The following is a 262,971-nucleotide window of genomic DNA, read 5'->3' on the forward strand; positions in this document are numbered from 1 at the left end:
TTTCTTGATTTCTCCTTCTGCATGTTCACTATTGGAGAAAAGAAATGCTACTGATTTTTGTGTGTTGATTTTGTATCCTGCTACTGTGCTGAAATCATTTATCAATTCCAACAGTTTTTTTGTAGAGGTTTTAGGCTGTCCGATATATAGGATCATGTCATCTGCAAACAGGGACAGTTTGACTTCATCTTTTCCAATCTGGATGCCCTTTATTTCCTTCTCTTCTCTGATTGCTCTGGCTAGTACTTCCAACACTATGTTGAATAGAAGTGGTGAGAGTGGGCATCCTTGTCTAGTGCCTGTTCTTAAAGGAAAAGCTTTCAGCTTTTCCCCATTCAGGATGATATTGGCAGTGGGTTTGTCATATATGGCTTTAATTATGTTGAGATACTTTCCCTCTATACCTAACTTATAGAGGGTCTTTGTCATGAATGAGTGCTGAACTTTATCAAATGCTTTTTCAGCATCTATAGAGATGATCATATGGTCCTTGTGTTTGAGTTTATTAATATGGTGTATCACATTTATTGATTTGCGAATGTTGAACCAACCTTGCATCCCTGGGATGAATCCCACTTGATCGTGATGAATAATTTTTCGTATGTGTTGCTGTATTCTGTTTGCTAGTATTTTAGTGAGGATTTTTGCATCTATATTCATCAAGGATATCGGCCTGTAGTTTTCTTTTTTGGTTATATCTTTACCTGGTTTTGGTATCAGGATGATGTTTGCTTCATAGAATGAGTTTGGGAGATTTGCGTCCGTTTCAATCTTTTGGAATAGTTTGTAAAGAATCGGTGTCAATTCCTCTTTGAATGTTTGGTAAAATTCTGCTGTGAATCCATCTGGTCCTGGGCTTTTCTTTGTTGGGAGCCTTCTGATAACAGCTTCAATCTCCTTTATTGTTATTGGTCTGTTCAAATTTTCTACGTCTTCACGGTTCAGTTTTGGGAGCTTGTGTGTGTCCAGAAATTTATCCATTTCCTCCAGATTTTCAAATTTGTTGGCGTATAGTTGTTTATAGTAGTCTCGAATGATTCCTTGTATTTCAGATGAATCAGTTGTAATATCGCCTTTTTCATTTCTAATTTTTGTTATTTGAGTCTTCTCTCTTCTTTTTTTTGTTAGCCATGCTAATGGTTTGTCAATTTTATTTATCTTTTCAAAAAACCAACTTTTTGATTCGTTGATCTTTTGAATTGTTTTTTGGTTTTCAATTTCATTCAGTTCTGCTCTGATCTTAATGATTTCTTTCCGTCTGCTAACTTTAGGATTGGATTGTTCTTGTTTTTCTAGTTCTTTAAGGTGAAGTGTTAGGTTGTTCACTTGCCATCTTTCCATTCTTCTGAAGTGAGCATTTAATGCAATAAATTTTCCCCTCAATACTGCTTTTGCAGTATCCCACAGGTTTTGGTATGATGTATCATTGTTTTCATTAGTTTCAATAAACTTTTTGATTTCCTGCTTGATTTCTTCTTGGACCCATATGTCATTAAGTAGAATGCTGTTTAATTTCCATGTGTTTGTATAGTTTCCAAAGTTTTGTTTGTTATTAATTTCTAGTTTTAATCCATTGTGGTCTGAGAAGATACATGGGATAATTCCAATTTTTTTGAATTTATTGAGACTTGATTTGTGACCTAATATGTGATCTATCCTGGAGAATGATCCATGTGCTGATGAGAAGAATGAATATTCTGAGGTTGTTGGGTGGAATGTTCTGTAGATATCTGCCAATTCCAATTGGTCTAGAGTCTTGTTTAGATCTTGTGTTTCTCTACTGATTCTTTGCCTAGATGATCTGTCTAATATTGACAGTGGAGTGTTCAGGTCCCCTGCTATTATGGTATTAGTGTCTATTTCCTTCTTTAGGTCTAATAGAGTTTGTTTTATAAATCTGACTGCTCCAACATTGGGTGCGTACATATTTATGATTGTTATGTCTTCTTGATGGATCAGTCCTTTTATCATTAAGTAGTGTCCCTCATTGTCTCTTTTTATGGTTTTTAGTTTAAAGTCTATTTTGTCAGATATAAGAATAGCCACTCCAGCTCGTTTTTCTTTTCTGTTTGCATGGTAAATCTTTTTCCATCCTTTCACTCTTAGTCTGTGTGAATCTTTATGGGTGAGGTGGGTCTCTTGTAGGCAGCATATAGTTGGGTCCTGCTTTTTGATCCAGTCAGCCAGTCTGTGTCTTTTAATTGGGGAATTTAAGCCTTTAACATTAAGAGTTGTTATTGAAAGGTGTTGATTTATTCCTAGCATTTTATTGGTTGTTTGGTTGTCTTAGATGTCTTTTGTTCCTTGCTTTCTGATTTACTGTTTGGTTTCTTTGTTTGTTGGTTCCTTAGGTTGTAGATAGTGTTTTTGTTAGCTTGTTTTCTCTTCATGAATGCCATTTTTATTGTACTAGCGGGTTTAGATTTTTCTTAGGTTTTTATGGCAGTGGTAGTTATTTTTCAGGAACCAAACCCAGTACTCCCTTGAGGATTTCTTGTAAGGGTGGTCGTGTGGTAGTGAACTCCCGCAGTTTTTGTTTGTCTGAGAAATATACTATTTGCCCCTCATTTCGGAAGGATAGCCTTGCAGGGTAGAGTATTCTTGGCTGGCAATCTTTGTCTTTTAGTATTTTGAAAATATCATCCCATTCCTTTCTAGCTTTTAGGGTTTGTGATGAAAAGTCTGATGTTAACCTGATTGGGGCTCCCTTATAGGTGATTTGACGCTTCTCTCTTGCAGCTTTTAAGATTCTCTCTTTGTCTCTGAGTTTTGCCAATTTGACTATGACATGTCTTGGAGAAGGCCTTTTTGGGTTGAATACATTTGGAGATCGTTGAGCTTCCTGGATCTGAAGATCTGTGATTTTTCCTATACCAGGGAAGTTTTCTGCCACTATTTTGTTGAATATGTTTTCAATGGAATCTCCATTTTCCTCCCCTTCTGGAATACCCATGACTCGGATATTTGAGCGCTTGAGGTTGTCTGATATCTCTCTCAGATTTTCTTCCATGTCCTTGATTCTTTTTTCTTTCTTTTTGTCTGCTTGTGTTATTTCAAACAGCCCATCTTCAAGTTCAGAGGTTCTCTCTTCAACTTCGACAAGCCTGCTGGTTAAACTCTCCGTTGTGTTTTTTATTTCGCTGAATAACTTCTTCAGTTCAGCAAGTTCTGCTACATTTTTTTTCAGGACATTGATTTCCTTGTATATTTCCTCTTTCAGATCCTGTATACTTTTCCTCATTTCATCATGATGTCTAGCTGAGTTTTCTTGTATCTCATTCAGTTTCCTTAGAATTATCACTCGAAATTCCTTGTCAGTTATTTCAAGGGCTTCTTGTTCTATAGGATCTAGAGTATGAGATTTATTAACTTTTGGTGGTATACTTTCTTGATTTTTTGTATTTCTGGTGTCTTTTTTTTGGTGTTTATTCATTGTGGCAGGGGGTTTCACAGTCCACCGGTTTGAGACTAATGACTAACTAGGATGTTGCTGTGGTTGCCAATTTGGTATGGCTCCCGCCGTGACTGCTCAGTTGGCCTCTAGTGTCTTGTGTGTGTGGTTGCCTCGGGTCTTGGGCTTCTCCGGGGATCCACCTTTCTGGTCAGCTTGTACTCTGCTGGGCTGGTGGATCACGCACCACAGGGTGTGTGATCTCTGTTGAGCTTTCACTTTCTGTACAGGACTTCTCCCCGTTCCGTGTGCTCTGGCCCAGGCTGTTAGATCGTGCAGTGGCGACCCCACCGGGTGTGTGGTTTCTGTCGAGTCTCCGCCTCCCTGGCCGCACGTCTCCCCCCTCTGTGCACACTGTGCTGGGCTGGGGTGTGTCTTCTGCACCCCTCGTCTATCAGCTGGGCCTTCAAGACCCTGCTCAGCACCGCCTCGCCCAGGAAGTCTACCAGGTTTCTGCTAGGCACAGATGACCGGTCTCTCTGGGTGCCTTTGTAGCACTATGTAGATCTTTCTTGGGCCTTGTTCACCTTTGTATCCCCCCGGTATAAACCGAGTCTAGTGCCCGCCTGCAGCCTGCTCTCCGGCAGGTTCTAGCGGACCTGGGAACTCTCCTACCACACTATTCCCAACCAGAAATTCGTTAGGCTTTTTTCCAAACTGGTGGTCGCAGAGATGGTATCTGCCTCCCAGTAACAGGAAGTTTACCGGGCCGGAGTCCAGGGTGTGGTGGAGTGACAGTCGGCCCGCCCGTATTTCCTAGCCCTCCCAACACTGGTCGGGACGCCCCACACCCCCAGCCCCGCCAGAGAACCGCGGAGGGAGTGGGAGAGGAGGCTGGCCCGCAGGGTCCGGGAAGCCCCGCGCCAGGCCAAGCAAATGGGCTCAGTGATGGCCGATCAGGGCGGAGCTGCCCGCACCTGGGAAAATGGAGGCAGCACTGGGGCAGTGAGTGGCCTGGTGGTGCAGGCGGGAGCCGGGTGAGCAACCACCCCCCGAACAGAGCTGTGCCAGGGATCACTCACAGTGCTGTGCCAGGTCGGGCGCTCGCTCTGTCTCTGGTTTGTTGCCTTCCGTGTTCTCGGCGCTGCCGCCTCGGGCTGTTCAGTCGCGGCGCCGCTCGGGTGCTCCCAGGAATCTTCTTAAATGCCGGCCTGAAACCTCGAATCCTGAATAGGGCAGCTGGCCGCCTTCAGTGCGGCCCCAGCCTCCGGGATCCTGGCTGCATCCACAGCAGCCCTGGCGCGGTGTTCCCTGTTTCAAGACTCGCTTTTGCAGCTAAGAATCAGTTCTTTTCCTGCTCCACACTTCAAAGCTGTTGCCGGTAAATGAGGCAGCCTCTCCTGCCGGGGGCAAAGTGGCGTTGAGCCCCCACGACCGGCCAGCAGCAGCAGTCCTCCCTTAAGAGATGGCCAGAGGAAGGTCCACAAGTTTCCCGGCTGCCTGAGGCCCAGTGGCCACCTTTTCCACCTCAGCTACTCCGCGCCAGCCGCCGCAGCCGCCGCCATCTTGAAACTCGCCTTATTGATTTTTAAAGCTCATTAATAAACCTTTTTGTCCATGATATATATGCCTTGTATATTGCAAATATGTTACCTGGTCTGTGGCCGGCCCTTTGCCTATTTTGTCTTTGTCTTACAGAAGGTTTAAACGTGAATAGAGGTCAATATGTCAGTCTTTTTTCTTTTTGAATTCTGTATTTTGTGTCTTGCTTAAGAAGGTTTTTCCTCTGTTTTCTTCTAATACTTTTAAAGGTTGTTTTCACCTGGCTCTTTAATCTCTCTGGAATTCATTTGTATATATTATGAGGAAGAAATCTAATTTTTTTGAATAGCTGATTATTCTTTTGGGATTTATTAAAGAGTTTCTCTCAACTGACCTGAGATAACTTTTCTTATACATATGGTGAATCTCTTTTCAAATGTAGGTTGGTCTAACACGGCTTTGAGAGTGTTGCAAAATGCCTAATATACTCTAATAAATGTAATATTCAGTTTCTAAAAACCATCTTGCACTCCAAAAACTTCCAATATTGTACTAGTTTCTAATATCAGAACATGTCAGTGTTGACATGGTAATGTGCATTGCCTGGTTATGGTTCTAATTTGGTGGTTGATTCAATAGTGTTCTAGGATGAAATTGTTGTTTATCAACTCAGAAGCTAGAGAGTGGTTTCTGGCAGCCTTGGTTATCAGAGTGCAATGTGACTGCACATAGCTTTTCAAACACATCACATAACAAAGAAGTGATAACCGACCATGGGCAGTATAGGGTTATTTGTCAACATGATGAGTCCCTGCACCCATGGTTTGAAAGTGTAAAATGCAATTCTCTCTTTGCTTAGCTTTTCATGGAATGAGAATTACCTTTTTTTCCACAAAGCAGCTAGTCAAGATAGAACTTTTGATAATGACTATACTTAAGTGAAATTCACTCTGGACAAAAATGCAAATATTTTGTTACCATAATTAAAAAAAACATTAGCTATGTAGAAATGTAGACACTGCAAATAATAATCAATCAACAGAAGAGAGATCCAAGTGAGTTAATGTCTTGTCCTACTTCATAGGGCTTGAGACAGGACCCGAAGTAACCCTGGATCTCTAACACCCCATCTGTCCCCTTGATATCAAAGTATCTTCAGTAATCTCTGACAATTACTGCTCTACTACATTACACACATGAAAAAACACCATCCATTGGGGTCCTAAGGGGAACCTGTGGAACATTTTATCCTTAAAATGTGCATTTAAATAACAGAATTACTTTCAGATGAGTCACAGGATGGAAGGAAACTGGGGCCTCGAATGGACCGCATGGTGAGAGGTATCAGGCCAACTTAGACCTGGGTTCAGAAAATTTTCTATAAAGGGCCAGTTAGTAAATGTTTTCAACTTCGTGGGCCATACGGTGTCGTTATTCAACTCTGCCACTGTAGTACAAAAGCAGCCATAGGCAATACTTGACTCTGAATGAGTCAATGAATGAGTGTCGATGTGTTCCAATACAACTTTATTTAATGGACACTGAAGATTGAATTTTATGTAATTTTCATATGCCACAAAATATTATTCTTCCTTTGATTTTTTTTCCAGCCATTTAAAGATGCAAAAACTATTCTGACCTCAGAAACAGAAACAGGCAGCAAGCTGGATTTTGCCCGAGGGAGGATTGTGTTGGCTGGCCCCTGACCTAGACTACTCAGCTCTGGACTATTATAGGAGACATACACCTCTTATTTAAGTCACTGTAGATGGGGATTTCCTGGCTAAAGGAACTTTGCTTAGACCCTAAGCAATACACCCCTGTATAAAGACAATCTTAGTGGCCACAGGTGAGCTTAAGAAAAGTGCTTTTTAGGTGACTAGAGGCTACCACAACCAGGAAGAACCGGAAAGGAGAAGGAATGAAACATTTTTTTCTTTCCTCCCCCCCGAGACTGTGTTGCATATGTTTAGGGAATCAATCTAATTATTTTTACATTTTTCTTATGCTATGTTCTTTTTAAATCTTAACCAACCAACCTTCCTTCCCTCCTTACCTCCCTCTCTCTTTCTTCTTAGTTTTTAATATACCTTTAGGCACAGTATTAGTGTTTGGGCTTTGATACTTATGTTATTTGTAATCATGGAAAATGGTGATTAATTTGAAGAATTATTGTTTTCTTGCTGACCCTCCTCACCCCCCAAAACTCTCACAAAATTTGAACTGTTTCTTCATTGTTTTCTTTTTAATAGTCAACAATAAATATTTATGGGGCACCTGCATGAAAAACCCTGTGCCAAGAACTGCATTGACTTTGATTTAAAAGACACGATCCTTGTCTATCTTACAAACCTGTCAAGAAAGAAAGGGAAAACAATATACCCTATCTAAGAAGTTTTAGGGTATCTGATGAAAAGATTGCTTGAATCCAGTAAATCTATAAATCATCTGTAGAAATGCATGAGGGAGCTTGAAGATGATAGAATGACCATTTTATGTGTCTGCTAAAAATTTTGTAACCATATTACCAACATCCTTCCCGAAAACATGCAAAAAGAGAGCATTATTTCAGAAACTTGAGCCTGATTGAAAAACAATATTTTCACCTCTTACCTCAGACTTTTTCAAGTTTATGTCCCAAACCTCTGGGTTTCAAGAGAGATTTTTAGGGCTTCCGTTGAGGAAAAAAAATACGGTAACAATAAACACTGATGTTAGCTCATGATCTTTCTTTTCTCCTTCCTTGTTCATGCTTTCTTCAAATTTGCCTCCCCACTGTCCACTTTTCTGCTCCTCTTTTGGAAAAGTGCTGAGGGGAGAGGGAGTTTGGGGGAGAGGTGTCGTGCATAAACTTGGCATGTGTGGCAGGGAGAAGCCTCCACTCGTCCCCAGTATGAGGAGACTAATTCTTGCCCAAATCTGTGTAAGAGAACCGTAGGCCGGGCAGCAGGTGCAGAGGGAGCAGTCAGGGCTACACACAAAGACAGTGAACCCGAGTACCAAGCATCTTTTTGTTTTGATTTTCGATGATTTTCATTAAATATGCTTTGATGTTGTAGGCTACTACAAATCCTTGTTAGAGGGGAATTTGGGCTAGGAGAAAGGGAAAGGAAAAAAGGTGTAATGCCAATTAATTGTATAATTTATTTTTGTTTTGCTTTTATTGGGCAGCTGGCTGGTACAGGGATCAAACCCTGGACCTTGGTGTTATCAGCATCATGCTTAAACAACTGAACTAACTGGCCAGCTAGTTAAATTGCGTAATTTAAATTTAAATTGTGTAATTTAAATAGCCTGAAGTCTAGAATAAGGGAAACCTTGCAAAATCCAAATGTCACAAATATTTTTTGGACCTGCAGTAGCAATCAGCTCAAGATTATGTCCTGATACTGCTTTTCTAGAATCTTATAAATTGGGCACAATTAAGGATATTTTAAAAATTTACATAATACATACATAGCACTTACTATATGCCCATGCACTATTCTAAGCATTTAACTCTTATGATTCTAACAGCCACCCTTTGGGATAAGTACCCATTAGTACCAATTTTGTAGAAGAGGACACCTAGGCATAGAATTGCCCTAAATCACAAAGGTGGTAACTGGTGAAGCTGGGATTTGAACTGAGTCAGGCAGGCACCAGAGCTTGTGTGCTGAATCACCTAACTATGCCACTTTTTGATGGTACATAGGAAGGGTAATGAGAAAGAACTTTAAACCCTCAACTCCATAGCTGTAAACACAGCTAAATAAGTAGTCGCACATCTTTTAGCTCCTTACTTAACAGCAGGGAATTCAATACCAATGTGTTCACTTTTTTCTGTACATGACATTTTTCCTAGGTGGGGAACAAATGGAATCTTAGTGTCACCTGGCACAGGATGACTTTGCACAGCTTCAGCTCCAACATGATGGTAAAAAGCTGTACTTTGGGCTGGTCGGTTAGCTCAGCTGGTTAGAGCATGGTGCTGATAACACCAAGGTCAAGGGTTGAATCCCTGTATCGGCCAGTTGCAAACAAAACAAAACAAAAAAGCTGTACTTCATATTAATCTTCATATGTGAGTTCATACTCAAAAGCCAATAACTGCTGAATATTCTGAGAGTTCTCTAAATCTGGAGAACATCCTTTCCACTGGACAATGAAAAACAACATGCTTTGGAATAGCCCCAGCAATCTTGAAATGTTTTCTTGTAGGAGCAGAAACAGCATGATAGTAAATGGCTTATCTCCAGTGGGGTGAAAACCAGTAGTTTTGATGAAGAAGCCTAAGGAGATGATAGTGGCCTCTACAACTTCATGCTCGTCTTCTTGTTTTGTCTCTGTTTTGTTTTGTTTTGTCTTGTTTTTGTTTGTTATAGTTGTCAGGCTGGCCCCAAACATTTGTGGAGACCAAGACAAGAGTACAAGTGAACGCCCACATACCATATGTCTAAATATTTGAAAATTTTAAATCAAGCTAAAACACTGTTAAATAAATATGTCCTATCCTTCTACCTTGACAAATATTCCATCATATTGAAAAATTGAAAACTGTGTGTAAAGTGAAGATTTTTGTTGGGAAAATATCATAGACAAGTAAATTTTTTTGTTGTTGCACGTGTCTGGATATTTTGTTGTTGGGCTCGCAATGCTTAGATGAGTAATAAAATAAAAAAGAGACATAATAATTTATTATGTATTTATTCCATTAAATGTATTTTTCTTGTCTTTATTTTAGCAAAGATCACTAATTATATTATTATAATCAATATCCTCTCATAATTTGTGTTTTGAAGGATTACAAATAAAATGTAATTCTACTGCAAGTGACCAAAATTTGCATACATTTTCATCATGAACATACATTAAAATAAAGAGAAATTTGAAATTAAATTGTTTTCATATATATTATTTATGAAATGCTATTTTATTCTAAAATACTTAAATTATACATTCAATTAAAAGAGAAAAGAAAAATTATAATTAATGAATATTAAATTTTAAATAAAGCTGAAATTTTATTTAGTTTTTTGGAAAGTTAGTTTAAAGTATTTTTATACAGGTAAAATTATTTGTATTGCTAGTATTTAATGTAAAGTATTGGCATCAGGTTTCATGAATGATTTAACTAGATTTATACATTTACTGAATTAGGTGTGATATAAATTGTTTAATATTGCAAAATGTTTTTTTGCTGCCAGTTGAAACTATTGCAAAGATTTGCTAAATATTGAATATCAGTAAAACCATGTATTGGAAAAACGAGAAAATGATGCCTGGCATTACTGGGAAACAATATTGCAAGAGGCTAAGATATTTTACACTTGTGCTCTCTGAGAAGGAGGGTCTACCGAGCTGATTAATTTGTCTTTTCTCTCTGCTCTTGGAAATGGTGTTCACCTCCAATGTTCTTAGCAGCACAACCCAGACCTTTACAACATTTGAATGTGATCATCTTTTTCACTTTGAGGACACAAGGCAAACAACATGCAGAAGCATTTCTGTGGGGCTTGAATGGAGTTAGTCACAAGAGCAAATGTTTAGGTTTAAATTTGCACTGTGCCCTGCTGCATGCTAAATCCCAAATGACAGAGGCACCCATGTGTTCTTTAATACACTTCCCTGTGTGTGTGCATGTGTGTGTGTTATGTAGGCCTTTTACAGAGAAGGACTCAGGGCAGTGGCCCTTTGCCTAGGTCTAAGGGTGGTAACATTTGTTAGAAGTGTTTATGTATTTATTTTTTAAAGATTTACTAAACTTGGCTCTCTGATGAATGAAAAGGAAGTTGCACTTACCAAAGGCTTTCCGTGAGTTTATCCCCTGATGGTCCCCTAATGATTAATACATACCACAACTCCTGGAATTGCAATGGAAGGGACACTGTCTTAGTTTGTTTGAGCTGCTATAACAAATTACCTGAGACTGAGTAGTTTATAAAAAACAGAAATTTATTTCTTTTAGCTCTGGAGGCTTGGAAGTCCAAGATCAAGGCAGTGGCATTTGGTGTCTGGTGAGGGTCCTCTTGCTGTGTCCTCACATGGCAGAAGAGATGGAAAGGAACTCACTCACTCCCTTGAGCCCATTTTTAGGAGTCCAATCCTATCCAGGAGGGCTCTGCCCTTATGACTTCATCATCTCCTAAAGACCCCACCTCTTAATATTATCACCTTCCAATGTATGAGTTTGCAAGGGGTGGGGGACATATTCAGACTGCTGCAGTCACTATAAAGCCCTGTTTGGGCAACATACATTTTTAACAGGGCCAATTATTATAGAATCATTCTTTAGGAAATACTGTCTCCACTGAGAGTCAAAGGTTTATACACTTGAACAGGGTTGGTTTTGCCAATTCTTTCCCCCAGCCAGACTAACAAGGAGATAGCTGACTGTGGGTACTGCATATTAGCATATGGCTGCCACTTAAATGCCTTATTCATAGGCACCTGTGGTCTCCACAGAATGCTTTTTATTTCCTTCAGTACGTTGCTTTTCAACATGTAGCCAATGAACCATCTTAAGCAGGGTGTACTTGTTAGAAATGCAGATTCCAGGTCCCAGCTATTGAAAGTCAGGTTTTCTGGACTTCAGACCCTGTGGTTATGCTCATATGATTCTCAAACCATACTTGGAGAAAAATTGGTCTAGAGCAATGGCCCTTAAATATTTTTGATTGTACATTCAGTATTTAGAGTAGCTTGCTCTAATACATACACGAGTATAGTCATTTATTCATAAATGCTATAGAAGTACCATTTAATATATTACGTTAATATATTATCTAAGTTGTAAAACATGCAAAATAAAAGGGTTTCTAAAGGGTAATGATGAAATAAACACTATTTTAAAATCATTTTGTTTTATTTATTAATGATACAAAACTTTGTTCCCATCAAAATGTTATTGTCACTGAATAATTATTAATATCAGCAAAGCTATTTTTAATGAAAGCAGTGTAATTTGAATCGCATCATATTTAAAAAAAAATCTTGGTTTAACAATCTTGATTTAAATGTTGACACTCAAGTTCAGTTTATAGACTTATTTTTAATGCTATCATCTTTTTCATGTATAGGTTTTGCTTTGCAGTTACCATGAGGCCTACATAAAACATCCCACCGTTATAACAGGCTAACAGGTAAGCTGATAACAACTTACCTTTGCATAGAAATCTCTACATTTCTATTCCCCTTCCCACAACATTTTATGTTTTTGATGTCACAATTTATATCTTTTTATATTACTTTCCATTACATCTTTTAATATTATGTCTTAACAAATTATTGTAGCTATTATTATTTTAAATAGTTTTATCTTTTAAGCTTCATACTAAAGATATAAGTGATTTACGCACCACCGTTATAGTATTAGGGTATTCTGGGAATTTGACTATGTACTTGCTTTTTCCAGTGAGTTTTATACTTTCATGTTTTCATGGTAGTAATTAGTGTCTTTTTCTTTCATAATGCTGCCATCTCTAAAAGAGATACCCCAGGACAGAACATAAATCTATACAGCAGAGGTGGAATTCTGACTACATGTTTCAGCCCCATTCACAAATTATGCAAAGGGTTTAGTTGAAATTATGCTTTTAAGTCTTCCTTGATATCAATTAGTTCTTCTTACAAATTAGTGAGAAAATGTTGCATTTTTATTTTCAAAAAAGGACTGTAATAATTTGCTGAAACTTTTAAAGAGATTTTAAAATAGATTTGAAAATTTTATTCCCGAGTTTTTAAAGTATGGCATGAGTTTCAGTAGGCGATGTGAGTTATTTTCAGGAACAAAACACATAATGATGATTGCATTTCTAAGTCATAAGTGTCTTTTGAAAAGCAGTTATTTTCTCAATTATTGCTAAATGTCATTTTACCTGAAGGGGGCAGATGAAGAGTGTTTTATATGTCTTTTGTTTTAAACAACTGTAAGGTAGATTTCCATTGAAAGTCACATCCTCAGGCAGATGAACAAATTATTGTGGCTTAAGCCTGAAGTTTAGGAGATATACAGGAAATGTGAAATTATAAGACTGCCAAGAAATGGCCAAAGGCTAGATAATGGGAGGCTTGTTTCTTATGTCCACTACTTAGTTTTTTATCCTGTAAGGATGGAGCCACCAGAGATGACAGACACAAACATCACCAATTCATTGTGGGAGGGGCGAGGGGGCCTCTGAGGATGTTCAGCTCTCAGTGACTGGGTGGGTAATGGAATGCTTCACTTTGACAGATAATAATAGCAGTAAGGACAGCTGATATTTACAAAGCTCTTCCTGCCAGGCATTGAACCTCATTGAATACTGACAATAATGCCCTAAGCACACAGTTTGCTAATCAGTCTTTTCTAGATGAAGAATCTGGGGGTCATGAAGCTATTGTGTCAAGGAGCCAGGAGTTCAGCAAGTTTGGGTAATAATGATGACTTCAGTGGTAAACATGAGGAATTGTAGTGGATTGAGTTATGTCCCCCCAAAACTCACTGAAACTTGAATTGTGTCCCCTAAGTTTTATGTATTAGAAACTTGCCCCCCACGGTGACTGTTAAGAGGGTGTGAAATCCTATTATGGTAATTGAAAGGTGGAGCCTTGAAGAGATGAATGGATTGTAGGTCCCTGTGGTAGTGAATGGATTAATAATGGTGGTCAGGGCGTGGTTCTGAGGGCTTTAAAAAGAGAGTGAATGAGGAGGTTACTCTCTTGCTGTCTCTGCTCCACCATTTTCGCTGTGTGATCCCCTGCCATCACTGAAGTCACCACCAAAGTAAGCCTTCACCAGATGTGCTCCCTGGACTTTGGACTTCCCAGCCTCTGAAACTGTAAGCAATAAATTTCATTTTCTTTATATATCACCCAGTTTCAGGTATTTTGTTAAAAGCAAGAGGGACTAATACAGGAATTAAAGGACTGATCTGGCCCTGAAACTACTGATTATGACTCAAGTCTGGCTTCCTAGTGAGATAGAGGAGGTGTTCCAGGGTGCCTGGGTGTTGAACACCACACACTTAGGAAACAGGCCTCCTGCTGAGGCTGCCCTCTGTGGTCTTGAATCTGCAAGGAGACCAGAGGTTAGACTAGCTGAAGTCATCTGCTGATCTCATGGAGGACTGATTTCCTGAAGTCTATAGACATCTATAGAATTCTCTGTCTGGATGTTTCAAATATCATTTATTTCAGAATTCGTTTATTTAATTTCTATGAATATAGAGATGTAATGTTAGTGGCTGGGGCATTTTTTTTTTTTTTTTGGACCGTTCTAAATATTAGTCATGGAGGGCTTCATCTGAATAAGTCAATATAAAAGCATCCCTTCTATTCCAGGTATTGTGCTGGATGCTTGAGATACAGTGGTTTCAAAGATCTGTCCTTTACTCACAAGAGGATTCCAATGTAGAGAGAAACAGGTAAGTGGATAGAAAATGAATATAGAATATTGAGGTCAGTTATAAGAATAAAAGCAGCTGTGCACAGACTTGGGAAGACAGAGAAGGCTGCCAAAAGGAATGATTTGGAGTTAGCCAGGTGAAGTGGTGTGGGGTGGAGAGGAGTTTTTGGGAGGCTTCACTCACTGGTTTATCATAGAACTTGAACTTGGCAATCACGTTATTTCCTTTCTTACTCCTCACCTCCATCCTTCCCCACCTCCCTCTTCCTGAATTTCCTTCCATCTGCCCTTCTGTTTTTCTTCTTTCCTTCCTTCCTTTAAAACAGAATCACTTTCTTATCATCAGAAGATGCATTATTAACAATCGACATGAAGGGGATGAACAAATTCTCACCAATAGTCCTCACCTAGGATTAAAAATTCTCTGCTTGAAGTCATCAAAATTTATCACAGTAATCAGCTAGGTACCAGAAAGGTCTAAAACTCTAACATCATAGAACCCCACCCTCAGCACACAATTCTTTTAGTGTCTTAATAAAGAAATACATTATATTGTTGCAAAAGCCCTATATATGTACAATAGAAAGTTAGAAAATAAGCAAAGAAAATAAGATAAGCAAAAATAAGAAAATAAAAGCACCATGTTCCTACCACCAGAGATTATATTTATTAGTACCATTTTGACTATTCTTTCAGATAATGTACATGTAAATGTATATTTATCAAGATGAAATAATACTTTGTGAGTTGTTTTGTAACCTGATTTTCGAAGTTAATGATCTTTACCTTTATAAGTCAATAAATTTTTATCTTATCTTATAGTTTGTTCATATTCTAAATCCTCAGTTATCCTCAAAGCATTCTTTAGAGCTAATCTGTCCAAACTAGAGTCAAATCCAGGCTCACATATTGTATATAGTTGTTAGGTCTCTCATTTCTCTTCTAATTTAGCATTGTCTCTAATTTTTTTCCCATTGCACATATTGTTGGATAAACTGGACCAATGACCCCACAGAATGATTCACACTAATTTGTCTGGGTGCTTTCAAGTACTGTCATCTGACTGTTCCCCATACCCTCTATTTTCTATATACTGAAAGTTAGATCTGATAGTTTGCTGGATTCACATTAAATATTTTGGCAGAATGTGTCACAGGTGATGGTTTGCTTTTTGTTGTGAGTCACAGCCGGAGATGCAATATATGTTAGTTCCACCATTAGTAAGGCTAAATTTGTCCACTAGATTAAGGTGACAAAAATCTGATTCCTCCATTGTACACTTACATTTTTCTCTTGTGACTAGAAAGAAATCTTTGGTATTACTTCAGTACCCTCTGAACGTCTGATTCCCATTATTTATACACTTAATGCTTTTAATGCTAGTTGATAATCTTTGTCTGGGTCAATAATTTCATTAGAGATTGACAATGATTATAATCTAATTCGGTTCTTCTTTCTTCATAGGTGGCAGTCTTCTATAAAATAAAGCTTTCTCATCAAGTGGGTTTTTTTGTTTTGTTTTGGTTTGGTCTTTTTCAGTTACCCTGAAATATAGTCTTACCAGAAAGGCAGGGTGAATGTTCAATTTTTCCCATTAGATATGCTTTCAAAATAAGGAGCTTACTTAATAACTGCCTCAAATGATGACATACAAGTGTGGGGGTGGGGGTGCTTTCTCATTATCTAGTTACGGATTTCATGTTGCAATCTAAAAAACCAGAGTTGAGTGGCCCCATAACAACTGCCCCTACCCTCCTGTGACATTTTTAGAATAAGAAGTTGTAAGTTTAACAACTCAGCTTTAGCTATTTTTACCCTGAAGTGTTATTAAATAAAACAGATACAGACAATTCTACTGTTTTATGAACATTTAAAAAAACGAATTGAGAAGAAAGTGAAAATCCCTTTCATTACATAATGAGCCACGTGGCCCAGAGAACGCCCTCCAATGGTTCGGGTATGTAAGGCTCAGTCTATCAGCCTCCCATGATTAAAAGCTAATTCACTCCTGAAAAGTTGGTTTACTAAGGTGAGAAGGGCAGCTCCATTTCAAGAACTGTTCACCTGTACTAACATCAAGACAAGATGTCTCTATTTTTTTTTTTATTTAACAATATGGATACTCAACTCACGATATTTTTCATTTTTTAAAAAATGAGTTTATAAATGAGTAATTACTGGCTTACTTGCACAGTTCTTTATATAGCACATAAATTGGAAAAAGATTTATATTTGTTTGGTCATTATTCTGTCCTATAAAATGAAGTAAAACCCAGAAGAAAGTGATAATGATAAATATGTCTAAATACACACACACACACACACACACACACACTCTGAAAGATATATTACTAAATTGTAGAGTGATTGATTATCTCAATTTTAGCACTCAAAGTCCCAGTAAACCCTCCAGTCCTGAGCAAGATAGGATGGCTAGTCACCTTAAAATTATCAGATGAGAAACTGCATGGAATTCAAGCAACAGATCCCTAAAGAATCTTCCTATTCTTGGTCCAGACATTTAATTCAGACACAAGTTGATATTTTGAACTGGCAGGAAAATAATTTTTAAAGTACATAAGGATATGAATTCTAAGAAGTTAACAAGAATGCACTAAAATTCTGTAATACTGCCAGTATGAAGGGCCCAAGAGTCTCACTACCTATTTTGCACACCAAAGTGGTAATATAGTTGCCAATATTTCTGCATAATTTTAGGAAATGGAATGGTATGAGGCGCAATGTTCTTGGGTTGATTTTCACTATGAAATTTTATTTATAGTAAGTACTATTTATACAAAGACTATTCATTGAATGTTAGGTTGAAAGGGACTTTGAGAAGTTATAAAATCTATCTTTTCACATCTATTCAAGGCCACAGTTAAACTATAATGAGATTCTGCCCAATATATTTTTAAATACCCTCAAAGAATGGAATATTTCATTATCAATTTTATGTCATACCTAAAATTCTCATGCTTTATGCGAGACTCTTTTATTTTTCTTTTCTGGTTTATGTGAGACATTGTGAACAGCTGGGAATTATTCTTTGACGAAGGTTAGAGATTATTTTTACATTTCCTTTTAGTATTTTAATTCTAGAAGCTTTTAACTTTTCTTCAAAGTGTGTATTTTCATACTTTGTAGTTACATTTGTGGCTCTCCTCCAAATTCCTGAAGTACAGATTTGGGTACATTAACCAAGCAGGACTGCAAACAAAGGCTTTCCTTAGGGAGAAAACAATACCTACTTTGTAATACAAATTTTTGTATTCTTTAAATTATAGCAGTCATGAAACTGACATATATGTAGCAAAAATAGCATTAATAAAAATAACCTGTTGTTGCAGACCCTTAATAAAATTGATGTCTCAAAGGATAAAACTATTAGTTTTATTTATCAGAGTTTAACACACTCTGTAGTATCCCCAAGAGGTTCTACAGGTATAGCATGTCATTGTTAGGATATATCACTAAAATCTCATTCTTCATCCTCAGGACCAGAAATGAGCCTAAAAGCCCACATACTTTCTGGTAAAAAGATGTGCTTTGAACCCATAAAAAGGAAAGAAAATGATGCTGTGAGACATATATTTTAATTTTAGTCTTTCTCCAGGTTTGGTGTTTGGTGCGTAGTTTAGGAACCCAGAAATAGTTTATATAAGTGATTAGTATTTTTGAGATTGAAAGAACTAAAGGAAGTTAACAGGTATTTGCTACTTAAAGCCAGTGCCAAAGAATTGAAAAGCAGTATTCTTAGATGTTAATGTGCAGTCAGTTTACCTGGGGGATCGTATTAAAATCAGATTCTGATACTTTGTGGCAAGAGACTCTGCATTCCTAAGGAGCTCCTAGGTGGTACTGATGGCCCAAGTATCACACTTTGAATAGCAAGGTTGCAAAGAACTCAGCTACAGTTTAGTTTAGCCTTTCTCTTCTTAAGCTAGAAAAGCAAAAGCACCCAGTGAGATACTCTCATTATAAAGATGGGTGCAGATACGGGTAGAGATGAGAAAAACTATCTTTATGGTATTCTTTGTTATAGAGAAATCTTTATTTGTAAAACTAATTAAGAAAGCTATTTCTGTAGCACAGTGACTGGAATATGGATATAAATATGAACACTACTTATAATAGTAGTTTAGTGTATAATTGCTGAATCATTTAATTATGAATATTTAATCCACTCTTTATAACTAGATTTTAGACTTGTTTTACTCCCCTTAAGTAAAGTTTATTTTTCTTTATTTCATATTATAAGAATACCAAATAACTTTTTACAAAGAAACTTCATGTGCAGAAATGTGGTATTACAAATATACAAATTTATAAAACTAATACATTTTAATATTTTGTACCTAAAGTTGACACTTAGCTATTTTGAGCCAAGTCCCAATAGCCTTATTTTATGTAGTGCATACTTCAATTCATGCTCATTTATTAACTCAGCAAAAATTATTTATCAAGCAGTCCTCATTAATTTACTATGCTTTTTAAATTTTTGCCTGATCTGTTAGGATTGTTTGGTTGTAACAGAAAAACCCAAAATGAAAATGGCTTGAACAAGATAGTAGTTTACTTCCTTCTCATATTCAAGGAGTCTGCCTGACATTCCTAGACCTCAAGGATCTAGTCATATTCTGTTTTGTTGCTTCCCAATGCGTGCCTTTCTATCTAGAGATCATTATCTGATCTAAAATTGCTGCTAGGGTTTCAGCCATTGTGACCACACTCCAACCAGCAGAAAGGGTTAACAGGAGGTAGAAATGCATGCTCCCCTCCCATCCTTACCATTTCTTTAATGACTCTTCCTGGGAGTTGTCCATACTGCTCCTTGCAGCTGCTAGATCCCATTTAATCACATGGCTAAACCTAGCTGCAAAGAAGGCTGGGAAATGTAGTCTTTATTCCAGGTGGCCAGGTGCCCATCTACAAAGTTGAGGCTACTATTACTATGGAAGAGGGATTGGCAAACTATAATCTATAAGCCAAATGTGGCCCACTGACTATTTTTGTAAATAAAGTTTTATTAGGACATAGCCATACCCATTCATTTATTTAATGTCTATGGCTACTTTTGCACTACAGTTGCAGAGCTGAGTAGTTGCCAAAGAGATCATGTGAGCCACAAAGTCCAAAATATTTTGTCTGGTGCTTTACAGAAAATGTTTGCTGATGCCTGCTATGAAAGAAAAGGAGGGACAGCCTGTAGCCTCTGTCACATTTCTTGGGCTACTGTCCCCTCCTCTCTCATATTTAGCCAAGTTCAGCTCATTTATAAAATCCAGCAGCTTCTACAAAATGCTGAGAAGTAGGGTCTGCACAAGAGTTGCACTTGTCCTGGTACAGGATGTTAGTTAGATAGTTTAAGTTAAGTTACCAAGATGTTCTCATAGATTACTATCTTTTTCTTTACTTTATTAAGATAAGATTTATAATTGTTCCATATTTGGGTCTTACATTAGTCAGGGCTTAATTGATGCAAACAGAATACACTCTAGCTAGTTTAATCAGGAAGGGATTTATCACAGGACATTAAATGATGTACAAAATCATTAAAAGCTTAAGAGTTGGGGGAAGGAGGGAGCTAAATAAGTGAACTCTCTACAGATTTCCAGAAATGACTCTCTAAGTACACTGCAGAGAATAACCAACCAAAGAGGTTCTATCTCCTTTCTGATACTAGCTCCAGAACACCACCCTGCTGTGCCTCTGTCAGGAGGTATCATGATTAAGAAGCCACCACTGCTACGGGCTGTAAACCTATGATTCACACAAGCAACATCAGTGGCCCCCACCATGCCTCTGACACCCACAGAGCTTATGTGTGGACACTGGACCATCTACCAATGCTGCAACGAAAGACTTCAAATGTCTTCACGAGGAGGCATGCCAAAAGAAACAGCAAAAACATGCAGGGGAGGCCTCTACCTTACTTTCAAAAGCCATATCTCACATGGAGTGCATCTGATTTGTCAAGTCAGACTAGGAAAAAGGTAGAATGGATGATGGGCACTGATACCTCATGGGCACCATTTGGTCATTGGAATGATCGATGCTTCATTCCAGAAAAGGTGGAATGGGTGATGGGCACCAATACTTCATATATAAACTCAAGTCTATATATGTGATGATGTCTTTTTTCTTGATTCTGACAAGTCACTGTGTTACTCTGTTATCAGCAGTCTCCCAAAACTTGGTCAAACCACGAAAGCATGAAAGTTTTATATGCTCAGAAGTATACCCAAATCAGGCAATCTTAGAGTTGAAATAGTCATTTTTATCATTGGATTAGTACCTTCACACACATTTTTGTTTTTTTTAGCCAGAAACCTTTTCCTTTAAATAAAATATCCCTTGGAAATATAATACACAAATAAATACATAAATAGCTCTGTCATTGAAGCAAGGGTTGGACCCTGCGGCAGAGCTCATTTGTACTCCTTGTATATTCTAGCTGCTTCCTTATGTCTCTTTTGAACTTAGGTTGGGACCATGTGACTGCATGTGGCCAATGAAACCTGTCACTTTCAGTATGGCTGTAAAATCCTTTGTAGACCTTCCGTTTCTCCCTTCACCGCGGCAGTAACAGCAAAGTCCTTACATTGATTGATATAGTGGCATCACACAATGATGGCAGCTGAACCCTGGGTTCAGCTATAGTGGAAGCAAGACTGCACTGGTGTTTGTGGAGTGAGAAATAATGTTTGTGGTACGAAGCCATTGAGACTCTCTGTTATCACCACGTAGCCCATCTCTTTTGACAAGTATGGCCTGGAGGTCCTGCCCAGTCACCACCTCCTGTCACTCCAGCCCCAGCCTCTCCCGTTCTCTTTTCCTCCCTGCTTTCTGCCCACCTCCTAAGACAACTTCAGACCAGTAATTCTAGGGAGCACAGTTTGTAAACCATTGCATTAGACGTTTAAAATATCCTCTTCCCTGGTTTTGGAATGTAGAAAACTGTATAAAAATAAATATTGCAATTACTGTAAATCCAGGAGTGACAGGAGTGGGGGTGGGGAAGGCAGGTGCTGATGTCCCATCAGACTTCATTGAGAACAGTCCTGAATTTATGTTTCACATTATAGAGCTTCCACGGCTCAGAAAGAGGATAAAAGCAAATCTTAAATTGTTATATATACAACCCAGTTTATTTTTCTGGAAAATGTACTATTCCTCGACGTGATGTAATTTGATATAAATTGATATAATTTGAATCCGACTTTTCTATAAAAACAATGTTATAATAGGGACTAAGGGTGTTGTCTAAAAGCCCAACTTCTGAAATAAAAATTACAACAGATGCTACATTTAATCAGCTAGAAATAGAATATTAGCCATAAAAATAAAGTCGTATTATTCAAATAAACAGGAAGACATATGAACCAGTCAGAACATTTTATTTAATAACGAACATTATCATTATACGTGGTGGTGAACCGACCAGCCCATGAAAAGCAGTCTCAACAAAGAGGTCACAAAATTCAGAAAGATTTCTTTGAGTAAAGGCTGACAGGTTTTTGGGGGGGAAACGTTGGCCACAGACCTTCGGCACGGCTCACCCAGCATGTGGTGGCCTTTCCCCCTCTTCCAGTATTACCTTGTAGTAATCATAGTCATCAGAGATCAAGGGGTTGATCTTCATACACTGAGTGTTGGGCTAGATTTCTGTCAAATTCTGTGGTCTTGAGGATCAGGAGCAAAGAGGTGTGGACTGAATGCAGATTCTGTTTCTGCAAAGTGAGACCTTCTAATTCATTCGGGCCACGGCGCAGATGCCGTCTCCTCAGGGAGATCTTGCCTGACCACTTTATCTAAGCTAGTGGCGTCCTCCTCCCCCATTGCTTTCCAGGCCTTTTTTTTTAGTTTACCTCATTTTCTTCAAGCCATTTATCACTAATTGAAATTATGTGGTTCATGGTCCTTTTTCTCCACGGGCACGTAAGCTCCATGAGGGGAGAGCTTTGCTTTAACACCACTGTATCTCCAGTAAATTGAGTATTGCCTGCTACCCAACAGGCCCTCAGTATTTTTAGCTTTCCCGAGAGACCTATTCTTAAATATCATCTGAGATGCACACTTCTTTCAGTTGTATCTCCCTGTTATTATTATACAGGAGCCCTACTGCTGAGATGGCAAGGAGTGGGGGAGGGGAAGCATTCTCTAGTCCTGTGAGTAGGTCTGAGTCTTTTGCTGGGCCTGTGCCCTTGGGCTGTGACCTTCACGAGTGCTTCTCAGGTTTTTTCCCACCTCTGGGGAGACAGGAAGGCTAGATGGAGCTGGAGTTTGGGTATTTCCCTTCCCCCAGGTCAGTTAGGCTCTGGTAAAACCTCAGTAGGTTAGGCTCTTGCAAAATAGTTTCTCCTGAGGGCAGGTCTTGTTAAGAACAGAATTTTCTGGGTGTATTTCAGAATGGCTACTTTCCTTACCCCAGCAGAGGGAAACAGGAGGAGATTTTTACTGTGAGAACCTGGTAGGGCTCCTGGAGGTAAAACTCACGAAAGTGCTCCCCGTACCCCTAAGACCAGCCTTTCCTGGAGTTTTTAATTCTCAAACTTGTCCGCACTGAGCCTCCAGCAATTCATCATTATGATTCAGATGTTTCTACCCTGGTACTGGTTCCCCCAGAGGTTTTGCTCATGTGTTGTGATTTTCTATATCCACCTGTCTGTCTCTCCAATTTTGGGGGCAGTGATTTGCCACGTGATCTCAGTTCTCTGAAGGATCCAAAAACAGTTGTTGATTTTTTAGTTTGCTCATTTGTGTGTGTGTGTGTGGACAGGAGAGATGACCTCCAAGTTCTATATATACTGAACTGGAAATCGGAAATCTTTTAATATTTTTAATAAATAAGTGAATAAATTCTATAAATATGTGCAGCTATCAGCTGGTTCACTACAATTATTTGCTCTAATTTTGAAAATCTGAAATTTATTTTAATCAATCACAACATAATTGTAAGAAGAGATGGATTTTCATACCAGTGAGTAGCACTTCTCAAACATGATGGTCCTCAATGATTGAGTTGGATTTTTCATTACAACAAATTGTTTGTATAAAACAGAGGACAGATGGGCCGAGCCCGTGGCGCACTTGGTAGAGTGCTGCGCTGGCAGCGCGGCGACGCTCCCGCCGCGGGTTCGGATCCTATATAGGACTGACCGGTGCACTCACTGGCTGAGTGCCGGTCACGAAAAAACGCCAAAAAAAAATAAAAATAAAAAAAATAAAACAGAGGACAGTATATATAAGTTACATTACTCATTATTCAATAACTTCCTAAATTAAAAATAACATTTTTTAAGTGTGTTGATTATGGCATAAGCTAAACTACAATAACAGATACCTCCATACATCACCGATTCAAACATAATAGAAACATACTTTTCTGTTTCTTGCAAACAGTCTGGAGAGAAGTCATTGCTCAGGTCATGTGAGCAAAAGATCATGTAGGGCCCTGGGTTCCTTCTGTGTTGTTGTTCCTATAGTATTTTCATCCAAATGGTTGCAATGGGCTCATGTCCTTGTCCACAGCTCAGCCTGTAAGAAAGGCATAACGAGTGAATCTAGAGAGCAAGCAATTTTCTTTCAAGTATCTGATGCAGCACTTGCACCATCATCTCTGCTCAATTTTCACTGGCATACCCTTAGTCCAGTGACCCACTAGCTGCAAGGGAGGTGAGAAATTTAGTCCCTAGCTTGTGTGGCTTGATAAGGAAAGGATGGGCTGAGGACCAATTAGTCATCTTTCACAGTAGGTGACTCTATGTGTGTATATCAAGTAACCTTGCCTTGATACTTTAAAAAGTTTTAAAATGCATTTTGAACTCTGACAAAAAGAAAAACACAGGTGATATCAATATTAGTAACTTTCTATACTGGAAAAGTATGTTCTAATGAAAAATCTTAACTAAATACACAGAAGACACTCCAGAAAATGAACTTTAGTGATTTTGTTGAGCTTTAAAGAATAATCAATATGTAATTCTGGTGTTGACTGTTTAACTAGGAAGGAATGTATACAATGCAAATACAAAGTGTGTGTGTGTGCATGTGTGCACGTGTGTGTGTGTGCGTAGGAGGTTGTTCATATAAATCAGTTTTAGCATAGTGTCCCATTTGAAGAAATATATACTGCAGCAGCCAAAAGTAACTGTCTTAGTTTGTTTTGTGCTGCTGTAACAGAATACCATAGACTGGGTAATTTATAATGAACAGAAATTTATTGGCTTATGGTTCTGGAGGCTGGGAAGTCCAAGGTCAAGGAGTGAGAATCTGGTGAGGGCCCTCTTTGTGTGTAATAACATTATAGAAGGCATCACATGAGAGAGAGAGAGAGAGAGCAAGAGGAGGTAGACTAGTCCTTTTTGTAGATAACACACTCCTTCAATAAAGGTATTAATCTGTTCTTGAGGACAGAGTCCTCATGGCCTAATCTCTTCTTAAAGGTCCCACCTGTTAATACTGTTATTATGGGAATTAAATTTCAACATAAGTTTGGAAGGGGGCATACATTTAAATTATAGCAGTAACTTAAAAGGAATTTTAATATTTTATGTGCATATCTCAAGAAATGTTAAAAGGGATATATGTTATACCTTACAACAATGCTTTAAATATCATCTCCTTTCCACACTTCTTTCAAACTCCATATTTGTTCCAGAATCTCCCCAAACTCCCCAAATTCTCCTGAATCAATCTAGCACAGCTTTTCTGCTGCTTCTTTCTGCCCCCACCTCAAGCCCTTTCTTATTTATATCAGTTTAGAATTGGGCTTCTTTTCATAGTTTCCTTTCTGCTTTGCTCATTACCTGGATTCGCCAGAAGAGAGAACCCCGGGCTGACCCAGAAAGCAAAAATCCTTTGCCTTTTCTTCATGCATCTCTGGCCTGGTTGCTCTCCTTGTCTCCTAATTTTGTCTTACAAAAATACCAAGAACTAGACTGGCAAAGAAAGAATTCCTAAGATGGTGGGGGAGGGGTAGAATCTGCACAGACAAGAATGAGGGAGGCTAGGAATACTTACATATTAAAATGTCTTGTTTCCATCACATATATCATTAAGAGCTCAAGTGAGGATAATGTGGGCTGCTATAACTCCAAAACAGATGGAAAATCTCTCAGTTTAAAAATACTCACAAAGCTGGATTTACACAGATGTTTCACCTGAAGGCAGAGCTGAACAAATTAATGCTCACAGTGGACTATGAAACTCTAATCTATAAAGTGAAAAGGGAAGGGGAGGAAACTTAAAATTATTGAGCACTTACTCAAGTATTGTGTTAAGCTCTTTAAACAATGTCATGTCATTTAAAACCTCCAATAACCCTTCAGATCAATGTTCTCAGCTTGGGGATCTGCAGGCCATATTCTCAGTAGTACATGAGAAGTAAGACTTGAAAATTCTTGTGTTTCATGTCAAAAATAATATTAAAGCGGTTCACATGAGCATATTCTGGAACATCAGGAAGATTATTTTATAACCAAAGACTTATATCCAAAGACTCACACAAAGTAGCCCATTGTGCTATTTTAATTGAGGTAGGCTAATGAGAAAGCAACACAAGCGGACTTAATATGTCAATGACCCACGTATGCCAATTAGAGGCCAAAAGACCTCGTAGTGTATGGAATGAATGATGGCTTTGCAGGATTTGACTTTTCACGTTTAAAAGAGGGCTAAGAAATTTGAGTCATCGCCTGGCATATAGTAGTAAAGTCATATTCCAAAGAATATGCATCTTAGTATTTCAGTCATATTTTGAGCTACAATTTGGTATAAATAAGACAACATCATCACATTAAGTTAATCCTGTTCCTTTTTGGGTTTTTTTGCATTTTTTAAATTTAAATTTTTTAATTGACATGTAATAATTGTACGTATTAATGGGGTACAGAGTGGGATTTTGATACATGTGTATAATGTGTAATGATCAAATCAGGGTAAGTAGCATATTCATCGCTGCAAACATTTATCATTGCTTTGTCTTGAGAACATTCAAACTTCTCTCTTCTAACCATTCGAAAATATACAATCAATTATTGTTAATTATAGTCACCTAACAGTACTATATAGAACACTAGAACATATTCTTCCTGTCTAGATGTAAGTTTGTATCTGTTAACCAATCTCTCCCTATGACCCCTTCCCCCTTACCCTACCAATCCTCTAGTAGCCATAATTCTACTCTCTACTTCTACGAGTTCAACTATTTAAGTTCCCACATATGAGTTAATACAGTTTCCTTGAATTTCATTGTTTTTATGAGTATTTTTACAAATTTGCTTTGATTTATGTCAGTGTGGTAAATGAGATTATTCTTCCCAATTTTTCACTCCCTCTGAATAATAGAATGATACAGGCAAGCCCTTCGTCTTGTGACTTTGCAGTATCTGTCATTAGAGAAGGCAGCATGCTACAGGAGACTGGAAAAAAAGACAACCTGTGTTATGCGGCTGTGAAACATTTGCCAAGATGTCACATCATATTACATAGAGGGCAAAAAGTGTATCTAATGAGCTTGTGGCACTGGGCAAGGAGGTTCTGAATCAGCATGTTGGATGTGAACAGGCTACAATTCTCTGCATTGGAGAAGGTATGACAAGAGATAAGCTCAGAAAAGAAATTGGTCAGCTTGCAAGCAAAATTGACATGGAATGTAGAGAGTCTAGAAATTCCAGAAACTGTAAAGTTGATAAATAAAACTGTTCCTCATTTCCAATCAGTAAAAGATAAAATTGTAAAATACCTTGCATTTGAAAGATCTACTATAATAACCTCAGGAAAATGACAAAATCCAGGCACAATCTTATTTAAGACAGAACCAACAGGAGAAACTTTCACCTAGACAAAATGACTTTTAGGAAAGTGGCTAAGTTGTCTCACTGATGCATGATGTACTCAAAGTACTTGTAATTAAGTTTAGAGAGAAAGAGATGTGCCTCACAAAGAATTATAAGTGTGGCTTTTGGCACATGAAATTGTCTGTAATTAACTGGATCACAACCGAACAGGTTTTCGAGAGAACTGTTTTGCGAAACTGCTGCCATGCTAGATTAAAAGAGACTGATTTTTGAGATGGAAAAAAGAGTTCTAGGCTCCCCACTTTCTACAGGGAGGAAGTAGGTGAGACAGCTGCTCTCCATACTCTTCTGTACTCTCTTCAGAGGTGGCCAGGATGATAGAAAAGGAAGGTTATGCCAGAGAGAGAGCTGGGCCATGGAGAATGGTAGACTGGGTCTTTACTACCAGCGAGCACAGCCAGGGCCTAATCAAGGAACATTCCTTACCTCAGCAGGGAAACCGGCCAATAGTAGGATTGATTTCATAATAAGATTTCAGAATTCCTATGGTCCAGTCACCACTGTGTTCATCTCAGTCTTCCCCTTTCTGAATAACAGTGTTTACTGCTGTTCCTCAGTCCTGTTTCAACATTGCATGTTGGATATGACAGATTCCTTATCTTTTTAGTTTATGCACATCCAGATCAAGAAGAGCCCATATCTGGCCCAAGGTAGAACACAAGAGCTTAAACTTTGAACCTCATGCCACAACTGGATGAGACTTTTGGTGTGTCTTAAGGGGCAGGAGGGAGTATGTTATGAATGGGAGCAAGTGAATAATTTCCATCTAAGGGAGACTGGTAGATTGAACTATTGTTGCCAATTCTTTCCTTTCTCCCTGTTATAGATTTCTGCCTTCATGCTCCTTCACACGGGATTTTGCAGTACCTCTACCGAAGTAAGCCGAGTATGTTTCCCCGCCCCACGGAGGCTGGACTTGGCTGGAATATTAGCAAATGTGACACAAAAAGAGGCATTAAATATGTATTCATGATTTGACTTGGCCTCTGCAGTCTTGTGATACATTATTAAAAACAAGACAAAACAAAAACAGCCATGCCTCATGTAGTCTCTGATCCTAGAATGAAGACATAGGAAGCAGAACTGGAACTATGTGATCCTCACATACGTACAATGAAATACTGTAATAATACCATAGTAATACCCAGCTGAGATCAGACAAACCCTACTGTGAATATGAAACGCAAATATTTGTATTTGTATTTCACCAAGATTTCTGGGGTTGTCAGTTATGCCACATTATTTTTGTAGTGGTCGACTAATACAATTAGTGTAAGAAGTATAAGCACGAAGAATTTATACCTAGTTTTACGTTTATACACAGCTTAACAACATTAAATTAGAAAACATTTTGAGTTGACACTGCAGAGTTCTATTTTTCAAAAGTTTCCATATATTAATTAAATTTTAGAAATCCTGCTTTAGGTAGTTCACATTAACTCCGTTTTATGAATGCATAAACGAAGGCAACTCAGAGAGGTTTATGGCTTCTTTGAGCTGACTTGGAACTGCCTGACTTCAACATGAGGATTTTACTGTATGCCTTGCTATATCTTTTTATTAGTTTTAAGTAGCTTCCCTTTTGTCTAGGTGATTTTAAATTAAAATTTGATATAAGGGCATATAAAGATCAAAGAAAAGAAAAAAAAATTTTTTTTGAGAAGAAAAGGAAGATAGAAAAAAGATACACTTCCAAATTCAGACGATGAAACCTGGCAGAATAACTGTAAGCAAAACTGTAAGTGTCCAAATCCTGTCATCATCAAAGGATCAAATACAAAGCTCATGTGTCTCTACTATTAGCAGGCAACAGCTCTCACAGTACTTCAAAAACTTACGAACATCCACTAATAAGATCGAGACTAACATCAAAGTCTGCAACCTAAAGAAAGGGCGCAGTCGGAGATTCTGCAGAATTAGACGTGGAGCGAAAGGACTTCTGGAAATAAAAGTACAGATTACAAAACAAGTAGATTCTTTTAATGTTCAAGAGAGCTTTTTCTTGTTTAAGTTTTCCTCATTGGAGCATAATTTGAGTAGTTTCAGATGTTAATCACATCATGGAGGGGAGGGAAAAACCCTCCAGAGTCTTATTTTTTCATGTGGCTCAGTGTTAACAGGCCCTTTAAAACTGGAGGAAACTCATATGCTCCCTGGGATAGCTTTCACAAGCCGTCCATAAGACGTGTCATTCGGAACCCTGTCGTCAGTCTGGGCAGGATGAGTGCTCTCCCTTCCTTAAATCATTGCCTTCTCTTGATGAGCAGAGAACCCTAAACATTGCAAACGCATCAGGGGCCCCTGCTTCTCCCTGTCTGTCTAGATGGAGCTGTGGTGACTGCACCGTTTGCTTTCACAGAGGCTAGTGGATAATGAGAATGTGTTTTTTATGAGCGTGACTTCCTCGCAGAATGTTCTAGAAGAACTAAAGTGGTAAAAAGAAGAAAAGGGAAAACTGATAAGAAAACGAAGCTGAATTCTCTCCCTCAGCCACCTATACCAAATCTCCTTGCTTTAGAAAACTCCCTCTTCATTTCTGAAATACCTCAAAAGATGCCCACTTCTTAGTTTGCTGACCGTCTCCTGGGTAAGAGTGCTCATCTCTCTCATATGACACACTGGGACACAGCTGCTCTGGAAGAAGTTTTGAGTCAGAGGAGGGCAGTTACCCCATGGATAGGGGTCTCTTTCAGGAATAAAAGCAAGGTGGCCCTTGTGGACTCAGACTCAGTCTCCTAGGAAGGCATTCCTTAGTTTGAAGGTCTGTCAACAAGTGCCTGTGTCCAGGCTTCTTGGTCATTTATGGCCTTGGTAGCAAAGACAACAGCTGTTAGCAGTGACAAGTTTTGTTCTGGAACAGTGTGAGGAAAGAAGCACTTCAGACAAATCAAATTAGCATCAGTAAAAATCACAGACTTTTGGTTACAATTGAGACTCACACGGATATTTTTATTATCGATGAATTGATTGATTACTCTTTCTGTGACCGTAGGTAAGGCCACTTCACTGTCATCTTTTCCTGTTCGACATTCCTCCTACTCCTTTTCTTGGAGTGCTAATTCGATTTTCTGTGCCATGGGCATAGAGACAGAGAAAATGAGGATAGCACAATTGTTTTAAAAAGCGGGGGTGTCAATCTCATTCTCGGTATGGTTTTTGCAGTAGACTTTGTTTAAGAACCACGTGAGGCTTCCGAGATGCTTTAAACAAACTGATAGGAGCAAAATGGATATTAAACACTTATTTTGCCAATGTTGTGAAATTCTTGAGTTTATTCATTAAATGAAATGTCACCTACTCTCTTAAGTTTCATATGACATGCCTAATATATTTTTTATTGAACTTGACTTTTTGTTTTCTCTAAATTTAGATGTGGAGTGATTAGAACAACTGATATAGACCTGACAAAATGTGTCATTGCACATACGTAAATCTGAAATTAACACTGAAATTAGATATAGTTATGTCTTATATATTACGTATCCTTTAGTAGTTAATTTTGGGTAGATAGATTAGATTATTTTAAAATCAGGAAAATTATTCTTTAACAAGTATTTCAATAAATTTATTTTAAAAATTCTCACTGAAAAAATTTAAATTATACAGAGGGTAAATACAAAATATCTAAATCTCTTTGGTGACAGTTTGACACTTTGGTGTGTATTCTTCCAGATTTTACACACATGCACCTTCACAAATGGATTTTTAACAAGCTGTTTTCTCCTACTTTCCACTGACACTTTTGCCTTGTCACTATATAAAATTTACTTTATTCTTCTAAACAATTATATAGTATTTCATTGTATGTATGGTACCAGAATTTAACCATTCCTCTATCAGTGGGGCATTTCCAGTTAAATTCCCATTACAAATAATGTTAAAATAAGCAACTGTGTATATATACATTCTCACTTCGAAAATTTTCTGCAGGAAAGATTCCTGGAAGTGGACTTTGCACATTTAAAATTTTAGTAAATGCTCTCCATCCTTCAAAAAACATTACCAGTTTACAATTACTTCAAAAATAATTAAGAATTTTTCCGAAATTACTTTGGATTTTTGAATCATCATAATATTTACCAAAAAAAAAAAAAAAAAGAAAGATTTTGACACTTCCCCTCCAGTTTTTACCCAATTTTTTTCTTTTCCCATTCCATTTACTAGGATCTCCAATTGAGTGTTGAATGGAAGGGTGATACCAAGAACTAAGCATCCTTGTCTTGATCTTACCTTTGGTGGGACTGTTCCTAGAGTCACGCCAGTAAATATGATACTGTGGGCTTTTGATAGATATCCTTTAGATCCTTTAAAAGATTAAAAGAATTGTTATAGACTGAATGCTTTTGTCCCCCCAAAATTAATATGTCGAAGTCCTAAACCTGTATGTGATGGCCTTTGGGAGGTAATTAGGTTTAGACGAGGTCTTGAGAGTGAAGTGCCCATCATGGTATTAGTGTCTTTATAGGAAGAGAGTTCTTGCTCTTTCTCTCTTTGCACTGTGAGGGCACAGGGAGAAGGTAGCAATCTGCAAGTCAGGAAGAAACCCCTCACCAGAACCTGGTCATGCTGACACCCTGATCTAGAACTTTCAGCCCCAGAACTGTGAGAAACAAATTTCTGTTGTTTAAGCCACCCAGTCTATGGCATTTTATTGTGACAGCCAGAACAGACTAATACAAGAGTTTTCTTTTGAATCAGTGAGGATGTTCTCACCTCCAAGTTATGGAAAGCCCAATTAAAAGGAGCTTAAACATTAATGGCATTTTTAAAAACCTTTCTTAAGAACTTCAGAGTTTCAGGGAATTCCAGGGTGAGGTAACTCAGGGCCTTACAGATTCATCAAGGGCCTGGGTTCCTTATCTTTTCACTCTCCAATGCCATTTAGGTTTTCCTGCCTTTTCTTGTGATGTCAAAATTGCTGCCACAGTTCCAAATGTCTTATTTAGACACCAACTTTTTCAGGCAGAAATGGGAATATCTGTGATTTTTTCAGAGTGAGGAAATCTTTCCAGCCCTCTGAAGCGTACTCACACTGATGTCTCATGTTCAAAATTGTCATAAACAACGGGATTGCCATCATTAGTTTGCTTCAGTGAAAATTTACTGGGGTGGTGTGGATAAGAGGAATATGCTCTATTGTACAACATAGTGGACTATAGTTAATAACAATGGATTGTATTCTTGCAAATAGCTAAGAGATTTTATGTTCTCACCACACAAAAAAAGATAAGCATGTGAAGCAATGCATATGTTAATTTGCTCAATTTAGCCGCTCCACGATGTATATATATTTCAAAACAATATGTTGTACATGATCATATATACAATTTTTATTTATCAATATCAATCAGTCAATCAATAGATCTAACCTTCGGGTTGAGAAGTCCAGCCTTCCCTGGAAGACTGGCTATGTTAGTTATGTACTGCTGCATAATAAATTACACCCTCCTCCCCCAAATTTTGCAGCTTAAAACAACAAACATTTAGTATCCCACACAGTTTGTGAGAGTTGGAATCTGGGAATGGCTTAGTTGGGTAGTTGTTGTTCAAGATCTTTGATGAGATGGTAGTAAAGATGTCAGATGGGGGGGTGGCAGTCACCTGAAGGCTTGACTGGGACTGGAGTATCTGCTTCCAAAATGGCTCACCATCATGGCTATTGGATAGGGGCCTCAGTTCCTTGCTGGCTATTGGCTGGGGGCCGCAGTTCCTTGCCATGTGAGCCTCTCCATAGGTTTGCTCATGACACGGTGGCTAACTTACCTTGGGACAAGCTCTGCAAGAGAGAGCAAGGAGGAAGTTGCACTGCTGGAATTTCATGGCTTATATTCTCAAGTCACATCTGGTCACTCCTACTTTACTGGTCAGAAGTGAGTCACTAATTAGGCTCTACCTCACGAAGAGAGGAGTATCAAAGAATTGTGGACATCTTTCAAAACTGTCACAATTGCCATCAGAGAAAAGTGAATAAAGGTGGAATTCTTTTAGGAAAGAAGTGAGGGTGGCTGATGAGGAGACACTCATTGTTTTTTCTACTTTCCAGTCCTGTTTGCTAGGTTTTCTATTTTTTAATTATGCACACTTGAACTTTATCCAAAATATTCAACTGTAAGCATAAGCTTTTTTTACTTCAATCTTTTAGTGTGTTTGAACTAATAATTTACATTATTAGATATTTTCTATGTTGAAACACCTTGTTGCCAATGGGATGCACTCTCTGTGCTGGTGAGGATGTGGAGAAAGGGGAACTCTCCTACACTGTTGGTGGGACTGTAAATTAGTGCAGCTGTTATGGAAAACAGTGTGGAGGTTTCTCAAACAACTACATATATATATCTACAATATGACCAGCAATTCCACTGCTGGGTATACCCAAAGGAATGGAAATCCTCATGTTTAAGGGATACCTGCACTCCCATGTTTATCGCAGCTCTGTTTACAACAGCCAAAAGTTGGAACCAACCTAAATGTTCATCATCAGATCACTGGATAAGGAAAATGTGGTATATTTATACAATGGATGATGGAGTTTGAATGTGCTGTCCCCTCCAAACCTCATGTGAAAATTTGATCTCCAATGTGACAGTGTTGGTAACTGATTGAGTCATGGTGGTGGGTCCCTCATGAATGGATTAATGTTCTCCCTGGGGTAGGGGGGATTAGTGAGTGAGTTCTCGCTCTGTTAGTTCCTGTGAGAACTCGTTGTTTATAGGATTCTGGTACCTCCTCTCTCTCTCTCTTGCTTCCTCTCTCTTGCTTCCTTTCACCATGTGATCTGCTTGTACCCACCAGCTGCCTGACACTTTCCACCATGAGTGAAGCAGCTTGAGGCCTATGCTGGATGCAGCTGTCCCAGAATCATAAGCTAAATAAACCTCTTTCCTTTATAAATTACCCAGTCTCAGGTATTTTTGTTAAAGCAACACAAAATGGACTAAAACAATGGAATACTACTCTGCCATAAAAAAGAATGAAATACTACCATTTGCAGCAACATGGATGAACTTAGAGAAAATTATAAGTGAAATAAGCCACAGAAAGAGAAATATCACATGTCCTCACTCATAAGTGGGAGCTAAAAATTAAACAAATAAATATAAAAAAGAAAGAAAGAAAGATACAACAATCACAACAATATGTGGAACTCTCAAAAGACAGAACAAAATTGAGACCACCAGAGGTGGGAAAGAGGAGAGGAGGCAAAGGGAGGAATTGGTAAAGGGCCGTGAAGAATAATTACATTGTATGATGTTGAATATACTAGTTATCCTGGTTTGAGCATAACATATTGCACACAGCTATTGATATTCAACTCTGTACCCCAAGGATATGTACAATCAACTATGTTTCAATTAAAAAAATAAAGTTATTCTGTATTATTAGTTTTTGGTACATTGCTGATTTGATTTTGCATTGATTTTCAAAAGTGGGACTGGTTTCTTCTTTATTCTTCTAGTGCTCTTGTCCATTTTGATATCAAGGTTATATCAGCCTCATAAAGTAATCTGAGTATCTTTTCCTCTTTTTCTATTCTCTGAAAAACAGACTGTATCTAGATATCTCTCTTTTTCTCTGTTTTTGCTATTCTTGTTCAGCTTTTTTGGCTAGGAGGTATCTTTTAATCTGAAAATTTGTCTTTCTTAATTGTGTAAAATTTTCTTCCACTACTATTTTTCTATATTATTTCATATTTAGCCTCTGGCTCCACAAGGATCCCCCAGTTTTAGTCCCTGTCCTTTAAAGAAACAACAAAAAAAGAGTTGATTCTGGTGAAAAACACCACAGTTTCTGTGGGATACTGGCCTAGTATTTCTGCAAAATTTTAATTAAGTATTCCTTCAGTAGCGCATGGCTCACATTGGATCCGTGGCCTGTTAACTCTCACCTGAAGTTCTTGATGGGAAGATGGTAACTTGCTTCTCTGGTGGTCCTCTCCTTATGTGCTTGGAGTTATGAGCACTGAGCTCTGGTTTATCCATAAATTCGATCTCATTTGCTTTGTGTCCTACAGAAATTCCTCACAATATCTGGCTTGCTGATTATATTCTTCCTTGGTTTCTAGCACTGTTATGGATTAATTCTTTTTACTATTTATCTCTTTTGAAATTTCAATGAGATTTTGGGAGGAAGGATAATAAACCACATGTAGTTTTGTTCAGTCTGCCATTTAGACTGAAAGTCTGTTGCTGCCACACACTGACCATGTAGAACTTGACCCTTGCACAAGCATGTTTTACAACTGCAGCGCTTAGAAACCAGTATCTTTTAAAATACGCATTTTATTGTGGTTTTCATCATAAAAGTAATATATGCATATTATAGAAAACTTGGAAAATGCAGAAGCATAAAAAGAAAAATAAGAGATCCTTGTCCAATCACCTCAAAAGGATTACTTTTAACAGCCTTGGGAATTTTCTTGTAATCTTATTAAATATATATTTGTAATCACATAATATACATAATTGCATATCTTTTTATTTAGCACTAGACAAGAAGTCTCTTTTAGTGTTTGAAATGTAGTATCATTTTTCAAATCACAATTTCCATGGTCCTAAATCTTGATTTTTATCTGATTTTGTCTTTTCATGTTCTCTGATTGCACATAGTTCTATTTTATACAGGATTTTTTCCTAGTCCTTTGAGCAATCCAGAGATTGCTCACCTTTTGTCTTTCTGTGATTCTTTCTATTACTGTCTTTGCTGCAGTGTATTTGCACAGTTGCCATGTTATTTCTTCACCACAGGCAGCTCTACCAAGGCTTTCTCTTTCATCTCAGTGTTGGTGAGTTATCTTCTACCCTTCTCATCTGAGACTCACAATGTTGGGGGCTGAGTATTACTGTTCTGGCTGCTTTTTGGAAGATGAGATTCTGGAATGCAAAGGAAAGCTCAGTGAGTACCAGGTCACTCAGATTTGGTGAATGAGTTCTGAACTTTCTTCTAAAATTTAATATAAATCCCTATAATGGGGTTAATTCTACTGCACAGTGGCATTTATTACCCCCTTAGGTACTTCCTTCAGCCTCAAGTCCTTCCCCAACTCCGGATGCAGCAATTCATCTAAGAGTCACTGCCTTCACTTCCGCCAGCTCTTCACATTGCTTCTCGCTCTTCCTTTTTTTAAATAATAATTTAATTGCGATATATTTCACACACCATAAAATTTAGCCTTTTAAAAAAGTGTCCAATTCATTGTTTTTTTAGTATATTCACAGAGTTGTGCAAACATCACCACTACCTAATTTTAGAACATTTTCATCACCCTCCAAAGGAACTACCCATTAGCAAGCAGTCCCTCTCGCTGCCTCCTTCTTCCATTCCCTGAGAACCCTCTTTATGGATTTGCCTATTCAGGACATTTTATATAAATGGAATCATTCAATCAATCAACCTTTAGTGATTGGCTTCTTTAACTTAGCATCATGTTTTCAAGGTTCATGCATGTTGTAGCACGTATCAGTATTTCATCTCTTTTTATTTCCAGATAATGTTCCATTGTATGGATATGGCACATTTTGTTTATTCGTTCATGAGTTAATAAAAATTTGGGTTGTTGGAACATTTTTTAGCCATTGTAAATAATGCTGCAATGTCTCAGGGGTTTTAAGAGGATAAAATCCCATGGGTTTTGGTGCAGGCGTTCTTAGATGGGGTGGGGGTGGGAGGACAGGGAGTGGCAGAGATTCCCCCTGACCTTGCACCCCATCCTCCTACTCCTGCAGAGGGGCTTGCCTTATTTTTCTTTCCTTTGCTTCCTGTTCTGGTAAAGCCTTGTTTACCACTGAGCTATTTTTCTGTGCCTCACTCTTTATTGACCGCTCCACAGAAAAACAAGGATGGCCAACCATGGCAGTTTTCCCTGTCACTGGTAAGACACCAGCCACCAATGTGGGTGGAAGGGCCTTCCCTTCTGCAGGAATTTACTGCTTTTCTTTATCCATGCTCTCCTCCTCTCTGTCCCAATTTGCCATCCCTAAACTGAGTGGGATTATGAAGAACGTTTAGGATTTTATCTGCTCTTCCCCAGTGCCTGGGGATGGAGAGTGAGGAACTCACCAAACGACGTACTGGTCTCTCTCATGCCCTGATGGCCACTTGGCAACTACTGTTATAAGAAGTTGCCCTTCTCTCTGAGTGCTAGGGTTTTTTCTTTCTGTTTTTACCTGTTTTTGCTCATTTTACTAGTTTTAAGGGGAGGGATATTTTAAGATTTGGATTTATAATTTCCGAGAAAGTCTTTAGGTGATTCTTCAAAAACTATTGTAAATTATTTATTTAATTGCTATGTAATAGTCCATTGAGTGAATGAAGCATGATTTATTTAAGAATTCTTCCCTATTTTTGGATATTAAGTTTGATTCCATTTTTGGTTATTATAAATAATGCTGGGAAGGAGCAATTTTTGCAGAAACCTTTTTTGTCTTGAGATCAGTTTCTAGGTTAAACTGCCAGATGTGTAATTATCTAACCAGAGTAAGATAGTTTCAAGATCCTTGAAAGATCTATACCAAATTTCGTCCCAAGAAGATTGTTCTAATTTGCACGCCCACCAGCATGGGGTAAGTGTGTCTTTCTAGTTGAATTCTCGCTTTTGCTAAAACAAAAATCAACAAAACTCATAAGTAACTTCTTATGGTTAAAATTTGTAGCATTGTGAGTTAGAACATAGAAATTATTCCAATTGCCTTAAAAAGCATAAAGGTGTGACAATGCTATTGACATTTTTTAAAAAGTGTACTTTTTGATCACAAAAGTTTATTTCAATCAAAAAAGTAGAAAGATACTGTTGAATCAGTATGATCTAGCAAGTTTGGGTAAAATTAAGTAGATTTTTCAGAATCTTAACTTTAGCTGGGCCACTTTTTGTTTTCATCAGTTTTATCAAGGTATATACATATTGAAATATGTATTGAAACATAATGTACTACATATTTTAAAGTGTATGATTTGATAAATTTTGACATTTGAAATCATTATCACAATCAAAATAATGAACATTTCCATCACCCCCATAAGTTTCCTCTGGCCCTTTGTAGTCCTTCCAGACCCTTCTTGCCTTTCCACTATCCCATCTTCTCTTTATCACTAAAGATTAGCTTGCATTTTGTAGAGTTTTAAATAATGGAATTGTAAATTATTCTTTTTTGTCTGGATTCTTTCAATCAGCATAACAATTTTGAGAGTCACCTATGTTGTTATATTTCCAGTTTGGGGCCACTACAAAAAAGTTGCGATGAACATTTGAGTACAAGTCTTCGTATGCACGTAGACTTTCTGTTCTTTTTGGTAAATACCTACAAGTGGAAGGACTGGGTCATATGGTAGGCATATACTTAACTGTTAAAGAAACTGCCAAACTGTTTTTCAAAGTGGCTATACCATGTCCCATCCCACCAGCAGGGTATGAAAGTTCTGCTTCCTCTACATCCTTACCAACACTTGCTATGGGCAGTCTTTTTTAGTTTAGACATTTTGATTCTAATGGGTGCGTAGGGGCATCTCGTGGTTTTAACTTGCATTTCCAGCTAGACAGATTTGATGCTCTAAAGGCAGAATGGTATAGTGGAACTGTTATGTGCTTTTACAGTTGTTTGCCTTTGGATAAATCATGTAATATCTCTATGCCTTGGTTTACTCATCTAAACAATGAAGATGATGAAAATTGTACTACATACTTGGACACGTTTGTTAAAATTAATGGACCTAATGAATGTAAAATGCTTTGTAAACTACATAAGTATTAGATATTATCATGATGGTGGTTAAATTGCTGCATGATTTGGGGCAAATCACTTCAACTTATTTGAGTATTTCTTTCCAGTTCTATAAATTGAGGGGCTAAATAAGGGGACCTCTAAGTTTCCTCGAAGTATAAAAATGTTCTTGTCTAAAAAATATATTGATGTTCCAATCCTACATGTATATAACACATTTATGGAAAAGTACTCTTTAATGTGGAAAAAATGATAGCTAAACATTGAAAAACCATGCATACTTTGTAATTTCTTATTGTCTTAGCTATACCAGATTTTTAAATTCTATCACAGATTTCTATTTTTCTGTGGCTTATGTGGAGGTGGTTAGTAATAAGTCCTTCTTTTGTTTCTGTAATCAATCTGATCCAAAGAAAAAACTATTTTAACATTTACACAGAAACTCATCTTCTGAATTCCAAAACTTCAAAATAATGTGATAATTTCACTAAATGTCATGCAGTCAGTTCAAAATAGCTTTGCAAAGCTAAAAAGCTATACCTGATTATTTAGATCAAGAGCCATACCAAATTTGGGGATGATAAAAGGTCTAAGAATTACTTTTATTTGCATATAAATGAAATTTACTTCAAGGAGCACCTACTGAAATTGAGAAGACCAAGGGAACTGTGGAATAGGTTTATTAGGAAGATGCCAAGCTCCTTATTTTAATAACATTGGCCCAGATATCCTATTTTATTATGTAAAATTATGTAAACAATAATATGAAATTTGGTAGAATAGTATCTCAAAGTGGATTTTGAATCATTGAGATTTAAGAACATACGATCTATTCTGATACAAAACTCCTTGGTTTGAAATGTATTCATACTTACATATGTTTTTCTTTTTTCAAGTTTCCTTGAATACATTAAAATTTATTCATATTCTACAAAGTTTAACAGTCATATTTTAGACAGAAGAGGGATAGTAGAAAGTAGGAGCCAATTCCTTCCTTCATATTCTTTGGCATTTAGCACATTGAAAATTGACAAGATCACACCATTTGGTCTCCCATTTCTGTTTAAAAATTCTCTCTTTCCAACATTTTCTTTCTTCATATTGTCATCCTTTACTTCATTTCAGGGCTTGATGCTATGCTGTTTTCCCAACAGTTATAGAATTACATTGATGGCTCCAGTTGTACCTTCCCCCACCGCCCCATATTCACACCTTTTGCTCTGCCACTGCAAGTGGGTGAGTGACTGCCCGTCTCTTAACACTGGGCTCAGCTGGGTAACTCACTTTGGCCAATGGGAATCTTGCTCATCTGGCAACAAACAAAGTCTTGAAAAGAGCTTACATACGTGACTTGCTCTCTGGCACCTGTGCCATCACAATGAGGATGTCTTTGGGCTAGCCTACTGGTGGATATGAGAAATGTAGGCAGAGCCCAGCAGCTACCTCATTCATGCCTAGTTACCTGGATCAGACAATGGCTAGCTGACCCCGCTTGTGGGAACTTGTCCAGCCAGATCAGCAGAGCCAGTTCTTCAACTCACTCCAGATGTATGAACAGTAAACACTATTTTCTCTGCCAGTGGGGGTTGGTGGCTGTTATGCAGCATTATTGTGGCAACAGATAAGGGCACATGAACTCAAGTCCCATTTCTAAGCAACTTCACTTCGTGTACATAATTTTTTTTAGTTAAACAGAATCTGAAAGTATAATAGTATAGAACAAAAAGGTATAGACATCATTTCATCAAATTTTGCAACTATATCAGAAATCTCCTGCACTGCTGATAACGAATGAGAAAAAGTTTCATACCCACATTATTTAACAAGATGAATTTATTAATACTATCAGATCTGGGAGGATATAAACCAGAGACATAGTTTGAGGCTTTTATGGCTTAAAAAATTCCAGTAGGTTTTTTGTAGAAAGATGGAGTTTCATTATTAGTTTGAAGTGCAGTTAGACTGTACAGTTCTTAGACGGTACTTCTCAACCTTGGTTACATATTAGAAGCTCTGGGGCGCATTCTAAAAATATCTATGCCTAGACCCCATCATAGACCAACTGAATTACCATCTCTGGGAGTGAGGCCCAGACATATATTGTTTAACAGCTTTCCCAGGTGTTCTAATGCACAGCGTGGACTGACAGACACTATCCTAAGAGGAATGACTACATTATATAGACCATATTTCTAAATATTTCAATCTGATCTCATAAAGCAGGTTTCTTACAAAAAATTTCTCACTGACTCACTTCTATGTTACAAAACAGAATGGTTATAAGGTATGAAACATGTAACACCTGATTTGAGGGCCTTTTCTTCCAACACGTGTAGGAATATACTCAAGTTAAAAACCTTGTGAAACTTCCCAGCATTTGTCTTTATCTAAGAATTTCTAACTGGCTTACATGGTGCAGCACATAGTCCAACAATCTCCTAACCTCCCAGAGCTTTTCATTACCAACTACTATTTAGGCATCACAGTCTCTGCTTTCCCCAAGAATGTACTAGCCAGGGTTAAAATAAAGAAAAGTACAATGCTTGTAGAAAAGACTGCTGCTAGGATAAGATGATAGCTCCCAATTCAGATAGGCCTGGGTTCAAAATCTGGTTTTATCATTTGCTAATTAATAGTTTCATCAATTTAAAAATGCGGATAATGATGGTCACTTGTTCATGAGGTTGCTGAGTGTATTAAATAATATGATGTAGGAGAGCACCCCGCACAGTTCTTGATGCATGGTAGCATTCAATAAATGTTAGCTATAAGAATGGCAATAGCTGTTTTAATTACAATTATAAGGCAATCAATTCTATTCTCGTTATTGGGCAGGTTTTTATTATATTTAGGCTCTTAGGTATTTTCTCAGAATTTCTGATGACACTAATTTTCTTTTTTAGGGGAACACAGATAAATTTAATCTCTCTTCCAAATGAAGAGCCTCAAATATTCGGAGATATGTACCATGTTTTCTACTTCGGACTTTTTTTTTTTTACACCTTTCTTTTGGCAGACTATCTCTGCTTCATTACATTCAGTCTTAGGAAAAAGATAAGCCAAGTATATTCAGTTGCTAGGGCTGCCATAGCAAAGTACCAAAGACTGGGAGATTTAAACAACATAAATATATATTTTCACAGTTTTGTAGTCTATAAGTCTGAGATGAAGGTGTTGTCAAGGCTTGCTTCTTCTGAGGGCTCCTTCTGTTGCTTGTAAAAGGCATTCTCCTTCTATATGTGTCTGTGTCCAAATTTCCTCTTCTTATGAGGATACTAGTTATATTGATTAAAGACCACCCTAATGACTTTATTTTAGCTTAATTACCTCTTTGAAGACCATCTCTCCAAATACAGTCACATTCTGAGGTACCGGGAATTAGGATTTCAACATATGAATTTGGCAAGGACAAAATTCAGCCCACAGCACTAATCTTCTGAGTCTGCTCCTAGGAGTTTGAATCCAGAGCATAGTGACAAGGACAGATCATGGCAAGGACTGATTCACTATGTCAGGGTGGTTCTGAAGCATCTTTCTATTAGATCCCCAGGGATTCCCTGCCCTGATTTCTGTCTTTCCTGAGACCTGGTCCTTTTGCTTTCTCTTCTTTTCTATGGTCAACCCTCATATCATTGTGATAAATGTCCTTCTTTTTCCTTATTAGCTAGCCAGAGTCAATTTCTGTTGTTTTCAATAAAAAATTCTGATACCTACCCCTGTGTGTGTTTCCCAAATGTGGACTCTAGAAAACTGGTGTTGGAAGCCAGCAGCACCCCTTGGGTTGTCCCTGCTATGTGAACTGACAAGCTTCCTATTTGGTTGGACCTAAAGAAAGCTTTCTAATAGTATATGTATCCTAGCATATACTTTGCTTTACAATCACATTAAATTATTTATATAGTTAATATCGATCTGTTCAAGGAATATGTACTGTGAAAGTATTAGGAGAAAGTACTTCATGATTTTTATTTTATTTTTTGTCTATCACTGAAAACTCTTATTAGAGATAAATATATATATATAAATATATTTGTTTGTTTGTTTAGTTAACTGTTGTGATCCATGATAAAAACTAGAAAAAAAGTTGAGTTAAAAGCAATTCTGATGGAACACAAGTTCTATGTACAAAACAGGTGTTGCTCGGCAATCAAAGGTTACAAACGAAAGTCAAACCCATAATGCTTGATTCACAGGAAATAGTTGGTGGCTCTGACTATACTCAATAGCAATTCTCCCTTCCTTTTATAGAATTACACTATTTCATTTTATTTTTATTTTTGGTGGCCTGGCTGATCCAGTTATCGAACCCTGGACCTCAGTGTTATTAGCACCATGCTCTAACCAACTGCGCTACCTGGTCAGCCTATGCCAGACTGTTTTAGCTGGGCACATGACCACAGAATAATGGTGACATTTTCCAGCCTCTCTTTCAGATAGTTTTGACCATATGACTGTGCCTTATTGGGTGGAATATTTGCAAAAGTGATATGTGGTTTAGACTCTCTCCTACCCACTGGCTGATCATGGATCTTGTGGGTTGTCTTAGATTACACAGATGAGGGCAATACTCTAGAAGAGCACTACACCAAGAGAGAAGAAGTATGGACACCTGGTGTTTTTATGGGACAGAGCCTCAGTACCAGCTTGGAAGTTTGCATGACAGAGAAAAATAAACACTCTTGTTCCAGACTCTGTATTCTGGTTTGCCCTGCAATGATATCTATGTTCTAACTGATAGAGTGGCCATTGATATATTTCCTAGTTTGATTAAATATTGTGATCATACTGAAAAATGGGAATATAATCAAATCCTAGCCAGTGGTGCTAAGTTATATTGTGTGTGCTCAGTGAACAAATGAACAACAGGTATAAAATCCAGCTCTATCACGTGTCGAAAGTGAGAGGAAAGGCTTCAACTTCAACGAGAAATGTTATAGCCTATATTTCAATTTCACTAAAAAGTGCCAACAAAAAACATTTCCATAATTTCAAATGGCTTGCTAAAGTAGCATGTATTGGCAGTACATTTGGTTTTGTTAACAGCCTGATTCTATTGCTTCAGAGCTAAAAAATAACTTAATTTTCAATGTTGAAGAGAAGCGAGGATTTCTTAAGAAAATCAACACTGGGTGCAAACAGCTCTATCACTGTGTGTACGAGTCTTTTCAAATAGCAAATGCTCAATTTTCTGCATTCTTTAGAAAAAATAATAATAACATCATATTGGGCATATTCTAAAACCACATACATATGCTGTAACAGAAGGTATGGAATGCTCTCCGGAATCAAATGCAACCAAAGAATGGAAACCATTTTCCTCTAAGTCCCAACTCCAAACATAAAACAGTCCAGCTTTTGAGTGTAGTATGTTCCTTGATTTTGTCTTTGACAGAATGCTAAAAGTAGTCTTCAGTTGGAAATTCCTCTATAATTTTAATCCAAATGTCTGGAACCATTTGTCAGAGCCATAAAACATTTTCTTCCACACCTCTGATGGTTTATAACTGTGAGTTAGAATTTTCTTATCTAGTCAAATAAAGAAGAAAAAATAAAATATTTGGATATGGAAACTGATCTAATACTTTAGCTATCCATTTTTAAGATGGATGTAGATTTTTGGTAAAAAAGATTGCAAATGTTAAACACTCCAACAATTACATACTTTTTTTTTCTTTAAAAATTCTCATGAATCTTTTAAAAATTTCAACCAAAATAGATGGTTTCTATATACATCAAAGGTTTAAAAAGAGGATTTTATATTCCAAAAGTTAAAGGAAAACTAAGTTATTTTTTCTTTAGGGTTTGCATTCTCAGACTCCTTAGGGTCAGAGTTCTCAACTGGGGGGTCCATGAGTGAATTTATGAATCCATGAGTGAATATAAGAGTCCATGAGTTCACTGAAATTATAGTCAAAATTTTGAGGGTTATATGTTTTTTGTTCTTCTGTTTCTGTTTTTTGGATACAGATCTGTAATTTTCATCAGGTGCACATAAGGGTCTAAGACCCCAGTACAGATTAAGAATCTGTAAGGTACTGAATAATAGATCCTAAATTAGAGCTTCATATAACCTCACTCTATAGCACCAGAAGATTAAAGCAGCTTAATCCAATTGGAATGACAAAAGCTGAACATCTGTTGCAATGGTCCGTGGTTTTCAAAACTTTGTTATTTTCCCTCAATTCTACAAAGTCTCTGTGATACTGAAGCCAGAGCCTTGCAAAGGCTGCTTAATGGAGACTATCGCTCAAGACTGGAATAAGAGTTTGATGTTTACAGCATCAGTTTCAAAATCCAGCTGTAAATATACTATATTTGGGACATGAAGCAATATAACCTTTTAAGCTTGAAAAAATAGTGATGCATAGCCAAATGCTTTGAACTGTTTGCTTGTTTAAGAAGAAATCTATTTCAAGATTTGATTACCACTAACCCAGACAACTTTTTCATCACTAAGTCCTTTCAATTCCATATCATGTGTTTCAAATTTTGTCTGCATAACTTATTTTTGTTCTACTTTTCTGTCAAAAACAATGTGGAAATCCCAGGTTATATAATTGAGGTCCTGGAGAGGCAATATACATCTAGCCAACCAAAATAAAATGAAAGCTATTATCATGAAACATGCTTAAGTAAGTCTATCCTTTGTTCAGCTAAGAGTGCCAACATTTGTGATCTTAGAATGAAGTCAAAGGAAACTAAAATGGGTTTTCCTTAATGCAACCATGTGCAAAATCACTCTTTATCATAACGAATGATCTGTAAAAATATTTGTGCACTTTTAAATACCCATAAGAAGAAATCAGTTTTAGATAAAATAATCATGTATTATTTTTATATATACCTGGGAGCTGAGATAATTCTCTTTATTATTTGGGCTTATTATCATCCCTGTTAGACAAATGAAGTGAAAGACTTTTTTGCAAACCCTTTCTCTATGGGACAGACACTGAAATGTTTATTTCTTCCTTCCTCCTTCTTCGAATTGGGTTGAGCATGCAATTAATTCAGGTTACTGCTAGAAGGAAAAATTTTCATGGCTTGGAACTAAATTCACATATGAGGATGTTCTATCAAGATGAAGGTTGCCGATGTGCAGTTGTTAAGCTAGATAGAGTCCACAAGAAAATGATCATGTTGGCTATACTTGGAGAAATTTAGATTTCTTCACGAAATGGTCAGAAAGAGGAGTAAGAGACTATTCTGATAGCCACCTGACTAGAATAAGGAAAACATCTTTCTGTGGGGTGGAGTGCAGAAAGGCTGACCATTACTGGAGTGGCTGTTTATATAAAATCTCCACAAAAAAGCTTAATAAAGAGAAAATGAATGGCATATGGATGTTAGTTGAGACTTCATGAAAACACCCAGGGAAAGAAAGAACAAAGGACAGTCTTCCTAATATATGGGGAAGAAGTAAACTGTTTTCCTAAACTTTTCTATCAGTGTCAACACTTTGGATAGAAATATGCTGTTAGAAAAAGACTAGCCCCAGTTTGTTCAGAAAGAATTTTTCCTGCTAATAATCCTACATAAGTTTTTAATATGTAGTATCAATCAGTTCTCTTTTGTAATTTTCAATCTGATTTCTTTTTTGACCTATGAATTATTTACAAGTGGGTTTTAAAATGTATTGATTTCTTGGCTATCTTTAGCTATTGATTGCATTTGCAATTTTATTGCTTTGTTTTTTGTTGAGTTGTGCTTTGTGGTCAAGTATGTAATCGACTTTTGTTGATATTCAATACATATTTGAAAACATATATTTACTATTTTTTGTTTGTAGTACTGTATACGTACACAGTGTATATATACGCACATAGATCAATTATGTCAAGCTTAATAATTCTGTTGTTCATATTTTCCCAGTTATTACTACATTTTGTTCTGCACAGTCTGTCTTTGAGAAAGGTATATTAAAAATCTTCTATGACCTGTAATTGTAGATTGTTAATATCCCCTCATTTCTGCTTATTTTTTGCTTCATGTATGTGGAAGCTATGTTGTTAGGTGGATATAGAATCAGAATAATTATGTCTTCCTGGTGAATTTATCATTAAGTAAAGCAACTATTGGTCTTTAATAATACTTTTTTGCCCTTAAATCTGTTTAGTATATATTAGCTTTGCTTTGCTCAACATTTATCTGGTGTAATGATCATCACTGGTGGCCCAACCAGAATCCATTTATCCCTCTTCCTTCCAACACAGCCTCACTTTTGTTTAGGTAGCCAGGGGTAATGATATTATTATATGTTATAATAATATTCTATATTACATATAGAATAATGATATATTAGATATGCCACGCCGTCGTACTTACTTTTCATATGTTAGCTCCTTTAATCCTCATGGCACCTATGAAGTAGGTGTAATTATTCTTATTTTGCAGATGAGGTTTGGAGGCTCACTCTCGATTTTCCTCTTTCTCACATAGCTGAGTGTCTCCGGTGAAGGTTTGATTGGTCTAAGGGGAGTCCATTACATTTTTCAGTTGATTGTTTACTGGGTGTGAGGCCCAGTGCTGGCCAAAAGGAAGCATGATGTTAGGTAGGGAGCCTCTTGGAAAGTTTCCTTCTTCTGAGCAAGAGCCATGCTGTCATGTTTTTACTTGAATATTGCTATTCTGGTATGATACTTGAAATTGCTGCAACCACCTTCCTACACGCGTAAAAATGAAACCAACACAGAGGATGTCAGAGCAGAGAGAAGGAAAGAGCTCAGATCCTTCAAGCAAAGATTGCCTAATTTACTTTTGCATATCTTTTTATTTTTATGCGTAACTCTCCTTTTAGTGCCTTACATAAACTGAATAAAATTGAGTTGCTTTGAATCCATAAACAGAAGTTTGTGTTTTTGTTAACCTCTTTAGAGGTGCATTTATTCATTTACATTCTTTTGATAATATATTTGCTCTTCTGTCACCTTATTTTGCTATTTTCAACTTCTTTGAAGTTTCTTTTGCTTTCAATCTTTTCTTATACATACGTGGTTTTATTTGCTTTTTTCCTTATAACTTTTGAAAATTATAGTCTTCATTCTGCAAGCAGTTGCCTTTAGAAATAAAAAAAAATTTTTGATGTTCAATGCCATTTTTGTAAAAGTGAAAATTAATGCTATCTGAATGTTAGAGCAAGAATTAAAAAAAATCATTATACATACAAATAATGAAATACTTGGAAGCAATTGAAGTGGTGATATTAACATTGACCTGGAAAATATTTCAAGACATACTGCTAGATGATGAAAACAGTTTGTGAAACTATATTTACAATTCACCTTCACGACTTCCTATTAGTCTGTTCCCATTCTCATAATATTTAGCAGAACTTTTGCTATATTTATGTCATGTAGACGCTACCTTTTCCTGGTTTCCACAGCTAGCTCAGGCTTTCTCCAATTTTTATATTCCTTTGATCATATCATTGGCCTGGGTGGTGATGTAGGAATTAGAATTTTTATCTTTTCTGTAAGATAAATTTATCTGTAAGATAAATCAATATTATGCTTCATTCATTCCTTCAACAAATATGACCAACTACCTAATAAGTGCCAGATATTTGTTTCATTGTAAACTAGGTATTTAAGACTAACTGTAAGATTATGTAATCCATAACCTAACAAAAATAACAAAAAGAAGAGACTGGAAGATAGAAACATTCAGAAAATAAAAGCCCAATAGGGTAGCCTTGACCATGAATGAGTAGCAGCGGTGGTCTCCCATTCATGCATTTGCTGTGTTTCAACTGAGTCAGTAGGGTAATAACCAGGAGAAAGTTCAAGGACAGTAAAAGAGATGAGCAAGTCTGAAGTTACTTTTAAGGTGTGAATCTTACTCAGTAACTTACCAAGCAAAAGGTTATGGCACTTCAGTACTTTATATCAAAGCTTTAATTATCATCTCTATGTGTCTCCTCTGTAAAACGCAGTAATAAATGCCAATCTTCTAAGTCTATCCTGAGGACTGACTGAATACAGGTAAAATGGGGTAATGATATTATTATATGTTATAATAATATTCTATATTACATATAGAACAATGATATATTGGATATGCCAGGCATTATTGTACTTACTTTTCATATGTTAGCTCCTTTAATCCTCATGACACCTTATGAAGTAGGTGTAATTATTCTTATTTTGCAGATGAGATTTGGAGGCTCACTCTAGATGTTTCCTCTAAGAGATAAAAATGTTTTCCTAGGAATTTCAAAGACATCAAGCATAGTAATTATAGAGAAAAACCTGAAATTATCCTTTACAGAGCAAAAACCACTTTGTTAATTTAAGAGCATAAAAATGTATCCTGCTCATTTATTCTTACTGATTACATTTCATTGAAATTAAAATAGAATTTACTCAATCATTACAGATGGAAAAATTGAGTCTGAGCCAAAATGTTTTCAGCTTTATTATGAAGTGAGCTGCAAGCACAAGAATGTTTGACCCTTTCAAAGATCCAGTGTAAGAGAGATGGGTATTCACATCCCTGCGCTTTTGGTGATTACAGCAAGTTAGAAGGTAGATGGCCGCATAGCAGCTATTCTCACTTTTAATATATAGAACTGTTGCTTTTCTTTAAGGCAGAAGTGGGAAAGATCCAGGCTGTTTCACTCCCTAAGAAGGTTATCTGACCTGCTGCCGTGGTTTGATTCATGATAACTTTGTTTCGTGTGGTTTTTTTTTTTTTTTTTTTTTTTTTTTTTTGGTGGCTGGCTGGTATGGAGATCTGAACCCATTACCTTTGTGTTATAAGGCTGTGTGCTCTAACCAACTGAGCTAACTGGCTAGCCCCCTTGATAACCTTGTTTCCGATTACTTGCCTATTTATTCATCCAAACCAGAAGAGGATAAGGAGAGGTAAGGGGAGTCTATTTCTGCTACTCCTGCATAGCCCAGACTGCCTGGGGCAGGCATTTTGCTGGCTCCCTCCTCTGCCAACCTACCCCATTGAGTATCAGCCATGTGGGTTGGGAGAGATGGAGCCCCCCATGTTCCAGTCTCTACATGACCCAAGTAAATCGGCCTAAATCTATCCTCTTATCAGTGCCTGGTTCTTCAGGGATGTACACACCTAGGCCTAAGCCAATCTATTTGATAATGACCTGAGTCACTTCAATCAGTATAAAGCCCAGACAGTTCGCTCTGTGCTTAGAGGAAGAGAAACTTCTCTGAACAGTGTGGTGTAGAATGTGAGATCTGGAATTGCTGCAGCCATTTTGCAACCATGAGGGAAGTTAGCTGGGAATGAAGCCTACGCAGAGGCGAGCACAGCCAAGATTCTTTCAGAAAAATAGAACTCAAACCCTGATCAAACACTCTATCTTTAGACTTTTCATGTACATGAACCAATACGTTTCCATTGTTTTAAAGGCCATTTTGATTTTGAGTTTTAGCTCTTTGCACCAGAAAGCATCTCAGCTGATGCTGATTGCAGAGCCAGGCAACAGGCTTGCAGAGAAATAGATGAAATCCAGGATTGGTTACTCAGCCAAATGGTAGCACTGTCAGTAATAACTTGGTTTTTATTAATGCAGCCAATTAATGACTTACTGATGTCTTTTATGTCTACCTTACTTTTTTTTTTTTTTTCCATTAGTTTTCTCACTTTTGATGTGGTCCTTACACCTTTGGGCCCTCTCTTTTGTTCACCCTTGGTGATCTGGCTGGACATTTGTTTGTGGTTCTTTAATTTGCCTTCCAGAACTTTGCACAGTTCTGCTTCACCAATTTGGCACCCTGTTCCCTGTCCTGTACTTCCCATATAGTTTGTTCACCTGCCAAAATCGCTTGTTTAAAGAGCATCCAGCTCTTCTATACTCTTTTCTTTAGTTTTTTTTTTTTTTTTTGCCAGTGCCCTAAATTTGTTGAAATTTGCTTTCCCAGACTGATTACTTTTTCTTCATCAGCTCCTTTCCTTTTCCTTAAGAAAGGAATCCTATGCTTTTTTTTTATATCATTATTATTATTACTTTCACAGAAGGTTCAATGCTCTTTTAGTTCTTAATTAACTCTGCCATTATTGAAAATTGAATTAGAAAGGAGCTATGACTTATGATGCATTTTGTAACAAGCAATGATCTCCAGTGTACCTTAAAATCAATTTCACAGTTTGGGGTTGCCTCATTTTCTCCAGCAAGTATCAGGGTAGTTAGAAACCTGTCAGATCACCACCACATTAGGGTGTCAGGATGTATGTGCTCATGTTATTCTGTGTGGAGTAAATTAAAGTGAAGCAGAAGTAAATACATATTTGTATTTTTGCTTATCTGAAAGACACATTAAAAGTTGTGAGAATTAAAAATTTAAATCATCACCATAACCGAAAAAATAATTTAAAAAATAAAATAAAATAAAGCCCTCAGAACTATGAAAAAAAATAAAATAAAATAAAATTTATCTTCAGAAAAAAAATAAAATCATCACAATAATCCCAGGAGCCAAAACAATTACTGTTATTTTTTATAACCCCTTCCCCCCAGCCCCCTGCATATATTCACACCCTGGCATTATTTCCATGTGTTCTTGGGAAGAAAAGACTCAAAAGTTTAAAAGGTGGCTGTGAAATTTTTCTGAAGGGAGAGAAAAGTATTTTATTTATTTATTATTACTTTTATTTATTTTTTATTGGAACATAGTTGATTGTACATATCTGTAGGGTATAGCATTGAATATTGATACCTGTGTGCAATATGTTCAAATCAGGATAATAAGCATATTTTTCATTACACAATGTAATCGATTCTTGTGGCTCTTTACCAATTTCTCCCTTTCCACCCTCTCGCCCCCTGCCTCACCCTCTTTCTGACCTCTGATAACCTCAGTTCTGTTTTCTTCTCTTAAAATTTCAATGTATTTTTTGTGATTGTTGGTTCTTTCTTTCTTGTCTTTTTTATTAGCTTCCACATACAAACGAGGATAATTTCTCTTTCTGTGCCTGCCTTATTTCACTTAACATAATTTTCTCTAAGATCATCCATGTATTTCATTCTTTTTTATGGCAGAGTAGTATTTTACTGTATAAATATGCCACATTTTCCTTATCCAGTGATCTGATGATGGACATTTAGGTTGGTTAACTCTTGTCTACTGTAAACAGAGCTGCGATAAACACAGGAGTACAGGTGTCCCTTCGACATGATGATTTTCATTCCTTTGGGTATATACCTGGCAGTGGGATTACTGGGTCATATGGCACAACTTAAGGACTATTTTGGTTGTGGAAAGAGAGCCCCTAAGATTTATCCTTTATGCCTCCCCTGCAACCCTACCATATGCACACTTCTTTGCAATGTGACTTTGTAGCTCCCCACGTTAAGTGGAGACCTTGTGACTTGCTTTAACCAATAGAATACAGCAGAAGAGATGGTATACCAGTTGTTCCTAGGATTCAAGAATACTTGGATGTTTGTGGTTGTTCTCTTGGAACTCAGCTCAACCTCCATGAGTCCAGGCTAGCCTACTGTAGAATCACAGGCTGTGTGGAGCAGATTCAAGTCAGCCCATTTGTCCCAGCTGCAGCTCCAGACATGTGAAAGCCCAGCCAAAAAAGCAAAGCCAACCTACTGGTGACAGCAGATCCATGAAGACATCTGGCTGGGTCTAGCCCAAATTGTTGACCAGCCGAATCATGAGCTAAACAGATGGCTGTTAGCAATGGTTTGTTGAGCAGCAAAAGCTAATTGGTATAGAAATATTTAAGTATCTGAGGATAGCATCCTGGGGTAGGGGTGCTGGGAATGGGAAGAAGTTGTGAGAGAGGAAAATAGGTGGTAAGGGAGCGAGACCAACAAGGCAGGTGATGTCAGTGAGAAGCTCTTGGTTGTGGGAATGGCCAGGAGGCAGCCGGAGGGGTGGGATTACAGGGCAACACTTTCTTCAGTCATGCCCTAGCCTCTGGATCATCAGTAAATGTCTCCTACTCATACTTGCCTTAGGCAGGTGGTATTTTTCCAAACTCAAAGAAAAAGGACTCTTACACGTCTGAGATCACAACAGGATGAAGGGAGGGAGAAAGGGGGATATTTACAGGAGGTGAGACTAGAGACAACTGAAAATCTAGAAGATCAGGCAATGATCAGGGTCATGACTGAACATGGAAAATATATGTTCTATGCAATAATTCCTGGAAACACTGGAAGAGTGCTGAGTTTTTCAGTCTATATAAGTTCAAGCCAATTTTATCAAAATCTTAGTGGATAAGATCACCCCACAAACCAGAGAGCTCTCAGTGACAAGGAGCTGACATCAGCTTATGTGGAGTTTCTCTCCACCCTACATAATGTTTTGCGTTTTCTTGTGTTTCTCAGTGTAAGGTGGATGCCAGGGAAAATGTGTGGCCTACCAGTTCAACTCTGGCATCGGTAAAGAGTCATTTTTGTTGCTAATTTTCCTTTGAGTACATCTGGAATAAAAGGAAAAATCGTCTACAACAACCAAGGAAAAAGCCGGGCGATAGTAAAGTATGTATGAAGTAAAAACGAAATCCTGGGACTCCTTTGAGGTGAAGGAAGAAACACAGACAAGATGTGGAGGCGGGATCGTCCAGCGCATTTGCGGGAGACAAACAGTTTAGTTTGGCCGATTGCAGTAGGCAATATTTTGAAATACCATATGATGTATTTTTCCTCCTTAGTATTTCCAGAGTTGGTTTTTTTGTTTGTTAGTTTGGTTAGTTGGTTGTTTTTAAAACCCTGCAGCCTTCCCTCTATTTAAGCCAAGAAGCTGAAGATAATTTTTTGCAGGGAAAGGGAGACGGAATGCCACCCAGAACAAAGAGGTCCTTGCTCAGCGTGGAGTTGAAAACTAGATTTTCAAACTAAAGTCTGCAAATAAATAATAGTGCCCCAAATGAGACTTTCAAGCAGGAGTAGAAGGTTTTCTAAAACCTCTTAGAGCAGAGTTTTTATACAAAGAACCAAAGTTGGAAGGATTGGCCTTAGAGAAGGATAATACAATTATAATAATAAATAATGACGGAGAATACAATTCAGGTAAGTTCCTGCCGCACAGAGGAGATGGCTGGGAGTGCACGAAGAGAAGGGAAAAAGGTTGCCTGGGAGAGCCTGGCCTACTCTGGAGTTGGAAGAAATAAAAATTATTAGAGGCAGTGTGGAGGGGTTTAAGACTCTCTTCTGTTTCAGCTAAGTACCAAGTTCGGCCTGGCTGAGGGAGATTTCTTAGCCGGTGAGATCAGGGCAGCCTCATACGTCCCCACACATGATTTTGTGGTGCAAGGAAAACAGCTGGCAGCTCCCAGCCTCCTGGGACCTAGAAGAGGCTGGGGTTCTAAAAAGGAGCCTGCAGAGGTAGGGGCCTCCTGACTAGGGCCCATGAGAGACTCCAGGCATCAGCACAGGTGCTGGCAACACACCCCAAACACCAGCCCCCACCACCACACAGTGCCCCGTGACCAGAAGAACCCAAACTCTCTGGAGTGGGACCGAGAGATGCAGGGAGCTCCTAAGCTTCTCCCAGGACCCCCTCCTCCCCTCCACCACCCCCACCCCCCACTGGCCCCAATGAGGGAAGGGCAAGGAAGGAGAGAACACTCAAGATGGGAAAACTCTGGAAGATGTTAGCCACAAGGAGCTATTTTAAATCAAAAGAGGCTAGACCCTTTTAATTGGCAAAGTCAAGCTTTTCACCCATCAGTGGAAAGACATGTAAAAATTAAAGAAAGTTATGTAAATATCTGCACATCTGAGTCAACATAGGTGAATTTTTTTTTTTTTTGACCAAAGTACATGTAGAGTATATTTGAAGGAGAATGGTGCAGGGTAAGACTGAGGATTTAGGTTAAAATTAGAATGAACGGAGGAAAAGGAAATCTAAGACATTCGTGTCAATTCCGCTGATCTCCTCTGAATAGAAGGGCCAGGACTACCTCTGATATACTAAGAATAAATTGAAGGTTTTCTAGTGCTCCTAAGCAATTCCTCATTCCTTCTCTGAAATATCAGTCCTCTGCCTAAAGTGCATAAATCAGAAATCTCTCTAAGGAAATTATCAGCAATATTATCCAGAAAAGGAAAACCTCATACAGCCGCAGTGCAGGAAAGCCAATTTTAGCTCCTATGAGCCCATCAGCAGGACCTGCATTAGCACTTTGAGTGGACGGGCCACAAATCTTAGCTAGAGCACATCTGTCTCAAACATCTGTCTTGCATATTCACGGCACTCATAGGCAGACAAGAAAAGACTCTCCTTTACACCTCCAAGTTTGTTGTTTTAGCTCATAATTAGTTCAGTTTAAGAGAATAATCCAAATAAATTGACCTCTGAGATTAAAATGTGTTAGCTTGTCTTCTGTTTTAAATCAGTGTCAGCAGCTGTTTATTGCTTCAAACAGGATGAAATAATTAAGGTGATCCCTTAATGTTTTGGACCTTGCCATTGAAGATTAGGAACGACCATCAAAGTCTGAAAAAGCAACACATCTCCTTCAAAGCAAAATCTGGGTCTAACCACGAGATCCTCCCCATGTGTGCAAAACATTCCAGCAAGACGTGGTTTGGTTGGGGCAACAAATTCTCTACAAATGGAAGGGTAGAAACAGGGAGCAGAAGGCTGTACAGAAGCAGAGGCCTTTGCAAGCCGTCAAGGGTCCCTCCATCTTTATGGGCCTGTTTGTAAGCTTGGGTTATGTTCACAGTGCAAATTGAGCAAATTCTCATGGCAGCAGCCTACCACAGAAATATTTCTCACAGTTCCAGCACAAACTTTTCAGAAGCCTTCAGACTCTTTTTCTCTCTAAAAGTGCCAAATCACACACAGGAGTTGCAGAAAACTTGCATTTGCCCTTTAGCACAACCTGAACATCACACGGTGGAACTTATGGGTATTATTGTCATTTTTTAGGTCATCTTGGCACTTATTAGTGGCACTGTTGCAAGAGCTTATTATTGTTCTCAAAGTATGACTACACCTTTTAAAATGCCTAATTTGCACTCACTGAATCACATGCTGGGAGAACTTGGCTCATCCAAAATTAAAAACATTCTAAACTGACTGAATAAAGTTGAGGAGATGCTTATTTTAGAAGTCAGTGACTTGATCACACCTATCTCAGTACTGGACAGATCGTGCAGGCAACAAAGCAACAGAGGAACAGTTAATCTATCAGTTGGAGAGAACAAATCTATCGTTATTAGAGGGGGAAGGAGCAGGGGAAGGGGGAAGGGGAGAGATCGGATAAGGAGCATAAAGAATAAGAATAATTTGTAACAATGAACATGCTAATAAAAAAAACCATCAGTGACCATGGAGCTGTTGGAATGACAAAATGGCTGATGACCTGGCATAAGAAATAATGAAAACTCATGTACATAAAGCAAATGTGTTGATAAAAGAAACCTCTAATCTAACCAGGTGGATAGACTGAGACTCACCCAACACCATCTCCATCGGCCACACATGATGACTGAGCACCTGAAATGTGGCTACTTCGAATTGAACTGTGCTGTGAATTTAAAATATATACCGATTTCCAAGACTTAGCACAAAAAGAAAATATAAGATAAATCATTAATAATTTTTATATTGATTAAAAGTTGAAGTGATAATATTTTAGATGCATTAGGTTACATTAAATATGTTAAAATTAATTTCACCTGTTTTCTTTTCACTTTTTTTAATATGGCCACTAGAACATTTTTAATTACACAGTGGCTCATATTATATTTCTGTTGGACATGACTGCTCTGGACATGTAGCAGGGTTTTCACGGAGGTAGAGTTCATTCCATGGATGTGGACTCATAATCTAAGGTATCAGAGGCCAGCATTGTTGGTTACTTTTCAGACTTTCTCAGCAATTTTTTTCTTAACATTTTTTCCCTCATGCTTGATCCTTTCTATTCTTATTTCCTCGTCTTGGTTCTCTACAACTTTACACTCGGCCAATATAACAAAATGCGTATTGGTCTCATTTCCTTTATTATAATCTATTCAGTGTACCTCTACCAGATTAACTTTGAGAAGGCCCATGTATAGATTTTTCTCTTCCCCATGATCAAAATGCAGTGACTACAATCTAGGGAATTTGCAGATTCTGGGCTTCCCAGAGATTCTGATTCAATAGATTGGGGTGGGGCCCAGACTTTTTGGGTCTGAGGAATATTAGATTCCATTTTTGACATGTGCTCTTTTCCACAAATCATTTTCTTTGGTTTTCTGTTGATCAGCTCCAGGCGTCCTTAGGGATGCCAACGTCAGGACTTAATAAAAAACTCACATTCTAATAGATAAAGATGACAACATTGCAGACTGGTGAACTGGAGGCCATATCTAGCCCACAAAATCATTTTGAATTTTCTGTATGGTGTCTGTTATGGATGGAATTGTGTCCCCCAAATTCATGTGTTCAAGCCCTAGCCCTCAGTGTGATGGCATTTGGAGACAGGATCCATAAAGAGGCAGTTATGGTTAAATGAAGGTGGGACCCTAATCCAAGAGAACTAGCATCCTTATCAGAAGAAGAGACACCGGAGATCAATTTCTCTTGCGCCCACACAGAGGACAGGCCAGAGAAGGACACAGTGAGGAGGTGGCTGTCTGTAAGCCAGAAAGAGAGCCCTCACCAGAAATCAACCTGCTGGCATTTTAATCTTGGAATTCCAGCCTCCAGAACTGTGAGAAAATACCCTCCTGCTATTTAAGCCAACCAAGTTTGTGGTATTCTGTAATGGTAGCCCTAGCAGACAAATATAATACAGTTGCCATATTTAAAATTTGGGAGACTGACTATAAAAAATACAAATTTCTCTTGAATAATTGTTAAGATTTGGTGGTGCGTAGTAATTTGTCTATGTTCTCCAGTCTCCACAGTCTTCACCACTCTCTTTTTGTCTACCAGACATAGGAGTCAATTGGCAATTATATCAGTATTATTTTTTTAAAAAAATTATCTAGCTCTTTTTTTTTTTTTTTTTTTTTTTTTCTTTTTTCGTGACCGGCACTCAGCCAGTGAGTGCACCGGCCATTCCTATATAGGATCCGAACCCGCGGCCGCTGGGAGCGTTGCCGCGCTCCCAGCGCAGCACCCTCCCGAGTGCGCCACAGGCTCGGCCCTCTAGCTCTTTTTTTCTCATTTAGACTACTTGCCTTGTGGACATTCAGGTTTGTAGTTGCTAATGTAACTGATCTACTGGCAAAGGTCAGTTTTTTTTCCAAGAGTGAGAAAGGATTTGCATTTAACTATCCATACCCTTTTGTCTAACTCTCTTTTTGATACACAGTCTTCTTTCATGAGCAGGCCAACCAGCTATAGATTCTTCAGGTCTATATGAACCATACACCAATCCATATACCTATATACCTTTCAATTGTGAAAATGAATTAGGACATAAATCTGAACTGCAATGACAAACCTTAACTCTGAACATCATGGGTCAGTTGTGTAATTTGTAAAGGATGTCTTTTATCAACTAATAAATCAAGATGGCATGAAATAGCAGGGAAGAAAGCTCCCTTTTGTCTTGAAAGATGCAAATAAAGAAGTCGGTTTTACTTGAAAATTTGAAAATAATGGATTGGGAGTATAAGGATTCCATCTGTTATATGATTTCAAGTCAGCCATGACATTTGTGCATCAGAAACATATTGAAACATCAACCTTACATCTTGTATTTATAGAAACTAAAGCATAAAGTATTTTAAGAGGTGGAAAATGTAAGAAGCATTTGTCAAAGAAAACAGGAGGAGAAGCTGGAGACTTAGAGATTAGAGAAAAAACAAAAGGAAAACAAATGTTAAGAGAAAATTAGTGCAACAATCAGAGCATAAAGAAACAGCACAAAGAAGAAAAACATGACACTCTAAAGGAGAACAGAACTCTATTCTATGAAACTGTGCAATATTTACTTCCCAGTTGGCATATTTTGGTTGGGAATGTACTTCCATTAGATTTGTTCAGGCAAAACATATAGAATACAGAATATCATTCACCTTAGGCATCTACAATGGAGTAAACAAATGAGGGATCACAGTTATCTTTTCTTCTCAAAGCAGCAACAATATTGTGTAGAGCAATCTATCAATGATCTTTTGAATTATTTCATTTGTGTGTTTGTGATGCTCTTGGAGTGGAATTCAGCTGCTTAACTGACAAAAACCTAATAAGGAAATGGTCAGAATTTATATATGGACTATTTCAGTATGTTTCAATTGTACTATACTGTTATTAGTTGCAGTTTAAAGCTATTACAAATGCGTATTTTGTAAGTTAAGTATATTTTTATGGTGTTTTAAATGTTGAAGCTGCTTTTCTCATATTTTCACAAAAACTCATTTACTTTATGTATGTGCTGTCTATTCCACGTATAAACTAGATATCTCTCTTTTAAAGCTAGTGTTTGGATGTAGGAAGAATATCTGCCTAAGAAGTTTCCAAATGGTAAAAAAGTAAAATTAACTGGAGCATTTTTATTTTTTAAAAAAGTAATTTATGTTCATTATGAAATAAGTTAGGATACACAAGAGGAAACAAAAATCATTCTTAGTCCACCATTCAGAAATAATCACTTGTTTACAGTTTGGTGTATAAAAGTCAGGTCTTTTATTGTGACTAGCTATGTGCATATAATTTTAAAAATATGCTTACACTGTATATACTGCTTCAGAACCTGCTTTCCAATTTAGTAATATATTCTGAAACGCTTTCTATGTCATCAACTATTATTCTACAACAGGTTTTCGTTGTGTGGTTGAACTATCATCAAGTCAACCTAATTTTTCCTAACATTTGTACCATTATAAACAACTGTGTGGTGAACACCATTGTAGATAAATCCTTGGACACAATCCAAAAGGCATACAAAATTATGAAGCTTTAGGTATACATTGCCAAATCGCCCTGGCAGCATGATCGTGCCCATTTAGATAGACCCTAGTAAGATATGAGTATCTATTTTATAAATTCTCCTGTATTTTAAATGAGATCACAAGTACAAAGTACCTATTATAGTGCCTGCCTATAGGAACATCACATACCATTTGGTTCCCCTTCTAGTACATTCTTGTTTAGGGGGAAGAGTTCCACGTTTTACACTTAAGTACATGTGGACCATTGTTTTGGGGGGCATTTAATGAGTGGGTTTCCTTATTGTTTTCACTGAATCACAGAAATGCACATAGGCTATTCCATTCCTAAATCGTCATGGAATGAGATTAAACATCTTAAATTATTTTTTACTCAGGACTCTTGGTTGTCTGTGATCAACAATTGAGATTCTCATTTTCCTAAGTGGAAATAATTTTTCCAAATATTTTAAAGTAGGTTTTTGTTTGTTTTTTTGGCAACTGGCCAATACTTGGATCTGAACCCTTGACCTTGGTGTTGTCAGCACCACACTCTGCCAAACGAGTCACTAGCCAGGCCCAATATTCCAGATATTTTGAATCATAATTTCTCAGTTCCACGCAAATGTCTTAGAGGCATATACTGGTAACACCAAAACCTATCAAACTAACAGAATTCACAATGCCAAGAAAACTAACCTCCCATTCACGTTCAGAAGCGAGAAAAGTTTTAAAAAGAAACAAGGTATTTTTAGTGCAGGTCATCCTGATAGTAGCAAAAGACCATTGACTGCAAACAGCAGAAGGATCATGGCAAGGATTTCTAAAAGGAAACCTTGCAAACTATAGAGATTGGAAGATCAAAGAATTTAAAATTCCTTCCACCTTAAACCCCTTTCAAGCTGAAACAGTCATCCATTATCAAGAAAGCATATTGTAGGTCTTGGGTAAGAATAAAGCCTGAACAAAGAACACAACTTATAAAGAATTAAGGTCATCGGACTTAAATAGCACAAAATAAATATAACAAAAAACCCCTCACAAAAACGAATGGAAAAAAAAAAAAAAGTGAGTGCTCTCACAGCCACAGCGTGGGGAAGCAAAACAATGCTGTGACCATCCGTGCACATATGTTCCCTGAAAGCTGTGGGTGCTTTCACGAGCTTTGATATTTTTCTAGTAAAATTATAGTTTTCTGTTACACCATCTCACAATGGTAAGCCAACAGGTGACCTTTAAATTCAACTTCTCCTTTGTTTACTCTGATGGGTACTTCATTTCTGGTGTTGAAGAGCTTTTAAAAAAATTCTTACTTAGAAATATACAAGACAATCTTCATGTTAATTTCGTTTCCAAGTGCTTAGTTTTTTGTAAAATGGAACTGTTGCTTTTATTTTGTGCATCTATTAACCATAAAAACAGAAGCCCCAAGTTTCCTTCTATCAAGCACATTGGAAAGAAATAATCCTTCCCCTCCAACATTCATGTGGGGTTTTTTTTTTTTTTTTATGATTTTTTGCCTGTTGTTTCCTTTCACTGCCAGGACCTGCTAATTCAAGTACAGTATTTTAAAATCTGAGGACAATGGTAGAAGCTTCCTTTAATAACAATGTAGTGATAATATGTTTATTCTTTCCTGGAGATGCCATAATCCTTGTTTTCTAAATGTATTTTTAATGCTAGTGAAACGCAGCTAACCAGTGACTTTAATATTACGAATATCTACTGTTGAAAGTTAAAGGATTTACTATATTATTTAAATTCAATTCTTAGTTAGCATTAATACCATTTCCTAGTTCATATTGTCCTCTTTTACAACCTCCTTCAAAAAGCAGTGAAGATAAATAGATATTTTACAAAACCTTAAAATTCTCAAAGTGCCTTATCTTTTTATCAGAGTATCTATCACTGGTATAATTTTCATCCTGTACAGGCTTTTCATTTCATACAAATAATTTACTTTTACTTCAATTAAGTTTATGATCTTCTCCAAATTATGACAAACGTATACAGTGTCTAATATTTTTCAATAAAACCTCCTTGACTGCTCTTTAGAGCATTAACTGAGATTGTCAGTTTATGACGCTGATGCATACAAAGCTATTTTTCTGGCTAGTATTAGAAGCTCAGGACAACTAGTTCCCAAACATTTCAGCACACCGAGGTTACATATGTGATTCTTTTAAGTGGGTTCTAATGTTTCTATAACCTGATAAAATGCTATTAATCCTTTGTAGCCACTTTTTAAAAAGTACTTTGTGTGCTGAAAACACGTTCAGAAATTCAAAGCAATTTTATGTGAAGTAATATTATCCTTATATCAGCATAAATTAATTTATTTCAATAAAAGTGTTGGTGAATCTCTCTGAGGGAAATAAAACATGTAGTTGTTTATGCTTTGTAAGTCCAAGAGTAAAAAAAAAAAAAAAAAAAATCAACCTCATTGCTTATGTTTTTGTGATTTGCATTATCTGGTACAGTGACAGTATTATCTTCTCAGATGTTTGATAGTATTTAGGAGAAATTTGGGATGACCTCAGGATGATTTCTCTAAGTCCAGCTGCTTAACTCTAAATTCTATTTAATAACAGTTTGTGAAATCAGCACATCTTCTTAGAACTCTCCCGTGGGTTGCAAGTGATCAAACAGACAAAGGCATAACGACAGGACAGTTAGATAGGTTTAGCAGAAAAGGAATTGTAGAGACGTTCGTGAACGACTATGAAACTGCACACTGGGAAGGCCATGTTCTTTATTAAAATAACCATAAAATACAAAAGCCATTGCTGAAATATATATATATATATACTGCATACATATATTTTCAAATTCTTGCAAAATTATCACAAATTTATTGGCTTTACATTTCATTCCATGGCATTTCCCTAAAACATTAAATAGAACAAAAATATTCATGCAATTTTCAGACGAAAAATATCCTTTGCATGTTTAATTTGTGTGGGGGGGTTTTTTGGACTGTTTAAAGGATTTGCTAATAAATGTTGCCCAATTTAGGCTTCCTGGTCATAGGCGTGAATGTCCTGTGTCATGGAAAATTCGGTAGCTTGTCATATCTGTTCAGAGTTCAAGTGTATCTTGCCTTTTCTGCAGCAAGAGCCAGCCTGCGGATGTTGGATATGCAGCCAGCTGCAGCTTCCTGGAGGTCCTCATCAGAGGACCCGATCATATCCAGTAGAAGCTGTCACACATAAAGGAGGAAGAGGAGGGGGAAATAAGAACAAAACCATTAATCTAAAGACATAAATAGGCTATGAAAATAATTTTGAACAGTAAAGATTTTTAAAGACCACCAAAAAAGTGTAATAAATTCCATTTAGGCAAATGCAAATTGAAATGGTGCTTAATCGGATGCAGGAATTCTTCATGCATTTCTTACCTTTTTATTTTCTGGAGCTGAGCTAGACCTCTTTCTCCTCCCTTTTGGCATCTACCTGCTCTGGGATCTGCTTCTGAAATTTCTCTTGCATCCTTTCAGGCTTTTCTGCCCCCCAGAACAAGCCAACAGCATACCATGCCTAGACTATTAGTGCATCCTATTAGATATAATTCCAGTCCACCCAATCATGTCACAACCTAATTATATCAGTCCCTTAACAGGAACTTTCATTGACTCCCAATGCCAAAACTAGAGCCCAATCTATTAACCTGTCCTTGAAGGGTTTGTGCAGTCTGGCTTCAGTTTACCTTTCCAGCCACTTATCTTTCTCCTGCTCCATCAGGTACTCTGAGGTCCCACTTCCTCTCATTGTAGGTAGAAGGAGCCTTTATGATGCCATCCCTCTACCTATAACGCCCACCCATCCCGTTCTCTGACTTTGTTAATTTTATTATCTTTCAAGATGGATCCAGCTGACTTTTCTACAAAGCCTCCACCAATTTCCATTAAACAAAGTGCCATTTCTCCCTCATCAGAAGTCTCATAGCAGTTTACTCAAATATCTGTTGCCACACTTATTTTCTTCTCTTTCTAACAGATATTTGGGTTAATGATTTCTATCCTTCTTTAGATTGCAAATGCTTAAAGAAACTTATAATACCATATAGTGCTTAGTATATCATAGATGCCAGAGAAATGTCAAATAAATGAATTATAGAACTTGTAAAATCTAGTAATTATGATTCTAATTAGTAGTTCTGATAAAAGAGAAAAAAAAGTTAATTTGAGTCACATATTTTTATACAGTAGCATTTGAGGACAAATGTGAATAATGCCAAAAAACGCGGATGACTTGATAAGTGAAGATATATTGTAAAGAGATATATGTGCAATGTCTTAAATATGTCAGGCTTAGTAGTTTGGTTTTTATTCTGCAGGTAATAAAAATAAGTTATTGAACCACTTTAATCAGGAAGTGACATGGTCATATTTGTATTTTAGAAAGACAACTTTTACATTAATTTGTAGAATATGAACTGTAGAGAGAAGACTGAAGGGCACTGCATTACTTCGTGTTAGAGGTGATAAGCATTGAATAAAAGATAAAAGTAGTGATGAAGAAATGAATCCAAGGGATATTTAGGGACTAAATAAATATTCAATAAGTGGCCCAAGACCAATTGGTTGTCTAAATAGAAGAAAATAAAAATGGTAATGTCACATCATACGTAAACATCAATTCCAGGTGGATTAATCACTTAAATAAGAAAGGAATAATGTAAAACATTTTGAAGGTTGTATATGAGAATATCGTGGGGCATTGAAGGATGTCTGACCTCTTAGTTCCTTTATCTCCTCCTGTCATTGATTTTTACCACACTTCAGCCTCCAGGGTCACAACCTGGTCCTTATTTTTCATCACTCTTAATTGTCCGATCTCCAGTCTCTCTGGTCACAATGTCTCCTGTGATTTGGCTATTCAACAACTCTTACTTGTCTGTTCTCATCGTGACCTTTTGTCCACTGGCCCATGTGCTTTTTCTTTAACCATCTTCTGTCTTTGTTTCCTCTATAACTAGCTGAGATTCCATAGTCCAACTTTTCAATTATTCTCTTACCAGTGTCTTAAACCTCCTTATGATATCCATTCAGGAAAATCACAACTGCACCTAAATCCAACTCTGTCTTTCCCATGACTTCACCAATAACTGAGCCCTCTGGGAGGCAATATGTAAACAAAAAGGCAAATGAATCCACTATAAATTCAACTGCACCTGGATTCTCATCACTGCCCAGCAATCTAAATATGCCTCTCTCTAATGAAGTCACTTTCTCACTCTTCAATGCCGATTTCAGATCTCTTTCATTCTTCTCCAATATCCAACTCTTCCTCAAGCCCCCATTCTCAGCAGGTGACCTGAGGCGCCTTCGTAAATGTGACTGAAGCTGTTAGACAGGAGCTACTGTAACCCAAACTGCAAACCCACCAGCATCTTAGCACGTTTTTTTCCTCCTTCCTTCCAGTTATAATGGATGTCTCTCTCCTTACATCCAAGGCCCATCATTCCACTAGTATTCTTCACCCAGTTTCCTCCTTAGGACATTTTATTACCAACTACTCCCTCTCTTCTTACTTTTATCTTTAACCTCTCTCTTCCTATTGATTCCTTTCCATCGTCATTTAAGCATGTCTTCCACATTTTTAAAGAAACAAAATCAAAAAGACACCACCACTTGGACCCCTTTTCTTCCCTTTGTAGCCAAATTTCTTTAAAGGGTTGTTGTCTGGACTGACTATCTCCTCCTGAATTCCATTCAGTTCACTCAGGCTGGCATCAGCCTTCTCCGAGGTCATCAGCAACTTCCACGTTGCTAACAGCAATGGACACTTTCGAGTTCTTATCTTATTTGACCCCTTAACGGCATTTGATGTAATTGACCGCTCTCTCCTTTTTGAAATATTCTCTGCCATTGGCTTCTGACACCATATTCTTCTGGTTTTCTTCCCACTCATTTGTCTTCATCTTCTCAATCTTCATGGATGGCTCTTTCTCCTCTTGTCAACCATAAATTGTTAGAGTTCCTCAGAACAAATTCCTTTTCTGTTTCCATTCTGTTCTCTCCCTCTAGATGATTTACCTCACTACCTGAATTTAAATATCATTCATAAGGAACCACCTTCTAAATTTATATCTCTACCTCAGATCCTTCTCCTGAATGGTACTCTTCATATTCAGTGCTTCTTAGACATCCCCCCTTGGAAATCTCACAGCCATCTCAAACTTAATGTATTACAATTAAAATTTTGTATCTTTTCTATCTAAACATGCCACCCTCTGCAGTATCTTTCTGTATCAATAACAGACATCACTTAGTTGCTCAAGCCAGAAAACTCCCTGCCTCGCACTCATCCGTACCCTCATCTCCCCATGCTCCATCCAGCAAATTATCATAACCTTGTTATTCAGCTGCCTATGTATCTTTCATAGTCATTCACTTCTCTTCATTGCCATTGTCACCACCCCTGTAAAACCTACAACAACTTTCTGCTGTCTTTGCACCCTGTTTTGCTCCCCTCTAATCAATCATTCATATTGCCTCTAGAGTAATTCCCTAAATGGTGGAGTTCACCAATAAGAGGTAAAATTCTAGAGAAACAAAAGGGAATGAGACATGATTAGTCTTCTGAGATGCATGAGAAAGAAATAGTGTCTTCTGAGCAAGGGAAACAGAACAGCTTGAAGGAACTCGCACCTTGTGAGTTTTGCATTATTGTTTTTCTCCAGAATCATTCAATAACCTTGGTGTAGAACAGAGGAAATAGATTATAGGATTGGAATTCATTTGGATAGCCATATGGCTTGTGCTGGGCTGGAAGGGAAGCAAAAATAGGAGGCTATTGATACTCTGGGAGAATTAGGAAGAGAGACCCCAATGAAGCAGGGAAACAGTTTTAGTGGGATCAAAGCAAAGGTAGAAGGTGAAAATAGAACATTCTTGTCTGAGAATGGAATATCTGAACTTTAAGATTTTATGGATAAAGTTGTTTTGAGTGTTGATGAGGGCCAGGGTGTGGCCATGGGAACATAGGTCAATATAAGATTGCTAGGCAATTTTATAAATACACATGCACGCACACATGTGTGCACTTATGTAATCTCATTCTCTGTCGCTCGGTCTCTGCAGGAAGAGGAAACAATGGAAAAATAATGGGAAGGAAGACAGAGTAGCCACCTCTTCTTGGTTACCCCGACACATGGCTTAGATGACTTTGTATAGCAACCTGTGCTTAAATCCCTTTCCCAGCTTGCAACTTTTAACTCACGATCTATATAGTCCAGTACTTTAATTGATCTATTTATTTGTTCATACTTCACCTTACTATATAGAAAGTTTGTAAAAAGTTTGTAAAGCAGATAAAACCATATGAACTTAGACTATTTCTTCCAGATAAATATGCCACGCTGCTCACCCACCACTTTTTCATACTTCTACAGCTTTTATTGACTAACGTGTGGCTTACATCCACCACTGTAACCTTCATTGTTCTCGAGTTCTAGCTCTGAACCTGGAGATGTCACTCCTCCATACCATTACTAAGCCACCAAAAATGAGCAGTCCCAGCCTTGACGCCAAGGGAGCCGGATGTTAACACTTCTCTATTTCCACGTGGGCCTGTTTTTTCCTCACTTCTACTTTCCAATCTTTAAATTATTTCTTATACCAAAATAAACCATTCCAACCAATTTCTTGGTAAGTTATATAATCCCTGGGGTTTTTAAAAAGTTAGTAATAATTTCCCTTTACATGACTTATTTTCTCCCCCCTTTTCCCAAGTGGATGATTCATAAGGGTTCATGGGTCTGCTCGCTGAGTCTATTGTTCTATAAAATATAGCACTGAAACTCCCCCAACAGTCTAAATCATTTTAGTAGACACTATTTATTACTATATTAATTTTACTATTACAGCCAAGTGGTCACAATGAATAATGTCGTTTACCTGCAGACCTTTCTGGGCCCTGGATTAGAGGGCCTGATGCTACATTAAAAGCTTGATTTCCACAAGCAAATGGGATAGAGAAATAACCTAGTTTCCAACTGCCCTATATTTGTTGTTTAGGTAGTTGGAGGAAAATAAATTGCCAGCTACAGCAATTGCTAACATCTACCGCACAGGGCCGGCCTGCCTTGCTTCTATTCTTGTTCCTTGTCTTCCCTCTGATAGTTCTTGTCATTTATTTTTAAACCTGGGAAGAAGTGAAATAGAATCCTAGCTGCAAACCCCAACTACCTGAGAAGGGAACCAGATATTTGCTTTATGCTGTTCAGCTCCTTTCTAGACAAGTCAGTGTCAAAGCATAGTCAAGAGTGTGGCTTTGAGGTCACCGCATCTTGGATTTGTATCCCAGCTTTCCCACTTACTGAGGAAGTTACTGAACCTCTTAACCTCACCTTCTCATATGTTTAATGGGATCACCTACCTCCAGGGGCCAATTGTGAAGATGAATTCAATATACACCTTTAAGAAATGTTTGAACACCTCTATTCATCTTCCTGTCCTCACATCCTTTGGTCACCCTCCCCGTCCTGTTTTGTCTGATTATTCCTGAGTCTTACACAAATCCGAGTCTGAGTGTGCGAGAAGGAAGAGTGGAGAAGCACAGGCTGGGAATTTACACTGGAAAGGGCAGGGGACTCCTCATGGGGGAGGAAAGGATGCCAGAAGGGGGAGGACAGGAAAAAGGGAAAGAGGAAAGAGCTCCCACCGTGTTTCGAAGAAAGAGTTTGAGGGGCTTGGGGTGGGAAAGTTATTTAGGAGCAACTCTGGGGTGGGAGAGACACACCGAGTGTAAGAAAGGTCAGGATTGTAAGGAAGAGTGACAGTGCGTGGTCGTGCTCTCAGTTTTCAAGAGAAAGTGAAAGGAGGATTTAAGTGACTTTCACTCGCTACTGGGTTGCCAGGCTTTTGTTTCTCTGACTGCATTTCCTCGTCAGGCCTGGGCTGCGAGGTAGCTCAGCTTCATACAGTTTATGCATTTGGATTGCATAGCCCAGTGCCCAGAACAAAGCAAGCACTCGATAGATGCTGCTCATTCTCAGGGTGATGATTCCACCAGCTCCCAGGTCTGGTTCCGGCGTTTATTTTCTGGAGGCCAGCCCTGGTGAGCTTGGAAGGAGGAAGGCTGGCGCTGAGGTCAGTCTCGCTTCTGTCAGCTCTTGCTCCGGGCCCCTCCTTGTCTGTGGTTGACCTCCACGGGTACCGGTGATCCAGGCTTCACTTGCCACAGGCTGTTGCTGCCCTGCACGGCTCCCTCGGAAAGGAACCCCTTGGTCTGATGCCTGTCAAAACTGAACCTGCATTTTGCCCCTACTCCCTCAGGCCTGTTGTTCTGTAGTCCCCATGTGGGCTTTCCAAGAGTCAGCTGTATTTATTCCCAAGCTCTTGATGCCAGTTACATAATTTCACATTGCATAAACCAATGAGCTGAGAGTGTGAAATGTACTGGTCTTAACGTTTGGCACACAGAGGGGCTATGCCAGGAGTCAGCCAGATGAGAGTTGTTGGGGAGAGCATCCCCTATACATTCACAGGCTTTAAGTTAGAAGAAGATGTTTAATTTATGCAAGTACCCTTCTCATGATTCTACTCTATAAATGAATTTTTCTTTTACCCAACTAACTTCTAGTCCTGAATGCACCAAGAGGACTACTTTAGGGAACTTATTTTGCCTGAGTTTCTGCATTAACCATGAGGCTTCATTCTATATCCCACATGGTGGCTAGAGGATTGCTAGCTGAAAAACTAGATCAATGGATACCAGCAGGCCACTATTTTAAAAGCCTGAAGTATGGGCAAGTGTGAACAATTTTAAAAATAGGTAAAAGGAGGAAACGTGTGGCTTAGGATGGTACATGAGGTGGGTAGTGAGAATTTCTTCCTTAAATTTACCTGAGTGACTCACTGGTATTAAACCCATGGGTTAGCTAATGTTTGCATAATGTGAAATGATTTTATTAGCTACCAAGCTTACCATGTGCCAGGCACTGTGATTTATCCGTTACTGGTGAATTTAGCCTGCTCTGCCCATTTTCCTTAGCCAGGAACATTCTCAATCAAAGGTATAGAGTTGGAAGTTGAGAATTTTTTGTGTGCTCAGGGTATGAATGGCTTGATATTTGAGAAGGATTCCCAGAATCCTCTTTTGGTTTCACTTTTATCTGAATTTATTGTTTTCCCTGAGTTTTATTTATTGTCAATGAATGTTTTGTTATACACTCAGAGGCTATGCATCTAATGCTGTTTTACAAATTGAATAAGGTTATGGTACTTTACCAAACCACCATCTGACCAATATGTACTATATACCTGTCTTGGTTTTGAATCTCAAGAAGACGTTTTTATTTTTCTAAGAGCTTCACAAGCAAACTAGGGCACTCAGAGGAATGCTTTAAAACTGATACAAACACTCACATAACAGAAACTTAGTACAAAATCCTGAATTTGATGGGCGGCTAACAGAAAGGAAAGAGTAGCACATGTTTTCAAATCATTTACACACGGAGCAAGGTGAAGGTGACGTGTAAACTTTTTGCAATTAATTACTTAAAAGGAGTAGTTTTCTTAGAAAAGTGAGATGCAAATTGGATACAAGAGAACACAGAGTTGGTATATTTTTGGTAGTATATATTTTTTGATCTATAGACCTTTTCCAACTATAAACACATTTTTAATATTATAAGGGGAAAACACCTCAGGTTTACCTTTTTGAAGTGTTTTTTCTTTGTAAAAATTTTCCTCTTTTTAATCTTCCCCCTTCCCCAAACACACCCAAGGACTTAAAGTTTATTAGTGTTTCATATATAAACCGAAGGAAAACTAGCCCCATTGCTTTAAAACTTAATTGCACAGAGCACTTTAAAACATCATTCAAACAAATAACTTTTTACAATGTTGGAGTGAATAAGGGCATGGGGATGGACGCAGAGAGTGGTTTGTGGATTGGGCTAACAGGAATACTTCCTTCAGTGGGAAAGGCTTTGATCTTAAGGCTCATGTACTCAGCGTGTCACTGTGACCCGTGGTTCACATCTCCTGGAAGGTGAGACAAAGGTAGCATGGGACTCCATGGCTGCATCCAATTTTTACTTTTATATTTAACAGTTCATGATTTTATATAATATTTCAGTTGTATGAAAAATATGTACCAATTTGAGTAATAACAGATTTTCTTGTGGTTTGCCTCGACATTGTTTGGGTGAACACAGACTGGAAATATGAATTTTAATTAAAGCTGGATAAGCTCTGAAATACCTGCATGCACACTGAGCTTAGCAGGTTTTCCAGAAAGATCTTGAGTTCCAGAGAGTGGATTTGAAATGTGAACTCTGTTGTCATTCTCCGGGTTACAAAGCACGGTGGTGTGGCTGTGGCACTACTGCACGACCCAATAACAAGGAATGCATTTGGACCATGTCTGCCTACAGAATGGCTTCCCAACTATTCGGGTTGGCTGGGGTTTTGTTGCTATTCCAGTGGAGACTCCACCGCGGTTTCTTTTACATCCAGACTGTGAGCCTTGGTAATTCATTTCATATGACAGCTCACCAGAGCCAGGGGCCTCGAAACACATCTAACGTTTGCTGGTAGTGGCAAAAACTTTGATTCTCTTTGGGCAGTGAGGGGAGTGGAGGGGCTTGCCTGTTGAAGGTGTCTGCCCTCCAGGTGACAGGAGTGCACGCCTTATTTGTGTGATCTGAGGTTCATGTCTGCAAAACTTGAAAGCCGGTTCTTTTTACTCTATCTAGTGCCCTTCCTGTGCAGATGTTAACTCACATTTTGAGTAAATTTGTCCTCTGGGTTTTCCTTCATGTATTTTTTTCATGAGCCTTCCATAGAAAGCTTTTATGCCCTGACAGACACACGGACATGAGATTAGAGTATTAGGCATTAGTAGTAAAAATGGGATACATAATAGATCCCTAAAGACCTTCTAAAAACGCTAGAAATGAGGAATGATTTGATTATTGGCTGGGTCAGGAGATTGAGGGACTCAGTTCAGCAGTCAACATAAGAGAAAGAGGAAGTGATAAGTCTCTGCATGCCCAGAGGAGAAGCTCATGGTGGCATCTGGAATGGCTTCAAGTTGCTCTTAAGTTTTCATGCCTATCAAATATTAAGAATACCTGTGCATACAGTGATTTTTCTGGATGAGAATGCAAAAGAAATGATAGCATAAGGACGGATAAAAAGATCTATGTGGACTAGGTTGTTTAGAATTGCATTTTACTATTGGATAGATTAAAGTATGGGGCATAATTCTCTGGGGAAAAAAAAATGTTCCCATAGATTATGTAATGTAGTGGCTGTAAACTCACACTTTGGATTCAGACAGCCTGAGTTTGAATCTTGACTTTACCTCTTCCTAACTGTATGTAACCTGGGGTAACTCTCTCTAAACTTCAGATTTTTTATCGGTAAAATTAGGATTTTTAATAGTACCTTCCTAATAGGATAGATGTGGGGAATTAAATGACATATTGAATGTAAAGTGCTTGTACTCTGTGCTCATAAGTGATGATTATTATTTATTAATATTGTTGCTATTATCTTGAATTGGAGGTGGTTGTTGGGAAGAGACATTAAAATTTGCTGTCAGAGAGAGGCCCATGATCCTTGTATACTACCCGCTCTGCGGTGCCAGCATGCTACCCAGCAGGTATGCCTCTTTGCCACTGCCTGACTCCATCCCCAGCCCCGCCAAGTGCGCTCCAATCAGAGAGGCACCAAGATCTGTGGGGACCACGTGCCCTGTGGTGCGAGCGCGCGACCCAGCAGGTAGGCCTCACCACCACCACCCGACTCCATCCCCAGCCCCCCGCCGAGTGCACGCTGATCAGGGAGGCCGCACCCAGAGAGGCCCAAGATCCTCAGAGTCTATGTGCCCTGTGCCCTGCGGTGCAAGCGCGTGATCCAGCAGGTAGGCCTCGCCGCTGCCACCTGACTCCATCCCCAGCCCCGCCGAGTGCCTGCTGATCAGAGAGGTGCCCAGGTGGAGAAGCCCAAGATCTGTGGAGACCACGAGCCCTGTGGTGCCAGGGTGCGACCCAGCAGGTAGGCCTCACCGCTGCCACCCGACTCCATCCCCTAGTCCCGTCGACTGCGTGCTGATCACAGAGGCACCCAGCCAGAGAGGCCCATGATCCTCGGAGACTACCCGCCCTGCGGTGCCAGCGTGCAACCCAGCAGGTAGGCCTTGCCACCACCGCCCAACTCCATCCCCAGCCCGGCCGAGTGCGTGCTGACCAGAGAGGAGCCTCCCCTGAGAGGCCCAAAATCTGAGGCGACCACGCACCAAGGCACTGGTGGGCAACCAAGCAGACACTGAGGCAGCCACACAAAATTGGCAGCCCCAGCAGCATCCTAGCCAGACCATAGTGTCAAACCAGTGGACCGTGAAATCCCCTGCCACAATGACTAAACATCAAAGGAAAGATACCAGAAATAGGAAAAATCAAGAAAGTACACCACCAAAGGGTAATAACTCTCAAGATCTAGATCCCATAGAACAAGAAGCCCTTGAAATGTCTGACAAGGAATTTCAAGTGATAATTCTAAGGAAACTAAATGAGATACAAGAAAACTCAGACAACATGATGAAATGAGGAAAAGTATACAAGACCTGAAAGAAGAAATGTACAAGGAAATCAATGCCCTGAAAAAGAATGCAGCACAGCTTGCCAAGCTGAAGAATTCATTCAATGAAATAAAAAACAACAGAGAGTTTAACCAGCAGGCTTGCAGAAGCAGAAGAGAGAACTTCTGACCTTGAAGATGGGCTGTATGAAATAACACAGGCAGACAAAAAAAAAAAAAAAAAGAAAAAAGAATTAAAAACATTGAAGAAAATCTAAGAGAGATATCAGACAACCTTAAGCACTCAAATATCTGAGTCATGGGTATTCCAGAAGGGGAGGAAAAAGGTTGCATTGAAAACGTATTCAACAAAATAGTGGCAGAAAACTTCACAGGTATAGGAAAAGACACAGATTTGCAGATTCAGGAAGCTAAAAGATCCCCAAATGTATTCAACCCAAAAAGGTCTTATCCAAGGCATGTTATAGTCAAATTGGCAAAACTCAAAGACAAAGAGAGAATCTTAAAAACTGCAAGAGAGAAGCATCAAATCACCTATAAGGGAGCCCCAATCAGACTAACATCAACTTTTCATCACAAACCATAAAGCCAGAAAGGAATGGGATGATATACTCAAAATGCTAAAAGACAGAGATTGCCAGCCAAGAATACTCTACCCTGCAAGGCTATCCTTCCGAAATGAAGGGCAAATAATATATTTCTCAGACAAACAAAAGCTGTGGGAGTTCACTACCACATGACCACCCTAACAAGAAATTCATAAGGGAGTACTGGGTTTGGTACTGGAAAAATAACTACCACAGCCATAAAAATTCAAGAAAAATCAAAACCCACTCATAAAATAAAATGGCAACAATAAAGAGAAAAAAAAAAGTTTATCTACAACCCAAGGAAACAACAAATACAGAAAACAAACAGTAATCAACATAGTGAAAATGTCCATACTACCCAAAGTGATATACAAATTCAATGCAATCCCCATCAAAATTCCAAAGACATTTTGCTCAGAAATGGAAAAAACTATCCAGACATTTATATGGAATAATAAAAGACCACGCATAGCCAAAGCAATGCTGAGCAAAAAAGATAAAGCTGGAGACATAACACTACCTGACTTTAAGCTATTACAAAGCTATAATAACCAAAACAGTATGGTACTGGCATAAAAACAGACACACTGACCAATGGAATAGAATAGAGAATCCAGAAATCACCCACACACTTACTGCCATCTGATCTTTGACAAAGGCACCAAGCCTATTCACTGGGGAAGGGACTGCCTCTTCAGCAAATGGTGCAGGGATAACTGGATATCCATATGCAGGAGAATGAAATTAGATCCATACCTCTTACCATATACTAAAATCAACTCAAAATGGATTAAGGATTTAAACATACACCCTGAAACAATAAAACTTCTTAAAGAAAACATAGGAGAAACACTTCACGAAATAGGACTGGACACAGACTTCATGAATACGACCCCAAAAGCACGGGCAACCAAAGGAAAAATAAACAAATGGGATTATATCAAACTAAAAAGCTTCTCACAGCAAAAGAAACAATTAAAAGAGTTAAAAGACAACCAACAGAGTGGAAGAAAATATTTGCAAAATACACATCTGACAAAGGATTAATATCCAGAATATATAAGGAACTCAAACAACTTTACAAGAAGAAAACAAGCAACCCAATTAAAAAATGGGCAAAAGAGCTAAGTAGGCATTTCTCTAAGGAAGATATACAAATGGCCAACAGACATATGAAAAAATGCTCAACATCACTCAGCATCCGGGAAATGCAAATCACAACCACACTGAGATACCATCTAACCCCAGTTAGGATGGCTAAAATCTAAAAGACTCTGAACGATAAATGCTGGCGAGGTTGCGGAGAAAAAGGAACTCTCATACATTGTTGGTGGGACTGCAAAATGGTGCAGCCTCTATGGAAAATGGGATGGAGGTTCCTCAAACAATTGCAGATAGATCTGCCATATGACCCAGCTATCCCACTGTTGGGAATATACCCAGAGGAATGGAAATCATCAAGTCGAAGGTATACCTGTTCCCCAATGTTCATCGCAGCACTCTTTACAATAGCCAAGAGTTGGAACCAGCCCAAATGTCCATCATCAGATGAGTGGATACGGAAAATGTGGTACATCTACACAATGGAACACTACTCAGCTATAAAAACGAATGAAATACTGCCATTTGCAACAACATGGATGGACCTAGAGAGAAATATATTAAGTGAAATGAGTCAGGCACAGAAAGAGAAATATCACATGTTCTCACTTATCTGTGGGAGCTAAAAATAAATAAATAAATACACATATATATACACACACACACACAAAAACCGGGACAGGGGGAGAAGACACAACTATTACGATTCCTTGAAGGTGATACGATAAGCAAACAGAAAGGAGTTTGTTGGGAGGGAGGGGAGGGAGGGGAGGGAGGCGGGAGGGAGGTTTTGGTGATGGGCCACAATAATCAACCACATTGTATATTGACAAAATAAAATTTTTAAAAAACTGCTGTCAGTTCAGTTTTCTGTGCAGGAGTTCCAACTGGGTTGATTCAAATAAGCAATATTAGTCTTGTTATATTGAAAAATTTTTTCTTTGTACTATGTTCTAAAATTTCATGGTGCTATATCCTGTCATAGGTCTATTTTTATGTATTGCCTGCAGTGAATTTGATGGGCCCTTTCAATCTGGCATTTCGTGCACTTCAGTTCTGGGACATTTTCTTGAATTATTCCATTTCATGTTCTTCTCTCCATTTCCTCAGTTATCTCTTTTTTGAGCTGATATTTTGATGTTAGATCTTCCACATGAGTTCTCCAATTTTCTTATCGTTCCTTTCCTATTTTCTTCTCTTTATCTTTTTGATGTACTTCTGAGAGATTTCTTTAATTTTATTTTCCAACTCTTCTATTGAATTTGTATTCTGTGAATGTTATTTTTTAAATAGAATCCTGTTCTTGTTTCATGGATACAATATCATTTCTACCACACTGAGGATAGTATGATAATAATTTAATTTTTTTCTCTTTTCTGCTACACTCTGATTCTTCCAAGGATTTATTTGTTTGTTTCTATTTGTTTTAGTCTCTATCTTCCATGTTCAAGTTGTCCTTCAGATGTCAGTTACTCATTGGATGGCTTGAAATTCTGGGGCTTGTTGACTTTGCACTTTACTGCAGGGTCATCTGGGTGGTCATAGGGCTCCTCACAATTACGTTCTCCATGAAGACACCAGGTTGAAGGCAGCTGAGGTGCAGCCCTCACTTGCCTGCCAGTTTATGAACCCTAGTTGGGACTGCGTCTTCCTGGAAGAAGAGACAGCTTTTTATTCCCACAAAGTATCTTAATCTGCACTTTCAGTAGAGCACCTGCACCTCACAGTGGCTGTTGTTTTTCCGTACAGAAACCGTGTTTCCATCTCTAGACAGCTGCTGGGTTGGGGAGTGGCAGTGACTCAGGCTGGAGAGTTGGGGTGGGGACACTGGCCTTCATTCAGTCTTTCTTACTGTAGCCTCCACTCTCGACCCTACCAACCAGTTCCTGAGGCACTAGTGCTGCTAGATCCTGTGTATTTTGAAACTTCCACTTTGTAAATTGGGTGTGTTCTCAGCTTCTCCTACAGTTGATTTTGCATTTTGATTCCTCATGTCTGCTAGGCAGTTGCCACTCTTCCTATTTGAATTTCAGTTTACAAAACTTTGCTCCTCTTGTCTCTACAATCCTCCAACTCTCCCTGTTTCTGTTGGTCTGTGTTTGCTTTTTAAAATTTTATTTTTTGGGGACCGACCCCGTGGCTCACTTGGGAGAGTGCGGTGCTGGGAGCGCAGTGGCGCTCCCGCTGCGGGTTCGGATCCTATATAGGGATGGCCGGTGCGCTCACTGGCTGAGCGCGGTGCGGATGACACCAAGCCAAGGGTTGCGATCCCCTTACTGGTCTCAAAAAAAAAAAAAAAAAATTAATTTTTTTAAGTCCCTCAGATGTAATATTAGTAGATTTCAGGAGTTTAATCTGCTACCTTATCTGGAACAATTCATAGGTTTCCTCCAGACTAAGAAAAATGCTCTCTTGCTATCAACTTTGGACACAGTGCCTGCATTTAATGTGGGCTGTCTTCCACTGGTGAGAGACTGAAAGTCTATGTGGTTATCTGTGCCCTATTGTTAGATAAATTTTGTGAGAGAATATTTAGAAATACATTTCTTGGGGGAAGGTTGCTTATATAAAGCAACCAACCAGAGTCGAATGAAATAGACTTAACTGTGAATCTTCCAAAATTTAAGTCTCCAGCCCTGACCTGAGCTCCAGACCATTTGACTGTCTACTTGACATTTCCACTTGTGTATACAGATGGCATCTCAAACTTCACATGGACAAAGGTGAACTTCTGATCCTCTCATCCAAAACCTGATTTCTCTCCTCTCCTTGGTTAATATCAACTCATCTCTCCAGTTGCTTTGGCTGAAAACCTTAGAATACACTTGACTCCTGTCTTTCTCTCACAGCCCTCGTCCAAGCTGTGAACAAAACCTGTTGGCTCTACCTTCAAAATATACTCAGAATCTGGCCTCTTCTTGTTACCTTCACTGGAGCTGACTTTGAAGGTATAGCCTGGAGAAAATTAAAACACTCACATTCAGAATGTAAGAGCGTCTTTTCTTCTTTTTAAGCAGAGAAGGCAGAGAAGAAAAAAGACAGCTAAGTGATCTGGCAGAATGAAAAGTCGAGTTCAGAAATGGCCATGGGACTTTTTAAGAACAGACATGTCTACCGTCAACGTGGAAAGTTGCTGGCATTGCTGCAATGGATATTCCCTTCCATCACTGCAAACCTTTGATTTTTTTTTTTTTTTTTTTTTGCTTTGAAAAAAATGACTGCATGTCATTAAATGTTTAAGAATGTATAAGAATGTTTTTGTGTGGTTTGTTGTTTTCATGGTGGGACGCAGTTAATAATAAGTACAAGTAAGAAGGGTTGAGTTCCAAATCAAGGCCAGCTCCATGTAACATAGAGACAACGTGTCCAAGAGGGAGACCATCCACCACCTGGGTCAGGATATCAGAAGCTGGAGGTGTCTGTGACAATATTTTGAATTCTCAAATTAGATTTTGCCTCAGGCATGCAAAGCAGAGGGGGACTTGAGCCAATATTTCCTACATGATAAGGGGAGTAACAGCCTTAGTTAGCACCTGAGCTACCGAATATGTTTTTTTCTGAAATGTGAATAAAATTTTGACTTAAAATGACATCTCATCCCAAAATGAAACAAACAAAACAAAAAAAATTTTGACCCAAACAATAACCTCTCTGTTAGCCTCAGACCTTGACCTCCTCAACTCCACTGATCTTCACTTCTACCTCACATTAATTAGTCAACCATTCTCATGGTTACACGTGGCCCTTACTAATCCCAGCGACTGCTCCATTTCTGCCTCTAATTGCTCTCTATCAGAAATTCCCGGTTCTGGAGGAGGCAGAATGAGATCATGAAGACAGGAAGTGCTGATCTATGTCGGCAGTCTCCCTGCCGTGGCCTGCACTCTGTGGTCCACCATGTCTACCGCTTTTCTGTCACCAGGTTTCACTCTCTTTTCTCTACCATTCTGTCATGCCAATATTACAAACTGAAATCATGGATCTCAACCAGGCTCCTGGATCGTGCACACAAGTGGTACACACATTCATGATCTCTGATCTCACTGGCTCTCACTCTACCTGCCTGGCCATCCACCTAGCTGTCTCTCTCATCAACTTTCATCCTCCACAGCAGCTATTTAAAGGCTTCTCTGGTCTCCTCAAGTTACCTAACCCACCACTTCGGTTCCCCCACTCTCAGCATATGTCTTTGCCTCCTACTTGGTGGGGAAAATAGAAATCACAAAAAGGGAAACGGCCCAGCTCCCTGCCATCTCACTCACAGATTTCCACTGCAAGTGCACCCCTCTTTCCTCCTTCCCATCAGTCACATGGAAGAGGTGTCTTTCCTCCTGGCCAAAAGGGAAAACCACCGAAACCTCCTTTACCTCCCCTTCCTGCTACCGTCTTCGCTCCCTCTCCTTCTCGGCCAACCTTTTCTGAGTGTCTCTATTTGCTGCCTCCATTTCCTATTTAAGGTCATCAGCCATCACTTTGCTGCGAATCTAGGGGACACTTTTGGTTCTTCACTTTTCAAGAACGCCTGTCCCCTTCATTGTGCCCTTGTGCTTAAAATACTCTCTTCTCTTGACTTCTTATAAACAACACTTTCCTGATTTGTTTGTTTGGATTTTTTCCTTTTCACACTCTAATTGTTTCTTTTGTAGAATCCTCTTTCTTAGCCCATCATGATATGACTCAGGACTTCGTGGTATGCCCTGCAGCCCTGTCATAGATTGTTTCCCTGTACACCCTCCCAGGGAAATGCCATTTGCTCTCATTATTTTATGAACCATGGCTCTCAAATCTGTGTCTTTAAAGCACATCTCCCCTTTATGTCTTCCCAGATGTTAAAAGCCACTGTGTCCCAAATGATCTTTCATTTTCCTCCATAAGCGGATTTCTTCGGTCATCCTTAAATCGCGTTGTCCAAGCCAGACAAATAGGCGTCATCTCTCTACCTTCTTCCTCATTATTCACATCCAAAAAGTTACCGAGTCCTATTGTTCCTAATTTTGCAAATATCTCTTGAAGCCACCACATCTATCACCAGTGATATGACCTTAGTTGCAAACACCATGATCTCTCCCTACATCACCTTCCAGCCCTGTTCACATTCATTCTCAAACCAGAGCAACTTGTAAAAGGCAAATGGGACCAACTAACTTTCCAGCTAAAAATATTCCAATGGCTCCCTAATGCCAATTTCTAATTCCCCAAAAGGGCTCACAGGGGTCTTCTCAGCAGGCTCCAGCTGACGTTTTTCCCTTCTGTTCATCTTTAACTTCTAATTTTTTTCAGTGAACATACATTACTTATATTATTTGAAAAGTTATAACAAGTGGATTGGCCAGAAAGAAGTGAGGCCTGAAAAGGAGATGAGGAGTCTGCCAAGAGGTTGGGGAGGACCAGGAGACTGTGGAATCATTGAAACCAAAAAGGGTGACATTTTAAGGAAACGGTGATACCAATATTATAATAGGCCTTGGAGAGGTCAAGGAACTTGACGGCTGAAAATGTCCCTTGGATTTGGACATTTGGAAATCCTAGAGATTGCTGATAGAGTGGTATCTAAGTTTTTAAGTTAAAAGCCAGATGGCAGTGTGCCGACGAGCTAGAGGCAGTTGGGGGTCTTCCCAAGGGTCTTCAGAGAACGCTACTCTTCTGGCATGGTGGATTCCACGGAGGTTGCGACCAATGGATAGCACGTTAGGAAATGAGCAAATAGGCAAAGACAGATTAAGATTTAGTATGCCGCAGTTGGAAGGAAGAGTCAGTGTCAGAATTTCCAACTTCTGGAGGAGACAAAAACTGGATCGCCAGTACAGACAGTGAGAGTGTCCAGGAGAAGAAATACTCAAGATGTTTCGACTGAATGTTAACTATAGATACGTTTGTAGGTGTGAGACAGGAAGTTGAGGTATTTTCTGCTTATAACTTCAATTTTTAAAAAATATTTTAATATTGAATGCAAGTTCATACGAGTAATATCCTTAATGCAGACACAGGTTTACAATGGATAATTTAACATAGAAATATTTTATAAACAATATAAGGTATGCGCTATTTATTAGAGAACAATGACCTTAATTATATAAAGAAGTTTTCCATGGAAGAATTTTGTTTTGGTTTATAACTTTGTTCTAGGAAATGCAAAGAATTTATAAAATCTGATGTAAAACTATAAAGTTAAATCTTATCAAGCTAAGAAAAATTAAAAAGATTTTAATATAAGAAAGCCAGGCCAAGAATTATCTCTAAATATGCACATATTTAAATGAATAATAATTTCCACAATATGCCTTAATATTAGACTCAATCTAACTCCTTAATGGTATGTTTGCATTTATATTTATCTCCCCAAACTGGCACATTATGAGAAAGAATTCAAAGCCAAAGACATGCTGATATTTAAAATACATTAGTGGGTATAGAATTCATTCTCCATAGAGGTAAAAATAGAGAGATGTTATCCGGAATAAATGAAGCCAAAGAATTGAAAAAGAAAAAAAAAAAAGCTTTAGTTAAGCCACTTTCCCTATTTTATTTTGATTTCATTTCAGCTTTCAAAAGTAGATTAATATGGAAAAAATAAAGCACAAGCTTGGAGAGAAGAGCTACACTTTTCCTTCCTCAGTATCAAAGAAATAGCTTTCCCTGCTCCTACTAAATTGGAACTAAGCTCATACGGATGAAAACAAATGACTAATTTCTTGGGAAATCATCTTAAGGTGAAAAAGTTCTTTTGGTCCAATAATTGCTTTTCTTAAACTCCGGTTGACTGAATCTCATTCTCAAGGCCTCTTGCGTCCTTCCCTGCCCTGCACCCTGTTGGTATCAAGTGCATCTTAAAAGTCTGTCTGGTCATTTGCTACCCATATGGGGAATGCTTTCTTTCTCTCGTACAATTTGCTGGAAGGAATATGTCAAATGTGGTTGCAATTTCTTTTTAAAAACTTAATTTTAATAAAACTAGTCTAAGACCTTTAAAAATGGAACCTAAAAAATATTACAGTAAAATTTCAGAAAGCAATGTTCCTACCAACTCTGAAAAAAACCCTAATAATCCCCTAAAAGTTCTTAATAGGTAACTAAACATTAATTTTACTCTGTTTTGCTCAAATTATATAAAATGATGCTTCTCAATTTCTTCTAGAGAAGAATGTCAAATTTCACTGAAAGAAACTGAATGAATTTTAGAACAGAATGATCCTGCTTCCTCTTTGGCAGAGACTGTGCTCATTGCAGACAGAACCCATCTTGCATGATTTTTGCAGTTAGCTTTTCAGAACTGCAGGGCTGGCCCAAAACAAGGTATCTAGGGCAGTGATTTTTTAAAAAAAATTTTTTTTAAGCAGTAGAACTCTTTCTTTTTTTCCCTGAACAAAACCTTAACTCTTTTATAAAATGCGCATTATCTATGAACATACATATGTAAGATAAAATGGAATATCTCAACAGAAAGTAGGACGAAGTGTCCTGGAAGTCTGCCTATTCCTTCTTGCTCCTCATACAGGCCCTCAAAGTACCTTCCCCAATTCCACGATACACTAAAAACTACCTGTCTTCATTACAGGAGTGGGGCTAATCTGGTCTTCCTCACCTCCTTGTTTCCTGGAATTTCTTTTTCACTACATAACTCCTCTGCTTGCTGCTCACTCGTCAACTGGTGATGGCAGCCTGCCCATGGCTTGTTCATTCCATGCAGATCTGCTCGATCCACATATACTCTTCCAACAGTTGCCCCAATAGTCCTAAAAACTCATTCTCCCACTCTGATAGTCTCAGCTAGACATTTGGAAGAATACACTATAAACACATTCTTATTGAGTTTTAAATGACCATTAACCTTGCTTAATCTTCTCAGATTCTAAAATTTGTGTTTACAGATTTTACAGAAGATAAATTTAAAGCCAAATCTTTAGCTTATGAAATTTGAAATTATATGTCAATAGAATACATGCATTTTAGGAAGCACAGTGAAATAGCCCTATATAGGAAGGTCTTCTGGGACCCCTAAATTGAACACATAGAATATTGTTCACATGTTATACTGACTTGTCTCGATATCTTCTTGAGAGAATTGGAATGGATCATATCCCTAAGCCTATTCCAGGACTAACCCAGGGTTCCTGATGGAAGATTTAATAAAGTAACCTCTTCAATATTGATCTTACTTTAAAAGCAATTTGGATCTGAGGCACTAAAGTGGCTTATTGTGTCGATATTTATTTCGTGTTACTACAGCTGCCTTCAATGCACATCCTATACTTCTGAAAAGATTTTTCTTTTTAAGCAATTTTTTTCTCTAGCACATCTTTTTGGATAGGATGAGCAGGTGGGCGGGTCCTTGTTTCCTTTGTTTGCTGATCACCTGTGATGTGCTGTTAAAGGCACTGCGAGGAAGACAATCGAGCCCCAGAGGAGCGTATAAGTGGAAGGAGAAGCCATGTGCAGGCCAGTGGCCCGGGAGACAGCACGCCCGGGAAGTCCATCTGCCTTTCAATTTAATGCCTCCTTACTTTTGCAGATAATGCTACTCAGCCTGCAACATCGATGGACCCTGGTCTACATGAACAGTTCTTAGTTCTCTTTTGATACTAATTCAAATGCTCCATACATTGGAAGTAACATTTAGAAAATATCAAACCTGTACATTTTTGCCTCATCCCCGAGCCTCCACCAGAAATGACGTTCCTCTGCCCATTCTACAGGCCCAGGAGAGGCAGGGGGCTGGGTACTCTCATGAAGGAAGGGGATAATAGTAATAATATCTAACACTTAAACAAACAATTAGTGCTTACCATGTACCAGGCACTACTCGAAGTGCCTTATACATACTAATTCATTTAATGCACTTAGCCAATCCAGAGTTAAATAGTGTTATTAATGTTCCACTGTTATAGATGAGGAAACTCCAGTGTAGAAAGATTAAGTAACTTGCTGAAACTTACAGAGCTTGGGAAAGTCAGGATTTGAACTCAAGCTCCAGATCCCATGCTCTTATCCACCATACTGCCTCCCTTGGTGCCTGCGCAGAGGCGGCTGGTCTGGCCTCGTCCCTGGACACCTAGTGCTGGTATTCTCTGAGGTGTGGCTGTCCTCCCTGACCCTTGGGCCATCTTGCTCATACTCAGTGCTGAACTCTATACTCTCAGGCAACTGCCTCCATTTGCAATGGTTCGGCTCAACAGGGCTTCTATTTCTGCAAAACCTCCCGGTGGATGCCCCCATGGGGACATATGTCTCTCTGCATGCCATGTGCATTCTATGAGACCAGGACCTCCCTGTGACTTGCCCTCCCAGGCGACTCATCCCCCACGATGCACCATGGCTCCCGCGACACAGCGATCTTGCAGTCAGGCACGGTCAGGCTTCTTCTCAAGGCTGGTCTCTCCCTTTCAGCTCTGTATGCTCAGGGCTAACACAGCTAACTCTTCAAAATGCTATTTTGAAGTGCAGAGGCTGCGCATATTTCGGCTCCAGCAACAAATGAGGCTGAGAAGATTTGGAAATCTCTCCTCTGATCCTTTCACTCACTTCAACCGACAATTTTTTTGGAATGTACTTGAATACTTTTTCTCTGGTATGCAATAAAACTTATTAGTCACTCCTTTGCCTGGGCACAATACTCTGGATCTCTCTGATTTGATATTCCTTACAGCTTACTTGTATATGCAAACTTGAATTCATTGTGTATGTTCTCTTTCAAATGTCTTTAGATTGTTCAATAAGATTATGACCCCTGAAGAAGACCGCTGAGGAATGCATCCCATGCTGATAGCTGCCTAGTTGGTCTCTTGTCTGCTGTCTTGCAGTCGGGTTCCCTAACCATACACAAGCTCAACTTCTTTCACCCTTGTGCTGTGAGGACTAGTAAACACACACACAGACACACTCACACACATGCATTTCTTTTTAATTGCATTGGTACAGAGCTTTGTCAAAATGCCCTGGCAATCCATATAATGAGCTGGCTTGCTCCTTTTGGGGTAATAGTAGAAAAGGGGACTATAAGCTAACAGCACATTTCATGAGTTACCAAAATACACATAACCAGGTAATGCTATTTTTCCCCTTAAGCTTTATTGCTTAATGCGCAGGGCAAAATGACTTAATGTTGCATTTTGACAGGATAAATTCACAATGAAAATCTTATTCATCATGGCCCTGTGTATGTTAAAACTCTCATGTATTAGAACTAAATATCTCTTTTTTAGCATATCAAATTACTCTGCCATAAGCGGCTGCTGAGAAAATTATCCCAGTGATCATTAAAGGACTAAGTAATAGAGATAATTTTAAAAATCATTTCAGTAGAATCAAAGGGTATAAGAAGAAAGCATCAGTGCAAAATGGCTTTTTCAACTTGGCAGCGGCAGGTGGAATCTGTGATGAAATTTTTACCTTAACTCAACAGATTGGCTTTTTCCCTTGCCTGGCCGTGCTTTTGAAGTTTTTTCATATACCACAAAATACATAATAAAGGGTAGTTCAATTTACTCTGAACCCCAGCTACATGGCCATGACATATTTGGAGGTGACTGTGAGATGTGCTCCCGAATATGGTGCAACGCTTTCTAAATTTACAGTCTGATTTCTTGCTGCCAGTTGCCACTGCCAAATGCTTCTGACAGTGTGGCCAGTTTGTGGTGTCCCTAAAAATCATCAGCAATTTGAAAACATTAGCACCCGGCAGTAGTCGTACTTTTCAATGATTGCCTGTATTTATCGCCTTCCTTTTCCAGGGTATAAACTGAAAAAAAAAAAAAAAAATCAAAGAGAGAAATTAAACTCTCTAGCAGCAGGGAAAATACAGAGTTGAAAACAAAATGCGTTATAGGAACTCAGCCCCTCTCCGTATTGCCGAAAATTAAAATAAACAATTTTAAGCTCTGTGGCTTATGCGGCTGCATAGAAGAAAAATATTGTAAATAATTATTCCTCCTCAAATACTTTTTATTTTGTCTTCACATTTGCAGAGTCTCTTGACATTAGGATACTATGATTATGTGGCAGGACAAAAAATGGGGAAAATTCATTGCTTCATTGAACAAATATTTGCTATGTTCCGCTCCATGGCAGGCACTGAACTAGTTCCTAGGAATGCAGAAGTGCACAGGACAGGCATGGCTTCTGTCCTCAGGAACCTTTCAGTTTACTGAGACATATAATTACATCATTACAATAGGAAAGAGATGTACAAGTCCTAGGAGACCACAGACAGGGGGGTAAATGTAGACTTCCCTGAGGAACAGGAATGAAGCTGGAACCTGAAAGACAGACACGAGCAACACAATGTGTAACGTGGGAATTTGGAGAATGTTCCAGGCCAAGGAAGAGCAGAGATGACGGCCCCACACGGGGCCACCTTACTGGGGATTTGCAGTGTGCCTAGCACAAAGGTGCCCACTGACGAGTTGAGTGACATCCAGCTCCCCTCTGCTTGCCAGCTTGGACATCCCGGTGAGAAGCTGACGCCCCACCCAAGAGCGTGTTTTTCTTCACACAAAAGTAGCAAATGCTTACCAAGCCATGCCCCATGAGTATATGAATTTGAGTCCAGGATAAATTGTTTTAACATGAAGACCCCAAATGCAGGGGTTGGAACAACCTAGAATTTTGTTCTCCCACATGTAACACTGCACAGGCAAGGGGCCCAGGGCTGGTAGCTGAGTCTTGCCATCTTCAACGTGTTGCCCAATCCCGTGTCCAAAGCTGCTCCAGTGGGAACTACCTTTTGGCCTTCAGGAAGAGGGATGGACCCATGAATTCACATTTGTCCCTTAGGTAGGGCCAGGAACACGAGTTGCACACATCACTTCTCACCTCCCGTTCGTAAGAACTAACTCACGCGCCACCCCAACAGTCAAGGCAGGCTGAGAAACGCACTCACTGGCTAGCCACCGTATGCTGTCATCGAAGAGCGCAGGATGGATGCTGGTGGACAGCTAGCATCTGTGTCACACAGGAGGATGGGGAGGAAGAGGCAAGAGGATGATGGATAGGCAGGCAGGGTCAGATGCAAGGTCTTGTTCAAAGCAAAGGGAAACCCTGCTAGTGTTTTAGAAAATGTAATGGCAGACTGATGAGTCTGTTCACAGAAAAGCCTTTTACGGAAAAGGCTTGATCAAGCCAAGGTTTCCCAGTGATTCTCTCATTTAATTATCGTATGTCCTTGTCTACCAACAACCTGAATTCTGCATTCAGAAGACACATATCTAAGGCATACTGTCCCTGAAGAAACTCCCTGAGAGCTTAGATTTTAACACAGTTTTTCTGTCGTTGTGGATGGAAACCTGAAATAGCCCACATTATTCAGCTTTTTACACTGTCTGTGACCCTAGGGTGTGCTCTGAATTTTCATACGGTCACCCAGATCCTGACAAAACGTGCAACCTAAGCTGCAGAGGTTGCTGCGCCAGCACATCTGTGTTTGTAAATACGAGCTCGGCCCCTGCATCCTGGCCAAGCTGCAGAAACAAAGCCACTCTCTGGGGTGGCAAAGTGCTACCAGCGGGAGTTTGGAGGATCCCACGATGGACGCAGGGCCCATGCACCTGGCTTCTCAGGCCCCAAGGGGATCTGCTGCTGAAAGCCAGCACCTCACATTCTGTCTGTGCTTGAAAACATCAAGGCCAAGGACTTAATGTCTACTTCTGAGTTGGTTCAGTGTATAGGAACGGGACTTGAACCTAGTGAAGTGAGGTGTGAGGAGGACAGAATTCTCCTCCTAATAATGATGATGACAGCATCCAGATGCACCCACCGTGAGGCAGGTACTCTCTCTCACTCTCTCTCATGTACATTTTCTTGTCATTTCATCCTCCTGGTAACTCTTTGAGGAAAATACTGTCATCCCTACAGAACTGATGAGGACACAGAGCCCAGGGAAGTGGGTGACTTGACAGCAGCACAGCCTCCAGGATTCAAACCTGGGTCTGTCTGACATCAAACACTTGCTCATTCCCTGTACCCTGTCTTATTTACTGCATTAGTAGCTTTCTCCATCAGATTTATCAATTTTATAAATTTGATCAATGAGATAGTTTTGGGACATCTGCCTAAGTCATATTTATATGTAAATATATATATCTACTCTATTTAAAATGATTTTTTTCAAAATCCATTTGAATGCAAGTCATTGCTATAGTAGCCTTTCTCTTATCCTTGGGGGCTATGTTCCAAGATCCCCAGTGATGTCTGAAACCTGAAATAGTACTGAACCCTATATGTACTATATTTTTTCTTCTACCTATATACTTATGATAAAACTTAATTTATAAATTTGGCACAGTAAGACATTAATAACAATAACTACTCATAAAATAGAACACCACTCTTGTGCTTTGGGGCCACTAAGACGTCAAATAAGGGTTACTTGAACACAATCCCCATGATCCTGACAGTAGTCACTAAGTGACTAACGGACAGGTGGTGGAGACATGCTGGACAAAGGGATAATTCATGTCCTGTGTGGGATGGAGTGAGATTTCATCATGCCACTCAGAACGGCGCATGACTGAAAACTTATGAGTTATTTCTGGAATTTTCCATTTAATATTTTCGAACTGCTGTTAACCATGGGTAACTAAAATTGCAGAAAGCAAAACCGTGGATAATGGGGGCAGTATATTAGAAAAAAGTATATTAGAAAATTCTGGTGTTCTTGTTTTTGAAAAACTGCCTGTGGCCGCTTTAGTGTCTCCAAGCTTCAGAATCTTTGTCTTCCTGGTTCACTATCCAGTCATTCTTTTCATAATATGACAGAAATTCTTTTAGGATTTCAAGGAATATAAAAAATGTAGTTAAGCCATATTCGTGGTTTTGATTTAATTATTGATGATAACTGTCAATTGTTTGATTAATAATTAAAGTATCGGTCAATGATCAATTAGTTATTAATTTAATTGGGTAATTATCAAAGTAAAACTTGAAATGGTGCTGAAACATGGAGGACTGTGTAATAAACAGCAAACCTGAAGAATGTAGTTGAGTGAATCAAGACTAAGCCTCAGAAATATAAATGGAGACTTGTCCTGGCTTTGCAGAGAAGAGCTGGACTGAACGTTGCTTAAGTTGGGCTCTGGGTCGAACTTCTAGATTCCAAACTGCTCACTATGAAGATTTCTGGTACTTGTGCTAGTATAACCGAAGGCAGATTTTGGTGCAAGGTATATTCATCCAGAGGGAAAATTTGGTGTCAACACAATATGCCTTTAAAATCAGCCAGCATCTTTGCTGCTTAGTCCCAGCGAGGATGCCCACACTCCCATCTGGGTTGCGCTGTGGCTACACGGCATCGCGCTGGCAGCACTCACAGTTGTACCCATCGCTGGGCATCTTGCCACACATCTTAGATGATTGTTTCCACCTTTTTGGCAAAGATGGTCATTTTCAAAAAGGTTTTTGTGTTTACAGCTCTGCATGCAACATAAAGTGAAAAATATCAGGCTGATATTCTGGCAAGCAGTTTCACTGGCAAGTGACCATCTAAGAAAAAATATCTTAGAAATTTATTTTCACAGAAATTTGATCAGATTTCCCCCAATCAGAAAATCATGGTCTAGTGAAAATATCAGCATTTGCAGTAGTTAGTGTGCATATTTTGAGTTATTTCTTACAGTAAGCAGAGGAATAAACACAGACTAAGCCATCTAACTGAACATCGGTTTTCACTGCTGTAAATGGAGCATTAGGGGTGCTTTTCTCACTTTTTTCCTCTTAGGGATTCAAAATTTAAACTTGAGTTATAAAGAATGATAGTATAAACTTTAGAAATATTTTTCTTACTTTTACTCATGGTAAACAAAGACATAGAGAAAGAAAGTGCTTTCTCCCACAAGCATGTTGTAAACTAGGAGAGGATAAACAAATCCTTCCTATTAACCGTAAGGCTAAACCATTGTATTTGTGATCACTCCTGAGCCTCAGATATAGTTGTTCTGATTTCAACTCGCATAACCCATCATTTGATTTTTAAAACGTAATTTTTGTTTAGCACCTGTACTTTTAAATTTGTGTCCAAAGACATTTCAAGGAGAAATATCTTACTCCATGGCAATGGATTGGGAAATACAGAGAGAGAACACAGCTCCTAAGAATCTGAGTTTGTATTTTTTTTTCATAACAAAAACTGATTGATCCTGACGAAAGTGAAAAAAGGAGTCTTAGAAGGGAATGCTAATGCATGCATATTTCTGGTACTTTAAAGACTCTAACGTGCTAATTCAAGCACTGTTTACTTTTTGTATATAACAGGATTGCTGTTTTCAAGGGAAAAACAGAAGATATTTTCTGAGTGCCAAAAACCACTTACTCATGAAGTCTGAAACACCATTATTATTAGTAGTAATTCTTACATTTAAGCATCTGTGAATAGCTTCTTATATGAGAAAACTATTTTGGGTCAGCTGAAGGCCAAAAATAATGAGCTGGCCTCTTGCCTTTGTGTATTGAGTCCAATAGTGCCAATTAATAAAATTGATTTTTGCTGTTGTTGTTGTTCCTGGGATAAATTTCATAAAATGAAAACAAACAATTGTTGGTGTGTTTCATAAATCTCCAATGGAAAGGATACATTTCTCACAAGTTTAAAGACTGACTGCCCTGTAAGTAACCAAACAATCACGAGAAGCTGCTGGTGTATTTCTGCGGTTTAGCAAAAGGGCCAAGTCGGAAGGAAAAGACATTCCCAGCATTTTCTAAAGCTAGATAAATACAGAAACAAAATATAGATGAAAGATGGAACTGCTCTCTATAGTCTCTGCCAAATTCTTCGACTTTTTGGCATACTGATTGAATTTGGCAAATGTAACCAGTAGCAGACTTTTTCATTAAAAGCAGCAACATATACTTCATTTTACCATACTGTTTGTGCATTTTCCACTCTCCAAAACTGTCTGTCTTTTTAAAGGAGTGATTCTTTCTGCAGAGTTGGCTGCAATTTCGTTTATTGAAGTGGATCATTTCTCACCAAAAAAAAAAAAAAAAAAAAAAAAAAAGCTACGGGGCATAGCTACTGTTGAATAGCTCCAACGGACCTACAGCTCGGAAGGAAATCGTCTTTCTTTGAAATCAAAAGATGCTTTAACGTGTGCCAATATCATCTTATGCCAACCTAATGATTTCATATCCAAACCTATTTAAATTTGAGGAATCCTGGAATGCACAGTTTAGACAAGATAAGCTCCCCAGCACTGTCATTTTCTTCTATTTGTGATCAGAAAAACTGTAATGGAGCCCGACATTCCTAATTTTGGTAACATGATGATGTTAAGAAAAAGAATAACTCTCCAGTCCAAAACCAAATTTTCTTGGAATTCAATACTTCTTAATCCTGAGATTTTTTTTCTCAGTTGGCAGTGATTCGATAGTAAACTTACTAAGACATATAAGGAACAGTCTCTAAAAATATGATGCTCTGGAGCAAATATCAAGGCAATGGTTTTTGGCTTCACTCAACTCAGGAAAGAAAGGCTCACACCTGATAAGCCTTTTATGCAATTCAGACAGAAAAGACTTTTTTTGTTTTTACCTTTCATTGGTTTCCTCTAAACTAACCAAAAATAAATATGAGGGGTATTCACCTATTGCTATGAAGTTTTTGAATGCAAGTGATGAACAGATTTTTGGTTTTTAAACCAAAGTCTGCATAATTGAGAGTAATTTGGATATATTATTGTTTTTAATGTTATTTGCCATCTAGTACACTCTTTCTTAATCATTAAGTAGCAGCTAACTTAAAGCAAGAGAAAAGCATTAGCTTGCTGTGAGTGTCAGATAAACTCTGTGGTTTCAACTTAAAGTTTGGAGCCAACAGTGACAGATATAAAATGAGAATCTGTAATCTGCCAAGTTCAAAATCCCAAAAACCCAACATGAGAATGCTTCACATGTTTATATGTGCATAAAATGAAGACTGTTGTGCAGAGATTTTAAATAGTGAAGGAGTGTCTTTTTCTTAAACTTAGGCTGACAGTCTAATAGTACACCTCCTATAATCATAAGTATTCAAGAACAACAAAAAAGAGCCAACTGTTATTCTGTTTAAATTTCAGAATACTAAATCCATACCAGCAGTTGGCAATAGCTAAGCCTGGAATATTTTCAGTAAAAATTATAAATAATTACCTTTCACATTTTATAATTTATATCAATTTAACTCACAACGCTTGCCTTATGAAAGAGTTCTTTAATAAAAACAAGACAATAATAATAAATAAAACTAGCCAAAGCTGTCAGCAAGAATTTGTCATTTTAACAAATAAGGCAGAACATTCTAGAAGATAAATATTGGGTAAAATATCCTCTGTACATCTTTAAAACATTTGCAATAATAACCCCATGAAAAAAAAAATATAGAACACCCTAAATAACAGCATGACAAAAGATAAAGAATGACAACTGACCTAAAAATTTCTCATATCAGTTGGTCTGGACATTTAAATCCTGGCTTGCCACATGAGCGCATGTCTTGTAGAGTGTCTTCCAAGCTCACCAGGAATGCCCTTGACTGTCCTTGTGCTACACCCCCAGCTGCAAGCATTAGAAGTCGTTTTGTAAAGGGTCACACTGTTTTCTCATCCACAGCTGATTGGACTAGGGAGTGGGTACTTTTCCTAAACTGGACCAATCAAATTCCTTCCCCTGAGATTTAAAGTGACAGTGAAAAAATTATGGGGCCTCTTGAATGATCGGATGTATAAACCTGGGAGAGCGGCGGAGAAAACTGTGGAGAAACAGAGAAAGCCAACTGGCAGACAAAGAATAAAATTAAACAGATAAGGAGGAGAGATAAAGATGGAAAAAGATGCTGAAAGGCTTTTGAGTCCCTAGTCCTACCATCTTCTTAGGGCTCTGCTGCTTTCTTGCCCATGAGAATTCTCTCTGGTGCCTAAGCTTACTTGAGTTATTTATGTTGCTTGTGATTTACTAAATCCTAGTGAATCCTGCATTGAATGTGTGGGACTTTGGATGCGTCACTTAGACTGTTGAGCTAAAGCTTTGCAATTTTTAAAAAGACGACAGTAATACCGCATCACGGGGTTACTATGAGACTGAGATAAGGAATAAAGCATCTAGCCCAGCAGTGAACACTCAGTAATTGACTGCTATTCTTTTAAAAATAGATTACCCTGTGTACACATTTCATAAAATATTTATCAGCTATTTATATTAACTATTTGCTAGCCTAAGAAAAACACTGTAAATTCTTATTATTAAGCCCAATATTCTAATTTTTCCTAATTATTCATTCAATGGATGGCTCTAAATTATTTCATGAAATTTAAAACAAAAATGGGCTTACCAGCAACTGTTATCACTATGGTTATTTCTCTCTTTGTAGTAGAATCCCTGTTTTTTTTGTTTTCAGTTTGTGAATGAACCCTTAACTCTTCCTCTTCCTGTTCCCTTAATCTCTCACCCAGTCTGTAAGGAAGTCCTCTTTAGGCCCTCATGCTCCCATGCACTACGGCTGTCTAGCCTAATAAATGGATCTGCTCCCACGCTTTCTAACCCACTCTCTGCACACCTCCAAGAGTGATCTTCTATAAACACAAATAGGATCATCTCACTGTTGTAATTAAAATTTTTCAAAGGCTTCTATGTACTCTAGAATAAAATCCTAATTCCTTCCTACGGCCTGGAAGATCCCAGGTAATCTGGCCCCCACCCAATTCTCCAAACGCATCTTGTGTCACTCTCCCACACCCTTGCTTGGCCTCGACTACCCTGACCTTCTTGTGGGTCCTCAGAAACTCTTTATTTAGCAGTTGATTGACTAATAAAGGCAATCATGGAAGGAATATTTCATTGTAGTTTGATTCCTTTCTCTAAGTTTATGAAAGTAGTGTACAACTTAGTCCAGCATTTCTCAAATTTTACTATGCCTATGAATCATCCAGGGATCTTGCTACAATGCAGATTCTGATGCACTAAGTCTGGCTTGGGGTCTGAGATTCTGCATTTCTAACAAGCATCCGGGTGGTGCTGCTGCTCGCTGTCCAGGACCACACTTTGAATAGCAAGTCCTTAGCTCTCGGGGCTGCTCAGGGAGGCCTTGAGCAAGAAAAGCCCCAGCTAGTTACCTCTGGGCCACATGCAGCCTTGTCCACTTACTCCAATGGGAGATACAAACATCACACATTTTTCTGCTGGCAGAAAGAAAGGCCAGGAAGCACTCTTCTAGAAGACAATCACATATATCTCCTTGACACCCTTTCAAAGGTAATAACATGAATTGGACTGGCCAGGGATCTGGCACCTTGTTTCAAATCTTATATTACTATTTTCAAAGGTTACGGCTTTGAAGATAGTACGATAGACTAGGTACCATGCAAATCCAGTCTTCTCTTGAGTATAATAGCTTGCATTTTTATAGTCTTGGCAGAAATTTCTCCTTCTTTTCCTTTTTTTTCTCCTTTTTTTGAGGAGCAAAGAAAGTGTCCTAGACTGTCTTGTACACAAAGGGGTACTGCAAAGCCAAGTTCCACAACCACCTGCCTATCCTAATAGCATATGGGCCAGAGCCCCACTCATCCTGTTCAGCATGATGTCACACAGTAGAGCATTCTAAGTACATGTCAATATTTGTTGAGTGAATTAAGTTTTCTATTCAATGGATTCATCAACAGGGATTCTCTAACCTTTTCCTTTGAAGAGGTTGAGTTTTCTCTCCCCGTGGTCAATATCATGGGGTGACTAATGGCAATGCTGGTCTAGCTCTCTTGCCATTGAAAGTCCTGGGGATCAGTGGTTCTCAAACTTTGATGTGCTTCCCAGTTGCCTTAGGAGCTTGATTGAAACACAGGTTCCTGGTCCTATTCACAGAGATGGTATCAGTTTATCTAGGGTATGACCTAGCAGCCTATATATTTTTTAACAAGTTCCATATTGCTTCTAGACAGGTAGACTGTAGACCACATTTCAGGAAACACTGCTGTAATGGACCACAGTACATCACCGTGACTCAATAGTACCTGTTGGGATTGTTCCATAACAGAGTATTGTGTTGAGTAGGCATGAGAGTTCTGACTCATAGAAGATACGTGACTTTAAGAATGGATGCTATTATTCATGATACACTAAGGACATCCAGGTTTCCAGTTTAACCTTAAAATTTCAATTTAATTTCTTTCATTAGTGATTTTCCTATATAGAATATATAATTAAGTCTCATTGTATTACCTAGAAGTGTGCCCCTTGGTGGTGGGAGATGTTTCTAAAATATATATACGTAAAATGTGACTAATTAGAAGGATCTTGGGCTTTTGGACTATAGCTGATATAACGGTAGGTTTATAAGCTTCATATAGGATGGTGAAAAAAGGCTTAAATTAAGCCCAAACTTCATGCATTCAGGTTTTTTGGTTTCAACTTGCTTAATTCCAAAAATATCAAGTATGACTATATACACACACAAGCACACACAGCCTAAAATATCATTAATATTAACCAAACTAACTAATGTATTATTACCTTTGGAAAATAAAGCTACCCTTATTAAAGTCTACACAATAGATATAAACATAAAGATGTTTATTTTAAAAAATGACAAAATCATCTGGTTTTAACTTCATGAACTATAATTCTCACTAGTAATAATGTTTAATTGGTCTAAGTTAATAATATACAAAAGCTGCAAAGGCAGCAAGAGAGGCCGGAAAATCATTAAAACTAAGGACAGAAATGGAGCCCTTGGGATGGATTTTCAAGAGAGGATGTGAAGTTTGTAATAGGAAAGGCAAACACCATATCACCATAAAACAAGTATCTTCTCTGCCAAGTCCCTTTCCTCTTTGTGCTCCACCTCATCAAGCAATTTTTCAACCAGGCTCAGTCCTTCAGAAACAGCCTTAAACACAGGCGCCCCTTCCACACGTGTGCTTTCCCTTCTAATGGTGGTTATGAGGACAAAATCTGGAACCAGCTTTCTTGAGTACTTTCCTTATAACCTGGATGATTTGGGGTAAGTTGCTTAACCTCTATGAAACTCAGTTTCTTTATTTGTAAAATCAAGATGATAACAGTTCCCAACTCATTTGGATTATGGAGAAGATTGAATAAAAGAAGATGTGTAAATGTGCCTTTAGAATAGTGTCTGGCACATAGGAAGGTGAATTAATGAAAACATTACAGTATTATCTAGCTCTAGCTACACTTACACGCAGCTCTCTTTTGCATCTTTTCTCACCTCTAGCTCTCAAGAGAGGGAAATTGATTTGGCTGGGGGTGGGGTGGTGGGGAAGGAGCTAGATTAGACTTAGCAGAAGCAAGGTGGATTCATCGCAGCGAAGTAGAGCTAGCATGTACAGAGGGGACAAGTATTCTATTAGCTCAGACCCTCCTAGGCACATTCCATTTTTCCCGAGTGCCCCCAGGTATGTCAGAAGACCACTTCACTGCCTCAGCAAAGGCATTGCCTAGAGCTCTCCAAGGAAAACTTACAAAGAAAAAAAAAAGTGGCTCTGAGTCATTCTCTTGTATTAGAATTTTATATGCACTAAATTAGTAACAACACAAAGAATTAAGATTAGAATCCTTAATTCTACTGAAGAGATTCTTATTTTGTAAATCTTTCTATCACAGAGAAGCAGAGTGCTAAATAAATATGAAAAAGATGGCTGCTAATGAGTTTTGTAAACAGAACCATTAAAGGGCAGCATGGCATAGCACGGTAATTTTCAGCTGTTTTTAAAGTAGTAAAAAGCTATTTTGAAACAAGGTCTCATGCACAAATCTAATATATAAAATGGAAAAAATAGTTGCTCAAATTGAAATAGGTGACATTCCTCCCCTCCCCTCTTGCTCTGAGTACTAGCCCCTGATCTCTGCCAGGGGAACCCGAGGATCCATGAGACATGGTTTGAAATCCACTAATCTAGTGAACACAGCACTAAACTGGATATCACAATAATTTATGATGTTATATGATATATTGATTGTGTGGATTAAGGTATTTCCCTTATTTGGGCCTTTCCTCATCTGCAAACCATGTGTTAAAAATGGAACACACCTCTATCAACTCCAATTTTCCATGAATTTATTATATAAAAGAAAATAAGACTTCTGCTTCATGCCAAGATGGTGTAACAGGGACTGGATCTACCTTCCTGCCTAAAATAATTTAAAAATGGAAAAATATGTAAAACAATAATTTGTGGGATATTGAACATCAAACAACAAAGGACAGTGATTCCTGAGAGAAGGAAAACAAAAAAGGGAAACTCTAAGATTATCTGAGCCTACTGACCGAGGAAAGTTTACTGCCTGGAGAGAGTTTACAGGCTGCAGCACAGGGAGAGAGAACCCAGACAAAGCTTGGCAGTCTCCCTGAGTTGATGAGACAGAGCTGGGAGTCTGCGGGAGCCACAAAGACTAGAGCCATCAGGGCAAGTTACTGGAAAGGAGAGAACTCCCGGATCTGCAACAGGTGCCTCTTGAGTCTTCAGCACAGTAATGCTCAGCACTTGTGTGAGAGGAAACGACTTGAGGGCAGGAAAAGGACCACCTGGAAAGATTAGATGGTTTAATCTCTGAAACTCATACAAGGTGAGGAATAGTGCCTGATTCCACCAGGGTGAAAGACTTCAAAATGTACAGGTCATCAGGTAGAGTGCCCAGAAAGTTTCCAAGTTTCATAACAGCATCCTGGCTCAAGGCTCAAGAATATTTATAGATATACCAAAAAATAAAAATAAAAATAAAAACCTAGCACTGAACATGTTAGAATTCACTACATCTGGCATCCAAAGACTATTATTCAGGAGACAAATCAAGCAACTGAAAGCAATCCAGAAATGACATTAGAACTAGTTTACATATGTTCAAGAAGCTAAAGGACATACTGAACATGTTAAGTGGACACATGAAAGGTATAAAAGAAGACCCAAATTGAACTTCAATAGATGAGAACTACAGGACTGCAGATGTAAAACACACCAGATGGAAATAAAGGCAAATTAAACACTGCAGAAAAAAAGATTAGTGAAGTTGAAGACATAGAAATAGAAACACCCTAAATTAAAAAGTGCATATTAAAAAAATGACTAAAAAACTGAACAGAGCCTCAGGGAGCTGTAGAAAAATTTCAAGTAGCAAAACGTAGCTAACAGTTTCCAAGGATGTAGAAAGAGAAGAGATAGCCAAAGCATTTGAAGAAATAATACCTGAAAATTTTTTGAATTTGATGAAAGCTATAAGCCCACAGATCTAAGCTCAACAAACTCCAAGTACAAGAAACAAGAAGAAAACTACACCAAGGCCCGTCATAATCAAATTGCTCAAAGCTACTGAAAAAGATAAAATCTTAAAAACAGCCAAAGAAAAAACACATATGACACACAGATGTATGAACATGAGGATCATAACAGGTTTCTTCTCAAAACAACACAAGTGAGAATAAAATGGAGCACCATGTCTCAAGTTCTGACAAAAAAAAAAAAAGAAAAGAAAGAAAACATAAAATTCTACACTGGCAAAATTATTCTTCAGAAACAAAGACAAAGTCCTTTTTAGACATTTGAGAACTGAAAAAATTCATCATAAACAGAACTGCGCTACAAGAAATGTTCAAAGTCCTTTAGGCAGAAGGAAAATTATACCAAATGAAAATCTGCACTTAGAGAAGGAATAAAGAGCACTGGAAATAGTAACTATGTAGATATATATATTTTCCTGTTTATTTAAATCTGTGTAAAAGATAATTAACTGTTTACAACTGAAAACAAGAACAGTGTATTGTGGAGTTTATAACATTCATAGGAGTCAAATGTATGACAACAAAAGCACAAAAACCAGCAGGGCAGAAATGGAAGCATACTGTTATATGATTCTTGAACTATATGTTTATATGTATAATAAAACTTGAAAGTATGCTGTACTGAATTAAATGTATATATTATATACTCTAATGCAACAACAAAATAATGACAAAGAATTGTATAATTAGCCAACAAAATGATAAAATGAAATTTTAAAAGTTCAATTAATCCAAGAGAAGACAGAAAAAGAAGAATAAAGAGAGAAAGAACAGATGAGAAAAATAGAAAACGAACAAGATGGTATATTTAAAGCCAACCATGTCAATATCACATTAAATGTAAATTGTTTAAACATCTCCCTCCCAATAAAGGCCGAGGCTGTGATTTGAATAAAAAAAGCAAGTCCCAATTATATGCTGCTTACAAATACCCACTTTAAATAAAAAGACATGAATAAGGTAAAAAGATAAAAGCTATAGAATGTAGCATGTTAATACCAGCCAAAAGAAAACAGGAGTGTCTATATTAGTAGCAGAAAAAAAGATTTTGAAACAAAGATATGACCAGGAATAAAGATGATCATTTCATAATGATAAAAGGATCATGAGAGAACATAATATTTCTAAATATTGATGCACCTAATAAGAGCTTCAAGATACATAAGGAAAAAAACTGATAGAACTGTAAGGACAAATTGATCAATCCACAATAATTGATAGAACAAGCAGGCAGGAAATCAATAAAGATATAGAAAGATTGAATAGCAATATGAACCAACTTGTGCTTATTAAACTTTATAGAACCATTTACCAAACCACATCAGAATGCTCATTCTTTCCAAGTACACATGGAGCATTAACAAGATAAAGCATATTCGGGGCCGTAGAACAAGTCTCAAAAAATTTAAATATTCAGGTAACACAATGTATGTTCTCTGTCTACAAATGGAATTAAACTGTAAATTAATAACAGAAAAGTCACTGGAAAATCCCCAAATATATGTAAAATAAATGACACAATTATAAGTAATCCATGGGTCAGAAAAAAATTAAAAGGGTAATTAGAAAGTATTTTTTACTGAATTAAAATGAAACACAACATATCAAAATTTCTGGGATGTTGCCAAAGTACTATTAGAGGAAATGTCTAGCACTAAGTATCTATGTTAGATAAGAATAAAGGTATCGAATAATTATCTTAGTTTCCACCTTCAGAAACTAGACACAGAAGAGCAAATAGAACTTACAAGTAAGCAGAGGAAAGGAAATGATAAAAATTATGTTGGAAATCAATGAAATAAAAACAGAAAAACAATAGAGAAAATCAATGAAACCAAAATCGCATTCTTCAGGAAGGTAAAATAAACAAAATTGATAGATCTCTACCCAGAAGTTTTGTCTTCTCTTTGATCAGAAGCAAAGAGAAGACAAAATTTACCAGTATGAGGAACAAAAGAGGTGCCATAACCACAGATTTGACATAATAGAAGGATAATGGACAGCTTTATGAACAACTTTACACCAATACACTTAACTTAGATGAAATGAACTAATTCCTTGAAAGACACAAGCTACCTAAGCTCACTGGAGAAATAGCCTAAACAGCCCTATATTGATTAAAGAAATTGAATTTGCAAAACCTTCCAAAAATAAAAACTGTATGTCCAAAGGTTTCACTTGTGAATTTTACCAAATATTTAAGGAGGAAATAATAGCAGTACTATAAAACACTTCCAGAAAATTGAAGAAGAACACTTCCCAAGTCATTCATCGAAGCTAGCATTACCCGATTTAAAAACAAAGATATTACAAGAAAACACTAGTACAGATCGATATCCCTCATGAACATAGATACAAAATTCTTAACAACGTTTTAGCAAGTTGAGTTCAACAATGTGTAAAAAGGATAATACAACATGGCCAAGTGCATTTATCCCAAGAACGCTGGGTTGGTTGGAAAACCAGTCGATGTAATACATGACGATGACAAACTAAAAAAAAAAAAAAAAAGACAATCTCAATAGATATAGGAAAAACATGTGACAAAATTCAACACTGATTCCTAATTTAAATATATATAGAGAGAGAACATCAAAATAGTAATGGAAGGGAACTTCCTAACCTGATAAAGAAGCCCTACAAAAAAACCTATGGCTAACATTAAATTTAATGGGAAAAGACTGAATGCATTTGCCCAAGACAAGGAACAAGACTAGGGTATTTGCTCTTAACACTTCTTTTCACACTGTACAGGAGTTCCCACCTGGTGCAATCAGTCAAGAAAAATAACTAAAGGCATCCAGGTTGGAAAAGAAGAAGAGAAACTATTTATTCACTGGTGACATAATTGTTAATGTGAGAGGTTGACAAACTACCTCTGTTTTTGTATGGCTCACAGAATAAATAATGGTTTTTAGATTGTTGTATGATTGTAAATAATAATAATAACAAGAACAGCAACAATAAAACAAAGAAGAATCTGAAACAGAGAATGTATGTGGCCCATAAAAAAAGTACAATATTTACAATATGGCCCTTTAGAGAAAAGATTTGCCAACTCCTGATTTATGCTGAAAATCTGATGGAATATCCAAAAACCTTTAGCAAAGCTGTAGGATACAAAGTTAACATACAAAATCAATTCTCTTTCTATGTAATAGCAATAAACAATCAGAAATTGGAATTTAAAAAGTACCACTTATAGTAGCATCAAAAGTATAAGTACATATGGATAAATCTAACTAAGGATTTGAAAGATCTGTACAGTGAAAACTATAAACTATTGCTGAGAGATACAAAAGAAGATGTGAATCAATGGAAATATTCTTTGGTTATGAGTCAGGAGACTCAAGGTTATTAAGATTTCAATTTCCCCCCAAAAGATGTATAGACTTAATGCCATTTCAATAAAAATCCCAGGAAACATTTTCTGTAGAAATTGGCAAACTGATTTTAAAATTCCCATGGAAATGTAAAGGAACTAGAATAGCCAAAACAGCTTTGATAAAGGAAAGACTTACACTACCTAACTTTAAGACATTATATAGCTATAGTAATTAAGACAGTGTGATATTGGCATAAATGCAGACAAAATAATGAAACAAAACAGATATATATTCAATTGTAAAAGAAATACAGTCAGAAAAAGGCAGTCTTTTCAATAAATGATGTGCATACGTCCCCAAATGAACTTCACTTCATACCTAAGTCACAAGTGAAAGTTTACTCAAATGATCTTAGACCTAAATGTAAAACCAAAAGTTATCAAACTTCCAGAAGAAAACATGGAAAATCCTTGTGACTACATGTCAGGCAAATATTTCTTGAATATGACATCAAAAGCATAATTCATTTTTTAAAAAAGATAAATTGGACTTCATCAACATTAAGAACAAACAGCCCAATTAAAGAATGGTCAAAAATTTGAATATAAACCTTACCAAAGGAAGTACACAGCTGGCACATAAACACATACACATAAAAAATTGTTCTACATCATTAACATTAAGAAAATTAAAACTAAAATCATGAGATACCATTACACACCTATTAGAATGTCTAAAATCAGAAAGACTGACCATACCAAGTGTTGGCAAGGATGCTCTCATATACTGCTGGTGGGAATATAAGATTGGCAATTTCTCAGAAAGTTAAACATACACATACTACATGACCCAGCCATTCACTCCTAGGTATTTACCCAAGAGAAGAGGAAGCATATGTCCACAAAAGATGTGTACAAAAATGTTCACAGCAGCTTTATTTGTAATAACCCCAAACTGGAAATAACTCAAATGTCCGTAACAAGTGAAAGAATAAATGAGTTGGGATGCAGCCCATACAATGTAATACTCCTCAGCAGTAAGAGTGAGATACTGATACACACTGAGGACACTGATGAATATGAAAATAACTAGGCTGAGTGAAAAAAGCTAAATAAAAAACCAAGAACATACTGTATGGACCCATTTATATTAAGTCCTAGAAAATGCAAAGCAGTCTATATTGATAGAAAGCAGATCTGTGGTTGCCACAGGACAGGGAGGAGCAGGAGAGAGGGATTACAAAGGGGTAACAGGAGATCTGGGAGATCATTCTCTTGGTTTGGTAATGGCTTTGTGGGTATGGGTATGTGTGTGTGTGTGTGTGTGTGTGTGTCTCAAACTTATCAAACACTTTAAATATGTGCTTGTGTATGTCAATTGTCCCTTAATCAGGCTATAAGATTTCTTAAAATTAAAAAAACAAAAATGAAATAAGGAGAACATTTGATGTACATATAATATTAAAGTTAAACATGGTGAACTAAAATCTAACTTACTAGACTCCTTTAGTAATCATAAATGTCTTTCTCACTCTAAAGGAGAAATACAAATAAAAAGAAAAATGTCAATCAGAGGCAAGTCTGTATATTACTCCATATGTGGTGTCGTAAGATAGTCACTGATACCTGTTAGTCCTACTAAGTTATTTAATAGCATATCACCAAATGAACCATCCCTAGCACTCCAGGGAATATCTGAAATATGAGAAAAGTACTCAAAACTACAAAGTTATATTAAGAGTTTTAATTAACAGAAAGTGTATTTAGATAAAATACTAAGTACATAGACACTGAGAGTTCCTGGGTGACCTCAGCCTCTAAAATCCATTTACTTGACTCACAGACATTAGTGAGATTTTTCTTTTCCTGCTGGGCCTCAAAAACTATGGGTGTGTTTGCTTTGGGGCTCATCTTCCCAGCTCTCTGGAACGCCACTGCCTATACTGAGTCTAGGAGGCAGCCAAGACATCTCTTGGCTCTGCCTAAATTGAACTGCCCTCCCTTCACTCTGCCAATACTGGGCATACCCCTGATTGTATTTTTTGCGATCTCTTCAATTTCCTGCCTTTCTGAAAGTTATAGGCCATAATGCACTTTTGCTTGCCTGGTATAGACATTTGCAAAAACAAATCCAATGTCACCATGGGGAAAAGAGCTTAATGTCTTTTCTAGGTGCTCAGCATCTTTCAATTTGATCACTTTTTCTGTCTTAGGAAACGGCTTGCCTCGTTCAATTTTTCCTGCAATTTCTTCCCATCCTTATATTATTCCCCTATGTGATGGTTTTGTTATAATTAACAAATAACTTTGGTATATCTCCTAGATTGCTCACGTTTGCAATATAGTTTACAACAGCTTTGCATCCACACTCACAAGATTTTGTAACGAAACAAGTCCCTGGATGATACTATTGAGGAGATCTTCGTAGAATCATAAAGAGGAAAAGGATTGCATTTTTCCTATCGCATTGCATTTACCAGGGCAAGGAATCAATTAGTCCATTTAGGAGAGATTCCTACCTGGAAAGCCTTTAGCACAGGATTATTTTCAACATAATTGAATCAGGAAATCCTTGTTGACCTCTTAGCAGTGTTTAAACACAAACCCTTTTGAAACTTGCTCTTCCTTTGGCTTCTAGAACTAGTTAACCTGTTAAGTTCTCAAATTTATTTTGACAGCATTTCTTGCTAGTTTACATGTCCTGAAAGTGAAAATGTAACATCTCCCAGGCTTCTCTAAACTCTCTGCCAAAAACATCTTATCCACCCGCACTCAGGATTTAATACCTCTCCGCTGATACTTCCTGAATCTTCCCCCTCTCCTAGTCTCTAGATTTGTACTGTCCAGTAAGGAAACCACTAGCCACTAATGGGCACTTGAAATGTGGCTGGTCCAAACTGAGATAGGCTGGAAAACACATACCAGATTCTGAACACTTGGCACAAAAAAAACCAAAAAAGATAACGTCAAATATCTTTTTAGTCATTTTAGAATGATTATCTGTTGAAATAATAGTATTTTGGATATATTGGGTTAAATAAAATATATTACTAAAATTAATTTCACCTGTTTCTTATTTTTTCTTAAGTTGTGACTACCGGAAAATTTACTATTGCATGCATGGCTCCCATGACATTGCTCTAGATCTAAAATTCAAATTGACCATTGCAATCGAACAGATTAGAAACTGAACTCGTCGTATTCCAGACCCTCAAGCCCACTCCTTCACTGTTATGATAGAATAAACATCAGCTGGCATGAGACTGACACAGTGCACAATGTCAGCTGCTGCTGTTGAGGAAACTTTGTATGACAAAGGAGCTAACCCTCAAATAAATTACTTATGAACAGAGTGACAGTGTGACTCTGGTGATGGTCGACGAGCCTGTCAACATTTGCTCATTGGCAGCTGTAACAGGAATGTTTGCAGGACTGGGAAATAACATGATATGCATTTGAGTAGAAAGAGGTGGCAGCAATTAGGAACAGAAACAGCCAAAGATTTGCCAAAACAGTGGATAAAGTTTATATGCATTCGAAGTCAGAAATGTTAGCAGTTACACACTTAATTGAGACATATTCACTGCAGGTAATTGAACTAGTTTAACACTCCAAATATTTTCTTGCTTTATCTTGGCTAATGAAATCTTCCTCTTCATTTAGCCGGAAACCCACTCATTTTTAGTCAACCCTTTCCTTTATTCCTCTATTTCTCAGATCCCAACAATTATCAAAACCGATTTATTCTACCAACACCCAGTATACCACATCCCCATTTTTTTTCCTTCTTAAAGAAAACCAGAGAAGGGAGACACAGGTCCTTATGCTTCCCCCACATGCCCATGAGGTCTGGGGCATGGAACAGGGTAGGAAAGAGGAACGGACAGCCCACCTTCACGTTGTACATATGTGCTGATAACACCCCCCGGTAAGGCCCGCCTTTATGTCACTGCAGAGTTACTCACAAAGAAATGCCCTGTTCTTTACAGTTACTCTCCAGTAGAAATCACAGGTAGTTAGGCATGCAAATAGATGAGGCAGAGGGGCCCCCAACATACCTAAAGATAACCCAGGAAAGGTTCTAGAGCAAAAGAAACCTGCCTTTCTTTGCTTTTCTATTTTCTGTCCCTTCACCCTGATCACTCTGATTGTCTTTTTCTAATGCATATAAGCTGTGTGGGTGCGTGAACACAGTTTCAATACTTTACATGGTAGGATACAATTTATAAATGATTTTTGATTACTTATTTACTTGCATTAGAAGAAATCATTGAGAGTTGCATATGTACCTGGCATTTGTATCAAGTGAACCATAACATGGAAAACTTATTAAATTTTTAAGCTTTTTGAGCAGTGTAGAAATACTCTTAAACTAATTGGCAATTGTCTAAACATATGCCACATGTCAGACACTTTACCAGGCTACTTAATTTTTATAGCTTCATTTTTTAAAAGACTGTATACTTATGCCATCTTAGGTTGTCTAAGTCCTAGTTTAATAATAGAATGTATAATTTTAAATTCAGAATGTCTTTTTTTTGAAGTGTGAGTACAATCACATAGAAGTGATGAAATTTTTATCATTCTTTAGCAACTTGAAATTAACATTTCAATATATTTTTTATAATTTACTTTTTAAAACTGTTACTTAGTTTAAAAGGTGCTTTTTATGCCAGGTTTTGCTTTAAGAAACTAATTTGGTCCAACTCATGTGCCATAGAAACAGATTTATAATGAAAAGATTGACACCTTTAAATGTAAATTGAGTTTAATCTCAGAAAAATTAAGATCATATTCTTCAACTATGATAGATTTGAAGGATAAATTAAAATAATCACCTCTAGATTTGAAAGATAAGTTAAAATAATCACCTCGAAAAATTATCAGTTGGAATTTTAAGAGTATTATTCCTCCTAAGATGTTTCATTTTTGGTATTTCTAGATTTGATGAGATATGATTAACTGGAGATTTTAACTCTTGTCTAAATGATTAAGCCCACTTCAGGTATGCATTTCAAAATGGAAATACACCTGGTTGTCATAGGCTCCAAATTAAGGTAACAGTAAAATTATATTGTGCAAGGAAACAAGCTATAGAAAAGAACTAATATTTTAAATCAATTTTTTCTAACACTTGTAAGCTGTTCATGTACACTAAGTATTTTTATATTTATTCCCATCAAAATACTCTAGGTGATTTCCAATGTGTAACATTAAAGTCTATGCCCAGAAACTCTCTTAACTGTATAGTGGTTAAAGGTAAAGAAAATGTAACAGATTAAAAAAACAAAACAAAAACAAAAAAACACACCAAAAAACAGTCTTTCAGTTGATTCTTTGTTACTATGGCTAAGATTGTGAAGCCACAGGCTAGTTACTGTTTCAGCTTTTGTGCTTAATTGGTGCCTATGAAATGTGCCTATCATTTACTATATATGTATTAAGTAAATACTATATCAAATAGAATTATAAATGCTACTGATTTTTCATGTGTTTTACATTTTCTTTAATCAAGTCCCAATGATGAGATACTTATTTTATTAAGTACATTATATATTCTTTGATTTAGAAAAATTCTACCTCCATACAAATTATCTGGTGCATAAAACATAACACGTGTCTTGAATGTAGCCATGACCCGACAGGAAGGCAGCTTTGTGTGTCAGAATACCCCCTTTAGTACAACCTTACAGTTACTTGCGTCTCCTTCCTGCCTACCAAACTTGGACTAAACCACGAAGTCATCCAACTGTACCTTCACCGCGCCATTCTCGTGTATGGTGATGCAGTTATCAACATCTTCTGAGAGATGGTACAAGGCCTGAGCTGTCGCTCGATGCACGTTGGTGTCAGTCGATCTCAGGTAATGCACTAATGGAGCCACTGCTTTGTGCTCACCGAAGGCCACTCTGTTTCTGCCCCACATACAGCACCGTGAAATAGCTTCAGCCAGATGACGCCTCAATTTATCATTATTCTGCATAAGGAAAATGTGGTACGTGCACTGTGAGATCATGTTTATGCATTTTACATTATTGCCTACTAAGATGCCAGTAAGTCTAGAGAGAAGGCCTAGCTGGCTACTTAGGTGGTGCCATGAAGGGACTAGTATTGTGGTGGGTCACCCATAGACCAAGGTTCAATCCTGAATTTTCTTTTTGTGAACTGAATGCAGTCAGTGCACTCAAAGATGACCAAGTGTCTCACATTAGTTATTTGCTCAAGGTTCAATTTCCTTTTAAGTCTACTAATAGCATAAAATTACAGATCAGCAAGTTGTTTAGTGTTAAAGATATTTAAAGAATATTGGATGTTCTTAAAGGAACATTTAACTGGGATAAGTGGATTAACTCTACTTTTTCACCATAGGAATACTTGTGCATCAGTAATACATCTTGGTTCTCAAGAGGCAGAACACAGAGCAGAAAATATAATGACAAGTTGTGGGCTTTCCATTTTCCTTTCTGTATTCTTCATGCAGACTCTATCCTTCTTTTTGTACGTGATTACCTCATAGAGGTGTAATATTAACTGAAAGGATTTAGTTTTCTGTTTATTAATAGTACTGTTCTCCCGATTCAGGCAACAACTTGGTGTCCTTAACTGAATCTGGCAGATACGCTTAGGAATTCGAAGTCTTCTAGACCAAGCTTCCAATGTTTGAATTTCTGCTCTATGGCTTTTTTGCCAAATGGTAGTCCAAGCTATGCTCAAATGCTGCCGGTCTCGGTGAAGTCATTGTCTCTCAAGGCTGCTTATTCCATCTGGCCCAGCTCTGGATAAACAATACAGTGATTGCCAAAGTCTTCCAGCTCGAGGATGCCATTGACCCAAGCTTGCTAAGCTTGCAGAGGCTCATTTAACTTCTAATGCTGGCATGAGCAGCTATCTTAAGAATAATAATGATGGTGGTAAAGATGATAGTTAACACTTACATAATAGCACTTATATTTGCCACCACTTTACTTGCCAGTCACAAATAAAAAATAGCCTCTATTTTACAAGGATCTTGCATATTAACATTTTATAGTTTAAAATACACTTTCTCATGTATTAGCCTCAGAGAAACTAAATGAGTTGACCAAAATCTCATACCTTATAAGTGATGGACAGTAAACTTGAATCCAGGTATCTGAACTTTAAGCTCGTTGTTTTGCCAATATCTTATGACACCATGCATTTAAAATAAAAAGATGTGTTACTTACTGTATTTGCCAGTTTGGATAACAAAGGAACGACTCCATGATCTGTAATAACAGCTAAATTTTCTTGATCTTTTGCTATATTGGTAATAGCAGCACACACACTCGCCAAAACTTCTTTGTTATCTGATTTCAGTAAATTGACAACAAGTTCCAAACCACCGACAAAAGAACGAACCATTTCTCCAGCATCCTTGATAAAAAGAAAAAAGATGGTATCAAAAATAAGCCTATACATAGGCTTTAAAAAAAAAAAGAATATGACAATAAGGCTGTGAGATATACCTTTGGTATGAAAAACAAATTCAGTTTAATTTATTTCTACATTATATATAATTTCTACATATGTATGTGTAAAGTATGTGTGTATACGTGTATGTAAATATACACATACTAAAAAACACAAAATTTTGTTTCAATAAATATTTATTGATCAACTGTTACGTGAGAGTCACGATGCTAGCTACTGGGAATACAGAAGTTAACAAAATACAGTCAATTCTTATTATTCGTGTTAGTTTTGTTCCATAAAGTTACCACAAATACTGAATTAGCCAATACTAAACTATTTCTCCTAGGGGAAATGTAGGGTTAAGTTCCTGCAAGTTTCTGGTCAGAACATCTTTGTCAACTGACCAGAGCATTACCTTGTTTTATGTATGTTTCTGTTTGAAGACATTTTATTTCATATATATTATTAATTCATTAACATTGAATTCATGACCAACAGCATCGTAACTCATCCAGTGCAGCTGATCTAACACACGTATTTTCTCTGTAAGGCACATCACAGCCTTCTTGTACTTAGGAAACTTAGGCAGCCCTTCAGCACTATGCCCAGGGGCCATTTTAAACAATGAAATAACCAACAAAAAGCACAAAGATGTGGAAAATGTGGTACTAAATAGACCGCAGAATGGACATTTGTTTACAGTGTGAGAGCTCAAAAAGAAGGCAGAACGTCACCTTGTTTGACCTCAGCTGAGAATGTGTGCGTTGGATGACTCAAATTTTTCACCTCTTTTTGCACGTCCAAGAATGACTGTGAACATGCCAGGAGCATTGACTTAGGGGTTACAGATATATTTTAGAAGCAGGCAAATTCCCAAACAGAATCCACAAATAATGTGGATCAACTATATATACTTTTTTGTTGTCGTGTTACTTACAACTCGTGGGGAAGATGAATGTTAAGAAATTACATGCATAATGAATAGCACTGGGGTAGGAGGTGAAGGGACTCCAAAAACATACAAGGGAATCTCAGCCAGAGTAAAGATTCCAGAACTGCCTGCCCAAGAGCATGTTTGCAAGCTACGGCCTAATGGCCTATCCACTGTGAAGGGGATTCTGAGCAGACAAGCCATCATGCACCGTAGATGTGACAGTGAAAGAGAGGATGACTTGTTTTTCCACTTCAGAATGGTTAGAATACAAAATAGGAAAGAAAGCATGGGAGAAAATGAGACTTAAGAAGTGAGATCTTGAAGGGTGTGATAAGATTTGGTAAGGAGTCTGGAGTTCATTTTTAAGAGGATCTGAAAGCCCCTGAAGAGGTTCAAGTGTATGTTGGGAGGTGGGGGAGGTATTTTTATCAGTTTTGCCTCTGAGAAGATCTCTCAGAATTACAGGGTGCAGAGAGGGGGCTGGGGCAGAGAATGCTGTGGGGAATTCAGAGGCTGTGTTGCTAATCCAGGTAAGAGGTGGTGATAGTTTGGACAAGGGCAATGGTGTAGGCCTGCAGAGAAGGGCATGGATTAGGGGGGATTGACTGGAGAAGATAATTCATGAAGATTCCCATGTTTCTGGCTTGACCTAGTAGTGCTAATATTTAAAAGCAGGGTTTGATTTTGTTTTCTTGGGGTAGGCAAGAGTGGTATTTGGTATTAGAAGACCTAACTTGAATGAAATGCCTACAGACATTTAAGTGGAGACATCTAGGAGGCTGTCACTAGTCCAATAATGACAAGGAAAAAAAGCCTTCACGTGTTCAGTACACATGTAATTTTTTCTTTCTTTCTTTCTTTTTTTTTTTTTTTTTGTGGAAAATTTCTAATCTGCAGGTGGTCGAATCCATAGATGTGGAATCCACAGATCCGGAGGGCTGACTGTTATAGCAGAAAAGAGAGAAAACACAAGAGACAACATATACAACAATACTAAATGACAAGATATCCATACAGATCCTAAAATACAAGCAGACTGGGACAAACTAGCAACCACAGAGAGAAGGCAGAGAGATTTGTAAAGGCTCTGAGAGCCGGGGAGCCCAAAATTGCCATTAAGTTCTCCCTGGAAAGCTCAGGAACAGAAACAGAAGCTGGGAATGGACACTTCAGCCTCTGATTGACGGATAAGACTTCAATGCCACTAGGTCGAATGGTGTCATGTCTAAGTCCTGTGAATTCTTAAAACTACAAAGTTAAGCCCAGTCCCCCTAGAACAAAGCCCTCCACTGAGGAGAAAGTACTGGGAGTTGCATCCAAATTAAGTAGGGCTGGGACACTGGGGTGAAGGAATAGGAAAGTCCAGATAAAAAAGAGAGGAAGGGAGCAGGGGGGCTCGAATATATTCTCCATCACTGTGAAAAGAATAAATGGGATCTTGAGATCCATGAAACTAGCCATGCTCTCCTGGCCCACATCTCCTTCCGAAAAGGCCAGGAAAACTCATTTCACTTAAAAATGAGCAATGTAAAAAGACTAAAGTCCATTTCCATATGGAGTTATTATGAGAAATAAAAAACAGAAAAAACAAGGAGCAGAATAACATCCTTGCAGATAATGAAAGCATGTTAGAAAGACATGCCTACAAAACACGAAAACTGCAAAGCAGCATTTCAAAATGAGTAGAAGAAAATCATAAAAGCAATAAAAAAATGTGAATTAGAATGATTAAGTTTTATAAATTAGGCAATCAGTTAAAAAACAATTTTTAAGGAGAGGTGAAAGGCATCGATAAAGAATTACAAATAAAAGAAAAATTTATTTTGGAAATGAAGAACGCACTAGAAGAAACACAATGAAGAAGTACAATGGATAATCTCTTTAAATAAATGAAAGATGTGAAAACCACACAATGATGGAAAGCTAACAAAAATTGAAGAGAACAAATAGGCAGAGGAGCTCAAACACATGTACATGAGAGTCCCCAAGAAGGAAAACAAAACAATATAATAGAACAAATTTTAAAAACTGTAATTCAAGAAAACTTTCTTCTGAAATAAATAAAACCTGATCGTATATTCAAAAGACACCTCATATACCTGGGAAAATTGATTCAGAATGGGCTTACATAAAGAAACATTCTTGTACAACTGCTGGACTTTAACTTAAAGAAAAAATTCTTTGGTCACTCAAGCCAAAAGACCAAGTCACTTCTAAGAGAAAGAATAAGATACTACCATTGAATTGGACTTTTCGATAGCAATGTTTTGTGAGGGAGGAAAGCGAATAACATTATTAAGCTAGTTAAGAAAATATAAATCAAGGTTCAAATATTAGCCAAAATGACCTTCACAGTATAAAACACGGAAGGTTTCAAGGAATGATGTCAACACAGGCCCTTCCTGAAGAATCTACTTGAGAACAAATGTCAGACTTCCAGAAAGACTAGAAAGACAGTGACAAACGGGCTGTTGATTTCTTAATGAAGCCAATCCCCTTCTGGCCTCATTTCCTGAGGATAATGTCTAAATCATTAGCATGACATTGAAGTATTTTCTCAATCTGGCTCAACCTCACTCTTTTGTCATATTTCCTCTTTTGCATAAACTATACTCCAGCCTCCTGGGACTATTTTTGTTTCCTAAAGTGTCATGTTCTTTTACCTCTTTGAATATGCTATTTTGGATGACTTTCCAAAGTCCTACGAATTCCTACTCAGCCCTGCAAACATTGACTCATCTTTTCAAAGCAGCTTAAAGAACATCTTCTTCATGAAATTTTCCCCTTCTCCCCTCTCAGTATTGGTCACTCCCTCCCCTCCGTACTCTTGCAGATGTTTTTCTCTAAAATCCATTTCCCTATTCTCCTTTGCTTTCCAACCCTTGATTTTGTTTGGGTGTCCCTCCCCGCCTCCCACCCCCACCCCCCAGCATCAGGGAGAGTGCCTTGATACCCCAGGGGTGATTCTTGACTGGCCTAAGCCTATCATGGACGTCTCACCCACTTGCCAATCATTTTGTTTAGGGGCCCAATTATGGCCAATGAGGTCTGAGATGATGTACCCTAGGAATCTGGTGAGAAAAATTTCCTGTCTGTAAGAAGGAACCATCACAGGTCACACTGAGAATGGCAGAAAATAGCCTGCGTTTTTGATGACATTGTTGAGCTGCTGAATCAACTCATCTTAAAATCTGATTTGGACTTTTACAGGCAAAGGCTCCTGTGGCCTTTTGTTCATTGTAATGATTTTCATATGGGTTCTTCCCTCATTAATTTGTGAGTTCTTCAAGAACAGAGACACCCAGTCTTTGATTCTCCCTTGGGATATAGGCTGTCACTCAGGGGACAGTCAATAAATCATTGTTGAATTATGAAAACAATAAATAGAATAAGGGAACTATATAACTTTAGGATACTTAGCCATCGTTAAAAACACTAGAAAGAAAAGAATATGAGCTATATATGATGGAATATGAATTGGTAAGATCAGTTCCACAAGCCAAATTCCAAATCAGTCTTGCTCTTCCAGAGTCAACCTCGCAGAGTCGAATGACTTCCTGATTCCCTCACTGCTTTATCAGTAGAGACAGTCAGTCACAGCACTGGGAAAAATGACAAAAGTGATCACATCTGTTTCTGATCCAAGAACTTCCTAAGGTGCATGGTATGAGATACAGGGAGCCAAAGTCTCAATGAGATCATGGGCACAGCTCACCAAGGTCTTGTAATGTTTACAATCTGTGGAACAGTGAAATGTTACACTCGAAAGCCAACAGGCCCCTCCGAAGTTTGTTTATTTGTTTAGAAGGTGAGATTTCTTTCTTTTTTTTCTTTTTAAATATTTTAAACATATGACATCTTGCCTCTCATAGTTTCTATGGAAAGGGAGGCAGTATATCTGAGGATGGAAAAAGTAATTACTCTGCCAAAACTGTCTTTCACGAATGCTAAACGACTGGGCAAATTCAGCACATTTTCCACCTTCTCACATATCTTAAAAACTAGCCTTTGCCAATTTCGCCACTGGTACAATATGGGTTATGCACAATTCAAATGTCCATCTGTAATGGGAAAACCCTTAATAATAATGATAGTAATAGTAAAATAGCAGCAGCCTAATTTTTTGCAGTTTACAAAGGAATTCCACATGCAAGAGGACTCAAAACGTGCATGGAAAGATCTGTATTCTCCCTTAACTCTATTTTTCCACGAATGTTTTGAAGTGCCCTCGTACATTAGCTCATGTGATCCTCACAGTACTGCCTTAAGAAGTCATAAGATCCTTATGTTATAGACACAAAAGCTCACGGTTCATGAATAGTTAGCAACAAAACTAAAAATCTTAGATTTCCTAAGTTCTCATTTAGCGTCTTTTCACTATATACTGTGTGCTTAGACTTAGAAGCACCCATAATTATATTTACCAGATTAAACCTAGTATATAGACAATCAGAAGAGTCTTCACAGTTTAATGGATTAATAATTCCAAAAGAGATAAAGTTATTTTGCAAATGATATTTCCTAAGACAGACAGAAACAGTCATTGAGAAAGAGAACACGAAACATTTTCATGATGCTATTAAAGGTGGAATGGTTGCACAAGTAGAAAAAGGTGTCAAGTTTAAATTAAGCAAAATCAAGAAGAACACACAGGATAAAAAATGTAAAATAGCAAAATACTGACATTTAATTAAAATTCAAGTAATAGGAAAATATTAAGACATTATTTACAGATTAATGAATAAAACAGAAAACTAGGTATTTTGGCATAGAGCGATTAAATTAATAGGTATGAAATTCCTTCTCTTGCCTCCAGCGAAAAGCACTGGCAGTTTTCTGATGAGGTGAGAGATACATAATGCAACTTTGAAGCACATACTAGGCAAGCATAACATTACTTAAGACAAAAATTTTTAACCAGAAGAGCTATAAAAACACTTTGTTCTGTGCTATATGGAGAGACTATAGGATGCATAAACTAGTATTTGAAAAAAGATTTAAAAATAGCACATTGCATATAAAAAATTTCAAAGATTCTACGTTCGTGTTAGATAGCATCTCAGAGAAACCAAAACTGAATGGCAAATCTTGTCCTAAAAGTATATTCAATAAATGAAATCCTTTTAAACTTTTCAATACAACCTATACATACTCCAGGAAAACAGAGAGTTTGTGTTGCTCTATCACAGTAAGATCCTTGTTCTGTTCCCAGTAAAGTCCTACAGCTTAAAATATATACACATTGCTGAATTAGAATTACCTTACGCTCTCAAATGTAGTCCTTCAAAAACAAAACTTAGAAAATCAATTATTACCCTTTTCCTTATGAACTGAAGGAAATATAAATTAGTTTGGGGTGAAATAAATGATAAAGTCCTAACAGTCTAATTTACATAGCAAAAAATGCTATGTAAAATTATACTTTCAGGGTAGCTTTATACAATCGAATCACCAAAAAATAAAATAAAGAGAATAAATTTAATGGCCGTGATTTTTTTCTACTTCCCTAGCCTAATTCAAGATAATTTTCTTAAATATCACAGACAACTGTGACTTTTCCATTTTATCATGTCCTGTGTTGATTCTGCTTTAGATGCAATATTCCATTAATGAGGAGATGTAAACTGTGAGGCACTGCTGTGTATCCAGAGGCTTACAGAGTTAATTACATGACATTCTTAAGCAATGAGGTATTTGAAGAACTTTATAGCAATTATAAGGTACTAAACAAATGTGAGTCATATTACCATAAAATAGCTATTATTTATAAATCTATGTATATGTATATATATGCATGTGTTTATATATGTACATATTTAATTTTTTTGAAAGTATATATATATTTTTTCCCTCTTATACTCACTATTCCACAGATTACGATGAGTAAAGCAATTTCCTGTTCAGATTTAGACAGATGCTTCTGAACAATGAGTTGTATGGATTAGGTTAAGAATAATGCTTGAAACCATAACTTTGAAAGAAAAAAAAATAGCTATATGAAATATTATACTCTAAAAACAGAAAGTATCCAATTTATGAAGAGATTGTTTCCCAAAAGTTTACTTGTTTGGCCTGTTACATCACATTTTTTTCTATAAATATGTGGTTAGCATCCCAATTTGGCAGCTAAGAGTCTATAAATATGCGTTAAAACTCATAATGAACATGAAATATGACATTATATTAACTGCAACTAATCCTAATCTTCATGAATGCTTTCCTAATATCTGAAACCAGCTGTCTGGTCTCCCTGGTTTTCTCTGCTGTGTACCTTTAACGAGTTTTCATATTATATGGTTTTTATAGGTGTCCTCTCTCGTTTATCAAAGTTTCTCTTAAAACACACCCAGAATTCAATGCAGAATTCCAGATGCGGTCCGGCTAGAACAGAGTGTAGTGGAATTCTAATCTTTCATGATCTGGGTACAGTACTCCTGCTAGTTCGGCCAACTGCATAAGCTGTTTCAGCAGTCATGTTATTCTATTTGTTCACGTTAAGTTTTGAAGTCAGCTGAAATTCCTGTATCTTTTATAAGTGAACTACTCTTCAACCAGGATACCCCTGTCCGGCACTTATGGGATTTCTAGCTACCCTTTACAGCATTAACTGAGTTGAACAATTTTCATGTAAAAGAAATAAACTTTAGATGTAAATTTCACCTTGTGAGATTTATCTATTTGTTTGTAATACTTTGAGAAACCAAGTGAACTACTTGGATATTTTGAAGTAAATAATTTATCCAAGCATTCATATGTTTAAATATTGTGAGTTTTAATGAATACATTTAAATATATTTCACTTTTAAAAAATAAAAATAAAAAAAATAATAAAAAAATTCCTTAATGAGGCAGAAAATATAATTTTTAAGACAGTGGGTCTCAAATTTTATTGCACTGAAAAACTGAGGAGTTTTGTAAAACTTCCTAAGCCCAATGCTGTGGTTTGAATGTTTATGTCCACTCCAAAGCTCATGCATTGAAACTTAATCACCAACGTGATAGTATTAAGAGGTGGGGCCTTTAGGAGGTGATTCAGTCCCGAGGGTGGAACCCTAATGAATGGGATTAAGGTCTTTCTAAAAGAGGCTTCATGCAGCATTTGGTCTTCTTGCCCTTCCCCCTCCCACCAAGTGAGGATGCAGCAGCAAGGTGCCATATTGGAAGCAGAGAGCAGCCCTCACCAGACCCGAATGCCAGTGCCTTGATCTTGGAATTTTCAGCCTCCATAACTGTTAGAAATAAATCTCTATTCTTTATACCTTGTTATAATATCACAAACAGACCAAGACACCCATGTTGCACCCAATACCAATGGAATCAGAATGTATGGGGATGGAAGCCAGCATCATGAAGATTTATAGGTGATTACAATGTTTGGGAACCACTGGGTTAAGAGTTTAAGTCTCATAGTGAGAATACCTGGGAGCACATCCAGTTTATATTACTGTTAGCAACGTGAACAAACTTCTCTAAGTTTCAATTTCCTCATCTATAAAATAGAGCTAATAATAGTATTTACCTCTTGAGGGTTGTTAAAAGGATATATAAAAAGCATATAGCAAGCAAGGTGCCTGGCATATGATAATAGCTACTATTAGTGCTATTATTTTTAAATTATCTTGAGAATGTATTTGTTGCCAATAGTTTGCATAACTAAAATATCAATCTAATGAATAATCACTTGAAGTTTATTTCACTCCATGTATCATTTCTCATTACGAATGTGTTCAAAATACATAACAGTTAGCAACAAACATTTAACTATATATTCAATGCTGTTCAAAAACCTAAAGAAGAATGAATTGGTAAAAATACATCTTTGACTGTTATTAGACAATAATTCTATGTTTATATAATTAAAACCACTTTTATTCACACATTCATTCATTCACTGATTTGGCAAATTAAGATCCTCAGAAATACAAGGTACTCTGTTTTATGTTGTGAGATTCAAAACTAAATAAGATCTAGATCAGTGGTTCTCAGCCCTGGTTTCACATTATAATTACCTAGGGTGAAGTTTTACAAATATGAATGCCTAGGCCTCAATGTCAATGACACAGACTTACCTGAACAGGGGTAGGGCTCCGGCATGAGAATATTTTTTGAAGCTCTGAGGGTTATTTTAATGTGTAGCCAGTGAAATCACCAGTGCGAATGATTAGCAAAGTGTGTTGCTGTTACTTTCAAAATTATAGCATCAATGTCAAAATGATGAACTCAACATTTAGTTTAAGAATAAATAGAGATGCACATCTGGAATGGTGAAGACCTCCAAAAGTCTGATCTTCCATAATAACAAGAACACTGGCAAAAACTGGCAAACTTAACTTTACAGAACTCTCAAATTTAATAAAAAGCCTGCACCAAGGATCTCAGTAAGAACAGTGACCTTTGTGGCATTTTAACTTTCCCTCTTCCTAATTCCCTCTCCCCAGCTCTACGGTAGCCTTGAAAACCAGCAGCCTTGCAACCATGGTATCTGGGGAAATTTGTAGCCTAGAAACCACGGAATGGGTTTGGAGTTCCCACAAATGCCCCATTCCAAGAGACTGGTCACTATTTGACCTGTATGTAACACCTAGGAAAAGGACCATTCACAAGGCTTACCTTTACTTGATCTAAGAGCTCACTCAGTGAGGAAAGTCTTATCCTTACAGTGTTTGTAATAAAAAATCAGTGCGAATTATTTAACCTAAAAGCTGCTTGAGGTGTTAATACCAGTTGGGACAAACAGTGGATCAAAATATTAAAGGGAAAATATTGGAAATGAGATATCTGTGGAGGGCTTTGAAAAACTCCAACATATTCCTGGGGGTCCAAAATGGCACATGTTTAAGGCTGTGTGCATTCTCAGAAAAGACCTGAGAAGCCCTAATTTCTCACCTCTGGCTGACCTTGAGCCTTGATGCAAGACACAGTTAAGTCTAAGACAGAGCTGCAAACTGTTATGTTGAATGCATACCATAATATGCACATAGAGCTCCTCATCAAGGGTGGGAGACCTAATGGTCCAAGGCTTTTAAGGAATCTCTGTCAACTCATCAGCTGACCAATGAGCTAACTGAGCAAAGACTTCAGGGGCCACACACAGACTTTACAGAATTAGTCCAAGCCAATAACAAATAAACAGCAGCTAGGCTAATCTTAAGGCTCACGAGCCCATTAACTAGTAAAGGTCTGCCAAGCCAGTCTACAAAAACTGAGAGAGGTGGCTCTTTTTTCAAATGACCAAATTTCAACAAAAGATCTGAAAACATACAAATAAACAGGAAAACATGGCTTATTAAAGGAACAAAATAAACCTTCAGAAACCATCTCTGAAAAAACAAATGCATCACATTCTATAGACAAAGAGTTTAAAACAATTGTCTTAAGTATTCTCAAAGAGCTAAAGGAAAACACAAAGAATTAAAGTAAATAAGGAAAATGATATATGAACAACATGAGAATATCAAGAAGATAGAAGTTACATATATAAAAAGAAACAGACAAATTCTGGAAACTGAAAAATACAATAACTGAATTGAAAAATTCACTAGAGGGGTATAACAGTAGATTCAAACAGGGAGAAAAAAGGATCAGTGAATATGACAAAGGTTATTTGAAAGTATTAAGTCTGAGGAGGAAAAAAATATATATGAGAAAGGGACAGAGAGATTATTTGAAGAAATAATGGCTGAAAATGTCCCCAATTTAAAGAAAGACATGGATATACAAATCCAAGAGTTTCAAAGAACTCCAAGTAGGATAAGCCCAAAAGGACCTGCACAAAGACACGTTATACTCAAACTGTTGAAAGACAGAGACAAAGAGAAGTTCTGGAAAACAGCAAAACAAAAGCAACGTGTCATGTGTAAGGGATCCTCAATATGAATATCAGTGTATTTCTCCACAGAAGCCTTGCAGGCCAAAGACAGTGCGATCATATATTAAAATGTGGGAAGATAAAACTGTCAACTGAAAATTCCACATCCTCCAAAACTGTCCTTCAAAAATGAGAAAAAAAAAATTAAGACTATTTTAGAGAAACAAAAGCAAGGAAGTTATCACTAGACCTGCCATATAAGAGATACTAAAAGGAGTCCTTCAAGTTGAAATGAAGGGATTGTTCACATTAACTTAAAGCTACAGAAAAATATAAAGTTCTTCAGTAAAGGTAAATAGATTGATGAATATAAATAACAGTATTATAATAATTTTTAAAGTCTACTTTTTATTTTCTACAAGATTTAAAAGACAAAATGCATAAAAAGATAATTACAAATCTATGTTAATGGGTATACAATATATAAAGATGTAATTGTGACATTGATAATATAAAGTGTGTGGGGGGAGAGAAAAGTGAAACTGTATGTTATTTAAATTAAGTTACTATCAATTTAAGATAGATTGTCATAGCTTTAAGATGTTATATGTAATTCCCATGGTAACCATAAAGAAAATATCTGTAAGATGTAAACAAAAGGAAATGAGGAGTGAATCAAAATATATAACTTAAAAAAAAACAAACTAAGGAAGACAGCAATGAAGAAAATGAAGGACAAAAAGCTATAAATCATACAAAAAACCCAAATAACAAAATAGCAAGAGTAAATGTTTCCCTATAAGTATTTACTTTTTTACTTTATTTTTTTTCCAATTTATCTTTTATTGAAGCATAATTGATTGTACATATTTGTGGGGTACAAAGTTGACTACCAATAGTTGTGTACAATGTATAATGGTCAAATCAGGATAGTTAGCTTATCCACCATTACAACACATAATCATTCTTTGTGTCGGTCAGCCAGTTTCTCATTAATTTTTCATTAACCCTCCTCCCCCCCCCATCCTCCACTTTCCACATCTAGTAACCACAAAATGGAAAGAACCCTCTAATCAAAAGAAATAGATCGGCAAACTAGATTAAAAAAACAGAAATCAACAATACACTGTCTGCAAGAGGTTCACTTTAGATCTAAGGACACACACAGTTAAAAGCAAAAGGATGAAAAAAAAAGAAATCCCATGCAAATAGTAATCAAAAGAGAGTAGGGCTGGCTATCCTAATAACAGATAAAATATACTTTAAGTCACATATTATTGCAGAAAACAAAGAAAAACATTTTATCATGGTAAAAGGGCCAATTCAACAAGACATAATAAAACATATATGCACAAACATCAGAGTTCCAAGACATATAAAGCAAACATTGACAGAATTGAAGGGATAAGTAGACAGCACCCTATAACAACAGTAGGAGACTTCATTATTCCACCTCCAATCATGAATATTATGAAAAGGACAACCCGAGAAAAGAGAAGGAAATAGAGGTCTTGAACAACCCTATAGACCAATTGGACCAACGTATAGATATATAAAACACCCCACCAAACAACAGTAGAATACATATTTTTCTCAAGTGCACATTAAGTATTCTCTAGGATAGACCATATATTAGTCCACAAAACAAGTCTTAAAAATTTTAAGGAGATTGAAGTCATATAAAGTATCTTTCCTAAACACCTCAATGCACTGAAACTAGAAATCTATAGCAGAAGGAAAACACATAAATATGTGGAAAATACATAAATATGTGGAAATTTAAAAAGACTCTTGTAAACAATCAGTGGGTCAATAAGAAGCCATAGGGAAAATTTAAAAAATAAATATAGAAAGATAATAAAACCAAGAGTTGGTTATTCTAAAAGGTCAACAAAACTGACAGACCTTTAGCTACATTGACTAGGAAAAAAAGAGAGAAGACTCAAATAACTAAAATCAAAAATGAAAGAGGAGATATCACAACCAATTTTACAGAAAAAAAAATTATATGAAAATACTATGAACAACTGTACACCAACGAGTTGGATAACCTAGATGAAATGGACAAATTTCTAGAAACATTCAACCTAAGAGGACTGAATCATGAAGAAATAGAAAATCTTAACAAACCTATAATGAGCAAGGAGATTGAAGCATTAATCAAAAAACCCCCAACAAAGAAAAGCCCAAGGCCATGTGACATTACTGTTGAATTCTACCAAACATGAAAAGAAGAACTAACATCAGTCCTCCTCAAATTCTTTGAAAGAACTGAAGAGGAGGGAATATTCCCAAGTTCATTGTACAAGGTCAGCATTACCTTGATACCAAAGCCAGACAAAGACACTACAAAAAAAAAAATCTATTGACCAATATCCTTTATAAATACTGAAGCAAAAATACAACAAAATACTAGCAAATTAAATTCAACAGCATATGAAAAGAATTATATACCATGACAAAGTGAGATTTAATCCTGGAATACAAGGATGGTTCAACATATGAAAATCAATCTGTAAATTGTACCACATTAAAAAAATGAAGGTTAAAAAAACCCATATCATCATCTCAATAGATGCAGGAAAAACATTTGACAAAATTCAACAACCTTTCATGATTAAAAAAAAAAATTCAACAAACTAGAAATATAAAGAAGCTACCTCAAAATAATAGCAGCCACATATAGAAAACCCACAATTCACATCATATCCAATGGTGAAACACCGAAAGCTTTTCCCATAATATTGTGAACAAAGACGAGATGCCCACTTTCACCACTTCTACTAAACATAGTACTGGAAGTCCTAGTCAGAGCAAGAAAAAGAAATAAAAAACATCCAAATTGGAAAGGAAGAAGTAAAATTATCTCTGCTTACAAATGTCATGATCTTATATGTAGAAAATCCTAAAGAGATGCCATAAAATAACTGTTAGAACTAATAAATGAATTCAGCAAAGTTGCAGGATACAAAATCATCATGCAAAAATTACTTGTGTTTCTATACACTAACAATGAACAATCTGAAATGAAATTTAAGAAAACAACTCCATTTAAAATAGTATACAAACAAGAAAAGAAAAGAGAAACAGCCAGGAAAGCAAAAGACTTTCTCTGTACATGGATTGGAAGACCATAAGATGCCAATACTACCTAAAGTGATCTATGGATTTAGCATAATCCCATCAAAATCCCAACAACTATTTTCACATAGATAGGTAAACCCAACCTATAATTCATATGTAATCTCAAGGGACACTGAACAGCCAAAACAATCTTGAAAAAGAAAAAAGTTGGAGGTTTCACACATCCTTACCATAGCTAAGCTAACTAAAAAAAAGGGCAAGACCAAAATAACAAAAATCAGAAATGAAAAAAGGAGACATAACAACAAATACCACAGAAATACAAAGAATCATTAGAGATCATTATAAACAACTATATGTCAATAAATTTGAAAACCTGGAGGAAATGGATAAATTTCTGGACACATACAAACTACTGAGACTGAACCAAGAAGAAATAGAAAACATGAATAACCAATAACAAGCAGCAAGACTGAAGCAGTAATCAACAGTCTCCCAACAACGAAAAGCCCAGGACCGGATGGATTTACTCCTGAATTCTACCAACTGTTGAAAGAGGAATTAATACCAATTCTCTTCAATCTATTTCAAAAAACTGAAACAGAGGCCATTCTCCCAAACTCGTTCTCTGAGGCCGCCATCATCCTGATACCAAAACCAGACATAGATACAACAAAAAAGAAAAAGACAGGCCAATATCTTTGACGAACATAGATAGATGCAAAAACCCTCAACAAAATATTAGTGAACAGAATACAGCAACACATCAAAGAAACTATTCACAATGATCAAGTGGGATTCATCCTAGGGATACAAGGATGGTTCAACATATGCAAGTCAATAAGTGTGATACACCACATTAACAAAATCAAGGGCAAAAACCATATGATTATCTCAATAGACACAGAAAAAGCATTTGACAAAATTAAACATCCCTTCATGATAAAGACTCTAAGAAATTTAGGTTTAGAAGTAAAATATCTCAACACAACAAAAGCCATATATGACAAACCCACCACCAATATCATCCTGAATGTTTGCCTTTAAGAACAGGAACAAAACAAGGATGCCCACTCTCAGCACTCCTATTTGACATAGTGTTGGAAATGCTAGCTAGAGCAATTAGGTAAGAGAAAGAAATAGAGGGGCATCCAGATTGGAAAAGACAAAGTCAAACTCCCTGTTTGCAGATGACATGATTCTATAAAGAGAGAAGCCTAAAAATTCTACCAAAAAACTCTTTGAGCTGATAAACAATTTCAGTAAAGTTGCAGGATACAAAATCAAAATGCAAAGGTCAGCAGCATTTTTATACTCCAACAACTAACGAGCAGAGAAAGAAATCAAGAAAGCAAGTGAATTTACAATAGCCACCAAAAAAATAAAATACCTAGGAGTCAATTTAACTAAGGAGGTAAAAAATATCTACAACAAGAATACAAAGCACTGCTGAAAGTAATTAAAGAGGACAGAAAAACCATGGAAAGCCACTCCATGCTCTTGGATTGGAAGAATTAACATTGTGAAAATGTCTACTACCCAAAGTGATCTACAGATTCAAAGTGATCCCCATTAAAATACCAGTGACATTCTTTACAGAGACAGAACAAACAATCCTAACATGTATATGGAACAACAAAAGACCCTGAATAGTCAAAGCAATCACAAGCAAAAAATAAATAAATAAATAAAGCCAGAGGCATTCCACTATCTGACTTCAAATTACACTACAAAGCTGTGGTAATCAAAACAGCATTGTACTGGCATAAAACCAGACACTCAGACCAACAGAACAGAATAGAGAACCCAGAAATCAATCCACATACTTACAGCCAACTGATCTTTGACAAAGGCAATAAGAACATACACTGGGCAAAAGGCTGCCTCTTCAATAAATGGTGCTAGGAAAACTGGACCACAAAAAATGATTACCTTATGTAATGTTGAATATATGAATTATCCTGATTTGACCATCATATATTCACACAGGTATTGATATTCAATGCTGTACCCCACAGATATGTACAATCAATTATGTTGCAATAAAAAAAATTTACTACAAAGCTACAGTAATCAAAACATGTAGTCCTGGCATAAAGATAGACATGTAGACTAATGGAACAGAATAGAGACCCAGAAATAAACCCTCCTGTATTTTGTCAAATGATTTTTGACAAGGGTGTCAAAAACATTCAATAGGAAAAGGACAGTCTTTTCAACAAATGGTGTTGGGAACACTGGATGTTCAGAGGCAAAAGAATGAAATTGGGCCTCTACCTTAAACCATATACAAAAATTAACTCAAAATAGATTAAAGACCTAAACATAAGACCTGAAACTATAAAACTCCTAGAAGAAAAAAATCCAAAGCACAATGTAGTCAAAATTCTAAGCATGCTCAGTTTAGGTCCAGAAGCAGACATAGGGGCCTTTAGTTCAGATTTTACAGGAGAATATAATAAAATTATTGCAGGCAGGGGACCTAAATCTAATTCACTTCTTGATTACAGGGGTACAAAGAGGCTTCCACGTTCATGAAAGGAGACAGAAAAAAATTACTACTAAAGATTGCTGGTGGTTTCTTCTTGCATGAAGCTGTGTGCCTAGAGAGATGGAGATGGACCCAACCTTGTGACCAGAAACTGAACAAGGGACAGAGAAAGATTTTACACTTGGGGCAGTTGGAATCTGTGTAATGACAGATCATGGAATCTAAGGTGCACAGTGAGGGAAATGCAGATCACAGGCAGCCAATGGATAGAGAAAACAGTAGAGTCTGTGAATGGGGGCCTGATGAGGTCAAAGTGCAATCAGAGTGTCTGAGCAAGTGAAATGGAAGAAGAGGCTATCTGGGGTCCCAGTAAGATGTCTGAGTCAGGGAATTTTGAGATGTCTGAGTCAGGGAATTTTGAGTTTCTGATGGTGACAAAGTGCACTGTGTGATCCTGAGCATTCTTGCCTGAGTTGAATATAATGATATGATTAATTTAATAGATGGTATTATTCATTTAAGAAAGTAACTGGTAACTGATAACCAACTGTGCTTACAAAATTAAATGGTTAAATGGTTTTATATGTAGCTAATGATTGGCACATAGTTTTGCACATACCTGTTTAGAATAGGCTACATGTCTAGTTGTAACTTCCCATTTTGTATATTATTCTTCCATCAATCCTACCCTTTCCTAGACCAGCAACCTCCATTTCAGCCCTTTGTGGAGCAGTTACAGGGGAGGAGCGGGATCCAGGTGAAAGCAACAGATCTGACCTGTAGCTAGTGGCCCTTCCAGGTGGGCTCTGAAGACAGGTTTTTTTTTTTAATAATGCCTTCACTTTTGTTTTGGCCCTTCATGTCTCCACTTGAAATTCTGGTATGCAAAAAAAATTTGTAATATAATTTGTTACTTAAATCTTTTAGGATTTTAGGAACTGGAGGCCAGATGAGGAACATCCTTAGAACTATTTGGTGACTCAAAACAATAACAGACCTAACCAGGCTGGCAGAACATAAACACAGATTACATTTTAAAGAGGTTTGAGATTTTTTTTCAAAAACTGCATTGATTCTTTGGCACACTGTTGGACGACCATACATGCTAAAGCACAAACATGGCCAAATCGAAGCTCATAAATGGTGTTTACGGCAGTAGTTTTAGTATGAAACTGAACCCCTGCACATGCCTTCTCCGGGTTCTCTTTGGCTTCCTGATTGGGCATGGCTCATTGGGTAGCTGAAGTTAACCAGAGAGTGATGTCAGATTCCTGTCCTGTTTGATCAGCTGTGTTCTGTCACACCTGTGATCAGGAAGTTGGCTTCGTCCATACTCAGCACTCAACATTCCTGGCGAACATTGCCCAAGCTTATATTCCAGCCTCACAGAAATTAACTTCTCTTCTCTTTGGGGGAATCATTCTTAAATTTCCCTGATTACCTTCTCTGTTTGGAGCAGATCCTTAGGTAACTGGTTTTGAAATTACTAGAGTCTTTTTTTTTTTTTTCTCTGAGATCAAAACCAGACATTATCTAAACAAGTAGCAAAATTAAGTTTTAAGAAGGTTACAAGGCCAAATGATCTCATGGATCTATTACTGATTTGGGAGACAGATTGTTTGAGTTTTTTTCCTAATTCTACAACTCATTTCTTATACATTCAGCGTATTTATTCTAAAGTGAGGATACCTGTTTCTTAACTAATCCATAAGGAAGTGGTAATTATAAATTAATATGAATTACGTTAATCACTTTTTATGAAAAGGCTGATTTAAACTTTTACTTTTTTCTTAATAAAAACTTTAAAAACTCAATGGAAAGAAACAGGATTAAGGAAATTAATTTAAATATTACCCTGTGACATTCACAAAAGGAAATAATATTAAAAATGTAGTGATATTTTAAGAAGAAACAATTCTTACAAATGGTGAAAGGCATGAAACTGATTGTAAATGATATGACACAATTATACATTCTTTATATGAGTTCCTGTATTTTTCAATATCTTTTAGTTCATGTGGCACGAATTTTAGTTGACTTTCTGCAGGAGAGTTTTGCTTCTTAAGAAGAAAGAATTTAATACATGGATTTTTGCCAGATTCAGTTGTTGTATTCTTTACCTTACAACCTCATAATACTGAACACCTGTTCAACGACCGTTTTCCCCCAAAAATGTGTTTGATCATTCAGCTTGAAAGGAATAGCTCTTTTCACTTCCACTTACAAATCTCTCACATTTTTTCACAAAGCAGTTGTTAGTCTGAAACCAGACTTACAGTTCATGAAATTTACAAAATAACATCACTCCAGAGGTCAAATCATAGGATTTCTGTCCTTTTTTAGAAATCTCAATTGGAAAAAAAAATTTTTTTTTTCTCAAGCCTAATACAGAAAAACATCTTAAATGAGAAACTTCTAAATAAAACTCCTTAGAAAAATATGCAGTTTTTGGTAATTAGTTCACTTGACCTTCTGTTCTTCAGTTCTTGATAAAGAACACTGAGTGGCTTTCTAATTGAAGATGCTTATTTCCTGTCTTATATATTCTTTCAAGTTTTATAAGGATCATAAAACAGACTCACATTTCACACTCTGATTTTCCAATCATATAATGAGTGAGCTAGAAAAACATATTCTTCACGTAGTACCTTTTCTTTATCACTGATAAGCTATCAAAAACTACTATCTTATATATTTAGACTGTCTCTAAAATGAAGGAAAGTTTGAAACTTCAATTGAAGACCCCAGTCCACTGCTAAAAAGGTCAATATTTCTTACTACAAAAATCCTATGTTCCATTTGTTTTATGCATCTAATGACAAAATAATTACAGTGCAAATGAAATACCAACTTACAGCGTGAATCTTTATTTCTCCGAATTATTCCATATATCAGTACTAGAGACTTTGATTCTGGTACTTTGTTGCCTGACTCATTCACTGATAGGTAGCTTTAAATATTTACCAACAAGAAAAGATGTAATACATTCACTAGAAGCAATTTTTACATCTCATTTTCTTAACAGATCTGAAAATGTGTTCTAATGTATATGCTGTTAACAATATAAAAATGGATAACATCTGTTTCAAACAGTTGACATTTCACCATATCCGTGCCACATGGACACACATATATATAGTGTACTTAGGTTTCATGATGCCTGACAGACATGGCAGGAACCCTGAAGTAGCAAACACTTGTCTGGAGGTACGGCTGGTGCTTTTTTCACTTTCATGTTGCTCTTAGCTGTAATTGACAATGGCTGCAGCATTACTGTCAGTGCCTTTAATCCAAACAATGAAGTTATTTATTTCAAAATAATGCCAAATCCTATGATTCATAAGTTAATAAGTTTAAAGTTACTTGCAAAAGCATCATATGTGGAAAAAATGTGGAAATGATTTCTTACGAAATAAAAGGCCATCTTTCCTAGGAAGCTAAATCATTAACTTACCTGAATGAGGAGTAAGTGGGGCGGAGGTGGGAAGAATGGGTCAAAATATATTTAAACCTCACTCTGTTTAACACTGGAAACTTAATTGCATAAATAAAGTATGATATAGCCATATAATAAAATACTCTGTAGCCAAAGAAAATTAGACACTGACAGGGAATGACATATACAGAGACTTAGAGAGATACTCACAATTCATTGTTAAGAAAAAAACCAAAACTGATAGCTCTTTATAGTGGTTGTCTCTGAGTGCTGAAATTACAGGTAATCTTTTTACTTTGTTTTTCTCTACTTTCTAACATTTACATAATAAACACGTAACCATATACAATCTTATTTAATTCTTGAGGTCTGCAACTCTTTATAGCAGTTGACTTAGAAAAACAGCTCTCCATTACTTGCATATCTAAGACTTGGGCAACAAAACAATAGCCACCGGCCACATATGACTATTTAAACTTTACCTAAAATCTAATACAATTAAAAATTCAGTTCCTCTGCCGTCCTAGACTCATTTCAAGTGTTCTATAGCCACATGTGGCTAGTGTTTATTGTATTTGAACAATACGTTTTCATCATCACACAAGGTTACATTAGATACAGCTGTCTTAGACCATGGTTTGATTGGGATCTGTATAAATAAGGAGATGCTATTTTTAAATATTATAATTGTGCTTTCTTTTCTCTTGCCTTTCTGAGCACATGACCTCTTTCATGCTCTACCTCTGAAGTGTCCTTCTGCCTTGGGAGAATGAGTTTTGTTGTATAAGCATGCAAGGAGCCAGACCAACGTAATATTCAGCTTCTGACCTTGGAAAATAAGATATTTCTCAAAAAGACCAGAGCTTTGCAAATCAGGTTATTTCTTGAGCAAAGAAGTTTTAAATTTCCCTTTCTCTCATTTTAAGAGCCAGACCTGATGTAATAGAAATTTTCGCACACACGTCCCAATACATTTTTGAAAAGCTGTGTATCCTCCTCATCTATATTGAATTGACATCTAAAATTTGTATCATACAGTCACAAAAGCTGTATTTTCTGATATTATCTAAATCATCAAAATTTTGACTCAATATGATTGAATTGACTAAATATGATTAGCATATTTAATTAATTCAACTTGTGCAAATGTCTTCCATGCTACCTAATCAGAGAAGCCAGAACTCATTGTTGAAATAATTGGCGAAATTAATATCTCCTAGGAAAAGTCTGACTTCAATTTTTTAAATTCACATAAGGGTATTAATTCAGAGCCCTTTGATAACTTTACCGCCTCTGCATTCAAATTCAAAGATAAATAAACAGACAGAGATACAGATAGATAGAAAGCAAGGCAGGCCCTGTATTTGTCGCTGCATGGATGGACTAAGGGGTTGCCCCTTTCAGTATTTCTTCCCAGAAGTTTGTTGGCTTGGCTCTCACTGGACTCACCCTCGGGAACGCATTCTAGAACTGTCCTTTTGCTTGGCATTCCAGAGTTATAGCCATGTGCTATAGAAGATTGAGAATGGTGAGAACCATGTCTGTCTGTCTTTCTTCGTCTGTGCTCCTTGTCTCTACTACACAGATGGATATAGATAAATACATAGATATGCAGACACACACACACATTCTCTCTCTCTCTGACACCTCTTCCATATCAATCATTCCCTAAACCTGAGCTATCTTCTGGATTTCATAGAGTCTCCTCTTACCAGCTAAGCTTCTAAGAAGAACTCTTAATCCTCTTCTCCTCTATTTCCTCCCCTCAATACATTTCTTAGTCCAGTGCCACCTGGCTTAAACTCTCAACTCTCAGTGGAAATGGCCACGACCAAGGACCACCCAATTCCCATATTTAATATTCTCTTTGCAAAGGCTACTGTCGAACCTTCCCCTCCTTCTTGACTTGTCTCCTTTCAGGGCTTTCTTGCAATCATACTCTCCTGGCCATTCCCACTGCTCCTCAGTCTTCCTCCGAAGTCATTGTCATTGGTGTTCTCTCCAATCCTCTTCCTCTCCCTGTCATCTACCCTCCGGACCCCAACTACCTCACACATACTGATGGCTCCCACATGGACACCTCCAGTTCAGAATTCTCTACTGATGTCCAGATTCATATATTCAAATGACTGGACATCTCTACCTGGATGAAAGCAAATCCACCATTTATTTCCTAAAATCATCTTCTTCTCAGGTTTGGTAAAGGGTACATCATGTTCCCAGTTGTCAAAATTTTTAAAAAAAATTCAAAACCTTTCTTGACCTCCTCCTGCCAGCCAGTATCCAATCACTCACCAATTGCTCATTCTACTTCTCAATTACTCTTTATATTGATTCTTCTCTCTGTTCACACTGCCACTGTGTTAAGTCAAATTCTAATTATTTTCATCTCAGCTATTGCAATAGCTTAACTAGCCACCCTCTTATATGTTTTCTAATTAGCCACACTGCTCATGTCACTTCCTAAGACTCTTCAAATGCTCATGTTACCTAAATTCCAAATGCATAAGGAAGGAGAGTGCAGTTCTTGGTAAGAGAAGTGAACAGAGATCTCTTCTCCCCGAGTCTGTCTTTGCCTCAAGACAAGTAAGAAGGGGGCTGAGGTTTCTTTTTCTTGATAATTCAAAGAAACTAAATCGGTGGGGGTGGGGAGCATGCAGAAGGCAGGTGAAAGTCAAGAGGAATGGAACAAGGAGGAGCTCTTTATGGAGCCTTGGATCTGGCCCAGACCTTGGGGCCAAGGACAAAGAGTTAGGCAGGGTTGTGCTTAAAGTTTAAATGTGGTTCAGTTTAGGTGGCTAGCATGGGAGACCAGCCAGATACTCAGGACAGAAGCCTGCACAAGAATAATGAATATGAAAATAATGGAATATTTCTTAAACACAATAGGTTACTAGGCAGATTTGGAGTTGATGTCTATGAGAAGATAGGACACAATTTACACATAATATCAGCACAAAGTAGAAATGTTATCCATCAGAATGGTATCTCACTAATGATAACACTAAATTCTACATTTAAATTTATATTTTCAATGACCTCTGAGAATTAATTAGTACTTATAACATCCTTTTCTAGGAAAGAGAAAGGCCTTTAATATGTTTTTACCTATTACCTCCCACCACCTAACATGTTTTTTCAATCATCTGGTAGTTTAGAGCCAGATTCTTACTGTGATAATACTATCTGTTTTTATCTTATTTTATGCTATTACTTTTAAAGGAAATCTTTCTTAACGATTTGATTAAATTTGAAAGCCATATTATCAACACAAATTTATATTTAACTAAGAATTATAATGATTTATTTCCTCATTGTTTTTAACATGTTATTTTCTTTCTTAGAATCTTTTGTTTTGTTGTAAAATATAACAATGAGATTTTTTTTTTTTTTCTCAGAAAAGGTTTATGGGGAATAAACTTCCTGAATCCTGACATTTCTAAAAGAAAAATGTCTTTATTCTGTCCTTACTCTACCCTCATACTTGAATGCTAGGTTTGCAGGATGTAGAAATCCAGAATAAAAAATATTAAAAAAATTTTCCTCTGAAGGCAGGGAAGGCTTTGTTACATTCTTTTTTAGAATTTACTTGATGGTGTTAAGTCTAATGCTGGTGTGATTCTCGCTCTTCTGTAACTTTTTTCTTTCCTTTAATTTCTGAAAACACCAAGTCTGAATTTGTGTATAGATGTAGATATTTTTGCTTGTTTTTCCTGCTTGGCACTAAGTCGATCTTTTCAATCTGAAGACTAGAGTCTTTCTTCAGCAATTCAGTTTGTGGAAACTTCCCCTTTTTCAAAGAAAAAAAAATGACTATTTTTCCTTCAATTACTCTCTTCTTTTTTGTGTGTATTCAATTTCTTTTTCTTTTTCTTTTACATTCTTAGTTATTTATGAGACTTAATCTTCCAGATAAAGAAAAATTCAGCCATATCCATTCTAGTATTCATTTCTTCTACTAAATTATTGTTTTGCCAGATAATTTTTAATTTCAAAAAAACCTTTCTCAGTCCGTGAATATCTTTTTTTATAACAGCCTATTTTTTTTTTTTTTTTTTGTCTTTTTCGTGACCGGCACTCAGCCAGTGAGCGCACCGGCCATTCCTATATAGGATCCGAACCCTCGGCGGGAGCGTCGCCGCGCTCCCAGCACAGCACTCTCCCGAGTGCGCCGCGGGCTCAGCCCATAACAGCCTATTTGGATGTAGTATTCCCACTTGGGTCTCTCTGAGGATATTAGTTTTTTAAATTTAATGTTATATTCTGTTCCTTACATCGCCTCTGTTTTCTCTGAAGTTAGTTCTGCTTATGAATGTTGGTTTGTCTCTTTAATACCATTAGTATTCTTTAAATATTTGGTGATCCTTGGTTGTTGATATTTATGAATGAAGGACTGGGCTGATGAATTGAAGTAACTGATGAGAACTATCCTTCAAGGACGTGTATCGATATGTCCCCAATAGGCTTCATTCTTGCTCCCTAAACAATACCATTTAAATTTTGCATTTAAAAAAATTCTTTGAGCTTTAATAGGAATCATATTGCATATCTACTTCTGCAACTTGTTTTTATTTTGCTCAACATATTTGTGAGATTAATTGATATTGATGAATATACTGCTGAAATACTTTCATTTTTCACTACTGCATTGTATGTTATAGTATGAATAGACTATGTGCCTATTGTCCATTTTTCTGTAGATCAGCATTTGAGGTCTTTTTCTTTTTTTTTTCTTTTTTGCTGTGATAAAAATTGGTTCAATTCCAAGTTCGTAATAGGTCTCTTCTACGCCTAGCATACCTCACAATTCACTTTTTACCAAAGATTATGTATAGGATGATATTTAGAATCATGTTAAATTTATTACAGAAATAAGATCATTTAGATAAAAAGTGTTCAACACAGAGAAATAGCTTCAGCAACAAGGATCCTAAAGGGAAACCTCTAAACCTACAGAAAAATGTTAGGTAAAGATCAGAGAAATAGGCTGAAAAGCGATCTTTAAAGAAAATTTAAAAATTTACAAATGAAGAGTAAAAATAGACATCACACATTTGTAGTCCAGTCTTCACTGATGGAGAAGAACAGGGAGACTCAGTGCACTTACGTGACCTTTTCAAGATAGCACAGAACTCAGCCATCTTCCCTGCAGGCTGTAACTGCTGTGGAAGCACTCAGGCGTCCCACGGGCTTTCAAGCTCTGCAAGTAGCAGGTCAATGCAGACAGTTTTCTTATCACCCAAGACATGAGAACAGAAATCACTCTGATTTACCTGGGGCGCTTGTTTCCTTTGCACCAACCAGGTAGAACTTTTGAAGCACTGTCGTCCTAGTTTTGTTTGGCACTTTAAAACTGAGCAGGAAAAGGCATTTCTCAAAAGTTATTTTGGCATAAACATTGTTCAGCACTCTTTTCCACCAGATAAATCTAAGTCAAAAGCAGTTAGTAACCTGTGGTGACTTTCTTCAATACAGCATTAGACATCTGAGAACAGACTGATTTGCAGTCTATTCTTACCTTAGCATTTTCGATGCATGGGCACAGGGCCCACGCTGCACTAGCCTTCACGTCCGGGTGAGGATTTTTCAGCAGGGACCACAACAAACGAACTCCATCTAAGCGATCAATTATCCTATTGTGAAATCCAAAATAGTCATATAAACTGTAATTAGTAAGTGAAAATGAAAATTTAAATGGCCCACTATTCACACAATTCTAATTATTTTTTTCTCCTTTTGATTTTTTGCTTGGATTTTCTTTCTTTCTTTTTTTTTTTTTTGCAAAACTCCTACAACAGCAGGGATATAACATGCTGTTGATTGTCAGACCTCTGATTTCAGTTTTAAATTCATGACACAGAAATCAAACTGCATGGTAATTAGGATTCACATAAACTTGAAATCAAGCCATGTAACTTTTTAATTAGCTGTATACAGTCTGTTACCTTAATGTAAAAGATACTGGTTTCTTTCATATAGTAACATCTAAATACTTCCCAAAACAAATATTTATGCCTCAGAACTGTGCAGTTACCTTTTTTATTTGGTCTATGTTAATTGACTTACCTTACTGTATGACATATTTTAAACTCTTTCAGTCCTAATCTAGCATTAGGAATTAAAACCATTACACCACACTGCATCCTTTGTTGGGCACGAATAACACGTAACTTGTTTTCCATGTGTTCCCTTCCCAGCAAGACTAACATTGCAGACTGTGTTATAATTACTTAAACACACTGTAATCAAAATATCTTCATGACTAGCTGAAAAATGAATTATCATCAGAGTCATCTCTGCACCATCTGTCTTCTGTTTATATATCAATCAGTCCAGGGAGCATAACCTTGCAGTAAGGTCCACTGAGTACTTGCAGTTGAGAAAAAGGCCAAACACAACTTAATATCCTTTACAAACATGGCTTTGTCCAGAAAGATATATTAAACTCAAAGCAGATGAAAAAAGATAAAGAACATCACAATTCCTTTGATTTTTAATCTCAAGTTGAATTAAACACATGTAGTAGTTAGCCACAGATAGAATAAACACTATTAGCTTAAAATGCCATTCAAATTGTTCCTTGAAAATTGACATAAAAACATCTACATTGCTTGATTATCCGAGATGAGTTTGCCAGGAAAAAAATGTACTATTCCAAAGGTTCCAAATAGAATATCAATTTTGCATAACCTTGTAAAATTGGTGATGCAAATAGCTGACAGAAAGATATAAACTGTCTCTTTTAAAATGACTTTTAATACGAAAAAAGTGTGTTGAGAAACTATTTTAAACTAAAATTTACCTGAATAGCTTGTCAAACCTAAATCTTTCTGTCAATATCATGCTGAGAGAAAAGGAAGTTTTATTTATCAATTTAGGGAAACTGTAAAGAATCATACCGGACTTTACTTTTCAAATTTAAATTAAAAAGACTCACTGCCTTCTACATGCTACTGAAAAAATAATTAATGCTGATCTCTGGGTTTCTATGTATTTTTTTTTTTTTCACACAAAATTTCACAATGAACAACAGTCTTACCTTCTCACAATTTGGCTTTAGTAATATTTACCTATACACTGCCGACATTTTAATTGTAAAACTAGACTTATTGTCCCCCCACTCTCACCCCAATCCCTAGGCAATTCATCAGCTGCTTAGTCATAGGTTGAGGATTGTGGCCCCTTTAGTAGTGTCTTAAGAGTCAGCACAGTACAGAGTAATGACCTTAGATGAGGAAAACATTATTGAAAAACATTTGCAAACACAGGAACTAACGAAGTCAGTGCTAGCAAACTTCGAAGTTCCATTTCATCCCTTCCATCTCCCTCATCCTCTGCATGAAATCATTCACTGATGATTTTACTTCACAATCACTCAAGTATCTGCCCCAATTCTGGTCTTTACTATCTCACATCAGGATTGCTGCAGTAGGTCTATAACTTGGTTTCGCGTCTTTAATTTCTCTCAATTTCAATCCATCCTATAAATCCTGTGAAATTAATCCTCATAAAGAAACTGAGAGCTTCTCCCCAGGGAGATTCATTCTGTCCATGACATCACCTAGCATATTCAATCAATGCTTGTGGAAGAATTCGCAGCCAAAACATCACTCCCAGGAAAAAGAAGTCTCCAATGGCTTCCCATTGCCTGTGTGATATTAAAGCCCCAATTCCTGAGCTCAGTACTTAAAATTTTCAGGGAGCTGGTTTATTCCTTCCAATTCCTTATATCCAAGCAGTTGCTCATAAAACGTCTTGGCCATGTACTAAACACTAATTACTAGGCATACAGAAATAGCAGATACAGTTACTTCCTGTCCCTGGGGAGAGCGATGTTCTATAAAGTCACTGCCAACACTAAATGAGCAAATACTTAACCATTGCTCCAAGGGGCAATACAAAGTTTTGTTTCTGCGAGCCTCTGGTCAGAACATTTTGGTCAACCAATCAATATACAACCTTGCTTTATGTGTGTTTCTGGTTAAAGACACCTTCTTTAATAAACATTGTTGAATCATTACCACGGAACTTATGGCTAATGGCACTATAGCTCTCGCCTGAACCAAGCTTATCAAACACACATGTTTTCTCTGTAAGGCATGTCACAGTCGTCTTGCACTGAGGAACACCGGACAGCACTTCAGGTCTATGCTAAGGGATCATTTGAAACCGCAAGCGAAAGCAAAAAAATGAGAGAAACATGGCACTAAATAGACTGCTGGAAGAACACGTGTTTACAGTATGAGCGCCGAAATAGGAAGGCAGAGTGTCACCTTTTGTGCATGGGGCAACTCAAAATTTTCACTGCTCTGTACATGTCCACGAATGACAGTGACGGTGAAGTGAGTATTGATTTTGGGGATACAAATGAAGCTTAGTGAGTATATATAGTGATGTGAGTATTGATTTTGGGGTTACAAATATAGCTTAGTGAGCTCATCAATATCAAATCTGAAAATATTAAGGACTGACTGTATTTTAATTGTCCATCAGGAAACTACTGTCTAGTGAGAGAGATAGACCAGAATAGTCTATTATAAGTACCCCATTAGATGGTGCATGGGATTCCACGTGAACACAGAGAGAAGACACTAGTTTACTCACAGACCACAGAAAGTCCTCTCCCGGCTATAAGCCTGTGCCCCTGCCATCTCCATCTTCTATTATAATAATCCATCATTTAAGGTCTATAACAAAACCACTTCCACAAATCCTCTGGCATCCCCCTCCTCTAAGCTTCTTTTAAGTTTGTTCTCCCTTTTTCTAGCACTGATAAACACATTGCTTTGCCTTGTAGTCATGTGTGTTTGTTTATCTCCCCAATTACTGTGTAATCTCCTTGACAGCAGGAATCATATATTGCCCACCATGCTTAGGGCATGCTGCCAAAGCCAGTGAATATTGGTTAAAAGGATCTGAAACAAGACAGTCTTTGCTTACTCCTTTTTCGATGAATTAAAAACCTCTCCCTACACAAATACATTCATTTTTAAAGTTCATACTTGCAAATTACATGTTCAAATTCTAAATCTAACTAGTAAAGTTTTCATTCGAAGTCTCTATGTTCAAAGTGTACTTTCATATAATTTCTTTACAACTTTATTGCTTTTTGCATCTCCAATGACAAATTTATAGGTGGAATTAATTTACACCACTGTCTACTCCCTTTTGTATAGTCCTTTAATTTGATTAGCACCTTGCTCTGAATTCATTTCCAGCAGCAGAGGAAAAAAATTTCTTCCCATTTTTATATCAATAGAATTTTACATAAATTTCTTGATATTATAAAAACAAAACTGAATTGCAAGTTTTCAAAATCTTCAAATTTATCATGGAAATCATACTGCCTGGCTGGCAGAATAACAGCTCTAGAAAGATGAATATGTGATCATATTCTGGCTATTTTTAAAAAACCAAACAAACCAAAATGATGCAGCCTCTTGTTATGTTTCTCCAACTTTTTTTTTATATTAACATGTTATGAAGTCTGGCTGGCTCCCCTGCCCATTGAAGCCACATATAGGAACAAATGTGAACAGTTTGTGCCCATATCGTGGGCACACGTAAGGTTATTGGGTTTTTGTCTGGCAATACTAATATATTTTGAAAGCATTATTTTGCATGTTTCCTAAAAATCTCACAGTTATTTGCTGGAAATTATTTCAGCAAATACTATTGTATAACAATGGCTCAACTTAAATGTGGTTAGCCTAAAAGAACACGTCATTCTTAAACCACAACATTAAAAGTTGCAATGGAAATCTACAGGTTTTAAAACCAAGTTGGCAATTCATTAAAAAGGGAAACAAACGTATGTCAGAATTAAAATGATCATCCCTGTGAAAAACTGATTAGGAAAGAATCTTACTCTTTTTAAAAAAATCCTCAAAGTTTTTATGTTTCTGTCTCCATGTATTTTTCTAAAGAGGCTACAGGAGACCAATTTTGGAGAAAATATATGAATGTGACACCTTCTGGAAAAGTATGTCAAGAATGCCTTGGCCTTGGTAAAGCAGGATGATAATTTATCCTTTTACAGTTGGCATAAGCAATATGATTAGAAACGCTCTAGAAACTTCCTCATCAGAAAAGTTATTCATTCATATAGTAAATATTAAGTGAGAGCCTATGGCATACCAGGCATAGCAATGCATCAAAAGACACAAAATGTCCAGCCGTCCAACTCTTAGCAATGCCAAGTTTGGTCATTGAATTATGCTGCTGACCACCAGATCTCTCCATTGAAAACATGAAGTTTCCCCTTTCACTGACTAACAATCTAGGGGGTCATACTTTGTCACCCGGAGAAAGTCTTATTCCAACCACCTTTCCCTACTTCACAGTTTTAGAATCCACTAACTATCCTTGCCTACAAGAATTATTTCACTGGGAGTTGCAAAATAGCGATTTTTCTAATTCTATTTGTCTTATTAATTTATTAGCTGGCATTATTCTATAAAGAAGAGCTTCCTTTTGTTAACTAGAGCTCACTTACAATTCCTCCAGAAAGACGGGATAAATATTTAATTCTTTCTCTTTAATGACCAATTTGTGGTTACTTCCACTGTAGGCAAAAGAAGTTTTCTACTCTTTCTCTTTTTGATTCTTCCACAGCATTTAAAATTTTATATAATTGACTCTATCAATTATTTCCTTTATGGTTTTGGTCTTTATCTTATGCCATTGGAATATAGAATAGCCATCCATACTCCAAAATAATAAAACTGAGATATTTCTTTTGGCTTATTATATATTACTTTGTTTATACTTAAATATTTTAATTATCAAAATAGTCTATAAGAAAGAAGCGGGATCCAGATTTTTTCCTTCATGGACATTCTGTGGTTATATCCTAAATTTAAATAGTTAACTATAGATATATAAATTTAATATATAGCTGATTTCTCTATTGTATTCCATTGATCTGTCTGTACCTGCACCATTGTCAGTTTGTTTTCAATTGCACATGTATGAGCTCTAATGACTGGTCCATAACCCACTAACTAGATACTCTTTAATTATATAAATTTTTTTGTTTTTTGACCAAGAAATGTATAATTTGACCATGATTATGTACTTTTAAGTGTTTATAACTGGATTCTGAAGAAATGAAATTCTGCAACCAGAGATATGAAATACATATATATATATATATATATATACCTATACGTATATACACATATACACACACATACATAAAGAATAAATGGAAATACTAGAATTGGAAACTATAGTACCAGAAATGCAGAATTCATTAGATGGGCTTAACAGCAAACTGAACAATAGCAGAGAAAAGGATCTGTGAACTTGAAGACAATAAAAGCTATCCAAACTGAAAAACAAAGAGAAAAGAGTGACAACAAAAAAAGAAAACAAAAACAGAGTTCAATGTCTGTATAATATATGTGTAAATGCAGTGCCAGGAAAAGAAGAAAGAGAGAATGTGACAAAAGGATATCTGTGAAGACAAGAACTGAGGAACTGAGATCTTTCCAAAACTGATGAAAGACATTAATCCTTAGGTCCAAGAAGCTCAGTGAACCCCAAATGGGATAAATGTGAAGACAACCATGCCTATGCACATTATAAACAAACTGCTAAAACCCAGAGATAAAGAGCAGATCTCAAAAGGAAAGAAAAAAGATATATTAGTTCTTTTTGGCTGCAGTAACAGAATGCCATAGACTGAGAGGATTGTAAACCACAAACATTTATTTCTCACAATTCTGGAGGCTGGGAAGTCAGAGATAAAGGCACTGGCAGATTTGGTGTCTAGTGAGAATCTGCTTCCTGGTTTATAGATGGCCATCTTCTCACTGCAACCTCACATGATAGAAGGAGCAAGTGAGCTCTCCAGGGTCTCTTGTAAAAGGGCACTAATTCTATTCAAGAGAGCTCCCCTCTCATGACCTAGTCACCTCCCAAAAGTCCCACTTCCAAATACTTTCACGCTGAGGATCAGGTTTCAACATATGAATTTGGGGGAGACATAAGCTTTCATTCTATAGCACGCTAGGTATAGAGAATTACGATACAAATGAAAATGGACTTCTATACCCAAAGGAAGTATTCTTCAGAAATAATGGCAAAGCCCTTCGCTCTTGCCTCTAGACTAAAGCCATTATGTGGGGCACAGCAAAGCCATTCATTATACACAGCCATAATTGAACTTCATCAAATTAAGTTTCTGTTCAATACAGCAAAACATAAGTAAAATTATTCACCACGATCAAGTGGGATTCATCCCAGGGATGCAAGGTTGGTTCAACATATGCAAATGAATAAATGTGATACAAGGACCATATGATCATCTCTATAGATGCTGAAAAAGCCTTTGATAAAATTCAACACTCATTCATGACAAAGACTCTCTATAAGTTAGGTATAGACGGAAAGTATGTCAACGTAATCAAAGCCATATATGATAAAACCACCGCCAATATCATCCTGAATGGGGAAAAGCTGAAAGCTTTTCCTTTAAGAACAGGATCTAGACAAGGATGCCCACTCTCACCACTCTTATTCAACATAGTGTTGGAAGTACTAGCCAGAGCAATCAGAGAAGAGAAGGAAATAAAGGGCATCCAGATTGGAAAAGATGAAGTCAAACTGTCCCTGTTTGCAGATGACATGATCCTATATATCGAACAGCCTAAAACCTCTACAAAAAAACTGTTGGAATTGATAAATGATTTCAGCACAGTAGCAGGATACAAAATCAACACACAAAAATCAGTAGCATTTCTTTTCTCCAATAGTGAACATGCAGAACGAGAAATCAAGAAAGCCTGCCCATTTACAATAGCCACCAAAAAAATAAAATACTTAGGAATTGAGTTAACCAAGGAGGTGAAAAATCTCTATTTTAGAGAGGATACAAGAAGATGGAAAGATATCCCATGCTCTTGGATTGGAAGAATCAACATAGTGAAAATGTCCTTACTACCCGAAGTGATATACAAATTCAATGCAATCCCCATCAAAATTCCGATGACATTTTTCTCAGAAATGGAAAGAACTATCCAGACATTTATATGGAATAACAAAAGACCACACATAGCCAAAGCAATGCTGAGCAAAAAAAATAAAGCTGGAGGCATAAAACTACCTGACTTTAAACTATACTACAAAGCTATAATAACCAAAATAATATGGTACTGGCATAAAAACAGACACACTGATCAATGGAATAGAATAGAGAATCCAGAAATCAACCCACACACCTACAGCCATCTGATCCTTGACAAAGGCACCAAGCCTATACACTGGGGAAAAGATTGCCTCTTTAGCAAATGGTGCTGGGAGAACTGGATATCCATATGCAGGAGAATAAAACTAGACCCATACCTTTCACCATACACTAAACTCAACTCAAAATGGATTAACGAATTAAATATACACCCTGAAACAATAAAACTTCTTAAAGAAAACATGGGAGGGACACTTCAGGAAATAGGACTGGACACAGACTTCATGAATATGACCCCAAAAGCAGGGGCAACCAAAGGAAAAATAAACAAATGGGATTATATCAAACTAAAGAGCTTCTGCACAGCAAAAGAAACAATTAACAGAGTTAAAAGACAACCAACAGAGTGGGAGAAAATATTTGCAAAATATACATCTGACAAAGGATTAATATCCAGAATATACAAGGAACTCAAACAACTTTACAAGAAAAAAACAAGTAACCCAATTAAAAAATGGGCAAAAGAGCTAAGTAGGCATTTCTCTAAGGAAGATATACAAATGGCCAACAGACATATGAAAAAATGCTCAACATCACTCAGCATCCGGGAAATGCAAATCAAAACCACACTGAGATACCATCTAACCCTAGTTAGGACGGCTAAAATCCAAAAGACTCTGAACGATAAACGCTGACGAGGTTGCAGAGAAAAAGGAACTCTCATACATTGTTGGTGGGACTGCAAAATGGTGCAGCCTCTATGGAAAATGGTATGGAGGTTCCTCAAACAATTGCAGATAGATCTGCCATATGACCCAGCTATCCCACTGCTGGGAATATACCCAGAGGAATGGAAATCATCAAGTCGAAGGTATACCTGTTCCCCAATGTTCATTGCAGCACTCTTTACAATAGCCAAGAGTTGGAACCAGCCCAAATGTCCATCATCGGATGAGTGGATACGGAAAATGTGGTACATCTACACAATGGAATACTACTCAGCTATAAAACAAATGAAATACTGCCATTTGCAACAACATGGATGGACCTTAAGAGAATTATATTAAGTGAAACAAGCCAGGCACAGAAAGAGAAATACCACATTTTCTCACTTATTGAGCTAAAAATAAATAAATAAATTCACACACACACACACACACACACACACACACACACACACACACACACACACACACATAAAAACGGGGGGGGAAGGGGGGGAAGAAGACATAACAACTACAATTCCTTGAAGTTGATACGACAAGCATACAGAAAGGACATTGTTGGGTTGGAGGGGGGGAGGGAGGAGGGAGGGGGGTTTGGTAAAGGGCCACAATAATCAACCACATTGTATATTGACAAAATAAAATTAAGGAATAAATAAATAAATAATTAAGTTTCTGTTCAAAAGGCAGCCTTAACGCTTATCAGGAAAAATCTATCCCACATTACATAAATCTAATAAGGGATTTGCATCCAGAATATGTAAAGGATCTTTTCAAATCAACAAAAAAGACTAACAATCCAATTAAAAATGGACAAATGACTTGAAGAGACCACAAAAATAATATATATACGTGTGAGCAATAAAGACATGAAGTTACTCAGCATCATTAGATATGAGGGAAATGAAAATAAAATCTACAATGACATACTATTTCATTCTATTAGAATGACTACATTTAAAAAAGACTGACAACACTAAATGCTGGCATGGATAGGAGTGTAAAATTGTATAACGACTTTTGTGTAGTATGTGGAAGTTTCCAACAAAGTTAAACATGTACCCTATTACCCAGAAATTCCACTCCAAGAATATGCAAAAACTAATCTATAGTGATGGAAATAAAAAATTGCTTTAGCTGGGCATGAAGATTGAGTGGAAAACAGCATGAATAAACCTTCTCTTGTGAAGGAAGTGTTTTATGATTCCTTTTGATTGGTGGCCCTGTGGGTGTATACAATTGTTAAAACTAAACAAACTAAACAATTTCATCAAACTAAACCATTAAGTGTAAAAATAACTCATAATTTGGAACCAAAAAAGTCCAACAAAAACAAACACTATAGGCTTCCATTCAGATACACTCCAAATAGAAACAAAAGTAAACTATAGTTTATACAGGTACATTCTCAAGAATAAAATTTTGGGAAAAAAAAGCAAGATTCTAATTACCATAAAAGATAGAGAAGTTATCTCGACAGTAAAGAGAGGTGACACTGGGTGGGCTATGTGTGATAAGGAGGGACAACCAGGGGGTTTTAGAGTAATGACAATATTCTACTTTGTGACTTGGGTGGCAGTTACATAAGTTTTCCTTTCCAGTAGTTTACTAATGTGTTAATTTACATTATGCACTTTCCTTTCTATGTATTATATTATGCACACACACACTCACAGGAAATAGTACTGAACAGCCCATTTATTCAGCTATTAAACCGAGTGCATAGCACAACTGGCTGAATGATATATATAGAATGTGGAGAAATAAAATCCACATAATACTCAAATAAAAAAATCCTTAGAGTTTGTTTTAAAAGGAGAAAACTAAGAGTCAGAAGATTAAATGATTTACTTAATTACTTTTTATTTGGCATTTTTTGTATCTCAGTTAAATTTATATGCTTTTAAAAGTATGTAGATAAAAAACAAAAAAGAAAATGTGAAATGAAGAAAAAAATGTTCTTATGGATATGAACATGTAAAACACATATTCTATTTTATGACTTGCATAAACCCTACAAGGTCTGGTTCTGTGGCAAGAGAAATATGGGCAACCACAAAGAGATTAAGTCTTTTCTGTATACAAATAAGCATAACTTTACATTTTTCCCCCCTTTTTAAAAAGAACAAATAAACCCAATGTAAAATTTTTTTAAATAGCTATGTAAATGCAACATAATTATGTTTAAACCACAGAAGAGAGGAAATTTAGAGTTACAGATTCCACGGTAATTTTAATTCTATCCTTGTGTATATGTTTTATAAAAGAGTCTTTCATTACATGATCATGTAACACCGGACCATGTAACAATCAGTTCAACAAATGTTTCTTTTATAATGTGTGGAAGGAAAATATTTTATAGGATAAATTGTAGGAAATTTGTATATTATTTAGGTAAATTGTTAGGTAGAATTTCTTAGAATCCTGGGCATTTAAAGAATATTAATAGAAATTCCTTTTCCTTCATTATTTCTAAAGAACATAAAATTTAACCTTTTATAGGCAGTCACTTACTTATACTGAAAGCTGATCTTTAAATTTTAAGACTATTTTGAAGTAATATTATTACTTCAAAACTTAGAGCATTATTATTGTAGAAAACTTACGGCATTAAGATTTCAGTATGTTTTGAATCATGCATGCCAGGCATTTTATTTAAAAGAACAGTAGGGACTGAATAAATCATGAAGATCCATGAATTCAAAATAAATTTTAAAAACAGTCCTTTATCACTCTTGAAGGTTGTTAGTAGTCCCATATATCTGAAAATGGATATTTTTTTTAAAAGGAAGCATAATGCATTTATCCTGCCTTTTTTGTGTGAGCTATATTTTAGGTTAATCAGATAGTTAGCAATCAACTCCGAGACAAAACTTTGCAAAATGATTAGATTATAAGGAAAAATGAAAAATCCTCAAGACTCCCAGTCAAAAAGACCAAATTACCTACAAAGATAAAATAATTGGATTAGCATCAGACTTTTCAAAAATAACGTTATAAAGCCAGGTGCAATGGAGCAGCATTTTTTGAAAAATTCATTGAAAGAAAGTGGAAGCCAAGAATTTTATATCTAGCAATGCTGTACTCTGAGTATTTATAGAAAAATAGTTTTAACATATAAGAATTCAGGGAATTCTGTACCCATGAGCCCACTTGAAGATTCTACTAGAAAATGAGTCCCAAACTAAAATATAACAATAAAATTTCAGCAAAAAAACTGATGATGAGCATATTTGTGTGTATATATGTGTATATTTATGAATGCATATGTAATTGTTGATCAAAATGTAAAACAAAGGCAGGGTCAATGGAAGAATAATAATGTTCAATTGTTATATATGACAAAATAGAAATAATTTATTTAAAAATAGCAGGAAAAGAGAAAAACAGAATACGCCCATTGATTACTATGTAGGCAATAGGTAAGAGCTAAAAGAAACCAATAAAAATTGAGAAACTCAATAGTGAATGATAAAATTTTAAAAAAAGAAAAATGGGCATTAGAAAAATTTACAAGTACAAAGATAACCACTAGAACAAAAATGAAAACCTTTTAAGATAATAACAGCAACAAATTAAAGAGCAAAGACTAGATATCTTACAATCTTATAATAAATCTTATTAGCAAAGACTAATAATCTTATAAATGTGAATGGGCTTAATTTACTTATTAAAACAAAAAGTATTTTTAATATACTCATAAAACAAGACCCATCTACATATTGGGGCACACCTAAAACAAAGTGACTCAGAAAGACCAAAAATAAAGGGGTAGACCAAACAAAAGGAAACAGCAAGAAAGCAAGGGTAAAGATCCTGATATTAGACAAAGTAGAAATAAATCAGAATGACAAAGAATAGTACTTAGAATATTAAAAGCTACAATTTACAATCATTAGAAGCATTTATGCACCAAATAATATAGCACCTGCCTTTGAGAAGCAAAAACCACATGACATGTAAGAAAACATAGAGAACAGCACAGTAATATTAAGAGATTTTTATACACCATTTATAGCATAAGACAAATCTTGTTGAGAAAAAATATTTAGAGATAGAAGACTTAAGTGACATGATAAAGTAGATCTTGATAATACATATCAAACCCTACATTCTGATGATAAAGAATACTTTTTTATCCCAAGCACCTATAGAACATTCACAAAAATTCTTCTATTAGATAATAAAATGTCAATAAGTTTCATAAAAGTTGAAATCAAACAATCAACACATTCTGACTAAAATACAGTATATTGAGACATATTTAATAATAACAAAGAGTAAAATTCCTTGTAGAATTAAGAAAAAAGATCTTAAAAACAAAAATTCTTTGTGGAATTAAGTAAAAAATTCTACTAAACAACTCCTGGGCCAAAAGGGAAATACAAACTAAAATTAAGGAACTTCTGAAAAATGGTGGTAATGAAAGCACTACATATCAGAATCTACAGGGTACATTTAAGGCACTGTCAAAGGAAAAATCATAGCATAAACTACTTTTATTATTATTTTAAAGCATATAAGCAAAATAACTTCCACACTCAAAAAATTAGAAAAATAAACCAAAATAAAGGAACAAGGAAGTGGTAAAGATAAAAGCATGAATTTATGAGGATAAATTAAGAGAATAGAAGAACAGTACATCCAATAATTAAAATAACATTTTTTTCAGAAAAAAAATCAAAATAGAGAAACTATTAGCTAACTTAATCAAGAAAACAAAAACAGAAGAAAGCTCACAAATACAAAAATTAAAAATGACAAGGGAAAAATAACCATTGCAACAGACAAAATTTTAAAATCATAAAAGACTAATTTTCAGACCACTATTTAAGTAAATTTGAAAGCCTAAATGAAGTTGATAATATCCTAAGGAATTGCAGATTGCCAAAATTGACCCCAGAGAGTAGAAAGCATAAATAAATCAGTTTTCATAGAAAAACTAGAGAGAGCTATTAAAGAACTAATTTAAAATACAGTAGGCCCATGTAATTGCATAGCAGAATTCTAGCAAACCTTTAAAGCTCAGATAGTTCTATTGTTCAATAAATTATTTCAGAATACTGAAAGTGAAAAAAAAAAACTTCCTGATTTTTTTAGTGAAGCATGTATAACATTAATACCTAAATTTGATAAGAGCAAAAAAAGAAAAACTACAGACTAATATCACTTAGAAATATCATTACAAAAATACTAAATCAAATATTAGCAGAGTCTTACATGACATTAAGAAAATAGTATACCATGATCAAATGAGATTTATTTCAGGAATGCAAGGTTAGTTCAATGTCTGAAAGTGCATTAATATCATTCACTAAATTAACTGATAAAGGGAAAAAATTATAATGGAGCATAATCTCCACAAATCTCTCAAAAAGCCTTTCACAAAATTCAACACTTATTCCTAATAAGAACATTTTAAAAATAGAAATTGATACTTTTAAATATGATAATATATATATACTTTATACCTTAAGTCATTATTTGACTTCAAAAGTCAAATAGGGAGACACTAAAGGTATTTCAACTAAAATCAAGAATAAGGCAAAGAGACTCACTATTTCCACTACTATTCAACATCGTTACTAGAGAATTAGCTAATGAAATTAGATGAGAGAAATCAATGTAAATAATAAGAATTTGTAACGGGGTAAAACTTTCTCTAGCATTCCCTAGAGCAGAGTTCAGCAACTTTTTTGTAAAGAGCTAGATAGTAACTATTTCAGTCTTTGTGGGTCACTTGGTCTCTGTTGCAACTACTCAACTCGGCCATTGCAGCATGAAAGCAGCCATAGACAATAAATAAATGAATGAGTATGACTATGTTCCAATAAAACTTTACTTACAAAAATAATATTTGGCCCATGAGCCATCATTTGTCAAATATTGCCCTAGAGAATTAGCAATAAAATGAACTCAAACATTAAGAGAATTCAATAGGTAGCAGGATGTAGAATTGACCTATAGAATTCAACAGTGTTCATAAAGACAAACAATCAGTTAAAGGACATAATAGTAGAGGAAAAAACCCATTTATATCATCAACAAAGAAGACTAAATACTTAGGAATTAAATGAAAAAAAAAAGAACAAAATACACATGAAGAAAACTTTAAAACACTCTTCAATATCAAAAAATTGGACTTGAACAATAGTAGGTTTCTGTAATTTTACTATGGTTATAACATCCTAAAGATCTTATGATTCAGGGAAGCTGAGTGAAGGGCATATCGGAACTCTCTGTTCTCTGTACTCTGTTTTTGCAACTTTTCTATAAATCTGATGCTATTTCAAAGTAAGTGCTTTTTAAAAATAATTTTTTAAAAAAGAAAGAAAAGATCTTGAGGTGTGGAAAATCAATCATAGATATTTCCGAAGTTTTTAGCGTCCACATTTTTTAGTTGTTTGAATTTTATAGTATTTTATTAGAAAATTGTGTTCCCCAAAACACAAGTGTTAATGGTTTTTTGCAATGGTGTGATTTTACATACTTGAAGGCCACATTACCTCCAGATGAATTTTGTACTTATCAAATAGACACTAAAAGTCATGAATAAGCATGAATAAGTCTACTGTTTCATGAACTTAACATATTAAGTCAGGATACTAATTGTCCTATTTTAGATCTTAGGGAGGGCATAAGTAATATGAAATAATTTATATCGAGTTTTTTAAAGCAGTAGCCTGGGCAGTACTGAAGAAAGTTAGTAGAATTTTACAAAATTATTGGTTTCATAAAAGTCGCTTTCGATCCAGTAGCCAAACTGTTATTGTTAAGATAATATTTCTTATTCTTACGGAGAAATATATAAGGGAAGAGAGCCACTATGCATTCTATTGCACACAGTTAATAAAACTGTGCTAAGAGTTTGTATGTTTATCCTGATATGCAACCTAAGTTTTAGCCACAGCCACAGCCAAAGTGCTAAAACATAAAACTGTTGGTCATTAAAACGAGATCCTAACCCATGAATTATACAGGACTTACATAGGGGAGAGGTATTTGTCATTTCCTTACCATCTAACTTAAAGGTCAAAGATGCAATAAATCCTCCAAATCTAGCAATAATAACCATGTCTGAAATATGATGCCCAGAGTAATGCTGTTTGGATTCTTACCAGACTTGAAATGCTGTTTTCTGAAACTGCTTTAGTGTGTTTATAAAAACATTTGTGGGAAAACCATATTCACAAATACCAAAGGATTCACCGACCTCCTTGTTGCACCAAAGAGAACAGTTTAGTTTTTACCTTACAAGGCCTTGCATTAGAATTTGACATTTGACCACTTTCCCTCCTTTAAACACTCTTTGTTTTTTCTGTAATTCACCCTTCTAGTTTCCCTCACAGCTCTCTGGCTGATTCCTTCTCAGTATTCTTTATAGATCCCTTTTCTTTTGTCTGTTCATTCTGCTTTAAAGGTTGGCTTCGATAGGCTTCTGTTTCTGTCCTTTTCTTTTCACTCTGCTTTCTCTTTCTCACAATCTCTCACACTTAACCATGACTTCAGTTACCATATATTCACAATACTATATGCCCAACCCACACCTTGATCCTAAGCTGTAGACATGAATGTCCAGCTGACTAGTTGGCATCTCCACTTGGATGTCCCCCAGGAACCTCAATGTCTATACAACCATAACTGGACTCACCATTCACTTGTTATACAATAAATGTTTGTTGGGTGCCTACCCTGAGCCTGGTACTGGGTTAGGCATAGAATATGTAATGATGAACAAATTGATTTTGTCTCTCCCCTTGTGAAGTTCTGTCTCCCTTCACCAGTCCTCCACCTGGATTCCCTGTATCAGTGACACCATTATCCATCTAGCTATCCAAGCCAGAAACCTGAATATCATCCACGATCCCTTCCTCTTCTTTACCACTATGCTCATTCACCTGGTCCTATCCATTTCCTTTCTTCATAGCTCTTTAACCTGTCAATTTCTCTATTTTTTATTATATCCTGCAGGCTTAGTGCAAGCCTCCTTCATTCACCTCTGGCTTGCAATGATTCCCTAACAAGTTTTCCTGTCTCTATTCATGCTTAAAACACTTCAACTGACTTTAAAACAAAATCCAAATTTATTAGCATAACATACAAAGGCCTGAATTATGATTGCCTATTTATCTGTCTATGCCACACCCTCAAAACTCCTTAACTGCAGGTGAGAGTTCAAGGCAAATTATTCATTAGTTAGGGCCTCCTTGTTTCAATTTATTGCAAGTTATTTTTTTCCATCATATTTTTATTGAGAAACTGCTGTGTGCTAATTATAGTAATCAACAGATAAAGGCTGATCCTATGCCTTACGTTAACAAGCAAAAAGACATACGTAAAAGATAATTTCAGAAATACATGTTATGATAACCAAGGGCAGCATGATTACCCTGAATACCTATTAACTCAAAAAGAGAAGTGATAAAAACAGAGCAACGAGAGAGAGCTCAAGACGATTATGTCAATAATTAGTCTTCGAGAATGACATAGAAATAAAGGAAGCAAATATCATTTTTTTCCATTATCTTATAAAGAAACCTAGTTTTCTAAGAAATGGATTCTCTTTTATCTTTAACTTCTGGTAGAAATAGTATAAGGTTTTGTCTGTTTTTTCCTGTAACCTAGTTCTAATACAGGAGAAAGACATGATATCATTTTTAAATTTTTAAAAAATTTTTCCTTTTCTATTGAAGCATAAATGATTATACAAGCTTGTGGGGTACAGTGTTAAATATCAATATTTGTGTATGATATGTGATGGTCAAATCAGGATAGTTAGCTTATCCATCATTACAATATGTAATCATTCTTTGTGTCCATTAACCAATTTTTCATTAATTTCTCATTAACCCCCTCCCCATCCCACTTCTTTGTTTTATTTTATTTTATTTTAACTTCTCAATATACATTGTAGTTGACTTTCAGGTCTCTTTACCTGTTCCTCCACCCCCACCCCGACTACATCATATCTGCTCTCTTGTCTTAACAAGTTCAAGGATTTGTTGTGATTGTTGTGTCTTCTTCCTCCCCACCCTTTGTTTGTTTGTATATTTACTTATTTATTTATTTTTAGCTCCCACAAATAAGTGAGAACATGTGGTATTTCTCTTTCTGTGCCTGACTTATTTCACTAAATATAATTTTCTGTAAGTCTATCCATGTTGCTGCGGATTTCATTCTTTTTTATAGCTGAGTAGTATTCCATTGTGTAGATATACCACATTTTCCGTATCCACTCATCCGATGATGGACATTTGGGCTGGTTCCAACTCTTGGCTATTGTGTATAGAGCTGCAATAAACACTGGAGCACAGATATCCCTTCGGCACGATGATTTCCATTCTTCTGGGTATATTCCCAGCAGTGGAATAGCTGGGCCATATGGTAGATCTACCTGGAATTGTTTGAGGAAACTCCGTATCATTTTCCATAGAGGCTGCACCATTTTGCAGTCCCACCAACAGTGTATGAGAGTTCCTTTTTCTCTGCAACCTTGCCAGCATTTATCATCCACAGTCTTTTGGATATTAGCCATCCTAACTGGGGTGAGATGGTATCTCAGTGTGGTTTTTTTTTTTTTTTTTTTTTTGTCTTTTAGTGACCGGCTACACCGCGCTCAGCCAGTGAGCGCACCGGCCATCCTTACATAGGATCCGAACCCGCGGCAGGAGCACTGCTGCGCTCCCAGTGCCTCACTCTCCCGAGTGCGCCACAGGGTTGGCCCTCAGTGTGGTTTTAATCTGCATTTCCTGAATGCTGAGTGATGTTGAGGATTTTTTCATGTGTCTTTTGGCCATTCATATATCTTCCTTTGAAAAATGCCTATTCAACTCCTTTGCCCATTTTTTAATTGGGTTATTTGTTTTTTTGCTGTTTTAATCCTTTGTCAGATGTATATTTTGCAAATATTTTCCCCCACTCTGTTGGTTGTCTTTTAACTCTGTTAATTGTTTCTTTTGCTGTGCAGAAGTTATTAGTTTGATATAATCCCATTTGTTTATTTTTCCTTTTGTTCCCTTGCTTTTGGGGTCATATTCTTGAAGTCTGTCCCCACTCTTACTTCCTGGAGTGTTTCCTCTATGTTTTCTTTAAGGAGTTTTATTGTTTCAGGGTGTATATTTAATTCTTCTTCCACTTTGAGTTGATTTTTGTATATGGTGAGAGGTACAGGTCTAGTTTCACTCCCCTGCATATGAATGTCTGGTTTTCCCAGCACCATTTATTCTTTTTTTTTATTTAAAAAAAAATTTTTTTTTTTTTTTTGTCACCAGTAAGGGGATTGTAACCCTTGGCTTGGTGTCATCCGCACCGCGCTCAGCCAGTGAGTGCACCGGCCATCCCTATATAGGATCCGAACCGCAACCTTGGCACTCTCTGCGCTGCTGCGCTTCCAGCGCCGCACTCTCCCGAGTGAGCCACGGGGCCGGCCCTCCAGCACCATTTATTGAAGAGGAAGTCTCTTCCCCAGTGTGTAGACTTGGTGCCTTTGTGAAAGATCAGATGGCTGTAGGTGCATGGGTTGATTTCTGGATTCTCTATTCTATTCCACTGATCTGTGCGTCTGCTTTTATGCCAGTACCATGCTGTTTTGGTTATTAGAGATGCGTAGTATATCTTAAAGTCAGGTAGTGTTATGCCTCCAGCTTTATTTATTTATTTATGTTTTGCTCAGGATTGCTTTGGCTATTTGTGGATTTTTGTTATTTCATATAAATGTCTGGATAGTTTTTTCCATTTCTGAGAAAAATGTCATTAGAATTTTGATGGGGATTGCATTGAATCTGCAGATCACTTTGGGTAATATGAACATTTTCACAATGTTAATTCTTCTAATCCAAGAGCATGGGATATCTTTCCATCTTCTTGTGTCCTCTTTAATTTCTCTCAACAGTGGTTTGTAGTTCTCTTTGTAGAGATTTTTCACATCCTTGGTTAACTCAGTTCCTAAGTATTTTATTTTTTTGGTGGCTATTGTAAATGGGCAGCCTTTCTTGATTTCTCGTTCTGCATGTTCACTATTGGAGAAAAGAAATGCTCCTGATTTTTGTGTGTTGATTTTGTATCCTGCTACTGTGCTGAAATCATTTATCAATTCCAACAGTTTTTTTGTAGAGGTTTTAGGCTGTTCGATATATAGGATCATGTCATCTGCAAACAGGGACAGTTTGACTTCATCTTTTCCAATCTGGATGCCCTTTATTTCCTTCTCTTCTCTGATTGCTCTGGCTAGTACTTCCAACACTATGTTGAATAGGAGTGGTGAGAGTGGGCATCCTTGTCTAGTTCCTCTTCTTATCATCTTATTCAGGATGATATTGGCAGTGGGCTTATTGTATATGGCTTTAGTTATCTTGAGATAATTTCCATCTATACCTAACTTTTAGAGAGTATTCATCATGAACGAATGTTGAATTTTGTCAAATGCTTTTTCAGCATCTATAAAGATGATCATATGGTTTTTGTCTTTGCTTTTATTGATGTGGTGGATCACATTTATTGATTTGCATATGTTGAAACAACCTTGCATCCCTGGGATGAATCCCACTTGATCATGGTGTGTAATTTTGTGTATGTGTTGCTGTATTCTGTTGGCTAGTATTTTATTGAGGATTTTTGTGTCTATATTCATCAAGGATATTGGCCTGTAGTTTTCTTTTTTTTGTTGTATCTTTGTCTGGTTTTGGTATCAGGGTGATGTTTGCCTCGGAGAATGAGTTTGGGAGAATGGCCTCTGTTTCAGTCTTTGGAATAGTTTGTAGAGAATTGGTGTCAATTCCTTTTTGAAGGTTTGGTAGAACTCTGCAGTGAACCCATCCGGTCCCGGGTTTTTCTTGGTTGGGAGACTTCTGGTAACAGCTTCAATCTCTTGTATTGTTATTGGTCTGTTCAGATTTTCTATATCTCTTTGGCTCAGATTTTTGAATTTTTTGGCATATAGTTGTTTATAGTAGTCTCTAATGATTCCTTGTATTTCTGAGATTTCTGTTGTAATATCACATTTTTCATTTCTAATTTTTGTTATTTGGGTCTTCTCTCTTCTTTTCTTAGTTAGCCTTGCTAAAGGTTTGTCAATTTTATTTATCTTTTAAAAAAATCAACTTTTTGTTTCATTGATCATTTTTTGGGTTTCTATTTCCTTTAGTTCTGCTCTGATGTTAATCATTTCTTTCCATCTACTAACTTTGGGTTTTGATTGTTCTTGTTTTCTATTCTTTAAGGTGAAGTGTTAAGTTGTTCACTTGCCATCTTTCCATTCTTCTGAAGTGAGCGTTTAATGCAATAAATTTCCCCCTTAGTACTGCTTTTGCAGTATCCCACAGGTTTTGGTATGATGTGTCATTATTTTGATTAGTTTCAAGAAATTTTTTGATTTCCTGTTTAATTTCTTCTTGGACCCATATGTCAGTAAGTAGAATGTTGTTTAATTTACATGTTTTTGTGTAGTTTCCAGAGTTTCATTTATTATTGATTTCTAATTTTAATCCATTGTGATCTGAAAAAATACATGGAATAATTCCAATTTTTTTGAATTTGTTGAGAATTGATTTGTGACCTAATATGTGGTCTATCCTGGAGAATGTTCCATGTGCTGATGAGAAGAATGAATATTCTGAGGTTGTTGGATGGAATGTTCTATAGATTCTGCCAAGTCCAATTGTTATTAAATGTTGTTTAGATCTTGTGTTGCTCTATTTATTCTTTGCCTAGATCATCTGTCCAATGTTGAGAGTGGGGTCTTCAGGTCCCCTGCTATTATGGTACTGGTAAATGTCCCATTCTTTAGATTTAATAGTGTTTGCTTTATAAATCTGGCTGCTCTCACATTGGGTGCATATATGTTTATGATTGTTATGTCTTCTTGATGGATAGATCCTTTTATCTTTATATTGTGGCCTTCTTTATCTCTTTTTATGGTTTTTAGTTTAAAGTCTATTTTATCTGATGTAAGAATAGCTACTCCAGCTCGTTTTTTATTTCTATTTTCATGGTATATCTTTTTCCATCCTTTCACTCTCAGTCTATGTGTGTCTTTACAGGTGAGGTGAGTCTCTTGAAGGCAGCATATTGTTGGGCACATCTTTTAATCCAATCAGTCAGTGTGTATCTTTTGATTGGGGAATTTAATCCTTTTACATTTAGAGTTATTATTGAAAGGTGTTAGTTTACACCTAGCATTTTACTGATTTTTGTTTAGATGTCTTAAGTATCATTTGTTTCTTTCTTTCTGATTTTCTGCTTATCTTCTGTGTTTGTTGGTTTCTTGGGGTGGTAGATAAACTTTTTCTCTTTATTGTTAGAATTTTTGTTTTATGGTGGGTTTTGTTCTTTCTTGAGTATTCATGGCAGTGATGGCTGTTTTTCAGGCACCAAACCCAGGACTCCCTTGAGATTTCTTGTAAGGGTGGTCATATGGTAGTGAACTCCTGCAGTTTTTGTTTGTCTGAGAAATATACTATTTGTACTTCATTTCAGAAGGATAGCCTTGCTGGGTAAAGTATTCTTGGCTGGCAATTTTTGTCTGTTAGTATTTTGAATATGTCATCCCATTCTTTTCTGGCTTTAGGGTTTCTGATGAAAAGTCTGATGTTAATCTGATTGGGGCTCCTTTATAGGAGACTCGATGTTTCTCTCTTGCAGCTTTTAAGATTCTCTCTTTGTCTTTGAGTTTTGCCAGTTTGACTATATGTCTTGGAGAGGACCTTTTTGGGTTGAAAATGTTTGGGGATCTTTGGGCCTCCTGAATCTGAAGATCTCTGACTTTCCCTATACCTGGGAAATTTTCTGCTATTATTTCATTGAATATGTTTTCAATGCCACTTCCTTTTTCCTCCCCTTCTGGAATACCCATGATTTGGATATTTGAGTGCTTAAGGTTGTCTGTTATCTCTCTTAGATTTTCTTCAATTTTTTAAATTCTTTTTTCTTTTGGTCCACCTGTGTTATTTCACACAGCCAATCTTCAAGGTCAGAAATTCTCCCTTCTGCCTGTCCTAGCCTGCGGTTAGACTCTCTGTTGTATTTTTTATCTCATTGAATGAATTCTTCAGCTCCACAAGCTTGCTACATTCTTTTTCAGGGCATTGATTTCTTTGTACATTTCTTCTTTCAGGTCCTGTATATTTTTTCTCATATCATTGTGTTATCTGAGTTTTCTTGAATCTCATTTAGTTTCATTATAATTGTTCCTCAAAATTCCTTGTCAGTCATTTCAAGGACTTTCTGTTCTACAAGATCTAGAGCTTGAGAGCTATTATTTTCCTTTGGCGGTGTTGTATTGTCTTGATTTTTCATATGTCTGGTATCTTTCCTTTGGTGTTTAGTCATTGTGGCAGGTGGTATCATTCTCCACTCATTCCACCCTGATGTCTGGCCTGGATCCTGAAGGGACTGCAAATTATGGGCAGTGGGAACTGGCCTGGGCTGGGGGTCCTGTGGTGTCTGCCTGTTCCAGAGTGACTAGCTTTGGGTGTGTGGGCCTGGTGGCTCTTGGGCCTCTCTAGGCAGCGGGGACTGGGTTGGGCTGGGTGTCCTGTAGCATGCGGCACCTGCCTGTTCTAGCATGGCTCTCTCAGGGTCCCCCCCTCCCCACTTCTAATGACCACAGTTCTGTTCTCTCCTAAAAGTTTAATGTATTATTATTGTTGTTGTTGTTTCTTCTTTCTTTCTTTCTCTCTCTTTCTTTCTTTATTATTTATTTATTTATTCAGCTCCCACTTACAAATGAGGACATAAAGCACAAAAGCACAGAAAACAAAAGAAAAAAATATACTAATGGGACTATATCAAACTAAAAATCTTCTGCACAGCAAAGGAAAAAATAAAGAGTGAAAAGACAACCTACAGAATGGGAGAAAATATTTGCAAACTATAATAAAGGGATCAGTATCCAGAATATACAAGGAACTCAAAGAACTTCACAGTTAAAAAAAAAAATCGAATTAAAAAATGGGCAAAGGAGCTGAATAGACATCTCTCAAAGGAGAACATACAAATAGCCAACAGATATATGCAAAAATGCTCAACATCACTAATCATAAGGGAAATGCAAATCAAAAACACACTGAGATACCATCTCACTGCAGTTAGGCTAACTATTATCAAAAAGACTGAGAATAACAAATGCTGGTGAGGATGTGGAGAAAGGGAAACACTTCTGCACTGTTGGTGGTATTGTAAATTAGTACAGCCATCATGGAGAAGAGAATGGAGGTTCCTTAAACAACTACAGATACAACTACCATATGATCCAGCAATACCACTACTGAGTATATACCCAAAGGAATGGAAAAAATGTTGAAGGGATACCTGCATTCCCATATTTATTGCAGCTCTATTTACAATAGCCAGGCTACGGAACCAACTTAAATGTTCATCGATGGATGACTGGATAAGGAAAATGTGGTATACATATACAATGGAATACTACACAGCTATAAAAAAAGAATGAAATCTGCCACTTGCAGCAACATAGATGAGCTTGGAGAAAATTATGTTAAGTGAAACAACCCAGGCAAATTAAATAACATGACTAACTTGATATAAGACAAATGGAGAATTAAGGAACAGAGTCCTTAACTACAGAGGAGTACAGATACTGTAGAATCTGACTTTCATTTTCTATTTATGTACTATCTCTTACAAATTGCAATTAGTTGAAGCTACCACCATATCAACAATACCAGCCAACATTTTCCTAGTGCTTACTGTGTTCAGGTACTTTACATAACATTAGCTCACATAATCATTACAACAACCCAACGAGATAGTACCATTAACTATCCCCATTTATGTATATGGCAACCAAGGCACCAAGTCGTTTAACAATTTGCTAAAAAACAGTTGGTAAGTGGTGAGACCTGCATTGCAGGCAATGGTTCCAGAATCCATACACTTAACTATTACGCACTATACAGAACAAAATGGGATTGTGCAAGGTATTAAATGAGAACTTTGATTTTGAAAAGATGATACATATTCATCAGGCAGACTATACAGAAAAATACAAAGAAATAAAAAAAGACCCCAAATTCTACCATCTAGAAATAACAATCAGTAACAGCTAATGTAAATTATTCTGGATGTCTCTTTATGCCTATATATAAGATTGATAGGTAAGACAGAGAAGTGGATGGACAGAAAAATAGATGATAGATAAAAATAATGTTTTGAACACTATGACTTATTTATGTGAAAGATGATAAAATTTGCACGCACACATCTGTTCTGCACCTACTGTTTTTATTTTTGTTAAATGCATTATTCTATTATCATTATTAATATTTCTAAGATTTAGATGATTCCCGTAATGACAATTCCTCCTTTGGTTTGTCTTAGTTTAATATTTAAATAAGTTCCATGGTCTCCACTGGTACCTCTTAACTATAGTTTTACTGTTTTCAAATACTTTCTTTTGTAATTTCTTGATCGATGGGTTTTTGTCATCAAGCAGTTTTTTCAAGGAGAGCTAGTGAGTACTTTATTTGCTAATCTCTTGTGTGCTTGAGAATGTGATATTACCTCCATATTTGAAAGACAATTTGGCTGGTATAAAATTCTTAGGCAATATTTTCTCTCTGTCAGAATGTTTCAGTCAGTGTCGTTTAACAATAAAAGAAGCTGCAGAGAAGTTTGAAGCCAATTGTCTTCATAGTTTGCTTCTGTTGCCTTGATACACTTATTTTTTCCTTTAATTTTGAAATGCAAGTAAGTTTATCAGGATATGTGTTGTTGTTGGCCACTCTGTATAAATATTACTAGGTTTTTTTTTTTTGAGGGGTGGGGGCCTTTTGACCTACAGACTCAAAGGAAAACATTTCTTTCATTATATCTTTAATCAAGATCATGTTCCATTGGTTCCAACCTTTATTTGAGGAAGGAACACCAATCATGTTTCTGTTGGATCTCCTTGTGTTCCATATTTGTCAATTTCTCTATTATCGTTTTTATGTATTTTTCCTTTTCATTTCATTTTATCTTTCCTATACACCACATTCCTGACTGTGTTTTCAGTTATGTTTATTATACTTTGCTTCTATCGTCGCTTTTAGTTCAATAATTTTTCTATCTCTTTTCTGAGCTCTGACCACTTGCTTTTTAAAACCATTTCAGCTGTGTTATAAAGTCTTTTGTAAAACTTTATATGATTTCTTTGGGCTATTTTATTAAGAGGGAATATATTGTCTTCATAGTCTTGTGACTGTGGGAAAATTATTTGCATGAATGTATCTGTTTGCTTTTGTGATGGAATTACCTCAAACACAATCCCACAAAAATTTGCCATTCCCTTTGCCCTGGGAACACATCACCGTTCAGTTTTGAGCATTCAGTCAATCTGGTTCACTCCTAATCTCTAAAAGTTTATACTTTCGCTGTTTTGCAATCTTACAATCATTGTCTCTAGTACCCTTTTCATTCCAAAGTGTCTCCAGCAGTCTCCTTGGGCTAGACCTCTGTTGTAGACAATAAAAAATGATATGTCCATATGACTTTTCTGTAGGTTCCACTTGTTCTGATGTTTTATACTGCAAAACTAGGCCTCTGATGGAAAATTCCTCACTTCTTCTGAGGCCCATTTACTCCACTAATCTCTGCTCTCTATGAAAAAAAGTTGAGTATGTAATGAATGACCATGATACTTATTTGGGGGGAAATCTTGAGATCTGAAGAGGCATGTGTTAGCTGTCAGCATATTACCTACAGGTCAATAATTCACCGCATTTTGCAGGCATGTTTCACAGTTTAAGGTTTGGAGTTGTGGTCATTTCCTTGTTTGAGAGAATATAATTTTTTTTCTACTTTTGATCTTTTTTATAGTTTTTATACCAATGACCAGAAATCAAGCCTTTCATAAAATTCCACAAATTCTATAAATACTTATCTACTGCCATCTCATCATCTACTCTGCTATTTTAAAATTATCACTTCGTCTGTCTCCCTAATTCAATCGTAAAGTCCTTGAGGCCTGTTATTTATCAATAAATCTTTTTTATCTTTTCATTTCCAAATTTTTATATCAAAAACATATTCTTTATGATTCAGAATAAGAAAAGAGTATAGCTATTTCTCTGGCCTTGTCTTGAATGGATTCAACTGAAAAGTGAATAAACATAACACTTTACTTAAAATTGTCACATTAAGAGTGTAAAGGCCCATTATCGAAAGTAATATAATGATAATATTTAGAAGGAATAAAGGTGCCAACCAGATAACCTGGAAATGACTTATGTATACATTATGAAAGCTGAGAGACAGAAGTAGAGGATTTACAAGAATAGGTTCTAAATCTACATAAATTAAATTCAAAATATTTATTAAGAAATTAACAGTCACTGATAGATAAAAAGATGGCTTGTGACCCAGTCTATCAAGTGATATAGAAAGACATTACTACAAGGTAGGCAACGATTAATACTACTTGACAGGTATTTTTAAAAGCTCAAGGTGGCTCCTCAAGCAAAGGGCAAGCCAATGTCAGGGCTTCTGCCTTTGCTATTGCTTCCATCTGAAGTGATCCCTCAGGCTGCCTCTGTCTCACCTTTCAGGTGGTGGTTTAAATATGATCTTCCCAGAGACTACTTTCCTATGCGAGCTAAAGCAATTACTTCCCACCCAGTCACTCTCTGTCACTTCACAGTATCTAACATCCTTGTTTGTGTTTAAGAGTTGATAGTCTGTGTGCCCCACACACAATAGAACGTAAGTTCCAAGAAAGCAGGAACTCTGTCTTGGTTTCCACTATAAATCCAGTGGCTGGCACAAAAGATGCTCAATAAATGTTTGTTTCATGAATAGAGGAATAAACAAATAAAGATACAGTAGTCTCCCCTTATCCTAAGGGGATATGTTCCAAGACCTCCAGTGGAAGCAGGAAACCTATTGTGGCTTTTAGTTCAATCATTTTTCTATCTCTTTTCTGAGCTCTGACCACTTGCTTTTTAAAACCATTTTTAAAAGTTTTACAAAAGACTTTATAACACAATACTAACCTATGGATAGTACTGACCCCAATTGCTGTCAACCAGAACACATTTCTGTTCACGTGGGGCCATAACTTTTGCAGTTTGAGGTGTGACAGCAAAATTAGCACAAATTTCTTCTTCCTTCTTCACAATTTCATGGACAGAAGGTTCGTTCTTACCCTAGACCTCAGCAAACACAGCATATAATTTTTTTTCTTTCCTTATTAAATCAAGAACGTTCACCTTTTCCCTTAAAAGAAGCACTTCGTGGCTGCTCTTGGGCATATTCAAATTGTCAGAATCACTACGCTTGCACTTTGGGGGTGATTATGAAGTAAAATAAGTCACTTGAACACAAGCACTGTGATAGTGCAACAGTCAACCTGACAATGAGACAGCTACTATGTGATGAAGAGGCAGGTGGTGTCTACAGCGTGGGACACTGGACACAGGGATGATCCATGTCCCAGGCGAGATGCTGGAAGACTTCATCTCACTACTTAGAACAGCACACAACTTAAAACTTATGAATTGTTTACTTTTGGAATTTTCCATTTAATATTTTCGGACCATGGTAACTGCAGACAAGGGGGAACTATTGTGTGAACTCCAGACAATTTATACTGTCAAGTAAAGAGGAGGCAGAAAAGTAGAATGGGACCAGAAGGCAAATGCTTTGAATACCAAGCTAAGGAACTTAGGTGTGGTTTTTCAAGCATTAGAAGTCACTGAAGGTGCTTTGGGCCAAGGATACAAAATGATCAGATGTGCAGTAAAGGAAAATAAATTTCAATGCTCTGCAGGAAGGTATTGAAAGAGAAAGAAATGACTAGAGCTAATACCAAATAGGACTATTAAAATATAATAGTTCAGATAAAAGATGACAGAACTTCAAATGAGATTTGAAAGGAGCAAATATGGTCCAAAAAAGCTCAGAGGTAGTTGGTGGCTGAGTAAATCTGAGTAAACAAAAAATAGAAAAGCCAATGATCAAAAGAAATACATAAAGCCATTTCTGACAAGTGTTTATTATATTCTAATGAATGCCATGCTGTTGCTCTTAAATTATACCACATCTAAGTCTTTTCTTCCGAAGTAGACAATAATTTGCTTAGGAACAAGATCATAGCTTAAAATCCTTTGTCCCTTCCCCACATCTGTTTACAGCTCTCGCTAGGTGCTCAAAATGCGTTTGCTGAATTGCTGAGAATTAAGGTAACACTACCTAGAACCCTAGTAAGAAAGAGAGAGAGAGGAAGAATTCTTCCCTGGGAAGCAGAGAAAAATTTATTAATTGAATTAAGGCTTCCACATGGAAAACTAATTACTAGATATTGTAAATCCTCCCAATATGCCCCACTCAGGCTTGCATCTCATTCAAGGTAATATTTTGGCTCTATAAGTCATGATTTGGCAACCTTGTGATTATTTATATGACAACACATTATTTGTGCACATCAATTCTAAGGGATGACACTATTTTGTGACCACCCAAGTGTTTCTCTTAACACTCTCATATAAAATCGTCATATCCCCAGGGCCACTTACGTCATACTTTCGGGTTCTACTGCACAAGCACCAACCGCTTTTGTGACATTCACAAGAAGAGCTTGGTTTATTCCAACAAGGAGGTTCACAAGTGGCTGAATGCCACCACATTTCCGGACAAGGACTCGGTTTTCGTGATCCTGGCAGCATTCTCCCAAGGCCCCAACCACATTCACAAGTACCTCTTCAGGCTGATCAGTTAAAAGTCCCACCAACGTTTCAATGGCTTTGTATTCCCGAAACCTAAGTTGACCGAGAGAGAGAGAGAGAGAGGCAAAGAAAGGGAAACTATTATTTTTGGTGTAAAGTTAGCTGATAATATTAATAGTAGTAATGATAATTGTTAAATTTACTGAATGCCAGCTACATGCTCATTCAATCTCTACAACCACCTAGGATGCACATACTATTTAATCCCCATTATTGGAGGTCTGGTCTGAAGCTTGGTAAATAGTACCGCTGCCAGCCCCACCCAGACATCTGCCCCAGACCTGTGCTCTTCATCACTATACCATACAGTCTCTAAGACAACTACAGCTTCTCCCAGATCTGAGCATCTATGATTCTGCTCTGTTAAGGGTTTTTCCCCATGTTATAGAGACTGTTTTACATGAATGACGGATTCTAAATGTTTAATGAAAATGAACTATAGATTATATATATATTTTTAAACACATCAAACATGACTATTGTACCTATTTGGGTTTAATAAGTCTCTCTAAATAAGTAGTAGCTTATGCTCATTGGATAAAAAACATATGTCACCCTCAGATATCTTCAGTATTAACCATTTATAAATTTTAGCATCTCTCTTGTCATGCGATTTCATTCCAATTTTTCATATATATACCAAAAGGAAGAATCTTTCATAAAAATAAATATTTGAGAATTACTAGTTTCTTCATAGATCATTTTTTCCCTTTCGAATAAAATTCAGCAGTATTTTCAAGTACAATGATGTGGCTGAATTTTTAAGGTTACTTAACAGAGTTAAGTAACTTTTAATCAACATAAAAGTTTAATTAGCTGAGGTTACTTTTAATCTAGCCATTACTTCACTACACGTTTTTTATTAAGTAAACTTATTTTGTATTAAATAGTCAGGATGTGAATTTCTTGTTTAAGGAGATCATCAGATGAAGACAAGGAGTTGTTTCAGAATACCCAACACTGAGAGTGCAAACTGGAAAAATATATAAAGAGATACATTTGAAAATTAAAATAAATAGAATGGTCATAAAGTTTACGAATATTTTAAAATTCAGTGAAATCATATTTTAAAATGACTGCACACTCTAAGAGTAACTGGCTAGTTGGCATTTAGTTGACTCATCTTGCTTATCTTTAGAAAAAGAATGGAAACACGTCCATCTCTAAAGATTCAATGGGAAATTCACCCCCTCACCTTGAAAGGTCTCAGCAGGAAAAATCAGAGATATTCCTAATTTAAATGGCTGCCCATATGCAAAATGGCCTATTTGTACTGAAAGATCAACTCAGCAAGCCCATTAGCACTTCTGAAGCACAGAAAATCATTGCCAAGATGTGGGGTGGGGAGAGGGGCCTTTCACTTCTAAGAATCCCTTCATTCTGCCAACTTAACCCATAATGTACATCTATGACTAACATTAGAATCAATTACTTATTAAAATAGCATTAAATTACAAGATTGTGTTTTGGTGGCCATATCTTTATTGCAGAACATTGAATGCCTTCTCTTACTTGGTCACATTTTCTTTGCTGATGGAACATTTCCATATGGCCCCTGTGACAGCAGCTAACCGTTCTTTATTGTCAGTGTTATTGAGCAGATTGGCCAGGGGCTTAAGTCCTCCGTGTAGCCTAACCAGGTCCCGGGTTTCCTCATCTTCAGCACACTGCACAAAAAGTCAAATCAGAGGCATCACTGATCAGGGCATACCAAGCTTTCAGTGATTGCTAAAGAGGCTGCCATTCTAATAGCTATGAAACTTCTTTTCAGAGAGGCTCATTTTCTCATGGCGCCTCTATGAAAAATACCATTCTTGTCTATACTGGCAGCTATCTGACAGTATGTCTCTCCTGTTATGTGGTTTTGGGAATGCAAAGAAGTCTCTACATACTTGGCAATTCTCCAAAGCCTATTCTGCGGTAGCCTGAGCTTCTACCAAGACACTAAGAAACCTAGAATTCTCCAGGCATGGATGGATGATTTCTGCAGTGATGCAACCCAGAGTCTTGGAAAAATGTAGTAGAGAAAATGATGAGTGACAGGAATTTGGTCATATCTTCAATAATCTCTGAAACCTAGAGATGAAGAACTTCCCCAACAGAGTTTCTATGCCCAGAGCAGTGAGTTATATCAATAGTACCTGACATTTTATTCAAACATTTTTATCCATGTTTGTGTCATCCTTTGAAATAAATGTTTACTGCATAGATGTTCCCAACTGATAATTCTCAGGTTATAGAGCTAACAGATGATAAGTTTAGAATAGATTTGGCCAGTAGCCTAAGCATACAGTTGTTTTCTGAAGCCATGTGATGCAGAACCTTGTCACTCGTCATCCATGAGGACCACTAGAGGAAATCCCCATCATAATGCATCACAGAGACACCTGCCATGTTTATCTTCTGTGTGTCATTTTCAGTTCTGGTTCGCTGGTAACTTTTAAATATTAAGCATTATTTCTAACCAACTCTTAATGGTTACTCACACGAGGTGTATATACAAGTCAATGCTATATTTCCCTGTTATGGGATTGAATTGTGTACCCTCAAAATTCCTATGTTGAAGTCCTAACTCCCAGGACTTTAGACTGTGACTGTATTTGGAGATAGGGTCTTTAAAGAGGTAATTAAGGCTAAGTGAAGTCATTGGGGTAGGCTCTAATAATATGACTGCTGTCCTTAGAAGAAGAGATTAGGACACAGACACATACAGAAATTAGGACACAGACACATACAGGGAGGAGAATTATCAACAAGCCAAGGAGAGAGGCCTCAGAGGAAAACAACCCACCTGACACTCTTATCTTAGACTTCCAGTCTCCAGGACTGTGAGGAAATAAATTTCTGTTGTTTAAGGCCCTAGTCCATGGCAGTCCTAGCTGATGAATACAGTCCTCTACTGAAATGAATCCTTCCTCTGACTCTATCTTTTTAGCAGTCTCTCACACTTTACACATTTTAAGTGCATTCTTCTAGAAAATCTACTCTGATTAGGTAGAAGCTAACACTGTCAGTAACCAGCCATACACTAATTTGTCAAGGACATTTTTCCCTCTTTACCATTCTAAACTGTTTTCTGGTATACTATGAAATTTATAATTCACAAAAAGGAGGTGAAGATTAAAATAAGTAAGCTAATAAAGAGGAAAAACAGGAATACACACACACTGTCTCATTCATCCATACTGTGTTGGTAGGAGATAAATTTCCTAAGATCATTATTTTCGAAGAGGACACATGAAAAGCAATGTAGGAGGGTTCCAGTCAAGATGGCAGAATAGATGGTTCCCAGTGTCACTCTCTCCCACAAATCAACCAACTTACAGCTATAAAAATGTAACAACAGCCAAGCTGGGGCCACTGGAGCTCAGGGGAAGAGAAGAGACTTACAGAGTTCATGAAGGCGGGAGAAACTACGATGAGAGAAAGAAAAAACTGCTCTGAGGGTTTTGGGCTGTGGCTGCTTTAAGCCTGGAGCTGCTGAGTGCATGGAGTAAGAGCCAGCAGAAGCCACAGCTGTGTCCTTCAGATGGAATTACTTGGAGGTGGCAGGGGAAAAGAGGGCTTTGGAGGCCCCCAGGACAACAAGACCACTAATAGGGTTCATGGACCCATGCAGGAGCGAGGAGCCAGAAGAACTAAAAAAAGGGAGCCATTCAGAGGCGGGTGAGTCATTGCAAGGGACCGACGCAGGGCCCTTGGAGCATGGGCGGTGGGGGAGACGGGCCCACTGGGAGAACACTGGGATACAGCAAGGACAGCCAATCTGCCCCCCAATCAGCACAGGACCACTCAGAGGAGACTGGTCGGGAATGCAGAATTGCATGGGGTGCAGTTTGATGGAAAAACTCAGGCCCAGATCAAAGTTTCTAGACAACCCAGGTGCACCAAGTCTCTGGAGCCAGAAGTACCTATTAGGTCAACCATTAAACCCTGATCTGCACAAAAAGCCTACCCTAGGGAAGCAGCAGTGAAGCAATAATTTAGCTCAACCACACAGCTCAAGCACTGGTTCCCACAGGAAATTCCCCCATTTTAGAAGTAAGCAAAGGACAAAAAATTAGTTGTGGCCCAGGCACACTGCGCCAATGCCTTGGGGCCCACCTGAGGACCCAAAGCATGGAGAAGGGGACTGGACTCCCCTCCCACAACCAAGCACACCATGCCAAAGCCTTGGGGCCCTCCCAGTGACCCAAGGCATGGAGAATGGGACTGGTCCCCCTCCCACAATCAGGCACACCACGTCAGCACCTCATGGCCCACCCAGTGACCCGAGGCATGGATCTGGGGACTGGTACCCCCACCTACAACCAAGCACATCACCAGCTCCTTGTGGCCCCACCCAGGGGCCTGCGGCATGGAGTCAGGGTCCAGACTCCCCTCCCACAACCAGGCACACCATGCCAGCACCTCATGGCCTGCCCAGTGACCCAAGGCATGCAGGCAGGGACTGGAACCCCACCCACAACCAGGCACACCACCAGTACCTCATGGCCCCACCCAGGGACCTGAGGCTTGGAGGCAGGGACCAGACACACCCCACAACCAGGCACACCACCAGTGCCAAGAAGCATGCCAAAAACATCACCTCCATGTGGGTGGCCTGCCACAGCCGCAATAACCATGGCTACTGTGAAAGCAGATAGATGTCACAACCACCATGCAGATTGTCCACCAACCACTGGAGTGCATTGACACAGGAGAGTCACCAGCAGAGATAAAGAAAAGAAGAGCATATCCATGCCTCGGGTCACTAGGCGTGCCCTTTGGTGCTGGTGTGGTGTGTATGGTTGTAGGAGGGGGGTCCAGTCTCCTCTCTCCACAAAACCCATTTCAGAGTGACAGAAGAAGCATCTGCTCTATGATAGTATTGTGGGACCTGATCACACCTCTCAGCAGTGGGCAGATCATCTAGGCAACAAATCAACAGAGTAACCACTATTCTTTCAGAAGGAGAGAAGAAATCTAGGGTAATTAGAGGGCGGAGAGGGGACAGAGAAGAGGATGGGGAGAGATTGGACAAGGGGCATAAAGAATAATTAGGATTTGTAACAATATATATGCTAGTAATATTGATTTGATCAACATATCTCAATGGTGAACCCCCAAAATACGTATAATCAATTTTGATTCAATAAAAAAATAATAAATTAATAACATATGTACCATACTTATAACAGCATCTGGATTATAATAATTGCTATTTATGTTAATTATTATTCTGTGTATAAAAGTAATATCACTTGAAATGAATTTTTTTTGATGTCAAAAAAAAAAAGAAAAGCAATGTAGGACTACCATGTACTTATGAGGGTACTTTCAAAAGTCCATGGAAAGATAGAATTGAAAGATAATACAAATGTTTCCAGAAACATTTTGAAGGATCCTTGTATTTATCTATTTTACACTAAGTAAGTTGTTTTAGGAGACAGAGAAAGCTATATAAGTGACTTCTAGAAATGTTAATAATCCCACATGCTGAAGCAGTTTTCTCTAACATATACAAGTACCTGTCATTACCACAGGACAGCAGTTCTCAGACCCATGTGTGCATGAAAATCTACTAGGGTATTTGTTAAAAATGCTGATTTCCTGAATCCGTCCCAGAGAAAGAGACCACCTGTTTAGAAACACTAATCTGAACTCTGCGAGAAAAAACACCCACAACTGTTGGAAGAGTTCATCACACCTGATAAATGGCCATGGCGCAGTGCTGCTGGAGTTGCTCATTCTCACTGTTTAGGTTCTTTACCAGATTTTCAATTATCCTTTCTGCTTTGATTGCAGCTCGGTAGTTTTCCTAGGCATATAAATTTAAATATTTATGTGTATATAATGCATGAACAGAAGTATCGATTTACATTTATTAATAATTAGGCTGAACAAATTTTCTGGGTAAATAAATACCAAAGTCCAAGTTTAACATATCTTTATAACAATAAGAGAATTAGTCAACATTTTGAAAATATATCATACAGGTACTGATTTACTTAATGTGCCATTAGTTTGATCTTCTCTTTCTAATAGAAGGCTGACTTCTTGGGGGAAAACAATCCTTAGCTGTCATGATAACCTTAAGAGTTATTTTTTGACTAAAGAAAGTCAAAGTAAGAAGCAAGCAAAGAGGGCTTGGGTACCTCTGATGCACATTCCTGCAATGTCCCCACCACCGGAATTAGCATGTTTTCATGAGAAGTCTTCAGTAACCGAGCCAGCAGAGGAATGCCCCCAGCTTTGCGAATGGCCTCTTTATTGGCGTTACTCTTGCTGCAGCTCCAGAGGGCCAGTGCCCCACAGCGAGCCACCTCCACGTCTCTGGTCTCATACAGACTCGATTGAGCAGGTTTTGTTGAATTCTGCGCACAGTCCAGAAGAGCAACCTACAAGAACAGAAGAATGCAAGGCACGTGGAAATTGTTAAAATAAAACTTAACACAGCTTTCATAGCTACAGGGTTGCTACTAAGCTCACCTCCCTCAAAAATAAGAATGTTTTAAAAAACCAACTTTTGTACTGCACAGCAGCCAGTGAAAGCAAAGAAACAAACAAAACCCTTCAAAACACGTTCCTCCCGATTTGGGAGCTTTTCCATTTCCTTCCCACAAGAAATTTAATCCCACCAAGATAGTATTTTCTTACTATGGCTCTAATATTTACATTACTAATATTTGTAAACCACATCCTCAGTCCTAGTATCTCAAATGCTAGGCTCCCTGAAACCATTAGAACTTTCTAATGAGAATTGAATGGTCTATACACTCTTAAAACCAGAAGACTTCTGTGGAGGACATAGTCCTCCACATGTGCTATCGAAACCAACCAAACAAAACAATACAGCTGCCAGCATCATCTTCTTTTCTTTGCAATAATTAAAGCTGCTAAAAACCTTAAGGGAAAGGCAATTTTACTTTAAGGATATGGCAGTTTGTTAGGATGCCCCATGGAGGAAGTGAGGCCAGGTCTCCCCAGAGCTGCGATCAGGACCACAAGAGGAAGCTGTCAGCTGTCCTTGCGGGCTCACTGTCTACACCTGGGGATGTAGGAGCCATCACCTATGCACGTCCACTCCATTCTCTCTCCCCGCAGGCCATATTCTATGGATAATGCCCACATATCATGACCCAATCCCAAATTTAGAAAGGAGTAGTCCAAACTAAGTACAGTCTCCCAATCCCAATTCCAAACTCCTGGGAGAGAGATTGGCGGGACTGGCTTGAGTCAGGTGGACATTCATGGTGTAACTAGTTATGTTCCAAGAAAAGATGGAGGCAAGAAGTATCCACATGGCTTCCAGGTACTGACCAACTGCAGGTGCGATAGCAATGCAGGAAAGAAATTCTCAGACAATGGGACTGAACACAAGGCAGACAGCCTAAATGTATCTGTCTACTACAATTATTCCCTTGTTACCTGTATCAAGTCCAAATCCCTTAACTCACTTTAACTCACTGGATAAGGTCCTATGTGAGCATCGTGGTCCTCTATTTTCATCTCACCGCTTGGCCCATCTCACCCTAGGTCTTGCCACATCAAACCACTTGCGACTTCCAAATGCTCAGTGCTGTTTCCCAGCTCTGGGTCTTTCCCAGGATGGCATCATTTTCACGAAATGGCGTTCCCTGCAGGTGTGCCTGACAAATACTCCCCATCCAAAACTCAGCAAGCAACATTTCCTCTCTCCAGCCTGTCTTGACCCTCCTCCTCCAAGTAGAATCAATTGATCACCCCTCCTCTCTTCCTCCACTGTTCGCAGTCCTGACTTCAGTTGAATACCTATGACTCACCATGACACTTACAGTTCTGTCTATATCCTCCCTGTCCCCTCACTCCCTTCTCTGCTAGATTGCAACATCACTGTGGGCATTATTTCTGTTCCCACCACCTAGTTTAGTATGGATTTGGCTATTATCCTAAACATTGTTGTTTTCTGATGCCACGTGACGCAGAACCATGTCATGCATCATCCGTGAGGGCCACTAGAAGAAATCCCCATCATAATGCACCACAGAGACACCTGCCCTGTTTATCTTCTGCATGTCATTTTCAGTTCTGGTTCAGAGGTAACTTTTAAATATTAATCACTACTTCTCACTGACTCTTGATGATTGCTCATATGAGGTGCTTGTTATGGGCTGAATTGTGTCCTCTCAAAATTCCTAAGTTGAAGTCCTAATTCCCAGTACCTCAGAATGTGACTGTATTTGGAGATATGGTCTTTAAAGAGGAAATAAGGCTAAATGAGGTCATTGCAGTGGGTCCTAATCCAATACAACTGTTGTGCTTATAAGAAGAAGAAATTAGCATACAGATACACACAGAGGGAAGACCATGTAAAGACACAGGGAGAAGATGGTCATCTACAAGCCAAGGAGAGAGGTCTTAGAGGAAACCAACTCTGCTAACACCTTGATCTCAGACTTCTAGGTTCCAGGACTGTGAGGAAATAAATTTCTGTTGTTTTAGACACCCAGTCTGTAGTACTTTGTTATGGCAGCCCTAGTACCAAGTGGAGATAATCCTGTAAGAAACAAGCCATGGGAGAGACACAAGATCTGTTGATCCTTACTAACAAGGATGAAAACACATTTCTATATCGCTTTTACTCTTTTAAGATCTCACCTGACACTCACTGCCACGCAGGAAATGTTTTCCAGTGAAAGGCCAGGTATGCTACACATACAGAGGAATATGGAAACGGGCCACACTACTGATAGCACTGGGGTGTGCACATATGCACCTGGATCTTGCAATATTTCCCTGCCTGGATGCATTCTCCTTGCTTGCTCAGACTTCATGTCTTATGCCCAGACTTTTACCGGGGGTGCCTCCACAGAGATTGACCTCCATCTAGGTACCAAATTCCACTGTGGCCAGTGCCTTCCTAACTGCTTTGACCCTCACCTCAGTGCCCTTGCTCTGATGCCATAACCAGCCACTGGTCCAACTCTGTATCGAGTCATCTCCGTCATTTCCAGTTTTAGTTCGGGACTTTTGCCTATATGTAACCCACTCCTCACCCCATGCCTAGCAAACCAAAAATGGATCCCCAATCCTGATCCTTCCCAGATGTGTCCTCAACCTTACAAGTGTATTATTGGTCCATCCGTTATTGGTCTTTCCTGTTCCTAATTTAGCTATCATATAAAATTATACTGTGTGTCATTATCTTAAAATGCAGAACTGGAGATAATTCAATAAGATTAAAACTGCAGGAGGGACACAAGATCTATTGATCTTACTAAGGAGGATAAAAACACATTTCTATATTGCATTTACTTTTTTAAGGTTTTTTCCTGACATGTCAAGGGTGGCAGGCAGAATGCTGATTTTTTTTCTTTTGGTAATAGTAATATTAAAATAATCATTTTTTCTGATGATAAAAGTAAGACTTATACATAGAAGACAAATTTGTAAATGTAGCAAAATAGAAAGAAAAATCAATAATCACTTCAAAGAAAACCCCTGTGAACAATTTTGTGCATTTATTTCTAGTGGGTTGTTTTTTTTTTGTTTTTTGTTTTTTTTTTCCTATTCTGGTAGGTAGAGCTTTAAAAATTGGGATCATAGATATGAACAGTTTTTAATCTTGTTATGATTTTATGTAACACTAATTGTTAAACATTTTATTCCTTTGTACTTCCCAGCCTCCGAAACGGTAAGACATAAATTTCATTCCTCCATAAAGTACCCCGTTTCAGGAATTCTGTTTTGAGCAACAGAAACAGACTAATACGCCACATCGGAGGCCAGGCTAGCAGACCGCTCTCCACGGCAGTTCTCACCATCTCTCACCATCACTGCACATATACACAAACATATCCCAACCAATGCCACAGGCACCAATTACATCTTCTTTTTAAAACTTTCTATTTCTTTGAAAAATGAATTTGAATATGGTTTTTGGCCACCGGCTAATGTAAACATACAAAATTAATTCTTAAGGACATGTGATCCAAAAAGAAGACTCCCAGAACACGCCCTGATGGCTACTGAATGTCCAGACTGGCTGGGGAAGAGAGCAGAAAGGTGCCACATTGGTGGCAGCTGGGGTGCCGATCATGACGTCACTGACACTCACCAGTTTGGTGATGCCCCCATGCTGTCTCACTGCCCGCCGGGCTCTTCTAAACTTGGCAACATTCGCAATGGTCTCGGCTGCCAAACATTTCAGACTCTTGTATGGAGAATCAAGTATATTAACCATAATTGGTAAACCCCCAAGGTCAACAATATTACGTCTGATTTGAGGATTATGACTGATTTCCTTCAGGATTTTTAATGAACCAATCTACATGAGAAAAAAAGTTATAGATGAGTGAGTGCTTAATACATAACCAGTGCTATGTTTTGAAAAATTCCAAGTCTACCCCAAATCCTTCCCTAATTAAGTTTTTTTAAGAAATAGTTTCCATCCCCCGGGGTTACGTATGTCCTCTATATTTTCCTCCATTTATGTAAGTAAACATTCATCGTTCAAGAAGCATGAGAGATGAATGGGACAGAGCGAGAGAAAGAAGAGAAACAGAGAGAAGGGAAAGCATAGCTAATAGAAGCGGCAGGTTGACTGTCAGCAAGTGCAGCAGGTAAAGATAAGAAACAGGCAGCAAGGAGCAGCAGACACTTAGAGCAGAGAAGAGAGCCACAAGAAGGTGGGAACGAGACTCCTCATCCATTGTGACAGATGCACTCACCTTACATTTGACTTCATCTGTGTCAAGTAAATTTATTAACACTTCAAGGCCTCCAACATCTCTGATTGCCAACTGACAGGTCTCCTGAGCTAAGTTGAAATCCCTTATGGAACACAATGCGATCACCGTGGCTGTCTGATTTCCTCCCTATGAAGAGGCAGGGCCATAGAAGGGTTAAATAAAACCACGTTCCCAGAGACACCTGCATTCCCATGTTCATTGCAGTACTATTCATAATAGCCAAGAGATGGAATCAACCTAATTGCCCATAAATGGATGAATGGATAAAAAAAAAACCTGTGGTATACGTACACAATGGAATACTACACACCTATAAAAAATAAAATCCTGTCATTTGCAGCAACATGGATGGAACTGGATGACATCATGTTAAGTGAAGTAAGCCAGGCACAGAAAGACAAATACCACATGGTCTCACTCATATGTGAAATCCAAAAAAAAAGTGGTTCTCATAGAAGTAGAAAGTAGAATAATAGTTCCCAGAGATCAGGAAGGAAAAGGGGTTGGGGGAGGAGGAAAAGAGGTCGATTAATAGGTACAAAGTTATAGGTAGACAGGAAGAATAAGTTCTGGTGTTCTAGGCTAACTAGAGGCAATAATATTATATTGCATATTTCTAAATAGATAGAAAAGAGGATCTTGACAGTAATCACCCCAAAGAAAAGATGCTTAGGTGATGGATATGCTATATACTCTAAGTTAATCATTGTACAATATGTCCATGCATTGAAACAACACATTATACCCCACAAATATGTACAATTAAATTTTAAAAAATAAATCCATGTTCCCACAGAAATGTACTATATGATTATGACTCTGTGAACTAGGAAATGTGTCTCCGAGTGGGCAATAATTTATTAAATGAATCATATAGAGGCAAAGCAGGAAAAAGCTGAATAGAGCATCCTAAAACATTATTCTGACTGAGTAAACATTTAAAGGTGGTCTGTCTCCTCTAAACAGCAATGACACTAGGTGGTATTAGTGTATTAAAGAGAGTCAAGGGGCAAGGCTTGAGAGATTGATTGAAGAATTGAAGTTTTAGGGCCGAGCCCGTGGCGCACTCGGGAGAGTGCGGCGCTGGGAGCGCAGCGACGCTCCCGCCGCGGGTTCGGATCCTATATGGGAATGGCTGGTGCACTCACTGGCTGAGTGCTGGCCACGAAAAAGACAAAAAAAAAAAAAAAAAAAAAGAAAAGAAAACAAGAAAACTGGAAAATTAATGAGCTAGGTGTTCAACTCAGAAGATTAGAAAAAGAATAAACATAAATAAAAATTTAAAAAAAAAAAAAAGAATTGAAGTTTTACATGGTGGTAAGAGATGGTCCTCCCAGTTCTTGAACAACGTATTGTGAAGGCAAACTGTGTCTGAAAATTACTCCTATAGATGTTTGTAGAACAGGCTGGAATAGGGAGAACGTGGGGAAAGGACAACCATGTGGAGGCAGCACAGCAATCCAGACTGGGACCCAGAGGAGGGTGGTGAGGGCTGTGGGGCTGGCAAAGAGGAGGCAATTCAAGTGCGACCTAGAGACAGACCAGAAGGGAGAAATGAAGAAAAGGAAAGCTTCACCACAGTCAGTGAGACGTCTGTCCAGCAAGTCAAGGTCTACCTGGCTAATCAGGTAGACATTGAGCAGATGAGCTACCCCTTGAGATTAAAAAAACCTGAGAGATTTAGAAAATTAATGATGGGACTGACCAGTTAGCTCACTTGGGAGAGCGTGGTGCTGATAATACCAAGATCAAGGGTTTGAATCCCCATACCAGTCAGCCACAAAAAAAAAAAAATGTTTATTGCAGCACTGTTTACCATAGCTAGAGTTGGAACCAGCCCAAATGTCCATCATGAGATGAGCGGATAAGGAAATTGTGGTATATCTACACAATGGAATACTACTCTGCTATAAAAAAGAATGAAACACTACCATTTGCAACAACATGAATGGACCTGGAGAGAATTATATTAAGTGAAACAAGTCAGGCACAGAAAGAGAAATACCACATATTCTCACTTATTTGTGGGAGCTAGAAATAAATAAATATACAAACAAATAAATGGTGGCGGGGGAAGAAGACACAACAATCACAACAATTCCTTGAAACTGTTAAGACAAGTGAACGGATATGATATAGTTGGGGGGAGGGGAGAGAGAGAGGGAGAAAAGAGGAACTGGTAAAGGGTCACGAAATTCAACTACAATGTATATTGAGAAGTCAAAATTTAAAAAAGAAACAAAACAAAACAAGAACAAAATTTTTTTTTAAATTAATGATTTATAAGTGAACTAGACCTGCCGGGAAATTAAAATCAGAATTCAATACAAGAATTCTTTAAAAACATCTACTGGCCATTACTGCTTTGAAAATCTGAAAAATATCACATAGTGCATGTTGTTGCTACAGCTATTGAACTGGTTGGTAAATAAGAGTTCTGAAATAAGCAATGAAATAGTTCATTAGACACAAAATTTTCTGTTGGGGCTAAGAATAAACTATTTTTGTAAAACGTGCTCATGGAAGACAGTCTTTGATTCCTACCTCAAAACAATACCAATGGCCCCAAATCTCTCTTTTTTAAGAGAAGACACTTTCAAATTATGTTTATTTTCATTTGTTAATTATTATTTCCACATTTTATAAAATAGACAATGTATATTTTTATATACATTATAAAATAGATAATGTACATATAAGGGGCCTTCAAAAATTCATGAAAGGATTTGCCTTATCTTTAAATTCAATTCTTCCATGAACTTCATTATGAAGTATCCTCATACATTATCTTTTTTATATGTATATAATATATAATATATAGAATTATTTGTAAATATATTTAATATATAAATATATAAATATGCATATGTATTAATAAATATATTTAATATAAATATAATAAGTGTAATTGAAATATAAAAATAATATATTTGTGTTATATGTATTTTATATTGTTTATATATAAATATAAAATATATATTATATAAATATAAAAGTTAAAATGAAAAATATATTTATATATAAAATAGATGATACATATATATAATAGGCTTAACACGGAAAATGGAAATTACATACAATCTGCCTAACCCCTTCCTCCTTCCTATCACACACATGCACATACATAAATCCTCTTGTGAATTCAATACAATATTTTACCTTAAAATAAGAAAATGAAATGGGATTATTAAAGGACATGCAACAAAAAGTGAAGATAGAAAGATTTAGACCAGCTTTGCTTCTTCTTTTAAGAAAATTCCTTCCACATCTCTAGAGATGTTATGGACTATCTTGTGGTGATGTCACTGACAATTTCCATTTTTTATACTAATGCTGTCTGTGGGTAATCCAGGCTGTTCTCTATATTCAAGATTAAGTTTAGAATAACAAGAGCCTTATTTGTATTATTTACATTTAAAATAATAAGTTATATTCTTTTTTTTTGAGCTCATTGTTATTGAATCAATTTTATTTTATTTTTTAAATTTTAACTTATCAATATACCCTCATACACTGTTGGTGGGACTGCAAAATGGTGCAACCTTTATGGAAAATGTTATGGAGGTTCCTCAAACAATTACAGATGGATCTACCATATGACCCAGATATTCCTCTGCTGGGAATATACCCAGAGGAATGGAAATCATCATGTTGAAGGGATACCTGTACTCCCATGCTTATTGCAGCACTATTTACAAAAGCCAAGAGTTGGAACCAGCCCAAATGTCTATCATCAGATGAGTGGATAAGGAAACTGTGGTATATCTACACAATGGAATACTACTCAGCTATCAAAAAGAATGAAATACTATCATTTGCAGCAACATGATGGACTTAGAAAAAATTATATGAAGTGAAATAAGTCAGGTACAGAAAGAGAAATATCACATGTTCACAAAAATCACTGCTTATTTGTGGGAGATAAAATAAATAAATAAATAAATATGCAAACAAACAGTGGGGGCGGAGACAGGCAAGAAGACACAACAATCACACCAATTCCTTGAACTTAAGACAAGTGAACAGATAATTGGTGTTGATGGCAGGGAGGGGGCAGAGGGAGGGGGAAAAGAGGAATTGGTAAAGGGACACGAAAATCAGCTACATTGTATAAGTTATGTTCTTAACAGCTTTTAGTGTCTTTTTCTCCTTACTATCAAGAGAAATGTTAGCACTACCAATTTTCTTACGTTTAAAATAATAAATCCTCTTTATCAATGTTGGGTTCATAAACTCCCTTATATGGGGGCACAGAACTCCTACACGCCAGCACTTTCCGTTTCTCATTTAGAAAAGCAAAAGGCAGATATTTTGTAAACCGTAAAGAAGAATGTACATGATAACTATAATTAATGAAAGGAAATAAAATAATACACAAAAAGGAAATAGCCAAGAAAATCAGAAAAACAATTCATTAAACAAGGCTTTTTTTTCTGAATTGAAATGGTTAAAAGGTGCCAGAAAGTTCCCTGGGGAGTATCTGAAAAATCAGAGCTGTGTTCCCGTATGAAGAATTTGAAAATCCACACCAAGAGCTTTAGGTAGACAGAGTTCCTTAGACAGAGGCTTCCGACTTAAGCATGACTGGAGAGCGCAGAAGACATTGAACGGGGTGTCATACTTCATTCAAGCCAAGAGCCTCCTCCCACCCCAGGTCCAACTCCCTGAAGAATGTACAGCCCTGACATTCGTAGTTGTGCATGACCGCAGACTTTCTTGACTATTTTTGCACTACTATATAATATTTTCTTTGGTAGCGATTTCTGCTTATATACTCAGCGCAATCTTTGTTTCCCATTTCATGTTGTCTTCGTTTTTCTCTTCTAGACTATCTCCATCTTTTGAGCTTTATTTCATTATTTACGCTAAAATCAATGACATAAAAAAAATTTTTTTAAGTCATTTAATTGTAGCAGATGCCCAAAAGGTAAGTGTTTATATTTTTTTGATTTATCTCTAGGTCAGTCTTCAAGGCAAAGGACTGACAATTTACATTTATCATTAAGAAGTTAGATCCTTATAGAAAAAAAGAATTCTGTAAATCAGCTTCTTCTGAAAATCTGGAAACATAGTCATAGGCTTGAGGGATTTTTTTTAGAACAGTTTTATATTAGGGAAAGTTAGTTTTTCCACATTTCAGGATTTAGTTCTACTCTTGTCACTGACCACACTCCCAAAAGGATTATAAATCTTTCAGAATGAATACCAGAGGACGGGGGCCAAAATATTCAACATACAGAGCCACAAGTGTTAGCCAATTGCTATTCTTTACATACCAGCTATGTCAAAGGATTTTCAAATGTTCGTTCTGTTTTGACCAGATGCCATAAATATCTAACCGAGGAGAGAAGCAATGCAAATATTCTCCTTTTTCAATTAAATCTCCCCCGAGAACGTAATTAGTTGCCAGCACTTATTTTCACATTTTATCACGCGTTTGCATCTGTGAGGTTTTAAGAGCTGGAGAAAACATAGTAAAATATTATTTTACTACCTTCTGAAGGGTTTTGAAAAATGCTTCCAATAAGCTTTTCCACTTCTAAATTAATGCAGTTCTTTTGCTAGTTGTCTTCCTGCTCCTGCTTCTCAAACATCTCCAGGCTCTGTTGGCCTTTGGATCCTCTGCAGTTCACGTTCCTTTCTCCGACCAGGGGGCGTTTTTGTTCATAGTTACCATCAGGTTTCAAACAAGCACAGATTGAGTGAATGCTGCTTTCTCTCACTTTTCTTAAAACTATGCTTTAAAAGACAAGATGAATTGGGGATATTTTTCTAAACAATTATTTTTATTACTTTAAATAAAATCTTTGAAATAAGGAGGTATAACCCTGTCTGGTACACAGAGTAATGCCCTCCCTTGCTGTCCATAGGGTGAAAAAAAATTTACTAAATTGAGATGAACAACGTATTCGAGAATAAAACTGAGCAAGTGGCCTCAAATCACTTTTGCATTCTTTCATTCAACAAATTTGTTGCACATTTACAATTTGCCAAACCAGATGACAGGCACTAGAGACATACTAGTAAGCCAAACCAGACGTGATCCCTGCCTCCATGAAGCTTACACTTTAATGGAGGAAAAAGGATTTAACTTTTTTAAGCTCATCCAAACAAAAGAAAACTCTAAGTCTGAGAAGTGCTACAAGGGAGAAGGGCAGGGGGCTATGGAAGGACATAATAGCGGGCTTTAACCTAGCTTGGGGCATCGTCCCTGGGGAAAGAATGCCTGAGCTGAGATCTATACAAAAAGCAGGTGTTTTCCCTGGTAGGAGAGGAAGGCAAGTGATAAAAAGCAAGTGGTCTGTGCAAAAGCCCTACAGTGGAGTGGAGCGTGGCTGTTTTAAGACCTTAAGAAGGCCAGGGTGGCCAAAGCCTAGAGTGGAGAGTGGTATGAAATGGACTTTAAAAGGAGGTGAGCAACCGAAGCTGCCAGGTCCAGAGGCTGGGCTGAAAATTTTCATCTTTATTTCAAGATTGGCTAATATGAGCTGCTAACATTTTTAAAAGATCACTCTGGCTGCAGAGGCCCTTGGCTGGAGGGGGCAAGTGTGGGTGTGCGGAGAACCCCAGAGATCCAGAGAAAAGCCGATAACTTGGAGTAGGAGGTCGAGGTGATTCATCATGCACCACAAACAGAGTTTTGAAATGAAGGGTTTCTACTAACTTTGTTCAGGTAAGGAGATGAGACTCTGGTGGACAACACACTTGCAGGGTCATCATTCAAGCTTATTGTCAGAGCCCCGTGTGACCACAGTGCGACAGGAAGGCAAGCAGAGGCACGATCAGAACCCGAAGGCCCCTCCTGTCCCATCCCCCACTGTCTGCAACCAAGAAGCAGCGGGTGAGACCCGGTGGAGTGACACAACCATCACACAGCCCTCCAGCTGGCTTTGAAAGCCCTCGGCATTTTTTCCTCCAAGCATGTCACTCAGAGAGCAAGAAAAGTGAACCCCTGCCAGTGACTGTTCGTTAATGACGACAGAAGGCCTGGCGCCCAGCGTAGATGTTGGCTTAGATACTCTTCTCCCAGGATCAGAAGTAGTAAAAGGTAAGTGCTCAAAGTGAGTCAAGATAGTAAAATATATTGCTTTGCCTTCTGTTTATTTGCAAATCTATTTTATACTGATGATTCAGCACTCATAAACCTGAGACTCATCAGAACCCCAAGGAAAAGGAGAAAATAGTTCCCAGAAGAAAATGTATATATATATTATATACACACATTTATATATATATGTCCTTAAAGAAATTAGACTCAGGTTGTTATGTTACAAGCTTGCTAAGCATTTTTATCAGGAATGGGTAAGGAACAATGCAAGGATTCCATACACATTTTTAAATAGCCATGGCATATTTACAGAAATTGACAACTTACTGAAATCTACTAAATCTGCAATGAGGAAAAATTTGTAGCAGAGGTAACTGTCTTTCTAAAAAGATTAAGAAGAATGAGCTGAATAATTATGAAATTGATAAAAATATTTCAGTAAAGTGGCTAGATACAAGGTCAACATTTAAAAATGAGTAACTCTCCATACACTAAGAATAACAAATCAAAATATATAATTTGAGAAAGTTCCCATGCCAGTACTAACAAAACAATAATAACAAAAATGTCTATGACTAAATCCCACAAGAAATATTTTGGATAGATGTAGGGAAAAAAGCTACTAAGTTTTACTATAGTACACAGAAGACTAAATAATGAATGGTCACTCACACGATGTTCATGAATAGGATAACTCAATGTTATTAAAATTACAATTTATCCAAAAGCAATTTATAAACCAACCAAAACGCCAACAGGATTTTTTTGTTTCTGTTTATAACTGAATTCTCAACTCATTCTAAAGATGATCTGGAATGGAAAATATGTAAAGATTAGTTTAAAAAATTTTAAGATACCTATATGGCCTACCAAATATTAAAATATACCAAAGCTATAGTAATAAAAGCAGCAAGGAACTGGCATGGGAACATCCAAATAAGCCAATGCAACACAGAAAGATCCAGAAACAAACTCTCACATGTGAGATTGCAGTATTTGCTAAAGGTAACATCTCAGATCAAAGGAGGGAAGAGTGGATGAGCCAATGTGTGTATTGGTACAGCTGACTATCCATCTAGAGAAAAGAAAAAGTGAATCAGATACCTACCTTACAATATACATAAAGGGAATTCCAGATGGATTCAGGATTTGAAAAAAATTGTTTAATGCTTGTAAAACTACCAGAGAAATAGAAAATATTTTTGACCTCTTGTAATGACTTCAGAAAAACCATCCTAGTTCCTAAGATACAAAACCCATAAGCCATGAAGAAGATAGTTGATATTTATGAATGTATAAAAGAGTAGACAGAAAGGTATGTGAAAAATGGAGAGAAAATATCTGCAATTAATATAACAGTCAAAGGATTAATTTGCAACACCAAGAATAAAAAGACAAACAACCACATAGAAAAACAGGCAAAAGATAGAGTATAATACTATTTGACATATGGAAAAATTATCAACCTCATTAGTAGTCAGGGCTATGCAAATTCAAACAAGATACATTTTTCCTCTATCAGAACAATTGGCCAAAATTAAAAATTAAAAACGATTGCAAATTAGTGGGAATATATAACAATAGATTTCAATCCTACATGAATAATTTTAATACCCCGAGGAGATTTTAAAGACTGTCAATGCCTAGACTCCACCCCAAACCAATTCAATCACAACTTCCATGAATGGTATCTGGGTGTGGGGGTCTTCAGTTTATTTGCTCATTTGTTTCTGTTTTTAAGAGCTCTGGTTGATTTCACTCTGTGTCCAAGGTTGAAAACCATTGGTATATTACTCGTGAAGTATAAATTGACATTTTCTTTCTGCAAGGAGCTATCAAAAAACTTTTTTATATCAACCAAGCTTGTTTGGTTTAAAAAATGTTTAATGGAAGGCTTCTCAAACTTAGTGAGCATATATTTTCTTTCTTTTTTTAAAACAGCTTTATTGCGGTATAATTGATCTACAAGAACTGCACATATTTAATGTACACAATTTGATGAGTTTGGACATTATGTGTACACCGATGAAATCATCGCCACAGTCAAGGTGATAAACACATCCGTCACCTGCAAAAATTTCCTTCTGCTTCCTCCTCTTTTTGTGGTAACAACACTTAACATGAGATCTACTATTTTTTAAGTGTACAATACATATTGTTTAACTGTAGGCACTATGATGTACAGCAGATCTCCAGAATTTATCCGACTGGCATAAATGAAACTTTATACTCACTGAACAACAATTGCCCATTGGAGCTATCAAAAATTTAAATATGCATTCTCTTTGACCCAAGAAATTCCATTTCAAAGAATCCTTCCTACAGAAATAGTGTACATATCCAAAAGTAGTGATAAAAATTGACTTGAGGGGAAAAAAACAATAAAAAAAAGTTGTCAATAAGAGAATTGTTAAATAAATTGTTAAATAAATAAAATCATAATGAAATACTATGTAGTAATTAAAAGAACTGGGGCAGATACGAAAGATCACCAAGACATAATATTAAATATAAAATGTAGAATAAGAAATAGTATTTATATATACATTTATATATTTATTCATTTATATATACAAATTATGTATGTACAAGTACAGAAACAGAGAAATATCTGGAAGAGGTCTTCTACTTTGACTCTTTTCCATGGCTTGCTTTTTTACAATGAACATTTATTAGTGTATTATTTGTATAGTATTGTCATATTTTAAACACAGAAGGGAGTAAAAGAAAAACTAGAAGAGCAACATATGCTTCTGCTATGTCCCGCATGTCACAGAAACATCAGCGGGCCACAACCAGACAGCCACACCCATCCAGAGGGCAAGAGGTGGGAAAGGAGCCACAACCCTCCTGCAGGAGTCTCCAAGAGACCACAAAGAGACATGGAGTTTAAGACTTTTCCTACAAATATGCAAATTCCAGCAATGATTACAATAGATCTATAGAGAGGTGTGAAACGAAAGATCATTTACACCAAATTAGGTGCCTCTTACTCCTTAACGCACACATTTAGAAATTCTCCAGCATGCAAACTTCTGTAGCAGGACATGAGTATGTGTTTTTAAAACAAAATGCAAAGCAGCCTAGCACATTACATAAACTGGGAACTAGCCAGTGCTACTTTTCTCCAAGCTATTTAGCTTTCTCAAATAAATTTTTGGGGAAAAGCACACTTTGAGGAACAAAAAAGAAATAAGCGTTGCTGAAAATACATAGGACAAGAAATTCCCCCAAAGTATCTATTACATTTTTCGACCATTACATAAAACTGCCTTAGATAAAATTCTTTTCAATCCAAGATCTTATGAATAGCTAGATGGGTATTATGCTCTAGCTGGGCTGGCTCACAGTGCACATTCATGAATAAACACCTGAATGAATCATGAATGAATGAATTAAAGCTTAAGGGACCTCCCTCGAGATTTTTAATATTGTAATTTTTCAATAATTAAGTTGATGTCACTGTATAATGCTAGCTAGTGGTGGTATAAACTGTTATGAGTCAGTAACACTGTATTATCAACTCATCTAACTACTTTTACTCTGCCTTTTCTCCACACTTGTTTATTTATGATAGCCAAGAGGCAAGGAGAGTTTAAAGCTCAAAACTAAAAAAGTTATTATTTTATTTGTGGAGTACAGATTCCCCTTTGGAGATGAGAAGCCACTCCATTGCTTCCACTATCTCCTTTATAATGAAAATAAAAGGGGGTGAATTCTTCTTTTGCAGGTTATATAAACATGCAAGTAACACACATTTCAAGTACTCCAAATACGTAAAATGTGTTCACTGCTTATACTACAATATTTATGAAAACATAAACGTAGACTCTACTCATTGGAAATTTTGTTAGATGATGAAATTTATATATCATATCATTTCTAACTTTTTTTTATAAAAAGGGCAGAAAAGTTCTCTTACTCATTTTGTCACTGAGACTTTTTTAAAAGTTCACCCACATCAATGTAGCAACATATGTATAAACTTAAAAGAATGTTTTCTCAGGAAAGTGGGACCCATTCTCCTAACTCCTGGAGTTGATTCGGGGGCATAAGCAGTGACCATTGTTTTCCATTTTTGAAAGATTCTGTTCAACAAGAATAACTGCACTAGCACATTCTTCTCCGTCTTTTTAACTAAAAACCTAGCAAAAGAGCATATTTGATTACTGCCTTCCAAAAAATGAATATCGAGTTCCTTTATTAGAAGTGCTCTCCACTTAGTCTCTCACCCGAACAAGAGAGAAGACCAGAAGATACAATAACAAAGTCTGCAGGCCTCCTGGGTCCTGAATTTCTTTACAGTGGCAGAGAAGCACTAGGCAACTGGCAATGGAGATAGACGCCTGGACACAGTCCCGGTCCACAGCCGCCTTCTGTGTGGCCTGGAGCAAGTATTTCTCAGCTTTTCCACCAATGAAACAAGGATCAAACTACCTGCCACTCCATACCCAAAACCCGAGTAATGGGAAAGGAATTTAATTAACTGTAATTGATTGCAAAGTACATCAAATTCCTGCAATGAAAAATCATATAACTCCCAATTACCACTTAACGCAACCCTTCAAACAATTAAGGGGTTGCGTGTGTGTCTGTAAGTGTGTTTAATCAGTTCGTGTAAGATCGTTAAGGAACCGAACCCCCACAAAAGCAGACGTTAGCAAAGATTTTCAAGTCTGAGAAAGTGTCTCTGCCAAGAGTCCCCCTCCAGAGAGGAAATCCAAAACATGCCTGGGAGGGAGTCCTGGGCCTCTCTTCTGATGCTGATAGCTTGGTGGCGTTTCTGATGTGACTGTCGTTTATATGTCACGCTGCAGTAGAGCACTGGTCACAGCTAGGCGGGGGCAAGCACCAGGCATTCTCACTTGTGGATACAGAACAGAGGAGAAAAACCGGCAAGCTCCCTGGCTGATGTGAGAGGTGAAATTGTGTTTTATGAATTTGATCATACAGAATAAACAAATTAGGCTTCCCCTCACTGACCCGTCCTGGGTGTGGGGAGAGGATTCATATACAGAGATGGTCATCCTCCCTGTTGATGTAATGCCTTTGTCACTGGCCTCCTGTCACTTCCCACTCAGATCCATTTTGCACACCACCTTCTGCTGGACTCATCTTTCTAAATCGATGCTTTCATCATCCCGCTACCCACTCTCCCAGCTGGACTCTGATCACAATTCCAGGTGCAGAACCAGGCATCCTGCAGGGAGGAGGTACACCTGGGGAAAGGCCCTGGGAATTAACCCTAGATTCCCCGCACCGGTGCAGAAAGCACTCAGGAGTGAGAACAGCTGGATGAAGCTCTTCCAAGAAGGGACAGCCACCTCGCCCTTGCTTACTCATACTCTCTCCTAGCTGAGCCTAGAGCCTACTCCAGGATGGGACAGACGTCTTATCCTCAAGTGACAGCCCTAGGAAATGCCCACAAGGTAGACAAAGCATGATTCTAGACCCCGCCTCTGAGATCCTGCCAAACTACCTAAAAGCTGTCCAATCTTGTTCCTGGGCCCCACTCTAGTGTCCTCAATTTTTCTCTTGGATTTGCTGGTCCTATAGAATTAAATTCTATACCACTTTCAATGCACTTAGAAATGGATTTCAACAGGCTTTCAACCTTGGGTCCAAAAATTCATTCTTCAGTTTAAGGACACTTACATGAATATGTACAGAATGCAGATCTACTTAAAATTCTGAAATTTCAACATTTTATCTCACTTTATTGAAGAGTACCTATTTGTATTAATTTATAATATTACAATACTTGTGACTAATAAATCCACATTTCCAAACAGACAAAATATCCTATGACTTGTCTATTTCACAAAAGGGTTCTCTACATACCTTATTTAGAAATGAGTGAAACTTCACTGTATTTTTGGAGACTCACAGAATTAGTGTGGAGCATAGACATTAACAGGCCATCTCCCCCAGTTGCTCAAACTGATAGTAAGCAAGACATTTTTCTTGCAAGATTTTTAGATCAGCCCTGGCCAGGGGAGAAAATAATATCCATATAAACCTAGCAAACGAAGCAATAAAGTAGTATATCTATAATGAGAAAGAGAGCTGGAAAAGGAGAAGAGAGGGGTACAAGAGAAATGGATGGCCCAGAGGCAGGAAGAACAGCCCTCAAGGAGCTGAGAGTAAAGAACTAAGCCTCGCCTCCCAGAAACTTTGTCCTTTCCCCTATGCACTGTTTGGGCAGAGAGTAGAAAGGCACGCTTGCTTTCATTAGCAAGACATCCTGCAAGATACAAAAGTGAATTTAATAGGATCTCTCTACTCAAGGAGTAACTGATAAAACACACAACCTGAACCATCACCATAGCAGAAGACAGAATGTAAGTGCTTATCAGTAAGGTAGCTGAAAAGGGGGTGTACTGCTTCATTTAGAATCAGGGTACAGTCATCAGCTATCGGGGGAGAAAAGAAGTTGGAAGGTTATTGAGTAAAAATAAAATGCAATCATTAATTTAAAAAATTAAATTGTGTTCTAAAAATCCAGATGAAAAGAATATACACATATATAAAACTTACAAGTTGACATGAACATATGTCAAAGCCAAATAGTTAAATACAAACTCCCTTTGCTTATGTGCCAAGATCTGAGCTCATAGCTCTGGATAAATAATAAGCTATAGTTTATTGACCAGTTTGGGTATTAATGAGCTCATCAAATTTTTTTTTTTCAACAATCACAGACATTGCTCTACTTGGAAAACGGTAAGTAAAAAGTCAGGTCAACATTCAGATTTCTCTGCTAGTTTAAGTCTACTTTTAAGCCATAATTTTATAAATTAAAATGTCAGGTACATGATTTTGAGATTATCTAGAGACATTCAATTTTGCATTTCACAGACTTTTAAGATCCTTTGGTGTCTCCATATAAAACATTTATCTGTGTCAAAAACCTTGAAATCATTTGTAGATGTACTTTTTCTTTTATTGGCTGTGTTAAGAATATTGACCTGTGGGAACTATAAGAATTCCAAGCAATTTACTGTCTGGCCAAAAGTATCACATTTGCACATGATTTATTGATGAATAACTGGTGCAAGCTTAAATAGCACTTCATCAATACATGTTTTCCTTAATTGTTCTGGGACAGAAATAGTGCATCCCCTTTTGGCCTAATACTATATGAACTGCTCCTAAATAGCTGAAAAACTCAAGACAGTTATTCAATAATTAGGCTCTTATAAGAAACTCTCTTCACCATATTCACTGGGAGGATATTATCGAGGTTTTCTTCATTCCACACTTAGTGCCTGCCCCGTGAAATCCCAAGGGAGAAAATTCTTTCTGCTCTTAGCACCAGGATCAGTTATACTCATTGGCAACTGGTTTATTTTTATTTTAGGGTGGTAAGAGTCTTTCCCTCACTGTATTAACTCACTGTATTTCCCTCATCTTACTGGTGGCTAGAAAACTTAAAACAAAAATTGAAGGCCACCTGTGCAAGTCAATAAGACTCCATGCCACACATTTTCTATAATAATAATAAAATGCAATAGAAGTAATTATGATTGCTAACAGTTACCGAGGACTTTGTGCTAAGCACTTTATATGTGGTATATTTCATTTAATATTCATAATAATCCTAACAGATGCGAACTTTTATTTTTCCATTTTCACCACTTAGAGAGGTTAGTCAGCTTGCCCAAGGCTGCTGAGTTAGTAAGTGGCAGAATTCCCACTCAGCTGAAGTCTTCTCAGTGTCTAAGATAATTCTTCTAACTACTCCGTTATTCTGCCTCCCGGCCCACTTTATGTTTCTGCTCTTTGACTCTCTGTTTCCTTATACTAATTTTAAAAAGATCATGGGCCAGGACTCTAGGAAAACATCAAGGGCTCTTCTAATTCTTCTTCCCAAAGGCCATGTCTGAGCCCCAGTAGCCCTGTCTATCTCAAACTGGCCACCACAGAGAGAGTAGCGGGTGGCAGAGTTCTCTGTTGTCAGTTTTTTATTTTCCCAAAAGACACACTTTTTAAGAGTTGAGGAGATGTGACCACAGGCAGCTTTGTGGTTCAGTAAAGGAGCAGAAGCACTGTTGGAAAGCTGTCCTGAATGTCCCAAGGCTGGACATTGCTACCCTGTGTACCACGCTGGGGCCACCGTGTTGAACAGTGTGGTTTATGCATGAAGACATCTGCCAAAGGGAGGTGCAGGAGCATGTGGCCTGAATCCAGCCTGTGCTCCGTGCTAGTTTTCCTAAATTCCTGACAGATACTCACCCTCAAGATTCAGGAATAAGAAATCAGAACTCCCAGGAATTCTCAGGAATTCAAAATTGTAAGTTATTCTGTATTCTTCCTAATATTTTATTTACACATTTTTAAATAATAATGAGTGACCATAATAATAGTGAATTATTCCCATAATAATAGTAAGTGAATCATTTTTTGTGGTAGAGTTATGCTAAAAAAATTTCAGAGGTTTTCTTTTAAAAAAAAAACTATACAATAAGTGCATGGTTTATTATTATTATGAGCCAATCTATGTGATGCAATTATATATTGCATGTAAAAATCATCTCTACCTGATATAAACATTTGGTAATAGAAAACAATGAATGAGGAGAACACTAACACAAAATAAATGCCAAATTTTTATTTTAGCATTGTAGAAATTCACACGATATAAAAATATTTAATATCTATAAAATATCATTCTAAAAATGAAATTTAAAACACAAAACATTAATTTTCCTCTCCAATAGTCTTGATCTTTCTTTGATGACAAATAATCCAAACCAAAAAAAAAATATTTCTTTCATTTTGCATTGATGTTGATCAAATCATTAAGAGGCTTGCAAAAAAATCACCAAGTTGAGCATTATTGCATCATATAAGCTCATATCCCTTTTTAAATATGAAAATATTTTATGTATTTATTTTATTTTTAATTGACAAATAATAATTTACCAGATAGGATGTGATGTTTTGATATATGTTTACATTGTGAAATAACAATTAAAGTCAATTTAAATTTTAAAAAAGTTAAATAAAGCTAATTAAGTAAAGCTAATTAACAAATCCATCACCTCACACACACTTATTTTTCATGGTGAAAACATTTAAAAACCACTCCTTTAGCAATTTTGAAATATATAATGCACTATTATTTATTATAGTCACCATCTATGCAATAGATCATTAAAGCTGATTCTTCCTTCCTAACTGAAATTCTGTACCCTTTGACCAACGTCTCCTGTTTTCCAGTCCACCGACCTCCCCCAGCCTCTAGTAAACACCATTCTATTCCCTTCTATGAGTCTGACTTTTGTAGATTCCACATATAGGTGAGATCATGTGGTATTTGTCTTTCTATGAGTGACTTATTTCATTGAGCATAATGTTCTCCAGGTTCATCCACATTATCATGAATGACAGAATTTCCTTCTTTTTTCAGGCTGACTAGTATTCCACTGTGTATATATACCACATTTCTTTATCCATTCATCGGAATGATGGACACCCAGGTTGCTTCCATATCTTTGCTGTTGTGCAAAATGCTACAATTAACATGAAAGGGCAGAGATCTCTTTGGAACACTAATTTCAATTCCTTTGGATATATACCTAGCAGTGGGACTGAATCATATGGTTATTCTATTTGTAGTTTTCTGAGGAACATCTGTACCTTTTTCCATAGTGGCTGCATTAACTTACACTCCCACCAACAGTACACAAGAGTTCCCTTTCCCTTTTCTCCACACCCTCACCAACACTTATCTTTCAGCTTTTTGATAACAGCCATTTTAACAGGCATGAGGTGATATCTCATTGTGGTTTTAATTTGCATTTCCTTGTTAATGAGTGATGTTGAGCATTTTTTCATCAATCTGTTGACCATTTGTATGTCTTCTTTTGAGAAATGTATATTTAAGTCCTTTGCCCATTTTTAAACCAGGTTCTTGCTATTGAGTTGTTTGACTTCCTTAAATATTTTGGCTATCAGCCCCTTATCAGAAGTATGGTATGCAAATGTTTTCTCCCAGTCCATGGGTTGTCTCTTCACTCTATTGCTTCCTTTGTTATGCAGAAGCTTTCTAGCTTGATGCAATCCCATTTGTTTATTTTTGTTTTGTTGCATTTGCTTTTGGGGTCATATCTAAGAAATCTTTGCCCAGACCAATGTTCTGGAGCATTTCCCCTGTTTTCTTCTAGCAGTTTCAGTTTCAGGTCTTATCCGTAAATCTTTAATCCATTTTGAGTTGTTTTTTGTATATGGTGTGGGAGATAAGGGTGTCATTTCATTCTTCTGCGTATGGATATCCAGTTGTCCCAACACCATTTATTGAAGAGACTGTTCTTTATCCATTGTGTATTTTTGTCACCTTTATAAAAAATCAATTGACCATAAATGTATGGGTTTATTTCTGGGCTCCCTATACTGCTCCATCAGTGAACATGTCTGTTTCTCTGCCAATACCATGCTATTTTGATTATTAAAGCTTTGTAATAGATTTCAAAGTCAGGTATAAATATGAAAATATTCTATCTGCTTGCCCTGATGTTGGGTTGGCCATCAAAATCTATATTGTTTTCCCTAATTCAGTTTTCAGATCATCTTCTTGTTTCATAATGGAGTGTACTACACACATTCACATCTTCTCTTTGCATTTCTTCTGTTAAATTACTCACAAAGAATTGATCATAATATATAATACACATAATATAGTGAATATTCAAACACTGAAAAATTTCATTAAAAATTATTGGATATATCCAAATAATGTAACATTCAGATTTCCTAGAAGCTTGACAAGGCTACATAGAATTACAATTAGTTGAAATTGGGATTATAGGCCCAAATTTCAGATTTAAGGACTTATTTTGCTTCTAAAATTTCTTATTTCTTAGAATGTAGAAAAAAATATAACTTTAACATGCTTAATTTGCTTCTGTATTTAATGCTTGCTAAAGATGGGAAAACATAACTAATGTCATTTTAAGTAAGGCAGGCCCAGACACATTAAATTCCAGGAAGGGAGTAAAACACCACCCGGTTCCAGGAACTGACTGACCAGTTCCTCATCTAAAAGCCACCTGGAAGATAAACGATTGGGAAATACACTATTCCTTATTGGTGTGCCAGCCCGCTAAAGCCCACCAATAAATCCAAAGGTCACCTTTGATAACCTGTAAACAGTAAACAACTCATCCTATTGTGAAAGTCTGTCTAAAAAACTGTATAAAAAGCTCTTGTGTTGAATGCTTGGGGTCACTTTTGTCTTGAATAATGCTGAGTGACCCCAGCATGCTGGAAATAAACTCCTCTTGCTTGATTGCAGCGGTCTCGTGGTCTTTGCGAGGTGAGCCATCCTGACGTGTGGCGTTTGTGCACGGTGCACAGATCTTACAAGAACACCACTAATAGGATTTGTATAAAGTATACTACACATATAAATGCATTAATATTTATTTTTGCAAGAATGCCTCAGTGTTAGTAGCAGATGCACATTTACAGCACAGCAACAGCTCCAAACAAGTCTGACTGATTAGACTGAGACCACTTTTCTTCTATTTGCTCCTGTCTTGGTGCCTGGAAATGCCTACCTTCACCTTGGACTCAGCCATCAGCATTTTTGCTGTTGCTTCCCATGATGTCAGTGTGTTCCTTCAAACCAGTAATGTCTCTATGATGATTATTCAACGTGAATTCTCAAAGGAGAATTAGAATATTTTTTCCTGTTTTGCCATTTTCTTTACTAATTTTGGGGGATTCAGGATTCAGGAAAACAGACTTTTCTTTTCTGAGAAATGCTAAGAATTCCAATTGAGGCCATGTCCATCAGAGGAAGAGGACATGTTTTTCTTGCAGGAAAAGCTTTTTCAGTTCTCTTATGCCTACAAGATTGTGTTCATGCAGAGGGCCTTTGTCTAATTCACAAAAATTTGCATACAGGCTACCTCAAATACACCTCAAAAACATGAAAAAGTACCCTCTGGCAATCTAGGAGTCTCATAAATATCTTTAAATATGCAAAGCCACTAGCAAATGTCCTCATTTGATTTGACCAAAGACATGAAAAAGCAGGAGAAAAACATGAGGGAAGTCAGAACATTTTTTTCACAAGCACTCTGGACTTCACCATTAGACAAGGCCTAGATATTATCAATATCTGTTATTTGATACCAGAAGTGGATATTAATCTGGGTTCTGGCAAGCCATTTTCCTTGCCCTGTCCCCCATTCATGTACTTAAGTACATTATATGGATCAGTTATCGTGTAAAGTATTTTCAAACCTGTTATCTGACGTAAGAGAGAAATGGAAACAGGCCAATACATATTTTAAGCACCTACAATGTATCAGATAACATGCTATGTTTCAAATGCGCTTTCTTAGTCCTTAAAATAATCCTATATTACAGACATCATTAATTTCACTCTATGGGTTGAGAAAATTAAGGCTCCAAACCATACTTTTTCCAATAGCCACACTGCTAGTAAGTGATACAGCCTAGAATTTAACCTAAATCCAGCTTCAAAAATCGATCTTTTTTTCACTCTACCATACTGCAAATTATAAAATGGTGGCAAGTCACAGTACCTGGTGTCTGCTATGACCATCTCTCACTCCCCAGCTGGGAGAGAGGGCTGGTACTAGGCAGCCTGACTGCTCCATGAGGACTGATCTTGCATCCTCTGGGTAATAAGACCTTCCTCTGTGCACACTTAAATAACAAGAGACATGCCTAACACCCTTATTTGAAAGAAACATGTAATAAACTAGGAAGCAGAATATACATTTTTGGGAAAGGATTTAAAATGAACATTGAAAACATATTTTTAAAAAATAGCCTAATTTTACCTTTAAATATTTCACCAGCTTCTGAATTTGCCAATATTCCGATGGCAAATCTGCATTTGCTTCCTGACGAAGGTCAGGCGATTCTTCACATTCCTCACTCTCTGAGGAGCAGCTCTCACTAACAATTTCCTCAATCCTATCAGCATACTTACTAAAAACAATAACAACAAATAATTTACAAATAAGCTACAGCATGGATGCGGTTATAATGATAATATTTCAGCAACACGTACACAAGCAATGGATAAGATACCAGCACTTTCTGAGTTCTAGAAGATCTCAGTTAAAACTTACATGAGGAGATGAATAAACCCATGTCTCTATAGAGGTGTGCTTCAGTATTACTGCTCTGGCAACAATAATAATAATAAAGAGAACAGTGATAAATAAACAGGGAAATTACGTAAATGTCCTAAGGCTGTGCTGTACAATAAGACAACCACTAGATGCATATGGTTATCTATATCTACATTTGCTTAAATTTATTTAACTAAAATTAAATAAAATTAAAAGTTCAATGCTCCAATCATGCTAGCCACTTTTCAAGTGCTCAGGAGTTCCATGGGGCTAGTGGCTACCATACTGAACAGCTCAGATACTGACCATTTCTATCACTGCAGAAAGTTCCACTGGACAGTGTTGCAAACACCCTAAAATGAAAGGGTCTCCCTTACCAAAGAGAATCAATACTCAACGCATCCTTCTTCATGATGCCTACACTAAAGTACTTGGAAGGACACAGGATTTTGAGGAGCAATGATCTGAACATAAACAGGTTCAGGACCAAGGGGTTAACCACCCAACTCCTAGAGACACTGGCGTGCTAAATATTGAGTTCCACGGAAATACAGCACATTGATGCACGGACAACATTACTATAAGAACCTTGGGCAGATCCCTGAAGATAGTCATAGCTGTGCTCCATTTATGTCCTACACACCTGCAGAGGTCCCTCACGCACACCCATCACACCAGCTCATCTCTACCTCCCACTGCCAAATGCATGCCATTGGGCCAACAAATCCACAACAATGTCTCAGGGACTATGTATCCATTGCTTACATGTGAAAAGGTGGTACACCCAGGATATTTATCTTGATATTAACTCCTGCATACTCTTGATTTCATGTGATAGAAGTAAACTTTCAAATCTTCTAGCTAATTTTAATATTAAATAATGCCAATAGCAACCACCAATCATGGAGGTCTGTTATGTTCCAGGCATTTTATATTCATTATTTCTAAACCTCCCGACCACCTTGCAAGTTGGATTCTATGATCCCCATTCTACACGTAAGGAAACCAACGATCAGAGACATTAAAAGAGGAAAACAGCATTCACCTTGGAGGATCCAAAATTACTTAATATACCTTGCAATGGCACATTAAGGTGGCCTTCAGTATCAAATTCACAGGTCAGTGACCTTTATACAATATACAGGCCTATAATCCCTTTCCTCTAATTCTGAAATCCAAAAAGCTCTGAAAACTGTTTTTATCCCCCAATGGACTTAACTTGTTGCCAAGGCCTTACCTGATAGTGTCATGTATTTGACTATAGAGTTCTGGCCTGTAGCCCAATAGAGGTGTCATACAGTATACATTATTTGCACCTTGTCACCTTTTATTTAAGTGGATTTTTCAGAAGTCCACACATCTGGCCACAAAAATTCAGGACAACAGACTGTGGGTAAATGTTGTCTCATTTTAATTCTCCAACAATCTAAGAGGTGGTTGCTATTATTATCCTCATTACAGAGATAATGAGTTAAAAAATAATTTGAACAAAACCCCATGGTTAGTAAGTGGCTATGTTAAAAGAAATAGTTGTATAAAAGGAGCTGTTCTGGTAGGACCTGGAATAGTTATTTAACCTACATGGGCCTCGGTTTTCTTATCTGCAAAATAAGGATGATAACTGACATTAATATGTAAAGAGCTTAGAACAGTGCCTAGCACAGAATAAGCATGACATATGTGTTAAATAATATTATTATCATGCATGATCACTCAACAAAAATGTATTGAGGGCCTGATGATTGCCAGGTATCAAAGGAATACTACTGAAGAATGCTGCCTTTCAGTGTGTTTCTCAAAATACAAGGAAAAACTGTGGTCTTGTTCTTAAAGGTTTCATTTGTTTTCATCTTAGGGACCCCAGGAATTACGTAACTGGTTAGGTTTTTGTCTTTACCTTAATCATCAGGAAGTCTGAAATCAAATCTGTGGTCTATCAGTAATAATTACCTAAGTTCCCCAGCACCTTTTCTGTTTGCTTACAGCTTTAGTCACTAGCTGAACATTTTAATTTCTGTGTTTTCTTGTGGATTGTCAGGTAAGCCCCTTGAGGGCAAGAACCGTGTCTGTCTTGTTTACTGTCTCTCCAGCACACATACAAGGCACTCAATCAATATTTGCTGGAAGAAACAATAAATTCAAGCACATATAAATAATAAACAATCAAACAAATGAATTCTGGCTAGGTTAAGATTTTAGAAGGAGAGTGTTTCTGGTGATAAATTCCAGGAAACTGCAATAGGAGTAGGTCGATGGAGAGGAGGCAAAAGTCAGTGGAATTGAAACCAAGGAAGTAGTGGGCCAAGATTTGGGACTGGCCTTCTGCTTGGAGTTTGAGGTTTCCCAGGATTGTGGCGGGAAGCAGGGTGGAGCTGACAGTGAGTCAATGCCACAATCGTCAGTGATCACAGATCCACAGAAGACAGCACCCGGGAAAGAAAGAGGGTTGTATCAGCATCAAAGGAAAGGAGGTGTACTGTGAAGAGGAGTTAATGCAATGTGGAGCAGTGTAGAGGAGAATACTTCCCACTGTCTCCGTGCCCTGCCATTAAGTAGGACTTGGGGAAGGGCAGATCTGAAGGAGAATCGTTGCCCTTAAGAGTTTCAATAAATGCAGAGGAGGAGAGAGTGGAGGCTTTGAATGTACAGACTAAGGATTGTTCAGATGGAGTGCTGCAGGGCAGTACAGAGACGAGAGCCCAGGAGGGGACAGGACCCATTCGGGTTTGTGTGTATAGCAGTGTCCGTGGATAGGAGGAACTCAGTGGCCCTGCCAGCCACCCTGGCACAGGGTGTGCATTCTGAGTCCCCATTCCTTAGAAGGCTTATGGACGCACAAGAGAATGCAAACCTAGGGTAAAACCAACCAGGACTGAAAAAGGGTCATTTGTAGATGATTAATTTGGATTTACAAAAAATAGAATTAGTGGAATCATGATGGTTATGTTCAAATTATAAAAAGAGTCATGAGGAAGAGAGAGTATACTTTATTCTTCACTGTTCTAGCAGTTTCTACCTCAACGTCAAGGTCATGGGCATGGGCTAGTTCATTCAGGCCTTTGTGATCACATTTAATTCATTCGTATTGTCTCTCTCTCCTCTCCTTTCTCCAGCACCCCATGGGTTCTCTTCCACAGAAGTCTTTTTTAGTCTATCCCATTTTGGATCATAGTAGGAGGATAGGTTAGTTTTTAAATGTTATCAGTTTGCAAGATTTTCTTAATTTCTCACAGGTTTTTTTTTTTTTTTTTTTTTTCCTGCATAGAGAGCCCCAATTCTTAAACTTCCAAAAGCCGATTCACATGTAGAACACTGTGATTGTGCTCTGTGGATCCCGGTAGAGGGAAAGCCTGAACTCAAGAGCCTGTTCTAATTCAACGAGCCACATGAGCAAGTTTCATTTTCATCTATTTTCTTGTCCAAAAGATGTCAGGAAAGCTGGGTGTGTTAGTCACAGAAAAAAATCCAGTAGATCAGGCCTACTCTAGAAATGTCTTAAATTTAACTCACAGGTCCTAGACTGAAGCATCGACTGGAATAAATCTGAATTCTCTGGGGAAACTCTAAATTTACCGTCCCTTAGTCTAATAAGCTCCTGGAGATGAGTGCAGAATGCATTAGGTCTGTTCCATCACTCCAAATTCATGTAAAAAAGCAGTACCCCAAAGGAAAGCTGTCTTTTTTTCTTTTTTTCCCCATTGATGAATCCTTTGACATTTAACTTTAAGCTGCTTTCCCTATTTTTTATGATACCCTTCTTGTCCTACCTTATAGGAACTGTACATTCAGGAGGTTAAAAAAAAAATTAAAAAGCAAACTTCATTGTTTGATTGATCTATGAACTCCACTTAGGCAAGATTAGACACAGAGAAGTTGTAATTTTTTGTCATTGACTAACAGTTGTTGCTTGGACACATTACAGCTTTACCTTATCTATTACCCTGAAATTCTCTAACTCACTATAATCCAATTTAAAATTGAAATACTTTAGACCAAACATCCATTTTGGGAAAGATGAAGTAGATATACTTTTTCTTATTCCTCCCACTAAGTACTAAGCTAAAAATTCTGGATATTATATGTAAAACAAACATAAGATGACACTGATAGGTGGAGAGAAAAGGGAAGACTAGCTAGGAATCTGGGGCCCCGAGGACCAACACAATGGTGAGTTCACTGAGTTTTCTTTTTGTCTCATCTACTCGAGACTGGGTACAGGAAAAGCCAGCAAGGCAGAAACTCCAGTGGGCATAAAAAAAAAGCACCTAAGAAAAGCCTGCTCTTTCTAGTCCAAGGAGCAGAAAAGGAATAGCCTAACAAGACAGAAAACTTTTAGACAATGAATGATCTACTTCAATCAACACCACTAAAAAAAACCACTGTGGCCCATTCTTGCCTCCACCAGCAAAGGCCAAGTGGAGAGCCTTGGATTCTACCTTTACTAGACTGTAACAGAACACTGCCACCCACCTGCTGGGGTGGTGTCAGAGGAGGTCTAATGTAGAGTCAGGACTTTCACCAGCTCCCAGCAGAAATGAGGTCACCCCTCCCCTCTCCATCCCCTCCACAATTGCGGAGACAGTGGAGAACACTGGCAAAGTGACAGAGGATCCTTTCCCATCACAGCCAGGTTGGTATCAGCAGAGGCCTAGATGGAGCTTGAACTCCCATGACTCCCCAGCAGTAATGAGGAGTCCCTCACTTGCCTCCTCCCACCCCCCACCCCAGTCCCCAGGTGTCACCTGCATTTGCAGTTCCTCTCCAGCCTGGGGAGGTGGCACCCACCCGATTCTGCTAATGTGATATGATAGGAGCTCTCCTAAAGCACAAGATTTGAATAAGATCCAGTCTTGTAATATAATAACCAAAATGTCTAGGTTTCAACTGAAAATCATTTGTCATACCAAGAACCAGGGAGATCTCTTCTTGAATGAGAAAAAACAATTTAGAAATGCCAATATTAACATGACAGAGATATCTGAATTATCTGACAAGGATATTAAAGACAATATCATAGAATATTTCAACAAGCAATATAAACATGCTTAAAACAAATGAAAAAAAAAAATAGAAACTCTCAGCAAAGAAACAGAAGATATACAGAAGAACCAAATGGAAATTTTAGAACTGAAAATTACAAGAATTGAAACTAAAACTCACTGACTAGGATTTATAGACGTGGACAAAGGAAAGAATCAGTGAACTTGAAGATAGAACAACAGAACTTACCAAATAGGAGCAAATTAGAGAAAATAAACTGGAAAAAAAAAAAAAAAAAGAATGAACAGGGCCTCAAGGACCTGTGAAATTATACCAAAAGATCTAATATCCGTTCCTTCAAAATCCCAGAAGGGACAGGGAAAGAGAGTAGGATTCAAAAGATATGAATAAATAATGGTTGGAAATTCCCCAAATTTGGCAAAAGACATAAATTTACAAACTGAAAAAGAGTTAACCCCAAATTGAATAAGGCAAAAGAAATCCATGGCAAAACACATTACACTCAAACTTTTGAACCCTACAGACAAAGAAAAATCTTGAAAGCTACCAGAAAAATGATGCATTATCTATAGGGGAAAAACAATTCAAATAGCAGTGATTTGTCAGAAGACACCATGGAAGCCAACATTTTCAAGTGCTGGAAACAAACAAACAAACAAACAAAAAACCCCAAATCCAGAATGCTATACCCAGCAAAAATATCCTTTAGAAATGGGGAGAAACTTTGCATTAGAAGGGTATCTTATAAATATATTTAAAGAAATCCAGTATTATCATTTTTTACTAACATTCCTGGTAACTGTCAATATCAGTATCTTAGGACCCTAATATAACAGTAAGAATGCCATTAATTAGCACACTAACCAGCCCATTGAGAGGGTGGCTTTTAGGAACTGGTCACTTTAACAGAAACATACCGAAGTAACTGTCCTCTTCCAGTTGAAACAGATGGTCTTGACTTCTCAAGTTTTACTCCGTGTTTTTCCTCTTGGCTATCTTTTAATAAGCTTTTGCGGCTAAAAAATAATATTAACTTTATTAATTACTTTATGCTGATGAATAGGAAATAAAAGATGAAAAGGTATACAAATAGTCTTATCATTTTCATGCACCAGATGATGTGTTTTCCTGACACAGAGAACGACTATGAATTCCAGCCTCATCTGACAATTGGAGATGTTCCTTGGATTCTTCAAGCACAGCCAGGCATTTTATATACTGAAAAAACATTTTGTCCAGTACTTCTTTGTACTAAGGCCCGGTCTTCACAGGCTGCTATCATGGTGAGTCCTTCCCCCTATGCCTTCTACTCTAGTTGCTGATCACCCTTGATTGTAGTTGCCCATTTTCTTATCCTCCCCACCCAACATTGCAGCAGAGCCTGTCCCTGGCTTTCCAGATATTCCCAGGCTTAGCACATACTGAGTTCTCATTAAATACTTAAGAAAATTCATGGTGGAAAGAATGAGCACATGGAAAAAAGCAGTATTTTAAAACTCACTTCCCAGTTAACAGAGCTTCCCATACATTTTTCATGGTCACATTCACTTTTTCAAACAGTCACAAAAGTCAAACACAAAATCAGTGAGAATTAGAGGATTGAGAGTGTCTCTCCTTTCCCCAGGACTCCTTATTATTTTTTTCTTCCTGTATTTTTTGGGGGGGGTGGTGGCTGGCCAGTAGAGGGATCTGAAAGGCATGTATTTTTTCGCAGTTGTTTGTTTTTGGCTTTTTGGCAGCTGGCTGATGCAGCGATCAAAACTCATGACCTTGGTGTTACAAGGCTGCGCTCTAACCAATCGATCTAACGTGCTAGCCCTCCCAAGACTCCTTTCTGACAGCTCTCTGAGTTTTCTTCCAAAACACAATCACCCCGTTGTTCTCAGAATCCCTGCAGTTGAGGGTCCCCATGTGACCAACCAGGAGCCAGTTCTTAATCCAATCATGTGACAACATAGAATAATAAATATAGGCTGAAACTTGTAAGCTACTTGCTAAATTTTAAGAAGCTCTCTAGATGCTTCTGAGTGCTTTGGCATTTGAGTAGCACTGGCTCTCACTCTTGGCTTTGGCACATATTTACAGAGGGTTCCAAATGGAAGTAGTTCTGCATTTTCATACATTCATCAAACCAATGTCCACTTCGCAGAGGCCTGTGAATATTTCTGAGACTCTAGCCTTTCTGTACTATTAAAGTTCTCTGTTAATAGAGAAGATACCATCTCTCTGAAGGTTTCCCTAATTACCTCCATATAATTTTCATCATTCCAAATTCTTCCAGCACTTACTTCATCAGGGCCCTACCATTATGTTGACATTTCCTATGTGATTTTTCCATGTGTTTTATCATCTTTTTCACATGTTACTTGTCCTGAATCATCAACTGCATGAAAAGTGAGTCGTGTTCCTCCCTTCCCTTCACAGTACTCCACATACGAACCCTGTGGCTGTCAAATCTTTCCAGTTGGAATAAAAAGAGGAGCAGAAAGAAACCAACTTGTACCATGGAGGGACGTGTAAATATCTACTTTGTATTTTTCTATTATAAAATAAACTTATGTGAAATATTAGGCAAATATGTGGTCATGCAAATGTCTACTTACTGTTTGAAATCAACAGTGGCCCTCCAGTTTAAGCTCGGCTTTAATCTGTTGGTCATTTGATTCTTTCCAAAATTAATTTGGTTCTTCACCAGTGGATTCTTGCCTGAACCAGAAATAGATTTATGGAAGGTGGGAGCTTGTTCCCTCTTGGGTGCCTCCTCAAGCTGATATTTTTCCATTTTTTTGCCTTCACTGAAGCTAATCTCCTTTATAAAAAAAAAAATTAAGAGTAATTTTTACAACGATATCACTTCTCAATTATCTAGTGTTATCTGAAGATTAACACTGGTGATAAATTCAAGAAAGGACATCTCAGAGGCATCTAACTTGGGTTGCTCAGCAACACACACTGGATAAGGGCAACTTCAAGACTAAGGCCTCTATCAGGGTTAGGCAGACAGTAATGTGAAGTTTTTAAACTCAAATCTCTGCAGCAGCCCACACAGACTCAACAGCAGAATTGGACCTACTCACTGCTCACTTCCACTAGAAGCAATGAAACTCAAACCCTATATTAATTGGGACATAACATATGCAAATTGCTTAAACCAAGTATAAAGGGAACATCTGGGAGGTAGCCAGAGACAAAAGACACATTACACACAGAGCAAGAAACATAAAAATTTTAAGAGACTTCTCATCAGAAACAATACAGCCAGAAGAAAAAAGAGCAATATCCTTAAAGAACTGAAAAGAAAACAAAAATAAAAACTTGTCAACCCCGAATTATATAATGAATGAGGTCAAAAAAACAACCTTTCAAAAATGAAGGCAAAACAAAGACTTTCACAGATGAACAAAACAGAGAATTCACTGCCAGGAAGTCTCAGAATTAACGTGTGCTAGAAGAAATATTAAATGAAGTTCTTCAAACACAAGGGAGAAACGTGGATCTACATAAAGAAATAAAAAGCTGCAGAAACAGTAAAAATAAATATAAAAGACTTTTTGTGTTACTTTTAAAGATTCAAAAATGTAATTCACTATGTAAAAGAAAAATAGTAATAATGTTTTGAGGTGTTTATAGCATGTAAAAATAAAATGTATGACAACAATAATACAAAAGACAGGAAGAGACACCCAGGTATATTGTTACTTAAACTATTTGTGAAATTGTATAATATTACATAAAGGAAGATATGATAAATTAGAGATATATACCCTAAGCCCTAAGACAGCAACTAAGAAACTTTTAAAAGAAATATAACTGAAAAGTGAGTAGCATAAATTAAATGGAATCACTTTTAAAAGCTCAATTAATTCAAAAGAAGTAGAAAAAGAGGGAAAAACAAAGAACAAATGGGACAAATAGAAAACAACCAGGAAGACAGTAAATTTAAATTCAACTTTATCAGTGGTTACATCAAATGAAAATGGTTTACAAACCTCAAAAGAGATATCATAAAACTGGATGAAAAAAGGAAAGCCCAACTATTTGTGCTTTAAAGAAACTGCTTTATTTATAAAGACATAAATACATCAAAAGTTAAAAGTTGGAAAAAATAGTTCATGCAAACAGTAATCAAAAGAAAGCAGGAGTGGCTATATTAAACTTAGACAAAATAGACTCCAGGACAAATAATATTATCAGAGACCTAGGGGTGCTACATAGTGACAAAGAATCAATTAGCAACAATTTTAAATGTATATTCACCAAACAGCAGAATACACGAAGCAAAAACAAAACTAAAAGGAAAGTAGATAAATCCATAATTAGGAGACTTCCAAACTCCTTTCTCAGTAATCAATAAAATAAGCAGACAAAAAAAATCAATAATATAGAAAACCTGAACAACACTATCAACCAACTTGACTTAATTGACATTGACAGGACACATTCTTCTCAAATGCACGAGGAAAATTTCACCAAAATTGATCATACTCTGGTTCATAAAACAAACATCAACAAATTTAAAAGAACTAAAATCATACAGAATATCTTATCTTAATACTCTGGAAATGAAGTAGAAATTAATAAAAGAAAGCTATCTGGAAAATGCTCAAATATATTGATTTCAATAAAAACACATATCAAAATCTATGGGACACAGTTTATACAGTGCTTAAAAAGAAATTTACAGCATACAACTTTAGAGCAGGAAAAAAAAATTAAAGTTCTCAAATCAATGGTCTAAGCTTCCAACTTAAGAAATTGAATAAGAAAAGCAAATTAAACCCAAAGAAAACAAAAGGAGGAAAATCCTAAAGAACAGAAACAAAATAAAATAGAAAGCACACAAACAATAGAGAAAATAAATGAAACGAGTACAGTAGTCCCCCTTATCTGAGGCGATATGTTTCAAGACCCCCAATGGATGCCTGAAACCTCAGATAGTACTGAACCCTACAGCCAGCAGTCAGAACACACTTCTGTTCGTGTCCTCCATCCACAAATTGAATGCCTTTTCCATCTTAACTAAGCACTTACCATGCACCGTGGCCATAACTTTTATAGTTTGAGGTGCAACAGCAAAACTAGCACAAATTTCTTTTTCCTTCTTCACAATTTCATGGATAGGAGGTGATGAGTTCTTACTGTAGATCTTAGCAACCTCAGCATATAATCCTTTTTTTTTTTTTTTGTCTTCCCTGAAGTCCAGAACTTTCACCTTTTCACTTAAAGGAAGAACTTGATGACTTCTCTTTGGCATCTGAATCGCCAGCATTACTACTCCTGTGCTTTGGGGTCATTATGAAGTAAAATAAAGCTTCCTTGAACACAAGCCCTGTGATGCAGTGACAGTCGATCTGATCACCCAGACTAGATGACTATTGGGCAGGTGGTGTAGACAGTGTGGATCCAGTGGACAAAGGGATCATTTATGTTCCGGGCAGGACAGAGTGGGATGGTGTGAGACTTCATCACGCTACTCAGAATGGCATGCAATTTAAAACTTATAAATTGTTTATTTCTGGAATTTTCCATTTCATATTTTTGGACCACCCTTGACCGCAGGTAACTGAAACTGTGGAAAGTAAAACTGCATATAAGGGGAACTAACATATGTTGCTGCTGGGAATGTGAAGTGGTGCAGCCACTGTGGAAAACAGCTGGGCAGTTTCACCCAGAGTTAAATACAGAATTTACCATACGACCCGGAAAGCCCACTAGTTATATACCCCCAAGACTGAAAGCAGGAACTCGAATGTGTACTTGTACACCAGTGTTCACAGCATTATCCACAATAGAGAAAAGGTGGAAACAATCTATCAATAGATGAATGGACAAACAAAATATGATACACATATATAAACGGAATATCATTCAGCCATAAAAAAGAATGGACTTCAGGTACATGCTACAACATGGATGAACCTTGAAAACATTATGCTAAGTGAAAAAGGCCACATACAAAAGGACACACATTGCATGATTCCCCTGATACGAAATATCTACGATATGCAAATTCATAGAAATACAAAGTAGATTAAAGTTAACCAGGGTCTGTGGGGAGGAGGAACAGGGAGTTATCAATTAATGGGTGCAGAGTTTTAGTTTGGGGTGATGAAAAAGATTTGGAAATAGATAGTAGTGACGGTTGCACAACACTGTCAATGTAATTAATGCCACTGAATTATACCCTTAAAATGATTTAAATGGCACATCTTATATTTTATGTACATATTTAACCACAATAATAAAAAAAAAAAAAAAGGAAGGAAAACTGGGATTCAGGAAACAGGTGATAAAACACCATGAAACGAAAGAATTCACAGGATGATGACAAAAGAGAAGCGCCAGGACAAGAGCAGTAGCAGTCTAGCAAGAGAACCGAGACCTTCAGAAGCGGCAGGGCCAGAAGGAGACAACTTATCTGATGTGAAGGCCTGTGGGGCTGACACACTTTAAAGAACCAGCCTGGAACTTAGGCGGATCATGTTAGTGTTTCTTGCAATATCTTGCATATCCTCTTCTTACCATCATCGGCTTCAACCAAAATTTTATTTCATAAAATATGACACTGACTCATTTCTTTGCCCAGCACTACTTCCAAAAACCAAGGAAGACATAAAAGAAGCACAGTTCTTGTGCACATGCGGCACACATACTTATCAGGACAATCCAATTAGGCAGTAATCATGAGATTCCCTGACAGAATAAAAATAATCAAAACATCTAGGCTTCATTAGTGAAGATGTCTTTTGCTCTTAGTGTTACTAATTCAAAGGAGAAGACGAACAAGTCCTGCATAGAAAGCAATTTGAAATATTATACAGTTGACCCTTGAACAACACAGTTTGAACTGCATGGGTCAACTTATATGCAAATTTTTTTTCAGTAAATACATTGGACAATTTTTTGGAGTTACTCTTACTCCACAGAGGGTCGGCACCCCCGAACCCCAACATTGTTCAAGGGTCAACAGTGCCTATCATCTGAAGAAAAGCAGAAACATTTTTAAAGTTCTACAATTAGAATATTTCTTATTTTAATGTCATATTGTGAAGAAAAAACACTGTCATAATTAAAAGCAGCGTCCAAAAATAGGCAAAATCCCTATTTTTTTGTACTATAGGAAGTTACAGTTGAGTAATATTATGTTACGAAAGATCAAAAGAGACTTAAAAACTTACTTGTTTAGACATATTTTCTGAAAATTTTGCTGATTTTTCTTTTAAAAATGTGACAAGGTCTTTATAAACTTCACTTTGTCTCTCATAACTAATGTCTCTCTCATCATCTGCTTTGCCCTTTGGGAGAAAAAGTTGGGTGCTGTGATTAATGTAACAGCAATACAAAAGCCTAACCAATATCTCTCGACCTAAGCACACACACACTTTTCTTCTCTAAAGGATCCAGATGGTAGTCCAGGAAATTAAAAGATAATATTTTAAACTCTATTTTCCATGAATTTTTGAAGTACCCACGTACATGAGATGTATAGGCAAAACCCTTCCCCTTAAAGTTATCCATTGATTCATTCGTTCATTCATTCAGCAAGCATTTACTGAGTACCTCCTATATGCACGCAGGGCACTCTGCTATTCAGCAGAAATGTAAGAGCTTCCTTTCCTCTCTTCTCCTCAAAATGCATTATGACTTCAAGAGCCTTAGCTGATGGAGTCATAAAAGGCCTCCAGATAAGAATGCCACCGGAGAAAAGCCTGTTTCTGTTTGCCACACTCTGTCCTCGTTCCATGTGCAGTACGGTGGCTGTAGGCTCATTTTCTACAGTTATGATCTCTACGTAACTATCCTCTTTTTCCATGAACTTATTGAAGTACCCTTGCGTGTATGTGTATATAATAAATATATCATATATATATATAACACAACTATATATAAATTTATATAACTGTAGTGTGTTATCTATTCAATTGTGTGTATATATATATATTCATATGTATCTGTAGTGTGTTCTAAATGTTGTTGTAATTATTGAATAGTTTTATGGTCCTTGTCTTTCATGTTTTTTAAAACTGAGAGGAACACCCAGATGTTTCCACACCAAATAAGGTTATTTGTTTGTGGATCAATAGCCTTTGATAGACTCTTTGCCCCCTCTAGGATGTCAAAGAAAATCATTCCTTCTTTTATCTCTTACTTAATAATGAGAGTTCATTTTTCTGAAATATCAAAACAAACCAAAAGCAAATAAACTAAGCACAATGGTACTAGGCAAAGCACCACGAGGCACATCAGAGGAGATGCCTACCAGTGGGCAAGGAAACAGCCCCAGCTTCTTGGTGCCAACCCAAGCCGAGGTGTAACAACTCCACCAGCAGTCCCTGTGATCGCTGGGTCCCCATTAAGGATCTGGGTCATCCTTGAGGACTTTTGCTTGTGAGTCCCAAATTTACACTGCAGATACTGAGGGCAGGATGTTGCAGAGAAGAAAGCTGAGCTCCTCCTAGCTAGTTCAGTGAACAGGGATGAGTCTAAAACTAAAGTGTTTTAATCCAGAAGACTCAGAAGGCTGTGTGGTGTTTACCTCCTGGCTCCGAGCCCACCCACCCAGACTCTGCTTTGTGATACTCGGGCTGGGGATCTGCAGAATCGTGTTTCTCCTTTGCCAGGTTAGGTTAGGTTCAGTCAGCAGGAAGGTAAAGGAAGACTGAAAGGCTGGGAGAGGAAGAGGAGGACACGCTGCTTCCTGTTTGTCCACTGTCCCTGTCAGAGTCACCCTAGCAACAGCCCTTCACCCTGACAGTAGCAGTTGCTTCCAGTAGCAGCAATTGGTTACAATTTCCGGGTGTGTGTTTTTTCCACAGTCCCAGAACCAGGCTCATCACACTCCCTCAGAAATATCATCAGCAGCTGGTCAGGACTCCATCTTCAGAGGTCCAGGTCCCGGCTCAGCCAGCTCTACGAGGATCCTCCTCTGAGCTCCTGAGGTACCAGCACTGACTGGGCAGCACCCGCTTCCCAAAGGTCAGGGTCCCAGCTTCATGGACACTGTCTGAGATCTGAAGGGACCAGCACAGCCTGGAAATGGCCCCTCCCAAGGTCTGGGTCCCACCTTCATGGACACTGTCTGAGATCTGAAGGGACCAGCACAGCTTGGAAGTGGCCCCTCCCCCAAGATCTGGGTCCCAGCTTCATGGACACTGTCTGAGATTTGAAGGGACCGGTACAGCCTGGAAATGGCCACCCCCCCCCGAGGTCTGGGTCCCAGCTTCATGGACACTGTCTGAGATCTGAGGGGATCAGCACAGACTGGAAATGGCCCCTCCCCCAAGGTCCAGGTCCCAGCTTCATGGACACTGTCTGAGATCTGAGGGGACCAGCACAGCCTGGAAGTGGCCCCTCCCCCAAGGTCCAGGTCCCAGCTTCATGGACACTGTCTGAGATCTAAGGGGATCAGCACAGACTGGAAATGGCCCCTCCCGAGGTCTGGGTCCCAGCTTCATGGACACTGTCTGAGATCTGAGGGGACCAGCATAGCCTGGAAGTGACCCCTCCCCCAAGGTCCAGGTCCCAGCTTCATGGGGCATGTCTACACTTCCCTTTGTCCTTCAACTCTTAGGATAGAAGCTGCAGTTACTAGTTCTGCATTACCTCAGTGTCCCTTTTTGCTTTTTCTTTCCTTTAATCCCTGTGTAAGTAATCAGTGAACTGATTATGTTAAAGAGGTTTTAGTTTTATAAAGTGGCATGGGTCACTTTGAACCCCATTTCCTAGAAGACTGGCTTAATGACCTGCAGTGGTAATTAAGGCAGCTAACCGTGAGGCAATTTTGGATGTGCCCAGCAAACGCATAGCAGGGGAATCTGGTTCAATCCCACAGAACACTCTCATTCTCTGCGGTCATCAGGATACAACCCTTGACACATGCCAGCATTTAGGGAGACCGAGATAAGAACCAAAGTCCACTGGCTTTAGTTATGTTTTTTAAAAATTACTTACACCATTTAGAAATACTCCTTCTGCGCTACAAGTAATGCACAAAGTTTCAGCATCATGTGGTTTCACCATCACATAACAAATTTCCCCATGAATTTGTCTCCAAGGTGGGGCCCGGCATCCATTTGAAAATTCATAATCTGAAACCAATCACCAAGCAATTAAGAGGAGTTTCTTAACCTAGAGTTTTGCAAAATGTGTTGGTTTCAACAAAATCAATATTGTTGAGATGTTACATTTTCATTTTCATAAGTATTTCACTGTAATGTAGCCATGGAAAGCATTCTGAAAATATAATTATGAAAATGTCAATAATACAAAATGAATCAAAAGATAAAAACCTGAGGTATATTCGATAGATTCCAAGACTGTTTGTTCTCCTTTTCCTGAGAAACGTTTGAGCATCTCTATATCCTTCTTAAAAGCCACTGGATTTAAGTTTATTTCTCTGCAAACAATGATTAAAAAATCAGTTTAAATGCTTGAAAACAGAATCTACAGGAAACACATGAACACATTCCATTATATCAGAGAATATCTTTTTTTGTATTAAAATTGCAGTTAATTTTAGCCATGTAATAATCACTGTCAAAACCTCAAAGAATTAATGATTTCTATTTCCTCCCTCCCCCAGGCCTGATCCTGCTTAGCTTGCATGATCAGAAAAGATTGGGCGTCTTCAGGGTGGTATGGCTGTAGACTGATTTTTATTTAATGTAACATTAAATATGCTCAATTTAATATTCACTTCCTTTCTCAATGATAACACTACCATAGTAAAAAAAATTAGAAAAATTAACAAGTTTCGAATTATACAAACTCCACATATTTGCATTATAATTTAATAACTTATGTAATAGTCTTAAGATCCTTTGAAAATAACAAGCCCACTTAATGTCTTCAGAATCGGATGAGACCCTACTAGAGTGTTTTAGCAATGATATCTCCAAATTTTAATTTTTAGAACTATATAAATAAAATTAAGATATTGTTCTAATAAAATATGTTAATTCAATAGCAATAACTTCCATACTTCATTTTTCTTGTTTTTTTTTTTTTTGCTAAAACTCTGAAAGCAATTTTTTAAACTAATTTTTAGCAGATTCTTTTTTAAAAAGACTCACAATGAAATATGTTTTAGAGAATGATTGAGTAGGTGCAGATCCAGTTGCTTAAGCAGCACAGCAATCTTCACCTTAATCTCTCTGTCAGGATCTTCATCTTTAGTAATTTTATCAAGAATAGTTAATACAGTTGAGTCTTCTTTGACTGTACCATAATCCGAGCCCAGGATTTTTACTACAGGGTCTCTGTTTGCTGACAAAAAAGTAGATAAACAAAAATTATCCTCTTGTCTTCTAGTACAACAAACCCAAAGACTAATAAATCCTTCAAAGCCCATTCTAATGTGTTTCTTTCACTAAGCTTTCCCTGATTGTACCAATTAGAATTAATTTCTACTTCTGAGATTCCATTATGCTGGGGAACTTATACTTCGTGACATGCTCTAATTTGGATTGTAATATCATATATATGTGTCATCTCCCTAACACACAAAGGCCAAGAAATTTTCCCTTCCCTTCTCCTTCCTTCCTTCCTTCCTTCCTTCCTTCCTTCCTTCCTTCCTTCCTTCCTTCCTTCCTTCCTTCCCTCCCTCCCTCCCTCCCTCCCTCCCTCCCTCCCTCCCTCCCTCCTTCCTTCCTTCCTTCCTTCCTTCCTGACTGTGGAGCATCATTCAGAATAGACATTCAATTAACATATTCAGAATTTACTGAAGATCGAGAAATACTGATCTCCTTAGAAGAATCAACACTCGGACTGTATGTGCACACACGTGTGTGTATGTGTGTGTGTGTACCAGTGCTCAGTACTCATAAATGCTTTCTTTCCAAAACAGCATGCTTCTCTCAGCCAACAGATCTACTGCCAGTGTCTCACCTATTCCAACTGCTTATATTCACAATACCACTTGATCTTAGACTTGGAACAACAAATCTAACCAGTATTTACATATATACCAAAATTATAGTGAAAAATGTAAACACCGACTCATGATCAAGGCTGACATAGATGTGAAAATTGCACCTAGAGGTGGTGAAAACAGAATTTGGTAAATGTCAAATAGTAATATGATTGTGACAGGAAGGGAAGGGAGCAGCAGGGAGAAGGGAAGAGTTGGCTTAAGGGGTACAAATCTACAGGTAGACAGGAAGAGTAAGTTGTGGTGTTCTAGGCTGACAAGAGCTAATAATATTATATTCCATATTTCTAAATAGCTAGAAAAGAGGATCTTGACTGTAATCACCACAAAGAAAAGATCTATGTTTACATGATGGATATGCTCTCTACCCTAAGTGAATCACTGTACAATATATGCATGTATTGAAACAGCACACTATCCCCCACAAATATGTACAATTAAACATACATTTTAAAAAAGCAATATGGTCAAAAATGAGAGAGAAAGGGGAAAACCTTGTTTAGAATGAAGAATTCAGGAAGACGAAAATATGTATGCCTTGGGACAGGTAGGAGGAAATGCCTATGGGACTAATTCAGAAAGCCTGACCTAATAGAAATGAAGCATACTGATGGTATTAACTCTCCAATGGGAAATGGGCTGTGCCACCAGCAAATACTGTAGCCTCAGAGGTGAGGAAAGAATTGCATTGGGGAAGAGGGATGACCAAGGAAAAGGAGACCAAGGAATCAATCTTTTTTTTGAGCATCTCAACTTACCACTTTTATGGCTGCCATCTCATACAGATTTATGAAAAGACAGACTAAGTGCATTCTGGGGCATGACATATACCTGACTACCAAATTGCATGGTGTAAGTTGCATGAAACTAAGGATTGTACCTAAACACTTGCAGGAAGGGCAAAATGCAGCAAAGGATAAATATTTAGCCAAACCAGACATATAGCCATCTATGGCTACATATTAAGTTGAACCTAATGAACAATCGTGCCTCCATTAACAACCTCTGTGAATTCAGTTTTACTCAGGATTTCATCCCTCCTCAGTTAAGTAGCTTTGAAGTATAGATAGCCTCATGAAAAAGAGTGGGCAAGAGATAAAAAGAGGCTGCTGTACTGAAGGTGGCATGTTTTTTTAAAGGACCATCTTCCCATCCCACACAGAAATGAGCAGAACTCAAGTACCTTATGCCTGGGTACTTGGCATAATTTCAGTAAAAGGAAAACACATACAACACATCATTACCTATGATTAGGTATTTCGACTTATAAGAAATATTTACGATGCGATTATAGCAGGCAAACAATCACTTTTTTTTTTGCACGTTAGATGATTAGACAATATGAGAATTTATGTATCTTTAGTGAAGAGGAAAAGTATTTCCCACAGAGTTGAATAAATGTAATTATTTACAGAAAGCTGTCAAGTCCACAGTGAATCTGTCTGAGAAAAATGGAATGGGAAAGTAGTAAGGGCTGTCTCTTTTAAAGGAAGAGCCTGCATTCATTTGAAAGGAAACAGGTTATGATCCATTGCTAACAGTGTGTTAGCGGACAGGGTGGATTCAGACGCCGGCCCTGGGAATCTGTCTTCTCTCTCCACATGGACCTTACAGGCTCCAGGCCACTGGGCTTACCAGAAGCTGAGACGATTCTCTTTAAACCACATGCTAAAATTAGAAACCTAGAAACCTACATCATTTTATGAAGTTATACCTATGACTTTTTACCTGTTAGGTTGCAGAACTTTTTTCAAGAGACTGTAATAAATGAATCCCCCCAAGACTGATTCTAAAAGCTCCAATCCCAGACTGGAGTGAGTGTAAATATCACCTTCAATACAAGCTTGTGTTTCCTTCAGCTTCGCATCTTTGGCAATATTCAAGAAGTGTGATAGCTGCCCAAAGCTCCGAATTTTAATTTGTGGCACAGAGAGAAAGAGCAAAGGCTGTCCATTTTTATCAACTTCTTCTGATTTGACTATGGTTTCACTAAAAACATGAAAAATAAAATAAAGGCTTAATGTTACCTGGATGTCAGTAGAAGTTAAATTTAAGACATTTAGATTATTTCTATGTCTCATTATAAAACACAGAAAATATAAATACCTCTGGTTAGAAGCTCCTCTGTTTTCCCACTTTTATCCATAATCAGACCCTTGAATCCCCAGACTTACCAGCAACCATAGTAAGCACCAGGATATATCCAGAAAGAAAATCTTAGGCAATTTCTGGAATTCACAATTGAACTCAAATAATCATACTTTTCATTTTTGTTTTTCTAACAACGTGTTGGTTTCTGACATCTTTTTAACAAATCACTGGTTCTTCAGAACTGTTCATGCTTTGGTGATTTCTAGTGTTATTTTATTTACAAAATTTTTATACCACAGCAATTAGTGGTTAGAAATTTTCTTGGCTACACTGTGTTTGTGAACAAAAAAGCGATAAAAAGAAAAGGCAAACTAAAGGCAACCTAGATCCTCACCGGGGATTATTTTCACACTCTAAACTCCCTAATTTGGTTTACCTTAGGATAATAAGCAGTTTTGCTGAAAGAGTTTTTTCTGATCAGAAAGTATTGGGTCTCCTAGATTTTTTCTGTCTGTTTTATTTATTTATTTTTTTAGGTTGGTGTTTAAAAAATTTCAAGATGTATTGGTGGTAGTGACATTTCTATAGATTTCTACCACTTACAACATTAATTAAACTTCTAGGTTTTTCATTACATGCTGATGTCCCTGATAAAACTGCCCACATCTTAAGACCTGATCTAACATACATATTTTAAATTGCAATGCAGATAAATAGATGGGACACGTTGCTAGTTCATCAGAAAGAGTAAGTCTGACAGGCCAAGATTACTTATTAATGACATTATTTCACTAGAACAAAAACAAGAGGATAGGGACTGTGAGAGGCAGAATAATGTCCCCCCAAAATGTCCACATCCTAATCCCCAAAACTTGTGAATATGTTACCTTACAAGGCAAAAGAGATTTTGCAAATGGATTAAGTTATGGATCTGGAGGTGGGAAGACTATTCCGTGTTATCTGGGTGGAACAAAAGTCACAGGGGTCCTTATAAGAGGGAGGCAAGAGGGTCAGAGTCAGAGAAGGTGATGTAAAGATGAAAGCAGAGATCAGAGGGATGGGGGCACATGCCAAGGAATGTAGGGAGCCTCTAGATGTTGGAAATATAAAGAAGGAATTCTCCTTGAGCCTCCAGAGGAAACAGAGCCTGTAAATACCTTGATTCTAGCCCTGAGGATTCATTTTAGACTTTGGACCTCCAGACAATAAATTTGTTTGTTTTAAGCCATTCAGTTTGTGATAATTTGTTACAGCAGCAACAAGAAACTAATACAGGCACTTCATCTGGTACTGCTGGGTACAAAGAGGTACTGCTCTATCCGTGGTATCTCACACAGTAACCACACACAGAAGGTGCTCAATAAACCTCTGTGGAATAATTGAGTGAATAAAATATTTCTAGACTTGCCAGTCACATGCATTGTGCACAAGTATATGTTCTCTAAAATTAAGCTTCTGGAATAATGTCTTTGGGACTAAGGAGATTTCTTAAATGCCCATACCTACAGGGCTGGTCCCTCACGCTAAGTGGATGATGATAGGGTTAAGTTATAGTCTTCCAAAAATATCAAGCTAATGAACTCGAGAAAGTGAAACTCCTGGTGAGAAACTGGAGGACAGAGGGCATAGGTGACAGTTTTCGTTGCTCCTACCAGTTGAAGCCTGCAACTTCACAGAAAAGTAGGAAATAAAATGCCAGCGATAGGATGCTGAAGAGTAGGTTTCACTTTCCAGGTTCACAGTTGCTAACACCTGAAGAATGAGCTTGTGGAAAGAAAAATACTGCATCCACCCTGTGAAGGTCAAGAAGAATGTTCTGCCAATGAAATCCACCGTCTTGATGAAGAGATTTTTAAACTGGAATCGGGAAAGGGGGCTAAAAATATTGTTTATACTATAGAGCAAGTGAGCCAGAAAATCTCTTTGTCTTTAATCCCAAGTATCTAGTTTAGTGTCCAGAGTGTAATTATTATTCAATAAATGTATGTTTAAATACCAAATAAGAAATAAGACTATAGTTGAGAAATTAGCAGTTCTGAGGGACAAAGAAAAAAAAAAAAAGGAGCTCAATAATGAAACTTATGGCCACTGACCTTACTGCTGTGACTTAAAACTTTTACCAAAATATGATAATTATTGTCTCATAAAACTGTCTGGGGCCAAAGAGCCCAGTCATAGCCTGCCCAGGGTCATGAAGCCCTGCCAATAGCCCTCTGACACTAAAGATATAAATGCTGTGACCTTTCCGCCCTTTTCTCCTTCTTACTGCTTGCACAGCCCTAGGCGTAGATCACCACTGCTTTGCTTTAGATAGCTGAGAAATGTTCCATTTCCTGGAAAGATTTGCCCTGTGATTTTTCCCAGAAAACATCTGCATACTTCCTTATCTGCTGATTCCCTCCTGCTGTCTATATAAGCTGTGACCTTCTGGCTAATAAACGAGACTTGATCAGAATACTGTCTTGTCTCCATTTCTCGCGTCTCTTGTCCCATCCAATTCCCACTCCCCCCTCCAGGGTCTGCGTTGAATATCCCGCGGGTCGGGACCTAAAACAATACAATTTTAAGTTTGAGTATAACCTTAGAGATCATGTAATACAGTTTTTCATGATATTGATCAGAAAACTAAGGCCCCAAAAGGTCTGAATTATGCTTGAAGTGTGCATTACTGGGAGCAAGAGGGCCATTGCTCAGGCGACCCGACTTCCCATCCACACGGTACTCCCTGCCAGCCTGTAATTTTGACTTGACTCATACATATCACTGAAACACAGTGGAATGAGATTCAAAACTAAAATATGGCAATGTCAGAGCACACATGATTCAAAAACATAGTTCTACCAGAAAAGGAAAGAAAAGAACAGGTAATAACATTTTCACAACGTGATTCTGAATGCTTATCTAACTTATACATTTCCCAAGCTCCTTTCTAGAGGATTAAAACACCTCAGCTCTACATAGAGCCAACAGATGGTTTACCATTGAGTAGTGTCATTTGTTCTTAGATGAAGTGGACTTGGGCTTCATTCTGAGGTGTTTTAGGGAGATTCTTTCTCTCATCTTACCTAAGATCAAAAGCACTTACAAATGGTAATAAGAAGAGACTTATGATTTCCATGGAAATGAAAGGAGAGCTATTTTTCTCCCCAAAACTAAACATGGAGAAATGATGACAAATGTTATTACAGGATGCATATGTTGGGAATGATTCTGAAGAAAAAGATGACTCACACAATGTGAAAAGTGCTGAGGAAGCAAGAGAGGGGGGAGGAGGTGCCAGAGTATTATAAACAACCAGCTCTTGTGGGAATAGAGTGAGAACTCACTCATACCCCCACTCCCCAGGGAGAGCATTAATCCATTCATGAGGGATCCACCCCCATGACTCAAACAGCTCCCAAAACTGCCACATTGGGGATCAGATTTCCACATGAGTTTGGGGGGGACAACACATCCAAACTCTATCAGCCTATCTATTCAATTAACAACAATGTGCATAAAGGAAGATGGCTGATGAAACATAAAACCTTTTCAGTATGTGCTTAAAGGATCAGTTTCCGTATCAGATGCTGATTAGCCCAGTTCAGAAGAAAGCTGATCTAACTTTTATTGACTGCTACAAAGGGTGCATTTGGAGATGTACAACATCAAATGAGAAGGCCACAAATATAGATATATTACCAGCAATATGTGCAGAGAGACCAACAAAAAGGGGTAGCTTATCTACTTCAACAGACTTTCAGTGTAGATAAAACTGACTTGCTTTGGAACAAGAGGCCTGAGAGAATGTATATTCACAAGGAGAAGCATCTGTCTTTATTCTGAAATATCCAAGAACATTTCTATTTGGTAGAAACACGTTCACAGACTCCAAGCTGAAATCCTTCACGATGACTTTGGCCTTACACATGGACACACAGACCTGTGTTCAGTCTGGAAGGAGAGCAGCTTCCCCACTTTAAATAAATGTATAAACAGTGTAGTAAGGTCCAGCAGCTAAGCCAGAGAGGGCATGTGAACCAAAGGACAAAGGATGAAATAGTTCAGGCTGTTTTAACAATACTTGTAAATTCTTCTGGCCATTCAGGGCATCTCTGGTTTACATCACTTGTTATTTTGCTAGAGGCAGTAAACACAGAGTGGCTATGGATTGCTAAACATTTTTTGGTTTGGGGGTGAAATAGGGATACAGTCAAGACCCAGATGTGAAAGCAACTGATATCCTCCATTATTACCAAAATCTCAGCTGTATCCCTTGTCGTCTTCCAGGTAATCATTACCTATCTGGTTTTAATCAGAGCCACATAGTGAGAGCCTTCAAATACAAGAAGGAATACTACCAAACCTCTCTGATCCCTTCCAACATCAAAAATATCATCAATGAAGGTCAGAAACAAAAATGATGCATAGAAAAACTAACCGAAGGAAAAGCTGCATGGTAAATCCGACAGAAGTAAGGAAATCAAGGAGAAGTTGTTTCAAAATACACATGGTGTTGAAATGTCAAAACCTCCTGCTTAGGAGGGAACACTGTATATAAAGACTGTATGCAGAGATGTAAAAAAGGGAAATAAAGCAAAAAGAATTTGGACAAGGATGAAGAGAAATAATGATACATTTGAGGAGTGCACACAGCTCACCTGGCTAGGTGGCAGATGTGGTTCTGTTTGTACTTGCAATGCAAAATTAGTACAGAAGCAAGATACAGTAACAATCTTGATATTCTTTTATCATCTGCTTTAAATCCATCTTTGTAAAAAGTAGTTAATATATTTTTAATTGGTTTTACAGGCCAGTTCATCTCTCAAAGGTTAGTGAAAACATTGAACTTAGGTGGGAGCAACAAAGAATGGGAAAGTAATCCAGAAATGACAAATCCATTGAAAGAAAGTGACCATTGGTACAGTCAGAAAGAAATACACCATTAAAAAAAATTTTCAAAAAATCCAGAGAAGGCAGACCAATACAAGAACCAAAGAGCTCTTCAAATGCAGTTCAAGAATGGTTTTGCAGTTCTAAAAATGAAATAACTTTATTCTAACAAATACACTCCCGCCCCTTCAAAAAGGGGAAAAGGCATCTATAGGAAGCTTTGGCCAGCTAGGGAACCGTTTTTGGTAAGGCTAGACTTTAAAAGTTCATGTGCAGGGCCGAACCCGTGGCGCACTCGGGAGAGTACGGCACTGGGGGCACAGCGACACTCCCGCCGCGGGTTCGGATCCTATATAGGACTTGCCGGTGCACTCCCTAGCTGAGTGCCGGTCACGAAAAAGACAAAAAAGTTCATGTGCAAAACCAAAGAGGGACAAGATGGTAGAAAAGAGAATGCCTGAGGCACGAAATAAACTGAGGCTCGCCAATATGCATATATATTTTTTGTTTGCTTATTTATTGTAGAAGTATAATGTATAATTAGTATTATTATCTACAATTATAGTATATAATTATATCTATATAATTTATGTGAATATATGTCTATATTAGCCATGTTCAAAAGAGATAAATTGATAGCCCACTGTTTGAGGTAGGGATAGGATATTTTTTTAATCTTAGACTTGAAATGTTCTCATTTGAGGATAGAACAAATTATTAAGAAGTCTCTTATATTAGGCAAAATTCACCACCTTCCCCTTGCCACCCCAGAAACTGATAGATTTAAATACCAGAAGGGATTTTGTCTATATCAGAGGTCACAAAACCAATGACTCCTGGCATCTGGCAGGTAATATGAATGGGTGAAAAGGCCAAGCATAGAGCAGAAGCGAATGTTGGGAATGTGGTGACTTGAAGAATGTATCCCCTATCAAAAGAAAATTTAAATTTAAAAATGAGATACTGTGTTGGCCAAGTGAAATATCCTCAAATTTCACTTGAGTGCCTCCAGTTTGAGATCCCTGGTTCAGAGGATTTCTGAGATTCAGAGAGATTATGTGACTTGCCCTAAACTTATAACCAATCATTAAAAATATTTATGATGAAGACATTAAGTTTCAGTTTAAGCAATTAACTGGCTTACCTGACAACATAACCAGGTTCGAATGCTGAAGGCTCCAAATTTGTTTTCCATTCAAGTGGTTCAACAAAAACAAATTTTGCCTCTTGGGGATGTTTATAGACAAAACTCTCCACAAACACAATAATTTCTTTCAATATCGCTTCATTTAGAGGGGTGATTTCCAGCTTTCCAGTCCCATATCCAGCAGCAGTCCACTGTGCTGATCTGGTCAGCGCCACGCCCATGGGCTCCAGTAATACTCAGATCTGTGCTTAGCACACGGACTACATCAGAGCAGAAAGAGTTAGAAAGAGACAGTAGCATCCACATTTTCATTGGAACATTTTTCATTTTCAAAGTTTTAAACTAGTGCTATCCAACCCATGTTCTGTTTATTCACCTTTGAGACTGCTTTTTTAATTATCTAATTGCTCTTTAATTCAAAAAAAGAAAGAGTTCAACAGCTCCAAGTAAAACTGACTACTATTTAAGGATTTTCCAATATCTGCCATCTCTGGAATTAATAACTTCTTTTTAATTTCCCCAGGCCTAAGAGAGAGAATTCAAATAGCAGGTCAGAAAACACAAACAGAAAACTCCAAGAGTGGAAAAAATGATTAGAGGAGGTTGGCATCCAGGGCTTTGGTTGACAGCTCTGCTGGGGGGCTAAAGGTTTAAGTGAGGAATGCGCTTTTGAGCTGGACCACCCATCGTTTAGAACTATGCTATTACACTGAATTCTGTTATCCTGACTTTCTTGTAGCCGTAATATTTGCATTAGTACGATGACTGATGAACATGATTCTGAGATCTCTGTGAGTTTCCCAAGTGCCTTCTGGTTTAATAAGAGTATGAATGCTATTATGAAATATAATTTTAATGTTTTCTGAAAATAGGTATGACACATATTGATCCTTTAACAGAATAGCTGAGCAATCCAAATACTGTATTTTCTGCCCCAAATAATATTTTATTGTAATTTGCAACTTTCTTAAGAGTAAATGTGAGAGATGTAAGAAAAAGTGGGAGTCTTTTAGCCTGTTTATTTAATTGGTTGTCAAAAGAGTCTAGCAGTAAAATTTAAAACAAATTCAGAAAAACAAATTTTACTTTGACTAAACAGAAATTAGTCTTTAAAAGAAGATGTTTAAAAAGATAACATCTGTAACACTAAATAAGAGCTAAATTAGAAAACAAGTTCTGACATTAATTCATAGTGGACATTTAAGGCTTTTTTCCCCTCAAGATAATCTATATTGTTTGTTTTCTCATTTGTAAATAACACTGATCATTAAAATCTTTCTTCCAGAGTATTAAATGAATGGGTACGAAGTTAAATATAAAATATAATTAGTTTCCCCCCATCGTTATTACAAAGGGTAAGAAGTACAAAGATTCTATAGAAATGCCTTGGAGATTTTACTTTCTGTACTGTATTAAATCCTGAAATCCAATGACAAGGGACATCTAGACCAGTGGATCTCAATAGGGCAGTACTTTCTGCTGAGACACAGTATAGAAATACTGTAGAGATGTCTAGTTATCAAAATGATAGGAAAGGGACATTACTGACATTTAGGGATGAGGACCAAGCATGCAAGATGTGCTTCTTGCAGGACAGTACCCCAGAAGGAAAAATTCTGCTGTAACCTCCAGGCATCTGCTAGGTGAAAATTTTCAGACAGGTAATACCTGAGCCCAGAATTTGTCTCCAATTTACAAAAATCACGAAGTATTTTTTCATAGTTTTAATATACACTGAATTTTCCAGAATTGTAACTATCATGTAAATGAAAGGAAAGCTGTACATACTTCATTTTACACAGAACTTTACTAAGAGCTCAGCATTTTGGAAAATCATGCCATTGATGGCAATGCTAGTCACGAAGTTTAAGTTGCAACGACAGGTCCATTTCAGCCTGTATTTGGAGCTACAGTTTTCACAGTAATTCTACGCAAGGCTAGAGCATCTGACTACTTTCTTATTTATGTAGTATAGAAGTACCCAACCATTTACATACTGATGTTTTATCACAATTATTTTCCTTTTAATTTTCCTTCATTTTACAGTTAGAGCACTATTGACATTTAAAACTATATACATATGTAGGATTATTATCTATGATCTTGATTTCAGAATAGTAAAGCAGCACCACAAAATATTTGTTATAAAACCCAAATATTGGACTAGATAGGGTTGAGATTTATGTATATATAAAAGTGATAGTGAAATAAAATGTATACAGTTAGTGTACAGATTTGTTCTGTGCATTTGTTTTAGTATTCCAGCATTTTGATTCTATTGCTACTTGATGAGAAATGCTTTAGAACCAAACACAAAAACATGCGCTCATGTGCAAGTGTACTTAAAAAGTTTGTGGAAAAATAGAATTAAAAGATAACTGAATCTCTCCATGAAATTTTTGAAGTACCCTCGTACTTCAATCACTTAGCACCCATTTTCTCTACCGATCCAATAGACCCAATAGAATTTGTTTTTCTTTTTAAGGGTCAATTTCAAGCTTTCGGTATCATTAATACAATGAAACCCATTGGTGAATAATTTCTGTAACACCTGAGCAGAAGTAAAACCAAATTCTTGGGGGGGGGGGCATGGAAATCAAGGCATCCACTCTGAGATCTATAAATGTGGCTGGTAACATCAACCGGGAGTCAGAGCCTACACCTGCATTCTGAGAAAGAAGAAGCTATTCAGTGAGGCCTACAGACAAATTAAAATTTCAGAACTGACATGAACAGGGCCCCGGGTAAAACCCAGACCCTGAGTGAAGACGCGGGATGATGGCACGAACCAGACAAGATACAGGACGGAGACGATTGGGCTGGGACTTTAAGTTTCCAGGGAGGAGGTGGGGAAGGGGGGGAGGGGCAGGGAAGACGCTGTTGAGAACCGGAGGCAAAGGGACCGGGCGGGAGAAGCAGAGAGCGAGGATCAGGGAGAAGATCGGACCGGGACGGGTGGAGAGGGGGACGCGGGGGCGGAGAAGCAGGCTGTCCCCCGGCCCGCGCAGAGGCAGGGTCCCGGCGGGAAGGAAGGGACTCAGACGGGAGAAAGCAGGGGAGGGGGCGGATCTCGGTCCCCGGAGACAAAGAGAAACAGAAGCGGAGCCTAAGAGCGGCTTGGTCCCTCGACCCACGCGGGCGGCTGCAGGGCCCCCGGGCGACGTGTCCCGGCGGCTGCACTCACCTGCCGCGCCCGCACCGAGCCCCGCGCCGCGCCGCCGCGCCCGCCGGTTGCTAGGACGCGGGTCCACAGCCCGCGCCGCCGCCGCGCCCGCCGGTTGCTAGGACGCGGGTCCACAGCCCGCGCCGCCGCCGCGCCCGCCGGTTGCTAGGACGCGGGTCCACAGCCCGCGCCGCCGCCGCGCCCGCCGGTTGCTAGGACGCGGATCCACAGCCCGCGCCGCCGCCGCGCCCGCCGGTTGCTAGGATGCGGATCCACAGCCCGCGCCCAGCCCGCGCCGTCGCCATTCCCGCCGGTTGCTAGGACGCGGGTCCACAGCCCGCGCCGCCGCGCCCTCCGGTTGCTAGGACGCGGGTCCACAGCCCGCGCCGCCGCGCCCTCCGGTTGCTAGGATGCGGATCCACAGCCCGCGCCCAGCCCGCGCCGTCGCCATGCCCGCCGGTTGCTAGGACGCGGGTCCACAGCCCGCGCCCGCCGGTTGCTAGGACACGGGTCCACAGCCCGCGCCGTAGCCAAGGCCGCCGGTTGCTAGGACGCGGGTCCACATCCCGCGCCCGCCGGTTGCTAGGACACGGGTCCACAGCCCGCGCCGCCGCGGCGGTCAGCCCCGCCGCTGGGTGGAGGAGGACCCGCCTCCGGGGCTCCCTCGCAGCCCTCACGTGCCGCCCTCCCCGGCCTTGCCCCGTCGCGTTACCGCGGGCCCCGGGCTCCCGCACGTTCAGGGTTCCCGCCGAACCGCTGCTCCTAACCCCGGGGCTCGTGACGCTCTGCAAAGTGCTGCTGTCCGCTCATCCCCTCCCTGGAACCAGTTTTGTTCAACTTCCTCCAGGACTCAGTGCACATCCCAACTCATTCCACGCGGTGGGAAATGCTGACCTTCGTGAATTAAGGTCGTCAGCAGTTGGCGGTTTTAGCGGCAATTCAAAATAGAGCAGAGAGCAAATAGAAAATATTTCTTAGAAACACCGTTTGTATTTCGCCAGAGGCCTTCAGGTAAGGGTGTTCTGTGTACCTTAGATCTTCACTGAGTCCACAAAAATAGCGTAGGGCCTCACATAGGATACTTGAGGCTTACATTTTCGTCTCCAAAAATCAAACTATGATAGAATACTCACTGGAAAAGCAGAAAGTACTCTTCCATAATCTACTCCAGAGAATCAGAATGAAATGAAAACATTTCCTCCATCTCTTTAAAATGCTTTTTACCTCTGTCCCTTAACCGGTAGACACTTTACCAAGAGTGCCAACTGAAAACCAATGAGGGCTAAGAGAGTGGAAAAAAGAATATTTGGGGGAAAAAGAGAATGAACAATATACAGTACTAGCTTGGGGGTTGGGGGTGGAGTGTTTAGGGACCAGCACTGGATAATCTAGGATGATGGGCTGTTTAGGAGCTAAAAGTGGATTCTTCCCCTAATGCCTAAAGAGGCAGTTGTGGAACGCTGTTAGGGTCTTGCCTTGTAGGATATTATACTGCACCGCTCAAAAACAGAGCCTTTCTGCAGACACAAAGGGATATAACGTATAGATATTTGTCCTTTGTTTTGTTTGGGGTTCTTCCCCGTTTGAAAGTATAAAACTTGTTAGGAGTGGAATTGTTTTGCTTAAAGGAACCTCTACCTGCAGAGAAGCCTAGACTTGCAACCTATCAGAAAGAGGTCTACGCCAAAAGGTATACAGGGGATCCCTTTAAAAAGACGATGGATTAAACTCTGAGACAAAGACAATGTCATGCCTACAGAGCTAATGCAGGTCACAAACTGGGGAGGAGCAGAGTCCCCCCTTCAGAAGGGTCTGGAATATTCCTGGAGGCAGGGAAGCTTCTTTAGGTATCTTATTTCACTTGCACATTTTAATCATCTGTACAATATAAGGAGCATCACTGGGCCCCGCATGGAAAGTGGCTAGAGAGCTACAAAGTTCAGGACATTTGACCTTGGTTTGCAAAGCTGGAAAAAGCCAGCGTTCACCAAGATCTGAGCATCCATGTCTTCATATGCTAAATAGATGCCAGTGTCACAGTCTACCATTGCTTAATCTGACATCAATATTTGAATTTGTTTTACCTGGTATTTTCCAAGCAAAAAGTGCACAATAATATTTAAATCTGAAGATGTCCCAGCTGACTCTGTCCAATTTTTCACTGCCATGATGAAACTAACTTGGCCCACCTTCAGCTCCCAGCTTAAATGACTGCTCCTCAGAGCGGCCTTTCCTGACCCGCCCAACATGAGGAAGACTCCCAGTCACTACCTGAAGGATTTCCCAGACTTGTCTTTGTCTTGTTGTCTGTCTCCTACCACTACAAGATAAGCTCCCTGACAATAGGGGCTTTTTCTGTTTCCTTCAAGTCTGTATCCCTAAGACTGAGAAGAGTGACTGACATATGAAAGGGACAGAATTCATGAATCACCTAGTCCAATATGGTTTGCTCCCTGACATTCATTGTTGAACCAGGCATCAGAAAGGTGAGGCCCATATTTTCTTGGCCACAGTTGAGAGAACCAGTCTGAGGATTCTAAGTGGCTGTGTTCCTGGAAAAGAGCCGTCAGCACTGAGAGCACACCCAGGAGTCTGCCTGCAGTGATAGCATGGCCACATGACACGACCCATTTCTGTCCAATGGAACTTTCGAGACAATCTGCCAGGGCTCCTGAGAAAGACTTAAAAGTGTTTGGTCCACTTAAGCAAATGTCAGAAAAATGTCAGCTAAATATGCTCCCTGGAAAATCATCCACCCTGGCTTGAGCAAACCAGCATCTTTGGTGCACGATAGAGATCAGGTACAGATTTTGTGTATTAGTCTGCTCAGGCTAATAACAAGGTACCATAGACTACATGACCTAACAGAAATTTATTGCCTCACAGTTCTGGAGCCTGGAATCCAAAATCAAAGTGTTAGCAGGATTGGTCCCTTCTAAGGGCTATGAGGGAAGGATCCATCCCAGGCTTTTCTCCTCAGCTTATAGATGGCCATCTTTATGTTCACAAGATGTTCTCTTTGTGTGCCTGTCTCTGTGTGCAAACTCCCCTTTTTATAAGCACACCAGTCATATTGGATTAAAGCTCACCCTAATAAACTCATTTTAACTTAATTACTTCTGTAAAGACCCAATCTCCAATAATGTCACACTCTGAGGTACGGGGGGATTAGGACTTCACCATACGAATTTTGAAGGGGACATGATTCAATGCTCAGCATTCTGTATACACGTGAGTGAGCAGGTTTCAAGAGCCCATTCATCTGTATTAGAGTGGGGTCAACCAGTGAGCAGCCAACAGAAGCATTTACAGGCCATGACCAGAGAGAGAGGAATAGACAAGTGCAATGGTTAATTGTAAGTGTCAATTGACTAGCTAGATTAAGGACTACCTAGAAAGCTGGTAAAGCATTATTTTGGGGTGTGTCTGTGAGGGTGTTTTCGGAGGAGATTCGCATGTGAGTCTAAGTGGACTAGGTAGGGGAGATCTACCTTCAGCTTGAGCAGGCACCATCCAATCTGCTGGGAGCCAAGAGAGAACAAAAACAGAGAAAAGGCAAATGTATCACTCTTCCTCTCCTCACAGGCTCCCCAGCCTTTGATCTCCAGGACTTATACCAGCAGCTCCCCAGGCTCTTAGGCCTTAGGACTTGTACTGAGCCATGCTACCAGCATCCTAGGGCCTCCAGTTTGCAGACAGCCTATCAGGGGACTTCTCAGCCTTATAATTATATGAGCCCATCCTCCTAACAAATCCCAAATACACAAACACACACACACACACACACACACACACACACACACACACACACCTCATTAGTTCTGTCTCTCTGGAGAACCCTGACTAATACAGCAAGGTTGGTTTGAGTGTTTAGCACCTCAACCAGTAAAGGACTGAGACAGATGGGATCTCATGAGGCTTGAGGGGAAGTACAGTTACTTGTATTGCAAAATAATAGAATTTTTGAGGAGATATCAATAGGAACTCCAATGAGAGAAAATTGCATGAACTCTTATGAAGTCTGAAGACCAAATCCACCAGATCTTACCTGTCTTTACAGATAAAGACAAAGAATACTTCTCAGTGATGCACTGCGGACCATGGACCATGGTCTGGAAATGAAATGGCTCCTTCTTAGGTAACAACTACCTAGACATTAATTTACTCTATAAATGTTTTTTGGATACAAATATGTGCCAGGCAGAACTGGGCTATCCAATTCAGGTCCTGGCAAAAAAAAAGGAGTTCACTAAACTCTATTTGGTGTCCCTGGAACAGAAAGAAGGCCAGTGGCATGGAGCACAGTAAGCAAAGGAGAGAGAGAAGAGGATGAATAGGTGGGTAGGATCACATGAGGGGGTACCTTTAAGCCATGATAAAGATTGAAATTTTATTCCAAGAACAAATGAAAGTTATTGGAAGATTTTAAGCAGGGAGAGACGTGATCTGATCTGTGTTGTTAAGAAGCCATTCTGGTTCTACTGTGGAAGTAAACCATAGAGGTGCAGAAGTAGAAGCAAAGAGTGTTATTAGTAAGGCACCTTGGGTTGGGTGCCCCAGGAAATAGACTCCAGGATAAAGAAAGGCATGTAAGAAACGTATTGAGGAGTGCTCTCAGGGGGTGAAGGCAATGAGATCAGACAGAGAACAGCACAACTGTCCCATGGAGAGCTCTGGAGCTGGATGGCCCTACCTAGTTTTCCCATATTGAAACAAAGGGGATGGGCCTTTATATTCCCACATCAACTGAGCATTATCAGTTAGTCCCTGGATGCAGGCTGTCCCCAGGAAGAGGGCATGACTTTCAGCCCTTCCACTGACAGCTTCCAGCTGCTATCATTCCCCAGCAGCTGAGGGCAGGGGTGCTTCAGTCCTGGAGAGGTGGGATGGGGCAGGGGTCCGGACAGCCCACAGCATCCACTACAGCCCACCTCTTGCACAGCTCAGATCCATGAGCATCAAGCAGTACATCTGGGAGCAGCGTCTCCAGGGTTCTTGTGGGCCTCTTTTCCTGGGGAAACTTACAAGAGAAAGATATGAAACAAAATTGTACCCCTGGCTCTGCAGCTGGTCCCACAGCCCAAACGGATAGTTATCATCTCGCTCCTCTTCTGCCCATTCCAGAATCCCCTCACCATTCACTCACTACCACCTTTGCTGACCTAGATGGCTTTCCAGTGGGGTGAACCTGGCCCGCACTGCATTTGTACCTTTACCATCAAAACTGGGCAAGGAAGTACCAAACAATTTGCAGGTGGATCCTGAGTTCCAAACACATTCTTCCCTTACCCGGCTGTGTAACAGCCTTCCTATTTCCTCCTGACGATCTGGGTCAATTTCTCCTACCGGGATCATGACTCCTTTACTCGCCTATTAGTCTCTTGCATAAAGAGCCCAAAGTCTTCAAATAACAACCATAACTTAAAATTTATGTCTCTTGATGAAGCACTTCCCCACCAGGAGCTAGGATTCTAAATGTGCAGAACCCAGATTTGCAGTGACAAAGCACATATTCCCCCAAATGAAGGGTTAGCGTGGCCACTTCTACTTCCATCTCTTGGCTCTAGAATCATGTAATTTACCTTTGGGGGTCACAGCCCCATAGAATGGCAGTTGGTTTAGGGCACACACCACACCCTGGAGGGTGGAACCTTACCCTCACAAGCTGGCACTTCAGCTGAGCTTTCAAAAGACCCCATTGCTCTCTCAGGACAGCCAACAGAGGAAACTCTGGAGATTATAAGTGCCCCTTCACGAGAGTGTTGAGACTGGATGACAGTCAATAATAAGAGATGTAGAAGGTGGCTGGGACGGAGACTATGTGTGAGCCAACAACGTGAGCTCCCTCTTGCCGACGGTGATCTACCTCATGCCACAGCTGAGTGTCCAATCTGCTAACAGCAGACTCCTTGTTCCTGGCAAGACCAACCAGGCCTGTAATTAACAGAAGGTCGATTATATCAGATCCCTTCTATCTTGGAGGTAGCAAAAAGATTCCTCCTTACTAGGACTGATACATATTCCAAATACGAGTTTGCCTTTTCTGCCCTCAGTGTCTCTGCCAGCACCACCATCAAAGTGTCTCACTCATCAGCATGGTATCCCACACAACAGTGATTACCTCAGAACAAGAGACTCAGTTCAGAGCAACAGAGATGCCACGATAGGATCATGCATGAGAGCCACCAATCTCACCATGAACCATATCACCCACCCGGAGGCAGCCATCATGATGGGATAGTGAATTACCTGTTAGGGTCTCAGATAAGGTACTAGGATGGAACAACACCTTCCAGGGCTGAGTCTCCATCCGTTAAGATATAGCATATGGGGCCGGCCCCGAGGCTCACTTGGGAGAGTGCAGCTCTGGTAGCGCCGAGGCTGCGGGTTCGGATCCTATATAGGGATGGCCGGTGTGCTCACTGGCTGAGCATGGTGCAGACAACACCGTGCTGAGGGTTGCAATCCCCTTAATGGTCAAAAACAAAACAAAACAAAACAAAATCGGTATGGCATATGCACAGAATTGATAGTAAAAGTGCGATGTACAGTGCTGTTTTCCTTAATAGCTAGAATTTATAGGTGTGCAAAAGAAGGAGTGAAAGCTCTCACCATAACTCTCAGTGACCCACTTGTGGAGTTTGGGTTTCCCATTCCCACAATCTTGGGCTCTGCCAGATTAGAGACCCAAGCTACTATGGGGAGACTCCTTCCACTGGGGAACATAGTTAGGGTTCCACTGAACTTGAAGCTGTGTTACCTACCACCTGGCTACTTTTGGCTCCTCAGGCCAGTGAACCAGCAGGTCAAAAAAAAAACGGGTGGGTGGGTGGGGGCATTTATTATGACCTTTGGGTCATTGATTGGCTGTCATCACTATGAGGACTAGAAAGGAAGATGTGTGGAAATCAGGGGCCTAGGAATTCCCTTCGGCAGCTCTTGGAACTTCCATGCCTTTTGATAACTGCGAACTGGAAATGGCAGCAACAACAGCCTGGCCAGGGCAAGGTAACTAAGGGCTCATATCCCTCAGAAATAGAGGTCTGGGTCATCTCACCAGGCAAGTACCCCAGACCAGCCCAAGTGCCAGCCGAGGGCTAGGGACTTTTAGAATGTGGGATCAGCTGCTGCTTTCTAGCTTGTCTTCACTATTTCCTACCTGTGGTTTCACTCTGAACCTTCAGGTGAGAAAGGACAGGGAAGGGAGAAAAGAGAAAAGGACAAGGGACCTTCTTAACTGTCTGGCCACGGCATAGCCAGCTTTGCATCCTCTGTGTGAAGATGAGGCTGGGTCTTTCTCTTGTGTGTTTCTCTTCAGAACCCTCGCCTTGTTGGTGCCATTTCACCTGTGACTCTCTCTGTCCCACAACAAGCTTCTCTGGTCTGGCCCTCTTCTTGGCAATCTGGTGGTTCATTCCATCTGCTGTCTGCTGAGGTCCTGCTGCATCACCTTCCAGATCTCCCCACCCACCGTGTGTGTTTCCCATTACAGCCTAAATCTGGTCGACGGGAAGCACTCACACATTTCCCAGCAAACTCTGGAAGTGTGGGCTAATCCAATCACCAAAGAAGCTCTCTTCCACTTTGCGGCCAAAGCCACAACCTCCAGCCTGTCTCCCATCCCTGAGGCCCCTCAAGTGGGAGTCAGACACTTATCCACTCTGTCCTCCCCCACCCCCAACTTCAGAAGGTAGAGGACACATATTAGCTCTCTGAGTGTTCTCCTTAAAGTCCCTGTTCTCCCTTCCTCTCTGACTTGAGGTTGGGGGGAAGGGGGTGATGAGGAGAGAGGACATGACCAGCTCTGCTCTCTAAAGAGCTCCTCCCTGGAAACCCACTCACTTCCCCTCTGTAACTTCAGTGTGGGTGAGTCAGGTAATTGACTTTCCAGTTACAGCTTTTGCTTTATATCTCAGCCTCGAACCTCACTCTGAAATGAATTGTCCATTGTATCCTGAGCTAGTGAAACAATTCTAACACCTTATTTCTTAAGGATATGTACAAACTATGGATTGTTACACAGCAAATCAATTGCATACATTGCCTTAGAAAGTGAATGGATGGGGAAGAGCTATTAATTTTCTTATGTACCCACCTCTTTATCTTTTGACATGTTTCAATGAGCCTGTGTCCCTATAGTAAAAATTCAGGATGGTATAAGAAACAACAGACATAGGATAGGTAAGTTTAAGTCATATATGTTATTAAAATTAGGTCATATATGAAATACCGAAGTATAACAGGTTATTTTGTATGTATCAAACAAAATTATTTTGATTCTAAATAAAACCTAAAATTGCCTTAAAATTTTTGGCTTGAAGCAATTTCATGGAGAAAAGGTGTTTTTTCTGATCCTTATCTAGTATTTACATGGAATACAGTTAGTTGGCCTTTTGACTGGAATACTTGAGTGAGAAAATAATCAAAATGACTGGAATTTCAAATTGAACTTTTGGGGGACTTGGAAAGCATGTCATGAGCTTCAGTATTCTGTAAAGAAAAAGAAGAAAATAAACCTAGAAAGGTATATTCTCTTCTTTTTGATCAAAACCTGTAGAAATGATGACAGTGGTCTATGGGATCAATGATGTTTTAAACCTACATGCTCCATCACTGAACTTCCAATCAAACTTGGACATTGTGCACATCCCCGAACCCCACTAAGATGATAGTGGGGAAAGGTAAGGAGGAAGGATGAAATAGGTGAAACATGTCAACACGCTGTGGATAATAGAAAGCAGAAGAGTTGAAATAGCTTAGCAGAGAGAAGAAAGCTGAAACCTAATAGCCCAAAGGGGTCAAAGCCAACAAAAATAAAATATTTGCAGATCACAGACCCTGGAAAGTCTCAGAAATTGGAGACATCTCTGAATACCAGGGTGTGGGTGGGCTGGGAACAGGAAGATTGCCTGAAGGTCTTGTTCAGGGGAAGCAGGACCCCATATTCTTTTCCCCAACAGAAAGGTTTATAGCTCTGGGCATCAGGCATAGCTGAGAATACTGTACTGGAATCATGGGGACTAAGGAAAGATGGGCACACTGAATGCTGAGTACACCCTCAATCCCTTCTCCCGGCCACCTTCCTTGCATTGTCAACCCAGCTTACATCATCAGGCAGAAGATCTGAGACTGACCAGCCTAAAAGCAAAGATCTACAGGTGCTCGCACTGCAGAGTCCTTCCAACCAGATGTACAGGTGTCGAATAGAGGAAGTGTACGAGTAGAGTAGGGAAAGAGTGATGCTCACAGAAGTATACCCTCTTCTTCCAGAGTAATAAGTCAACAGTAATCTCTAAAAAAGAAAAATTAATCATCAGCAGTTTAAGCATGTAATTTAGAAATATGTAAATGTTTGAGTGATACTAAAGACATTGATAACAGTTGTTGCCCATCACAACTTTTAAGGAAAGAACAACCAGGAGCAAATCAACTTCTCGAGAGGAACCAGGGCCAACCACTTTGTAGGAGGCTTGTTCTCTATTATCCAGGCCTGACGAATTAATCATCATGAAGGCTTAAATAGATTCAGTCCTGATGAACACAGACCATCAGAGGAAGTAAAGCTTTTGTGACAGTCAACTATTGCTGCAATAATGCTGCAGAATAAATCGCGCCCAAACTCAGTGGTGTACATGTATCTACACTCACACGCAAGAATCCGTACGCCATTTGTAATTTCAATTGCAGTTTGGCTGATCTAGGCTGGGCCTAAGTGGCTCTGCTCCAGGCTGTGTGTCTTCTGTGCTTAGTTCCAGGCTGTGAATCTGCTTCATGTGTCTCATTCTGGAACCCAGGTTCAAAATTCTAAGCTCTCTCTTTTACCTAAATAAGAATAAATGAAAATATAGGATACTGTAGAAAATGTTTAAACCCATTTTATGTCAAGTGGCACTTGTTCTGGATTTTTAAAAAGTAGAAACTCAGAGCAAAATACAGTGGAATGTAGGGAAGGTTATTTGATATCGAAAATATGTAGTCTAGCCAAGAAGTGATTACTCCAGAAATCCTCATGGAGAATAAAGGATTTAATGTGAGACTTGATATTTTTGGAAAACAAACTGAGGATTAATAATATCCGGGTGATGTCTCCCAATAACACCAAAGGAAACACTGAAAACGTCTTAAAAGAATGGCTTCCAGATGCCTAGTAAATCATGTGTCCATACCAAATGAGAACACGGCTAAGGGAGGATATTTCTTATCTTGAGAAGAGAAGCATTCTTTGGGTGACTAGTAGTATTTTGCACTTCAACTTTGCAATGGTAGTGAAGAGATAAAAGCCAAGAGCATGATCCTTTTTAAATCAAGAAATGATGGCTAAGCCATTGCAATGAAAATCTGTTTTACCATTCAATGTGATTTACTTATAGGAAAATAAATAAATTAAGGGTTACAGTGAGATGATTTGCTCATTTCATTGACTGCAATATATCTCAAAGTCTTGTAAAGTGGAATAAAGATGATTGTAAAAGGGACATAGGACAAGAAAACAGGAATGGCACTTTGCATGTAGGAATGTTTTATATACATAAATTGTTGAAAGAATCTGGAATCTGGAAATTGCTTTCTATAAATCTTCTAAACCCACATATCCTTTGGAAAGACTTCATGTGTCTCCCAGTTTGGAGACCATTTATTGTGGTCATTGATAGAGTTCCCGTACTCCTGTACCCTTTGAGGTCTTAAGTCATTTCCTCTGACACACTCCATTATAGGTTTTCACCAATTGAAATGTGCCAGAACCTATTAGTTTTCAGAGCTGGCATCATAAAGAGCTTTTAGTGAGGTCACTGGCTTTCAGTTTTCCACATCAAAATCTTCTTTTGACTTTTTCTATGATTAATTTTCCCATCCTTATATTAACTGGCAACGTGTGTGCTTGAGAAATCTTCTCTGGGTCTTGTCACTGGACTGAAAAACAACAGCAACAGCAATAGCAGCAAGAGCAAAACCAGTTTCTAAGGAACACCAACAGAGTGTAATCAGATACTGTAGAACAGAAATGAGAATGTGTGCATTCTCTGAGGGATATTCCTTTTAATCAATTAAATTTCCTATAGAGGATATTAAGCACAAATGGACCATTTGGCAATTTCCGTGGATATTAAGTGCTTGAAGTAGAAAAAAAAAAAAAAAAAAAGGAAGCCTAAATGAATCAAACTAATTTTCTAATCTTCTATTTCCTTACTAACTGGCAAATCAGCCTAAAGTAGGAGGCAGCGCAGAGATTAATAAACCATACATAATATATTGTCGGTTGTTATTTGAGGGAATCACTTATTCTTCTGTCATATTGATTACCTAAGTGTTATAATAATATTTCAAGAACACTTGGGGATTAAGAAAAGAATAATTATTTTTTTTCCCCCTTCTTTGCAAAAGTGTCTACTTCCTTCACTTCCATAAACCCATTCTGTATTAGTTAAGACCAGGCTCTGGTGTGAGAAACAGAGACACCAACAACGGTGGACTACAGAAAAAAGAAATTGACTCTTCACAGCATTAGTCAGTTCAGCTCTGCCACAACAGTGGCTCGACTCTGAAATGTCCTGAGGGACCCAGCCTCATCCTCCACTGTGCAAGGCCCGAGCTCCCAAGATCTGCTCCGCCTTCAGCTATCCAGACCACATTCCGGCCAACAGGAAGGAGGAAAGCAAGAGGAAAAGGGCAAAGGTCATGAGCTGGCTTGCTTTCTTAAAGAAATTGCCACACCATAATTCTCTTTGTATCTCATGAGCCAAAACTAATCATATGAAACATTTTTGCTTTTCATATTTTGAAGCTATCTTAATAAGTACAAAGAAATTTAAATTCATTCTATTTTCTTGGGATTTCACCCTTTCATTATCATAAAGTAACCCTATCTTTTTCAGTAATGATTTTTGCCTTCCATATATATTGTCTGATTTTAATGGAGGCATACCAGCTTTCTTTTTGGTGTTTTCCTGGTATATCTTTTTCTATCTTTTACTGCCAACTTTTCTGGAAACTTATATTTTAGATATATTTATTGTAACAGAATATAGCTGTTTTTAAAAAAATAAAATCCAGTCTGACCATCTTTGTATTTAATGAAGGTATTTAATTTTACATTATGTGTCATTTTATTTTGTGCTATTTATTCCATATTTTCTATGATTCTTTTCTCTCCTTTTCTGTTGCCTTCTGTTTGGATTGATTAATTATTTTCTTCTAATTCTATTTTGTTTACTACTGTTTGGAAGTCATGTACTTTAATGCTATTCTTTTAGTGTTCATGCAAAAAAATAACACGCATAACTTAGCAAAGTCTTAATCAATACCTTTACCCATCTTCTGAACATAACTCTCATCCCTATCAGAAATTGCATTTCCCTCTGGAATAAGATGCTATTGTGTTCATGCATTTAAATTCTTTAACTCCTTATAACACAAATATTGCTTTTTATGCAATCGTAATTTTATATTCTTTGTTTTTATCCATGTGTTTACCAATTTCTATGGTCTCTATTTCTTTTTAAAATTGAATTATTGAGATATGATCAATATACAGTAAACTGCATATATTGAAATTGTACAATTTGATAAGTTTCAAGATATGTACAACAATTGCCACAATCAAGAGAATGAAAATATTATCACCTCCAAAAGTTTTCTCATGCCCAGAAGTAAATTCTTTACTCCTGCCATTCCATTTTATTGCTGTTGGTATTGGTGTTTTAGGCAGGAGCCCAAATCCAAATCCTGTTACTCTTTCTTGGCTATTAGTGGAAGTCTTTCCCCAGTTCTGTTCATATCTCAGACTTCAAGCATGAAATCACCTACTTTCTATCTTTAGTACACTCTTTAGATTTTCCTTTACTGAAGAGCTACTAATGGCAAACTCCCTCAGTCACTGAAGGCTTAAGAATGTCATCATTTTTGCTCCATGTAGAAAAGATATTTTCCCCTAAGATAGAGCTTTTGGTGGAAAATGCTTTTCCCTTTGCACATTAAATATGCATAATTCATTCCACAGTCTCCCAGCTTCCTTTGTTGCTGTCAAGAAATGAGCCGTCAGTTGGTTACTCCTTTGAAGATAATATGTCTTTTTAAAAGACCTTCTCTTTGTCTTTGGTGGTGCTTTCCATTTTCATTCTGATTTGTCTAGCTGTGGGCTTTCTTTGTATTTATTCTGTCTGATTTTCACTGTGCTCTTGAATCTGGAGGAAGATACTTTTCATCAGTTCTGGAAAATTGTCAGCCATTTTATTCTCAAATATTACCTCTGTCCCCCTTTTCTCTCTCTTTTCCTTCTGGAATTTCAACTAGACACATTTCCACTCTATCCACCATTTATCTTGAACTTCTTTTCCCATATTTTACATCTCATTTCTGTGCAACATTTTGGATAATTTCTCCATGTCTGTTTGTCTTTGAGACCACTAATTCTCTTTTCACCTGTGTCTAATCTACTGTTAAACCCTTCCATTTTTGTCCATTGTAGCTATTATATTTTTCATTTATAGACGCTATATTTGGTTTTTGCTCAAATTTGATTGATCATTCTGTATAGTTTCTTGTTCCCTGCACTTTTCTTTCACTTATTTAAACATGCTAAACATAATTATTTTATAATCTGTGTCATTATAACAATATCTTAATATTTTTTAGTTTATTTCTGGTACTTCTATTTTTGCTGCTTCTTACTCATGACACCTTGTTTCCTGTATTTTGAATGATTTTTGGCTGTGAGCTGCTCATTTCCCTTGGAAATTTATTTTTCAAGGAAGTTCTTCAAGAACTAGGAAAAGTCAGCTTTATCCAGAGAAGATTGGCATTTGCTTCTGCCAGATACCCGGGGACACTGTATATCCAGGAGTAATTAAAATTACTGGTATCATTTTATGTATTTGGTCTGAAATTTTTCATTAAACAATATGTCATGAAATGTTTGCAATTCCAAGGAAATTTATCTCATTTTTAATGACTGCATAGAATTCTATAATAAGGACATAATATAATTGATTTAACCATTCAACTGTTGATGGACTTTTAAATTGTTTCTAAATGTTTGCTATTAGAAACAGATATCACTAAAAATGTGCATTTTTATTTATATAGCTTTACGTAGTTGCATAATCACCTCTTATGGACACACACAGGCACGCACATAATATATGTGCGTGCCTGTGTGTGTGTGTGTGTGTGTGTTCCTAAAAGTAGGATAGCTATGGCAAAAAGAATGTGTATTTAAAATATTTCTAATACATACAACTTCTCAAAAAGATTCTATTTACTACCAACCAATATTTAACTATGCCCTTGAAAGCCCTGGATGTTTATATCAATCTTGAAATTTTGCTTATCTGATGAGAATATTATTGTTTTAATTGCTAATATCTTGCTTCTAATGAGGCTGAATATATTTGCTTACATCTATTGACCATTTGCTTTTGTGTTTTGTGAGATTGCAATTTATTTACTTTGCCCGTTTTTATAATTTTTCTGGGTAATTTTCTTATTAATTTATTGGCACTCTTTGAACTTAAGAATTTTATGTCTTTTTAAAATACATTTCAAGCAGGAATAACTTTTAACATATAAATACGAACTAGTATTAAAATGTTTTTCAAAAAAATATTTTTCATAATAGGTATTGTTCTTGGGGCAAAGATATGAATTGTATAATTGCTCTAATTAGTGTACATTGTGATAGTTCCCTCTGTCAGTTCCTTGCTATTCTTCTCAAGTTTTAACACGATGAACATTACAGCACTTTTTGTGACTACTTTTAGAATCAATATTTTTTTCATTTCCTCTTTCTGGTTATTACTTAAAGTGAGTGCTTTACTTGAAACGTGTGGGGATTCTAATTGAGGTAAAAGAGCCTACCAGATAGTAGTAATTGTATTTTTTATTGTTGAGGAAATTAAATTTAATTGCTTCCTCAATCCTTTTTAAAAAGCATTCAAGACTTGTGTACTAATAATCATAATTAGGGAGATATTTCTAGTCAGATTTCTAATGCTTTACCAGGGGAATAGTTATTTTCCAGGAGACTTTATTTTTTTAAGATTTCAAGTGCTTAAAACTTAACCAATTTTCACCAGATGTTTCCATCTTCTTCATTTATCTAGAACAATTATATTTATATTTAGAACTTATTGTTGGAGGGGGATTATAGCATTGTTGGAATTTGAAGTTTTACCAGTTCATATTTTACTATTTTAGGAAATGTTTATTATTTCAAATGTCTATTTAAATCTCTATTTCTTATTTAAAAATCATCTTTGGCTTCCACAGTCAAGTATGGACTATGAACTTTTTGTAAAGTTATGGATGATTTTTTACAGGTGTTTATAATGTGAGAGGAATTAATTGAATTCGCAAATTGAAAAGAAGAAAAGGTTTTTTAATCTCCCCTAGGAATACTTTCCTTAGTGGTAAAATACATATTATACAAAATGATACAACCTCAAAGATTGTTTTTAAACTGCTTCGATTTCATAGTATTTATATTTATATTTTAAGAAGTAAAATTGGTTATCCCTCAAAATAGTTAAGAATCAGCAGGATTTATACATTAGATTTCTCAAAATTTCCCCATGCGACATACTAAAAAACATGTTAACAAACATATAGATTGATCTAAAAGTTATAAGAAACAACAACAAAATCTGACCAAATTGTGTATTTCACTGAAAATCTGATTAAACCATTTGAAACATTATTTGGAATTTAAATATCAAGTATTCTTTCTTACGTATTATTTCGAGAACAAATAATTTAAAGTTACAAAAGTTTAAATTATACTTTTTAAAATTCAGATTTATTTACTCATTCAAAAAGAGTAAGACAAGATGGGGGGGAAATAGAGATGATCCTGGAATTGTAGTGCACTAGTCAGTACAGAAATGGCCTGGAGGAATAAATGTCTAGACGTAATTAGCTTTCTCAAGATATTCTACAGACTGATAAACACTATAAACCTTGGATGTCTCAGTAAAGTAAAACCATATTTAACTGGTAATGTTATGAGAGATGCTAATCCTTCCTATTAAATTGCTGTAATCAGGTAATTTGGAATTGGTTGTAACAGAATCAAAATTACCTAGTTAAATTATCAAGCAAACTCTGGAACTCTCTGAATTTGGGCGCAGGGTACCAGCCAGGGCCAGAAGTGACCAAGATCAGAAGGGACACAAACACAGCAAACAGAAGAAGAATTCAGGAATACTCGTTCAGGAATCAGGTCACATACAAGGAAGGAACTTGGGCCCCTAGAATTACAATAGAACACCAAGATTAGAGGCACATGGTTAAGGGTAGCTCAGTGGGTTATTCTTTTATCACAGGATGCTAAAAAGCTTGAGAGACACCAGCATAGAAAGAAAAGTGGAGCAGGGCTTTACCTTGTAGTCTACCCCTAGGTGCACCCTTTGGCTTCCCTGATGAGTCCTAAAAATATGTCTAGTCTTAGTAAATCTGGAAAGTTAAATTCCATAACTGACCTTAAATTTTATGGCAATAAATGTGTGTCACATTAAATATTGTGTGTGGGATATATAGTGATTTATTATTATTTATATATCATGAAGCCAATCATATAGTTTCCTTTTTAAAAATCTCCTCATCACCTATGCTAAATATTTATTAGCAGAAACTTCTATGACTGTTTATAATCCAGACATTAAACATGATTTGTGTATTGCTTGGCAGTATATAATCAAAGTGTCTGGTCAATTCTGTAGTATCCTTTGCAAAAGCATTTAATTAACTTTGTACTGAAGTCAGAATATACCAAGTTTAATAAAGCATAAAATACAATAAGCAAAACTACATTTTGGGAAAAAAATACCTATGGGAGAAAATGTTGTAGTCTTTCTTTTTCACGCTGACAGATACAATCAGATTGAATTTTTAGCTTTCAATTGTTTTTTAAAAATTAACTCAATCTGATCAAGAACCAAAATACTGACAAAATGCTTATATCTGCAAAAGTGGAAGAAGGAGATGATTCAGTCAATACCACTTTCCATATTTAGAACTAAAAAGTGACAACTCTCAGCAACCTCTTTATTGTCTTATTTTTGGTCTCCAAACACATTTGTATAACATGTGCACTGAACTTTCGACCCCGAGAATAGAATCCCAAACATTCACTACATACATATGTATATGATTACTTCTGGGCACCATAAAACTTGCAAATGCAAGTGAAAAATAAGAATATACAAGGCTTGTTTCTCTGTCTTGTAATTTGGTTTATAAATATACCATTAACATCAAATTGATAAAGCAGGATGCGAAATTGTATGTACACTATGATCAAGCTATGTAAAAAATGCATATATTAAAAAAATGGAAGGCCAGGAACCCATTAAACTTTAATAGTGGTTATGTTAGGGTTATGGAACCATGAATGGGTGTTCTGTTTGCCTGTGTCTTGATTTTCCAAATGACATGCAATGTGGCCATATTGTTGTCATTCGGATGCCTATGCTCCCTTGTCTTCTTTTTGAGCACCACCAAAAGGATTTACTCTAAAAATAAGCATTAATGATCAATATGCATTTTATTGGCAACTTGGTAGAGGAAGAGAGATGTTCAAAACTCCGCTCCCATCAGAGAATTAGAAAGCACCTGACATCATCTTTTGCAGAATCCCTTCTGGGCTGTGGCACCAAGAGAAGCCTTCTCCTCCCCCCAGCAGCACGTCACCACAGGCCCCAGTCTTGCTCCTCCAGAATTCCACATCTCTCCCTTCAAGTTTCTCTCTCTCTTGAAATTATTCCAGAAAACTTAACTGTGCCTTAGTTTGTGCCTCTCAACTTGCTTACCAAACCCATCCCACCAAGGCCCTCAGAATAACAAAAGGATTCTACAATTACCAGAAACCACCCTACTCTAATATTGATTTGGAATAACCAAGCTACACAGCTTTAAAAAGTAAACAGAAAGAATTGATAACTGATATGAACACTCTCATTATGCTTGTGTGAGTACAAATTGGCATAATATTCCAAGAAGATGCTGTAGCAATATTTTAGCAAAATGTAAGATATAGATACCCTTTGACTCTGTCACTCTTTGATTTCAGGGTATGTCTATTTTCACCACTAAAAATTTGTCATGCAGAAGTAGTCAAGAAAGTTCACCAAAGAAAAATTTCCATGGGTGTCTACTGCAACAGTGTCTGTCATAGTAAAAAAATGAAAAGATTCACTGTCCACCAATACACCACTGGTTTAAACACATACATTATATCTATGTGAAGGACTATTACCTAACTATTTTAAAAAGTGAGAGGGATCATATAGACTAATACAGAAAGTGCTCCAAAATATTTTCTAAACTGAGATAGTAAACGATCTTTAAATATTTTTCAGAAGGTGAAGTGCAACTAATCTACTAAACCAAAGACCCTAAAGAGAAAAATGCCTGTGGAAGAACAGGGCTGGCCCAACGGCGCAGCTCAACAGTGAAGTCTCTTGGTGTTGACCAGTGCACAGACTGAAGAGAGAGGCACCCCTTGACAGGTCTCCTAACCTTTCGGGCCAAACTGACATAGCCATCTGATCTCCCTCGGGGAACAAGTGTTGGGACAACTGGCTCATGTGACCATCACAGCGAGTAGTTGCAAAAGCTAGGAGATCCCACCACTGCAGACTGCCCTCTTGTTGCCCTCTTGTGACCTACATGGAGAAGCATCATGGCCAGGATGGGGGCAGATGGGGACCTGCCACAGAGGAAGGGACTGGCGAATTCCACCACGGTGCAGACTTTTCATTGCTTTAGTGGGCCTCGTACATTCCTGTTTCGTGCAAGAGGCCAGATGGGCTTGATTTCTCCGGTGAGTTACCGTCAAACATGTGACCTATGTTCTTTGGTTTCTTTCATTATATCCCTTGGAGATGTTGAAACATCAACCTTATACTTTAACAAATAGCACCTGGACTTTCTCATCTTGTTTCTTTCCGAAGCAATCGCAAAACACTTTAGTATAAAAGATTTATGACAACTTTTCCATTTTTTTCCATTTTATATGTCTGCTAAATTCCACTTTTTAAACATTATAGAGAAAGCCACTGGTGGAATCACAATGTCTAGAAATGTTAACTTCTCTGTAAAAACAAGGCCACTCAAATCTTGTTAAACTGATATTGTATTCATTGTGCCTCTTAATGCCCACGTTCATTCCAAAGGACTTATAAAATGAAATCATCAAAAGTTCCCAGCTGCACAAGTCTTTTGAAACTTTTCTGTCGTAACAGAGTCTGCGTTACACATTACAAAAACATGCAAGGGGGCTTAAAGATAGTTTAACAAAAAGACTAGAAAAGGAGAATATCCAGGTGGCTTTTTCAAGTGTGGAACATAATAAAAGGGTGTTTGGAAAGTATTATGCCAAGATGTAATAACTAGAAAACAAGAAAGTCAATTTATAAGCTGAAGTGTGACTTCAAGTCATAAATAAAAGAAACGTTGAGAATGCAAGAGAAAAAAATAAAAACATGAGCACTTATTAAATGTGAAAGAAATAGGCTAAACCCCCTCAGATATAGAACAGCAGCATGGCAGTGTATTTTGGGCCATCCTTCTGAATCCCTGTGTAGGGCTTGGGGTTATATACTACATCAGTCAGCGTCCTCTCAAGGAAGAAAAACCACTTGAGTACTTAAAACGGAGGCGTCTGATGCAGGAACTGGTCATCCAGGGGAAGGGAGGGCTGAAATGCTCCACAACAGACAGGAAGACAACCCAGAGGTTTACCAGGAAGCCACCATCTTCCCTTGGCCATAGTGAGAGGGCAAACAGCTCAGGTCATCAGAGGGGAGCTAGCTAGAAGAGACTCAACTCTTGCATCAGATGGTGCCAGCGGCAGGTAAGGAGTGGGAGAAATATCCTGGCTTCTGCCTCCTTCCTCCCTCATCTCCCACTAGTATCTGCTTGGGCCTTTCCCAGCTCGGGAAACAGTCTGCAGGGTTTGTTCCTCATGCAGTGCAAAGTGGATCAGAGGAAGGGTAAGGCATAGATCTGAGGGCAAACAGGCCCAGGACTAGCACAAAATTGTCTGCACTGGCAGATGCACAACGCTCTGTGCTCAGGAGGACAGCCCACAAGGGGAAACCTGCCTCACGCTGGGCTGACACGGGGCTCTCTCCTGATGCGCAGTGCCTTTGCTCAAAGTAAGTAGATTTACCCCGACTACCCCCTGCTACCTTGACAGTGCTGCTCTGCTGCATGACTTAAAGCAATGTTTCATTTTGTCCATACACATTTTTTAAAGGGCCCATTTGGCTTATAGTCTGGATGTCCTGTTGTAATTCACCCACTGGCCTTTGAGCAGAGCAAACTTACAACAACACCAGAGGCAGTTTAAGTGAAAGTCCAGCTGGGCAGTTAGTTGTCCATGGCACCAATCTGTGAGGGGCACTAAGAGATCAATGGGGCATTAAGACATCTCTGGAAATGTCACTAGCTGGGGGAAAAAAACTTGCATTTCTCAAAACTCCTCTAAGGGAGTTATACTTTATTTGGTTGGACTTTTTAACACACTTTTAGACACTGTCTCCCCCCCGCCCCCCGCAAGCCCCAAGCCAACAGGCTGCTCTTTGTATGTGTTTGGAAACAAACAGATACCCAAATCCAAATAGTAAAGGAAATATGTTGGCTCATGTAATTAAAAAAAGGGTTGGGATAAACTTCAGGTCAGTCTTGATCCACTGCCCAATAATGTCACCAAAGTCTCTGCCCTCTTCATTGTTGGCTTCATGGTTGCAGGATAAGTGCCAGCATCATGCCCAGGGAGAGAGAGAATGTCTCTTCCTCAGCACTAGACCCTGAAGATCACCAACATTTACTGGCCAGGCTTGGGACTTCTTTGAAATAGTTTCCTTAAAAATGTAGTGATCCCTACCCCCTTCATCTAGTTGCTAACGTATAAACTAAGGTGTTTGAAATGGATATGGGAGTGGGGGTTTCAGGTCTAGGTGATTTGCTATTACAGGTAATCCCCACCTTCCTGCTTTCTCTGGCACCAGCCTTAGCTGGTGAAAGAGGATTAAGCTTTTCCAACCTTGAAAGGTTTCACATTATTGGATCCCCGGACATTATGGATGTTTATAGCTCCATAGAAATGTATCTCTTTGCAAAGCCAGGTTGTAGAAACCACTTATCCAATCGTAGGACAATTTAAATTCAAAAGGAAACATAAAAGGATACACATATATTCTTCACGTGTGGATCTTTTTCGCATGAACCTTAGACACAATGTGTCCAAACATCTAAGATTTCTAATTTCTTTCTTTTCTTTTTTTTACAGTGGAGTGAAATCCTGAGAAATGTATGAGAGAAGAATCCTTCTAAATTTTATTTCACCTAATCTTTATAGTTTGAGAGCAATTTTTTAAGCAATTGACGTTTATCAATTCTTTCCCAAATATTTAATTTTGCTTTCATAGAAAAAAACCTCTATTTTCATAATCATAGTTGATTGGTTTCTCTTATCCTGTGATATTTAAATAAATTGTATCATTACAATAAGCTTAACTGGCATAAATAAGTTTGGGAACGAAGAAAAATAAATTTGCTAACCGTAAAATGCAGTTGGTGGGAACAGGTGTGCTTGGCAGGTTGCAGGGAGCTCTCATAGCCAAGAACATTCGGAGGACTATGGGCCTCAGTCAGGATGTTTTACATAAGAACATAGCACGTTAAGTAGCCAAGCAAGTCAGTTCAGCAGAGGCTGGTTAATACAGCAACTGCGGCATTAGTTTCCCTTTCTGCTTTCATAAATCCACCTGCAGTCTAAGCTTGCATCACTCACAGAAGACCTAACTCAAGGCCACAAGATATATTTGAAACGTCCAAAATCCTGATTTTTTTCCACCAGATGTCTTAATGTCTTGGTAGAATTGTGGTCAGAGTCCCAAAGTACAATAGAAAATAATTTAACCAGCTCTTTTACTGCAACATACAAAGGTCACCAACTTCCCACTTTAAGATAGTTACCATCCAGCCTACATTCTTAGTTCAAACAATTCCACATTTTAGAATCTATTCTTTATAACACCCCATTTTCTGTTAATTTCTGTTGCTGAGTTATGCTACTTTCAACTGCAACTAATACAAAATATCTACTGAAACTAGCTTGATCAATAAAATTTATTGGCTCATGAAAAAATTCCAGAAGAAGAGCAGGTTTCAGGCAAGGCTCAGAGATTTTGTATTTGATTGTGTCAATTAGGCACCGCACAAAGGTGTCTGGGCAAGGAGACGCATGGAGCTGAATCCAGCTCACCTGTCTGTATGCCCGGGCGTGGGCCTGGATCCACCCAGAGGAAGGGGTGCTATTTTATTTACATCAAGGAGACTCTAATTGCAAAGCCATTCTCCTGCAGGCTGTATTTGCCCAGTTTATCCATCCAGAAGTGCCTTATGTGCTAACAGGGGAACCCTGAACTCAACAACGTCGGCCAGTCTGTTCTGCTTTTCCTGATGTCAGCCACATCCATAGGCTGGCTGCACTCCACTCACCAGATGAAGTCCAGCATCAACTGAGTCCTCCTTTTTCTTGTCCAATGGGAGAACGCTCCCCCATCACTGAGCAAGCTAACCTCGTGGAGGAGTAACCTGGGTCACGTGTCCACCACTAAACTAATCACTGTGACAGTAGGATTGAAATACACTGGTTGACTAAAGTAGGTTATACATCTGCCACTTTGCTACGTGTTTTCTTCCATATGTTTCATGTCTTTGTGTTCCCCTTTCCTCCAGTACTGACTTCTTTTGTGTTAAATAAATATTTTCTAGTCATTTTAATTTCCTTATTGTTTATTTTAATATGTTAATATGTTCTTTCCCTTATTTTCTTCTTGGTTGCTCTGGAGATTATGATTAGCATTTAATTTAAAATAATCTAGCTCAGATTAATACCAGTTTAATTTCAATAATATTTGCAAAGTTTTCTCTAATATGTTTCTGTTACCTCCCTCTTCGTTTGCACCATTTTTGTCATACAAATTGTATTTTTATACATTATACGTCCATCAACACAGTTTTATTATTGTATTGTGCACCTTTTTAAATGTTGAGATAACAACAGATTTACATGCAGTTGTAAGTAATAATACAGAGAGATCCTATGTACCCTTTACCCAGGTTTTCCCAGTGATAACACCCTCAAAACTACAGTGTAATATCACAATCAGGATAGTGACATAAACACAGTCAAGATACAAGTACTTCGATCACCACATGATTCTTCCTATTGTCCTTTATAAACCACAACCTTTTCCTTCCAACCTCTGTCTTCTCCCCAACTTCTGGAAACCACTAATTTGTTCTCCACTTATATAATTTTGTCATTTAAATAATTTTATCTAGATGGAATGATATATTATGTAGCCATTTTGGATTGGCTTGTTTTACTCAGCAGAATTTTATGGAGGTTCATGCAGACTGTTGTGTGTATTGATAGATTATTCTTTTTATTGCTGAGTACTAGTACTCTATGGTAGGGATGTACCTCAGTCTGTTTAACCATGGACCTATCTGGGTTGCTTCTAGCTTTTGGCTATTACAAATAAAACAGGCACATACAGGTTTTTGTGTAAACATAAGTTTTCATTTCTCTGAGATAAATGGCCAGGAGTGCAATTTCTCAGTAGTATTATACTTGCATGTTTACTTTGAAAACTGCCAAACTGTTTTCCAGAATAATTGTACCATTTTATGTACCATTTTACATTCTTATCATCAATGTTCTTGTATGGGTATTCTATTTTCTCTGCAGCCTCCACAGTGTTTGATATCTGTATTAGTCAGCTTGGGCTGCTATAACAAAATAACCATGAATTGTATGGCTTAAATAACAAACATTTATTTAGCACAGTTCTGGAGGCTGGGAAGTTCCAGATAAAGGTGCCAGGCAATTTGGTTTCCATTGATGGCCCTTCTTTTTCGGCTTGCAGACAGCTACCTTCTTACTCTGTCCTCACATAGTATCATCTATCTTGGGATATGTTCCATGGGTGCTTAAAAAGTATGTGTATTCTGATGTTGTTGGGTGGAGTGTTCTATAAATATGATTATATCCTGATAGTTGGCAGTGTTTTTAAGTTTTTCCATAATTGCTTATTTTGTGTCTAGTTGTCCTACCAATTGTTGAGAGAGGAATTTTGAAGGCTCCAAGTATAGTTGTAGAATTGTCTATTTCTCCTTTCATCTCTCTGTGTTAGCTTCATATAACTTAAGTCTTATTTTTGGGTTCATGCACATTTAATATTGCTAAGTCATCTTGGTGGAATGATCCTTTTATCATTATGTAATACCCTTCTCTACCTCTTGTAATTTTCTCTGCTCTGAAGTCTATCTGACTGGCTGGTAATTAAGCCATTCTACTGTCCTTTAATTAACATATATATGACATGCCTTTTTCCATTCTTTCACTTTCACTCCATCTATATAATCATATTGAAGTAAGTTTTTTTGTAGACAGCATATTATTACATAACACTTTTCAACTATCTCCACTAATCTCTGTATTTTAATTGGTACATTTAGATCATTTTCATTTAATATAATGATTGATAGGTTAGGGCTTAAGTATGCAATTTTATTTTTGTTTTCTGTTTTTTACTTCTGTTTTCTTTTTCTTACCTTTCTGTGAGTTACTTGAACATGATTTTAAAATTTCGTTTTGATTTATCTATAAGGTTTCCTAGTTTATTTGTTTGTACAGCATTTTAGTAGTTGCTCTATACATTATGTATGCACATAACTTATCATAGCCTGCTTGTGTCATCAATTTACCAGTTTGTGTGAAGTGTAAAAATCTTTACTTCCCTTTTAACCTCTTTACCTCTAAGATAATTTAATTATCTTAATTATATTTTCTATATACATTTAGGATGACATCAGAGAGTATCATAACTTTTATTTTAATCATCAAGCATAATTTAGAAATTTCAAAAGGATAAGAAAAGCTTATTTACATTCCCATATTTTTGCTTAATGTAAACTTTCTTTTTAATGTTCCAAGTATCCTTCCTTCTTTTATTCTATTTAGACAACTTCCTTTAGCCATTCTTTTAGAGTAGGTCTGCTTGTGACAAATTCTATCAGCTTTACTTCATTTGAGATTGTCTTGATTTTTTTCATTATTCCTGAAGGATATTTTTTCTGGGTATAAGATGTAGGTTAACAGTACATTTCTTTCATTACTTAGAAAATATTTTGTCGCATCCTTCTGGCTTTCTGGTGTTGATGGGAAATCCACTGAAACTTAATTAAAGTTTTTTCCCCTGTGAGTAAGATTTCGTTTTTCTCTTTCTGCTTTCAAGATTTTTTTCTTTGCCTTTTAGTTTTCAGAAGTTATATTTTGATGTGTCTTGGTATGGATTTCTTTGGGTTTATCCTTGTTATGAATTGAATTGTGTTCTTGCAGTTTAATGTATTAGAAACTTAATCCCCACTGTAACAGTATTAAGAGGGTGGGAAATCCTATTATGGTAATTGAAAGCTGGGGCCTTGAAGAGGTGATTAGACTGTGAGAACCATGCCCTAGTGAATGGATTAATCTATTGATGGATTAATGGCAGTTATGGGCATGGTTCTGATGGCTTTAAAAGGAGAATGTGTGAGAAACTTTCTCTCTGCTCAGCCATCCACCATGTGACACCCTGTCTTGCTGTCACCACCCACCAACACGGCCCTGAACAGATGTGTTGCCTGGACTTCGGATTTCCCAGCATCTGAAACTGTAAGAAATAAATTCTATTTCTTTACACATTTCCCAGTTCCAGGTAGTTTCTGTTATAAGCAACAGAAATAGACTAATAGCATCCTGACTGTGGTTTGCTTAGCTTTTAAATTACATATCATATCTCCCTACCCACCCCAACCTGTCCTAGGTTCACCCAGGCACCTATGCTAGTAGCTGCCATCCCCTTCACCACCTAACCCCAACACCATCATCTTTTGATTTTGACTCCAAGATTCTCCAGCATCTCTCTACTTTGCTACATTCCATGGCCACCATCCTGAGTTGGCCACATCATCTCTCATGACCATTATTTCTTTTCTCCCCATTGCTGTTAAGATCATGTTAATTGCCTTAGTGGAATTTATGAAGCCCAGCATGATATGACTCTTGCCTCTCTTCAGTTTCATCTTGTGTTAAATCCCTCAAACTCTGTAATCCAGTCACACTGTGCATCTTCCTGCTTCTCACTCCTGAGCCTTCATGCCACTGTCTTTCCCCTCTGGTTAATTCTGCTGACTGTCTTCAGGTCTTGGCTTAGATTACTTCCCTCCAGGAAGCCTTCCCCAACTGCCCACATCTGGATTATGTGCTTTGCTATGTGCCATATTATTATACAGGAGTCTTTGTGAAGCAGACCTTAATTGGGATGGAGAAGTGATTGTTATGTGGAACTGAAAACCTGGTGGGAGTTGGTTATATAAAGCCCCATGGAAGGAATCCAGACTCTGCTCCTTAAAATATCAGCATCTATTCAGGTTGACTGGAGTGTCTATGAATAAAGTCCACGGGCAGAAAATGGAAAAGGGGCCTCAGATTTATGGCCAATGTAAAAATAAAGAATTAACAGGATAAGTGAAGGGGCCAGGGCCCCAGCAGGTCAAGTGGCAGAAGGAGCCAGTCAGAGAACTGACTGAGAACTACAAAATTCTAGGCACTTGACTTTTGATTGGAAAAGTTGGGGCAAGTAAACTTCCCAGGTGTCCCCAAGGAGCTGGAACTTCACAATCACAATAATTAAAATCAAACCACAGGTTCTATGTCCAGATTTGCCCCCATTACTAGATCCAACAGTCAATCTCAGGTCTTACACATGGAATGGTTACCCCTGAGTGCCCAGCTCTCCCCTCCCACCAGAGCCTTGGTGCTCCTGATGTGTGCCTGACTGGAGAACCATACCTCAGTCAGAGAATGACCTCAATCTTACAGGAGTGACTCCAGCTACTGTGGACTAGAGAGCTACCTTATTCTCCATCCATCACTCAGTGGTGATGACTCCACTGTAGAGATGATGCTAGTTTGGCTTATATTTGAAAATTAGGTGATTAAAAATTATTATGAAGGATGGCAGAAAATCTATCCAAATATCAGTGAAAAATATGGAGTCAAATTTGTATTAGTTCACGTGAGGGGTGTGTGTGCATGTGTGTGTGTGTGTGCGCGCACATGCATGTGTGTGTGTGTTTGTGGAGGAAAGGGCTTGAAAATACACAGAGAAAAGCAATAAGCTCCTGGAAGTCATTCTCTCAACTAGTAAACACTGTTACATTAATTTGTTAAAAATATAAGAATGGGTGAAATATAAGATGACAAGAACAGATAGTAACATTTATAGGAATATCAAAATTTACTATTTGAACAGGAATCTTTTTTTATTTGACTTAAAGAGCAGAAATCCACACATCAGGAGTTAAACCAAAAAACAATAAAAGCAAAAAAAAAAAAAAAATTTTCCTCCTGCTGCTGCGAGCAAGAAACCTGGAAGAATTCTTCGAAAACTACAAATGTGAAGAAAGACACTGTCATGTCACTTGTGTCCCTACCACTGTGCTTTGTGCTTTGGCACTTCTCACTGTCTTATTTCTAACTGTGGAACCAGGTCTTCCATTCTGTGTGGAAGAAATGACGTTTCCCTAGCCTGGCTCTGAAGAGCAGAGAGTGGGGGTAGCAGGCATTTCCTCTTCTTGGGTAGCTGTACCCACATTGTCTCTGGAGAAGCTGTTCTCAAAGTGTGGTCCCAGGACTGGCAGCATCAGCCTCACCTGGGAACTTGTTAGAAATGCAAGTTCTCAGGCCTCACCCGAGACTTCCTGAGTCAGACACTCTAGGGTGGGGCCCAGACCTGTGTTCTAAGAGTCTCTCCACCATGGAGAACCTCTCCCCTCTCTAATATCAGGCTTCTCAAATCAGGGGTGGAGCACAGGACCCATGCTGGTCCAACTACAGTAAGCGTCAGGGCTTTGTCAGAAGCTTCCAGAAGACTTCTGTTCTTCCAGCTGTCTTGGAGTCAGTTCCTAGTACAAAAATAGAGAACCTGTCTGAGATGAAGCCAGTGCATGGAAGAAAGTCCAGCAAGCTGGGCCAAGCCCTGTGCCTAGAGGCAGAGAGACGGGTGTTGATAATGTTGCTGGAGTCCCCACATCAAGCACCACCTCAAGCCCTGAAGCTATCCAGGTACAAAAGCAAACTACCTTTTTACTGATGCCAGTTTGGCCACGGTATCTTGACACTTAAAACTAAAGGAATTCTAAGAGATACAACATGCAATGCTTTTCTATGCCAGTCAATGAGATAAGATTTTGGGGTTTTTTTTTTTGGTCACTAAACTAACTCTAAGAACTTACTCAGCAGTGAATCTTGCCTCCTAATTAATGAAGAAAATTAAGGTCACTTGGACATTATTACGAACACTCCCCTTCTCTTTCTCTGCTCTCAGATGAGGAGGTGACTTGCCTGTGGAAGGCTTAATCTCCTCTGGTGCCCTTGACCCTTGAACTTCTCACATCTTCCACGACCTTGCTCCTTAGAACACTCCTTTTCCCTCCTATATCCTCAGCCTCTCCCTCTACAGTCTCCTTGCCTTCAATCTGTAAATATGTTCACATATGTCCTCCTAGAATACTCCTTCTTTGATAGCTCCCACATAGCAAGATCCAGCCTCTATTTACCACCAATCTCATTCAAACCTTGCAAGTAAGTAGCGTACATTTACTATTTTCATTGCCCCACTCCCAGTGCACTGAACTTTCCCATATGTGTGTCAGTGATACACACCTTAAAGTTTTGGAACCTCTGGCCCAGTGATACACCAGGACCCTCCTGATCTTGGTTGCCTTTCCAATCTCATTTCTTTCTCACTATTGCTTGATTTTAGCTCCGCACTTTGCTAATCCTAAATACCTGTATTTTACTACACAGTGCCTCACTTCCACAATTTTCCTTATGTCTCTGGTATTGTGGAATACCCTCTGGCTCCTGCCCTTCACCCCCACCCTCCCTTTTCCTGATTAACTCCTGGATATCCACTGAGATTCAGCTCCCACATTGCAACAGTCCGTAATTCTCTATCCTCCAGCCTCTTCCCTCCCACTCTGTCCCTTCTGTTCAGTGGGTTGGGTCCCCTTTTGAGCTTCCACAGGCACATCTCTGTGATTGCTCTTAGCACCCGGCCTCATGAGTCCCAACTCGTGGGCCTATTTCTCCCTCTACAATGTGAGCACCTTGAAGTCAGGGACTGTGCACAAGTCAACTCACTAATGCCCATCCCAAGCACAGGCTGGATATACAGCAGGCACTCAATAAATGCTTCTTTCATAAATGACGCGTGCACACCTGCTCTACGTGTCCTTGTTAGCTGCTTCTCTGCTACAGAAACGGGAAACTGTTGATGGGACAAACAGGCCGAGGCCCAGAGGTAGGACACACATGGTAAGAGGAAGGAGGGGGAGATGAGGGGACCACTAGTGACAGTGTTCAGGATGGACAGAGAGGGAAGGTGCTCACAGCATGCGGTTGAGGAAGGAGAGGATGAGCTTCTGAACAAAGGCAGCAGGAGAGAAAGCAGAGAGGAGAGGACAGAGCTAAGAGACTGCTGACGGGACGTGGTGGCTGAATGCTTGTAGGGGGTGAGTTTATTTGCTTTTTTACTGCTGTGTAACACCTTACCACAAACAGCAGTTGAAAACAACACTCATTTTCAGCTCACAGTGCTGTGGGCCAGAAGTCCAGGCATGGCGTGGTGGGTCCTCTGCTCAGGGTCTCACAAGGCTAACATCGAGCTGTGGGCAGGGCTCGTCTCATTTGGAGCTCACGTCTTCTTTTAAGCTCATGGGGCTGTTGGCAAAATTCAGTTCTTTGCAGTTGCAGGACTGAAGTTTCTCGCTGATTGTCAACTGGGCGCTGCTCTCAGCTCCTAGAGGCCACTTGGATTCCTCGCCAGGTGGCCTCCTATCTTTAAAACCAGCAACAGAGAATCTCCCTGGTGTCAAATTGCTCCCACACTGCAAATTTCTTTCTTCAGGAAAATCCTGACCTCTTCTTTGAAGGGTTCACCTGATTAGGCCAAAATAATCTCCCTTGTTTAAAGTCAACTGATTTGGATTTTTTTTTTTTTTTTAATGGGGCTGGCCGGTACTGGGATCCAAACTCATGACCTTGGGGTTATAAGGCTCAGTCTAACCAACGGAGCTAACCAGCCAGCCTTTTGGAATCTTAATTACATCTGCACAATCCCTTTAGCAGCACCTAGATTAGTATTTGGTTGAATAACTGGGAGAAGGTGTGTGTACACTAGAGAATGACAATCCTGGGTCATCTCAGAATTCTGCCACCACGGGGAAGGATAGGAATACAGAAGGTAAACTGAGCATTCTAGCTGCACACATTGGAGGGACAGTGGAGCTGTTAATTAAGCTTGAGAATACAGAAGGAGGCAGAGTTTTGGTGTGAGGTGAGTTCAAATTTGGATACATGAGATGCAGAGCTAAAAAGACCCCAACTAAGTAACTTTCCATATTTAACAATGTCTCCTGCTAGCCTACCTAAGAAGAGCTGAGCCCTGATTGTACACTGGTTTTCAGGGGAAAAAAAAAAAGTTAAATGGAACTGATCCTTAGGGAATTTTGGGCAAAATGAATTATACTTTACAAAAATATTTTGCTCAGCTCAGCTACCTGAAAATTCTAAAGAATATCCTCTAGCCCATAATGGGATGTAAAATGTGCCTGAAAATTAGGGGCCAGCTTTTTATTCTCTAATTTTTAAGAGAACCTGGCCCTGAGTTTTCATTACAGTTGGTATTTGTACCTCATGGCAGGAAATGGCAGTCTGCTGGATAATGGCCTTGTATATTTCCATCAGCTGAAGACCTCAACGTGAAAAGTCACAAGGTAATTTTCCTTCTTTCTCAGGACCTATCCATCAGTCTTAAGTATCAGTTACACAGGGTAGTACTTCCAGAGACTACCAAATGCTCTTGCACTGTCTAGTTAAATACATCTCCATGATTCCTCCCACCTTTGCACAAATTATTGAGATGTCAGGCACTGCAGGAGAGAGAGAGGAAACCAATATAACTAAACACTTTCTGCATTCATCTTGCAGAGATGGGAAGGCAGGGCAGACAAAGCGAAAGGCAAATGATTAGAACACAATCTGACCAGTGCTAATGGAGACTCATATGAAGCGCTGGGGAGCTCCAAGAACGGAGATGGGGCTCAAAATCCAGCCAGAGAATGGATCATAAAAGACTTTTTTATACCAGGGTTGGGCTGTCTTGTCCTGCTTTGTTTTGTAGATGCCTAGGAGCCAGGTCTCTACTCTACGTTGGTTTTTCTTTTTCTTTCAGAATTTGTTTTCCCTCCTTTTTTTTTTTTTTTTAACGAGTTTATTATGGTACAAATTAAGTAAAAGAAACTGCACAATATTTAAAGTGTATAATTTGATCAGTTTTGACAAGTGTATACACCTGAGAAGTCATTACCATAATTAAAATAACAAACATATCCATTATCCCAAAAAGTTTCTTGGTGCCCTTTTGCAGTCTCTCCTTTTCTTCCCACCCCCTCCCATATTCGCTGGCAATCACTGATCTGCTTTCTGTCATTACAGATCACTCTGAATTTTCTAAAACGGTTTATAAATGAAACCATATAGTATGTTTGCTTTGCTCGTCTGGCTTTTTCCATTCTGCGTAACGATTATGAAATTCATTCATATCGTTGCCTGTTTCATTAGCTTACTCCTTTTTATTGCGGAGTTTTATTCCATTGTATGGATATGTCATAATTTGCTTATCCTTTTGCCTGTTGATAGACGTTTAGGTTGTTTCCAGTTTGGGGCTATTACAAATCACGCTGATATGGACATTTATGTACAAGTCTTTATGTGAACATATGTTTCCATTTTTCACTGGTAAAAATCTAGGAATGAAATGACTGCATTACACGGTAGAAGTATGTTTAACTTAAGAAGCTACAAAATTGTTTTCCAAAGTGGCGGCACCGTTTTCCTTCCCTCAAGTAATGTATGAGCTCCAGTTGCTCCATATCCTTGCCAAAACTCGGCACGATTAGTCTTTTTAATTTTAATCAACCTAATGGGCATATAGTAGTGACTCGCTGTGGTTTCATTTTGCATTTCCCGGTTGACTAATGAGGTTGAACATCTTTTCAGATGCTTATTGGACATTTCTATACTTTATTTTGTGAAGTGTTCAAATCTTTTGCTCATTTTTCTTATTACTGAGTTGTGAGACACTGAAGGGATTTAAAGAAGTGTCATAATCAAAGTAATATTTTAGAAAAATCACTCAAACAGGGAATATTGAAGATGAATCACACCAGGGCCAAACTGTAGAAGGGACCAGATGGGGGATATTGGAATAGGTTCGGCAGGAGATGATAAGATAGTGACAGTGGGTTAATTGAAGACATCTCTGAGATAGCACTGACAGGTGCTGGTGGCCATTTTTGTATGTGAAAGTTCATCAAGAGGGAGGAAATCTGATTCAGTTGGAAATGCAAATCTAGAGTTTAAGAAAAAATAAAAACAACAACAAATACTTATTCCTATGGTTTGAATGTTTGTCCTCTCCAAAACTCATATTGACGTTTAATTGCTATTGTGGTGGTATTGGAAGGTGGAACCTTTAGGAGGTGTTTAGGTCATGAGGGCTCCAGCTTTATGAATGAACTAACGCAGTTACTATGGGAGTGGGTGCATTATCACGGGAGTGGGTTTGCCCCCTCGTGTGCACACTCTCTCTCTCTTGCTCTCTTGCCTTCTGCCATGTCATGATGCAACAAAAAAGGCACTCATCAGACAACGGCCCCTTGATCTTAAACTTTCCAGCCTCCAGAACTGTGAGGTCTGTGGTATTTTGTCATAGCAGCACAAAACGGACTAGGACACCTATACAGCACTTATTATATGCCAAACACAGTTCTGACATTATTACAAATATTAACTCGGAATTAATCCTTATAATAATCCTAGTTGGGTGGGCATTCTTATCCTCTTTGTACAGACGGGAAACTGAGGCACAGAGTGAATGGATATCATGACTGAACATATAAATAAATAATTACACCAGTGTGCTTAAGTGTATAGAAGAGAGTATGATTTAAAGGAAAGTGAAACAGTTTGGAACCAGGCAACTCAGAGTTCAAATGCTATATCAACCATACATTGGCTGCATGGCCTTGGGCAAGTTTCTCAGACTTTATGAATCTCCTTGCTCTTATTTGTAAATTGGGGATACCACCTTCCAGATTGTTGTGAGAAGGGAATGAGGAAATGTTAAAAATTCCTAGAACAAAATACGTGCCCAACAAATGTTAGTGCCCATCCTATCTTCTGGTAGATGAAGCCATTGGGGTGAACGAGATTGTCCAGGGAAAGCCTACAGAAGAGAAGAAAGATGGAAAAGATGGGAGACTTGAGAAAACCACCTTGGTGGACAGAGTACAAAAAATAAAGGAAAGGGAACTGGGAGAACATGCACTTAAATATTGGTATTTATAATAGATCAGGACTCTAAATGGGGGACAGTTTAACCTGCATGTTTCTAATGAGAGCAGATAGGTGAGATCTGTTATATCTCATACACTAGATTCTCAATCAAGTCACACTTTCTATAAGATAAAGAACTTTTAGACTATGTTGTAACCAAAGTTGAGGAGTGGTATTTGCAAGGCATTTATTCATTTTTTAAAAATGGAACTGCAAAAGTAGAGCACACTAAATAAAACACAATTCAGATAATACAGAGAGGTACATACTCTTCAACACCTCCACACTCCCCAGGTGTACATAGCACCATTAACAGTTGGTCTGAACCTTTCCATATTATTTCATATGTTCCCTTACACACAAGAATGTCAATATGTACACATGATTTATATGTACATTATAACAACACAAAAAGAACCACTTCATATTTTAAAATAGTGTAGTAGTCAAAACTATATTATACCATTCTTTGTCAGATAGTTAGGTTGATTACAATTCTTTTCATAATAAATTCTGCTGCGATTAGCATTCCTATACAAATATGAGTGTGCCAGTGATGCTGCTTGGGCCAGAGGCATGTGTATTTTAACTCTTGATGGACCTGCCATATTGACCTCTAAAAATGTTTTAACAATTTGAAGCCCACCATGTCCACAGTAATAGCTAGTATCTACTGAACATTTACCAGATGCCAAACAACCATCCTCAGGGCTTTAGGTGAAGCATCTTAAAGAACCCTATTGCATCAGTCCTATTATTATTACTTCTGTTTCATAGATAAGAAAAGGAAGGTCCAGGGAGGATAAGTCATTTGTATGATGTAATAGCTGTGAAGTGTGTATAGCTGCGACGTGAATGTAAATCCTTTTTATTTAGTATTGTCTAAGTTTTGCTGGTTCTTTCGCTTATCACCATCACTTTTATTTGTGCCTTCTTTCACAAATTTTTATTGCTGAAAATTTTCTCAATTTTCCTTTTCATTGCTGACGTGCATCTTCAAGTCTTTTTTTTTTTAGGAAGAATGTAAGGGTGATAAAAATGTCTAAGTCGCTGAATGCCTAACTATTTTATTATCACTCTCGAAGGATAGTCTGGCTGGTTATAAAACTCTGGGCTCCAAACTCATTTTCTTCCTAGTATACAATGCGTCTTTTGTCATCTATTATCCTGTTGCAGATGAAATGTTTGATGCTCAGCAGATTTTTCATTCCTTTGAAAGGAGCGTCTTTCTCTTGGTCTCTGTCTCACTCAATGAGCTTATAGAATTCTCTACTGCTGGGCTTCACACATTTCAAAAAAAAGTATCTGTATCTTTTTGCAACATTATATATATAGTAGAGCACTAGATAGTAATTTTATTTAAATCTGAAGACGTATCTTCAATTTAGAGATATTTATTGTTTATTTTATATTTCTAGCTTACTATTATTCTCCTTATGGGAAACCCTATTAGGCAGACACTGGATCTCTTGGATCTACTATCTATGTCTCGACATTTTTTTCAATTTTCATTTCTTATCGTTTTTTGATTATGTTCTGGGAGAATCTGTCAGCTTAATCTTTAAATTAATATTTAGGTCGTTAGTAATGTCCATTATTTTATTTAATCCTCTTACATATTTCTTGAAAATATTTTAACTTTAAAGATATTTCTTCTTCAGCAGTCTGTTCCTAGCAGTAGTATCTCTAAGAATACTAATTTATGCTGTTATGTATTAATCATATCAAAATATAACACTGAAACAGGATGAGCAGTGAAACTCCAAGGGTGTACAATAGATGGGATTTGAATGACCACGCATCTACAGCAACAGCACTCTGCCCTATCATACCCAGTGGTCCCTTTGTGTAAGAGAAATTTTGTAATACCCCTTTGCTATCCTGAAAGGAAGTCTACAGATAATGTAATCTGCAGAATTAAAAAGAAACCCCATTGTAATGGAAGGGGAAATAAAAGGAAAGCCATTGAAAATAAAATACTACATATTTTGATATGTTAATGCTCAAGCAACACAACAGTGATCAAATGCCTGTAATTACTATGTATGCCACAGCAAGGGTGTGTGGGATGTGTCCCATTAGAGACTCAAGAGCCCAAATGGTATTGCCATTGGGACACAGTGTTCCAAAGCAGTGCAAGACTCTTAGTAAAGTTCTGAAAAAAATGTTGAGTCTTCCTTTGATTTACATGGTAGTGCATTCCTGGAAAATTTAGTGTCTACAATAACCTAGCCAAAATACTACTCATGTTATTATTTTCCGAGTTGCTTGAGCCAATGTTTTTTAATTTTTTTTCCTTAAAAAGTTTTTAAAGTGACAACTTTTCCCAAGCTCAGTTTTAGCCATATTCCATAGATTGATAGTTTCAATGTTATTTTTTGGGTAATCTGCAATTTCATTTTTATTTCCTCAATGATCAGAACACTTTAAAACAATTTTTTAGGTTTTTTTGGGGGGGGTTCTATTTGTGGTATTGGACTGTGGTCATAAAATGTAACTTGAGGTATCTAAATATTTGGGATTTAATGAGGTTTTCCTTGTGGCCTACTTTAAGATTGTGTTTTGTACATGCTCAGTGGGGCTCTTGAGTAGAAGGTGTAATCTCAGTTTTCAGGACAAAGCATTCTTCCTGTAGCTATGAGATCAGCCTGAGGAATTATGATATCAGATTCTCTATAACCAATTTTTTTTTCAAGGTCTAAGAGAAGCACTTTACAGATTACCAAATAATGTGGTCTTGTTGATTATGTTTCTCAGGTTTTTGCTCTATGCTTTCAATGCTCTTCCTTTTGTGGCTTATACCATTACTAAAGAACAGATTTTTGACCCAATTAAGAAAACACTGAATTCAACTGATTTTATCATTAATTGTCTTCTGCTGTGTTTGCATCTGCCTGGCATATTGCTGCCAATTCTCTTTAAATCTTTCTCTTCTGGAAGCATGTGGTTGGTTTCATTTCCTGATGTGGTTGAAAAGTTGTCTCTTAATATATGAATTTATGCTATTTAAATTTGCTGTAAGAGGTACATTTGGTCATGTTTCTGTCATCTCATTTTATGGATTCTTTCCAATTCTTCTTTGTATTTACCTTTAGTCCCAGAGATGACTGCTTTTAAATTCTTACAAAATAATAATTTAACTTATACTTAAGTACATTCGTATTGCTTCCTTCCTACTTTCACCCTTAGTTATTCTGGTATCTTTCAGATTCCTAATAGCAATATATTTTCACAAGTTATTATTTTATGCTATATAGCTTTTCTGTAACACAATTATATTGTATCCCAGAGTTATTTATTTATTATATTAATATTTTTACAATAAAAATATCTATTTTTTCAACTTTACTTGCTACCACAAAATTTAATAATAAAAAAAACTTCCCAAAATAAATGCATCAATTTTAAATTGGGTTCTACTAAACATACAAGGAATATAAACATATAAGCAAAATGAAAAAGTGTTAGACATACAGGTGGAAATTCAGAGATAATTTGTCATTTTAGAAGCCTATTGCTTCCAATTTTTTTTTCCACAGTGCTTTGAAAAAAATTTATACTTGTAAACACCCATATTAAAAAATAAGAAAAATCCCAAATCAGTAAACTTCTAACTTAAGAAAATAGAAAAAGAAGAGCAAACTAAACCAAAATAAAATATAAGTAGGAAATAACAAAGATTACAACAGAAATACATGAAATGGGATTAACAATAAAGAAAAATCAACAAAACCAGAAGTTGATTCTTCAAAAAGATCAACAAAATTTGTAAACCTTTATCTAGACTGACTAAGAAAAAAGAGAGGAGACTGAAAATAGTAAAATCAGAAATAAAGTAGGGGCATTATTACATCGTCACTATGGCTTTTTGTGGTGGTAAGATTTAGGTTTTTTTCTCTTTCTCATTTGCATTTTTTTCTATCAGTGTGTTTTGTTCTTTCTTGTGTATTCATGGTAGTGATTATAGGTTTTCAGATTCCAGATTCAGGGCTTCCTTGAGGATTTTTTGAAGGGCTGGTCATGTGGTGGTGAACTCCCACAGCTTTACATTCTCTGGAAAATGCACTATTTTTCCCTCGTTTCTAAAGAATAGCCTTGCTGGGTATAGTATTCTTGGCTGGCAGTTTTTTTCTTTTAGTATTTTGGATATATCATCCCATTTTCTTCTGACCTGTAGAGTTTCTGATGAGATGTCAGCTATTAGTCTGACAGGGGCTTCCTTATAGGTGACTTGGCACTTTTGCTTCTTTTTAGATTCTCTCTGTGTCTTTGAGCTTTGCTTGGAGAGGATTTTTTTGGGTTGAATCTCTTTGGGGATCTTTGAGCCTCCTGGATTTAAAGGTCTGTATCTCTCCCTATACCTGGGAAATTTTATTATTTTGGTGAATAGGTTTTCCCTGCCTTTTCCTTTCTCCTCCCCTTCTGGAACACCCATGATTCGAATGTTTGTGCACTAAGGTTGTCTTCTAGCTTTCTTAGATTTTCTTCATTTAAAAAATTTTTTTTCCTTTTTGTTGTCTGCCTGGGTTATTTTGAAAAGACTATCTTCCAGATCAGAAATTCTTTTGTCTGCTTATTCTAGCCTGCTGCTTAAGCTATTGATTGTGTTTATTTCATTGAGTGAATCTTTCAGGTCCATGAGTTCTGCTACATTTTTTAATGAATTAATCTTTTAAAATTTCCTCCTTCATATTCTGGATTTTTTTCCCCTCATTTCTTTATGTTGTCTAACTGAATCTTCTCCTATCTCAGTGAATTTCCTTAAGATTGGAGTTGCTTAGAATTACTTTTCAGTCATATCAAGGGTTTCCTGCTCTATAAGGTCTGGTATTTGAGAATTACTGTATTCTTTTGCTGTGTCATATTTTCTTGGTTTTTCATATTTCTAGTATCTCTATGTTGATGTCTGGTCATCTGGTAGAGCAGTTGCTTTTTCTAATACTCTAGAGAGGACTTTGAGGAGAGAGACATCCTCTTCTTTTTCTGGTCTCTGCTGGTGACTCTCTGTGTGTCAATGCAGTGGAGTATCCAGCGAGCTGTCTTCACAGTGGCTGTGGCTGCTGCTGTGGTGTCAAGCAGTTTATTCAGCAGCCATGGCTGTGGCGGTGGCTGTGGTGGGCCACCCACACAGATTTGGTGTTTTTGGTGTGCTCTTATTTGTTTTTGGGAGGGGAGTACTGCCCTTGGCTCCCTGCCCAGGACCCCAGGCATGATCCCTGACCTGTTCCCAGGTGCAGGTGACCATGGCCTGTGGCCCATGGCCAAGAGTTATTTAAATACTTTTATTTAGATTTTTTTCTACATTGAGTGAAGTCAATGATCACGAACAGCTTATACACTACTAATTAGCAAAGTGCCTGGCACAGAGCAAAGGCTCAACAAACGGACTTTTTGGTATTATTATTACTCAAGTCCAATGAAATAATTAAATAGGTATTGCTTTGTTCAAATGGTAAATTTGACTAATGTTTGGTCAGCCTTTTAATTTACAAGATATGTTGAGTGACTGATAAAGTTAGAACAGGGGTGGCTGATCGGCTCACTTGGTTAGAGCATGGTGCTGATAACACCAAGATCAACGGTTCATATCCCCTTACCAGCCAGCCACCAAAAAAATAAAGTTAGAACACAACCATGATAAACTTGTAAATCCCCAAAATGTAAGCACAACTTTCTCCAAACTTAAATTTTGAAGTTAAATTCTTATCCATATTGTGGAGGAGAAAAAGTGGAACCCAAGAAAAATAAAATTTAAAAAGAATCTTTTGCTTTTGCCCACCCTGTAAGTTCCAGAGTATTTTAAAGTTCAAAAGTTGTGTCAGTGCAGATCCTGTGACAGCTGAGTCAAAAGATAGCCTTTGGTAAGTGAAAGTAGATACAGTGACTAACCTAAGTTGCTTGTGGATACTGCTTTCAATTAGGAGTGCATTCAGCAACAAGTAAACAATAACCTAACAGTGACTTAAACCATCAGAACATTTATTTTTTATACAACAATTTGAGAAAAGATGTCCCAGGACTGATTCAGCAGCTCAGTATTATGGATTTAGGATCTTTTTCTCTTTACTCAGTCATCTTTAGTAGATAGGCCTTTGTCATCCTCTGGTTTAGGGTTAGGATTATGGCTGCCATATAAACAAGCATCACAACATAATTGAAGCATATCAAGCAGAAAGAATAGGGGCAGGGTCAACAAGGATTTTCACTTCATGCCATTGTTTGTTTAAATCAGGTAATGTGTCTTTCTTATAGTTTCTCCAACAGATAAAACATTACTTGGAACTGGTAGCATGACCAGCCCAGATCAATCACTGCAAAGAGATTGTCATGACTGATTGAGACCAATCATGATTCATCACTCAGGACTGGGACTTAGGCAGACTAAACAGAATATTGCATATCATGCTATATAAATTTTTGTACACTTCTGGCAATAGCCTCAATTTGAAGATTAACCCACTCATACAGGCATAGATACATCAAGTTACTGTATATCTGACGAAAGCAACATTGTTCTGAGAAAACTCTGCAAACTGCATATGTGTAAGAAGGATAAACAATTACTGCTCTAATTTTCCAAATCTTACCTGTTTCCAGCTTTAGCTCAGTTATAGCAATGCCAGGAAGCATAGTGTAGTGAAAACAGCATGGAGCTGGAGGAAGCCGGATGATAATTAAAACCCTGATCCCACAGCTCATCACCAATGTCCTGGTGGCAAGAGACTTAAGCGCTGCTCTTCAGTTTTCTCAACTGTGAAATATGAAGATACCTTCCATACAAGATAGCTGTGAGGATTAAATGAGAGTATATGGCAATCAAATGAATGTTCTATGATTAATAAGTACAATTTGGTCAGGCAGTAATTAAGCCTGTGTGTGTGTATAAGGTAGCTGTAATAAAAGTACAATATTTTCTGTCCTCCAGAAGCTTAAGTATAATCTGGGCAAGCACTTGGAAAAGAAGAGTGGCAGCAGACGACAGGGCATTAATACAATTAAGGGGCATTTCTTTGAAATTTCTTTGAAACTGTTATCAAGTATATTGCATACCCAGTGGTTAAAAATAAAAATTGG

The 262,971-nt window shown here is 37.8% G+C and overlaps 1 protein-coding gene across 1 annotated transcript; it reads right to left on the reverse strand.

The window, feature by feature from the left end:
* Window positions 1-62,756: 62,756 nt before the first annotated feature.
* ODAD2 (outer dynein arm docking complex subunit 2) lies at window positions 62,757-219,438 on the reverse strand. The gene is made up of 19 exons (XM_063100917.1): window positions 219,215-219,438; window positions 212,939-213,096; window positions 210,251-210,443; window positions 209,468-209,574; window positions 209,130-209,266; window positions 206,357-206,473; window positions 201,782-201,987; window positions 200,096-200,194; window positions 193,881-194,031; window positions 173,994-174,140; window positions 173,381-173,590; window positions 169,440-169,682; window positions 168,992-169,102; window positions 164,815-164,969; window positions 163,093-163,335; window positions 134,190-134,304; window positions 108,691-108,879; window positions 107,240-107,461; window positions 62,757-62,870 (listed from the first exon to the last, which is right to left on the reverse strand). The coding sequence occupies exons 1-19, from the start codon at window positions 219,436-219,438 to the stop codon at window positions 62,757-62,759; spliced, it is 3,141 nt and encodes a 1,046-aa protein (XP_062956987.1).
* Window positions 219,439-262,971: the final 43,533 nt, after the last annotated feature.

The sequence above is a fragment of the Cynocephalus volans genome, chromosome 6 (genome assembly GCF_027409185.1).
Source record: "Cynocephalus volans isolate mCynVol1 chromosome 6, mCynVol1.pri, whole genome shotgun sequence".
Classification (NCBI taxonomy): Eukaryota; Metazoa; Chordata; class Mammalia; order Dermoptera; family Cynocephalidae; genus Cynocephalus; species Cynocephalus volans.

Coding starts and splice junctions, on each gene's coding strand:
- ODAD2 (XM_063100917.1), bottom strand. CDS start 219,438: ATGGGCGTGGCGCTGACCAGATCAGCACAGTGGACTGCTGCTGGATAT. Junction 173,591..173,993: donor CAGATGAAGTCAAATGTAAG/GTGAGTGCATCT, acceptor TTTCTCATGTAG/ATTGGTTCATTAAAAATCCT. Junction 169,683..173,380: donor ATGGGGGCATCACCAAACTG/GTGAGTGTCAGT, acceptor CTGTTCTTGTAG/GTTGCTCTTCTGGACTGTGC.